The 232,100-nt window shown below is 33.3% G+C and overlaps 4 protein-coding genes across 7 annotated transcripts; all 4 read right to left on the bottom strand.

Moving 5' to 3' along the window:
- Positions 1 to 8,796: 8,796 nt before the first annotated feature.
- Positions 8,797 to 10,045, bottom strand: LOC126892734 (zinc finger protein 234-like). The gene has a single exon (XM_050662390.1). The coding sequence runs from the start codon at positions 10,043 to 10,045 to the stop codon at positions 8,798 to 8,800; it is 1,248 nt and encodes a 415-aa protein (XP_050518347.1). The 3' UTR covers position 8,797.
- Positions 10,046 to 10,382: 337 nt separating this feature from the next.
- Positions 10,383 to 39,914, bottom strand: LOC114335360 (zinc finger protein 271-like). 2 transcript variants are annotated; one of them, XM_050662319.1, is made up of 3 exons: positions 39,305 to 39,914; positions 11,429 to 12,593; positions 10,383 to 11,344 (listed from the first exon to the last, which is right to left on the bottom strand). In XM_050662319.1, the coding sequence occupies exons 1-3, from the start codon at positions 39,756 to 39,758 to the stop codon at positions 10,384 to 10,386; spliced, it is 2,580 nt and encodes an 859-aa protein (XP_050518276.1). In that variant the 5' UTR covers positions 39,759 to 39,914; the 3' UTR covers position 10,383. The 2 variants fall into 2 exon arrangements, with proteins under 2 accessions (XP_050518276.1, XP_050518230.1); XM_050662273.1 differs by having other exon boundaries at positions 10,383 to 12,593.
- Positions 39,915 to 59,043: 19,129 nt separating this feature from the next.
- Positions 59,044 to 84,595, bottom strand: LOC114335364 (peroxisomal membrane protein 2). Of its 2 annotated transcripts, XM_028285592.2 has the most exons (5): positions 84,237 to 84,595; positions 84,060 to 84,155; positions 75,098 to 75,380; positions 66,307 to 66,411; positions 59,044 to 59,320 (listed from the first exon to the last, which is right to left on the bottom strand). In XM_028285592.2, the coding sequence occupies exons 1-4, from the start codon at positions 84,323 to 84,325 to the stop codon at positions 66,313 to 66,315; spliced, it is 567 nt and encodes a 188-aa protein (XP_028141393.1). In that variant the 5' UTR covers positions 84,326 to 84,595; the 3' UTR covers positions 59,044 to 59,320; positions 66,307 to 66,312. The 2 variants fall into 2 exon arrangements, with proteins under 2 accessions (XP_028141393.1, XP_028141392.1); XM_028285591.2 differs by lacking the exon at positions 66,307 to 66,411 and having other exon boundaries at positions 84,237 to 84,589.
- A 12,233-nt stretch (positions 84,596 to 96,828) lies between these two features.
- LOC114335365 (esterase E4) lies at positions 96,829 to 207,715 on the bottom strand. Of its 2 annotated transcripts, none has more exons than XM_028285594.2 (11): positions 207,511 to 207,715; positions 205,841 to 205,972; positions 198,866 to 199,030; positions 196,043 to 196,196; positions 167,986 to 168,171; positions 165,030 to 165,226; positions 151,106 to 151,283; positions 142,632 to 142,801; positions 134,503 to 134,653; positions 115,962 to 116,067; positions 96,829 to 97,085 (listed from the first exon to the last, which is right to left on the bottom strand). In XM_028285594.2, exons 1-11 carry the CDS (start codon positions 207,577 to 207,579, stop codon positions 96,905 to 96,907), a joined length of 1,689 nt encoding a protein of 562 aa, XP_028141395.2. In that variant the 5' UTR covers positions 207,580 to 207,715; the 3' UTR covers positions 96,829 to 96,904. The 2 variants fall into 2 exon arrangements, with proteins under 2 accessions (XP_028141395.2, XP_028141394.2); XM_028285593.2 differs by having other exon boundaries at positions 115,926 to 116,067; positions 207,511 to 207,714.
- Positions 207,716 to 232,100: the final 24,385 nt, after the last annotated feature.

Raw genomic sequence — 232,100 nt, 5'->3', positions numbered from 1 at the left:
CAATAATTTGATCAAACAGTTTGAGCAAACTCCGGAAGTACGTCAAAGTGACGTCACAATTGCAGTTTTTTTGAAATTCTAAAAATCTGTTCTCTCTAAAGGTCACTGCCCGCCTGTATACATCAACAACCACCAACTAAAACAGCAGGCAACAGTCAAATACCTTGGAATGCACCAAGACCAAAAATAAAACTGGTGAACACGCACCTTTTTACGAAGCGCAAACAAAGTGGTCTCAAATTACACAACCTATACCTACTGGCTGATTGGTCACAAATCATCACTTTCAATGACAAATAAAGTACTTCTCTACAAAGCCATTTTGAAGCCAATATGGAGTTACGGGATCCAACTTTGGGGTACTGCATCAAACTGCAATATCGAAATCTTGGAGAGGTTTCAGCCGAAGGTTCTTCGAATAATCACAAATGCCCCATGGGTGCCCATGGTATGTTGCAAATAATATTATTAGAAACGACCTACAAATTCCAACAGTAAACGAAGAAATTACTAACTTCGCACAGAAATACGAAGACAGACTGACCAGGGACCCGGACCGTACCGCCACAGCATAGAAAACGCAACAGCAGTGACACACTAGTAGGCGGGAAAAGTTCGCGCACTATTACGGCGCAGATAGTCGGCCATTTTGTGCGTAGTACCAGACAATGTAGAAAATCGACAGTGTTGCCGATTTGTACTAATTATCAGATTTACTTAACTTTTATGACATTCTGATAATATTAAATATTTTTTAACATAATTTTATACGTATGCCTGTAAGAATTATGTCAATAATTGGGACATAACACAAAATATTGACGATGAATGGCGATTGTATTGTTAATCTTTTGCATAAATTCCAGAAATTATTCAAAAAGAATCTCTCACGAGTAATAAAGTTGGTGACATCGGCAACACTGATAAACTAACACATCACATACCACTGAGATGTACTACGCGAAAAACGGCGACCCTGTACTTTTCAACTTCAAAGGCGGCATCAGGGAGTGTCCTTGCTGGTTTCGTTTATTATGCTGTGGAACCGAAACCGATATTTTTTAGTGGACCAGAACCAGGCGCGGATCTAGAAATTAATAATAGGGGGCAGACTTACCTAAAATAAATATTATATTTTCCAGATTTAGCCATACGACTCACACTTATTCTAACTCTACAGTGAATCGAAGAAATCGGCAGCACTGGGATTTTGTCTTCTTAAAATCCATTGTCTATAGTCCAACGACGCTTATCTTCTTCTCATAATAGGTTTGTTCTAGCATCAGTTTCAAACGGTTTGAAACCATCAGCGAATAGTGGACCAGCGCGAGTAGAGGGGATAGCACTGGCGACTGTATTATGTTCCCTCACTGACCAACTGTTTGCTGACTAGTTAATATATCCGTCAATTCCTGTATAATCAGTGGTTATAAGCTGTTCGATATATTTTTAATAGCTTACTAGTTAGCTTTACGATCCATAAGTACACTACTCTTTGTTTTTGTGAATCGAAACTGAACTGACTCGCCTCCAAATTCAAAAATTGCCAAATACGTATAACCATCTCTCGCCCTCACTTACTAGTCTCGGCCTAGTAACAGTTTGCTGTCTCGCCACTGTACTCGTTACGTGTAATCAAGCCATTAAAGGCCGCGTCCCACCATCAAATAATTTGATCAAACTTGACAGTTAGTGACACAAAGTGACAGTTAGTGACGTCACATCCTGAGTGTTCATTGTGGATAATAATGAAAATTTTTAATTTTAAATAAAGTACAAACAAGTTAGACAACTCAATACAAAAAATTTGATCAAACTAGACTGATAGTGAGAGCACAGATTTTTAGAATTTCAAAAAAACTGCAATTGTGACGTCACTTTGACGTACTTCCGGAGTTTGCTCAAACTGTTTGATCAAATTATTTGATGGTGAGACGCGGCCTTAAGGCTTTTCACCAGTGTCAGCCACCTTTACTTTACAAGCCATGAAGTGAAAAAGGCAACGTTGCAATTAATGACGTCGGTAGTCTGACTCTCGGACTACAGCTTTCGAAACCACAATTTTAAGGTACAAATTCTGGTAAAATTTATAGTATTTTTTGGGACGAACAGGAAAATATATTAATTAGAAGTTTGTACAAAATAAAGTTAAAAGTAATCCCTTGTAAGTATGTAACGTTTATTATACAAAAAAAAAAACTAATGACAACAATACATGTAAAATACTTTATTTTAAATAAATAATTATTTTAAATTATATACAAAAATATCGCTAGAAATAACTATAAAAACAATTGCTCGCAATGTTTGATGTGCATTCATTATTTTTCTTTTTATACTTTTTTGAAGATTCATTACCTACTTTAATAGCTGCTATTTTTGTTTTTTGTATAATTATTTAAAACAATATTACACATAATTTTTATAACAGCAGAATAAACTTTGAAGGCATTTTCCCCACATTCACACTCAAATTCAAAATTTAAGTAAAATCCTTCATGTTGTAAACTTTTCATTGCCTACCAAAGATAATAATAACTTCAGGTGATAATTATTGTGTTGCAAAAATAATTTTTCAAGATTGGGATTATTAATAATAAATTCAAATGATGAACAAAGATGATAATAAATCAATTTACTGAATCCGTTGCTAAGCACAAACCATCCCTTTGCAAATAATCATAGTAATCTGTTCCAGTTGTCTCTCCTTTACTGTAAAAAAAAACAAGCTGTTTGAAATGTTCACAATAGCTTTTATTTTTATGTATTTGATGAGCCGCATATCCTCATATCCACAAATATATAACTGGGTTGGTTCATTCAGTTTATACACTTCTAAATATTTAGATTTAAAAACTTGATGAAAATCACCAAGAATTTCTTCAATCCACACCAATAAATATATTATATTGAACTAGAATAATCTTAATAACATACCTTTTAATGTTCTCTATAATTTGTAGCACGAAACATTGTAAAATGTTTCAGTTTCTCTGTGAATATGGTTTACCAACAAATGAGGACTGACAGACTTAACCGGTCTGCATATTTACAAATGCTCCTATACTACGGCACCAGAGTGCCGAAATCGGTTAGCCTTTGAAATACACTATTACGCTACAAACCCTCATTGATTTAGGCACCTATTAAATTATAAGACATCTATTAAATTATGGTGCCTAAGTTTTTATTGCAATTAATATTATTGTGAGTATTGTGTATTTCAATTTATTGTATTCAAATAGAAATTTCGAAATTGCAATAAGCATACTTAAGAATGTTTTTTGACCCTAAGCCGAGAAACGGATAAAACAAAAATTAAAAAAAAAGCAAATGAATAAAAAACAAATAAATATTTTTTATTTTTATTTATTTATAAGTACAGATATAATTACCCTTATACAGTGCGTCCATAAAGTAACGCATAAATTAATTATTAACTAAATAAACAACATTATTAGAAATTAACAAAACAGGTCGATTTTTGATTTTAATTTATGATTTTTTGGCATATATATCATACTAGTGACGTCATTCGTCTGGAAGTGATGACGTAATCGATGATTTTTTCAATAAGAATAGGGATCGTGTGATAGCTCATTTGAAAGGCAATTCAACTCTCTATTCAGTAATATAAACATTAATATAATTATTTATACTATACAGGGTATTCAAAAACAATTTTTTAATTAAATTTATTGACACAAAAAGAAGACTGCGTAGTTTATTTAATTTAAACTACATTTTACTGCTGTCCGAAATCAGCAATAAAATGTTTACTTAAAATACAACATTACTTTTTGCTTAATTTTAATGTTTAAGCTGACACCCACCTGCCTCTTGACATTTTGAACATTTAATTTAAGCGAAAGACAATGTTTATTTGCCAAATAAAAAAAAATATTTGTTTTATGACAGCAGTAAAATGTATTTTTAATTAAATAAATTACGCACATTCGTCTTTTTGTGTAAATTAATTTAATAAAAAAAATAGAACACCCTGTATAAAAAATTATGTTAGTGTTTATATTATTGAATAGAGAATTGAATTGCCTTTCAAATTAGCTAGCACACGACCCCTATTCTCCTTTAAAAAATCATCGATTACGCCAGCACGTCCAGACGGATGACGTCACTAGTATAATATATATGCCAAATATCATAATTACATTAAAAAATCGACCTGTTTCGGTAATTTCTAATAATGCTGTTTATTTAGTTAATAATGAATTTATGCGATACTTTATGGACGCACTAAATACGAGTAATTACACTTGCGATCATAAAAAGCGGGTCACTTGATGAGTTATTCAAGTTAGGTGTCTCGAATTTTCTAAACCTGTTGTCCGATTTGGGTGATTTTTTAGTATGTTATAGCCTTATTCTTTAGCAATATCGTTATAATAATATTGTTGCTAGACCTGTAAATTGTCATTGTATACCGGGTGTAACAATCATAATGTGTTTATTCCTAAAAGTTCGGAACACCCTGTGGAATGTTTTAGCATAGATAAAATATTGAAATTAAAACTCAATTGTAGCCTTAGGCTCTCTTAACATTTTCTTTTTTGATTTATTTGTTTATATTGGATAATAAAAAAGTTAAGCATGTTAATAACTAGCCATGTTCTTCATCAATACAGGGTGTTTCTATAAGTGCGACAAACTTTAAGGGGTAATTCTGTATGAAAAAATAATGACACTTTGCTTTATAAACATATGTCCGCAAATGCTTCGTTTCCGAGATACGGGATGTTGAAATTTTTCTTACAAACTGACGATTTATTTATTGCTCTAATACCAATAGAGATATGCAAATGAAAATTGGTAGGTTTTAAGAGGCAGTTATTGTGGATTTGTTGACATACAATTAATAATTCTATATTCACCATTGGCGTGCATACGGGTACAAACATTTTAGATACATCCCGTATGCACGCCAATGGTGAATATAAAATTCTTAATTGTATGTCAAAAAATGCACCCGAACTACCTCTTAACACCTACCAAATTTCATTTGCATATCTTAACCGGTTTTAGAGCAATAAATAAATCGTCAGTTTGTAAGAAAAAATTTAACATCCCGTATCTCGAAAGCCAAGAATTTGCGTTCATACGTTTATAAAGCAAGCGGTCATTATTTTTTTCATGCAGAATTGCCCCTTAAAGTTTGTCGCACTTATTTAGAAACACCCTGTATTGATTAAGAACATGGTTAGTTATTAAGGTGCCTAACTTTTTTATGATTCAACCTAAACAAATTAATCAAAAAAGAAAATGTTAAGAAACCCTAAGGCTAAAATCAAGTTTTAATTTCAATATTTTATCTATGCTAAAACATTCCATGGGGTATTTCGAACTTTGAGTAATAAACACAGTATGATTTTTACACCCGGTATACAATGACAATTTATCTGTCTAGCAACAATATTATTATGACGATATTGTTAAAGAATAATGCTATAACATACTAAAAAAATCACTTAAATCGGACAACAGGTTTAGATAATTCGAGACATCTTACTTGAATAACTCATCGAGTGACCCGCTTTTTATGATCGCAAGTGTATATCTGTACCTATAAATAAATAAAAATAAAAAATATTTATTTCTTTTTTATTCAATGGTTTTTTTTTATAATTCTTGTTTTATTTGTTTCTCGGGTTAGGGTCAAAAAAACACATTCTTAAATTAATACGCTAGGTTTATTGCAGTTTAGACATTTCCATTAAAAAAATAAAACTAAAGCAACAAAATGTACCTATGTATCTATAAAAATAATATTGTAGTAGTTGTTAATAATTATGAAATAAGAAATTTATGACCATGAATCTGCAATCAATCACAAACAATTCTGGCTAATTGGCTCTGCCTAAGACATTTTTCAGAAAAGAAAAGACACTTCTATTCCTATTTTTCAAGCAGTAAATTGAAATATAAATATACAATACTTACAATAATATTAATTGCAATAAAAACTTAGACACCAAAATTTAATAGAAGTATTATAATTAGTGTCGAAATCAATGAGGGGTTGTAGCGTAATAGTGTATTTCAAAGGCTAACCAATTTCGGCACTCTGGTGCCGTAGTATAGGAGCATTTGTAAATATGCAACCGGTCTACCACTAGATGTTGCCAAGTTTCAACTTCATGGCTTGTTAAGTAAAGGTGACTGTGCCAGTGTGTATCCTTAAATGCTTTTTCAAATAGGCACCTTGACTAAATTGCTTAGAACAAACTTCACACTCGTAAGGCTTTTCTTCAGTGTGTATCGTGAATGGCTTTTTAAATGTCCATCTTGACTAAATTGCTTGGAACAAATTTTGCACTTATAAGGCTTTTCTCCAGTGTGCGTCCTTAAATGAATTTTCAAATTTCCCTCTAGACTAAATTGCTTAGAACATATTTTACACTCATAAGGCTTTTCTCCAGTGTGTACAATTAAATGCGTTTTTAAATTTCTAACGTGTTTAAATTGCTTAGAACAAATTTCACACTCGTAAGGCTTTTCTTCATTGTGTATCCTTAAATGCTTTTTCAAATAGTCATCTTGACTAAATTGCTTGGAACAAATTTCACACTTATAAGGCTTTTCTTCAGTGTGTATCCTTAAATGGCTTTTTAAATGTCCATCTTGACTAAATTGCTTGGAACAAATTTGGCACTCATAAGGCTTTTCTCCAGTGTCCGTCCTTAAATGAATTTTCAAATTTCCCTCTAGACTAAATTGCTTAGAACATATTTTACACTTATAAGGCTTTTCTACAGTGTGTAGCATTAAATGCGTTTTTAAACTTCTAACGTGTTTAAATAGCTTAGAACAAATTTCACATTTATAAGGCCTTTCTCCAGTGTGTAGCCTTAAATGCGTTTTTAAATTTCCGTGTTTAAATTGCTTGAAACAAATTTCACACTGGTAAGGCTTTTCTTCAGTGTGCGTCCTTAAATGACTTTTCAAATGTCCCTGTAGACTAAATTGCATAGAACAAATTTCACACTTATAAGGCTTTTCTCCAGTGTGTAGCCTTAAATGCGTTTTTAAAATTCCAACGTGTTTAAAATGTTTAGAACAAATTTCACACTCGTAAGGCTTTTCTTCAGTGTGCGTCCTTAAATGAATTTTCAAATTCCCCTGTTGACTAAATTGCTTAAAACAAATTTCACACTTATAAGGTTTTTCTCCAGTGTGTATACCTCAACGCATTTTCAAAGTTGTATTATGATTGAATTGTTCAGAACAAATTTTGGACGTGTAAGGCTTTTCTCTCGTGTGTAGCCTTAAATGGCTTTTCAAATTCACCTCTTGACTAAATTGCTTAAAAAAAATGACACACTTATAAGGCTTTTCTTCAGTCTGTATATTTAAATGCGTTTTCAAATTTCCATTTTGACTAAATTGTTTAGAACAACTTTAGCATTTGTAAGGCTTTTTTCCATCGTGTATCCTTAAATGCGTTTTTAAATGTGAAGTTTGACTAAATTGTTTAGAACAAATTTGGCACTTATAAGGTTTTTCTCTAATGTGTATTCTCAAATGACTTTTTAAACTACCTGCTTCACTAAATTGCTTAGAGCAAATTTCGCATAAGGCTTTTTACTAGTGTGTATCCTTAAATGCCTTTTCAAATGGCCATTTTCACTAAATTGCTTAGAACAAATTTCGCATCTGTAAGGCTTTTCACCAGTGTGTATCCTTAATTGCGTTTTTAAATGTCCATCTTGACTAAATTGCTTGGAGCAAATTTCGCACTTATAAGGCTTTTCTCCAGTGTGCGTCCTTAAATGAATTTTTAAATTTCCCTCTAGACTAAATTGCTTAGAACATATTTTAAACTTATAAGGCTTTTCTCCAGTGTGTAGCATTAAATGGGTTTTTAAATTTTTAAGGTGTTTAAATTACTTAGAACAAATTTCACACTCGTAAGGCTTTTCTTCAGTGTGTATCCTTAAATGCTTTTTCAAATAGTCATCTTGACTAAATTGCTTAAAACAAATTTCACACTTATAAGGCTTTTCTTCAGTGTATATCCTTAAATGGCTTTTTAAATGGCCATCTTGACTAAATTGCTTGGAACAAATTTCGCACTTATAAGGCTTTTCTCCAGTGTGCGTCCTTAAATGAATTTTCAAATTTCCCTCTAGACTAAATTGCTTAGAACATATTTTACACTTATAAGGCTTTTCTCCAGTGTGTAGCATTAAATGAGTTTTTAAACTTCTAACGTGTTTAAACTGCTTAGAACAAATTTCACACTGGTAAGGCTTTTCTTCAGTGTGCGTCCTTAAATGGTTTTTCAAATTCCCCTCTTGGCTAAATTGCTTGAAGCAAATTTCACACTTATAAAGCTTTTCTCCAGTGGGTAGCCTTAAATGCGTTTTTAAATTTAAGTGTTTAAATTGCTTGAAACAAATTTCACACTGGTAAGGCTTTTCTCCAGTGTGTATCCTTAAATGCATTTTCAAAGTTGTATTATGATTGAATTGTTCAGTACAAATTTTGCACGTGTAAGGCTTTTCTCTCGTGTGTAGCCTTAAATGGCTTTTCAAATTCACCTCTTGACTAAATTGCTTAAAACAAATTTCACACTTATAAGACTTTTCTTCAGTGTGTATATTTAAATGCGTTTTCAAATTTCCATTTTGACTAAATTGTTTAGAACAAATTTAGCATTTGTAAGGCTTTTTTCCATCGTGTATCCTTAAATGCGTTTTTAAATGTGAAGTTTGACTAAATTGTTTAGAACAAATTTGGCACTTATAAGGTTTTTCTCCAATGTGTATTCGCAAATGACTTTTTAAACTTCCTGCTTCACTAAATTGCTTAGGACAAATTTCGGATAAGGCTTTTCACTAGTGTGTATCCTTAAATGCCTTTTCAAATGGCCATTTTCACTAAATTGCTTAGAACAAATTTCGCATCTGTAAGGCTTTTCACCAGTGTGTATCCTTAAATGCGTTTTTAAATGTCCATCTTGACTAAATTGCTTGGAGCAAATTTCGCACTTATAAGGCTTTTCTCCAGTGTGCGTCCTTAAATGAATTTTCAAATTTCCCTCTATGCTAAATTGCTTAGAACATATTTTACACTTATAAGGCTTTTCTCCAGTGTGTATCATTAAATGGGTTTTTAAATTTCTAAGGTGTTTAAATTGCTTAGAACAAATTTCACACTCGTAAGGCTTTTCTTCAGTGTGTATCCTTAAATGCTTTTTCAAATAGTCATCCTGACTAAATTGCTTAGAACAAATTTCACACTTATAAGGCTTTTCTTCAGTGTGTATCCTTAAATGGCTTTTTAAATGGCCATCTTGACTAAATTGCTTGAAACAAATTTCGCACTTATAAGGCTTTTCTCCAGTGTGCGTCCTTAAATGAATTTTCAAATTTCCCTCTAGACTAAATTGCTTAGAACATATTTTACACTTATAAGGCTTTTCTCCAGTGTGTAGCATTAAATGAGTTTTTATACTTCTAACGTTTTTAAATTGCTTAGAACAAATTTCACACTGGTAAGGCTTTTCTTCAGTGTGCGTCCTTAAATGGGTTTTCAAATTCCCCTCTTGCCTAAATTGCTTGAAGCAAATTTCACACTTATAAGGCTTTTCTCCAGTGTGTAGTCTTAAATGCGTTTTTAAATTTAAGTGTTTAAATTGCTTGAAACAAATTTCACACTGGTAAGGCTTTTCTTCAGTGTGCGTCCTTAAATGACTTTTAAAATGTCCCTGTAGACTAAATTGCTTAGAACAAATTTCACACCTATAAGGCTTTTCTCCAGTGTGTAGCCTTAAATGCGTTTTTAAAATTCCAACGTTTTTAAAATGCTTAGAACAAATTCCACAGTCGTAAGGCTTTTCTTCAGTGTGCGTCCTTAAATGAATTTTCAAACTCCCCTGTTGACTAAATTGCTTGAAACAAATTTCACACTTATAAGGCTTTTCTCCAGTGGGTAGCCTTAAATGCGTTTTTAAATTTAAGTGTTTAAATTGCTTGAAACAAATTTCACACTGGTAAGGCTTTTCTCCAGTGTGTATCCTTAAATGCATTTTCAAAGTTGTATTATGATTGAATTGTTCAGTACAAATTTTGCACGTGTAAGGCTTTTCTCTCGTGTGTAGCCTTAAATGGCTTTTCAAATTCACCTCTTGACTAAATTGCTTAAAACAAATTTCACACTTATAAGGCTTTTCTTCAGTGTGTATATTTAAATGCGTTTTCAAATTTCCATTTTGACTAAATTGTTTAGAACAAATTTAGCATTTGTAAGGCTTTTTTCCATCGTGTATCCTTAAATGCGTTTTTAAATGTGAAGTTTGACTAAATTGTTTAGAACAAATTTGGCACTTATAAGGTTTTTCTCCAATGTGTATTCGCAAATGACTTTTTAAACTTCCTGCTTCACTAAATTGCTTAGGACAAATTTCGGATAAGGCTTTTCACTAGTGTGTATCCTTAAATGCCTTTTCAAATGGCCATTTTCACTAAATTGCTTAGAACAAATTTCGCATCTGTAAGGCTTTTCACCAGTGTGTATCCTTAAATGCGTTTTTAAATGTCCATCTTGACTAAATTGCTTGGAGCAAATTTCGCACTTATAAGGCTTTTCTCCAGTGTGCGTCCTTAAATGAATTTTCAAATTTCCCTCTATGCTAAATTGCTTAGAACATATTTTACACTTATAAGGCTTTTCTCCAGTGTGTATCATTAAATGGGTTTTTAAATTTCTAAGGTGTTTAAATTGCTTAGAACAAATTTCACACTCGTAAGGCTTTTCTTCAGTGTGTATCCTTAAATGCTTTTTCAAATAGTCATCCTGACTAAATTGCTTAGAACAAATTTCACACTTATAAGGCTTTTCTTCAGTGTGTATCCTTAAATGGCTTTTTAAATGGCCATCTTGACTAAATTGCTTGAAACAAATTTCGCACTTATAAGGCTTTTCTCCAGTGTGCGTCCTTAAATGAATTTTCAAATTTCCCTCTAGACTAAATTGCTTAGAACATATTTTACACTTATAAGGCTTTTCTCCAGTGTGTAGCATTAAATGAGTTTTTATACTTCTAACGTTTTTAAATTGCTTAGAACAAATTTCACACTGGTAAGGCTTTTCTTCAGTGTGCGTCCTTAAATGGGTTTTCAAATTCCCCTCTTGCCTAAATTGCTTGAAGCAAATTTCACACTTATAAGGCTTTTCTCCAGTGTGTAGTCTTAAATGCGTTTTTAAATTTAAGTGTTTAAATTGCTTGAAACAAATTTCACACTGGTAAGGCTTTTCTTCAGTGTGCGTCCTTAAATGACTTTTCAAATGTCCCTGTAGACTAAATTGCTTAGAACAAATTTCACACCTATAAGGCTTTTCTCCAGTGTGTAGCCTTAAATGCGTTTTTAAAATTCCAACGTGTTTAAAATGCTTAGAACAAATTCCACACTCGTAAGGCTTTTCTTCAGTGTGCGTCCTTAAATGAATTTTCAAACTCCCCTGTTGACTAAATTGCTTGAAACAAATTTCACACTTATAAGGCTTTTCTCCAGTGTGTATCCTTAAATGCATTTTCAAACTTGTATCATGACTGAATTGTTCAGAACAAATTTTGCACGTGTAAGGCTTTTCTCTCGTGTGTACCCTTAAATGGATTTTCAAATTCCCCTGTTGACTAAATTGCTTGAAACAAATTTCACACTTATAAGGCTTTTCTCCAGTGTGTATCCTTAAATGCATTTTCAAACTTGTATCATGACTGAATTGTTGAGAACAAATTTGGCATTTGTAAGGCTTTTTTCCATCGTGTATTCTTAAATGCCTTTTTAAATGTGAAGTTTGACTAAATCGTTTAGAACAAATTTGGCACTTATAAGGTTTTTCTCCAATGTGTATTCTCAAATGACTTTTTAAACTTCCTGCTTCACTAAATTGCTTAGAACAAATGTCGCATCTGTAAGGCTTTTCACCAGTGTGTATCCTTAAATGCTTTTTCAAATGCTCATCTCGACTAAATTGCTTAGAACAAATTTCGCATTTGTAAGGCTTTTCACCAGTGTGTATCCTTAAATGCTTTTTCAAACTGCCATTTTCACTAAATTTCTTAAAACAAATTTCACACTTATAAGGCTTTTCACCAGTGTGCAATTTTAAATGATCATTTAAATAATATTTCTGAGAAAACTGCTTGCAACAGATTTCGCATTTGTAAGGCTTTGCACCAGTGTGTATACTCAAATGCTTTTTCAAATTTCCCGCTTGACTAAATTGCTTAGAACAAATTTCACACTCGTAAGGCTTTTCTTCAGTGTGCGTCCTTAAATGAATTTTCAAATGTCCCTTTTGACTAAATTGCTTAAAACAAATTTCGCACTTATAAGGCTTTTCTCCAGTATGTACCCTTAAATGGATTTTCAAATCCCTCTCTTGACTAAATTGCTTATAACAAATTTCACACTTGTAAAGGTTCTCTCCCGTGTGAACCCTTAAATGCATTTTCAAATTCCTCTCTTGACTAAATTGCTTAAAACAGGTTTTACACTTATAAGGCTTTTTTTCAGTGTGTGTTGCCAATGATCCTTCGTATCTTGTTTTAATCTCGTTCTGACGTAAACCTAAAATAAAAATGAAACTATAAAGCTTTGCATGCTGAAACGGCAGATCATAACAAAATGTAGCATAAAAAACAATGTTAAACCTTTTCTTGCATACCGGTTATACACACATCAAAATAATCTAGGTGACACCTATATTAACAGGTGTAAATCAATGTTACCTGCTAATACAAAAATAAATTTATGATTTTTATATTTATTGTTGTTTTTTTCGATTATGGTAATGCTGAAGAAGAACTTGGACGGTAATGTTGAGAAGAATGGATGTAAAAAATAAAACAAAACTTCAATATGCATTTTTGTCGATAAGATAAGAATATTTCTTTATTGGTACTTGATTTTCAATGTCTATGTGGATTTTTATTTAGTTTTGCAATTGTCAATAATAAAGAGACGCCATTTCTTTATTGGTACTGGATTTTCAATGTCTATGTGGATTTTTATTTAGTTTTGCAATTGTCAATAATAAAGAGACGCCATTTAAATTGCGAAATACAGTGGCGTGCTATCGGGATGCTTCGACCTGGCAGAAGTCAAAGAAACGTTGCTGAAGTCTTCCACGCGACCAGTAATGTCATTAATTGTTTGTGGTGAAGGTTTCATGAAACTGGTGACGTTGCTGAACGTCATACAGGCCGTACAAGTATAACCAACCAGATTGAAGACCGTTTTCTTAGTTTGCAGGCTTTGCGAGATCTCACTACAAAAGCATCACAATTATAAATGAGGCTGCAAAAGACCCATCAGGTGTTTGTAAGTTGCCAAACTATTAGAAATAAACTGCATGAAGTAGCTTTAGATACTCGTAGACTTGTGAGAGTGCCTGTGTTATCCAGTGGAAATCGCGTTCGTCAACTTCAGTGGGCACAAGAAAACGCAAATTGGGTTAGATGTTAGTGGGCCTCTACTTTGTTCACAGATTAGTCTCGATTTGGATTTGCACCAGATACGAGACAGACAAGAATTTGGAGACGATCTGGCAATGCTGAACAATTGGTCGCCGCGCAGGAAGTTCATAGTCAGCAAGCCGGCAGTATAATCGTATGAGGTGTCATCACTCTTGGTGTAATAACCAATCTCGTTTGTCTGGAATGGTTTATAAATGCAACAGACTACCGCGATATTATTCTCAAACCTATTGCTGTACCCTTTGCATAACAAGCTGGTTCCCAATTTTAATTAGTGCACGACAATGCGCGTCCACATAATGCCAGGGTCTTGCAATCACTCCTCGAAGATAATGAAATTTAGGTTTTATCATGGCCTGCACATCGCCAGATTTAAACCCAATTGAGCATGCATGGGACATACTTCGGTCAATACAAGACAGCAACTGTTTTGATGGCCTTTTAATGGAGTGGAACAGAATACCGCAGAAAGACACTGACCATCTAATCAAAAGTTAGACTAACAGATGTAGGGCACTAATCAACCACTGTGGAGGTCATACACTATACTAACGTAACCTAAAGACTACTTTGTTGGGAGTTGAGGGACAATAAATTAGTTTTTTATTTTTTTATGTTAGCACTTTTTGATTTATGGAGTTCTCTCTTAATTTTTCTAACAGCTATTGCGATCATTCTAAGAAAAAATGTTTATTTTATATTCGGGACACTTGCTTATAACTCCTTTTTTAAATATTTGAAATAAATTATTTGAAATCCGTCTGTAATCTCGCATTTTGTTTTTGTCCCCTAGATTATTTTGAGGTGTGTATAATTGAATCGGTCGTTTGAGAAACCCGAGATGTCCAAAAACGATTTTAGTTTTGTTTGCATTTTTACTAAGGCTGTGGTCTCCAATAAATGCCGCAGGTTGCGTACAGAGTAGAGATTTAACATATCGGAAAAAAACGGGAAAAATTGGGAACGTTTTTTTCCAGACCATTGGAAAAAATGGGAAAATTTGAATATTTTTTAAAGGAGATTTGAAACGTGAAAAAATACAAATTTTAAAGTTTTTTAAATATATTTTGTAAAAATAAATGGAGGAATATCTTTAAAATATTTATTAATATCTCTAACATATAAGTACATATTATATATGTATACCTATAGGGTCAAAAATTATAATTTTTATCTAATAATGGAAAGTATAAAAACCGAAACTACAAAGGTTAACTACATTATTTAATCAAAGCGCTCAGTCGTATATTATCATCTTAGTCGGAATCTGAATCATCAGACCAAGCATCTGATTCAGACTCGATCTTCGCTTCATCATCCTGGACGGAAAAAACAACAAGATTGTTTCTGCAAGATTTTGGAAATATAATCTATACCAAAAAAGAGCTTTTACATCACGAAGCTATTTAATGATTGATAAATAATTACTAATTTAAAATTTTAGTTGAAAATTACAGTTTTTGTTGGAAAAACCCGCATTTTCCGAGGAAAATTTTCGTCGAAGTAAATCAGGCAAAACATTTCTCTATGCAGAATTTAATTACGGTGAATTTTTATTTGAGTGTTTTTGGTGGAAAGTTAAAATCTTTGGAGTTATAGAGCAAAAATTGAAAAAAAAACACGATTTTCGGGCGTCATTTTGTTTATAAAACACTATCTGCGGACTTTGCTTATTATTAATATATAGAATCATAAGATTCGATTCCCGCAATAAAATTGCTGGTAAATAACTTTTCCCAAAAATGGCCTGTTCTCCGATAATCTGCCCATACTATTGTAATTGAATGAGTATACAATATATTATACAGAATGAGTATACAGTACGTTATACAGATAATTTAAATCAAAATTAGTAATAGTAATAAAAATATGCATGGAAACTGAAATCACACCTTCAAAACACTAAAATCTATTCCAAATTTATAAAATATTTACTTACCAGAAACCAGAACAAACACTTCGATCAAAAACTAACAATTTTCAAAACAAAGACACTCAATTATTTTACAGCAAAGTTTCACTTTGTTCACGCATTGACTGCCGATAAGGCTAAACTACTAAAATGCGTGCTTTATAATAATTTTAACAAAACGTGTCAATAAAATTTAAGGGCCTCATTCATGATCTGATTTGTAGTATTACTAGTGGTACGACAAGAGAGAGAAAGTGATATGTTGGATCTAAAATCAGACCGTGAATGGGTTGTAGTACTACTAGTAATACCACTAGTGGTACGACTAGCGGTATTACAAAGAAAGTTGGAGCGTGAATGCCGATGTTGGATGTTGGATTAAAAATTTCCACTACAGTGAGAGTCATAAGTTAAGGATATAGAAAGTGTATGCTCATTTTTATAGTTTATTTTTTCGTGAACAGATTAACGGATTTCGCTAATTTTTGTTTTTGTTATCATAGATATTTCTTTAGTATTTACACAGTTGTGCAAAAATTTAATTAAACTTCTTTTTTGTACTTACACCGGGTGGAAGAAAAGTAATGTTTTTCTTATGTTAAGTTTGAAACACCCGGTAGAGAGAACGAGGTACAAATCTGTGTATAGATCGGAATCGTATTGTAGTCTTATAGTCGTATGTTTTGTGAACATTTTGTTTTTTGAATCTCCCTGATATCTTTAGCTTTCTAAAGATAAAGAAAATAACAAAGAAAATAGGTGGTTTTACTCCTTACCATGTATTTTTACTGAAACAAAACTAAATTAACACTAACAAATAACAGTTAACAAAACTTTAAAAACAGAAAGGCACATAACGTAAACGATTGTCGATCAGGTAAGTGGTATGCACAGCACAACTTAAGAGAGACGAGATTGTTTAATAGAGGCTCTATGATGTTTTGGGGTGGAATTTCCCTGAAAGTAATACGGATTCGGTGTCTACCTGGAGGCTCTTTAAATATCGAGAGTTACATTACACATATTCTTTTTCTTTGAACACTCTTTTTCTTTCGCACTATATATATAGAAAATAATGTCGTCTTAGTGGTATGATAAGACGTGACCTCCTCACGTATCGCAGTCGTCAGTTAAAACACATATTAAATAGTAAAACGGTCTAATTTCTTTGTTATTAAAGATATCAGAAAAATTTAAAAAATAAATGATTCACAAAAGATGAGACTACAACATAGTATCGATGCATAACCACCATTTTACCTCTTCCTCCCTAAAGGGTGTCTCAAACTTTAGTTTCGGTTAAAACACAAGTTAAAATACAAAACCGTCTATTTTCTTTGTTTCTAAAGATATCAGGCACATTCAAAAAAAAATGTCACCAAACATAAGACTATAATACGATTCCGATGCATTATTGTACCTCGTCCTCTCTACAGGGTGTTTCAAACTTAACATAAGAAAAACATTTCTTTTCCTCCACCCAGTATAAGTACAAAAAAGAAGTTTGAGTAAATCTTTGCACAACTCTGATAATATTGTTCGTCCGCTATAACTTTTCCCATGCGTCACGATTCTTTTTCAAACAAATTAAGTCAAAACATAACGTCGATGTGTATATACATTTTGTATACTGTATACTATGTATATTATACTACACACATCGGCGTACGTTTCACTTTATGTTTTGACTTCATTTGTTTTAAAATGAATCGTGACGCATGGGAAAAGTTATAGCGAAACAATACTAAAGAAATATCTAAAATAGTAAAAAAAATTAGCGGGATCCGTTAATCCGTTCACGAAAAAATCAACTATGAAAATGAGCATAAATTTTCTATATCCCTAACTTATGCCTCGCAGTATACTACGTATGGGATGTCTACAAGTTTCTTTACGCAAACATTCCTATTTTGCAAATATTTAATAGAAAATAAACTGTCACAAAAATCACCCTTATTAAAATACACGATTATTTATTATCTACTTCTTGTTGGGACCAATAATTTTCCTTTCTGTAAATAAAGACCAGTTTCTTATTAATCTAAAACTATTTTCTTTTGGCATCTTATGCAAATTTACTATTCATTTTTAAATGCAAATCCCAGCTCCAGTTTAGTTTACTAAAATAGAATATAACTACCCTACGTCTTAAAAAGTCGTAAAAATTACAAGAGTCGTAAAAATTAATTAGTTCATATCAGCCCTAGACAAATGATAGAGAAATGAAACTTATGGCATGCTTAATAATTATGAAACCTCAACTTATGTACCCAAATCCTTCGAATTATATTTTGCATAGACTTTACTGCATACATTTTTTAGTGTACACCACCCTGAAAACAGATGGCTGAAAGGTAAGACCTTTTTTGGCGCCTAGAAAGATAAAATGTTGGGTGGTGAATGGTGTTGTTGTACGACTAGAGGGACCACAAAGTAATCTCTCTCTCTCTCTTGTCGTACCACTAGTGGTACTACAAATCAGAGCGTGAATGCCCCGTATAAACAAAACGTGCCATTCTTGAAGAATCTCAGAAATTAACCATAGTTTTCACAGAATCACCGAAAATCGAGGGGTATTTTATTTACCGAGAACTAATCCTACAGAGCCGTACCTTGCAAGTACTTCTGTTTGATTCATATTAATGATAAATTCAGTAAATAAAACACTGTTATCGTGTATATAACAAATTTCAATTTTTCCGAATTTTTCCATTTTTTCCTGTTTTTTTCCGAAAAAAAACAGATTTTTTTCCGGCAGCCAATTTTTCCGGAAATTTTAAATCTCTAGTACAGAGTCACGCCGTAGGTCGCATCTGTATTAATACAATAAATATCAGTTGCGGTCTGTTATACTCCGAACACACGATATAGAGACACTGAAGATAAGATATTGCGCATAGTGGGCGGAGTTAGGGCGGAGTCATGACGCCAGCAACAGAGTTATCTCGAATTCTTGATGTAACTTAAGTATCGCATTCTTTCGTGTCTTCAACGTCTACGGTGGTTTTCTTAAAATATTTTTAATTTATTCTGTATAACGTTGTGATATTTATTTGTAACATTGTGAATATTTTCATTAAACATGCGTTGTGCAGTTTTTGGATGTGGATCTGACAACCAATCTAAGAAAAATCCTTGCCCAGAAGTGAAATTCTTCACTTTTCCCAAGAACAGTGAATTGTGTAAGAAGTGGATCCATTTAACGGGTAGGAAAGACAAATTTATAGTGAAAAATTCAGTTTTGTGTTCTAAACATTTCGTGGAGAGTGACTGTTAATTTACAGCATAAACTATTAAATTATACGCCAAAGCGTTATCGTGGATTAAAAGATGATGCTATTCCAAGTCAACATTTACCGCATTCACAAAAAGAAAAAGCTTCTATAGATCGAAGTGAAAGAATCACCAAGAAAATTCACAAAGCATTGGTTAGCGAGTTATTACAAAGGTAAGTAATCAAAAACAAAGTTATTTATTGGAATGTATGGTTTAAAATTATTTAGGGAAACTGGTGCAAGTAGCAGTAGTGCTTTAGATGCTGGTGATAGGTTGTTGGCCGAAGAACTTGGTGCTGTAAATACAAGCTTGTCTAATGTGTTTGTTGATCAACCAGGTTTTGGTGTGCATGAAATTAATAAGAGGTCAGTAAACATACATAAAATTCTTGTTTAGTACATAAAAGGTTAACTGTTTTAGTGTACAAACGGATTTAAGCGGTATGAATATTGATGATCTTCAAAACAAACTGGATAACCAAACTAGAGAAATGAAAATGACTTTATCTGCAATCGAAAAATTATACACAAAAAATCAGATTGCTAAGTTAAAAAGCCAAAAACGAATACGCTGGACTGTCTCAGATGTATCTAACGCTATTGTCCTGTATGCCGCAGGTCCTCGAGCATATAGACTTTTGTTAAAAAAAGGACACCCTTATCCGGCCGTCTCTACCTTAAGATGTTGGTTAAAAAAAATCCGTATTCAACCAGGCATTTTGCGAAATATTTTTAAATTAGTAGAATCTTCCGACTTTAATAAGAAGGACCGAGTGTGCACATTATTATTTGACGAGATGAAAGTAAAAAAGGAATTTATCTACGACCGTGTGGAAGATGAAATTTTAAAACCATATTCATATGCACAAGTCGTAATGATAACTGGATTATTTAAATCATGGAAACAGCCAATATTCTATGATTACGACAAAAAAATGTCAGCTGACACTCTGTTCGAGATAATAAAGTTTGTAGAAAGTGCAGGTAAATAATATAATACATTTACAAATAATAACAGTAGCTTTGTTAATAATAATAAATGTATCTAACGATACAAATATATTTTCTAGGATTTCAAGTTGTTGCTATGACTAGTGATCTGGGTGGTGGAAATAGAGGTCTACATAATGAACTTGGGGTTAACTATACAACACCATTTTTTAACAATCCTGAAAATGGTGAAAAAGTTTATGTGTTTGCTGATGTTCCTCATCTGATAAAACTGATTCGGAACAATTTTGTTGATCAAGGTTTCATTATCAACGGCAAGGAAATAAATAAAGAAATAGTAGAGCAAGTGTTGGATGCTACAGCCACTTCGGACTTGAAAATAACTCACAAAATGACAAAAGACCGCCTTAATGTTACTGGAGCACAAAGACAGAGAGTAAAATTTGCTACCAAACTATTCTCACATACCATGTCTAAAGCGATTAGTAGATGTGGAATTCTAGGTCATCTTCCCAATGATGTTAATTGGTCAGATTGTTCTGAATTTTTTAAACTTGTAAGTTACGAAAAAATAAATACAATAATTACTTTCCGAATTTCTATATATGTGTAATTATATTACAGGTCAATGATTGGTTTGATATTTTAAATGTTAGCGTTCCTGTTCAGGATTCAAGGATACGCAATAGAGGTTATGGTTTGAACATTTTAGAACAAAATAAAATTATAAATACAATGTCCGAAACAATATTAAATCTCAGGGTAAAAGGCAGGAATCATCTACTTCCGTTTCAAAAAGGTAAAAATAGAGATTGTTACGTAATAAATTTTATTCCAGAATAATTTTAGGTATTTTAATGGCAAATAATGCCCTGAAACTTTTGTTACCTGATCTACAAAGAAGATTTGGTGCACAATTCATCTTAACCAGACGGCTGAACCAAGACGTTTTAGAAAATTTCTTTGGTGTTATAAGAGCCAAAGGTGGTTTGCATGATCATCCCAATTCATTGGAATTTAAGTATCGCCTACGTTCCTACATCATGGGGAAAAATGAAGGTGCATATTCCGAATTTTCGAACGTGGAAATAGACAACACCCCAGATTTACCAATTTCTGGACAATTGATCCAAAGGCTGGATTCTAAGAACGAAACAGTTGTGGATGTGCAAATTTTTAATGAGAGTCAGAATGAACAAAACATTAGTGACCTCGAGTATGATGGTTTGGAGAATTTGGCTGGTTATATCTGCCATAAATTGAAGGACTCCAGTATTCAATCCGAAGATTTTTCAACATACACATGGGTTGATCATTTAAGTGAGGGTGGTTTATGTAAACCTTCAGACACTTTCTTGTCACATATTGAGCAACTGGAGACAATTTTTCGTTCCATAAATGGTGATTCCATTTTGGTAACTAAAAATTATTTAGAAAACCTTATGTCCAAAAGTGTTACTGTAGACTGTGCTAATAAAGCGAAGAAGCTATTTTTTAGGTCTCGTATGTACTTCCGTATTAAAGAATTAAACAAGTCTCTAAACAACCTGACATTACGTAAAAGGAAAATGATAAAAATTGCTACATGAAATATTTCGGGTATTTAAAATTATTTTGTTGGAAATTACTGTTGAAAAATATGCATGCGACATTGTCCATAGAGAGTTTAGACTGGGTTTCTCCGTACTACAGGTTTATATGGCCTAGGCCTGTGGAAGCCTCTTTTCCCTTAAAAAGTAGCGCCCCTTGAGAAGATGGTGAGGTTGACGTTTCTTCAAGGGCTTATCACTAACATACCATCGGCCACTGAAATAGTAAATTTTATTTACAAAACACAATCCTGCTAAAGAAAATTTCTTTCATCAGTAATAATATAAATTGCCCAAAAAATATAAAAGTTTCGAAAACATCCATTTTTCACCCTCCGTAACATTTTATAACAATTAAGTGTAGTACCTTTTTTGTTTTAAATTTTATGTAGAACATTTCTGTATAGAACAGAGGTTCACAACGTGTGCCGTGGCACACTGGGGTGCCCGAAGTCGCTGTAGGTGTGCCGCGATATTTGATTATACTCACTATCATTATAGAGATTATTTACCCAAGTGTGCCTTGGCTGAATCAGTTTTTAATGTAGAACATTTTTGTATAGAAGGTTTTTCATGCTACCCCGCATAGTTTTAGAAATATTGACGAAAAACTTAGAAAACTACGAATCCGCCAATTTATTCCCCCCCACCTCCACCCCCTCCCCCCTCTAACCCTCCCCAATCCTTTCTGGGGTTTCTCTTCCCCTTGGTAAATATTAAATATTTTCTAATGTGCAGGCCAATAATCAATGTTTGCCAATTAACGAAATATAATAATTTTATTAGATATCGATTATATGAATATTTTTATTATGAATATATGAATATTTTTATTTTCCGGATGATAATATAATCAAGAGACTGGAAAATTTACAAATAACTGAAAATCTATTTAAATAAAAGGAAATAATTTAATAATTTTCCTCTAAACTATAAAAATCATTCGCGTTCCTATTACGGACGCATAGACGGGATTATGATTTACTCTGTTGCTTACGTCATCATGCGCCAATCGTACGAGATCCGTAACTAGAATATCAGGGCCTGCTCCGAACAAAACATCAAACTGATGTCCACGGCTTCACAGGCGGTGGTCACCAATAAATGCCGTACGCTGTCTACACTGTCACGCAGTAGGTTGCGTAGGTATATTTTATACAATAAATAATGGATACGGTCTCTATTGAATGTCGAACGAAGTGTCAATCTGCTAAGAGCGACTACAAATATTGGAAGCAGCGTCTCTAGTTAATTTAGAGCATTGCAACGTATGGCTGGGACAGGTTTTAACCTATACTACAATCACAATAAAGATGCACTAGAAATAAACAAACCAAGCCACGTTGAATGTTACGACGGGCATTCCCAAATCATAATTAACAATGTATATACATTTTAAATCCCAAATCATGATTTACAAAGTTTATACAATGTAAATCATGATTCGGAAATGATCCTTATAACATTCAACGTGACTTGGTTTGTTTATTTCTTCTTCTTCTTCTTTTACGACAGTACAGCCCAAATTGATCCTTAGTCTCCTTTATTTTTTGCCTTGCTTGTCTGTGGCTACTCTTCTCCATATACGGACTCCTAAAAGGGCTTATGAGTCGATGTTTACTGTGTCTTCCCAGCGCTTTCTTGGCTTTCCAACCGGTCTCTTTCCCTACATTCTAGCATTCAGTGCTCATTTTGGTGCCAATTGTTAAATCAGGTAATAAACAAGACATAACAAATTATCGAAGCGTTTGTAAACAATCCTCTATACCAAAACTTTTTGATAGACTAATGCATGATCAATTAAAATTTTATTGTAAAGAGCGTCGAATACACAATCAACATGGATTTTCTCAGAATAAATCACTTTGGTCTACTTATACCCAAATTTTGGTGCACTATCTCAATCACGAACGTCGCAAAAAAACCCCTTATATTTTTTATATTCACCCCTACCCCCACCCCTCTGTAGGCCACGCAGCGTTGAGCCCCTAGAGATTTTACTTAGGTACGTCATGACCTACTTATTCCCAAATTTAGGTGCACTATCTCGATCATATGCGTCATAAAAAAATAATAAAATCCGCGACTTTGACTCCTTATAATTACCCTCGGCCCCAACTCTGGTTTCCGGCCGTTGGTGAAAGTCATGTACACAACTAATTCAACATATCCCCGTATAGTTTTTCCATATTACTTATCACGCACAAAAACCGCTCCCAGCTCTTAGACTATAATATTGTTAGATCATCCGCAAAAGCAATACATTGATGTTCGTTTTTAAATATGTTCTCTTCCATTTTTATGCTGCGTTTCCTCATTATTACTTCAAGAACAAGATTGAACAATGTGGTTGACATCGGGTAACCCTGCCTGAGTCCTTGTTTGATTTCGAAGTTATCTGAGATGTCTTTCCACACTACTTCGCTTTTCGTTTCATCGAATTGTATGGTCTCCACAATACCAAGCTCATTCCACTACGTTGGAGAGATTGCAGAATAAATTTTTGAGATATTGTGCATACAAATTAAACATACGCGTTACTAATCATGATTATACCTATATTTTAAAAAACACTCAACATGAATTTATTAAAAACTTGACGAGATAACTCTAATTTGGTATTTGTGTTTAAATTAATAAATGGTTTAATTTGTTGTTCTGAACTTCTCCAATCTATTAATATATATGTTCCCTCCAGAAATCTCAGACATGTTGATTTGTTTTATATACCTTTTCATCGAACAAACTATGGTATGCATTCGCCCATTGAGCGAACACTAAAAATTATAAACGAGAATAACTTGGAAATGTTTGGTGTCTCCTTGGCTGCTTTTAAGAGTCAGATTAAAAGGGCTTGACAGGTACTTTTTTGTTTATTTTAACTGATTTGTGTAATAGATGTAATATGTGTAATGGATAACTATTAATATTTCGTTTTTGTTTAATGTGTAATTAAGATTTATTTTACTCTGGTTTAGTAGATATTACAGAGAATGATTTTATACTGTATGTTTTGTAATGGGGGTAATCCCGTATATAAATAAATATATTTTTTTAAAAGCATTTTCACGGTGTTCAAGATAGTGTAGGAAACAAAGGTTGAACCTTGCAAAATGGACACAAGTCCGGTTTTATTTTTTTTTTCTGGTATATCAAGGGGTAATTATTATAAGACTAACTTTTTCTGAAAAAATTTCGCCCCGGAACCCCCCTTTTCACCCCTTTAAAGGGGGTAATTTGTGGTTTTTGCGGAACGTAGCCCTTCCTGTACCTTTTACAAAAAATTTCTTTTATAGAAATCTGAAGAAGACTATATTTTCTACGATTTATTTCCAACAACATATGTCTATCATCCACCGTTTAGCAAGGGTGACGCCCCAAAGTTGACAAGTTTTAAAAAAAGATGTTTTAAAAAAATATATATTTTTCCCTAACTGTAACGGAAATTAAGAAGAAATCCTACCGCAATTATTCACAAATAATTGATTGATTTTTTGGTATAGGTTTCACTTAAGGGTAATTGCTGATTTTTTAATTACAGGGTGTTACATTTTAAAAAAACCCCTCTTTATACCATCTGAGCCGTTTATGCTAGAGTAAAAAGATTTTCAGCGATTACCCATGTACTGGTGCTATTTACAAATTTGTATAATGCACCCCCATTTTTCCCCGGAACCAAACAAAAAAAAAATTAATAAATAAAGTGATTTTCTCGGAATCCCTCACACACGATGCCCTTTATTAATATGCTTCATACATCATTTTGTGCTTGTTATTATTACCCATATATGGACATCAAAAGCGATTTCCTAGTGTAACCTCTGTAGCCAAAAAAAAATAAATAAAGTGGGGGGTTTAAATTTTTTTTTTGTTTTTTGCCTTTTGATCCGTATGGGCATATGCTTCATCAATAGTGCTTTTCAAAAATATATATGGTTATTGCAACCTCCCTGCGGAAACCACCCCTAACCTTGAAAATATACTGCAGAAACTACCCCTATCCCTTGGCGAGCATGTTTTTACGATTTTCTCATTACCTATGCATTATTTTTAAACATAACTTATACAATGTTAAAGAACACTATTTACTCTAAAAATTAGGTCCTATTCATTTTTTTCGTATAAGCAACCGTTACGGCACAGTGGCGCCGTAAACCTCATATATGCTTTGGCGGGCTCCAGTTTTTGTTGTTTTTTTTTCGTCATCTGTTCGTTTTATTGATAAAGTACTTATGTAAAATAAAATAAAATAAAACAACACAGTGTAACCTACAAATTATGACCTATCCACATTTTACAATCTTTGCGCCCCAAAGCCACAGTGGTGGCCCAAAATCAATTTCAAAGCATATTAATAAAGGGCATTGTGTGCGAAGGATTCCAAGAAAATCACTTTATTTATTATTTCTTTTTTTTTTTGGGTGGTTCCGGGGAAAAATGGGGGTGCATTATACAAATTTGTAAATAGCACCATGGGTAATCGTTGAAAGTCTTTAAACTCTAGCATAAACGGTTCAGATGGTATAAAAAGGGGTTTTTTAAAATGTAACACCCTGTAATTAAAAAAAGGGCAATTGCCCTTAAGTGAAACCTATACCAAAACATCAATCAATTATTTGCGAATAATTGAGGTTAGATTTCTTCTTAATCTCCGTTACAGTTAGGGAAAAATATATTTTTTTTAAAACATCTTTTTTAAAAACTTGTCAAATTTGGGGCGCTACCCCCGCTAAACGGTGGATGATAGACATATGCTGTTAAAAACAAATCGTAGAAAATATAGTCCTCTTTATATTTCTATAAAAGAAATTTTTTGTAAAAGGTACAGGAAGGGCTACGTTCCGCAAAAACCACAAATTACCCCCTTTAAAGGGGTGAAAAGGGGGATTCCGGGGCGAAATTTTTTCAGAAAAAGTTAGTTCTATAATAAGCACCCCTTAATACACCGAAAAAAAAATTAAACCGGACTTGTGTCCATTTTGCAAGGTTCAACCTCTGTTTCCTACACTAAGAGAAAATCTAAATAAAAGTTGATCGAACCCCCTATTTTTTTGCTGTTATGCTAGCAGTATCCCTTGTAGATCAAAAATACGTCAAAATTAAAATCGGCTACGGGGCACTTTTTGCGCATGCGTAAAAGAAAATTTTTCTGTTTTTTTTATTTTTCTTTATCTGTATAATCAGATTTTCATATATTTTAATGTGTGATTATATATATGATATGTATACACACTCACACATATACAAACAGACATACACATACACACACAAATATACGGGGTGTTGAATAGTCAAACGGGCCATAGGAAACAATGGGGAATTCTTAACTGTTGAATTCCTGCTTCCCTAATTATTTTAAATCAAAAGTCATGAGAAACTATTTGTAGAGAGGACTGAAATCTGTATTAAAAACAAATGTTAAAATTGTTCTACGAATTAAACGCATTCCAAAATTTTGCAAAAATGTAAAATAATTGTCAGAGTATTATTAGTCCAATCGACCTCTAAAAGTCAGATTTGACCTATAAAAACCATACGAACTAGCTGAATTTTGCTAAGGATATGAATTTTGGGACCCCAAAAAAGCTGCAAAAAAGATTGCCACTCCTACCCCCGGGCTTCCCCCTAAAACTACCCGTCGTAGAGGGGGAAATCGAAAACTTCATATTACCAAGAACATGTTTACGCCGTATAAAAAAATTATAAACAAAGTATAGCTGAGATTTTGAACAAAAATGTTTGTTAGCATTTTTTGTGCAGAATGAACCGTTCTTTCAGAAACAACGCTTGAAGCGACCGGCGATTTTAAATGTCAGTTACGCCCGCGAACTCAATTTTTTAAATAGAATTTGTATCAACTCTACGGTCAAAATTGGATATCTTTTGATCAGAGCGTCCTTTTGACAAAAATCGAAATGCGTTTTAAAGATAAAATATGTTCAGCTTTGGTGTCTAATTTTTGCATTTTGTAGCAAATGAAGTCAGTTTCTGTATAGAGGTTAAAGAAATAAACATTACTTTTTTTGCCACATTTTTTATGATTCTCATGAGATCAATATAATTTATTATTTCCATTGGCTGGTCGCTTTGGAGTTTTCATTAATAGAGCATAATCTTCAAATCTTTAAAAATTTGATTTTGAGTTTTGGCAACAAATATGAGGCATTTGAAATATGACTAAAACACGCTGAATTTAAACTTTTACGTTACAAACGATCTAAAACGTTAAAAACTGCTTCTGTTCGATGACTCAAGTAAGTTTCTAGAAATTAAACAACTTAAGATACAAATTCCACTCACGTCTTTCTTCGTGAATGCATTTTCCCTGACGTGAGATCATTTGTAATGTGATAATTTAAGTTTAGCGTGTTTTAGGCATATTTCAAATGCCTCATAGTGGTTGCCAAAACTCAAAATCGACATATCATGTTACAAATTTTGAAGACTGTGCTCTACTCTAATAATGGAAACTCCATAGCGACCAGTGAATGAAAATAATAAATTATATGGATCTCATGAGAATCTTAAAAAATGGCAAAAACCGCATAACATTTATTTATTTAACATTTATATAGAAACTGACTTCATTTTCTCAAAATGCAACAATTGGATATCAAAGCTGCAAATTTTTTATATTTAAAACGTATTTTTATTTTTGGTAATAGGACACTCTGATCAAAAGATATCGAATTTTTACCGTAGATTTGATACAAATTATATTTAAAAAATTGAGTTCGCACGCCTAACTGACATTCAAAATCGACGGTCGCTTCAAGCGTTGTTTCCAAAAGAATGGTTAATTCTGCACAAAAAATGCTAACAAACATTTTTGTACAAAATCTGAGCTACATTTGTTGTTTGAAACATTTCTTTTATACGACATAAACATATTTTTGGTAATATGAAGTTTTCGGTTTCCCCCTCTACGAGGGGTGGTTTTAGGAGGAAGCCCGGAGGTAGGAGTGGCAAACAGGTTTGCATCTTTTTGGGGTCCTAAAATTGATATTCTTAGCAAAAAACAGCTTGTTCATAAGATTTTTAGAGATCAAATCTGACTTTTAGAGGTCGATTGGACTAATAATACTCTGACAATTGTTTTATATTTTTTCAAAATTTTGGAATGTATTTAATTCGTAGAACAATTTTAACATTTGTTTTTAATACACATTTCAGTCCTCTACAATTAGTTTCTCACGACTTTTGATTTAAAATAATTAGGGAAGCAGGAATTCAACAGTTTAGAATTCCCCATTGTTTCTTATGACCCGTTTGACTATTCAACACCCGGTATATTTGTGTGTGTATGTGTATGTCTGTTTGTATATGTGTGAGTGTGTATAATATATATAATCACACATATTCAAATATATGAAAATCTGATTTTACAGATTAAGACAAATAAAAAAACGGAAAAATAAATAGAAAAAATCTTCTTTTACGCATGCGCAAAAAAGTGCCCCGTAGCGGATTTTAATTTTGACGTATTTTTGGTCTACAAGGGATACTGCTAGCATAACAGCAAAGAAAATAGGGGGTTCGATCAACTTTTATTTAGATTTTCTCTTGAACACCGTGTTTTTGAATTAACAAGTTAAGTTGAATAAAATAACTTTTTTCTTAATGTCCTTTTATTACCCTTAGAAAACAAGATCAAAAATTTTAAATTATGTTATTAAATTTCAAACAATATTGTTTTTTAACATTATAGCAGTAATAATATTATTGCTAGATAGGTAAATTGTCATTGTATACGGGTATACCAACCAAACTGTGTTTTTTCTCAAAGTTAACAACACTCCATGGAATATTCTAGGATTTATAAAATACTGAAATTAAAACCCAACTATAGCCTCAGGTTTAACATTCTGTTTTGTGATTCATTCGCTTATATTGGATAATAAAAAGTTAGGTAATTTAACAACTATCCATGGTTTTCATCAATACAGGGTGTTGTTAACTCACTTTGTTTAATTATATTTGCTCAATTATGTTAAAAGTTTATGCAAATAAAAATAAGTATGACAAACTTCAAGGGCTAATTCTGAATGAAAAAATATTAACAGTTTGCTATAAACTTATTTCCGCAAATGCTTCATTCTGAGATACAGGGTGTTGAAATTTTTCTTACAAACTTATATTCTTATATTCTTACAAACTTATATAACTTACAGATTTATTTATCGATATAAAACCGGTTCAGATATGCAAATGAAATTTGGTGGGTTTTAAGAGGTAGTCATTGCGCATATTTTGACACACAATTAAGAATTTTATATTCACCATTGGTACTCACACAGGTAGTGGCCTGAATTTTTTTGAAGAAAAAAATAATAAGTAACTTAAGACATTTTATAACAAAAAATCTTTTTCCTTTTTTCATACGATCCTCCGTTTTCTTGCAGAAAAATAAATAATGTCAACACAAACTATTCGAAATAAGTTTTTATTCTTCAACACCTCGTATCTCAGAAATGAAGCATTGGCAGACTGCAGAAAGAAAACTGTCATTATTTTTTCATGAGAAATTACCCCTTAAAGTTTATCATACTTATTTTAAAATATTCTGCATTGATGAACAAAATGGCTAGTTGTTAAAGTACCAGCTTGTAAACCTTTTTATTACCCAACATATCATCATCATCCAGCTTCTTCCCTTGTCCATTGCAGGACATAACCCTCCTTAGCACGTCTCCAGGAAGTTCGATCTTGTGCTAATTGCATCCATCTACCATCTATTATTTTTATGTCGTCTGTCCAACATGTTGGAGATTTACCTCTGCTTCTTTTGTCATGTGAGGTCTCCATTCTAAACAGTCTTATTGTCCACCTGTCATCCTGCAGTTTCACTATATGTCCGGCAAAACTCCATTTTAATCTGGTAATTCTTTCTATGATATCTTGCACACTCGTTCTTTGCATTATTTCTAAACTCACTCAACCCGCAAGTTTCCTAGAATGGATCTTCTATCTTCCGCTGTGCCATTCTAAGCGTTATACAACATAAGCGAATGAGTAAAAAACATAACGTTAAGAAAACCTGAGGCTATAGTTAGGTTTTAATTTCAGTATTTTATAAATTGCTGAAAAAAAGTCTTAAAGTCTAAAAGGTCTTTTATTTTTATAAAAAATAAAAGACCAAATTGCTGAAAAGAGAAGACTACGCAAGAAATGGCAGCAAACAAGGACAGCAGCAAATAAGAAAAACCTCAATAAAGCAAGTAAGGACCTAAAAAAACTTCTGTTAACGATGAAAACTTACTCGGTTTAGGCATACCTCGAAAACCTAACGCCTACGGAAGCAACAGACTACTCACTCTGGAGAGCAACAAGAAAATTGAACAGGCCACAACAACATATTCCCCCTATAAAAGATCAACAGGGGAAATGGGCCAGAAACGACAAGGAAAAGGCCAATGCATTTGCACTTCGCCTATCAAATGTGTTTAAACCAAATGAAGTAGAGAGTACAAAGAAGACATGGACAACATACAAAACTACCTGGAGTCACCTCTCCAAATGGAACAGCCCATAAGCAACTTTAAATACAAGGAAATAAGAGATGTAATTGTACACCAAATTAAACCAAAAAAAGCAGCGGGCTATGACCTAATAACCGGCATTATAGTGCAAAAACTCACTAACAAAGGAATAACAGCATTACTACAAATTTTTAACGCAATGCTAAGGCTGAGCTACTTTCCAAATCAGTGGAAAGTAGCAGAAATAATAATGCTTCCCAAACCGGGTAAAAACCCTAATAAAATATGCTCGTACAGACCCATCAGTCTCTTGCCAATCTTATCAAAAATATTTGAGAAACTTCTACTCAAACGAATGCAGCCAATATTAACAGAAAAAAAGCTCATACCAGATCATCAGTTTGGCTTTAGAGCAAAACATGGCACAATAGAACAAGTCCACAGAGTCGTTAAACAAATTAGCAATGACTTAGAAAAGAAAAGTTATTGTTCAGCCGCATTCATAGATATTAGCCAAGCTTTTGATAAGGTGTGGCATCCTGGACTATTGTATACAATAAAAAAAGGTTTACCTCACAACTTCTATCCATTATTAAAATCATACATAACTAACAGATTTTTCTTAGTAAAACAGCAGTCTGAATATACTAACATCTACCACAAGAATCTGGAGTACCACAGGGTAGTACCTTGGGCCCAATATTATATTTATTGTACACGGCAGACATTCCCACTACAGAACAAACAACAGTATCAACATTTGCTGATGATACAGCAATACTAGCCTCCCATCACAATACTGCAGGAGCTACAAGAAACCTACAAACAAACTTGAACAAAATAGGAGTATGGTTAAAAAAGTGGAAAATAAAAGCTAATGAATCCAAATCAATACACGTTACTTTCACAATGAAAAGAGATCAGTGTCCACCAGTGAAACTAAATACAGTGGAACCTCGATTATCCGTCTCTCTATTAACCGTCACCTCTGTTAACTGTCAGGGTCCATACCTACATAAGTTATATTGACTACATAAGTAAAAATTTAGTCATCAATTCATTTTGTTTGAGCATTGCGATAAGATAAACGAAATTCGTTGAAATGTACACGTGCAGTTATGCCACCACCGCATTTTTTTATGTAAATAATTTTTGTTCTTATTCAGGGCTCTGGATTAAATTTTAATTTAAATAAGTGATAAATGATACCCTGCTTTTAGAGTTCTATTTTTAGAATCGCAAGCCGAAAATAAAAATACACAGTACAATAATTATTACAGTCAATATCTGTGTGTCACCATAATTAAATTTGATTCAAATTCGAACACTGATTGTGTCACTTAGTCGTTTGATCAATTAAGTTTTGTTAATGTTCTGTTAACCGTCTTTTCGATTATCCGTCACACCCTTGGTCCGGTGCCCTGACGGATAATCAAGGTTCCACTGTAACAGCCAATTAGCACAAGCTGATAGTGTGAAATACTTGGGCATGCACCTAGACAAACGCCTCACATGGAGGACACATATATTCAACAAGCGAAAACAACTAGGACTTAGACTGCAGCAACTATACTGGATTATCGGCAGGAAATCTAAACTGACTATTCAAAACAAAATACTGGTATATACATCAATTCTAAAACCAATCTGGACATATGGAATCCAGCTATGGGGCACAGCGTCACATTCAAACTTAGAAATACTTCAAAGATTTCAAAATAAGGTTTTAAGAATAATAGTCAATGCCCCCTGGTACGTGCCAAATACAGCAATAGAAAGAGACTTAGAAATCCCCACCATCAAAAGTGAAATAAAACGACATAGTGAAAAATACCGGGATAGAGTGAATACACATGTGAACCCCCTCGCGAGTGATCTATTTAACACAGTAGGTGAGGTGCGCCGCTTAAAAAAATTTAAACCAACGGACCTGATAAGCAGGTTTAACTAAGTGTACTCAGAATAACAAACAAATAACAGTTTTAAATAAATAGGTTAATTATGTAAAGGAAATAATTCACTGGAAATATTTCCTACATGTCCAATGTAAATATCGGATCATTTACTTATTGTCCTTTAATATTACATATTATGTGACAGATTGTAAATATACTGGGAGTTAATAAAAAAAATTAATGCTAGAATATTCCACAGGGTGTTGCGAACTCTGAGAAAAAAACACAGTTTGATTGGTACAAACGGTCTGCCGTCCTCAAATAAAACGGGGTATGTGATGTGCAGCCAACTTAAAACCGAGAAATCGGCTTTCAAAGTTTTTTCTCAGGACTTTATATGCAAATACGGCATATTCCAATTTGTTTATTTTGGTAGTAAATAAAATGATATGGCTTTCAGACATTGCAGAAGCATAAATAAGGTCACAAGGAAACCACATGTAGCAAAAACTCTATTTTAAATTTTTTTGCAGATACCGCGTTTTAATTGAAGATGGCAGCGGTATACAATGCCATTTACCTGGCTAGCAACATATTATTACAGGGATATTGTTAAAGAATAAGGCTATAACATATTAAAATAATCACTTAAATCGGACAACAGGTTTAAGAAATTAAAGATATCAAAAATGAGCCATTTTTAAGTTGGTGGGTTAATTTCTTGGAGAAGTGTACATTTTAGATTCATTCATTAACCGCTTAACGCACACATTTATTTGCAAAAATACGTCAAAAAATTACCTATTTATTTTATTACAGTAAAATAAACTACGAACAAGACTATTCGCGGTGTGCAAGTACTTGGAAGGGAAACGAGAAACGACCGTGCGCGAGTCGCGGAGAAATATTGCAACTATCTTAAATAATTCATATTGTCAAATTGACGTATATTTCATACCTTCTGTCATGGAAGCAGAAAAATTATATATTGCTCCACAATATTGATATGATATGCAATTATTATATAAAGGTAAATTTAATTAATTGTATTTTGCTTGCAGTACTGCATTTTAATAACTAATTTTATTTACTATTCTTGTTCTCATGATCATTTTTCAGTGCGTCACAGTTTTTCGATTTCTCTCTAATGCATTAAGTTTGATGAGACGGAAAAAGCGGTAGCTCCGTGATTAAACACAAAAATAATGTAGCATTACAATGGTTATATACATAAGATGTCTATTCCTAACCTACGTTTGATTCGTTGATATTTAGAATGTGCGTTATTTCTAGCCAATCAAATACACGTATTACGAACATTTGACGAAAACTTCGTCCATTTTGGCCATTTTTTAGAAGTGTCAAAGAGTCAGTGACGGTTATTATTCAGGTCAGTATTTTGTGTACCTGTCATTTTGAAATTTCGAATTCGACTTCCCTTGTGTTTCACAACGTTTTTGTGCATTATTTTGTGTTTTGCTTTAGAATTCAGTTCGTTAAAAGTTAGTTTTGTATTTTGGTTTAGAATTTAATTCGTTAGAAGTTAGTTTATACTCCAGGTCATTATGCAAGAAAAATATTCATAGTAAGGAGACGTAACTCATGGCTGAAGAACCTTAGGAACTTGTTTGGATGTAATAACAATGAATTATTTAGAGCCGCGGTTTCAGAAATAAAAATCGCTCTGATGATTACCAACTTTTGAAGCGGATACAGCACCTAGAGAAGAAGATAAAAACACAATTTATGGATAGTTTTGTGTCATTTTTTAATGTTTCCATATTTATAAATTTAATTAACAATATTGTTTACTTTTTAATTTCATTCCCCTTTTTAAAAAATACCTACATGCTAACATATTGTGTAAAAATCAAATCTACTAAATTACTAATTAGTTTAATTCCACAAGCTTTTCACCTATGGCTAAGTACGATTCGGGCATCTGTCAGATTCGTCAATAATTACATGAAATAAGTCTCGACACACCCAATACAGTATATGACGTCATAATTAATGACGCACTGAAAAATGATCATGAGAACAAGAATACATACAATTGTTTACGTTTGCATAACATAACCTGCATCTTATTTTTTCTTTTTATTATTTTTTTGGACTATGGCCTTGACAAATATCCAGCAACCAGGACTAATATAATTGGCCAATATAATTAAAAGTGCGAATAAAAGTACAGAGCGTAGAAATAGAGGTCGCTTTGCCGAACTTGCACGGTCCCAATTGTCACTAGATATAATCTAAAGTAAAAAAACGCATATTTTTTTAGAAAAATATAAAATATCAAATACCCTCATGCGCTCACCCGAGTTAAATCGGTCGTAACTTTTTACATACAAAATACTACAAGCAAGAGAAGAAAATCGCAATTATTCAAGTATAACAATGTTAAATATTGCTAACAGTGTGATACACTCTAAAACAAGGGATTACACACAGAGGTACGTCACAGTCAGGGCAGAACGTGACATCAGCAAAATAGAATTCTACTCATCGTGATCCCACCCCAGTCGGCAGTCGATCGTAGAAAGTTTATTTATTTTATTTATTAATATTACGGGAAAACCCCATTAACAGTTACAATTAACAAATAGTAAAATGTAAGGTGTATGTAATAGATTGAGAAAAAAATTAATCAAAAAACAACAAAAATAATTCAACCTGCAACAATGTTCAAACAACCAACAATTAACATTACAACCCTAAATTTATAATTAAAGTTTTACACTAAACTAAAGTATTAATTATTCTATGAAATTGATTCTATTAAATTGAGCCCTGAACCCACTCTCAGACATATCAAATATTTCCAAATGAAGTTGGTTAACATATCTCGAGTATCTTTCTATAGGCAAATTCATACCATAATTTGTTCGATGATAGGGTATATGAAAAGAAGAGTAGTTATGTCTCCTATTTCGTGTGACAATCTCAATGTTAACCGACTCCAACAATTCAGCACTATCAATTTTCCCTGTAACAATTTTATGCAAAAAATTTAATCCAGCACAGATTCTCCTTTCTGAAAGTGTTTTCAAATTCAGTTGTTTTTCCAGAATTGAATAATTATGATCAGAGATCCCAATATATAATTTGAATCCACAAAATCGTAGAAACTTATGCTGAACCTTTTCTACAGTATATTTATGGACAGCTTGGTAAGGAGACCACACCACTGATCCATACTCAAGTTTAGATCTGACTAATGAAGAGTAAAGGCGTCTGACAGTGTCAACAGAAAAATGTCTACAATTTCTCATGATGAAACCCAACATTTTGGATGACTGTATTGTGACAGAGTTAATATGATCGACAAATGTTAAATTTTTGTCGAAAATTACTCCCAAGTCTTTTATTTTTGATACAGTTTTTAATGATTGCCCACACAGTACGTAAGAAGTGTCATATTTTCTGGAACCCTTAAAAAAACTAATTAGACAACATTTTGATATATTTAGGTTTAATTTATTAATGTGACACCACTGCGTTAATCTGTCAAGATCGTCCTGCAGCAGTTGTTGATCAGTTTGGCAATTAATTATTCTGTAGGCTTTGAAATCATCAGCAAAAGCGAGACCTTCACTGTTTTCAAAACAATCAAAAATTGAGTCCACAAACAGATTGAAAAACATTGGGGAACAGTGCCCCCCTTGGGGAACACTAGAAGTTACACATATTGCATCCGATTTAAAAGCACCTATTTTGACCGTCTGTCTACGCTCTGACAATAAACTTTTGATCCAACCTACAGCCGAAACATCAAACCCTATATCAAATAATCTCCTGAGAAAAATATTATGGTCTACTTGATCGAAAGCCTTTGAAAAATCTGTGTAAACTGCATCAACTTGCTTGAATTCTTCCAAAGCTTTAATTATTTTTGATTGATATGGTAACAGATTAGTTAGAGTTGAACGATCTGAACAGAAGCCATGCTGATTCTTATTTATTAGCCCACGACACATCCAGTTTAATTGGTCGCTGATAATACTGTCAAGCAATTTTGGAAGTGATGATTGAATGCATACACTCCTGTAGTTCGTAACATCGTTTTTGTTCCCACTTTTAAAGATGGGCGTGATAAAACTATCCTTCAATTTTTCAGGAAAAATTGAGGATCTTAAAGACTTATTAAATAATAAACTTAGTGGAACCACAAGGGTACATACACAATATTTTAACAGGCTACTTGGAACACCGTCGGGACCAAGGGTATTTTTACTAGGTAAAAGAGATATTTTTTCGTATATTTCTTTTGTAGAAATATCCGAAAACTTATAGTTTTGGTAAATATTTGTGGGTGTACCAAGGTCTAGTTTGTTCTCTGGGTTACTTGGGGTGTACACTGTTTGGAAGTACTTTTTGAACAAATCAACAATCTCTTGCCCATCATTTGCTTTATCCTCGCCGTATATTATTGTTTGGGGAAGAGAATGGTTGATTTTTAAGTCCTTTATGTACCTCCAAAAGTATCTAGGATTTGATTTGAATTCTATATCCATCAATGAGATATACTGAGACCAACAAACCTCCCGAACTTTTTTGCATTCTGAACGCAGTCTAGTAAAAATATTGAGGTCAGCCTGAGATCTGGACTGAGTATAGGTGTAGTGTGCTCTCCTTTTTTGAGAAATAAGCTGTCTTAGTTCCCTTGAAAACCACCTAGGATAAGTGCTGGTTTGGTATTTTTTCACAGGTACAAATGAAGTAATACCAACAGCTAAAATTTCATAGAAGTAATCAACAGCTAAATCTAAATCAAGACGAGACAAACACTGCTCCCAGTTAATTCCAGCTAAAAAATTATTTAAACCCACATAATTGGTGTTATTGAAATCATAGTACAGATCCTGGCAGAAGAGGCTGTCGTCTACCTGTTTTTTGTGAATATTTCTTAAACTACACTCATAACTAGCATGATGTAAACTGCTGTTTAGAATAGAGTCATTTCCTAACAGTACCTCAACACTTTTATCGTTTGTGAACATAAGATCCAAGAAAATATTTCTACTGTTAGGAATATTTATCCTTTGAAATAACTGAAGAAAACCAAAAGTTTGGGCAATATGGATAGCTGAAGAAGTTCCAGGACACACAACCTGCAAACCATATTCATCGTTTGACCACATAGCTTCGGGAAGATTATAATCTCCAAAAATATAAAAATATTGTGCTGGAAATCTTTGTAGAACATCCTCTACTGTTTCACAATGAGAGGTGTATACTAATCCAGGCATGTTTGGTGGAATATAAACTCCTGAAATGATAAATTTTGATGCATTGTACTCACATGAAATAAACAATTGTTCCACGTTCTGATGTGATATGTTTATCATTTGGGACCGAATAGATCTTCTGACGTAGATCAGTACACCACCACCACTCAATTTTTGGCTTGTTAAGATTGACCTATCACTACGATATAAGTTAAAATCTACACATTCTAGTTCACTGTCCAAAAAAATCACTATTTAGGTTACTTTCAACTAAAATTATAATATCATACAAGCAACTACTCACAGCCAGTTTAAGATGGTCTATTTTGGTTCACAGACCGCTGACATTTTGGTAATATATTGTTAATGGGGTGGTTAAAAGTTTTCCTGGGTAATCTGCCTTTTGGGTATTAAGGAAGGGACGCCTTTAATATATTTTATGGTCAAATCCTCACCTTCATTATTTCTCTGTGTTAGTTCCTCTTTAACCGCTTTGTATGCATCCTGTTGCATTTTTGTGTAATCATACGCTATTTTGTAGGAACTTTATGTATAACTTCAGAGTTGTTGCAAATAATCTTAAGTGGTCTTTTCTTCCCATCATTCTTTTTTCCTACACTGACAACTTTGACTATTGCACTCTTGTCATTCTCACATCCCAACTTCTTAAAGATATCTATTGCTATATTGGTATCATATGCTATTTTATCTTCTAGCTTTGTATCTATAGACTCTTGAACATTATACACCATAAGGTTTTTAGAGCGTACAAATCGTTCATGGGCCTCGTAAAGTACTTCCTCTGTATTTAGCATTGGGGAAGATTTTAACTGCTTGATCTCTTTTTTAAGGCCAGCCACCTCTTGCTGGAGTTCCTGGACTTTTCTGACCACCATGGGCGCTGACTTAAAAGCAGTATGACATTCCACACAAAGATATATAAGGTTCCTTTTTTGTAACACCACAGCCCTCACTTCTGAGCTGGAAAGGCCAGAACATCCTTCTGACAAGTGGAACACAACCCGGCAGCAATCGCAGTATAAAGGTTTCTCCTCACCATCAATGGAGTGATTGCATATTGCACACAAATCTAAAGGCATGGTTAACCTCACTTTATGAGTTTAAGTTTAAAAGTTTAAAATTAGAAACAAAAAAACAAGTGGGCCAGACGTGAAGATGTTGCAGATTACATTTCATATACTTTGGATAACCATATATAGTTTAGAGCACCCGAAAAGCTAGGGGGGGGCACGGCCCCCCCTTCCCATAGGTGTGGCCGCCCATGCAAGTGGGGATAACGTTATTTATCGCTAGAGGACTTAAAACACGGAGGCGCCTTATATATCGTACAAATATTTTAAACACGAGTTAACTCGGTTAAGCAGAAACCGAAACGTAGTTTAAAACCGAGTTAACTCTGGTAAGCACGTTAAGCGGTTAACTCTATAATAATATATAGATTAAAACTTACTTTGTTTACCAATGTTTGACAGTAATTTTGATGTTTTCACACTTCTAGAATGTTTTTCATGATCTGTCTCAGTTGAAGCTTCTATCTGTAATTTTACATCTTTGTCTAAGTCTAATTCTTTAGTATCCCTACTTTTATATTGAGTTTCACACCCATGACTTACTCCTAAATTATGTTCATCCAGTTCTTTTTTGATTTCTGTCTTAACTTCTGGCTCCATAATGAGGGGGAATGGGCTACTTATTTCACATTGTAACTTATGTTCCTCTATTTTAATATCGTCCGAACAATACGAGTCTGAAGAATGGTCAGTATAATCCCTTTCAAACGTGCATTCTTCCAGTTCTGATTTAATTTGTAAATTAATAACATGTTGCTGTTCTAGAGAATCTCCATGTTTGTTACATATTAAAACATTTTGTTCGCTTTTTATAGAATCTTCGCTCGACTCCATTTCGAATTTAAACTAAATTACTGTTTCCAATATGTAATAATGTACTATTAAATACAATCATTTAATTAACAACGTTAATTATAAACCATTCCATAATTAATAAACCAAAGAATACCATGACACGACAACCACAACGGTCATAGATAAATAATATAGTATTACCTTACCAGATAGATAGGCAACTCACTGTAAAAATTTGGTTCCTTACGCCATTTGCGAGCGATGTGTTAACTAATCACCATTTGGCGGGAAATTCAAATGGACAAGCATTAATTTTATCCGTTTAGCGCCTCTTGCGGGCAATTTCGTTACTAATTAAAATATCTTTATATTTTACAAGAAATAATCTCACCTATATTATTAAAATAAAATACCAAAACTTACTAAGCTTGTTAAAGTATTTTATTTAAATAATATCTAAGTAATACTCATAAATTATTCGGAATTCTCAAGTTGCAAAATATGTTATTTTTGCTGTCAAATTTAGTAAGGAAAAGGGATATAAAAAAGTTAGACAATTTTTTTCTAAATATATGTACGTGTATTTATTCGTTGTTTCAGATAAAACAGTTATAAACTAATTACTATTTACCATTTACCTATGCATTTTCTAACTTTTTTATGATTTGTACACAACAATAATAAATCATGTTTATTTTTTTTATTAACACAACACCAAAGTTCTTTCGCAACTAAAACAAAACTACACACTACACTTTATAAACGAAGGATAAGGAACCAACTGAAATTGAAATTACTAAGAATAAATCGTTACAGATAATACAATAAAAACTGTAAACTAATAGAAAATTATTTGTACTTGCACTAACTCTAGCTGTCATTACTTTTGAAGAATTGACAATCGAGTTAAGCCTCGTTTGATTATTTTATTTGTGACATTCAGGTATGGTGTTTTAACATAAATGATTGGTTAAAGTCTTCGTGAGCGAGAAAGGCTGTCGTTTCTCTTTATTTAGCTGAGCGGTGTGGAAGTGGTGGGGGAAATTCCCCAATTTTTCCATATGAGATTCCGGGGCATGCACAACGGTCACAACGGTCAACGACAATCCTCCGGTAAATCTATGACAAATCCTTGACCCACTCTTCTATGAATCCTTGTCTAAGCGACAAAACAAACAAATGGAAATGACATTAATAAATAACAATAACAAATGACTTATGACTTTGACTTATTTGACATTGGCAGTTGACAGTACACGTACTATCGTACGTACCTCGTACGTCCCCGTATACTTAAATAAATTAGGGAGTTTTTGTGCACACAAATACGTAAACGTAAGGCGAGGCGCCCACTGAGGTGGAATGGCCGTGGCCCGTGGCGTGGTATTAAGTAGAGGTGGCCGACTCGCTATTTTGATGCAGCAGCTGCTTTTTCTGCATTATTCAACGTATTCATGTTGATATAAGAAAAGCAAAATAATATTTGTTTGTTTTGTTTCAAAAAGCAGTTTTGTTGGCATTTAATGAGAACATATAAATAATATAAATAATTATAATTATTGTTAAAATAATACATCTAAGTACGGATATTTTTTGAACTGACAAAAACAAGATAACAAAGTACATGGTGGTTGTAACATTTATATGGTCGTACTGTTTATTTAAATTTACTTTTGTTTTCATCCAATTTTGAAAAAAATGTGAAAACTTTGAATTACCCACGTCCGTCTGTCTGTCTGTCCGTCTGTAATCACAACTACTCCGTCAATATACCAGCTAGAATGACAAATGAGGTGTCAAATGAAAGATTATAATCCAAGGATGGTACTAAAGGTGTGATATTTGACGTATCCTGTCTGTCCGTCGGTCCGTCCGACCGCGAATATAACTCCTCCGTCATTATACCAGGGAGAATTACAAATGAGGTGTCAAATGAAAGCTTATAATCCAAGGATGTTACTAAAGGTGAGTATTTGACGTAGGCTGTCTGTCCGTCGGTCCGTCCGACCTCGAATATAACTCCTTTGTCATTATACCAGGTAGAATTACAAATGAGGTCTCAAATGAAAGCTTATAATCCAAGGATGGTACTAAAGGTGAGATATTTGACGTATCATGTCTGTCCGTCGGTCCGTCCTACCGCGAATATAACTCCTCCGTCATTATACCAGGTAGAATTACAAATGAGGTGTCAAATGAAAGCTTATAATCCAAGGATGGTACTAAAGGTGAGTATTTGACGTAGGCTGTCTGTCCGTCGGTCCGTCCGACCGCAAATATAACTCCTCCGCCATTATACCAGGTAGAATGACAAATGAGATGTCAAATGAAAGTTTATAATACAAGGATGGTACTAAAGGTGAGATATTTGACCTAGGCTATCTGTCCGTCGGTCCGCCGGACCGCGAATATAACTTCTCCGTCATTATACCAGGTAAAATGACAAACCAGGTGTCAAATGGAAGCTTATAATCCAAGGATGGTACTAAACGTGATAAATTTGACCTAGTCTGTCTGTCTGTCCGTCCGGTTTCGACGTGGAGGGGGTTGTGTGATCAACAGCATATTTGTTTTCCTTACTTCTCTGAACTAAATAGACATCAAGTAAATAGTACTGAAATAGACGTGAGTAGTGTTAGGTATCCCGCGTATGAAAAAAAAGTTGATTAATAGCAAGTTGAAAATTTGTTAATAGCTTAAGAGTGTCTGGTCGGACAAACTTTGATATATGGGAACACTGGAACAGGGGAAGTTTTAATTGTGGAACAGGTTAAAAATTTGGAACGGTCAGACCACGAAAACGGCACATGTATTTTGTCCGGCAGAACAGGTTTAAACTCTTCGAACAGAGATTAAACTCTCATGCAAAAATCAGACTGCTATTTATTACCAAATGGGCGTTTTAATGAGTGGAACATGTAGAATATGTCAAATGACAGGAATTATGACAGATGATAAATAGCAGTCTGATTTTGCATGAGAGTTTAATCTCTGTGCGGAGAGTTTAAGTCTGTTCAGTCGGACAAAATAAATGTGCCGTTTTCGTGGTGTGACCGTTCCAAATTTTTAACCTGTTCCACAATTAAAACTGCTCCTGTTCCAGCGTTCCCATATATCAAAGTTTATCCCACTAGACACCCTTAAGCTATTAACAAATTTTCAGCTTGCTTTTAATAAACTTTTTTTTCATACGCGGGATCCAGACCTATGTAGGACATACAGTTTTTGAAAGTTTTCAGTTTAAAAATTTTATAAACGTTCAATTGGCTCGCACCCTGGTGTGAGGCCTAGAAATAGTCAACAGGTGGTGGGGCAATTGGGTGGCGGCAAAGTGGTAGAGAAAAAAAACATCTGGTGTTATCAGTAGTGAAAATGTCATCCTCAGAAGATGAAGACTACCTTTCATTTCTTCAAATTGCCAACCTCAATGCAAAAAATACGAAAAAAAGAGAACGTCGTTATTGGGTGCATCCTCTCTGGCAGAAAAATATGAAATATGAAATTTTTAATATTTACAAAAACGACTTGAACTTGGATGACCAAAAATTTAAAGTTTTTTACCGGATGAAGAAAGTCACATTTTGCAATTTATTGAGTAAACTGCGACCCAGCCTTCAAAAAAAGGATACAAATTTGAGGAAATGTGTTTCTCCCGAAGAAAGACTTTTAATAACATTGCGGTAAGTCTATAATAAGAAATAAGCTAGTTATTATATTTATTAATAAAAGAGGTAGATACATTTTATTTTTTAAAAATTATATGGATAAGTATCCTGCATATTCTTTATTACGGTTTCTTTTTCTACTGGTGCTGAATGTGGTGTGGCAATCGAAACGTCTGGATAGTTTGGTCATAAACAGTGGCGGCTCGTCAGAGGAGGCAAGGGAGGCTCAGCCTCCCCATAAATTTTTTACACACTCTATACTGTTTTGTTTATCATGAATCGCGAAAACAACAATTACTCTCACTATAATACAACGTGTAAATTCCATATTATCACTAATTATCCATACGTACGGAGCATTAGCATTAGAACGCATGATCGCGTCTCAGTTTTATTACATATTATTGTAGGCAGGACCCTGGGTTATCCCGAGATGCACGAACGGAGCCGAGAAGCCCAGCTTTCTCCGTTGCTAGTGCTCCGTGCAGCGCAGCAGGCGTTTAAGGAGACCCGGTCTCCTAACAGTGGCATCTACGGCGCCATCACACGCTGCGCGGAGATATACCAAGGGAGGCAGTGTAGCTTCTCAGCTCCGTTGGGTGGTTGGGTGCGTCTCGGGACAACGAATTTTAGGGTCCTGACTAAAAATAATGAAAAATCTAAAAGTGCGAATTTTGTTATGAAATTTGGTATGTGGGGTTATAATAATATTTGGAACAACTTGCTCAAATAACTTTTTCCGATATCTCTAACTCAAAGCAAAATATCGGTAATTTATCGTGTTTTTGAATTCGCAGTAGGCCGCGTTTAGAATTAAAAAAATTAAGTTGAGTATCTTAAAAAATTTGAAGCTTCATTATGTATGGACTGCAAAACTTCAAATCTGTATTTATTTTGATATGCATAGGTATCTATTTACAAATAGATGGAATTGTTAACAAATAAACGACACAAACTTTGGTATTAAACTTTTACTATTAGACTAACTATTTTTAAAATGATGATATCATGAAATTATGAATTAGGATGATATTATGAAATGTAAATAAAAAATGGTCAAAAGATGGTCAAAAACAATAAACTCAGTAAATTTAATAAATTATTTAAAGACAAGAACATTGTCTCTCTTTTCAGGTATTTTGCAACCGGAAGCAATCTAAAAGCTCTAGCATGTTACTTTTTGAGAGGTCATACTACAATAAGGAAAATAATTGATGCAACTTCAAAAGTAATATGGAAAGTTCTACAACCAGAGTACCTCCCTACCCCTACTAAAGAAACATGGTTAGAATCGGCAAGAAGATGCTGGGAACTTTGGAATCTACCCAATTGTGTGGGAAGTATAGACGGCAAACATATCAGGATCAGACGTCCGTCAAAATCAGGTTCTGAATTCATAAACTACAAAGGGTATTTTTCCATTGTTTTGATGGCTGTGTCAGATGCAGATGGATGCTTCATGGCCATTGATGTAGGTGAGTACGGGCGAAATAGTGACGGGAGGGCGTTAAAAGAAAGTAATTTTGGAAAAAATTTACTTAATAACACTCTAGACTTACCAGACCCATCTCCACTACCTGGACAAGACACAGCTTTTCCATTTTATTTTACCGCAGACGATGCTTTTCCATTGACGTGTAATATCATGAAGCCCTACCCTAAAAGGGGATTAACAAATAGGAAGAGAGTATTCAATGGCAGGTTGTCAAGAGGTCGCAAATCAGTAGAATGCTCGTTTGGAATGATGTCATCCAAGTTTAGAATTCTTCACACAACCATTGCTCTTAATGCAAATACGGTGGGCAATATTGTTCAAGCCGTATGCGTATTGCATAATTTCATTAAAAAATCTGAAGGTTTGTTTTCGCTTCCGCGAGGAAAAAAAGGAGACGATTGTGACATCGATATAGAAAATGAAGAACACCCGGCATTCACAAATCAAAGCAGAGCTACCAACCCTGCAATTGCTATACGAGAAAAACTCTGTGATTTTTTCTTTACCGCAGATGGTTCGCTTAAAAATCAGAAAAGATTTTGTGTATGAAGACAAATGTATAAACGTTTTAGCTATAAATGTGTATAATATGTAAATATATATAGTTAATTTTCTTTACGTTATCGACCGTGTATTAAATAAACTAGTAAGTGAAACATTTGGTTTTTCCTTAAAAACTTTCCTAAACCTTTCCTAATCGTTGTCCGATTTAAGTGATTTTTTAAATATATTATAGCCTTATTCTTTAGCAATATCGCTGTAATAGTATTGTTGCTAGACAGTTAAATTTTCATTGTATACCGGGTGTATAAATCAAACTGGATTTTTTTCTTAAAGTTCGCATCACCCTGTAGAATATTCTAGCATTTATAGAATACTGAAATTAAAATCCAACTATAGCCTCATGTTTTCTCAACATTTTGTTTTTTGATTTATTCGCTTATGTTGGATAACAAAAAAGTTAGGTACTTTAACAACTAGCCATGTTTTTCATCAATACAGCTTGTTTTTAAATAATAATTGGCAAACTTTAAGGGGTAATTCTGCATGAAAAAATAGTGACAGTTTGCTTTATAAACGGTAAGTCCGCAAATGCTTCGTTTCCGAGATAGGGGGTGTTGAAAGTTTTTTTACAAACTGACGATTTATTTATTGCTTTAAAACCGGTTGAGGTATGCAAATGAAATTTGGTGGGTTTTAAGACGTAGTAATTGCACATTTTTTGACATACAATTAAGAATTTAATATTCACCATTGGCGCGCATACGGGTAATATGAGGGCTTATATTACCAGTATGCGCGCCAATGGTGAATATTAAATTCCTACTTGTATGTCAAAAAAGTACAATAACTACCCACTTAAAACCCACCAAATTTTATTTGCATATCTCAACTGGTTTTTAAGCAATAAATAAATCGTCAGTTTGTAAGACAAATTTCAACACCCTCTATCTCAGACACGAAGCATTTGCGGACATAGGTTTATAAAGCAAACTGTCATTATTATTTCATGTAGAATTACCACTTGAAGTTTTCCATGCTTATTTAAAACACCCTGTATTGATGAAAAACATGGCTAATTGTTAAAGTACGTAACTTTTTTATGGTCTAACTTAAGCGAATGAATAAAAAAAAGGGAATGTTGAGAAAACATAAAACTATAGTTGGGTTTTAATTTGAGTATTTTATAAATGCTAGAATATTCCACAGGGTGATGCGAAGTTTAAGAAAAAAACACAGTTTCATTGGTACACCCGGTATGCAATGAAAATTTACCTGTTTAGCCACAATATTATGACAGCGATATTGGCTATAACCTACTAAAAAAATAACTTAAATCGGACAGCAGGTTTAGGAAATTTATTTTTAGCACATAAGCAAAACGCTTGGATAGATCGATTTTTAAAATAATCATAATATGGTGTATTCCACGATTTATCCACTCTTTTGGATTATCGCGACAACGAATATTTTAGTGTGCAATATAAGAAGAACGAAAGTATTATAGAATTAACGAAAGAAGAATTATAGAAAGGCGAAGACCAATTTTTAGTTACAAGGGTAGGTAGGGGGTTGTTTTCACTGTTTTTTTCGTAGAGAAAAATAGGTACCGACTTTTTTTTTATCATAAGTTGCTCAATTTTTATGCTAGAAACTTTTTATCATTTTTTTTTTATAGATCTTATTGTATGCTTGAAAAAACATCATGTAAGTTTTCCTGGAAAAATGCAAAGTTTTCCCGTTATTTGGCTTTGATTATTTCAAATTATGCATTTGACGAAAAAAGCTAACCTTTAACATGCCGTATCTCGGTTTATATTGGTCGCAAAAATATTATAGAAAAACAGTTTCGTTTGTGTTACTAAAAGATACAATTTTGATATCTACAGTTTTTTTCATTAAATGCATATTTTTCGAGTTATTCTCAAAAAACCCTCTAGAAAAGTCTATTTTTCCGTCGAAAAACTGTTACTTTCAATCACGAATAACTCGAAAAATGTAAAAAACATTTTTTTCTTAAAATTACTTTTTACATCGATTTACATGGTTCAACTGTCAAATTACATACCAGTAATCGCATAAAAATAGAACGGGGGGTTAGACAAGGAGACCCAATGTCACCTAAACTTTTTAATACGGTCTTAGAACATGCTTTCAAGAGTTTGGATTGGATGACAAAGGGAATAAAAATAGATGGAGAATACCTAAACAACTTACGTTTCGCCGATGATATAGTCATAGTAGCTGAGGATCTAGGTATGGCAAGAGAGATGGTACAAGAACTCGTTGTAGCTACAGAAAATGTTGGTTTAAATATAAACATCTCAAAAACAAAAATAATGACAAATTTGGTACCCAACCAGAACATCAGTATTGGTCATAGGCGTAACCAGGGGGGGTTTTGGGGGTTATAACCCCCCCCCCATTGGGATGTACTTTGAGCTCTATAAGCTTAACACCATAGCCCTCAGAGACCTTCCAGTAGTTGTAACCCCCCCCCTTTCAGGTAGTTGTAACCCCCCCTTAGGATCATCCTGGTTACGCCTATGGTATTGGTGGGAAGGAAATAGAACTCGTAGATAGATATAAATACCTGGGACATGAAATTACGATTGGCAGGGATAACCAGACTCATGAGCTGAAGAGAAGAATCGGTCTTGGGTGGGCAGCATTTGGAAAACTGAGAGAAACTTTTAAAAGTGAGTTACCCATATGTCTAAAGAGAAAGGTATTCGATCAGTGCGTCCTCCCAGTCTTGACGTACGGATCAGAAACACTTACCTTAACTAAAGCCTCGGCTACCAAACTAAGAGTCACGCAGAGAAGAATGGATCGGTCAATGTTAGGAATAACTCTGCGAGACAAAATCAGAAACGAAGAAATCAGGAGAAGAACAAAGGTGACTGACGTCATCGAGAGGATAGCCAGGTTGAAGTGGAGATGGGCAGGACACGTAGACAGAATGACAGATGGGCGATGGACGAAGAGGTTATTGGAATGGAGGCCAAGAGAAGACAAGAGAAGCGTCGGTCGACCGCCTACAAGATGGACTGACGACTTAAGAAAGGTAAATAAAAACTGGATGAGGGCGGCGCAGGATAGATGGGGTTGGAAACGAGGGGAGGAGGCCTATGTTCAGCAGTGGACTTTTGAGGCTGGATGATGACATGGTTAAAATGTAATAAAAAATTCCCACCCCTGAGATGGGGTGGCAACTACCCCCAAGGTTTTAGCGTACAGCAGCATGATATAGAAAATGATCCTTGGACTATTCCCTACCTTCTGTGAAAATTTCAAGTAAATCCATGCTGGACGAAAAAATTGCGAGCCAAAATGCTTCATTTCCTCGACTATAAAGGAACAATATTATAAAAGAGGCACCATCGAGTAATAATAGTACATTGTTTACCGGGTAGGAAAAGCTTAACATTCCTGGACGACTGTGAAGATTGCTAAGTCGAGGCGCAAGCCGAGACTTAGCAACACAGAGTCCAGGAATGTGGCTTTTCCTACGAGGTAAACATACTATTTTTCCGCAAATCGTTTAAAATTCGACAGATATTGATTGATTTAAAAAAAAAACGCGATAATTTTATTCCCAAATAAATGGTGCTTTGAAATTCCTAATAAAATTACTTGGGTTACTATGGAAACGTATTGAGGTTGAATTGTCAAACTTGACGCTTATAAATTTAATTGCTGGTGTTCTCGAAAGTAAAATGATAAGTGATGATGAAATTTCCATTCCTGGGACTCCTCCAGAGCTGGTTGAGGCAGTGAATACTGCTTCATTAGAATTATTGCCAAAGAAATCAAGAGAAAAGTACGAAAATGCATACAGACGTTTTATGGATTATCGCATGAGTAAAAATATGTATTATCATTTATGTAGAACACTAACAACTGTACGGAAATATCATTTCCTTACAGTAAGGAAATGACATTTCCTTACAGTAAGGAAGTCCTGACTTTTTCTTCAAGAAATTTTGACAGGAATGTCAAAATTTCCTGGCGATTTGCGGAAAAAAATATTTTTTAAACCATGGAGTAATAAAAAAGACTTTTTTATTACTCAATGAGAGCAATTTAACAAGCACTTATTTAAATTCTCGGAAAGTACCCTATTGTCGTATCATACTCCCAAATGTTCAGAATTTGAAAAAATCGCATATAGCCCACGTAGATAAAAATAAAAGTCCGAAAGCCGCTAGCCACTTTGAATTACTTTATGACTACAGCTGCAAGGGCAGATCGTATGGCAGTAAAATATTTTCTGGTATTTTTGTTTAGATCGTATTCAATTTTTTGAATTTATTTTCGTTATAAAAAAAGTATTATGATTAGTGGTCTGCTTTCGGCCGCTCCTATCATCGGCCGCCCGTGTGCGATGCACACTTTGCACACATGGTAGCGGCGGCCTTGTTACAACCGGTAAATTTGTCGGCGAGTTTGTACTTACTCGTAACAGAAGTAATAAAGTATTTATTACCTGATAAACAGCTATACAGGCCTGACAAAGCATAATACCCCATATAATTTAAGTTTTTAGGATATTGTAGGTCAAAATTTATTCGTTGACTTGAAAAGAAAAGTATTAGGTCTGGATCCCGCGTATGAAAAAAAAGTTGATTAATAGCAAGCTGAAAATTTGTTAATAGCTTCAGGGTGTCTAGTCGGATAAACTTTGATTTATGGGAACACTGGAACAGGGGAAGTTTTAATTGTGGAACAGGTTAAAAATTTGGAACGGTCAGACCACGAAAACGGCACATGTATTTTGTCCGTCAGAACAGACTTAAACTCTCCGAACAGAGATTAAACTCTCATGCAAAAATCAGACTGCTATTTATCACCAAATGGGCGTTTTAATGAGTGGAACATGTAGAATATGTCAAATGACAGGAATTATGACAGGTGATAAATAGCATTCTGATTTTTGCATGAGAGTTTAATCTCTGTTCGGAGAGTATAAGTCTGTTCTGTCGGACAAAATAAATGTGCCGTTTTCGTGTTCTTACCGTTCCAAATTTTTAACCTGTTCCACAATTAAAACTGCCCCTGTTACAGTGTTCCCATATATCAAAGTTTGTCCGACTAGACACCCTTAAGCTATTAACAAATTTTCAACTTGCTATTAATCAACTTTTTTTTCATACGCGGGATCCAGACCTATTATAGTATGAGAATAGACAAATATTATAAATATCAACAGTTATAACTTTAATAAACGCATATTTTAAATTTACTGTATTTTCTACTTATCTCCTTCTCCAATGTCCTTAGCAATTTTGGCCCAGGCTCGCTCTTGCAAATGGCTCATATGATATTCTTCCCGAGTACTGTCATAAAGACAAGGATGAGCCTCTACAAGGCCTACAAATTTTATATTAAATTGTTGATCGTCTTGCATGATTTTTAAATACGTCTTCGTATACTCAACACAAACACAACGTGGGCACCAGTCGAATACCACTCGAAAATTAAACATGCTGTCGATTAGTGGCAAGGGGACTGGCGTACGGCATTTCCAAAATACCTCCCCTTCAAGTTCAAATCCTTTGTATAAACGTTAAAAATTGCAAATTTCTTATTTTTTGCCAGATAGGGTGCACCCAATAATGATGTTTTCTCTTCTTTGGGTTTTTAGCATTGAGGTTTAAAACTAAAGAAATAAAAGATAATCGGTGCTACTGTAGTATCTAGTCTACCGTCGTGTTTTTACTATAGCTTGCGGTCTACTGAGGGATGCGGTGTATAAGCTGTATTATATTACAATGCCGACAAAAAAATCTTTACAAAGTGAATAAAACGCATAAATCATGAGAATTATTATTTTAATTTTACAAATTATGTATTAATTAATTACAAGTAATTGAACTTCGTAAATCCTAGGTTCTCACCCAAAGGGGCCGAAAGCAGAACCGGAAGAAACGATTTCACTAATTTTGAGTCATTTTTACTAAACTTTTTCCGGAACTAAAGAATTTCAAAACCGGAACTAAAGATTCAAACTCGACTTTTCAATACATTTCAATTAATATGTCACATGTATCATTTCTGCGACTCTGATATGGTACTTCCGGTTAGAACTTTTTAACCGGAAATGATATAAAAACCAAAAGTATCCGGTTCTTCTTCTTGAAGTACCGTCTTCAAGAGGTTGGTTACCATTGAGGTTGGCTACCATCACAGCAATCTTAACTTTGTTAACTGCACCTCTGAACAATTGTATATTTTTGTATATGCGACTATAATATATGGCACTTCTGGTTAGAACTTTTTAACCGGAAATTATATAAAAACCAAAAGTAGACATTTGTTCTCATCCTGCTAAGGCACGTCGAATAATATATCGCTTATACTACTCCAGCGACTTTAAAACAGTACATCCGGTTTCATATTCGAAAACCGGAAGTCTCAGGTGAAATTTCTCACCGTTAGTACTTATAGTAACCATATAAATATTACATATAAATATTACAACCACATATTTGTTCTCATCTTACTAAGGCACGTCGAATAATAATATATCATATACTATTTCGGTGACTTTCCAACTGTACTTAGAACTGTTGCAACTCTAACTCTAAAAGTTAGAACTTTTTAACCGGAAATTATATAAAAACTAAAAGTATACATTTGTTCTCATCTTGTTAAGGCACGTCGAATAATATGTATATTGCTTATACTATTCCGTCGACTTTACAACAGTACTCCGGTTGCAATTCTAAAAGCGGAAGTCCTATGTCAAATTTCTCACCTTTAGTACCATCCTTGGATTATAAGCATTCATTCGACTCTTCATTTGTCATTATACCTGGTATAGTGACGGAGGAGTTATATTTGCGGATGGACGGACAGACAGACAGTCATGAAACAGGAAGTATAATATATATTGGTTCTCGTCTTACGAAAGCGCGTCCAATAATGTATAACTTGTACTATCCCTGTGACTTTAAAACAGTGCTTCCGGTTGCATTTCTAAAACCGAAAGTCCTAGGTGAAATTTCTCACCTTTATTTAGTACCATCGTTGGATTATAAGCTTTCATTCGACACCTCCTTTGTCATTCTACCTGGTATAATGACGGAGGAGTTGAGCTTACGGATGGACGGACGGACAGACGGACGAGTATAATTCAAGGTTTTCACATTGTTTCAAAATTGGGTGAAAACAAAACTTTCGAAAACTGTATGTCCTACACTATTCACGTACTTTTCAGTACTATTTTACTTGTTGTCTATTAGAAAAGTCTAGGGCATTACTATATATTTCATTTAGAACGATTTACGAAGTGTAAGTTTAATTTCACCTCCAAATTCCAATCATTTCCAATTCAATTTCTAACTAATATTGTAGCTTTTTCCCAGTTAAAACAGTAAATTTAAATAAATACTACGACCATATAAATATTGCAACCACCATGTATTTTGTTATACTTTTTTTTGTCATTTTAAAAAATGTCCGTACTTACATATATTATTTTAGCAACAATTATTATTGATATGTTCACATTAAATACCTACCAACAAACAAATATGATTTTGCTTTTCTAATTCAATTTAAAACATTGAATAATGAAAAATAAAAAAGCAACTGCTATATCAAAATAGCAGGCCGAACCATCTCTAATAGCCAATACCACGCCACGGGCCACGGTCATTCCACCTCAATGGGCGCCTCGCCTAACGCATCTTTTGACATATACGCTTGCGCATTAATGGTTGAACTCCCGTATCGCGATACGTATTACAAAGGTTACGGGCTGTACCGGGACTCTGTAACTTTTATAGCGAAAGCGTAAGCGTGATTTCCGAACGCTTTCATCAAGTTATACTCTGAAAACTGCTGTCGGAGTCGGATGACGCCGGCAACACCGAATGGAGTTCGGAAGTAAAGCGAAACGTGATTATTTGTGGTTTCGTTTCACCACGTTTAGCGCTTAGAGTGACGTATTAAAAGAAGAAATTGACAATTTTACTTGGTTTTGAGGTTGTTTTTTACCACGTTTCGTTTTTTTGGCCGTTGTTGTTTACAAATACATAGTGTACTTGAGTTTTCAGTTTTCACAAATACATTTTTTTAACATAGAAATATATAATGTTATCCATCAACGGTTGCAATTCATTAAAAAGGTAATGGAATAAATCTTTATTTAATCTAAACAACTCTATGAATCGTAAATCCGGCAAACCAAAATAATCACTTCTATCCCTTAAAAATCTACCTTCTTCACGAAGCAGCCGTAACTGATCCCTACGTTCTTGTTCGTCGAAAATTATTAAATTTATAGGCAACATTTTATTTAATTTCAACAATAAACACTTGTTTTTGTTTACCTTATGCTTTTTTGGAATTATAGGTTAGTTAAATCTGTCAAATATGTAGAATCACATCACATTTCCACAGGACGGAGTTTATCTATGGCATAGAACAAGACAATTATTACAGAACTCTAAAATCTTGAGACGACGTGCTGTGTTGCCGTTAATTTTTACCCAATCGTTCGTTTCAATTCGGTCCAGTTCGTAGAGTATTGCGATAGTATAGCGAAGCGAAGCCACACAATACAGAGTACGATTCGAACTGAACGATCCCTACGTTCTTGTTCGTCGAAAATTATTAAATTTATAGGCAACATTTTATTTAATTTCAACAATAAACACTTGTTTTTGTTTACCTTATGCTTTTTTGGAATTATAGGTTAGTTAAATCTGTCAAATATGTAGAATCACATCACATTTCCACAGGACGGAGTTTATCTATGGCATAGAACAAGACAATTATTACAGAACTCTAAAATCTTGAGACGACGTGCTGTGTTGCCGTTAATTTTTACCCAATCGTTCGTTTCAATTCGGTCCAGTTCGTAGAGTATTGCGATAGTATAGCGAAGCGAAGCCACACAATACAGAGTACGATTCGAACTGAACCGTTGCTTTTTGCTTTGCTACGCTTCGCTACGACTTGCTTATGCTTTCGCTATTGGCTCCGTGCGTCTCCCCTCTACGTACAGTCACGTGATACGCTGTCAGATTTTGTAAGGACGTTTTAACATTGAGTCTTATGGGATTATTTTGTTAAACTTGAATATTTTATTTTGTAGTGATAATAACCGAATACAACTGTTAGAATTCATTAGTTATTAATTTATACTGTAATTTATAGTGCAACAAAATATTTTCTTTTTCGTTAATAAATATTTATTGACATAAACTGCGATAGTGAGGTTATGCATACAAAATCAAACTGATAATCAATATTGGAAAGTGAAGAATTTATAGTGCGTTTTTATTTTCTGTTTATATTAATACATAATATCACTAGCGTGACACGGCATTTTTTAAATGTCTCATTTAAACATACACAAAGCGTCCTTATAAAATTTCAAAAAACCGCCACCATGAGCAGGTCGGTCGATTTTGCTTTGACACTTTGTTAACGCTCGGAGCGATTAGAGTCCCACTGCTGGTACGTTAGATTCATACGCATCCCTATCGAGCCGAAAGTCACCGAATGCACACGAGGATCTTGCCCGATTACCTACCAAATGAACATTTCATCAGCGTACTACCCGTTTATAAACATTTTAAAGTTATATTGGTTATTGGTTAAAGGTGGATTTTCACAGATCCGATGTCCGACGGTACGATGATACGATAGAAATTTCAGAGAATTTCATTGGCTGAAAAGTGACAGTTGGGTTTTCGTACGAAATTAAAAAGTCATCGGAAGAAGTTAAAATTATTTTAACTTTTGCACGAAAATCGGATGAATTTTGACATGACATTCTATCTTGAACGTCTTGATAACCTTACTTTTGTGAAGTGTTTATGTTTTTGATATATTGAAATGGAACAACAAAATCGTAATTATAAATGGATGTTGTTCTGAAACTATTTTCTTGTGGCATTTTTGTAATTAACTATTCTTAATGAGAAATAAGCCACAATTTTAATAAAAAAAATGATTTCATTTTTTAGTAAAATTGTATTTCCCATTAAAAACAGTTAATTATAAATGGATGTGATGGTACTTCTAACAATAACTCACATTTTTATCCTCTTCAAACAGATAATTTGACGAATCCATGATGATCCAAACAATAATAAGAATAAAATCGAAATAAAACTATCTATATGTTCCTGTTCAATATCCAACAGCAAACATTTGTATCAAATATCAATCCATGGAATAATCTGACATATTACACAAATGTCAAAAAATTTCGGATACGACAAATCAAATATAATCGTACGAAAAAATTTCGTATTTCGTGTCTTCGGATATCGGATCTGTGAAAATTAGCCTTTAGTCTTTGAGTTTGAGTACAATTATTAGGGAATCCATGGACCTGTCAAAGTTAAATCACGTGATCTTTGGTTGGCACTATGGAGACCTGTAAGAAGGAGTGGAAACGCAATGCATCGTTTGTGGGCTAACTTTTCAACCTCTAATTCAACTTTCAGCAATCGCCGCTAGAGGCGCAAGTGTTCGAATAGGTGCTACAAATACATTAGCTCTTATGGACTTATTTATTATTTAACTCATTTTATTATTGTTTTTATCGTAATTAGACATTAATTTATTGGTGGATTGTAGCTGAATGTGTTTTATGCCAAAAATAAATTATTTTAACCTTATAACATATCGACGTGTGGTAAAAAGTGTATTCTTTTTATACCATTGTAGATGGAGATGTGACATCAAATTTAAATTTGTCATTACTTTAATATGAGGACAGCTTATTTTGAAGCGGAAATATTTTGTCACATTATCTAACTGCCACATTTATATACCAATGGTATTTCAACTGCAAATTAATTTGTTAATATCTTTGTAACTGATATCAAAAAGTTTGTTAGTTGAAAAAATTGAACTTAACTGTACGTAATTGTTTTTAAAAAGTTATTTAAATAATTTGAAGTTTATTGATCAATTTTTTTTAAATTATTCTTTTTATCAAAATTTAAAATGCTTTTTCTTTTGAACACTTGATTTATCTATATTCTGAAAGCTTACCTATCAGATGTTTAAATTTAGTTAATAAAGTATATGTAAATTAACTACAGACGACAGTCTGACTTTTATAAAATTAATGTTAATTTTTGTGAAATATTTTGTCTCAAAAAATGCATTGTTTCGACAGAAAAACTTTCAAGATCCTCGTATTATTATCACTATAATTTTCAGGTTAAAATAAAAACCAATAATAGGTAATACACAAATTTTATTTACACCGAAGGAAATAACATACAAACGAATAGGTATAATCCATGAACGTTATAAATAACATAAAGACAAATATTTATAAAAAGTCTTTATTAACTTCGTTAAGTTCCCTTTTGAATTTTTTATCGGAACGATAACTCGATATAAATCCTGGTACGAAGCAATTTCTTTTAGTGTAAGCTTTCTTGGCACTCATATTTAAATAATATTAACCATCAAAACCAGTAATCTTATATTAACTACGAATAATTAATTATTTTCGAAATTTTCACATTCACTCCAATGCAAAACTAGCATCTATCTCTACGCCACCGCCGCCCTAGCGAGAAACCAAGCAAACAGGCAAAATCGTGTACAAAAATTTCAAGGTCGTCCTATCTCGATTCCTCTCCTCTGTGTAGGTCTCCATAGTTGGCACACAAAACTGTTCTTAACCTAAACTCAATGTAATTATTGATTTTTCTTATTTGTTTTTGTCGTGATTTTGAGGTAGTATAGTATTTAAAGACATTCATTAGATTAATTATTTTATAAACTTTACGTTTTTGGTGATTTTGAGTGCTGACAACATGCCTGTGAACTGTGGAAGTCCAACTGATCGGGATAATGTTAATTTTAATTTGTTTTTTGTCCTGATTTTGAGCTAATATAGTATTTAAAGACATTCATTAGATAAATATTTTATAAACTTTATGTTCTTGGTGATTTTGAGTGCTGACAACATGCCTGTCACTTGTATAATAGTGAACTGTGCAAGTCCAACTGATCAGAATAATGTTAATTTTAATTTGTTTTTTGTCGTGATTTTGAGCTTAATATAGTATTTAAAGACATTCATTAGATTAATTATTTTATAAACTTTACGTTTTTGGTGATTTTGAGTGCTGACAACATGCCTGTGACTTGTATAGTAGTGAACTGTGGAAGTCCAACTGATCAGAATAATGTTAATTTTAATTTGTTTTTTGTCGTGATTTTTAAAGACATTCATAAGATTGATTATTTTATAAACTTTTCGTTTGTGGTGATTTTAAGTGCTGAAAACATGCCTGTAATCTGTATAGTAGTGAACTGTGGAAGTCGAGCTGATCGGATAATGTTAATTTTTTTCGTGTTCCCTCTATAGGGCTTTTCATTCACAGTCATTTGTTTTGAGCTTCTGTCATATGTCGTATAATCCGTGTATAGTAATATTATACACGGATTAAACAACATCTGACAGAAGCTCGAAACAAATGACAATCGATGAAAAGCCGTATTAGAAACTCATTTATGTTTCCTCACCTAACTAAATTGTCAAATAACAGGACGCACTCATGCTAGGAATTATGGTTTTTATTAATATTATTACAATTATTTATATGTGACACTAACGTAACTAGTGACATTCATTTTTAGGCCAATGTGACAAACTTTATTAATACTAAATTTTAACATTTATCCCCTATTTTGTTAAAACAATATTATTTTGTTTTTCATTCTATTCAAAATAAATGCAGTTTTGACAGGGAATTTGTTTTGTTATTTATTTATTCCATATAGACCTGGATCCCGCGTACCAAAAAAAAGTTGATTAATAGTTGATGATAGGTCACTATAGTCACTAGAAATAGCGGCAATAGAGTGCCTCACGCATTGATCGGGGTAGGATTTAGTGTGTGACTCCTTGTACCCAGGACGTCTCACATAAGCACTTTGCTGATAGAGAGCCCCTACTGGCGGTGTGCAAGTACTTGGAAGGGGAAACGAGAAACGACCCTGTGCGAGTTGCGGAGAAATATTGCAACTATCTTAAATAATTCATATTGTCAATTGAAATTGTCAAATTGACGTATATTTCATACCTTCTGTCAATGAAGCAGAAAAATTATATATTGCTCCACAATACTGATATGATATGCAATTATTAAATAAAGGTAAATTTAATTAATTTTATTTTGCTTGCAGTACTGCATTTTAATAACTAATTTTATTTACTACATACAATTGTTGACGTTTTCATAACATAACCTGAATCTTATTTTTTCTTCTTATTATTTTTTTGGACTATGGCCTTGACAATTATCCAGTAACCAGGACTAATATAATTGGCCAATATAATTAAAAATGCGAATTTTAGAGAGCGTAGAAATAGGGGTCGCTATGCCGAACTTGCACGGTCCCAATAGCGCATCAGAGTGTTATCAGGTGGGAAGTGGCTCGACCCTCGACCCTTAAGAAAATATTTTTATATCCTTATTGAATCGCTTCCCCTTTAGAAAAAGTCACCGCACGCCACTGTCACCTACCAGATGGACGGAACACATTAAAAGAATAGCGACAAACTGGATTGCAGCTGTGCAGGACAGAGAACGGTGGAGACATCTTGAGGAGGCCCATGTCCGACAGTGGACATTGGCTATGTGATGATGATGTTGATAAAAACTAAAAGTAAGTTTATACAAATATATTTGTAAGAATTACTTATATATTATAATTGGACAATTACAGTAACCGCATAATACAAAAATAACTGATATAAACAATTAAATTAGTTATTATAATACCAACACAACCCTAAAAAATCCCAGAACAAGTATCATCACTAGATTATGTATCAATTAATAAGTTTACTTGGATCTCTTGCTTTTTGCTTGTTGTTGTCTTCTCTTATTTGCTAGATAGATGGTCCAGAAGAAGCCCATTAGGTTAGTGACGAGTACTCGGAGCTGAAAAGGCATTAAAAAGATAAGTTCAAATCAAACGGGTAGCATATTTACAAATGCTTCTATACTATGGCACCAGAGTGCCGAAATTGGTTAGCCTTTGAAATACACTATTACGCTACAAACCCTCATTGTTTTAGGCACCTATTAAGTTATAAGACATCTATTAAATTATGGTGACCAAGTTTTTATTGCAATTAATATTATTGTAATTATTGTGTATTTCAATTTATTGTATTCAAATAGAAATGTCGAAATTGTAATAAACCTAGCATACTTAAGAATGTGTTCTTTGACCGTAACCCGAGAAACAAATACAACAAAAATAAAAAAAAACGCCAATGAATAAAAAACAAATAAATATTTTTTATTTTTATTTATTTATAAGTACAGATATAATTACTCGTATACAGTGCGTCCAGTAATGTAACGCATAAATTCATTATTAACTAAATAAACAACATTATTAGAAATTACCAAAACAGGTCGATTCTTGATTTTAATTTATGATTCTTTGGCATATATATCATACTAGTGACGTCATCCGTCTGAAAGTGATGACGTAATCGATGATTTTTTCAATAAGAATAGGGATCGTGTGATAGCTCATTTGAAAGGCAATTCAATTCTCTATTCAGTAATATAAACAATAACATCATTATTTATACAGGGTATTCAAAAACAATTTTTTAATTAAATTGATTGACACAAAAAGAAGACTTTGCGTAGTTTATTTAATTCAAAATACATTTTACCACTGTCAGAAAACAGAAAATAAAAATGTTTATTTCAAATATAAACATTACTTTTTGATTAATTTCAATGTTTAAGCTCCACCCACCTGTCTCTTGACAATTTGAACATTTAATTTAAGCGAAATTTATTTCTGTTTTATGACAGGTGGAAAATGTATTTTTAATTAAATAAATTACGCACATTCGTCTTTTTGTGTCAATTAATTTAATATAAAAAATAGAACACCCTGTATAAAAAATTATGTTAATATTTATAATATTGAGTAGAGAATTGAATTGCCTTTCAAATGAGCTAGCTCACGACCCCTATTCTCCTTTAAAAAATCATCGATTACGTCATCACGTCCAGACGGATGACGTCACTAGTATGATATACATGCCAAATATCATAAATTAAAATCAAAAGTCGACCTGATTCGGTAATTTCTAATAATGTTGTTTATTTAGTTAATAATGAATTTATGCGATACTTTATGGACGCACTGTATACCAGTAATTATGTATGTACTGTGGAATCCCAATAAGTCGGCCCCGATAACCCGGAAGTCCGGCTAACCCGGACCAATTTTCATCAGACAAACATTTCAACAATAAAAATGTACTATCCGTTGAAAGACAATTCGGATGGAATTCCCCAGATTATTTTGTGCTTGATATCGGCCCAGTCTCTTAATCTGGGGAATTCCATCCGAATTATCTTGCAAGGGATAGTATGTAATATAATATTTGAGAGATAATGTGTATTTGTGTAATTTGAACTATGTATACGATAGTAAAAATGACTCATGGCACACGGCGGCGGTAGCAGAGCGCAAGTCATTGTCTCGTATTTATCAGGAACAACAGGCACCTGTTATTCCTTTATTTATTCCAAACTGTCTTAGCATTGTTTAAAAAAGACTAAAAGACGATTTAAAAAATTCTCTTTTAAACCATGGTCTTAGTTTTCACTGTTCATAACATCGTTCCGATTGTGACTGTATTGTGTGTAGTACAGTCTTGTATTGTTTGCTTCCGTTTGCTTAGGTTTGTGTTTGCGAGTTTTTAATAATTTAGATGTGTAGGTACTGTGCATATTTTATATATTTCATGTTATTTCAATTATAACGGGAGTTTATCTGTAAGTATACCGTATTTTATTAATTTTTACCATATTCTCCGGCTAACCCGGATTTTCGATAACCGGGATCGGCCGCGGTCCCGATTAATCCGAGTTATCGAGGTTCCACTGTACCTATAAATAAATAAAAATAAAAAATATTTATTTCTTTTTTATTCAATGGCTCTTTTTATAATTTTTGTTTTATTTGTTTCTAGGGTTAGGGTCAAAAAATATTCTTAAATATGCTAGGTTTATTGCAGTTTAGACATTTCTATAAAAAAAAAAATAAAAGTTAAGCAACAAAATGTACCTAGGTATCTATAAAAATAATATTGTAGTAGAGTTATTAATCAATGGTAGTAGTTATGTTATGAAATACGAAATTTATGACTATGAATCTGCAATCAATCACAAACAAGTCTGGCTAATTGGCTCTGCCAAAGACATTTTTCAGAAAAGAAAATACATTTCTATTCCTATTTTCAAGCAATAAATTGAAATATAAATATACAATGCTTACAATAATATTAATTGCAATAAAAACTTAGACACCAAAATTTAATAGAAGTATTTTAATTTAATTAGTGCCGAAATCAATGAGGGTTTGTAGCGTAATAGTGTATTTCAAAGGCTAACCGATTTCGGCACTCTGGTGCCGTAGTATAGGAGCATTTGTAAATATGCAAACGGGTATACATCTACTTATTTCTTCATATTTTAATAATCTAAGCGATTTTTGTTAGTATGGCTAAAAACATTATCACATAAAGCCAAACAAATATTTGCAAATTGGACAATTCGATGTAATTAAGATACAAACATAAAAAAACCGCTAAACGCCGTAAAAATTAGTGGCGCATACAATAGTCCAGCTGCAAAAGATCTGATATGAATATTACGTGGCGCGAAAATGTATTTTCATTTTGATGCAAAACAAAATTCTAGTTTTATTTTATTTAAAAGATTTTTCCATAATATTTCCAAAATTTGAAGTAAACGCGCCACAAAAGAGTAACTTTGATACAGTTTGAAATTTGAAACTCTTTTGTGGCGCGTTTACTTCAAATTTAGCAAATATTGTGGAAAAATATTTTAAAATAAAACTAGAATTTCGTTTTGCATCAAAATGAAAATACATTTTCGCGCCACGTAATATTCATATCAGATCTTTTGTAGTTGGAATATTGTATGCGCCACTCATTTTTACGGCGTTTAGCGGTTTTTTATTCTTGTGTCAGGAGTTTTTCAAAGTTATTTATAAATTAAATGTATGAAGTTGAATGCAACGTTCCTCTCTTACACGTTAAGCTTTATAAATGGTCACCTTTGTTGCATTACCTCCCAAATGATCTAGTGTTCATCGAATGTACACTAGATTTTTTTCTATTCAAAATAGATTGAAAAAAATATTGAGATGGCCGGTAAATGAAGTCGGATTGCCCGTTGCCAGATCCAATTTAGCGTCGTTAACTACTACAACTACATAAACCATTTCGGGAATAATCGTTAATTGGATTATACTTTTGTAGCTTAATAACTTCTAAACGGCTTAACCGATTTTGATCAGTAAACATGAGTTTGAAACGTATTAACCAGTAGTATCTGATGGATCTAAGGTCAAGTATGATAACTGAAGCTATTACAGGAATTATTGAGCTTGAGAAACCGTTTTTCCCATAGGAAATAGATTTAATCATACTTATGAAGCCTATAACTTAAAAATTCGAATTTTCCCGGATATGAGGTATACAGTAAAACCTCCGTTATCCGAAATAATTGGGGGAAAGGGCGCTTCGGATAACAAGAATTTCCAAAAATGGACCGAAACTGTAGAAAGTCTTAATTTTCAAACATCAAGCAGGCAAGCATGGACACTATTAAGAAAATTAGGAAGCGGAACTCCTATAACAAGGAAAAAAAGAACAATTAACCCAAACACTATTGCCTCACATCTGGTATCAACATCTAGAACACCGAAAGACAAGTCACATACAACCAAGGTAAAACGAGAGCTCAAAACTTTAAAATTCCAATCTACAGACACCGAATACTCCCGCCCTTTCACTTCCGAAGAAGTCACTATTGCTCTCAAGGATGTAAAGCCAGGTAAAGCCCTAGGTTTTGACAATATTCATCCCGAATTCTTAATTAACTGCGGCAAATATGCGAGAGAATGGATAGCCCACTTTTTCATGGACATTATGAAGACCGGTATCATACCACAGGAACTCAAACGCTCGAAGGTCATTGCCATATTAAAACCAGGGAAACCAAATGATAATAACCCTAAGAATTACAGACCAATAGCCCTACTATCGGTTACGTTTAAGCTTCTAGAGCGCCTTATCTACAATAGAATTAGCACAAAGCTGCTTGAAACAATACCGGTTGATCAGGCAGGTTTCCGACCCAAAAGAAGCTGCGCAGATCAGGTTCTTTCACTTACCACATTTATTGAGGCAGGGTTCCAGCGAAAACTTAAAACTGCAGCCGCATTCATAGACCTAACAGCGGCCTACGATACAGTCTGGAGAGAAGGCATGATATACAAGCTCCTCCGTACAATCCCCTGTAAATCCACCGCTCGAATAATCAACAGCATGCTAGCCGACCGAACGATTCAAGTGGTCATGGGATCTGACATCAGCACCCCAAGGAAACTGAAGAATGGACTGCCTCAGGGATCTGTCCTGGCTCCTCTTCTCTTTAGCCTATACATCTCTGATATACCAGAAACCAGATCAAGAAAGTTTGGTTACGCCGATGACTGGGTCCTTGCAAGAAGGTGTAAGTCATTTGAAGAAACAGAAGAAATCCTCACGGCGGACTTACACATAGTGGGAAAATATTTCCGTAAATGGAGGCTCCAACCAAACGCTACGAAAACAGAGGTTTCCAGTTTCCACCTAAATAACAAGCTTGCAGGAAGAATACTCAATATTCAGTTCGAAAACACCACACTCGCCTACAATAAAACACCAAAGTACCTTGGGGTGACTCTTGACAGAACCCTATCATTCAAGGAACATCTGACAAAAACAGCGGAAAACTTAAATCCAGAAACAACATCATCCAGAAGCGGTGCGGCACAACATGGGGAGCATCGGCTTCCACCTTGCGATCATCTGCCTTGGGCCTAGTCTTTTCAACTGCGGAATACTGCTCTTCAGCATGGCTTAACAGCCCACATATACACAAAGTAGATTCCCAATTGAATAATACAATGAGAATGATTGCTGGAGTTATCAAATCCACCCCTACGCAATGGCTCCCAGTACTGAGCCACATTCCACCACCCAAACTACGACGCATACACGCACTCACTAGTGAGTACAGAAAGATAGTAGATAACGAGAACCTGCCAATCCATCAAGATATAGATGCCGCCAACGGTAACCGTCTACGCTCCAGACGACCACCAATAAAAACAGCGAAGGTTGCTGTGGAGGGTGAGTTCAATTTAACGACAACATGGACTCGAGAATGGATGGAACAACAAAATAGCAACTTACCCTGCATCACACAAAAACCACCAGGCTTTGACTTACCACGCAACACATGGTCTATGCTGAACCGAATCAGAACCCAGCACGGCAGATGTGGTTACATGATGCACAAATGGGGTAAACGACCATCCCCACTCTGTGACTGTGGACAACCACAAACCATCTACCACATCACAGAACAGTGTCCCACAAGATTATATCATGGAAGGTCAGAGGATTTCCTGATGGCGACTCCAGAGTCGATAGACTATGTAAATAAGTTAGATGTACGTTTGTGAACCTATGTATTGTCTTATACAAAATAAATGTAAATGTGTCAGGTGCCATACGCTAAATAAATAAAATAAAATGCGCATGAATCATCAAAAACCAACGTCCGACCACGTTAAAACTCGTTAAATTAATTTTTGTCGGTGGGTATTAAAGGAGAAGAGTCACTGTACACAGCATTCAAACGCTCTTTGATTTCACTGCCCGATTTCCCTTAAAAAACAAGAATCGAATCAACGATATATGTTCTTGTTTCATTTTTCTAAAATCCCAGACACGCCCGCTTCCAGGCGCGGTCAAATCAAAACTGCAAGTCCGATTTGACTGAGATTTTGACGTAGGTCATCTACAAGAATGTATTATACGATAATATATTTCCCTTGCGATAGTGACGTCATAGAGCGCAGCGGCTAAGTACTTATCGGACCACCCGTACCATGCTACATGATTGCTACAATCCCCATTTTTACTATAATTAACATACCAATGAGAAATGCAAAACAGTTATTTACACAAATAATACAGGATCCTTTGTAAAAGGTATATTTAAAAGACCCCAATAAGGGTTACATCACAAAACAAAATGTTTTCGGATTAACCAGTAATCCATTATCAGTGTTAAGCCAATAGCATGCATGCGTGAGCCACCAAAAAGTTATGGGTAAAAACCCTTTAAAAGTTATAAGATCTTATATGATACTATATATTATTATGTTTAAAATAGTTGGATGTTGCAAATATTCCTGGATATTACCCAGGGCAACCCAATTGAGTGTCAACTCAACTTGAGTTGACACTCAATTTTCAATATGTGAGGTTCAATCCTCTCATACCACATCCACGTGGGTTAGAGTCCGGTGTTGCCCTGGGTAATATTCAGGAATATTTGCAACATCTAACTACTTTAAACAAAATATATAGTATCATAAGATCTTATAACTTTTAAAGGGTTTTTACCCATAACTTTTTGGTGGCTCACGCATGCATGCTATTGGCTTAACACTGATGATGGATTACTTGTTAATCCGAAAAAGTTTTGTTTTGTGTTGTGATCCTTATTGGGGTCTTTTAATTATACTTTTTACAAAGAATCCTGTATTTTTTGTGATTTATGGTATACAGCCAGCTACAGGAATTTTATTTTCCTCGTGGATTTTTATTTACACAAATGTTTGGTGTAACTACATTTGTAATTCAAAAATTTGTCGTTATTCTTGTTTCACTTACATCATCCAATATTCCTGGCCTCTGTATTTGTATCTACCCTTAACGTTGATGATATAAGCAATGAAACCGCCAATCAACATACAATTTTCAGACATTACCTTTTAACATACCCAAAAAGAAAGTACTAACCTATCATCACATAGGAGTCATATCAAATTTACTGAAAGAAATTGATTTGGAACCAGACGGTACAAATCTCAAAATTGTACGGTGCATTTCAATGAAAGTATACGGCTAGAAAATATATATTTTATCTAATATGTACTTAAATGAAAAAGCTTCTCGCAAAACATTATATTAGAATTGTTGAATAATTACATGGCAAAAAACAGATATTAGTATAGTATAGTTGATCCAAAAGATGGCATAACCCAGACATCCAAAGTGAAAGTTATCCTTCAACACCAAATTGTTCTATATGGTCCACACAATGTCCAGAAAAAAGTCACACCATTTTGAGCGTCGGGTTTGGGGGGGGGGGGGGGAGGGGGAAGAAATCGGTAAATTCGTAGTTTTTTAAGTTTTTCGCCAATATTTCTAAAACTATGCGGTTTAGCATGAACAACCCTGTGTACAAAATTGTTCTACATTAAATTTGAAATAAAAAAGGCCCTATGCATAATCTTTCTAAAATGAATTGTTCCAAAATTACGGAGGTAGTATAGTATAACTGGTTCAAAAAAAGGCCTAGCCCAAACATCCAAAGTAAAAGTTTTCCTCCAACACCAAAATGTTCTATAGGGTCCACATATTGTTCAGTAAAAAGTTACACCATTTTGAACGTCCGGTTTGGGAGGGAGATGGGAGAGAACCCGGTAAATTAGTAGTTTTTTAGGTTTTTCGTCAATATTTCTAAAAATATGCTTTAGCGTAAACAATCCTATATACAAAAACAAAAAATGTTCTATACATAAATGTTATAAAATCAACGGTTCCAGAGTTACGGAGGGTGAAAAGTCGAGGTTTTCGATACTTTTTATATTTTTTGGGCAATATTTATGATATAGCTATACCAAAAACCCAGACATCCAAAGTGAAAGTTATCCTCCAACACGAAATTGTTCTATATGGTCCACATAATGTTCAGAAAAAAGTCACACCATTTTGAGCGTCGGGTTTGGGGGGGAGAGGGGGAGAAATCGGTGAATATAAAAAGTATCGAAAACCTCCATATTTCACCCTCCGTAACTCTGGAACCGTTGATTTTTTAACAATTATGTATAGAACCATTTTGGTTTTAAATTTTATGTAGAACATTTTTCTATAGAACATTCCTTACGATAAAGCATAGTTTTAGAAATATTGACGAAAACCCTAAAAAAAACTACTAATTTCCCGACTTCTCCCCCATCTCCTCCCCAAACCGGACGCTCAAAATGGTGTAACTTTTTACTGAACAATATGTGGAGCATATAGAACAATTTGGTGTTGAAGGAAAACTTTTACTTTAGATGACTGGGTTAGGCCTTTTTTTGGACCAATTATACTATACTACCTCCGTAACTTTTGAACCGTTCATTTTAGAGGGGTTATGCATGGGCCTTTTTTATTTCCAATTTAATGTAGAACAATTTTGTGTAGAAGGTTGTTCATGCTAAACCGCTTAGTTTTAGAAATATTGACGAGAAACGTAAAAAACTACGAATTTGCAGATTTTTCCCCCCTCTCCCCCCCAAACCCGACGCTCAAAATGGTGTGACTTTTTTCTGAACATCATGTGGACCATATAGAACAATTTGGTGTTGGAGGATAACTTTCACTTTGGATGTCTGAGTGTGGGTCTAACTATACCATACTATATGGTGTGGCAAAATTCATTGGCGTTTCTTTTAACAAAAAATAAATAAATAATAATATCAAGTTGCCTTTGCTTTCGTGAAAACCACTCGACAACACACAAAATTCATAGGATAGTTAATGAAATTGCAATGAACCGCGAAGAAAAGAAATATTGCAATACCGTATTTCTCGACATCTCCCAGGCTTTCGATAGAGTATGACATCCTGGACTGCTTCTTAAATTAAAAATACTCTATCGAGTAACTACTACCTCATACTCCGTTAGACATGGTAGCGCTGAATCCACCATTTGTACCATGGAATCGGGGGTCCCACAAGGCAGCATTTTGGGTCAACTACTTTTCCTTATCATCACATCGGATTTAACAGAAACACACAATAATACAATTATTGCATCCTTTGCAGATAAAGTAGCTGAATTATCAATTAATGAGAATCCAGTAGATGCCTCTTCTTATCTCCAAACCCACCTAAATCTACTCGCAGAGTGGTACAAACAATATAACGGTACCAAAGTTATTTGAAATTCCGACCCAGTTTACATTTGTAACACTTTTGTTACACCCTGTATATCATGATCGTTGGGACCGCGTTATTGCGTGGAATTGGATTTGTGAGTTGTTGTCGTTCTCACAATATTAGATTGATTTTATGTTCTCAGGAATTCGGCGTAGATATATGCCTTGAGTTGTTTACAATACTGAGAAAAACGGTTCTGTCTTTATGCAGAATATGACGTGTAGCTCGCCGACAAAGAGCTAATTGTTTTCGGAGATCATAAATTCTCTTATAATGTATTTTTGGCGGCTATTGGACTATGGCATGTTGATATTAAGGCCTCTGAATGTTTATGTAGGATAAGTAGATCAGCGATAGGGTCTTACAAGTGTCCTATTTGCTGACTTGTCAATACCTTGAGTTTGTCGTGAGAACGGGCATGGGAACCTAGAGAAAACTGCTTACAGGGAATCTGATTTCTTATTGGTGGAGAAATATGCATGGCGTCAAATTAGAGGTTTGACGGAAAGTGATTTTGGTTTTCTTATTGGTGAAGATTTGATTAATTGAGAATTAAAGTCTGCAATTGGGTCGAGAACTGATTGTGGGAAGGTAAACTTCTGATTTTGAGAGGGCGTTGATTTTTGGAAGGTTGGTGTTTGAGGAGATCGAGAAGGAGTTACGTTTGAGCGGTAGAGAGTTCAAGTTGAGTTAGCCTCGGAGGGTCCGTTGCTTGCAGCTGTACCTGAACGGTTGAGTTACCAGTTAAGTTTGTGTAAGGTGAAGTTATTGTGCAATTTTATTCCAGAAGTCTTTGTGTTGGAGTTCCAGTACGGTCTAAGCAAGCCGCAGGCCATACCGCGTTTCGCTGTTTTGGGTGAACGCGACTATGCTATACCAATGCCGGTATAATAATCTTTTCATATGCAGGCAGCAACAGTTAGAATTTTTTTTGTGTTAGCAGTTTCTAACAATGCAGTTAAAGCATGGAGTTGCTTTTATTTTATATTTTTTTTTATCCAGTTTAACTTACTGAAGAAATAGTAAAGTTTTCTTTAATATTTGGTTTGTGAGCAGTACCAATTTGTTAAAGAGATAAATGCTGAATTTTTCCATAAAACTTTTTTTTTGATGAACTATGGAGTTTTTTTTTTAATGAACTATGGATAACCTGATGTACTTTTGTTGTATCAATTTTGTGACTTTAGTGCAGTGAAATCGCGCCTTGGACTAACAACAACCACAGGAAGATTCAAGGACTGATAAACAAGGTATATTTTGTAAACTTTCTATTTTATTTTTTTGTAATCACGATCTCTTTTTGTAAAACCGTAAGAGATCACAAATTCATTTTTTTTTGCTTTTTAATAAATAATGTTTAATTTGTTGACTACAAATTTATTATTTCTTTTCCTTTTCTCTTGAATCGTACGAACAATAAAGAAACTGGCTGAGTATAGAAAATAGTATAGAGTCGTTAAGGTAAGTTACGTTATAATATTTTGTATATTATGTATATTTTCTGTGTGACTATATTTTTGTTTTATTTTGATGTAGCGATCTATTTTTCTTTTAATATTTCCATTTTGTGAAATTTTGGTTTCCTTTAGGTAACCAGTGGCGCCCAATATTATATTTTATTTTAATTTAACATCCTTATTTTGGTATTTTCTATTTATTTTATTTCTAAGCTAATAAGAGTATACTATAACATCCCTTAAGAATCCACACCCCATTAGATCTGAGACTAAGCGACCGTGGCTATAAATTTCGTTGTGTAACAGCCCCTTATAATATGACATATCAACATCTTGTCCAATTTCTATCCCCTTGTTACGTTATACAAATAACACCCTCTTTTGGGGCACGTTACAACAATGGAAAATTAAAATCAATGAAAGTCCGCACAAGTAACATTTAATATCCGTTGGGAAACCTGTCCTCTATTTACACTTAACAATACACACATCCCTGCCAGCACAGAAGTGAAATACCTTGGATTGCATATCGACCAAAGACTAACATGGAATAAACAAATCCAAATGAAACGCAGGCAGTTGGATCTCAAGTTTAGACAAATGTACTGGCTCCTTGGTAGGATATCCACATTGTCATTAAATATCAAATTATTCCTGTACAAAACCATATTGAAACCAATTTGGATGTACGGTATCCATCTCTGGGGATGCGATAAATTAACGCACATCACAACCATACAGCGATTACAATCGAAAGTCCTTAGATCAATTACTGGCGCCCCCTGGTATGTCAGTAATCACACGATTCACAATGATCTGAATATTCCCTTTGTAAGAAATGAAATACAGCAGGCAGCGACCAACCATGAAAGTCGAACAAAAAACCACGACAACGATCTGATTGAACATCTCTACAAGAAAGGACCAACAATCAGAAGACTCCAGCGAACGTGGCCACAAGATTTATTTACAGCAATGAAATAAACATATAAGTCGAAGCATCATTGGATGCTCCTCCTTCCTTGTTAACAAGGAATACTGGACCTAAATGGAATACTGGAGAAGATCTGACCAGAAGAGACAGAATACCAAATTGACAGATAAGGAGAAGAATGCAAGTGGAAAAAGATGCCCTGCAATATATAGACTAAAGTGGTACGGCAAAGTACGCATAGCAGAAGACACATGGATACACAAGTTTGCAGAATGGAGCCCAAGAGGAACAACAAGGAGAGGACGACTGAGAAGATCTTGGAAAAATAAAGTCAACGAAGCCAAATCAAAGAAAGGAGTGGAAAACGAAGTTCGAAAAAAAAAGAAGCCTGTTTGTGACACTGACCCAGCAGGCAAACATCCCAAATTGACAGGATCACTTTTTTCTTTCAACATTTATGAACATATGCATGTTTTCCAACTATGAAACAATAATTTTCCTTCAAGTAATGGTTAAAATTGTTTATAAGCAAAAAATCGTCATGTTTGTGCAAAATGATTTTGCAATATTTAAATTGTTTTTTTTCAATTTTATTAAATAATATTGATAGAATAAACCTTTCTCTTTCAAAAGCTACCCGTAGAATTACTGTAACTTTATTATTTTCTGACTTATATTCTTATAAAAAAGTTTAATTTGGGGTAAACAAATAAAATAACTTTTAAACTATTTGATCGATTGCTTTAAAAATTTGAGCATATTTTAAGCTCCACAATACCCAACATTTCATGTAATATAAAGGTTCTAAGTTTGTCTTTAAAAAAGTTATTTTATAATAAAGCGTTTCTAACTTATTTTGCCATTTTTTAGCAACAAATAAGGATAGAAACATTTAAAAAGCGCCATTTTTTATATTACTCATTAGTTTCTTACCCTCAAATTTGCTTCAAATGAGAAAAGAAGAAAGGTCCCAGATACAAAATTCATTATTAAAATAAAATTAAAATTGAAATAATAAATAATGATTTAAATCTGAAACCTTTCTTGAAACCACTTTCTGGTCGTTTAATCTCAAATATTCATAATTCCGAGAATTAAACAATATATTAAACGCCCTGTATAGGGAACTAACGAAATCATGTTGTCGCAGGCTGGCGTGTATAGCTTAATTTTAGTTAAATTGTTATTGTTATCGCCGATCAAACTATAACAAATCCTTTGTTCTTTTATAGTTTGTAATAACATATTTGTAATAAAGCGTGTGGGCCAGACCAAAAAACATATTGCCATTAGAAATAACATTCATTAAAGCATTGACTCAAATCACTTCATAGAGACAAGGGAAGATGTAGTCTCATTAGATTATTAGCTTCATACTTTGTAACTGTTAACATCTATTGGGTGTCTCCCAGGTTTAGTTTGGTGTTAAATAATGCACCAGCTCCCAGCTCCTGCACCGATTCAAGGCTCAGCTAGAAGTTTCCCTTTGCTGATCTTTTTCACTAGTAACATCCTTTATCTCCGACTTTTACAATTTACCAATTTACTTTTTACCAAGAAAGGTTTCAGGTTTAAATCATTATTTATTTTTAACTTTATTTTAATAATGAATTTTGTATCTAGGACCTCTCTTCTTTTCTCAAAGAAAGGAAACATAAACTGTCGTTCACTTTTATCTTTTGCTTCGAATGCTTCACTTTTTGCCGATAGACGAAAAAGGCAAAAATTGACCATATTTTGACATTAATTTGTTAATAACTAATTAAGTCCAAAGCATCAACTTCATGAAACATATAGGGTCTTGTTATACAGATCCATACTACTCAAAACAAAGGAGGCAAAAACAGTTTTGCCAACAGAAAAAATTATGGCAATTGTGTACCTATCAAGTAGTAAAGAAGAAAGTGTTTTTTGGAAAAAAAGGCTCAGCAGTAACTAATTCTTTCGAGAACTTTGATATTTCTTCGAGATTGGAAAAGTCGTGTTCGCCAATTTAATTGAAAACTTCTATGAAGTAATGTAAATACTTCAGTCATATTATTAAAACTAATTTGTTAATATTTGATTTATGAATTAAAGTCCAATTTTTTTGTAGGCCGTGTAGTTATCAAACAATTCTCGTATATAATGAAGAAGAAAATATGAATCAAAAACTTTTCCAGTTTGGTGGTACCTCAATAAACTGGTTCTGTTTCATCTGCTTAAAGTGTTTTTATATAGCAAGTAAAATTAGTCCAGGTACCGAAGCTTTTCACATCGCAATTTTTACAGAATGAATTGATTTGCTTGAAAATTTGAGAATAAGTAGTGGATAGTCCAAGGATCAAAATCTATATGATGCCGAAAGGCGCTTTTACCATGGGGGTGGTTGCCGCCCCATCTCGGGGGTGGAAATTTTTTATTATATTTTGACCGCAAAAGTTGATAAAAACATTCATTTTAAGCAAAAAATGTTCTATACATTTTTTTGATGAAATTAATAGTTTTCCATTTATTCGCTATCGAACGTGTTAGTTTTATATCGAAAAAACAATGTTTTTCGATATATACTCATTTACTACTAACTAAATTTTTGCCATAGATACAATTTTTTCATACCAAGCTCTTGGGAATTAAATATCCCACAATTTCATATTTAAACATTTTCTCGTATATCTGATGCTAATCTTTCTATTCTGAAAAAAAAGGAAATTTTTACCAAACTACAAGAATTCGTTATTCGTTTTTATCTCCAGTTTTTTAAAAACTAATCATCCTGAGCCAGTCAAACTTTTATAGAACCTATTACATATTAATACCGTGATAAATACATAAATAAAGAACAAAGAATAAGGCCAATGACTGAAAACCCCGTAACATTATATTAATATTATTGATTTTTTAACCGTAACTTTTTTATTTTTTATCTTAGAAAGTTTGTTAAAAAATAATTTTGTAGGTTTGTACAAGATCTATAAAGCTATTAATATTAAATCCTTTTAACATCCACAGTCGCAAAAAGTGGTGACTTTGAAAGGGTTGGTAAAGGTGGTTTTTGCATGTTATTAGAAGTTTTAATTGTCAATACCTCACTCAATTTTTACCGTAGAAAAAATTTTTGCAAACCAAGTTCTTGTGAATGAAATATGCTATAATTTCATATTTAAAAATTTTTTCGTATCTCTAATACTAATCTTTCTATTCTGAAGAAAAGAGCATTTTTTACCAAACTCCAAAAATTCTTCATTCGCTTTTAATTCAATTTTTTTAAAAACTAATAATTCTCAGCCGGTCAAACTTCTAGAACCTATTAACAATACATAAATAAAGAACACCAAATAAAACCAATGACCAATTTTAATTAGGATGGTGATTAGGGGGTGACTTCCGATCACTTTTTCGCTGAAAAAAAGGGACTGGCATTCTTTTCATCATAAGTCACTTAATTTTTGAACTAGACTTTTTTTTATTTCTGGAAATAGATATTTTGAAATACTTTAAATTAGTTTGAACAAGTTATTCTCGAAAAATGCATAGTTTTCCCGTCTTTTGACTTTGAAACTACAATATTTAGCATTTCACGAAGAAAAGCTAACATATAATAAAATAAAGCTCAATTACTATTGGCCTTAAAGAAAATTTAAAGAAACGATTTTGTTTATTTTTTCAAAAGGTACATTTTTGTTAAGCAAAGTTGTTCTGATAAAACCAAAGCTTTTTGAGTTATTAGCAGAAAACTGATTAAAATCATTGATTTTTTCGATATAAAACTAACACTTTCGATAGCGAATAAATCGAAAACTATTAATTTTATCAAAAAAATGTATAAAACGTTTTTGCTTAGAATGAATGTTTTTACCAACTTTTGCGGTCAAAATATAATAAAAAATTTCCACCCCCCGAGATGGGGTAGCAACCACCCCCATGGTAAATTTTGATCCTTGGACTATCAACTACTTATTCCCAAATTTTCAAGCAAATCGCCATTCTGTAAAAATTGCGAGGATTTGTCCTATTTTAAGCTTCATTACATGGACTAAATCGGTCTGTTAGAAACTTTTAGATAAAAGTTTGGCCCACCAGAGACCAGAGTGTCATTTGAGTAATACCTATTCATCTCTTAAACAGTCAGAAATCATTTGGTTTTGAACAATGTGCCAAACCCATAGTTTGTAACTGTTAGTAGAGTCACAATGAATGAAACATTGACGTAATATATTAACATTCTTACCACTGGAGGAACAACACTAAGATTGAGCAAGTGAATGACAGTCAAATATTTCCAACTACTGCTGAGGAGCACCCAATACAAATCTTGCAATTGTTTCATAGCAGCATTGTGACTTTTTCCTTCCATTCTAGCTAATACGTATAATGTGAAGGCTTGGTAGAGCGGTAAATAGATCAGTCTTTCAAGTAGCAGTTTCCTGACAACAGCAAATGAGGCATCTTCGGATATTGCTCCTTCCAGGAAGCTGTAGAAGTAATGGGGGATGGTTCCGCCAAAAATTAATCTGAAATTGAAATATGTGATTTTATTTTTTAATAATAAGAACAAATTAAAAGATTATGAGGACGAAAAAAATGTGCAAATGTTGAGCCATTGGAAATACAGGCCTTGGATAAGCATTTTTTCCTTCTGAATAAATGTACACTCACCGGCACAAAATGTTTTTTAAGAAAAAAAAAGAATCAACTGTATTTTAATCGTAACTTGCTTACTTTTGATGCTAGAAAACTTATAAAAAACAAAAATAAAACTTTTCTAAACTTTAAACATTAAAATAGTTAGGATGAGTTTTCTCCTACAAGTTACGCTCAAAATAAAGTTGGCCCTTTCTTATTAATAAAAAAAAAACGTGAAAATCACCCCTTAATTATCATCCCAAATGTCACTATTAACTGATTAATCGTCACCACTTCACAAGTTGATTTACTCGTGTTTGTAATGTTTATAATATAGATCATATTATGATCTGTAAGTTTCAATGGTTTCTGTCCTTGTGGGATCGGTACTCACCGGAGGGACCGCAGACGTTCGGATACAATTAGCGTCTCTTTGCAAAGACAATGACGTCGACTTTGCAAAGTAACAAGACACTTACTCAACGCACACACACTACACATTACACCTGAGTTAGTGATAAGATATACAATTACGTGGCTAAAGGTTCTAGTTCTAAACCAAGGCCAAAATAAAAAAAAAGTTTCAATGGCTCAACGTGCTTATTTTTTAAAGGGCTATAGTAGAAGTGGCTTGAACGAGTCACTATTCATGAGTGTATACAAATTTTGAACAGCCATATCTTAACCAATTTTTATCTTACAGAAAATAAAAAAATCTAAATTATTCATAAAAACAAAACCTACTCTTTGAGATTTTTTTACTCTTTGAGATTTTTGGTACCTATCAGTAATAATTTTTAAGTTACCTATTTAATTAGAATAAATTAAAAAAGTTTATTTTAAAACCAAAATTTTTCAAAAATAAACACTTTGAACACATGAAACTTACAAATCATATAAATAAAACTTGAGTAAAGCCGCTTGTGAAACGGTAACGATTACTTTTCTTTGAGGTGCTAATTAGGGGTGATTTTCCCGATATTTTTTAAGAAAAAAAAAGGAATCTTGTACTTTGAGCGTAACTTGCTTACTTTTGATGATAGAAAACTTATAAAAAACAAAAATAAAACTTTTCTAAACTTTAAACACTAAAAAAGTTAGGATGAGTTTTGTTCAACAAGTGCTTTATCTTTTTGTTACTTCACGTTGAAATATTCGATTTGGAATTTTATGAATATGAACTTTTTCATTATACAGTGATGAGCGCGCTAATAACCGGCAAAATAACGAAAAATATGGAAAACATAATACATTGCGAAACAAAAAGATATTAAACTAGTAGAAGTAGAAATTATCGTTATAAACGTATAAATTAACACTACATTACATAGTTTCCCATCTTTAGGGGTCTGTGACAGGAGTATTTTATAAAATTCTACTGTCACAGTGACAGTTGTCATACTCCTCTGATACGTCTAAAGGTGGGAAACTATGTAATGTAATGTTAATTTATACGTTTATAACGATAATTTCTACCACCACTAGTTTCATCTCTTTTTGTTTGGCAATGTATTATGTTTTCTATCTTTTCCGTTATTTTGCCGGTTATTAGCTCGCTCATCACTGTATACAACTCTGTTTCTACTGGGTCTGGAGACCTCATATAGGCACTGTTTTTTTTTTTGATAAAATACTTATTTTTTGAGTAAGTAATTTGCGAAAAACCGTCTAAAAATGTGTTTTTGTTTTGTTGAAAAATGAACATATAATCACTCGCAAATAAATCGAAAATTATTGACTTAGTGAAAAAAACTCTTTACAACAAAACTTGCTAAGAATTAGTCAGTTTATCAATTTTCGGACTTGGGTACTTTGAACGCAGTTTTTTTCACCCCCCGAGAAGGGGTGAGACTCACCTTCAGGGCAAAAGCACACATCCGCACAATATAACTTTTTTTCTTTGGCGTGCCAAATTTCATATCAATCTAAGCGGTTCTTTAAAATTTGGAGCAAAAATCGTGAGTAAAGGGACTATAATGTGTATAGTTAATTTAATTAGTATATTATGTACTGGTGAAAATAAAAAACTTCGTTGCCGATATTAATCAATAACAAAATTTGTTTTCTGGTGTTAATATTTAGGACACCAGAAAATAACATTTTTTTTTCACCATTTGTATTTACATAACCATCATTATTTATAGATTATTTTATGTCATTTCTCCAGTAGGTTTTTTAATCAATTTGTGCTGTGAATGACTCATAGATAAGTAATATTTTGTAAGTAATTATGATAATAATTATTATTATGAGTGATACTACATATATAAAAAAACTATAGTATTGTGCAGTCAAGGACAATGAACAACAACTTGTTTTTGGATGATATATAAGTGCTATAAAAAGTCATTAGTCTATAAAACTCAAATAACTTCATTAGAATATTATTTTAAGCGGAAGCAATGTAATTAATGACTCAATAAACATAAAACTAGTTAATAGACTATTATACAATTTTAGCTAGTCCATCTTGTATGAAAATATTTCTTTGCGGATTTCTGTTCCATTTAAAAAAACGTTCCCTTTAAACAAATCAGAAGAGGGCCCGGTGAAATTTTTGGGCAGAAATTTACACATTTTTTAAATTAGGTAATTTTAGGTACCTTTTTTGCACCGGAATATATTTTTTTAGTTTTTTTGGGTCATTTTAAACAAAGAACGTCTGTTGTCATTTTTCTCAAAAGTTAATAGTTTTCGAGTTATAAGCGAGTTAAAATGGAAAAATGAGAAAATTCGCATTTTCGAGGCTTGAAAAGTGCCCAAATTGAAGTTTAAACATTCAATTTCAAGACTCTAAATGATAGTCCTGTCGCCAGGGGGGGTACAACGGCCTCTTTAATTCAGATGGACTTACCCAAGTTTTGTTTATATATTTTGACCCGTAGAATACGAATTTTTTGGGTAACAGTTGATCCGGATGTCGACAAGATTGTTATAGACAAAGAACTTGAGGAATTACATAACAGCGATTTCTCGCAAAACAAAACATCTTTTTGTATTTTTTGGGTCATTTTAAGCAAAAAATATTCCTACAAGTTTTTTCGTAGAATGCATAGTTTTCGAGATAACCGCGGTTGAACTTTAAAAAAATCGAAAAATTGCAATTTTTGAACCCGAATAACTTTTGATTAAAAAATAAAATAGCAATTCTGCTTACCGCATTTGAAAGTTTAAGTCAAATTATATCGGTTTTGATTATTTGAATTGCTAAAAATTAATTTTTTTATTGTTAAACAAATCTATAAATACATAGTGTTTCCCGTACCTAATACATGCGTTTTAACGCATGCTACGTAGAAATTGCCTCGCTTGCACTTATAGCTACTCTACCTACTCGTTCGATTTTAAATGAGAAATCATTGAAAACATCACTCACATACTAGGTGTTTATAACTTTGTTTAACAATAAAATAATAAAGTTGTAGCAATGCAAATAATCAAAACCGATATAATTTGACTTAAACTTTCAAATGCGGTAAGCAGAACTGCTACTTTATTTTTTAATCAAAAGTTATTCGGGTTCAAAAATTACAATTTTTCGATTTTTTGAAAGTTCAACCGCGGTTATCTCGAAAACTATGCATTCTACGAAAAAACTTGTAGGAATATTTTTTGCTTAAAATGACCCAAAAAATACAAAAAAAAATTTCGTTTTGCGAGAAATCGCTGTTATGTAATTCCTCAAGTTCTTTGTCTATAACAATCTTATCGAAATCCGGATCAACTGTTAACCAAAAAATTCGTATTCTGCGGGTCAAAATATATAAAAAAAACTTGGGTAAGTCCATCTGAATTAAGGAGGCCGTTGTACCCCCCCTGGCGACAGGACTATGAGTAATTGGGGCTTATTTGAAAATAAGCCATTGTTGTTTAATGCTGTTCAAAAAGTACTTCATTTTTTGGATATTTCACATTGAAATAAATTCGATTTGGAATTTGACGATTATGAACCTAGTTTTCATTAGCTACACTGCTTCTATTGGGTCTAGAGACCTCATACATACACCACGTTTTCATAAGCTATATTTTTGCTAAAAGTGTTTTTTTTTTGATAAAATACTTCCTTTTTGAGTTACTGAGAAAACCATCTAAAAACGTGTTTGTTTTTTGTTAAAAAATGAACATTTTCACTCGCAAATAACTCGGAAAAGTGTTAATGAAAAAAAAAAAACTTAGTGAACAAACTCTACAGAACAAAAGCTGTTTAGAATTAGTCAGTTTATCCATTTCCGGACTTATTTTGAACGTATATTTTTTCACTCTTGAGAAGGGGTGAAACTCACCCCCAAAGTACACATCGGTACAATATCACTTTTTTTCTTTGACATGTTACCTATGTGTATGCCAAATTTCATGTCAATCTAAGTGGTTTTTTAAAATCTGGAGGGTTTGCAATATTTTACAGTCAGTGAATGGACTACTATTTCATTGATTGCATTTGAAAACTGGGTATACATTTTATGAATGTGACTGTCCAATTTTTGGAAACCTATTTATGTTGTCCAACAACATCTACAGTAAATACATATATATTTAAACTGTAGTAATCAGAAATTAAAGTGTTTTTATTGAAGATAAGCAAATATTACTCCATTGATGTGGTTTTAGCCATATTTAAATAACTAAATGACAATCTACAGATTAAAAAATATACTATTCCTTATTAGCTAATAAATAGATTCTTCCCTAATAAATCGAATATGAAGGTAACAGTTAGTCGTTATAACAACTGTTTGTTAAAGAATATATTACTCTTAAAGAATATTACTGTTAAAGAATATATTACTCTTTAAATAATACAATTTTTGGGAAAACAGAAATAGACAATAAAACTAAACTCAGAGTATATAACAGCATGGAAAACCTGATAATGACATATGGAGAAACATGGATTGTGCAAAAGAAACATGAATCAATGATAAACGTGAGCGAGATGAAATATATGAGAAGGATAGCTGGAGTTAAGAAATTTGAAAGATTCAGAAATGAAGATATAAGGAGAAACTGGGGCAAGAATCGATAATGAGTAAGATCGAAAACAAAAAATTGAACATGTTTGTGCACATAGAATGAATGGAGCAAAAGAGACTAACAAAGAATGTACATGAAGCCAAAATGGGAAACAAAAGAAAAAGGCAAATCCGAGGGCCGAGGAAGACATGGATGGACCAGATCCATGATACAGGTAAAAGGAGAGATATGAATATAAGAGACATGAAGGACCTGGTCACCAATAGAAATACATGGAAGAAATGTATAAGAGGCAGACCCTACATCCGACGTCCTGAAGGGCTCTAAGGATTATGAGAATAAAAGAAGAAGAAGAAGTGTAAAAAATGATTTAATAACTTATAAATACGAAAATAATTTAAACTTATACTTGAATTTGTTTTGACCTTGTCAAAACAAAATTTACAATTGTCAATTCTCAGTAAATAAGATAAATCAATCGGCAACCATCATTCTATGGCTGTCTCTGTTTAATGCATGGTGATATGTATGGACAGGCGGCTTAAGATAATGGTTTTAGTTTCTGTGAGTAGGAAAGAGACGTACGTAATATAAAAAATAATTTGTAAATAATGTCATACCTACTTGTGCAAAGATCCAGAGGATCAACTCTATAGGGCTTTTCATCGATTGTCATTTGTTTCGAGCTTCTGTCATGTGTCACATAATATTAATATATCTACGACATACGTCTTTGGTTTGTATCATTGGCATATACCAATAACGTACGATGTAGATATATTAATATTATGTGACACATGACAGAAGCTCGAAATAAATGACTGTGAATGAAAAGCCCTATTAATATATCTATGTCATACGTCTTTGGTTTGTATCGTGGTATTGTCCTTTTCATGATCATTTTTCAGTGTGTAACAAATGATAGGAAAAAGGGTAAGTCCGTGATAATACACATTTATGACATTTATTCTAACATGACATTTTAGTTAAATCTGACAGATTTTATTTTCAATTTGGAATAAAAACAAATCAAATGTGTTTCTTGCATTTATAAAATGGTATTTTCTTTGATTTGTATAGTCTTATAAATTATACAGATTATATTTGTAATATTATTATCTAATTAAAAAAAAATATTTTTTTTATTATGGCGCCATCTATCGACAACTAGAATAACTAGAATAAATGTTATAAAAATGTCACCGACAATGATCATGAGAAAAAGAATATATATACCAATAATGTATGACAAAGATATATTAATATTATGTGACACATGACTGAAGCTCGAAACAAATGACTGTGAATGAAAAGCCCTATTGGTTTGCTATAAATAATCACAGACACAAAATACAATTTTTGGCCTTTATCTAGTATTGGAAACTAATGGGGCATTAAAAGAAAGCTCTGAGAAGAACATTACAATCCCTACACAATGATAAAGCCAATATGGTTTAACTATTTGTTTCTGCTCATTAATAAAACAATAGGTACCTTAAATAGAAAGATGTCAGATGTACTGAATTAACTTGAAAATTATCAGGACATACCCTGAAGATTTTTTTTTTGGGTTGTGACACAGAAATCTGCCAATGCATTAGACATGTTTGAAAGAAAAATATTACGTGAATATTAATAAGTGAAAATAACAACTGGAGAATTAGGTATAATAAAGAAATATACGAAAAATATAGCGAACCAACTCTAGCACAATACACTAAACTGTAGAGATTACAGTGGGCAGGGCACGTGACTCGCATGCATAAGAACAAGAACAGAATCTCCAGAAAATTGCTAAATACAAGAATTCAAGAAAAAAGACCTGTTGGAAGACCAAAAAAGAGATGCGAAGACGAATTAGATTAAGATGCCAAAAACCTCCTAAAAACATGTTCATGGTAAAGAACAGCAATCGAAATGATTGGAGAAGCTTGCTGAAGAAGGCCAAGGCATGTTTTGGGCTGTAGTGCTATTGGATGGATGGATCCTGAAGATTTTAATACTTTTCACTTACCAAGGAAACCTTCTATAGCAGCGGTTCTCAAACTTTTTGAGTCATGTACCACCTACAGTTTTTTTTTATTATTTTTGGTACCACATATACAGGGTGTAACAAAAATACAGGTCATAAATTAAATCACATATTCTGGAACCAAAAAAAGTTCGATTGAACCTAACTTACCCTAGTACAAATATGCACACAAAAAAAGTTACAGCCCTCTTAAGTTACAAAATGAAAATCGATTTTTTCCGATATATCGAAAACTATTGAAGATTTTTTAATGAAAATGAATATGTGGCATTACTATGGCAGGAAATTATAGTGAAATTTGTGCACCCATAAAAATTTTTGTGGGGGTTTTGTTCCTTTAAACCCCCCCCCCCCCCCAAACTTTTATGTACGTTCCAATTCAATTATTATTGTAGTACCGTTAGTTAAACACAATGTTTTTGAAACTTTTTTGCCTCTTAGTATTTTTTCGATAAACCAGTTTTAATCAAGATGCGACTTCTTTTTTAATATGTTTACAAAACAATTTTATGGAGGTTTTGTGCCTTTAAACCCCCAAATGTTTGTGTACGTTCCAATTAAACTATTATTGCGGTACCATTAGTTGAACACCGTGTTTTTAAAAATTTTTTGCCTCTTAGTATTTTTCCGATAAGGCACCTTTTATCGAGATGTGGCTTCTTTTTTAACATGGTTAAAAATATACCTCAATCTCTAATTTACAAATAAATTTTCATATTATTATCGGCTCTCTATATAATAATCATACTTAACAGTATACAAATAATAATATGTGGTGGATTTGACAAATATTCAAAATATCTCGATAAAAACTAGCTTTTCGAAAAATTACTAAGAGACAAAAAAGTTTTAAAAATATTGTGTTTAACTAATGGTGCCACAATGATACGTTAATTGGAACATACACAAAAGTTTGGGGGGGGGGGGGGGGGGGCTTTAAAGGAACAAAACCCCCATAAAATTTCACTATATATTTTTTTAAGATTTTCATATGTCTGTTTTCAATAAGAAAACTCAAATAGTTTTCGATATATTGGAAAAAATCGATTTTTATTTTGTAACTTCAAAGGGCTGTAACTTTTCTTTGTGCCCATTTGTACTAAGGTAAGTTAGGTTTAATCGAACTATTTTTGGTCCCAGAATGTGATTTAATTTATGACCTGTATTTTTGTTACACCCTGTATTTTTATAATGTATTATGAAGACTTACTAAGTACTACTATTTTAATTTTTTTTGTGTGTTTTGTGTACCACCGCAAGTAATGAAATGTACCACCAGTGGTACATGTACCACAGATTGAGAATCGCTGTTCTATAGGACTATTATATATTTAACATATTTATAAATAACACTTTCTATGTTTAACACCTTGGCTGCATTTAGAGAAAATAAACTTATGCTGAGTGCATTAGGAGGCATACAATATGTCCTGTAGTCACTGTAGGGAACCTTTGCCACAGTGCATTACGCCAAAGTCGATGCACCCAACTGTTAGTGTAATACGAGGTATATTTGTCTCGTAACGCAGTCCAGGTGTTAAAATGGTTTAGATTAAGAACATACCCATATAATCCATAGGCAAGCAGACTGTGATGATTAATTACTTTCTCTCCTGATAACTTTTGAGATGTGTAATTACCAGCGGTAGCGATAATTGAACTAAAAGAAATAATACAATTTACAGTTCCAGTTGTTTAATGTAAAGCCGCATTCTAATAAGAGTGTTACTTTTGTACTTACCATGTTATAGCTTTTGTTCTCAGGGGATGTTCGAACAGTTGGCCAAAATAGAAACTTAAAAAATTTACAAGAGGCTTTGATAAAACCATTGTTCTACAAATAACTGAACAATATAGTTAACTGATACAGTTACAGTACAGAACTCGATTCTTCTATAGATGTACTGATCTGGGGCCAAAGGTTAACAACTTCACAATATTATGTGTTACATACACTGATTTTACTATATTTAAATATTATAAGATGATTAGATTGTAATAAAGATAATGTATTTACTTCATTGCATTATTATCATTTGTACTAGAACAAAATAAAACATTACAATAAAAATTTTAATTCTTCATGTCTTATGTCTTTGGTACTGGTAGTGCCATCTACATGGTGGTGTCTTTTTCATTTGCCATGAAATCTGCACAACTAGTTATTAGATATTACAAAACACATGAACAGGTGTCGCTTAGAGTATTGTTAGATAAAAACACCAAACATTTTTAATTTTTAAAGTCGTTGGGCCCACCATTAAAAAAAAAAATGATTACCTTCCTCATGAGACCTATTTTATTCAATACTTCATGTCGAGTCGAACATCTTTTCTTTTTTTCTGCGTCCTTTATTTCTAGATTACATTCTCTGGCCTGACCCTTTTTAAAAGGTCTAATAGCTTCGCGACTGAACCTTCCATGTAGCTATTTGGAGGTGGATTTTCTTCTCCTAATGCAAAGAACCGCAAATTTGCCAGACTGACACACTGACATAGAATGTGCTCTGCTGTTTCTTCTTTCAGGTGACAGAATCTACACAGGTCATCATCTGACAATCCCATCAGCTTCACGTGCCTATTCAGCATACAGTGCCCTGTTAGTAGACCTACTATGGCTTTGACTGTTTTCCTGTCTTTGCTTAATGATTCGCCGTAATTCTGACAAATGATCTGTAATGAACTGTTTCGCCTGTCTTTGTCCTGGTTAATTCATCCACCATTCCAAAGATTTGTGAGCTACCCACCTTCTTGTAGCCGTTTTTGTTACTGCTTTTGCAATGGCGCAGAAGGGTTCCGGTCCAACGAATGGCATTGATGAGCCTTATTTGGCCATTTCATCTGCTTTTTCATTGCCCTTTTATGACTCTCGTGCCCCGATTCCCAGGCTACCGTAACCTTGCTACGGTCTCCTAGTTTATTTAGGGCACACACACAATTCCATACTAGGTACGGTATGTGGTAAAATAAACAGTAGGTACTATGAAATAAATATTGAAATGTTTATATAAATAATCTTGGCCTTGCAAACATTATTCATGACGACTCATGTTACCGATAAAAGAAATGTTAAAGATGTCCTCTTGCTAGTGGCGGATCTACGGAAGGGAAATGAGGAAATTTACCCCCCTAACAAGGTCCAAAATTAAAGAAAAAAATTGTTCAAACATAAAAATATATTAGCTGACATGAAACCGAAACCACAGAAAGACAAATTCAACCCAATAAAAACGCTAGTTAGGAAAATTAAGTGAAATTAGTGCCTATAAGTTATTATGTCTTTTATGTAATCTGATTTTATCTTTTTCATAACTTTTGGTGGGATTCTCATTGGAAGTTCCCCCATAAGGTAAATTTCCTTTCCCAAGGCAAATTTACAGATGCGCCACTGCCTCTGGCACGAAAAAATCTTTAATTTTAGTCCTGAATTCCGAAATCGCTGACGGTGGATCTGTCTGACTCCTTCAGCATTCTTCATATCTACGCATCTGGTGTCGTTAGTTCTGGTGAGTCGCAACTCCCAAAATGATCTCGCAGTATTCGAAGAGACTCCCTGGCAGTGTGGTAGGTTGTCACGTCCTGCTGAAACCATTGTTAATTTTAAGCTTGGACCGTTTTCGTGATCTTTTCCGTATGACCGAAAATAGTACTCCACTATAAAAATTTTTTCTTGCAAAACTGACAACCATTCTGAAGCACCTAACATTTTCACTACATTCACATACGTTATAACGACGTTCGGAAACCATTAAGGTACGTTTCGGCGCCTGACACATACCTACTTTGAGGCATACGAACTTCAGTGTTTATTTTACCGCATACCGTAGCTTATAATTAACCTCTATAGAATTGAGTGACTTAAGCGCTGCCTGACTATTCGCGAAAATGGCAACTGAACGGAACGTTCTTTCCTACCTTTCTATTTCTTCAACGCAGTGATGGCTGGCCGTAATTTTCGCCTGGAAAACTTACATCCTTAGATAGACTTACCGGGAAATGTATCCTTTGCTTTGTCCCTACTATGCCGGTTACCACTCCTTCCGATGTTTTTGAGCCATCAGTGTACCAGGTAGTAGCAGCTTTTATAGGTACACCTTTCTTCTAGTCTTCCTTGAGTGGTATATTAATTGTGAACTTATTGTCAAAGCTACATATATCTCCTAGCTGTTGCATCGATAGCCTGCTCTATCACAATATCGGCATTTAGCTTCTCAATTAGCTTTCTGTTGACAGCACCGTGCACCTGACTTATTATGTCGCTGACTATGCATTAATCTGTACATCACTGATCTGGCTTCCCCCTATATGAAGATAGGAAGTGGTGGTAGATTCAGCAGGAATTCCAACGCTGCCGTAAGAGTTGTTTTGTGGTTCCCGTAATACGCAGGCATGCTAGCCTTTGTGTATTACCTAGCAGTCATCGATCCATAGGTTATCATTGGTCTAATAACTCTTGTGTATAACCATAGTCATTTTGGGGTTAATCCCCCAATTCTTACCCGCACATTCTTCTACATCTGCCCAAGGACATAGTAGCTTTCTGTGTGCTTTTCAGGATGTGAGTATTCCATGTAAGCCTATGATCAAAATAAATCCCAAGGTATTTTGTTTCTTTAGCAAATGAAATCTTTGTTCCTCTCAGCGCCGGTGGTTTTAGGCCTTGTAGTGTGTTGTCTTTTTGGTGAAGTTGACCATTTGTGTTTTCTGAGCATTGACTATCAGTCTCTCTTGTTTACACTAGTCGTCATCTATATTTAGGGCTGCTTGTATTCTCCCAAACTTGTTTACCACCTGGGTAAAGCTGCCCCTGACAGCGATTGCTATATCGTCAGCGTATCCTAGACAGTAAAAATTTTCTGTGGACAGATTTTTGAGGAGATCGTCTTTCAAGGTTGCCCAAAGTAGAGATGACAGAACTCCTCCTTGTGGACAGCCTCCACCTACTTTTGCTTGGATGGTTGCTTTACCCAGAGTGAATATTACTATTCTATTCTCCAGAGATGCCCTTGTCTATCTGCATATTACCGCAGGTGCGTCTCGTCTACTCATTAACCCCTGGTATCTGGTATCATCAAAGAGCTGGTAGTATTATTAAATGCCCCTTAAATATCTAAAAAAGTGGTCATTGTTATCTCTTTGTCCTACATTAACTTGGTTACTTTTGGCTTTGTTCAATAGGCTTTGTTAAATACGCAGACGACACGGTGGTATTCGCTGACAGTTCTGAAGCCCTCCAGGAGTTAATGAACAGAATCGCAAAAGTCAGTCAGAGATATTAATAAATACTAAGAAAACAAAATGTATGATGATCTCTAAGAATGAACAGTAATTTGGACGAATCAGTGTGAATGGTCAACAAATAGAAAGAGTAAAAATATACACCTACCTTGGTACGAACGTCGAACGTCAATGAAAATTGGGACCATTCCACAGAAATCAAATGTAGGATAAAGAAAGCAAGATCTGCATTTCAAAAAATGGCAAAGTTATTCAAATTTAATGATTTGTCGATACCCATAAAAGTCAGGTTACTGCGATGTTATATCTTTTCTATACTGTTGTACGCAGTTAAGTCGTGGACTCTCACAGACGCCACCTGCAAGAGAATTGGAATTGAGGCTTTTGAAATATGACTTTATCGTCGAATCCTGAAGATATCTTATACCGACCACATTACTAATCAGGGTGTTTTGCTGAGAATGCAAAAAGAAACAAAAATGTTAATCAAAATAAAAACAGCCAAAATCGAATACCTCGGTCACATTATGAGGAACAGTAAAAGATATGGACTGCTGCAACCAATTTGCAGGGAAAAGTAGAAGGAAAGAGAGGACCAGGAAGGCGAAGGATTTCCTGGCTGAAAAATCTACGTACGTGGTTCAACACAATAACTACACATATTTTTAGAGCAGTAGTGTGCAAAGTACAGATTGCCATGATGGTCGCCAACAGCCGAAACGGATAGGCACTACAAGAAGGAGAAATAGGCTTCAGACTTCCGACCTCATCCGGTTCAAGCCGTTGTTACACCAGATTGTATTACTTCCCGTATTTATCCTTGTTTTCTCTGGACAGTTTTCCTGGTAAGCCGCCATATATAGCTTCGTTTACCATTTTTGCCACCAAATTTATACCCTCTGCGCCTTTCTATCGATCTACCTATCTATCTATCTATAGTAAGCGGCAACATTTTATTTTTCTTTATGAAAGATATACCTACCTTTTACCTTCGACCTTGAGGACCCAATTTCTAACATCTAGTAGAGCCAAAGTTTTCCAAGATTCCAAAGTTTTCCAAGTGGTGAAACCACCATTGTGGTTCTTAACAACTTAGCCGGCAACTTATGTAGAAGCACTTCTACATAAGGGTTTCGTGGTTTTCGAAGACACCTCTTCCATTGAAGATATTTCAGGGAATAGGGCTTTTCAACGCTTCTCATTTGTTTCGGGAACTTGTCATATCGTATGATATTCATATATTTACGTCATACATCTTTGGTATGTATAATTGTTATATACCAATAACGTATGACGTAGATATTAATTTTATATGACATATGACAACCCTAATAACACCAAACATTCCATGTATGTTCCTAGAATGTACACACAGGATATTGAAAACATTCCTGGAATGTCCTCAAAAGCACAAGAATGTCCCCTAAATGTCCCAGGAAAGTCCTCTGTCAGCATTTTAAACATTCCTTGAATGTCTTGTTGGAACATTCCATGAATGTCTACAAATGTTCTTTGGACATTCACAGTATATTTTTTATACATTCCCTGGATATAGTCGCTGATGTGACATAATACCTCCGATTTGTTTTTTCATGAGATGTAAGAGAGACTAAAAACTTTTTTACAGTCACCTCCTATTTTCATATGATATTTTTTGACATGTTTTGTAGTAAATTCAACTATCTATTTACTACAAAACATGTCAAAATTTACATGTGAAAACAGGAGATACCCTAAAAATGGTTTTTCGTCTCCTACAAAATTCATGAAAAAGCAGATAGGAGGTATTGTCACATCACCGACGATATACCAGAAGTATATGTGGCCATACCAAATAATACATCCTTGATAAATATAAACATTTTTATTGCACACAATCTTGTCATATATTTTTTTCCATATTCATCACTACAATGATGATTCATTGTATTGAATTGTAGAATAAATTACAATTAAAATCTGGTCATAACTGACCAATGAGCAATTTTAATTTAACCTCAATTACTACTGTTCCTTAAAATGAAGAGTTTACCCCATAGCGTCTCTTATCTAATCTAACAAGATCGTGCACTATTCTAATATACTAGGTCTGGATCCCGCGTATGAAAAAAAAGTTGATTAATAGCAAGCTGAAAATTTGTTAATAGCTTAAGGGTGTCTAGTCGGATAAACTTTGATATATGGGAACACTGGAACAGGGGCAGTTTTAATTGTGGAACAGGTTAAAAATTTGGAACGGTCACACCACGAAAACGGCACATTTATTTTGTCCGACAGAACAGACTTAAACTCTCCGAACAGAGATTAAACTCTCATGCAAAAATCAGCTGCTATTTATCACCTGTCATAATTCCTGTCACTTGACATATTCCACATGTTCCACTCATTAAAACGCCCGTTTGGTGATAAATAGCAGTCTGCCCACATAACAATGATGTTCGCATCATGTTCTAAGCATATCCTACCAACATTCGTCGAAGTATATCCTTTTTAGTATATGCGTAGTACAAGCATAGCATGTACCATAAAAAACATTCTAAATTTCATGTTCTTTGCATGTGCTTCGAAGAATATTCTTGTACCGAATATACTGAGCACATTCGTGTACGTAGTATCTCGGAATATTCGTAAAAGTTTATTCTTAGAATATACCTTAATCGAATATTCTTAGTATATGCGTAAGTATATGCAAAAGTATATGCTTAACACATACTTGTATATACTTTTAAAATATCTTAAAAAGAATATACTGTATGTACCTATAGGAAGAAGAATAATGTTAGCCTATAGATTATCAACTTCGCGTTAAGAATAATTAATAAAATTTAGGTATTTTGGTAGGTACTACTGAACTATATAATTCATCATTTTTTTAAACCGTTTTAATTGAATGGTAAAAAAGTTTAAAACTTAATTCTATTGAAGAAAAATGAGAAATTCTCGTTTCGTTTTCAATTGAAATGAATACACCATTTTGATTTGAGTTTATACCATAAAAATATTTTTACCTATAATTTTCTGGAATCCGGAAACGGCCATTCATTGTCATTCTGACCCTTGCATTGCATATTTTATACCTGCACAAGGGAAGGGGATAGGTAACAAAAAAGCAAAATATGAAAATAGTTTCCAGTACAGTTAAGGCATTTATGTCTACGCTGTGAGGACGAAGCGACTGTATTTCTAGCTACAAGGACTAAAACATTTTAAGAACATAAAAGCAGCTTGAAAATAATAAATTCATATTGGTACTTCAATATTTCCTAAATACCTAGTAAGTAAAAGTATGTATAATGTATATAGATACCTATAAATTTTAGTAATTTACATACATATTATATTATATATTTGGCTATTATATAATTATATAAGCAGCATTTTTATTTTGATGTGCACATAATAACTAAATATATTACTTATATTTTATATATAGGCTACTTACCCATATAATATTTATTATACATAGGTACCTATATAACTAACTAAAGTTTATATATTTTATACTTACTTTTTACGTAATATTGTAGAATGTAATAATACATTCTCATATGCAATTAGAATATGTAAATATAATATATTAGTAGAACCTAGGATCAGATTGGGTGATGTTGAAAACATACTTCTGAGAAATATAGCACATCCTTGGAATATTCTTCCCATATACTAAAAATATGTGCGATAGTACATTCTAAGTATATACATAGAAGGTATATAGCACTTCCTTGGAATATTCTTCCCATATACTAAAAATATGTGCCCTAGTACATTCTAAGTATGTAACTAGAAGGTATATAGCATTTCCTTGGAATATTCTTCCCATATACTAAAAATATGTGCGATAGCACATTCTAAGTATATAAATAGAAGGTTTATAGCACCTCCTTAGAATCTTCTAAAAAGTATGTTTTTGGTATATACTGAAAAGAAGTGCGGTAGTACATTCTAAGTATATACATAGAACGTTTAAGTACTGTAATGTAGTATATACTCAGTATATGCTCTGCACATTCGCAATGGTAATTACGTATATTCTACGTACCCTAATAACACAAAACATTCCATGAATGTTCCTAGAATGTACTCACAGGACATTCCAAACATTCCTGGAATGTCCCCAAATGCACACGAATGTCCCTGGAAAGTCCCTGGAATGTGCTGTGTCAGCATTTTAAATATTCTTACAATGTTCTGTTGGAACATTCCATGAATGTCTACGAATGTTCTTTGGACATTCACAGTATATGTTTTAGACTGAATGTCTTGTTGGAACATTCCATGAATGTTCTTTGGACATTCACAGTATATTTTTTAGACTGAATGTCTTGTTGGGACATTCCATGAATGTTGGAACATTCCATGAATGTTCTTTGGACATTCACAGTATATTTTTTAGACTAAATGTCTTGTTGGAACATTCCATGAATGTCTACGAACGTTCTTTGAACATTCACAGTATATTTTTTAGACATTCTCTGAAATATATCGTCAGTGCTGTGACAATACCTCCTATATCTTTTTTCATGAGGTTTGCAGGAGACGAAAAACATTTTTTAAGGTCACCTCCTGTTTGCATACGTAAGTTCTGGCTTGTTTTGTAGTAAATAGATAGTTAAATTTACTGCAAAACAAGTCAAAAAATATATGAAAACAGGAGGTGGCCCAAACAAGTTTTTAGTCTATCTTACAAATCTCATGAAAAAACAGATAGGAGGTATTGTCACATCACTGACGATATGTGGCCATACCAAATAATGCATGCTTGATAAATATAAACATTTTTATTGCAAAAAATCTTTTCATACATTTTTTTAATGTAATTTACTGATATTCCTATAAAAAAATGTGTCACATTTGCTTTGTAAACCTTTCTTTTGCCTTTCATAGCCACATATTCCATTTCCTTCCTGGTTTTTTGTAGACCACTTCTCTCAGCTGATTCTAAAAGAAAATAAAATAAATGGTAATTTTTCTATCCTTTACAATTAACAATCAGAAGAAATATTTACAGGTAATAATATGCATATAATAATAATAATAATAAAATAAATAATAAATTAAATAATATTTAAATAAATAATAAATAATATTTAATAAAGAAAATAATAAAACATTTTGTATTTTGACAACGACGTCCGATGTGGAAGTAGAAACCATAATAAAGTTATTTTTTCAAGTAAATTCTGGCTTATTTCCAAATTAAAATAGTTACAATAATTACAAAAATGCCACAAAGAAATAGCTTTTTCACAAACTAATAAGTATTTTGTTTTATTATATTTATTGTTTTTATTATTTACTTTAACTTAAGATTATAACTTAATTCTTGTTTTCTATTTCTGATGTTTTTATTTATTTGCATTCAATATTAATCTGTTTTCTTGTATAATCTACTTCGCAATAATAATTATGTGATATATTGGACTTAAAATGAATTCAAAAATTTTTTGTAATTGGGCAACAATGTCAACTTAGATCTCTGATGTAGATAATGAAGAACAACGGTATCTACAGTTGGAAAAATGAAAGAATAGGGCTTTTCATCAATTGTCATTTGTTTCGAGCTTCTGTCATGTGTCACATAATATTAATATATCTATGTCATATGTCTTTGGTTTGTATCTATTATTGTATATACCAATAACGTATGTAGTAGATATATTAATATTATGTGACACATGACAAAAGCTCGAAACAAATGACTGTGAATGAAAAGCCCTATACCCATGAACGATCACATCAATCACTTATTTTGTATTTGCTATCTTTTTCTATTTTAGAACAAATAGAAAATGATATAAAAACATTAAAAATAAAAAACTGGAGAAAAAAAGCATGAAACAGATCAGAGTGGAGAAGAATCCTGGAACAGGCCAAGACCCAGAAAGGGCTGTCGAGCCAATGATGATGATGATCTTTTTCTATAGGTAACAAACGTTTGTGATTTATAGAAAAAGACAGCAAATAGGGCTTTTCATCAACTGTCATTTGTTTCGAGCTTCTGTCATGTGTCACATAATATTAATATATCTACGTCATACGTCTTTGGTTTGTATCATTGGTATATGCCAATAACTTATGACGTAGATATAGTAATATTGTGTGACACATGACAGAAGCTCGAAACAAATGACTGTGAATGAAAAGCCCTATACAAAATAAGTGATTGATGTGATCGTTCATGGTTATAGGGTTTTTCATTCAGTCATTTGTTTCGAGCTTCTGTCATGTGTCACATAATATTAATATATCTACGTCATACGTTATTGATATAATCAATGATACAAACCAAAGATGTATGACGTAGATATATTAATATATATGACACATGACAGAAGCTCGAAACAAATGACAATGAACAAAGCCCTATATTGCTTTTCATCGATTGTCATTTGTTTCGAGCTTCTGTCATATGTTATATAATCTGTGTATAATATTAATACAACACGGATTATACGACATATGACAGTAGCTCGAAACAAATGACTGTAAATGAAAAGCCCTATTCTTTAATTTTTCCAACTGTATATTGTAATTGTATTATTAATTGGGTTAAGCATATTACCTGTGTGATATAAGCTATTGGAAGAGCACAGTCTCTCAAACGGTTGAAAGTGAAGTTCTGTCAATATCTTTTTCTAAAAAATGTTTTGAACATACTGCTCTATTACCAAATCTGATCAATACTTCATGCCTTCTTCGCAGGATCTTCTGGAAAGCTAAAAATACAAAATATATGCATTACTGAGCATTATTAACAAATTTTAGTTTTAAATAAAAAATATGATTAATGAACTCACAAAATATTATAAAAAGCAGCTTAGAAATTGTTTATTAGTATAGTCGTTTCCCTAGCCACAACTGGCTAGTGATTTTAATAGGTAATTTTTTTGTTTTTGGCCATTTTTGCCAAAATTACTAACTATTTAGTTATTTTTTTGCCAATTTTACCAAATTGTCAAAATTATTTACTAAAATCACTAGCCAGTTGTGTCTGAGACTAAGTTTAGCGAACCGACTGTACTATTCATACTGTGTATTCATTAGTTGGTACTATTATAGTGTGTGGTCTACCATCCTGTTTATAAACGCATACATTAGCAAAAACGCAAAAAAAAATTTAATTTTACAAATAATCCGTTTGTTATTATCTCTATTTACTATTTTAATTAGGAATAAGCAAGTTTGTGGCTTATTCGCAATTATTAAAATAATAAATGGATATTTTCTGAAATAGGGGCATGCCTTTGTTTACATATTTGCATATACTAACCTTTGAAACATTATTCCTGCAGATTTTTTATCTACATTGCTTCTGCTACTCCAACTGATTTTATGCACTATATTAATAATACTATTAAAGTTATTATAAAAGTATCCGAATTAAAAAATATTCTTAAAAAGCACAAATAAAAACAAACAACGATCACGCACGGCAAGGTGGCCAAGGCCAAGATGCATGTCAAGATGGCCGAACCGAAGTCTGAAGTGAGGTCATTGGTCGTTTTTAGTCACGTGATGCCCTCTCTAAGCACCATGCACAAATACATGCGCCGTGAATTTGAAAATGAACAGGAACATTGGTAGTATGTTCACAGAATGTCTTATGGTAACATTCCACGAATAATTTAATCAGATGTTCACCGAATGTTCCCTAAATGTCCAGGACATTCAAATATTGATAGAACTTTGGTAGTACATTCCTGGAATGTTGTGTGTTGTTAGGGTATATACTTTTTCTGAAAAGTATGTTCTATGAATCTACTAAGAACATGAAATTGTTATGTGGGTGATTTTTGCATGAGAGTTTAATCTCTGTTCGAAGAGTTTAAGTCTGTTCTGTCGGACAAAACACATGTGCCGTTTTCGTGGTCTGACCGTTCCAAATTTTTAACCTGTTCCACAATTAAAACTTCCCCTGTTCCAGTGTTCCCATATATCAAAGTTTGTCCGACTAGACACCCTTAAGCTATTAACAAATTTTCAGCTTGCTATTAATCAACTTTTTTTCATACGCGGGACCCAGACCTATACAGGCACATACAAGCACTATGCTCTGTTTTTCACTATCACCTATCACTCAAACTAGTTCAAAAGGCTTTGTCCTCTTCAATCTTCTAGTTTGCCCAGTAGTCTCGAGGAGCTGGATTTCCTCAATATTCTTGTAGGTACTTATGAAGTTGTTGCTCGTGACTTCCAACTTTAAAAACAAATCCAGCTCTAAAATATTTATGTGCCTGAAAGCTTTTGTATACTTTCATCTGCTGCTTAGAGTAGTAACTGTGAAACTCCACCAGATATGTATAAATATCTATAATAGTAATTTGGTGGAATGCACTTTACTGTAAAATCCAATTCTGACGGAATTGTATATGGATTTAAATCCCCAATTATTTTCAGCTTCAATAAATATCTAAAACAATAAAAAAAATAATGTTATTGCTTTCGAAATTCATCAATATTGATAAATATCAGGGAAAAATGAACAGTAAATAAAAATTGTTTCCCTTACCTTTCTCCAACATCTGGAGCTTCCAATAATAATTTCCTTAAATAATCACTTTGCATTGTGGTAAAGTTTATAAAGTTCACAAAATACAGCAAACGAAATCCAAATGAATCAAAAATAGACAAAATACGACGATAAAAAAAATGAAAAATAGACATTACAAACATAACCTCTACCCCTGTAACTTTTTGTATGCCTCCTCTTATATTTCATTGTGTATGCCAAATCCAAACCGAACCAGAAGTCACGTGGTTTGTATTGCCTAATACTGTTGCTAATACTTAGATACACGCGCGGCAAATTTGAAAATGAACGCAAATTGAATAGTAAATAGCCTCTCTTAAAATATAGGACATTGGTAGTATGTTCACAGAATGTCTTGTGGTAACATTCCACCAATAATTTAATCAGATGTTCACCGAATGTTCCTTGAATGTCCAGGACATTCAAACATTAATAGAACTTTGATAGTACATTCCTGGAATGTTTTGTGTTGTTAGGGAAGTGCCCGAAACAAATGAGAAAAGTTGAAAAGCTCTATTGACTCACTTTGAGTCACTCTAAACTGACGAAATTAACAAAATCATGAGTTTGTTTAAGTCAAACGACACATTTATTTTATTTATTTATGACTAAATCATATACCTACATAATATACATAATATGTTAATACCATCGTCTAGGGTTTTCGAAATATTTATCAACCTTTTCTAACCATTCATTAAAATAGGTCATATTTTTCTTTAGATCCACTTTAGCGTCAATATTAAAATAATTATTAGCAGTAGGTGTCATCTTTTGCCAAGTAATGTTTAGAAGTAGAGGATCTTCCTCGGGTGTTGGATTCCTAAAATGAAAATAAAAATCGGAAATCGTTTCCAAAATAAAACTGTTTAATTTGTATTTTGACAACGATCTCCGAAGTGGAAATCTACATGTCAAAAGAAACTGAAATTTTCAAATTAATTTTCAATTAAAATGGGGAATAATAATTATTGCTATTAAGCATAGTAAATAATATACAATTAATGATAATGTTATTACCTTAAGGTTATAATAATTATTATCTTAAGAATAAAAGCCATGGAGGTCTGGAATCAAGTCAAAATTGCATAATACTAGATATCAAAATAAAACTATTTATCCTCAAAATGCTCTGTTAATGTTTGCAATACAACAGATAAAATTATTTCAATTGTTTTTCAATGAGAGCACTGCCAGATAGAAACATATACATAATAATGATAGACAAGGCATACTAAGTAAAATAGCGTACTGCGCAAGCAATCGATCGGTGGTCTTTACTAAGTGATCCCGCTCATACGACAGACAAAGATCACTAGACCACTCAAAGTGAATATTGACCAATGACGTCTTTGATATTGGTACACCTCGATGCACAGAGCAGCCCATACCTTACATTATCTATCCCTTATTATATCTATGGATAGAAATCGATTTCATGTATAGAACTATCGAGAGAACATTGAAACATAAGGACACCTATTTACCCAATGATTATAAACGTATTTGTCATGAAATACATTACAAAAATACTTATTTTGTAAGAAACTTTAAATCTGATGAGTTCAGGAGTTTTCTAGAGTTCATTATGATTCCAGTAATAGAGGCGACTATAAAGACTGGTGATCAAAAAGTCGTCAAGATTCATACCCTGATGTACCGGCCATAAATTTAAAATAAACTATGCTAACGAATGATAACATAATTCAACAAGATAACATCATTCTAAAAAAGAATTACGAAGAGGAAAAAATACCTTGATGAATGCATCCATCAATTGTTTAAACTCCAGCACAGAACTCTTTTTAAGATCCATAAATGATTTGGGACTACAAATCTCCGCTGAAAAATCCAAAGTCATAATCTTCACCAGGCATAATGTGAAACCAATGCAGAAAATCAAAATAAATAAAATAGAATTTCCAGTGGATACAATGCAACTACTTAGGAGTTATATTAGACAGAAAACTGACCTGGAAACCACATATTGAACAAATAGAGATAAAATGTAACGAAGGACTAAACTTCTTAAAATCCATCATGCGAACTTGGTGGGGAGCAGAACCTCAAACAGCACTAATTTTCTATAGAGCTTACATAAGATCAATAATTGATTATGGTTGTACACTTTATGGAACGGCAAATAAAACCAATCTACGTAATCTGAACATTATACAAAACAAAGCACTTAGAATATGTCTGGGAGCAATGAAATCTACACCAGTTGAACCGTTAAGAGCTGAACCAATCGAACCTCCATTAGAACTGAGAAGATCATTTTTAGCTGAAAAAATTATTATTAAATCACTAAAGAAAAATGGTCACTTGTGGTTGCGTAACTTGAGGGAATGGTACGGATGCACATCAACCGAACTATTCAGAGCAGCAGCATCTAAGATCAGAATAGCCATGATGATTGCCAACCTCCGTCGCGGATATGGCACGTGAAGAAGAAGAAAGAAAAATTCACCATTCATTAGTAGTATATACAAGTTAAACGAATACGACTTCACTAAGCCTTTTTGGATACATAAGAACTCTCCTCCTATTTGTGAAGCATTAAGAAACGTGACCCTACAACCACAAACAAAAGTAGAGATCGATTACTTTGTTCACTTTGTTGTAGGTATGTGATGTGAATATACCCCATTACTCGGAATTAGCATCATCTAATAACATAGTTATTAATCAAATTTTGGACCAACATCCAAGCTGTGTCATGTCACAATATACACTGATGGATCAAAAAACACTGACGGCACCGGTTGTGCATTCGTAATACCTAGACGTATACAAAAAACTATAAGCTACATAAAAACACATCTATCTTCACAGCTGAGGCAATAGCAATTCTAAAAGCACTACAATATGTACAACAGGAATAGGAACAGAATGCAATTATCTTCTCCGATTCACTTTCAGTTCTTAAAATTTTAAAATAAAACTCAAACACAACAAAAATGATATTATCTTTAACATCCAAACAATTATTAAAAAATTACAAGATCAAAATCATTATATATAATAAAACTAAGTTGATAAAATGTGTGTGCCGATAAAACTTAAAAAGGATTCCCGATACGATAAAGGGACTTATATAGTGCAATAGCCCTTTATCCCCCCTCGAACAAGTAAGTTCCCGTTTTAACTTAAAGGGCGTATTTTTAAAGATATAAGGGCTTTTCCTAGCAAGCTTGGCTAGCCTAGACCTGGCTCCTCCACCAAATTTTTAAATATTCCCAATTTCGCCCCTTCGCCAAACTTTTAAATATTCCGGTATTAACATCATTATCATCATTATATATAATAAAACTAAGTTGATAAAATGTGTGTGCCGATAAAACTTAAAAAGGATTCCCTATACGATAAAGGGACTTTATCGTAGCCCTTTATCCCCCCCTCGAACAAGTAAGTTCCCGTTTTAACTTAAAGGGCGTATTTTTAAAGATATAAGGGCTTTTCCAATTCCTCAACTTGAAAATTAAGTGAAGTAGTGGCGCCATCTATTGTCGAGTAGTTAAACTCCATTCAGAACAACGATTATTTGAGTTGCGTTTCGAATGGCGCTGCGGGCAATTACAGCATGTGTAGCAATGACGCGAAATTTGAAATTCCAATTTCAACAAAGTCTTAAATTACATTTGTTTCTATAATAAAGTTATTAAATTTTGTGTATTTATACAGCATTAAGTAGCTTTTATTTTGGAGTTGAAGCGAGATAAGTTTAGTTATTCAAATTATTAATTATTAATTCTGAAAATATTTAAAAATTTAAGTTTTCAAATTTCGCGCCTTTACTACATTTCCAATTAAATTAGCTTTTAGTTTTACAATTAACAAAGCGCAAGGACAAACTTTAAAATATTGTGGCATTAACCTCAAAGAACCCTGCTTCTCTCACGGTCAGCTATATGTAGCTTGCTCAAGGGTAGGAAATCCGAAAAATCTATATATATACTCCAGACAATAAAATGAAAAACGTTGTTTATAAGCAAATAGTGTAAAAAATGAGCGAATGTTTTCAATAAATTTTTTTACTATTACGTCATAGTTTATTTTTTTATTGCAACTACCGCGTAATCTCATATCAACTCCCGGGCGAAGCCGGGTATTATAGCTAGTAAATTTATAAAATTCTTCTGGGTTAAAGCACACGTAGGAATAACAAACAATGAAATTGCAGATAAAATTGCCAAAGAAAGCATAGAAATGGGGGAACAGATAAATTGCGAATTAACTACAGATGAACAAATAAACATATCAAAACATAAAATGATGAGAAAATGGTCCTACATGGGGCAAGAATACACCTTTACAAATGCAACACGTTACACCAGACTAGAAACCAAATTGAGGAAAAACCTTGGTACAATAAGTACGATTAAAATCGCAAAAGCATAACCACCATTAGTAGAATGAAGTTTGGTCACGCATGTTATCCAGCACACTTACATAAAATCAAAATAGTTGAGAGTGATATTTGTGAAGTTTGTAATAAAATCGGTGACCTGGACCACATCTTTTTTGATTGCCTAAAATATAGGGCTCAATCCAATGAACTGTTAAGAAAACTTTTACAATTGAACATTGAAAGCCATTATAACATAATATATCTTCTTGCTTTAAACAGAAAAGAAATTTACGATTGTTTGTTATATTTCGTCAGAACAACAAAAATACAAATTTAACTATACCTTTTGCTGCTACCTTATGTCTTTCCTTAATGTATATGTTATATACCTTATCTATCCGACCGAGGCCTACCTTTGATCGTTTATAAAATGCCCTGATTGGCCCCTGGGCGAGAAGAGTGTTATCCTTGTGTTAAATCCTTGTACTCTCTTTTACAAAGTTTGTATCTGGCTGTGTGGGTCTTACCTTAAGACCAAAAAAAGAGGAAAAGCAAAAGCTAAGAAATTTAAACGACCAAAAAGTGTTTGTAAATGCAGAAATAAGTATAGCGGATAGGAAATTGCAGAAAAAAGCATTAGAAGGAGGGAATATGAAGAAAGAGAAAAAGAAAAAATAATAAAAGTAGGCTTTGCTAAACTAAGGATTGATGGGGAAGAATGAAAATGGGACAAAGAAGTTGGAAAATTAGAAATATCAAAAAACTGATTCGAATTAAAGGCAAGGGCGTGAAAGAAACTTACCAGGCAAATCAAATGGACAGGAATGTGACAAACAAAGAAACTAAAGAGTGATAAAAACTGGATGGAAATAATTCAGAGTTGACAGAAAAAAGAAAATATAAAACGATGAATCGCAATAAGAAAAACAAAGACAAATTAAACATTGGAAATTCTAATATAAAAACTATGTCAGCAGTAACGAAAATACTAGAAATAGCTCAGCAAATGGGAAAATACGACGACATACACACTTCAGGATATAAAGTGGGAAAAAAAGGGAAACATAGAAAACAAGAACTTTACTTTACAAACAGAACAGCTTTTGTAATAAGCAGAAAATAGAGACAGAAAAATATAGAGTTTAGAGTAATTAGTGGGAGCATTTCCTATATTAAGGAGATCGGTACAAAGTTTAGGCTGCAATGCTATTTAAATGGAATTAATTTTTTTCGAATCCTGAGAAAACTAATAAGTATTTTTGACAAATTTGAACGCAGAATGAAAGACTACGTTCTTACCGAGGCGAGGACCGAAAGTCCCTGAAAACTTCTATAATGTTTATTTTAATAAAATACAAGGGTGAAAAACTAAGAGAAAATGTAGTGTGATTTTTAATTTCAAATATCTCATTCAAAAAAACTTTTTATTTATTCTAAGAGACTTCCGGCCCTCGATAATAATTTAGTCTTTCATTCTGCGTTTAAATTTTTTAATAGTTATTTATGATATAAGTGTCAAAAGTACACGTTTAAGGCACGCATGTGAAAGTTTGCAAAATGAGCGAAGCGAGTTCTGAAATTCACATGAGTGCATTAAAAATGTACTTTTTAACACCCATATCATACAATATTTTTTCTACAAACGTAATTACAGGACAATATCTACAAAAACTTTTACTTGAACTTGAGTGACATTCCATTTTTATATTTTTTTAACATTACATCAAAATTGCCTATTAGGGGAGTGCATATAGATTTTCACTTCGGAAAAAATCAAATGAACTTTTTGTAATTTCATTAAGAAATGTTTAATAAACAACATATCAAAAAGTTCTACTCGAGAAGTGGGTGCTTAATTTTTTATTCAACAAATGAACTACGAAATTAGATGTTTTTTTAAATAACTCCGAAAATATAAACTTTAGATAAAAAATGACTTGACCATTGAAAAATTCAGAAAATTTTACAAAAAAACCTTATATAAAGAATTTTCTAAAATTAAATCTGTATCTTCTATAATTTTTTATTTATAACGCTAAAGTCACCCTTCTCACAAACATTGGCGCACTGTAAACTAGCGTACGGCGAAGTGCACGGTTGTGTTATTTTAATGTAATTCTTTAACTAATGGATAAAATGAAATTTTACAAATTGAGTATGAAAGAAGAATAATTAAGCTATCTTATGGTTATAATAAAAATAAATAAAATGTATGGGCATAAGTACGGTGTGGGCGGAAAATGAGCCCTACATGAATTTTGTTAAAAAATTATTTAAACATGTGTAACTAATACAATTTTCCTTATAAATGTCTCAATTTTGCACAACTTACCTTTCAAGCATCTTGCTAAATGATGTTTTATTAAAAAAAATCTCAAAAATTTAATTCAAATGATAGGAGGACGTCTCAAAAAATGTAATTTTTGAAATCTTCGTAGTTTTATAGAATTACCACCATTTTACGACGGTATTACTCAAGTTTGAACAGATATATTACAGTTTTATAAGTGCTTTTTTAAAGATTAGTATCTAATCATTAAAATGCACTAAATTATTTTACTTTAGAAATGAAATAGACTATTTCTTTTTGAGAAAATTAAGAAGGATAACAAAAATGTAATACAAAAACCGAAAATTACCAGCTAAAAAAATGTTTATAAAGTGATCAACACTTTTTTCTGTAAAACTTACCTAAAATACATTTAATAATAAGCTTCAACAATAATAAATGTTCAGCAAAAAAAATTTTTTTAGCTCTTATACAGTATGTCTGCGTAACTTGGAACCTATTGATAACTTTTTTATTATCAGTTTTACGAAAAAAAGTTATTCTTTATAAAATACTCTGCATCGTATATAATCTAAGATGCAATCATCAAATATTAAATTTAATTAATTTTATACGAGGTTTATAAAAAAATATGAATTTCACTCAAGAGTAAAGTACCTTTACATTTCACAATATCGAAAATTGTTATTAAGAAAAGTTGTTTGAAATAAAAAAATTGCTTTAGTGTTCAATTAAATCCTTCTAATTAAAATATTGTGAAAAATAAAGGCACTTAACTCTTAAGAAAAATTCATATTTTTTACATACCTCGTATAAAATTAAAAAAGTTTGATATCTGATGCTTGTACCTTAGATTTTAGACCAGGAAGAGCATTTTATGAAGAATAACTTATTTTCCTAAAAGTGATAATAAAATAGTTATCATAATTGTAATAAAATGATAAGTATCCGTAATTTGAGAAAAAATTGAAAATTTTTTTTTCGATTAGAATGATGTAATTGTATATTTAAACATAGTTTTTAATTTCAAACAACTTTTCATAATATCAATTTTTGATATTCTGGAATATAAAGGTACTTTACTCTTTAAAGAAATTCATATTTTTGACATAACTAGTATAAAATTGATAAAATTTGATATCTGGTGGTTGAGTTTTAGATTCTTGACTGTCCAGATTATTTTATGAAGAATTTTTTCGTAAAATTGATAACAAAAAAGTTTTCCATGTGGTTCCTAGCCACGTAGACATACTGTATGAGAGCTCATGTATAAGAATTTTCAAATTATAATGCCATATTCGGATTCAGCATAACCAAAAACAAAATAGAAACATATTTGATCAAAGTAAAATGATGAATTCAACGATATTTTTAAAATTATTTATACAAAACAATTTTTATTGTTTAAACAATTAATAAACAATTAGCGGCCAAATCTGCGAGTAGAACTTTTTACTTTTTACATATTATACATATAAACTAACAAAAAAAGTTTTAGAAAAATATAAGCTTGTTTGAATTTTTCCGAAACAATGCATGTTTTCGTTCTAATTGCATTCCCCTATAGGTTGATTTAGCTCTCCTCGTGGTTACTATTAGTTGATGCTCTGAAATTCAGGGCTTTCTAGCATTGTTGCCGCAAATTGGTTGCGTTGCTTCCTGTTGTGTTTCTTTTTTTGATTATTTTCCAAGTTTATTTTACTTTTTCTAAGTTGGCTGCGCCGTAATGATCAAGACCAATAGTCAGAAATACGCATCTACAGCTGCCTTTTCATTCTTATTTACATTGACCTTATTGCGATCTATGCCGATATCATTAAACACCTATGCTGTGGGATGTATGAAGCCTTAGACGAAGAAAAAGAAATCAAAGCCTTCTTCTTCTTAAAGTTCCATCTCCTGTCGGAGGTTGGATATCATAATGGCTATGGTCACTTTGTTGGCTGCTGGTCTGAACAGTTGTAATGAACTACAGTTAAACCATTCTCTAAGGTTCTTCAGCCAGGAGATGCGTCTTCGTCCTATGCTTCTTTTTCCTTGTACCCTTCCTTGTATAATAATTCTCAGCAACTCATATTTTTCTCCTCTGTCTACTATCTACTTTTCTATCTACTTTTAAACGTCGTAGCACTTCAACATTGGCAATTCTTTGAACACACTGAATTTTCAATATTGTTCTGTAACCACATATCGAACGCTTCTATTTTTCTTATGTGTAACGCTCTTTAATGTCCAAGCTTCCATTCCGTATATAGAAAATATGTAGCATCTTAGAGCCGTCAATCTGAGAGGCAACTGAAGGTCTTTGTTTCTAAGCAGTGTCTTTATTTTTATAAGTGCTTGCTTTGCAGTTTCAATTCTGACTTTAATTTCTTTGCTTTGGTCATTTTTGTCATCAACCTAGGTTCCCAGATATTTGTATGTCTTTACTTTTTCTATTTGGGTTTGCTCTAGCATTAACCTTTCATTTCCTTGTTGTGTTTTTGAGAGAATCATAAATTTAGTTCTTTTCTTGTTTATTTTTAGTCCATTTTGAATGCAATAATGGTTAATTCTATTTATCAATTCTTGTAGCGATTCCAAGGTGTCTGCCATTATAACGATGTCATCAGCGAATCTTATGTTATTTACTATTCTTCCGTTTATAGAGATTCCATCACTTAGTTCCTCTATCGCTTCCTGAAATATGGCTTCAGTGTACACGTTAAACAGTAACGGCGACAGAACACGACCCTGTCTTACTCCTCTCTTTATATCAATATTCTCGGACTCTTGTTCTTCTATCTTTATATTGGCCTTTTGATTCCAATACAGATTGATGATAATTCGTAAATCTTGTCTGTCTATATCTCTGTTTTTCAATAATTCTATTAGTTTTTCATGTTCCTGTCGAACGATTTTTCGAAGTCGATGAAACAGGAATAAATATCCAATATCTAAGCATCTTTAAGAGACGACATTAAACGCAAACAATGCCTCTCTTGTTCCAAGTCCTTTGCGGAACCCGAATTGGGTATCATCCATATCATCTTTTAGCTTTCTGTATAATCTTCCATGAATCACATTTAGAAATATTTTGTGGGTATGGCTTATTAGTGATATTGCCCTATAGTCCAAACAATCTTTGGCATATATTGTTTTTGGTATTGTTACAAAGGTGGACACCAGCCATTCCTGAGGGATTTTTCCGGTTTTATATACTTCATTAAACAGATCCAATAGTAAAGGTAGAGTTTCATCGTCTAGCTAGACATTTCAGTAATTCCTCAGGAATTTCGTCTGGACCTACAGTTTTTCCATTTTTTGCGTTTCGTATTGCTTGTTCGATTTCCTCCATTATGATCTCTGGTCCCGTTTCGCTGTCGATTTCTTCCGGTTCTTGTCTATTATCCTCAAACAGGTCTGGTATGTATGTCTTCCACTTTTTTAATTTGTCTTTGACTTCTATAATAATTTTTCCATTTATGTCTTTAAGAAAGCCATCTTTCTATTTTCGCTGTGTATTTGTGATATGCTTTATTTTCTTATGCATGTTAAAGCTATCACGCTTTTTAGAATATTCTTCTATTTCACTGCATTGATTTGCCAGCCAGGTGGATTTGGCCTCTTTTATTTTCTTTCCTATTAATCTCTGTATTTCCTTATGTTTTGCCTTACTCCTGCCTTTATGTTTTCTTCTTTCCTCCATTAGCTCTAGGATTTCTGAAGTCATCCATCTCTGTTTTTTTCTTATTTTTGTCTATATTATCTTGTTTTCTGCCTCTACAAACGTTTCTTGTATCGTGTTCTATTTGTTATTAACATCTGTTGTTTGTATCACGTCTTGTTTCATTTTCTTTAAGTTGTTATTTATTTCTTGTTTTAAACTTTGACGTATAGGTTCTTCTTTTATCTTTGGGACATCAAATCGTGGTATATTTATTTGTTTTTGGATCTTCTTCAATTTTATCTTCATTACGTCTACTAATTGATTATGATCTGAATTTATGTCAGCTCCAGGGTATGTTCTCACAGACTTCTGGATTTGATTAAAATGTTTTCTATCTGGTTTCTTACAATGTGATCTTCCGAAGCCGCCGGTGATTTCCAGGTATAAAGTTTTCTTTTAGGACATTTTAGGTAATTTAAATAATGTATTTATTAAAACCTTCTTAAGGTATGGTGAAATGTTATATAGTGTCTTACTTATATGGTAGAGTAGCTTGGATATTAGCAATCAGGTCGTTACAATATTTAGATAGAGTGAAGATGTGGGTACTTCACCACCATCTCAAAACCACCCTTGAACCAACCATATTACGTCCAAAAAGAACAAGTTCACAAGTTTACTTAAGTTTATTTAAGTTTATTTAAGTTTATTTAAGTTTATTTAAGTTTATTTAAGTTTATTTAAGTTTATTTAAGTTTATTTAAGTTTATTTAAGTTTATTTAAGTTTATTTAAGTTTATTTAAGTTTATTTAAGTTTATTTAAGTTTATTTAAGTTATTTAAGTTTATTTAAGTTTTTTTAAAAGTAGCATTAAATGACAAGTGAAATCCAGGTAAAGAAATAAAAACAAAAATTGAGTAGACTGGGATTAGAAACCAGTATACTAAACCGAAGCAAATTATGCGCAGCCGGACACTTAGTGCCGGCGCAAATTGAACCTAAGCGAGCACAACCTGGCACCGGCGGGACGGGTGACCTGTGTAGTTATTTTTCTAGCGCACCGCATATTGTTCACAACAAAACCCAACCGTTGGCTGTCTCTGCAACGAATAGAGGGACGGGCAAAATCAGTGCGGACGTGTAACGGTTACTTTTGATACCGGGTCTCAGTGGTAGATACTGAGTACAAAATACTGATTACAAAATACTGATGTACCTGTATCTGATGTGTTTCATAGATTATAACAAGGCCTTTGATAAAGTGCGGCATGATCATCTAATCAGACTCCTGGTAGAAAAGAATTTAGATAAACGAGATATCCGACTAATAGCAAATATGTACTATAATCAGAAAGCAGTAGTGAGAGTAGAGAATAATACCACTGAAGAAATTGAAATAAAGCGAGGTGTGAGACAAGGGTGTATACTGTCACCAACCCTGTTTAATCTCTATTTCGAAGACGTAATGAATAGAACACTCTCTGAGCAATCCATAGGTATTAAAATAAATGGTGTTAAATTAAACAATCTGAGATTTGCCGACGACACCGTTCTGATAGAAACACTTGAAGAGCTACAGACATTGGTGAATAAGATAGCAGCGACTGCAGCGAAGAATATGGACTATCTTTGAACATAAAAAAACTAAATTTATGGTAATATCGAAATCAACACGAAATGTCCAAAATTTATATTTACACAATGAAATTATCGATCGAGTTAGCAAATACAAATATTTAGGCACTTTTATAAATGAAGACAACGATAGCTCAGCAGAAATCAAAATAAGAATAGAAAAGGCAAGATCCATATTCACTAAAATGAAGAGAGTGTTCTGTGGAAGATTTGAGCCTTGAAATGAAACTTCGCCTGATGAGATGTTACGTACTTTCTGTGCTGTTCTACGGAATGGAGTCAAGGACGCTGAAAAAGATTGATACCTAAAAATTAGAGGCATTTGAACTGTGGATGTATCGCAGAATCTTGAGAATATCATGGACGGAGAGAGTCACAAACGTCGAGGTCTTGAGAAGAATGAATAAAGAAAAGAAAACTTTGAGGAGATGTTTAAGAAAAATTCTAATCGTAAAATCCTAATAACTAGGACTGTGGACAATAGATTTCTACTTCCTCTTGTAATTTGCATCTCATTTGTACCTTTTAAAACTTTAAATGCCTACGTTTTCTCAACAATTAACAAATTTGCTTTTATGTACGTCAGTGTCCCGAAAGGTGCGAACTTTGCTAAAAACTAATTATTTTATCAGCCGATGCCGATACTATTATTATAAACAACACTGATTGTGATTTGATTTTCGTTGCAAAAACTGCTTACCTATTACATATATTTATATCTCGTCTACATATTTTGTTTTTAAGCATGAACAAGCCCGGTATGATGACACATTTTATTTGAGGATATGCTTTTTTTTTTTTTTTTTATTTTTTATTAGAAAAAGAAGTCGCATCCACCAAAAGGTTATTAGCGACGGAACAAAATATAAATAACAAAAGTAAACAACTACAGGTTGTACAGAATGTTTATGGATTTTAGATAATTAACTATATTGTCGCAGGAATAGTTTTGACCTAGAGCCTGTGGTAGAGCGTTTGGGATCTTGTAGCGCTGCCTTTCTTGGTCATATTTACTACAAACTATTAAAAAGTGTTCGACTGTTAATCGGACATTACACTGATCGCATATAGGTGGATTACTCTTTGTGAAAAGGTAAGAGTGCGTTAACCTGGTATGTCCTAGACGTAAACGCGCAACCGCAATTTGTTCTCGTCTATTGCGCGACGATGGAAACCACTGAGACACATTATTTTTTATTTTATTTAACTTAGAATTAGATTGAGACCACTCATTTCGCCACAAACACAATACTTTATTTTTAAAATAAGCTTTTAAGTCACTGGAAACACACTTGTCTATCGGCTCCGAAAAATCACTTAAAATTGCCTCTCGTGCAGTCCTGTCAGCTTCTTCATTTCCTGTTATTCCGACGTGTGAGGGAACCCATACAAATTGAACGCTTCTTCCATGTTCATGAGCTTGGGAAAGCTGGTATTTTAGCAACTTTTCAAAAGGATGTTTCGGAAAAATGTGTTTTAATGAGTTTAGAGAGCTAAGGGAATCTGTTATGATCAGGGCTTTGGTGAGTGTAAGCTCGTTAAGAAGTTTCACAGCACGGTATATGGCGTAGAGTTCAGCTGAAAATGTGCTACATGCTGGGGGTAAACGAAAAAGAAGATTGTTTTCTGAAGAAACGATTGATGCCCCCACACCGTCTTCGAACTTAGACGCATCTGTGTAGATTTTATGGTAGTCGGGGTACTTATTTATGAGGTCCTCGAACTTGGAACGAATCAGAGAATGGTGTGTATTAGATTTATCGAAATACTCCAGAGATGCATCACAGGTTGGTAAATCGATCAGCCAAGGCTCGGGGTATTTAATATCCGAGGAGAAAACCTCCGGAAAATTAATGTTTAGGTTTTGAAGTATGGATTTAATTCTTTCGTAATATGGTTTTTTAGTATAGCGAATATCTTGGAATATGTTTACATATTTGTTTGTAAAAGTGTTTTGATATATTGGCTTTGAAATATTGCAAGCAACTGAGGCTGCATGTGATAGAGCGAGGTACATGCGGCGGTGATGTAGCGATGGTTCTCCTAAAAGAGCATAAATGCTGGATACAGGCGTAGTTGGGAAAGCCCCTAGGATTAATCTAAGACTTTTATTATGAATAATATCTAATGATTTCAGTAGAGATTGATTAGCAGTGGAATAGGCAATTGCTCCATAATCTAGCTTAGAACGTATTAAAGATTTATACAGGAGGAGTAGAGTGGATTGGTCTGAGCCCCAGTTTTTATTACAGAGAGATCTTAATACATTTAATCTTTTATTACAGGAAAGGATGAGTTGTGAGATGTGATTTTTCCATGTTAACTTTGAATCGAAGATTAAACCCAAGAATTTGTGGTGATCTCTAAACTCCAGCTGTTTCTCATACATTCTTAGGTTAGGAGGTTGTGGCAAGGGGCTTGAAGAGAATACAACTCCTATTGATTTTTCTATTGAAAATTGAAAACCTGTAAAGTTGGACCAATTTTCGAGAGTATCTAAAAAGTTTTGAAGAATTGACGACATTGAGGAAATATTTTTACCTTTAATAGATACCACTAGGTCATCAGCGTATAAACGAGCCTGTAAGGGTGCTTGAATGTTTTTGATGATGTCATTTATTGCTACCAGAAATAGTGTTGGACTGAGTATGGATCCTTGGGGTGTACCATTTTCCAAACTATAAATATTTGAAAAGATATTATTTATTTTTACTTGAAAAGATCTGTTATTTAAAAAGTTTTGGATGAAAGCAAGGCAGTGACCTTGAATATTCCATTTATGAAGTTGTCTCAAAATGTTGTACTTCCAAGCTTTATTAAATGCACGTTCTAAATCAAAAAATATAGCAACACATTTTTGGTTTGTAGCAAGAGCTTCATGTATTTCACTTTCCAAGTCTAAAATGTTGTCTGTGGTTGACCGATCTTTTCTAAAGCCATTTTGCTCGGAGATTAAGAAATTAGAATTTTCTAAAACCCATGAGAGCCTGGAGTTAACAATATTTTCTAGTAATTTGCAGATTGTTGATGTCAGAGATATGGGTCGATATGATTCTGGGTCATATTTAGGTTTATTAGTTTTTAGGAGAGGAATGACTATTGCATTTGACCAAATAGCTGGCCATTGGTGGTGAAGCCAAATTCTGTTGAATATGTTTAAGAGATACGTTATGGCTGAAGCAGGGAGATGTTTCAGAAATGCTGAAGGAATATCATCAGGCCCAGGACTAGAGTCCTTCAAGTTAAGAATAGATGAGTTTATCTCTTGAAGAGAGATGGGATGGTTTAATGAATTATTTTGTGCTTCAAACGGATAAATGGGATTTTGTTCGGCGAATTCTTTGGCTTTGAGAAAATTGGCGGTATACTGTTGATTCGATGAGTGGCCTTGATAGATTCTTCCAAAAATGTTTGCAATATCGCTGCTCGATGTTATGAAATTATTATTTTCTTTTAGCCCCGTGAAGTTATATGAAGTGTGTAAACCAGATATTTTCCTAACTTTGTTCCAGACATCAGAGAGGGGGGTATTGCTATTAATTTCCGATGTGTATTTGTTCCATGAAGATCGTTTAGCAGTTTTGACAGTTAGCTGTGCCCTTACTTTTAGCATTTTGAATTTTAATTTATTTTCGGGTGTTTTATGTTTTTTGTATCGGTTTAGGGCTGATTTACTTTCACGGATTGCTGTAGCACAACTGTCATTCCACCATGGTACAGGACATCGGCCTTTAACAGATTTAGATTTACCAATAAATTTGTGGGCGGCGCTTAAGATAAGTTGATTAAACTGCTCTACATTCGAGTTCACATCGTCTGTTATATCCAAACTGGAAATATTATTATCGATATATTCGGAGAATTTTTGCCAATTTGCATTTTTTATTCTCCACTTAGATATGAATATGGGACCTGATGAGGGATAATTATGGTTTCTAATTAGGATTGGAAAGTGGTCACTACCATATGTATAGGTTTGAGCATCCCAACTGAAACAATGAGCTAAATTTGGGTCGCAAAGAGTTAAATCGATGCATGAGGAATACCCTGTTGAAATATTGAACCTTGTAGGGCTACCATCATTAAGAAAATTTATATTAAGTTGATCTAAGATATCGGCAATACTTGAACCTCTGGCAGATGTGTGATCTGAACCCCAAATTATGTTGTGAGCATTAAAGTCGCCTAGAATTATACGAGGACGTGGCAGTTGCTCTAATAACCTGCAAAGGCTATCAGAACTTACTTGTATGTCGCAAGAAAGGTAAACATTGCAAATAGATACTAAACTGGTAGATGTGATTCTGATAGCAACGGCCTCCAAATCACTGACTATTGGAATTTGTACCGCCTCGATGGATTTGTTTACTAGTATCGCTACACCACCGCTTGCACGACTTGCATCTGTACGGTCTTTGCGGAAACAAGTGAAATGTTTTGAATTGTACAACTGATTGGCCTTTAAGTTTGTCTCCTGTAGACAAATAATATCTGGAGAATATTCAGATAAAAGAAGCTGTAGCATAGGGAGACGATGGAAAAATCCATCAATGTTCCATTGAAGTATCGAGTTGAATGTTGTTAACAGATTCGGAGTTAGATGATACTGAGCAATTATCTACAGAAGAGTCACTGTCTAAGTCAGAAATCTCTTTCCCTAAATGTTTATTAAGTTTCTTTTGAAGTTTTGTAAACTTAGTTTTTGTAGATCTATCATTTGCATATTGATAGCTGCTTTGTAAAAGATAGAGTAAACCAGGCATATCAGTTGTAAATTCTTTAACGACGCTAATAGTGTCGGGGGAGCCTTGGACATTATCAATCAGTAAGGACAATTGGTGGTAATTTAAAACGAATGGTGGGGTACGATTATCAATAAAATGTTCAAGAGTTTCCCGTGTAGATGGGACTTTAGATGAGCGCGGTTTTTTTGGTTTAGAAGATTTGGGTTTTGCAAACAGATTTTGTGATGAAATTGCTGAGTCTGAAGGAGGAGTATCGATCTCACCAATACTGCGTTTTATGGAAGAACTTGCATTTTCGCAAGTGCTATTAGAGTTTTCACTTGGATGTTGTGGCTTTATTACCTTTGGAAGTACTGGAGCAGACTCATTGGTAATGACAGAAGTCGAGCTTGAAGTTTTGATTGTAAGATTGTTTGAAATGGTTGTTTCGGAAAATTGTGGTGATGTATCAGTTTTATTGGAGTTTTCTGCAGTTGTATCTAATGGAAGAGGTGCTGATAGATTGGAGGATATTGCTTTAGGAGTTTGTGAAAACGGTATTGCCGCTGAATGTGGATGACTGAAAGTGTTGCTATGAGTAGGAGTGTTAGTAATTTCTTGGTCATGGAGATTTGTAGGTGTAGGTGATATGCTCGGATTTGATAATGCATAACTTGATGACTGCTGAGTGTTTGGTAACTTGTGTAATATACTTGTTGGGTCTGTTTGATTTGGTACTTCATTGTTTGAATCAATATGAGTTGATTCCGTTACTGAACTGTTATTGCATTGGGATGATATGTGTCCTGTATTTTTGCAAATAAAGCAGGTGAGTGTACCTTGTGACAAAAATATGCGGTAAGGTGTTTGGTCGAAATTTATTAGAATAGAATCTGGAATTGGTGATGTTATAGGGCTTACATAAACTTGCCTCCGAAAGCTCAATATGTGACTATATTCGGGAAGAGTTGAGCTGATTTTCAGAAATGTTATTGGGGAAATAAGCTTTAAACCGATATTCTGTAATTCTTCAACTAATACTTGATGAGGAATTGACGGGCAGACACCAGACAAGACTAGTCTTTCTGCTGGAGAGACAAGTCTCCGTGCTGTTACAATTTCGCCGAGTACTTCTATAGAGCCATGTTGTTGCATGAAATTATCTACTACGGTTTTGTTTGCCAAATACATGCAGATTCTATTATGAGATAATCTAGATGAAAAAATAATATTTTTTGGGTTGATTATTGTGCCCAACGGAATTAAATAATCCTGCAGTTTAGCATTATCGATACAACTAAATACAATTGCTTGGGTCTTACTCGGAAAAGAGTTTGAAGCGGCTGATGCATAACTGTTTGTGATATTCGAACGTTGATTTACTGGACTGGTTAGATCGGAAGGTGTGTTTACATTGTGTGAAGTCATTTTAGCTGCGGTGGCGAAAGCTTCAGTCCGGCTCTGGTAAGTGACAAACCAACCGCATGCTAGCTAACCTCACAAAATGATTGAACGTTGGTGTATATTTATTATTTGACGTTTTCTTTTCACAATAATAAAGTAATAATTACGTATAGATAACTTACGTAGTAGTATCTAGTAGATAAACACTTTAATTTTAAAAAACTATTTAATAATACCACTTGTTTTTAGTAAAAACTAGGAGTACAATATCAGTACAACTTCACCATACCTTGCCAGGGCCGGTCCTTTGAGGATATGCGATATTCACAGATGTGCTTAACTGTTTTTAGTAATGAATCATTTTTAATGATAATGTATAGATTTAAGAAATGAATGATATTTACAAAATTTTTATACCTACAGAAAAGGGATTACGCCATCATTTGTGACATTGTATTTCTAGGCCTGGATCCCGCGTACCAACAAAAAGTTGATTAATAGCAAGCTGAAAATTTGTTAATAGCTTAACGGTGTCTCGACAGACAAACTTTGATGTACGGGAACACTGAAACAGGGGAAGTTTTAATTGTGGAACAGGTTAAAAATTTGGAACGTCATACTACGAAAACGTCCCATGTATTTTGTCGGACAGAACTTCCAATTGATTTGTTACCCTTTCATTAAACTCTCATGCAAAAATCAGACTGGTAATTCCGAACGAGTTCTATTAGCTTCTCTACGTCCATCTCGAAACCAAAACCACATCTGAGAATTGAGTCACGCGTCCCACGACACCAGAAAACTGTGTTTCGATGACAAACGTTCGCATGTGTAGACCTGGCACTGTATTCACTGATGTAGGATGCGCAGAACTCTCTACGCACCCCGCCGGTGCCGGGTTGTGTTCGCTTAGGATCAATTTGCGCCGGCACTATAGTCTTATGCCTCCGAGTTATGTCTTAAATGCCATAGTTATTAAATACCATGTTTGGTCTGTTTTTCCGTATGGAGGTACGGCGCGGACATTGAAATTATTGACAATCTAGTATATATTAGGTTACAATCTTTTATAGAATGCTCAGAATACCATGAACACAACATATGATTAATCAAACATAACTAACAACATAAACAGAGAGTTAGAATTAATAATAACGATTAAAAAAAGAAAGATCTCGTACCTATACCACATAATGATGAATGGCAAATAATATAACTTCCTAAGACGAATAATCGAAGAAAGGACAAAAGCTGGCATGGAGGTAGGCAGAAGAGTAATGCCATGACAGAGTAATTACATAAACAAATATGAATATTGAACAAATGGAGGCGCAGTATGGGTAAGTTTTGATGCAGAGATCGCAGGTCTCTAGTCCAGTAATGGAGTGCACCAGAAGAAGAATAAGAATGCTTTTACTTATCATCCGTACATGATTTTCTAGTTTTAACTCACCTGTACTGTTTTTGAAAGAATAGTTTGCAGAATACCAAGGAGAGCCAATTTTTATAGGCTGTAGTTCTTACCCAATATGAAATTTAGATTACAAATTTTCAATAACTTTAATTTTTGCAACTAACTTATTGATTGTAATTTTTCTTAGATTCTTACCCGTATTTAATAAAATTGACCCATAACTTTACCAACCGTTTTCTTACTAATATGTCCAAACTGTTGGGAGGTTCGACTGGTCTAATTGAATTAAAATCATACAGCAAGGGTAGTTCGTCACCGTGAGCGCAATTTCCAAGTCCTTGAAATACAAAAAAAAATAAAAAACATAATATAAACAAAGCATATTTATTTTTAAAAGAAATTTATTGAAAATCCTTTATAAGAGTTATATATTTACTAAAATCTTTTAAAGGGCTACATTAAAATCACAGAACGTTTTCGATCTAAAAGATCATCACCAGTACTGATACAGGTTAATCACATGCTGAGCCACCAAAAATACGTGGGCAAAAACCCTATAAATGTTTTAAAAGTATAATATAAAATAAAAATGTATAACATTTTCAACGAAAACATTTCGTTTATAAATTCGCAAAAGTGTGTGTGTTATTGCGTTGCCGCTCCTGCAATACTCAGATCAGATTTATCGATGGATTCTTATGTATTTTTTTCTTCTGAATCCAAATCTGAAAACGGCATTTCGATATTTCTAACCGTCTTCGAGATAATCGACCATAAAGTCTAAAACGTGACGTCACAATCGTTTTATTTCCTGCCGACACACTACACGTCCAGCTGAAATCGTTGGTATTAAGTAGGCTAGTTTTTTTAATCTCGGTTTGACACTTCGTGAATGTCAAACTAAATTTTAAATTAACTATTAATAAAACATCAATGACATTTGATAGTGAATTTAATTATTATATAAAATAAATAAGATGTTCAAAAATACAATTTGAGTGTATTTTAAAAGCAATAATTTATTAACAGCTTTAAAAAGGTTTATATCAGTATACGGCCTCCCCTTTATAATAAATGGACTGTTCCATTTGCTATGAAATTAAAATATAGTCAGTTCGCTAAACTCGACACAACTGGCTAGTGATTTTAGTAGGTAATTTTTTTGTTTTTTGAGAATTTTGCCAAAATTGGCAAAATTACTAATTATTTAGTAATTATTAACTAATCAGTAATCATTTTTTTTTGCCAAATTGGCAAAATTATTGACTAAAATCACTAGCCAGTTGTGTCTGAGTTTAGCGAACCGACAGTATATGAAATGATATTGTTTGGCATAAAAAATTATGTATGGTCTTATATGTGCAATTACATCCTTCTAATGGAAAAAAATATTTGAAGATTTTTCTCAAATTATGGATACCAACAACATTTTCATTTATAACTCTTTTATTTTTAATTTGACGAAGAAAAGTTGTTCTTCATAAAAAGCTCTTCATGTTCTAAGATTTATGATGCAACCATCATATATAAAATTTTATTAATTTTATACGAGGTATATAAAAAATATGAAGATCAAGAGTAAACTACCTTTATAGTTCATAACATTTAAATTAGAATGATATATTGTTCTGAAGCTATTTCCTTGTGGCATTTTTATGATTAATTATTTATATGGGAAATAAGCCACAATTAAAATGAAAAAAATAATTTTATTAACGTTTCGACGCCCAAATCGGGTGCCGTTGTCAAAATACAAAATATTACTAAAATAAACAAAAGAGTTGTTGCTAAACAAAAAAATTCTTCTAATAATTTATTTAATCTCACTCATTTATATTGGCAATTCAGACATATATTATACATTTTAAAGTAGAAGACTTTAAAATGATATTGCCAATATTTATGAGTTGCGTTCCTGGGACGACTTACTGAAAGATAGTTCATTCGATTACATGAAATCAACCCCAACTCAAGAATATCCGTCATAAAAAATTATAGCATGTGATCTGTCTTTAAAAAGACAACCAAATGCAACGACAGTAAAATTCTCGCGTTAGAGACTTCATAGTAAATCACAAGGGAAAACCAGGAAAAACCTGTGATACTATCCCGACATCGTAAGTATTTAGTTTTACATTAATTTACTCTCAAAAAATAATACCAAATTCTGACTTGTAACATGTTTAAATTATAAATAATATTAATAATACTAGATATATAAGTAATACTAAAATATAAAATATGTACTAGCTCGATATTATTGACTTACTAATCTTGGTATTTTCTTTCTATTGACTTCCTCTTTCAGTATGGGTATAATTGCACACTAAAACATAATTATTAATTCTAAACTACTTTTCACAATAGCAGTTTTCCATATTATGAATTAAAATACGTAAATATACAAAATTTTCGTTATGATAATGCTCGCGTTTCCAGCTTGTTTTTTATTCAGTTGCAATGCGAAGGCAAAACAATCTTATTTTTCACTTAGAATAGGGAGCGCAGTCCAGCACTCTGAATCGACGATTTTCGACTCTTATTGGATTCATTATCGGAGAGGCCTAGGCCTGCTTCTCTCTACTAGATATGTACCTTACCCTTACCTTTTAAAAGTATTCTTAAGTTACCTTATTATTTATAATAGGGAACATTTTGGCATAAAATTGTTAATTTATGTTTAAAAATGTTATATTTAAAATATTACGTCTTAACAATGAATAGTGTACGTACAACAACTGATAAATAGTTCCGCGCCTAAAATTTCCGTTTCAAACAACTTCAAACAAAAACGCGAGCTGGGGTCTGACGTCATCAACCAGTGTGTTCTCGTTCGCCCGTTCGGTGAGCTATTGCATTGAATGCATTTTGCCATTGTTAGTTGTGCCTGTCGAACAACTGTCTTGTTTCCTCGGTGTTTAGATTATTGTATTTAGTGCATTTAGTGTATAATACGCTTTATCAAAGTGAAAAAAAAAGTCTGCGCAATACAAGTACTATATAGTGCCGGAATGGCAAAGCACAACTGTCAGAACATCCAACAAATATTTTTTTACTCTACCAGTGGAACCAAAACGTCGATTGAAATGGCTAAAGGCATACAGACGAGATAAAAAGGATATTTCACAAAGTAACAAAGGTCTTTATGTCTGTGAGAATCATTTCGATGTGAGTATTTATCTAATTAGGTACCTAATAAATAAGACATTTTCTATTTCAAGAAAAAATATTAGGTAGTTGTCGTTTCATGAAATGTGCCTACTTAAACTTGTTTATTTGTTGCAGTTGGAACAAGACATGATAACCATATAAATTCAAGGTTATGGGTGGTCCCAAAATTATTAAGTCAGGTGTTGTCCTATACATATGTGATTGTTAACTAGACAGAAAACGAACTTTTTCTCAGCCCATGAGGGAAGCAGCCCTTAAAAGGGTTAAACGACAGCTTCTTGAAGATGCCGCTTCTACAACTAAGTCTGCTATAGAGGACTATAATGATAAGAGACAGTGTGATCCTCGTTTCACAAACTGAATTCAACCAGGACCTGAATTAAACCAACCAGCTTTACCTCAAAAACTGAATCATCATCAACACAGACTGGCATTAAAATCAGAAGTAAAAGTATTCAGTGTAAATTTCAAAGCAGTGTTACAGTCGGATAATGAGGACGCAGGAACTTCACCTATAAAATACTTGCAAACATTATTTGAAGATACAAAAAGTGAATCAGGATGTTCTATATTTGAATATAATAGTGAATATAGTGGTAGCGATGACTATTGGTACAATGAAAGTGATTCTTTATCTTCTGATGAAGATGCGAAAGAAGAGGAAGTAAAACAATTTAAAATGTTTTCTTTGAAGTGTACGTGTACAGTGATGAAGTTACAATACAGATCTAGATTGTATACGTTTTAATGGAAAAATATTGTAAAACACAACCAATGCATCTATTTTTAACTCTAAAAAAGAACAGGAGACACATTTATGTCTCTTGGAGATGATATCGGTACAAGCGAAAGCAATGCTTCGAGAATATTTGCAAAATATGTTCCATTAATTAGTAAATATTTAAGATCTTGTATTTTTAATCCCCAAGTTGGTCCATTTAAATCAAACTTACCCTTATCATTTCAATTATAGACGATTAAAATGTACTATACAATCCTAAGAATAGCCTAATCACTTTCTCTTGAAAACCCTCTTGAGTAAAAGCATTGTTTAACTACACATTGTCTAGTTATACAATGATAGTATCTACTTATGCGTTTTAAGCACTTAGGCCGATGCCACATTATGCGTTTTAACCGGATGCGGTGAAAACGCATCCGTTGCCAACGCAACCGGACCGACCTGTCACACTATGCGTTTAGTCTGGTGCAGTTTGTAAGCGCGTACCGATGACTCAAAACGCATCCGTTTCCAACGCAACCGGACCGATCTGTCACACTATGCGTTTTCACCGGATGCGGCGCGGCGGAAACGCATCCGGTCAAAACGCATATCTGACATCGGCCTTTTTTTTAAAAGAAGCAATTTCTAAAGATTTATAAATTTCACTTTGAAACTAAATCAAATAATCAATATCTGGTAGTTTCCAATTAAATACGATTAAAATGTTATACAGGGTGAGTCATGAGGAACTGTACATACTCCTACCTCGTATAGAGGCTCCTATGGGGATTAACAAATGACCATTAAAAAGTGTCTGCTCCCATTGTTTAATAATATACAGGGCGAGTTTCGCATTTTGACAGAAATTTGTATTCGTCATAATTTTTGAACGGTCAGATCGATGTGTCTCTTATTTTGGCCAATCGTTACACTATTACCACCTAATTAACTAATGCCCGGTTGCACCAACAGATCTTAAACTTAAGTCGAGAATATCATAAGAATTAATATAATATAATTATAATATATTACAATAATAATACCATAATATAATAATAGATATAATTGATAATAAGATAAGAATCTAAAATTATGGTGCAACGTAAGTGATACTCAAGGAGGCCCTATCTATAAGTAGAGCTTAGCTAAACTGGAGCTTAAGATCTGTTGGTGCAACCAGGCATAATTTATTCAAACTAGAAAAAAATCAGGTCCGGCTTTAAAAAAGTTAGTTCGTTTGTGTCTTAGAAAAAATTTCACCCTGTATACGCTTTTTGAAAACTCTAATATGAATTTTACAAATTAGACAAATAGGCAATTAAAATGGCATATTTTTTTTTCCGCACACGATTACTTAATTTTTTATAAAAAAATCAAATTTCACTATGAATTAAAAGTTTGGTAGATTTAAGTAGATTAAGGGCCGGTTGTTCGAACGCTAATCAACAATGATCACTATCAAATATTTAATTACTGTCACCAACTGTCAATGTCAACTTTTATTGGGTTGCTGAAAACATAATTGATTATAATTATGAGATTAGTTAATCAATTAACATAACAATTATTAACATAATTGATTAAGTAATTTCATAATTGTAATCAATAATTATGATTTCAGCAACCCAAGCAAAATTGAGATTGACAGTTGGTGACAGTAATTAAATATTTGATAATGATCATTGTTGATTAGCGTTCGAACAACCGGCCCTTAGATAAGTAGATAACTAGAAAAAAATCAGGTCCGGATTTAAAAAAATTAGTTCGTTTTGATCTTAGAAAAAATTTCACCCTGTATACGCTTTTTGAAAACTCTAATATGAATTTTACAAATAAGACAAATAGGCAATTAAAATGGCATATTTATTTTTTCCCCGCACGATTACTTAATTTTTTATTAACAAATCAAATTTGTCAAGATCGGAATTTTAACCTAAAAATGAAAAAAAAAAAAAATGAACTCACGGTTTAACTCGCTACAACTCTGTTCCATTTTAATATTTTTTTCTGAAATTTTTACAGCACATGCCTCTTACCATGGTGAAGACTATGAAAATTGTTGTAGACTTTCAGTCTTCTTCTTTTAAAAGTTGCAAACTTGTAAATCGCAAAAATTAGGTGGAAAAATTTAAAATTTATCAATTTGATCACGTCTATGTTAAACTACAGAGTCCAAAAGAAGTGTTATGGGAAGTTTTAGATCTAGACGTGTTATATAAAAAAAAAATGGTAAAACTTTTAATTTTAAGAAAAACTTTGTTTTTGTAAATTAATTTTTGTAAAAAAAGTTAATTTTTTTAAATCTATGCAAAAACTTTGCCAAACTTTTTATGCATAGTCAAATTTGATTTTTTAATAAAAAAATAAGTAATCGTGTGCGGAAAAAATAAATAAGCCATTTTAATTGCCTATTTGTTTTATTTGTAAAATTCATATTAGAGTTTTCAAAAAACGTATACAAGGTGAAATTTTTTCTAAGACCCAAACAAACCAATTTTTTAAATCCGGGCCTGATTTTTTTCTAGTTTGAATAAAAAGTTTTAGATCTAGACGAGTTATAAAAAAAAATGGTAAAACTTTTAATTTTAAGAAAAACTTTGTTTTTGTAAATTAATTTTTGTAAAAAAAGTTAATTTTTTTAAATCTATGCAAAAACTTTGCCAAACTTTTTATGCATAGTCAAATTTGATTTTTTAATAAAAAAATAAGTAATCGTGTGCGGAAAAAATAAATAAGCCATTTTAATTGCCTATTTGTCTTATTTGTAAAATTCATATTAGAGTTTTCAAAAAACGTATACAAGGTGAAATTTTTTCTAAGACCCAAACAAACTAATTTTTTAAATCCGGGCCTGATTTTTTTCTAGTTTGAATAAATCAGTTGATTGGGTAATAACATAAATTAAATATTTGTTAAAAAAAATTCATTTTTGTAATAAAAGTTATTTTTTTTTAAATCTATGGTTAACTTTACCAAACTTTTAATTATTCATAGTCAAATTTGATTTTTTTTATAAAAAATTAAGTAATCGTGTGGGGAAAAAAATAAATATGCCATTTTAATTGCCTATTTGTCTAATTTGTAAAAATCATACTAGAGTTTTCAAAAAGTGTATACAGGGTGAAATTTTTTCTAAGACCAAAACGAACTTATTTTTTAAATCCGGGCCTGATTTTTTCTTGTTTGAATAAATCAGTTGATTAGGTGGTAATAGTGTAACAATTGACCAAAATAAGAGACACATCGATCTGACCGTTCAAAAATTATGACGAATACAAATTTCAGTCAAAATGCGAAACTCGCCCTGTATATTATTAAACAATGGGAGCAGACACTTTTTAATGGTCATTTGTTATTCCCCATAGGAGCCTCTATACGAGGTAGGAGTATGTACAGTTCCTCATGACTCACCCTGTATACAATTCCCGTAATACTCTAATCGCGTTTTTAACTCGACTCGTAGCCCGGTTGTGGTCCGTGACGTTAGACCAATAGAAAGACGTTCAAGCGCCTCCTAAAAAATTTCAATTTTATAGCATTTTCAAAACAAATTAATAAGCGATGGATAAAATAATAATTGTTATCGATATGGCCTTAAGCATCGCATGGCTCCCTATACAATACGTGGGTTGCTTGTCTGACAAATATGTTCTAATATTACGAACGATGACGGTTACATTTCTTGTTGGATGGTTGTAGGACATATTCTTCAGACAAGCAACACACTTGTCGTCTGGGTAGTCATGTGATGTCTAATCCCATATCTATAACAATTTTATCCATTGCTTGGAATTATAAATAATAATGTAACTTTTCGTACTTCCGGGCCTAAAGTGACAACTTCACTCCCTTGTGACAGGTACTAAAGTGTCACATTTAATCCCTCCGGGATTAAATATTGACGAAACTCCCGGAACGATTAAATCACAAACAAACGAATTTAAGGGATATTTTATTGAAAAATATAATTAATTAGAATGGTAATTAACGTTAATATTCAAATTAATATTGTGACAGTTCGTCATATTGACCAGTCTTTCCTGGGTTAATGCAGCAGGTAACTGACGAGTAACAGATAGGTCCTTTTCATATTGAACTGGTGTTTGTTTCGAAGATCCTGCGGAAACAGGAAGCGAGAATGAGGACTGTGGCATAACTATAGTGGACGAATCGGCGACTTGACCAAATATTTTATCTGAAATTTTTTGTTTATTTTTAATAGACGATTCAATATATCCCTCGGCCACGTTGGAGGATTTCCATCCTCCATGTCTCTTCAGCACGTCTATTGTTGCTCCCGAATCAGCTAACAAAGACGCAGATGTGCGTCTAAAACAATGTCCCGTATAAGACGTCGCATTTTCTAATTTCAAGAAAGCTGCTATTTGCCGTGGAATTGTACCAAACATGTTTTTTCCTACTACTCGCGTAGTACATTCTTTGTTGATGTATTGAACAAAAAATTTTGAATGAGTTGTCCCTGTCTTTCGCAATGCCACATATTTCCGAAATATCGCCACAAAACTGATGGCACTGTTTTCTGAATTTTTGATCACAAAATTTCGGTCAATTTTATTTTTGGTGTTTCTAATCGCAATTAGGAAGGAATCGCCCAAATCTCTCACATCGTCGATTTCTAAATCAACCAACTCTTTTCCACGACAAGCTCCCGCAACGCCCAAAATAAGTGCAACCTACAAAAAAATTGATTTCTTAAAATTTCTGAATATAAACAAATTTCCAAATTTACCTTAAGCATTAAATGTTTATCATCCGGAGCCTCCCGTAAGAACTGATCTACCTGCTCAGACGTGAGAATTCTTGACTTCTTTGGCTTAAATCCCTCATTTCTTCTCTTCAAAAAAGCTAATAATTTTGGAAATTTACTTATATCAATATCTTCTCTAATGTCAATAACCGATTTCAGCATTGAGTAATGTGCCCAGAGAGTTGAGGCACAAACCGCTTTTGATTTATCATCGAAGTAGACTAACAGCGCATTTTCAGTAGGTTGTCTCACATTTTTTAAGCGGCACCACTTTTTAAAAGCATCGTACTGCTGCTCGTATAGTTTTCTAGATTTCGGTGGTAACAATTCTTCACCTACTTCGGCTGCTCTTTTATCAATATCAGATACACCTTCTTCACTCATGATACCAATAATTATCAATAACAATGTTTCTTTACAATGACACTAGTAATGACAATGTTTCTAAATTATAACTGTCACAACGCAATGTTACTATGGTAACTTATTTTAAAGACAGTTTATTAAATGAGTTGAAGAGAGAAAAAACTGATTGAAATTATTGAAATAATTAATAAAATCATACCGGAAGTACGAAAAGTATCGTATATACCTTGCGACTGAAGTACATTTAATCCTTCAGGTAAATTATGGCCCTCCCTGCGGTCGGGCCATAAACTTTATCTTCAGGATTAAATGTACTACTTCAGTCCCGCGGTATATAATGTACTATTAACATAATTTTAAAACATTTAAAGGATTTTTATCCATGTATTTTTGATTTTTCTCAGCATGTAATTAACCTGTATCAGCACTGATGATGACCATTTTAGATCGAAAACGTTCTGTGATTTTAATAAATATACACCTTTTATATAGGATTTTCAATAAATTTTTTGATTATTGGTATACAGCTATATAGTCTATTTTTAAACCAAGAGGTGTAATTCAAATTTCCCGCCCCGTAAAGCTTGTTTGTAATTGGTCCAACCTCAGGCAAGTTTCTTCTTCTTCATGTACCATCTCCTCTAAGAAGGTTGGCAACCATCACGGCAATTCGCACTTTCGATACCGCTGATCTAAAGAGATCAGGCAAGTTTACTCCACTGTTATTAAATTTTGGCACTAATGACATTTATAAAATTTTGACACTATTGGCATTTCATAGGTTAATTAAGTTATATCAACGATTTTTTGGGATTTTCTGCGTCATTCCTTTAATTTATAGATTTTTAGTCTGCTTTTATATAAAAAACAGTTGTTTTTATAGTAGGGGAGCTCAAGCTCAAGCTGAGGATGGTTTTAGAAGGATGGGCCGGTGGAGTAATAGTAGCTGGTAGAAAAATCTCCAATTTAAGATTTGCTGATGACACTACACTTATAGCAGCAATGAGCAAGAAATGGTTGATCTTCTGCGAAGAGTTGAGTACGAAAGCAATAAAGTTGGTCTGAAAATCAATAAAGCTAAGACAAAAATAGTGGTGGGCGACTGATTCGACACTATTCAACTGACTAACATGTAACAGGAATGCCAGATAGTGAACACCTTTGTCTATCTCGGGTGTAGTATAACTAACGATCAAGGGCGGATCCAGGGAGGGGGCCATGAGGGCCATGGCCCCCTCCGAGAATTTAGAATAATATAAATTTAAATATTTGCAGTTCAAATGTTTTTAATTTCAAACACATATATACAGTGCGTCCATAAAGTAACGCATAAATTCGTTATTTCGTAAACCGGCTTCTTTAAGGAAAAATCCCGAAACAGGTCGATGCTTGTTTTTAAATTACGATTTTTTGGCATATATATTATACTAGTGACGTCATCCATCTGGGCGTGATGACGTAATCGATGATTTTTTTAAATCAGAATAGGGGTCATGTGATAGCTCATTTGAAAGGGTATTCAATTCTCTATCCAATAATATAAACATTAACATAATTATTTATACAGGGCGTTCATTTTTTAATTAAAATTAGTGAGACAAAAAGAAGAATATATGTAATTTATTTAATTCAAAATATATTTTACTACTGTCAGAAAACAGAAAAAAAATTACTTGACAAATAAACATTGATTTTCGCTTAAACGAAATGTTCAAACTGCCAAGAGACAGGTGGGTGGCAGCCTTAACATTGAATTTAAGCGAAAAACAATATTTATTTTTGTCAAATAAACATTTTATTCCTGTTTTCTGACAACCGTAAAACGTATTTTGAATTAAGTAAATTACATACATTCTTCTTTTTGTCTCAATTATTTTAATTAAAAAAATGATTTTTTGAACACCTCGTATAAATAATTATGTTAATGTTTATATTAGTGAATACAGAATTGAATACCCTTTCAAATGAGCTATCACATGACCCCTATTTTCATTTAAAAAAATCATCGATTACGTCATCACGCCCAGATGGATTGCGTCACTGGTATAATATATATGCCAAAAAATCGGAATTTAAAAATAAAAATCGACCTGTTTCGTGATTTTTCCTTAATGTCGCCAGTTTATGAAATAATGAATTTATGCGTTACTTTATGGACGCACTGTATGTACCGGGTGTCCCAATAAGAATGGCTCTCGGCCATATCTCAGGAACCGTTTATAGTAGAGCTTTGAAATAAAAAAATTTATAACAAAAGTTGCCTCAGGAAAAGCCTGGAAATTATTTTCATAATTGTGGGTCCACCGCTAGAGAGCGGAATTGAATATCAAAAATAAAAAAATCTAAATTTTACAAAATTTTCCTAATGACGGGGCACTAGAAATCCGATTATTGTATTCTTCATCAAATTCTGCGCATATTTGATTTAACAAGTTTAACTCTACCTTTGCAAATAAGAGGTGGGGGTGAGTGGGAACCTTGTTATGAAAAAATGGCTGTAACTCCGGTTCTGCTAAATCAAATTTTGAAAACTGGGTCTTGTTGAAGACAGATCTTTTTCTTCAATATAAGCGTGATAATTTTGAACCATCCTAATGAGTAATAAGCCAGCTGGGAGGCGTTATTTAATTTTTTTCAGAAATCTAGTTTTCTTTGGAAAATATTAAATACAAGTATGCATTTTTAATCATACTTTATAAAATTAGATAAAATTAGCAATAGAATAGCGAAAACCGCATGTCGATACCTTTTTTCCATCTCAAGATATCTCGAGAAACGTGTAAATTTTATACATAACTGTTACTATCACCAATAAACTAAGTTAATGAAAAGTAGTGAGCTGTGGAAAAAAAAAACAAAATAACATTTTCCAGATGTCAACGTATAAAAATATAATTAATTAAAACAACAATATAAAGAGAAACAATACTATTAAAATTAAATATAACACAGAACAAAAAGAACTACTTAGTGACGACCTAAATATTCAAATTGTTGCCCTTCATACACTACTCTAGAATACATTATCCAGAGAATACTAAACGCCATTCAAAGCATATCGAGAGCAGAAATTGAGACTGCTGTTCAATCTACTCTTGAAAGAGTAAATGTTTGCAACGAAAATGATGGGCAAAAATTTGAACGTTTATGTCATCACTAAATAGTTGTTTTTATTTCTTTGTAATAGGGCTTTTCAACGCTTCTCATTTGTTTCGAGCCTCTGTCATATGCCGTATAATCCGTGTATAATATTAATATACGAAATATGAACGAGGCTCGAAACAAATGAGAAGCGTTGAAAAGACCTAATATACGTTGACAGCTGGAAAATGTTTCTTTGTTGTTTCCATAGCACACTACTTTTAATGAATTATTTCGTTTACCGGTGACAGTAACAGTTACGTTTTTAAATTTACACGTTTTGTAAGATTATAATAGTCCAGGATTACTAGGGCTATCTTCTCCCGGTAAGGGTGGTTAACCCTTATCCGAGGGGTGGAATGATTAATAGTCGTTTCACTGTTGAAGTTGTTTTATTATACTCGCATGAGTACAAGCTGGTAGCAACCTACGTAACGTCGTCTCGCGGAGTGTAGATGACACTATCTTTTAATGTGAATAATCTTACATCTAATAAAATAGAATGACGAATGTGGAATGTGTAATGAGGATTCCCTTATTATGTTTTGGTTGTATAAATATATTTAAAAGTGCAAAGTCAGCGTCGACCCTGAAAAGTGTTTATAGTGGCTGTATGTATAATTACACCTCACGATCTAGGTCAACAATGTTTATGTAACGAAAGAAGGTTGGAATTGTTTATGATGACATTTAAATAACCGAAAGAAATTAGCGTAGATAATTAAAGGGTGTTTTTAAAAGATATCTAATGAGTACAGATGAATTCTTGTACACCTTTCCCTCCTAAGAATTTTCTGACTACGGGCAGAAAATTTTGCAAGTAGTGCTACCAACCCATACTGTGTTGTAATCAATACAAAAAATTTATTTTATATACAAACTTCCTAAAACTACGTAAATACATAAATAAAAATAAAAATGTTCGTTTAACAACAGTGTTTCATCACACTTGTCCCTCACTGTGTTTTCGGATTGTAAGCATATAATCTATTCTTATGTATTTCCTTGATTTTATTGTTTTCTATTCTGATTTTACAATTAACGTTATTTACTTCTGTTATTGTGAAAGGACCTACATAAAGACTATCAAACTTATCATTCTCTTCCCTTTTTACCAGGACTAGGTCTCCTATTTTAAAGTTTTGAGGTGTTGCTTTGAGCTTATTCTTTTCTTGCCGCTCTTTTTTGTGTTTTAATAAGAAGGTTCTGGCTCTCTCGTGTGCGCTTTGTAGTTTGTATCGTAACTCATTGTAGTAGGCATCTATATTGTAACATGGTTGAATCTCCTGTGTAAGGTCTTCCGGTAGGTTAACCTTCCTGCCATATAGCAGTTTGAACGGTGTGTATCCATGATACGCGTTAGGGGTTGTATTGTAGCAGTATGTGAACATTCTGCAACACACATCCCAAATTTCTCTGTCTTCGTCTATGAATGCTCTTACGTACTCGTTCAACGTTCTGTGTAGTTTTTCGCAACTTCCAATGGACTGTGGGTGGTATGCCGTTGAAAAGTTGTGCTCTATTTTTAATAGCTTTGTTAATTCCTGCATTACTTCGTTCTTATACTCTGTGCCTTGGTCTGTTCTTATTTGCTTCATGAGTCCGTATGTTGGTATGAAATGATCAAAGATTCCTCTTGCTATTGTCTCTGCTTCTTTATTGCACACTGGTATGCTGACCGCGTATTTTGTCAGTTCACACAACATTGTGATACAGTATATATTACCTTCATTACTTCTAGTGAATGGACCTATTGTATCTATGTATACTATGTCCCATGGTTTGGAAGATGTGTCCGATATCACGAACTCTTCGACATGTGTTCTTTTCGGTTTGTTAATTTGACATTTGTGGCATTGTTTAACGCATTTTCTTACGTCTTTTTCCAAATTTTTCCATCGGAATCTTGCCTTTAGCTTCTTTATTAGTCTATTATTCCCTACGTGTCCTCCGAACATCGGGTGATTATGGTATTCTTCTATTAATCTGTGTTTTTCTTTGTCATCTTTTATTGTTTCTGGTACTTCACATATGTATATTTCTATATTCTTCAATTTTTTATTTCCTTCTTTAATAAATTCATCAATTGTGCACAATTTAAAAATAATATCATTTACGTATATCTTTACTTTACGTACTGCATCCTGTAATCTCGAGATAGAAAAAAGGTATTAACATGCGGTTTTCGCTATTCTGTTGCTAATTTTGTCTAATTTTGTAATATAGTATTAAAAATGCATGTTTGTATTTAATATTTTCCAAAGAACACTAGATTTCTGAAAAAAATTAAATAACGCCTTCTAGCTGGCATATTACTCAGTAAGTTGGTTTGAAATCATAACTTTTACATTAACGAAAAAGATCTGTCTTCAACAAGACCAAGTTTGCAAAATTTGATTAAGCAGAACCGGACTCACAGCCAGTTTTTCATAACAAGGTTCCCACTCACCCCCACCTCTTATTTCCAAAGGTAGACCTAAACTTGTCAAATCAAATATGCGTAGATTTTTATGAAGAATACGACGATCGGATTTCCAGTGCCCCTTCATTAGGAAAATTTTGTAAAATTTAGATTTTTTTATTTTTGATATTCAATTACGCCCTCTAACGGTGGTCCCACAATTATGAAAATAATTTCCAGGCTTTTCCTGAGGCAACTTTTGTTATAAAATTTTTTATTTGAAAGCTCTACTATAAACGGTTCCTGAGATATGGCCGAGAACCATTCTTATTGGGACACCCAGTACAAAACAGGGGATAAATACGTTTTCTGGACTAGAATTGAAAAAAACAAGTAACGGAGAAGCTTCAAGAATGACTTTTGGGTTTTTTTATAAATCAAAATGTTGATAATTTTACAGAGTGCCAATTGTTAGAACGATCTTGACAGCCATCAAAATCGTATAAATTTCCATATTCTATACACACAAAGAATAAAAAAGAAGTGAAGCGTTACTTGGGTCACTAGCACTTAGAACAAAGGAGTTGGTTGGTATTTTCGCACAGTCAAAAGGAATTGTTTTACAAATATTGCATTTCATTTTTCTAATGAAAAATATAGTCACAATAACGGGATGACAGCCCAAAGCCTTGTCACGAAACCTTTAACATCTTTCGCCAAACTCATGAGCAAAGACGGAGTCATATAAACCCATGAAAAAACATCATACCACAAGAAGTGCGTTCAGGTTGAGCTGGATTTTCTAAAAAGTTATCGCAACCCTCAAAAGTCAGTTATTAACCAGATATACTCTCAGAGGTCTAAACATAAACAAAAAATAAAGAAAGACTACGACCAATAGTAGGGTTCATAATGTTCTTAGGTCGACAATATATTCCTTTAAGAGACCATCGTGATGATGGCCTTATGCTTCTGGACGAAGATGCTGGACCTAGGAATGAGGGAAATTGCTGTGGTACTAAGGCAAAACCCGATATGTCAAAAATTATCGATTTTTCGTTTTTAATGCCAATATGTAGATTGAGCGATGAAGAATGTGATGACAAAACCCTACATGGCTAAACGCATCCATGTAACCAGTAGATAATAAAATTGTTTCTGATATGTCCACTATTACAACACCGCGAACTTTTAAACTCATCTGCTACAAAATCACGTTTTTTGACATATCGGGTTTTGCCTTAGCACCACAGTGTTAAAGTTTAAAATCGTATCATGAGATAAGACTCTTAAATAAAACCTATCCACAGTATCTTCCTGAGCAACATGCATTAGTAGCAGCAGTCAAAATCAATTAATAACATGTTCTGGTGAAGAAATAATTGAACAAATAATATTTGACGAAACGACTGACTTATTACACGTGGAACAGCTTTCTCTAAATTTGGGATACATACACAATAACAACATTCGTGAAGACTTTGTCAAATTTATTGACGCTTATAAGAACCTAAAAATAATTAGTGAAAATCAAGAAAGAAGGAAAGAACAAGGCCTGGCAGGAGAAGCATTGGAAAAAATAGTATTAAACTAGTTGAAAGAACTGCACTTGGATCCGAAGAAATGTGTAGGAATCGGTACTATGGAAGGAATGGTGAGTTTTAAGGCACTTCTCAAAGTGTGTGAAAAGTGACTTAAAACTCACCATTGTAACCCTAATTTTTAAAAATTACCCCCGTACTTCTGGTACTCCTCCCAAAAAAAGTTTATGGGCCCTCCCGAAAATCGGTCCTGGATCCGCCCTTGCTAACGATGGTAACTGTGAAGCAGAAGTTCGGAGACGTATTGGTATGGCAAAAAATGCGATGAGTCGCCTAACTAAAGTTTGGAAAGACAGATCTATCTCTCAAAACATCAAGATGAGACTGGTGAATGCCCTTGTATTCTCAATATTTTTATACGGAGCAGAGACTTGGACTCTTCGCGCATGTGAGCGCCCAGTTTAGAGGGATTAATTGTTTCTGGAAACGTTCTGGGGAGAAGATCAAGAGGACGATCACCAACTAGTTTGTCTGACCAAATAAAGCATTCAGCTGGAAACTCATTCTGCGAAGCTCTTAGAGCAGCTGAAGATAGAGACCAATGTAGAAACATTGTTAGGAATATTGGAAGAAATCAAGATCCTCAGGAGAGAGATAGAGATAGAGATAGAGAGAGAGAGAGAGGGAGAGAGAGAGAGAGAGATATATATATATATATATATATATATATATATATAGAGAGAGAGAGAGAGAGAGAGAGAGAGAGCTGGGATTATTGCAGTTACCCGAGCGCGTCAGATTATCATATGGGGAGAAACCTGGTACCCTGCAGATGTACCTCTACCATATATTGATATTGGCTCTTAACACAGGAAAGTTCGTTAAGGGGGGCCAAAAATAAAATCTATCCTTAAAAATACTCGAAATTATCAGATTAAGATAAGGTAGGTTAAGTAGGTACATACAAAAGAGTGTACATTTCAAAAATCTGACGATTTGAGCGGGGAGTGAGGAAATGGGTGCGTTACAAAGTTTCATAAGAAAAATGCGAATATTTCGCGAAATGAACGTCAGATCGAAATGCCAAAAAATAAATCTTCAATATTTTTCAAAAATCTATCGAATACTTTGCTCCCCTACCATTAGAACTCTTTTGCGACGTATTAGTATAATATAATATTTATGGATTACCGTCGAAGGTCGACATGATCAACCAAAAAAGAAGATGTATTTGGTGATATTTCTGGTGACTTTCTTGGGCGTAAATCTGTCTTTTTAGTTTACTCCTCTTGATTTGAAAATAAAGCTTAGTACAGGAAAATTTTCCCTTTTGGATTTTATATAGGGTGTCCCAAAAGTAGTGGAACGGTCGAATATTTCGCGAACTAAACATCGGATCGAAAAACTGGAAAATACTTGTTCAACCATTTTCAAAAATCTATCCAATGACACCAAACACCAATCCCCACTACACCCCATGGAGGTGGGGTGGGGGGTAACTTTAAAATCTCAAATGGAAACCCCTAGTTTTTCTTGCAAATTTGGATTCGTTACGTAAAAGTAGGTAACTTTTGTTCAAGACGTTTTTTCGAACTGTGGATAGATGGCGCTATAATTGGGAAAAACGATTTATCCTGATACCATAGGTAAATTATAGAAACGGTCTTATATTTCACGAAATACACTTCCAAATGAGAAACCAAAAAACAGATTTTTAATCTTTTTCGAAAACCTATCGAATAACACCAAACATGACCCTCCAACCCACCCCCTGGAGGTGGGGTGGGGATAACTTTAAAATCTTAAATAGCAACCCCCACTTTTTATTGCAGATTCCGATTCGTCATAAAAAATTAAGCAACATTTATTCGAAACATTTTTTTAAATTTTTGATAGATGGCGCTAATAAATCGTATTTTTCCAATTAAAGCGCCATCTATTAACAATTCTAAAAAATGTTTTGAATAAATGTTGCTTAATTTTTCATAACGGATCCGAATCTGTAATAAAAAGTGGAGGTTGCTATTTAAGATTTTAAAGTTACCCCCCACCCCACCTCCAGGGAGTAGGTTGGAGGGTCACTTTTGGTGTTATTCGAAAGGTTTTCGAAAAAGATTAAAAATCTGTTTTTTAGTTTTTCATTTGGAAGTGTATTTCGTGAGATACTAGACCGTTTCTATAATTTACCTACGGTATCAGGATAAATCGTTTTTTCCAATTATAGCGCCATCTATCCACAGTTCGAAAAAATGTCTTGAATAAAAGTTGCTTACTTTTACGTAACGAATTAAAATCTGCAAGAAAAACTGGGGGTTTCCATTTAAGATTTTAAAGTTACCCCCTACCCCACCCCCAAGGGATGTAGTGGGGGTTGGTGTTTGATGTCATTGGATATATTTTTGAAAATTATTGAAGACGTATTTTTCAGTTTTTCGATCCAATGTTTATTTCGCGAAATATTCGACCGTTCCACTACTTTTTGGACACCTTGTATATATTTTTATTAGCAAATTTTCTGGTAGTACATATCTATGCTTTACTTATGTCGAATTATAATGTGTACCATGTATTTGTGCCATATCAGAGATTGTTTCATGAGACCACGACTATATTCATTCGATTCGCACTAGTTATAATTTTAAAATATTGTAAATTCATACCTTTAAGTCCATATGTACTAAATTGTTTCCAAAAATTTATCCCATTTATGGGACCCAAATAACCAAATTGGTAGAAATATACATCTGTGTATTTAGACATAAGCTTGGCATTTGTCATTATTGGAATTCCGTACAATATATCAGATAGAATCTAAAATATTACCAAAAACAAAATTAAAAATAAATAATATATTTATTCACTTATGATAATTATTGAAAATAGGTACCTAAAGTGGGCATCTAGTTGGGCATCTATCATATTATCTTCTGTGAGTTTGTACCGCCTGCCTTATTCCTGGCTACTTTTAAACTTTTTAGTACGGGATCTGAATCTGGGTCGAGCTTCACCCATTTGTTTACCGGATGAAACATGTTTTTTATTAAATTTTATACATAAACAAATACGACTTGCGTGGTTTGCCTATCAAAATCTTGCCACATTCTTAAGGTGGGGCGTAGGGTTTGAAATCAATATTTCAAGCACATTTTTGTAAAGTATTTTTGAAAGTGTGTTAGAATTATTTTATTTTTAAATTAAATAAGAATATTAATTACAATTCATAACACGTTAAAAAAAATTGAAAAGGAAAATATTGAAAAATAAGCCAACGGTGGCAAATTTTTAAAGACACCTCAAAAAACAATTAATTTTGCGATGGACATCCGAACTCATCATTGGATCATGTGAAACAAACAATTCAAAAAATTTTAATAGCTTATGAGTTTCTGAAGGTAACGCTGCGCGCTGTCGAGTTTTTTTTTTAGTTTTAGGATTTTTGACTTTTTGTATCACTCAGAATTCAAAACAACGAATTTTTTTTGAAAAAAAAAGGGTGAAAATCAACATATTTATTATTGTATAAACACAAAAAATAAGCATAAAACAAAAAATATATTGACACTGTTACCTTACGAAATACCTGAAGAATATAAAATTACAAAATTTTAGGTGATCGGTCAAGTAGTTTTTGAGTTACAATGTCTACCGCCTTTAGTCCAGTCGGGTTAGACGAATAACAAGCCTAACCTTGCATTAGGAGCTGCCCCACATTTTATTTTTCTAATCTTTAGGGAGGGTCAATATTAGTATAGGAAAACTGGATAATGTTGAACAAGAAATGAATAGACTAAACATCGATGTTTTAGGAATCAGCGATACACAATGGCCAGGATCCGGGAAATGTTCAACACGAAATGATGGCGTATTTTATTACTCCGGAATCGACAACAACACCCATCGGTACGGAGTTGGAATCATCATTTCAAAGAAATGGAAAAATTCTCTGATTACCTGTACTCCTTACTCAGAACGCTTAATATTAATACAAATTAAAGAAAAACATAACTTAATAAATCTTATTCAAGCCTATGCACCAACAGCAGATAAAGATGACGATGAAATAGAACAATTCTACAACGACTTAGAAGAAATGCTGAAAGCAATAAAAAAGCAACACATTAACATAATAATGGGCGATCTTAATGCCAAGGTCGGTCAAGGTAAGGTAGGAGAACATGTAGGAAACTATGGACTTGGAAACAGAAACGACAGAGGAGATCGATTGATTCAATTTTGCCAGAGCGAAGACTTTGTAATAACAAACACCCTTTTTAAATTACCTCCTCGGCGATTATATACATGGACATCTCCACAACATACCAAAGAAAAAATAGTGAGAAATCAAATAGACTACATTCTGATAGCAAGGAGGTATCGTAATGCTGTTAAATGTACTAAGACGTACCCAGGAGCTGATATAGGCTCAGATCATAATCCGGTAGTTACTGTGATAGAGGCGAGACAAAAAAAGATAAGGAGACCACAAAGAAAGACACTAGATTTAGTTAAACTTAGAAACAAAAATATACAACAAGAAACAGGAGAAGAAATAAATGAAAACCTCAGTTCAGTGCAACAACAAATTAACGATACAGATAACGTTAACCAAAAATTAAAGTACATAAATACAGCTATACAAACAGCAGGAAAGAAACATCTGACAAAAACGACAACAAAGAACAAGGGGTGGATGACACAGGACATACTAGACTTGATGGAACAAAGAAGAAATATGAAGAATTACCTAGACAAATACAAAGAAATAAACAAACACATAAAAAAGAGAATAAAAGAAGCCAAAGAGGCGTGGATTAAAGAACAGTGTGAAGAAATGGAAACCTATGAGAAAAAGTACGATGCGTTCAATATGCACAAAAAAGTAAAAGAGATAACAGGAAGCATAAAGAAATGCCAAATAGGTAAACTTAAAGACAAAGATGGAAACCTTATTATAGATCTAGAGAATAAAATAAAAAGATGGACAGAATACCTGAATGAATTATTTGAAGACGATAGAAACAACTTAACTCAGATAATCAATGCAACTGGGCCAGACATATTGAAAGAAGAAGTAGAATACGCAATAAGAAACGCTAAAAATGGAAAAGCAAACGGACCTGATGAAATCCCTACAGAACTGCTGAAGCTTTTGAATGTTCAATCCGTAACCATAATATTGCATATATTCAATACAATATACAGTACTGGTATAATACCACAAGAATGGTTGCTGTCTCCGTTTGTCACCATACCGAAGAAAACTAAGGCAGTGCGATGTTCAGATCATCGAACAATCTCCTTGATGAGTCACCTGCTTAAGATATTTCTTAGAGTCATCCACAACCGAATATATCAAAAACTAGACATCGATATTAACGATACACAGATGGGATTCAGAAAAGGATTAGGTACAAGGGATGCTCTCTTTGCCCTGAACGTTCTAACACAGAGATGCCTATATGTTAACCAAGAGGTACACGCCTGCTTTATAGACTTTGAAAAGGCCTTTGACAAAGTACGCCACAGTAAACTCAAAGAAATCCTGGAGAGTAAGAACATTGACACCAGAGACATACAAATAATATTAAATCTGTACTGGAATCAGCGAGCTAATATAAAAATAGAAGACCAAACATCGGACGAAATAGAAATACGTAGAGGGGTACGACAGGGTTGTATATTGTCACTGCTCTTGTTTAATATCTACAGCGAACAAATATGCCAAGAAGCTCTCTCATATGCAAACGAAGGGATAATAGTCAATGGAGAAGTTATCAATAACATTCGATATGCTGACGATACTGTGATAATGGTAAGAACAGCGGAAGATCTACAACATCTAGTTGAAAGTATGAATGAGATATGTAATAACTACGGCATAAGGATGAACGTCAAAAAAACCAAATATATGACCTTCAGTAAGAATCCAATAGTACCTGGTTGCACCAACAGATCTTAAGCTCCAGCTTAGCTAAGCTCTACTTAGAGATAGGGCCTTCTTGAGTATCACTTACGTTGCACCATAATTTTAGATTCTTACCTTATTATCAATTATATCTATTATTATATTATGGTATTCTTATTGTAATATATTATAATTGTATTATATTAATTCTTATGATATTCTCGACTTAAGCTTAAGATCTGTTGGTGCAACCGGGCATAAATGACACTAGTATCACAATAAACGGTACCCAACTTGAAAAAGTAAACGGATACAAATACTTGGGAATCCTTATCAATGAAACAGGTGACCAAAATCACGAGATAAAAGTCGTATTGAAATTGCCAGGTCTACTTTTATAAAAATGAAAAAATTATTTTGTAATCGTGATATTAGTATTCATCTACGAACTAGGATGTTAAAATGCTATGTATTCAGTACTTTGCTCTATGGTGTTGAGTCATGGACTCTTAAACAGAGGAATATTAAAAATCTTGAAAGCTTTGAGATGTGGTGCTACCGCCGTATACTAAGAATAAGTTGGGTGGATAAAATTACAAATGAAGAAGTAATACGCAGAATAAATAACAAGCCAGAAGTTCTACTGAATATAAAAAAGAGAAAACTTGAATACTTAGGCCACCTGATGAGGGGACAAAAGTACACATTCCTACAAAACATAATGCAAGGAAAAATCCAAGGACGAAGAAATCCAGGCCGTAGAAGAATGTCCTGGATAAGAAATTTGAGAGAGTGGTTTGGCTGTACCACTAACGAATTGTTCAAAACAGCAGTAAATAAAATTAGAATCGCCCTAATGATATCCAATCTCCGATAGGAGAGGCACTCAAAGAAGAAGAAGAAGAATATTAGTATAAATTTAAAATCTCGACTGAATTCCACCGTTGCGTTAGCCGCCATCTTGATTTTAAACCAAAACCGTTTTTGCTCAATATCTCCGCCATTTTCAATTTTTTGATAAAAAGTGTAGAAACTGAAATTGTGGAAAATACGATTTTCTATAATTTCATTTATTATAATTTTTTCGTGCGGTCGATATTTTCCGAGTTATGAGGGGAAAATAGTGACAGTTGGAGCATAATTATTGAATTATTAAATTATCTCGTTTATTATTAGTTTTACAACAAATATGTACCTGTACAAAAATGAAGAGAATTAAATTCTACACAATTTTGGTCTCTCTCATTTTTTTTCTAAAATTAATATTTAAGGTCGTACGTATGCGGTAATGGCGCGAGCGTAAGACCGGATTGATTTTTTAGCAATTGTTTTTGTTGAATATCTACGCCATTTTCAACTAAAATTGTTCAAAATATAATTTCCTACAATTTCTTTTTAACAATTTTTTTCATGCGGTTGATATTTTCCGAGTACCATGGGAAAATAGTAAAAAGTGGTGGGGGGAGCATAATTATTGAATTGAATTTTGTATCCGAGCTGCCCCAAATTTTATAATTATATCCTTTAGGAGAGATCAATAGTAGTGTAAATTTAAAATCTCGACTGAATTCCGCGGTTGCATTAGCCGCCATATTGATTTTAAATGAGAACTGTTGTTGCTTAATATCTCCGCCATTTTCAACTTTTCGACATAAATGGTGGGAAAGAAAATTGTTGGAAATGCAATTTCCTATAATTTCTTTGGCACAATTTTTTTATACGATCAATATTCTCCGAGTTAAGGGGGAAAATAATGGAAGCGGAGGGGAAGCATAATTATTGAATTGTCTCATTTATTATTAACTTTACGACATAATTGTACATAAACAGAAATAAAGAGAATTATATTTTATACAATTTTTGAAACTTCCAATGAAACATCAACCAAACTAAGTATATAAAAGACATAAAAAGACATTATATACATTAAGTTCACTTAATTTTATTAACTAGCGGGTTTTATTGGTTGAATTTGTCTGTCGATATTTTAAGTTTGATGTCAGCTAATATATCGTGATGTTCCAACAATTTTTTTTAAGTTTTGGACCCTGTTGGGGGGAATTTTCCCATTGCCCCCCTTGAAGACCCGCCACTGGTTCTCTCGAAAAATTGTAGTAAATCGTAATTTTGCAACAATTACAGTTCTTACAGTTTTTGTCGAAAAGTTGAAAATGGCGGAGATATTGAACAAAAACAATCGCTACAAAATCAATCAGGTCTTACGCTCGCACCTTTACCACATACGTACTACCTTAAATATTGATTTCATCAAAAAAATGAACGGCATCAAAATTGTACAAAATTTAATTCTCTTCATTTTTGTGTAGGTAAATATTTGTTGTAAAACTAATAATAAACAAGATAATTCAATAATTCAATAATTATGCTACAACTGTCACTATTTTCCCCTCATAACTCGGAAAATATCGACCGCACGAAAAAAATTATAATAAATGAAATTATAGAAAATCGTATTTTCAACAATTTCAGTTTGTATATTTTTTGTCAAAAAGTTGAAAATGGCGGAGATATTGAGCAAAAACGGTTCTGGTTTAAAATCAAGATGGCGGCTAACGCAACGGTGGAATTTAGTCGAGATTTTAAATTTGTACTAATATTGACCATCCCTAAAGATTAGAAAAATTAAATTTGGGGCAGCTCCTAATGCAAGGTCAAATGCTATCCCGACTGGGCTACTTTGAAAAAAGCAGTTTTGAGAAAAACGCCAGATAAAAGTTTTGTCAACTTTTATTTTCAATTTATTTTTGTCTGTAAAATCGTACAGTGATGCACTGCGGAATATGTTTTTGAATCACAAAGTAATTTACGAACGAGAATGGGAACATCTGTTGAACGTCTCTCACTACGCTCAAGCGCGCTGGCGCGAACCTGCCGCATAGCGAAACGATGGTAGGGATATTCAACACCATTTAATCGCGTTTGTTATTAAAACTTAATTATCTAATATTATTTAAGATTCTGTTTTATATAATATATTATATTTTGATTGGTAAACAGATCGGTGCAGTGACCTATATTTGCTTACCTGTTTACACCACTTGCTCGGTAGCCACGAACGTTGATACGTAGGCAATACCTCATAGCCCTATTTTGTGTTTTAAACTTTTAGTTTCAATAACATTTGATTGGTAAACAAATGGGTGAAACTTGCTAAGTAAAGTTTTTGAAAGAAATGACTTCAAGAATACTCTCTGAAGGGTTCAAATTGATTGGAGCAAAATTACCGGAAATACAACATGCTGAATATCACTACCTTCATCTCGCTTTGCAGCAGCTGGCTTGAGCGTAGTGAGAAACGTTTAACAGCTGTACGTTCAACAACTGTTCTCTATCTCTTTTGTAAATTATTCCGCGATTCAAAAACATATTCCGGAGTGCATTACTTTACGATTTGACAGACAAAAAATAAAGTGCAGTCACTGAAGTGCAGTCACTGAAGATAGTGCTAAAGATAGTGCAGTCACTGAAGGTGGATATGAGCTATTACCTCCGATTTCGTTGAACCTCCATCGACTTGCATGCAAATTGCTGAGTGGTTAGATGATATCTCAAGGAATGAAGGTGATATGGTGCCAACTTGCGCTTTTACCCTGGGGGTGGATACCACCCTTTCTCGGGGGTGAAAATGGTTTTATTAAAAATAACCCCATAATTCGATAGAAGATCAAATTTTAAGCAAAATTTGTCATATAAAGTTATTAAAATAAAGCAAAACTTTTTGGGATATTAAAGATCAAAAATTTTAATTTTTCGTGAGAAAAATGCATGTTTTGCGTAAAAAACTGACTTGACCATTGAAAAATTCAGGAAATTTAACAAGAAAAACTTTATATAAAGATTTTTCTAAAATTAAATCTATAGCTTCTATAATTTTTTATTTATAACGCTTAAGTCAGGCTTTTTACAAACATTGGCGCACCGTAAACTAGCGTTCGACTTTGCAATTAAGGAATCTGCACCTTTTACTTTAAAAAATTCATAACTTTTATTGTAATAAGACTAAAAGCTTAAAACAGGTACATTGTCTTTTGAAAGGTGAGCAGAATATACTCTACAATGTTTAGAAAAAAATATTACAATGGAACAGTTTTAGCCAGCTAAACTCAAAAAACGTGATTTCATTAATTTTTATTTTTAGGGTATAATTACGATTTTGACAATATTGCCGAACCTAAAATTTAAAATAAATTTCATTTTCGTTTTCAACACCGTCAAAAACATATGTAAGACCAAAATTAGCCATTCACCACCCATGTTCAGTAAATCTCGAAAAATAAGCGTTATTTTGGGGATTTCTAATGTCGATATTAAAAGTTGCACTATTTTTTTTATAAAACATTTTGATTTAAGACTTTCCAGAAAAATTCTTTGTACGCTATATTTTAACATAAACGTGATTAAAAAGCTAAACTTTAAATTTCGTCACTCAACTTTTGCGATTAAACTTTGCAATTAAGTTATTCGTTACCTTCGGAAATGTTATTACTATATAAAAATTTCAGTAATAAATATTAAATAAATGGAACACAGTTGAAGCGAGGTAAACATAAAAAAACATGATTTCATTTTTTTTATTTTTAGGGTAAAATTGCGATTTTGACAATGTTCCCCCACAAAAAATTCAAAATAAACCTCATTTTCGTTTTCAGCACCATAAAAAACGTACAGTATGACTAAAATTGGCCATTCACCTCTCCGTGGTCAGTACCTGGTCATTTTGGGGTGCCTGCCGCTCGCCTACGAACTAGTCAACGAATTGGCGTTATCTGTCACAGCAGTGGAAAGTAATGGTTTAAGTAATTTTTTTACGTAAATGGAGACATAAGATTTATTATGTATTTTATTTATATAATGTATACTCACCTTGGCCATACCTGTTGCGTTTTGTGCAAATCTATTAGTATTGCAATATATATTTTTTATTTCATTAACCATAGGTAAAATATTTTCTTTTTTTAAAGGAACAACAGGATCAATTAATAAAGAATAATTACTATCCACTAACAGGCCAGCTCGAGTCAAGTTTCCATAGTCTAAAAATATCATCCTTTGAATATATTTCCACACTCATTTTGGGTAATTACGGACATATTTAAGCGAATATTTAATACTGTGACCTACATATTATATAGTCCAGGGTAATAAGGTTTTTTCCATGACACTCGAGCAGCCAGGGTACTGAAGCGTTTTTCGACAGGTAATACCTATAAGAGCAAAATGTAACTATTTCCTGCGTAGGTTCTGGCGGCCATTTTTGTTTATAAACAATTAAGTGTCAAAAAATGGCATTTTTCCCTTTTTTTCAAATCAATGGAAAACAGTGAAACTTATGGTTTTTTAGTACAAATATCTTTGAGACTATGAAAAACGCTTTAAAATGACGTATTACAAAGTTTGATATACTCATTTATTGTTAATATAATTGCGAAAAAAGGTAGGAATTGCAAAAAAAATTAATTTCCCAATATCTATTGTAAAAATTAGTGTACAGCTTTGAAATTTTTGTCATATAAGGGTTCTGTGGTGCTTAATATGTGATAAAAATTTCAAAGCGATTCATTCAGTTGTTTAAATTTTATTCAAATTGTTTATCCCAGAGAGCATTTTTTTGCAATAACATTAGTCAGAAAAAAATGCCGTTAGAACCATTCCACAGGTGTCAAATGAAAGAGCATGAGTTATATTTTCAACTTGGTTTAAAAAAGTGAATAAAACATGCATTTGTTAGTAATAAATAATTATGCACAAGTATCGTAAATATTCCCTTATAAACTTTTTATTTTGATATATAAGAAATTATATATATTTATTCCAATTTTTTATCAATTATGATATTAATTACATTAGTTGGTAGTTGTGCACTTAAAACAGGGTAAAAAAGTTAATTTTTTTGGAAAAAGTTATTCAAAAAGTTTATAAGGAAAGATTTACGATACTTTTGCATAATTATTTATTACTAATAAATGCATTTTTTATTCGCTTTTTTTTAAACCAAGTTGAAAATATAGCTCATGCTCTTCCATTTGACACCGGTGGAATGGTTTTAACGCCATTTTTTTTCTGACTTTTGTTATTGCAAAAAAATACTCTCTGAGATAAACATTTCGAATAAAATTTAAACAATTGAATGAATCGCTTTGAAATTTTTATCACATATTAAGAACTTAAAAACCCTCATTTGAAAAAAATTTCAAGCCTGTACACTAATTTTTACAACAGCTATTGCGAAAATATTTTTTTTTGCAATTTCGACCTTTTTTCGCAATTATATTAACAATAAATGAGCATATCAAACTTTGTAGTAGGTATGTCATTTTAAAGCTTTTTCCATAATTTCAAAGATCATCTAAAAAAATCATATGTTTCACTGATTTCCATTGCTTTGGAAGAAAAAGGGAAAAATGCCATTTTTTGACAGTTAATTGTTTATAAATAAAAATGGCCGCCAGATCCTACTAGTCCAGAAAGCCACTGCGCATCCGCTAGGAAAAATATTCTAATTCGGATTTTTTGCACAATCTTACTCAAAAAGGACTCCTTTTAACAAATTTCCATGTTGCCAGGACCAAAAGGTGGTCAAAAATTTTTTAAACGTTTTTTTTTTGTTTTTTTCCTAAAATTATTTTTATTGCATGGAAAAAAGTTTTTTTAGGTTTTTTGGATCATTACAAACAGAAAAGGTCTTTAGTGACTTTTTTCTAAAAATGATAGTTTTTGACATATAAGCGATTAAAAATTGAAAAATTGCGAAATCGGCCATTTTTAACCCTCAAAGACTATGTGAAAAACTGAAAATTTGAATGTTGCCAAGGTAGGTATATTCTTTAAACATCGATTGATGAAATTCCGAAGATTTTTTTGCAATACAATATTCAAAACTCCTTTGTTTTTTAATTGCGAATCAAGCGTGCGCGACACTCTTTTCCACCGACAGTATGGTGCAAATGAAAGGAATAAATTCGTTCTTTCGAAAATCGGCGACTTTAAGGAAAAATCCCGAAACAGGTCGATTTTTATTTTTAAGTTATGATATTGTGGCATACATGTTATACTAGTGACGTCATCCGTCTGGGCGTGATGACGTAATCGATGATTTTTTTAAATGAGAATAGAGGTCGTGTGGTAGCTGGTTTGAAAGGTTCTTCAATTCTCTATCAAGTAATATAAACATTTACATAATTTTCTATACAGGGTGCCCTTTTACTTCTTTTTTTGTCAAATAATTTAATTTAATAAAAATTTTTTGGACACCCTGTATAAATAATTATGTAAATGACTAAGTTTTCACTCTAATGGCATATAACATATCCCACCAGAATGAAAACAATGGGAACCTTCTCTGGTTACACCTCCGAGACTTCTACAATTTGCAAGCCATACGGATGCTGAGACTAAGGAAGATGAGGGAATTCTACAATTTACAATTCACGTCACATCTGCTCAGCGCGGTAAAGTTCCAACGAGACTGGTTCCCTTCATACTCCACACAGAGTAAATGTAAATCAAAAATGAATAACCATTTTCAATTTCGTTGCAAAACGAAAATACAGCCGAACCATATTCCAGTCCAATCAGAGAGTGCTGCAAGCACCTCTACCGGTTTCGAAACTTATTAGTCTCTCATCAGGAGGCACACATGCTGCTCTCCCTGATCCAACCAAAACAAACCCCAGCGTGCAGTCCCGAATTGCAACGAACGAAATGGCATAGATGCCGTAGCGGCAACTGCTAGCAAAAGACTAAGTTTTCACTCTAATGGCATATAACATATCCCACCAGAATGAAAACAATGGGAACCTTCTCTGGTTACACCTCCGAGGCTTCTACAATTTGCAAGCCATACGGATGCTGAGACTAAGGAAGATGAGGGAATTCTACAATTTACAATTCACGTCACATCTGCTCAGCGCGGTAAAGTTCCAACGAGACTGGTTCCCTTCATACTCCACACAGAGTAAATGTAAATCAAAAATGAATAACCATTTTCAATTTCGTTGCAAAACGAAAATACAGCCGAACCATATTCCAGTCCAATCAGAGTGTGCTGCAAGCACCTCTACCGGTTTCGAAACTTATTAGTCTCTCATCAGGAGGCACATAATATGCTACTCTCCCTGATCCAACCAAAACAAACCCCAGCGTGCAGTCCCGAATTGCAACGAACGAAATGGCATAGATGCCGTAGCGGCAACTGCTAGCAAAAGACTAAGTTTTCACTCTAATGGCATATAACATATCCCACCAGAATGAAAACAATGGGAACCTTCTCTGGTTACACCTCCGAGGCTTCTACAATTTGCAAGCCATACGGATGCTGAGACTAAGGAAGATGAGGGAATTCTACAATTTACAATTCACGTCACATCTGCTCAGCGCGGTAAAGTTCCAACGAGACTGGTTCCCTTCATACTCCACACAGAGTAAATGTAAATCAAAAATGAATAACCATTTTCAATTTCGTTGCAAAACAAAAATACAGCCGAACCATATTCCAGTCCAATCAGAGAGTGCTGCAAGCACCTCTACCGGTTTCGAAACTTATTAGTCTCTCATCAGGAGGCACATATGCTGCTCTCCCTGATCCAACCAAAACAAACCCCAGCGTGCAGTCCCGAATTGCAACGAACGAAATGGCATAGATTTTCATAGATTAGAGTGAAAACTTAGTCTTTTGCTAGCAGTTGCCGCTACGGCATCTATGCCATTTCGTTCGTTGCAATTCGGGACTGCACGCTGGGGTTTGTTTTGGTTGGATCAGGGAGAGCAGCATATGTGCCTCCTGATGAGAGACTAATAAGTTTCGAAACCGGTAGAGGTGCTTGCAGCACTCTCTGATTGGACTGGAATATGGTTCGGCTGTATTTTCGTTTTGCAACGAAATTGAAAATGGTTATTCATTTTTGATTTACATTTACTCTGTGTGGAGTATGAAGGGAACCAGTCTCGCTGGAACTTTACCGCGCTGAGCAGATGTGACGTGAATTGTAAATTGGAGAATTCCCTCATCTTCCTTAGTCTCAGCATCCGTATGGCTTGCAAATTGTAGAAGCCTCGGAGGTGTAACCAGAGAAGGTTCCCATTGTTTTCATTCTGGTGGGATATGTTATATGCCATTAGAGTGAAAACTTAGTCTTTTGCTAGCAGTTGCCGCTACGGCATCTATGCCATTTCGTTCGTTGCAATTCGGGACTGCACGCTGGGGTTTGTTTTGGTTGGATCAGGGAGAGCAGCATATGTGCCTCCTGATGAGAGACTAATAAGTTTCGAAACCGGTAGAGGTGCTTGCAGCACTCTCTGATTGGACTGGAATATGGTTCGGCTGTATTTTCGTTTTGCAACGAAATTGAAAATGGTTATTCATTTTTGATTTACATTTACTTTGTGTGGAGTATGAAGGGAACCAGTCTCGTTGGAACTTTACCGCGCTGAGCAGATGTGACGTGAATTGTAAATTGTAGAATTCCCTCATCTTCCTTAGTCTCAGCATCCGTATGGCTTGCAAATTGTAGAAGCCTCGGAGGTGTAACCAGAGAAGGTTCCCATTGTTTTCATTCTGGTGGGATATGTTATATGCCATTAGAGTGAAAACTTAGTCTTTTGCTAGCAGTTGCCGCTACGGCATCTATGCCATTTCGTTCGTTGCAATTCGGGACTGCACGCTGGGGTTTGTTTTGGTTGGATCAGGGAGAGCAGCATATGTGCCTCCTGATGAGAGACTAATAAGTTTCGAAACCGGTAGAGGTGCTTGCAGCACTCTGGGATTGGACTGGAATATGGTTCGGCTGTATTTTCGTTTTGCAACGAAATTGAAAATGGTTATTCATTTTTGATTTACATTTACTCTGTGTGGAGTATGAAGGGAACCAGTCTCGTTGGAACTTTACCGCGCTGAGCAGATGTGACGTGAATTGTAAATTGTAGAATTCCCTCATCTTCCTTAGTCTCAGCATCCGTATGGCTTGCAAATTGTAGAAGCCTCGGAGGTGTAACCAGAGAAGGTTCCCATTGTTTTCATTCTGGTGGGATATGTTATATGCCATTAGAGTGAAAACTTAGTCTTTTGCTAGCAGTTGCCGCTACGGCATCTATGCCATTTCGTTCGTTGCAATTCGGGACTGCACGCTGGGGTTTGTTTTGGTTGGATCAGGGAGAGCAGCATATGTGCCTCCTGATGAGAGACTAATAAGTTTCGAAACCGGTAGAGGTGCTTGCAGCACTCTCTGATTGGACTGGAATATGGTTCGGCTGTATTTTCGTTTTGCAACGAAATTGAAAATGGTTATTCATTTTTAATTATGTAAATGTTTATATTACTGAATAGAGAATTGAAGAAACTTTCAAATGAGCTAGCACACGACCCCTATTCTCATTTAAAAAAATCATCGATTACGTCATCACGTCCAGATGGATGACGTCACTAGTATACCATGTATGCCACAATATCATAACTTAAAAATAAAAATCGACCTGTTTCGGGATTTTTCCTTAAAGTCGCCGGTTTACGAAATAACGAATTTATTCCTTTCATTTGCACCATCCTGTCGGTGGAAAATAGTGTCGTGCACGCCTGATTAGCAATTAAAAACAAAGGAGTTTTAAATATTGTATGGCAAATAACTCTTCGGAATTTCATCAATCGATGTTTAAAGAATATCTACCTACCTTGGCAACATTCAAATTTTCAGCTTTTCACATAGTTTTTGAGGGATAAAAATGGCCGATTTCGCAATTTTTCAATTTTTAATCGCTTTTATGTCAAAAACTATCATTTTTAGAGAAAAGTCACTAAAGACCTTTTCTCTTTGGAATGATCCAAAAAACCTAAAAAAACTTTTTTCCGTGCAAAAAAAAATAATTTTAGGAAAAAAACAAAAAAAACGTTTAAAAAATTTTTGACCACCTTTTGGTCCTGGCAACATGCAAATTTGTTAAAAGGAGTCCTTTTTGAGTAAGATTGTGCAAAGAATCCAAATTAGAATATTTTTCCTAGCGGATGCGCAGTGGCTTTCTGGACTATACGCAGGAAATAGTTAAAATTTGTTCCTATAGGTACTACCTGTCGAAAAAACGCTTCAGTACCCTGGCTGCTGAAGTGTCACGAACAGGGTATATTTTTGTCTTATTACCCTGGCCTAATACTAAAGGACGTAGTATGCAAGACAGTACCAGTTACCAGAAACATATTCTGATAGTCTGTATAACCTAAAGTCAATATAACTATTAATAGAAAAAGACATAAATGATTTGGAATAAACGATAAGAACGAATATAATCACTGCGATCAAAAAACCCATACGATGCCGAAACCGAAAAATTATAAATTAAATACAGAAACACAACAGATGATTAGGAACAGAAGCTGCATGTATCGAAATTCACTAGAATATAAGGAACTTAATAAGGCAATAAGAACAAGAATAAGACAATACATCAGGGACAACAATACCGAAAAGATTGAAAATATTATAGAGAAAAACAAGAGTGTGAAAGTGTTAAAAAGAACAAAAGCTGCTTGGATAGAAATTCACTACAATACGAAAAACTTAATAAAGCAATAAGAACAAGAATAAAACAAGACATCAGGGACAACAATATCGAAAAAATTGAAAATGTTATAGAGAAAAACAAACCAGATAATAAGCATCGCTGAAGATTACTATATAGAATTATACTCGTCCAGTATAGCAAAACCAGAAACCCATGACATGGAACGAAGAAAACTAAATGTAGGATCTGAAACCATACCATAAATTACTAACGAGGAAGTTATAACTGCTTTAAAACAAATGAAAAATGGAAAAACTCCTGGAGACGACGGAATAACAAAAGAGATGATTACAGCAGGAGGTCAAACTATTTTGGAGGCAGTTAAAATCTTAATGAGCAAATGTCTCTTTGGGGGTACTATTCCAACCTCTTGGCAAAATGCGTAGGTACTTTTACTACACAAGAAAGAAGACAAACACAAACTCGAAAATTACAGACCAGTAAGCCTGTTACCACATCCGTACAAACTGCTTACCAAAATAATTACCGACAGACTTCCAAATAAATTAATAAATTCCATAATTTCCAGCCTGTTTAACAAGCGGGAGTCCACAAAGGTTATAGTACCATAGAACAGATAATAAGGACCCTTATATCGGAAAGTGTAACGAATACAATGAACCTTCATTGCATGAAATTAATGATTCATTTGGCATTTGTGGATTACAATAAGTCATTTGATTCCATGGAACTCTGGGCCATGTTAGAAGGAATGAATAACGCAAGGGTTGATTCCAGATATAGAATACTCCTAAAATACATATATAACAATGCAACTATTCAAATAAATGTAGCAATAGGTCTAACAACAAGCAAAATAAGGACGGAGAGAGGAGTTAGACAGAAAGACACTATCTCTCCAAAGTTATTTACTCTTGCGGAATAATGCGGAATAATTCCTATATTGGGAGTAATGCGGAAACAAAATTGATGGCAGATTTTTAAGTCATCTAAGATTTGCCGATGACATAAGTAGTAGGTACTCATAAGCAACAATGCACAGGAACTAATCTACACGGTAAAGGAGGTCAAACAAGAATTTGAGAAAGTTGGTTTAAAAATGAATTTAAATAAAATAAAAGTGACGACAAATCAAAATATCACAATCGACTTAGATGGAAGTGAGATCGAACGTGTCGAAGGGTATATATACCTAGGTTACACGATACATGATCAAAGTAGCCAAACATAATAAAACGGCAGAGATAACTAGAAGAATCCGAATGACTTGGGCAGCAGTAGAAAGAATCAGTGATGTATTGAAAAACAAAAAGATACCAATAAATCTCAAGAAAAGTGTATTCAACAGTTGTATTCTACCAGTTATGACCTATGGCATGGATATCGTAACAATTACAGAGTTATCACTCAATAGATTAAGAAAGACACAGAGGCCCATTGAACGAGCTATGTTAGGAGTATTTCTGAGAGAACATAATATACTTAATGAGGACGTGCGAATCCGGATGAAGGTGGAAAATGTAATTGGAAGAATTGTGCAAATGAAATGGAACTGGGTAGGACATGTGGCTCGACAAAGCAACGAAAGGTGGACGAGAAGCATTGTACATTGGAGACCACGAGAGCACAATAGTAGTAAAGAAAGACCACATAAACGATGGCTAGATCACATCAAAGCAAAACTGGGGAGAAGCTGGCACCAAATAGCACAATACAGAAGAGTGGAGATCTTATGAGGAGGCCTTTTCCTCCAGGAGTGGATTGCAAACAGGCTCAAGAAGAAGAAGAAGAAGAAGTAGAGAAGATTTTATACTGTGATTTATACTTACCTTTGAACTCTTCATCTGTAATTCCAATCATAACTGGAACTTGATTGAAATGTCCCTTCTTAAAATTTTCGTGCATTGTGTCATCTGTTAAAAATGCATGCTCATAGTTTGGATCTTCTTTAGTAGGAGCCCAAGTTGATCTGAATTCAACTAACTTGTAGTCGAAACCTTCTATATTCTAGAAAATACATTTAAAATAAGAACGATGATTCCAGTCTTTTTTGATGATATCAATGATTTTCATTTTGTCGCCAACATTGTTCAATGTTTACTAGGACCAGTTATTTAAAAAGGCACTTGAGAGAGAGCCATATGGAATAAAAATCAATGGAGAACTACGTAATAATACGTGGACGATACAGTAATTCTAATAATAGATACGCGGAGGATACAGTAATTCTGTCAGCTAATATTGAAAGTCTCCAAATTCTGCTTGATCGTATTCACGAGATAGGAGAGGAAATGGGCATTAAAATAAATTCAAACAAACCCAAATTTTTAGTTTTTAGTCGTGACCCTCACCCAGATGCAGAGCTTCAATTAAATGGAGTCCCAGTTGAAAAAGTTCACAAAATGGCATATTTGGGAACTGTACCAACTATATCCAGCCATAGAAATAAAACGTGGAATAGCAATGACTAAAACTAATTTTATGAAAATGAAGTAATTTCTTTGCAATAATCATGACAGTTTAGAACTACGACAAAGAATGGTTAAGGGCTATGCTTGGTCAGTACTTTTGTATGGTGCAGAAGTGTGGACGCTAAAAGTATCGATCATGAACAGAATTAAAGCATTGGAAATGTGAATTCATAGACGGATGCTGAATATACCTTGGACAGTAAGAAAAACTAATAAGGAAGTACTAGGGAGGGTGAACAAAGATAGAGAACTGCTAAAGACCTTAAACACCGGAAAATGATGTCTTATTTGGGACATATAGTGAGGGAATTCGATATAAAATATCATAACAACTGATCCTTAAAGAGAAAATAAGGGGCCCTACAAGTGTAGGAAGAACAAAAGTTTCTTGGTTAAAAAACCATTCGTGAATGGGCTCAGGTATTAAATGCATGACAATTATTCCATATTGCAGAAGATCGAAAAGCCTTCGCAATGGTGATCTCCAAAGTCGGAAAATTCTGATATGGCACGTGAAGAAAGAGAGATTTCAGTGTAATGCTGTTTAATAAAAAGACGCAGGAGATATTTATCAACGATATGAAGTCGCAGTTTAGTAGCTAGAAGAGGCATAGTTTTTAGATGATCATATACATTCAGGGCAATCTATCATATATATTATATTTTGGAGATTTGTCAAGTCACTTTAAGTTAATATAGATCGGTATGCAATAGAATAAAGTGACATCAGTCAATGGATTTAGTAGAAAAAACGGACAAAATTTATTTATATTTTCTCACTTATAGAATTGTACTATCAAAATCGTCTCAAAAGATCTAAAAGTGTTGCAAAAGAAACTTGGTCCATAATAAACGATCTTCGAAATAAAACTCACACAGCTCAAACATTTTCCCAGACCCAGACTACCAAAGGTGTCCGCGTATCAGCCAAAAATATGCGTTCACTACTGTACATCAAGAAATTTACTTCCAACGTCTCTGTTACTGAATATATCACCAAGTACAGGGCAATCTATTTGAAACTTATAAAATCAGCTAAAAATTGTACTATCAAAATCGTCTGAGAAGCTCTAAAAGTGTTGCAAAAGAAACTTGGTCCATAATAAACGATCTTCGTAATAAAACTCACACAGCTCAAACATTTTCCCTTCCAGACCCAGAAAATCTAAATGAATACTTTGTTAATGTGAGTAAAAATATAACATTAACTATTGTGTCACAACAAAATCCCATTTCCTATCTCCCTAATTCAGGAAAGGTCTCGAATTCATTCTTTATAAAACCGGTTGATAAATATGAACTGATCCAAACAATCAATAGTATCAAAAGCAAATCTTTCTCTAGTACCGATGGACTATCCATAAAAATTTTCTCAAATCTCCCAGACAATGTGTTGGGAGTCCTGATCTCTCTAATTAATGATTCTTGTGAGAAAGGTAAATTTCCAGAGCGCCTAAAGGCGGCCATCATTATTCCTCTTCATAAGGGTGGTGAAAATCTATTGCCTGCAATTATAGACCTATTGCATTACTACCGGTACTCTCCAAAATTATTGAGAGACTCATAAAAGCCCGACTTATGTCCTTTCTCGTTGATAACAACATTTTATCACAAAATCAGTTCGGCTTTTTAACTCATAAATATACCACCGGTGCCATGTTTTCTGTAGTACATGAGGTTAATCAAGCATTAAACAATAATCTGCACACTGCCACTGATTTTTGGTATTATGCCAAAGCTTTTGATTATGTAAATCACGACATTTTGATAAAAAAACTAGATTTCTATGGAATTCGAGGTATTTTTTGAACTGGTTTCAATCTTACTTGGATAATCGGAAACAACTGGTTAGAGCAAATGATACACACTCTAGTCTCAAAAATGTTGTATGTGGGGTACCCCAAAGTACCACAAGGGTACCATCATTGATTCTGTAAAGTTTCTTGGTATTTTATTAGATAGCAACCTCAAATGGTCCCTTCATATCGATGTGTTAAGCAAGAAACTATCCTCAGCTTGATTTGCAATAAGATCTGTTTCGAAGGAAATAAATTTAGACTCTTCCAACATAACATATTTTTCTTTGTTCGAGTCCCATCTTCGATATGGTATTCCTTTTTGGGGTTCTGGTACAGCTCCCCAATTTGATGTTATTTTTAAATTGCAATAAAGAGCAATAAGATATCTGTTTGGCCTCAAAAGAACAACACATTGCAGAAGATACTTCAAATATCACAGGATTCTAACACTACCTTCTTTATATATTTTAGAAACTGTTTGCTAAATTCGTAAACATCTACACGTCTTTCCAGGAAGACCTAGACATGACTATTCCACCAGAAATTCTACCTTTGACATCTATTTACCTATCCCGTCCAGTGAGTTAGTAAAGAAATCTATATTATATTCTGCAAAAAAACTATACAGCCATCTCCCTCTACAACTTAAATCTGCAACATCTTTCCCCAAGTTCCCTAAAATGTCAAAAGCCTATTTATCTGAAAGACCATATTATTCAATACCTGTTTCTTAACCAATAACTAAGAATTATAGTATTCTTATAGTAGAATCTTAATCTATATTTGAGTGTCATATGCAGCAGCTTAACTTATTAAATTTCCTAAGGTAGATTACGCAATTTGCATTCTTTTTTTAATTTTGCAATAGATTATTACTGTTTTTTTTTGTTTCACTTTATTATATTTTATTTATATTGACGATTTATATAATTTTAGTAAATTATATTCGTTATTGTTTTTATTTATGATTCTTGTAAGCTTTGTCTATAAAATTGTTAAATTTTTCATGACAATAAAGCATATTTCTATTCTATTCTATTCTATTCTATTCTATTCTATTCTATTCTATTCTATTCTATTCTATTCTATTATATTCTATTCTATTCTATTCTATTCTATTCTATTCTATTCTATTCTATTCTATTCTATTCTATTCTATTCTATTCTATTCTATTCTATTCTATTCTATTCTATTCTATTCTATTCTATTCTATTCTATTCTATTCTATTCTATTCTATTCTGTTCTATTCTATTCTATTCTATTCTATTCTATTCTATTCTATTCTATTCTATTCTATTCTATTCTATTCTATTCTATTCTATTCTATTCTATTCTATTCTAGTCTATGCTATTCTATTATATTTTATTCTATTCTATTCTATTCTATTCTATTCTATTCTATTCTATTCTATTCTATTCTATTCTATTCTATTCTATTCTATTCTATTCTATTCTATTCTATTCTATTCTATTCTATTCTATTCTATTCTATTCTATTCTATTCTATTCTATTCTATTCTATTCTATTCTATTCTATTCTATTCTATTCTATTTTATTCTATTCTATTCTATTCTATTCTATTCTATTCTATTCTATTCTATTCTATTCTATTCTATTCTATTCTATTCTATTCTATTCTATTCTATTATATTCTATTCTATTCTATTCTATTCTATTCTATTCTATTCTATTCTATTCTATTCTATTCTATTCTATTCTATTCTATTCTATTCTATTCTATTCTATTCTATTCTATTCTATTCTATTCTATTCTATTCTATTCTATTCTATTCTATTCTATTCTATAATTATGCGAGTAAAGGAGTAGGATGCAAAAACATGGAGTTGATTCCAGTTTACTCCGCTTAGACTCCTCTACTCAAATCCGACTCTTATCCTCACTCTGGCGCCCCCTGTTAAACCGAGTAACCCAACTGTCCCGAGATAAATGATCCCTCGATAGAGTCTGGCGTTTGGCAGGTGTTTGGCGTTGGACTAACTATCCAATCATATAAAAATTCTCTTGATATGAAAGCTACAAATAAAGAAGCTGGGCAGTTTAGCCTACAACAAACGCATAAACGAAATAGGACAATGATTTGAAAATTTGCACTTGAAATGTAAGAAGCCTTTATCATCCTGGTGCTAGAGCTCAGAGCTCTGCTGATATAAGAAATGCTTAAAGTCAAAGCAAACATCATTGCTTTACAGGAGATGAAGTGGACTCGCTCAGGAATATTGGAAGACAAGATCTACCATACTAACTACAGCGCACACCGTACCCGTCACGAATTTGGTACCTTTATTGTGAGCAGCAGGATTAAACACAGCGTAATTGACCTTAAGGCTATTAATCACAAAATATGCCGAGTAAGACTTAAAGGAAAGTTTGCTAATGTTAGCATTAGACGATGAACAATAGGTTCTATGGGGCACTTGACCTGGAATACGATAAGTGCCAAGAAATGTTAAAATAATAGCAGGAGAATTGAATGCCAAAGTCGGAAGAGAGAAGATTTTTTCTCTTACCATCGATAAAGAGAACCTACACTTAGACCCAAATAACCACGGACTGAGATTCATAAACTTTGCTATGATTAAGAGTATGGCAATAGGTGCAACAGTATTCCCGCACAAAGGGAACTTCGAAATCTCCTGAACATCACAAGAGTAATAAAATCAGACTTGAAAACATATAGAGGTTATTAAAAAAGAGATGCAGACAGAACTTTCAATATTACAAACGAGAAATACTTACAAGATCTAAGATCCTACAATAAAATACCAAAAAAAAAAAAATAGAAAACAAACAAATTAAAATTAAAAAGAAAAACGAGAATATGCAAAGAAAGATAAGTAAGTGTGAAAAGCATACTGGAAATTGTGAATATATACATATTATAAAAAAAAATAATATAGTTATCCAAGAACTGCTCCAGAAAGATTTGGGAGTGTAAGTGGAAGCCAAAAAGGCAATTAAAATTGGAATAAGCACATGCCTGATTGAATTAAAAAATAATAATGACAAAAAACTGGTTGATGACCAAACAAGAACAAGAAATAAAATAAACTTACGAAAAATTAAAAATGGGAAGAAATAAAAAAGGAAAGAGGTCAAAGTATGCTAGAGTCAGGGGTCACCAATTAGGTTCATTGAGGGTCCGTTTCGAAAACCTATGACACTTCCGGGGTCCGGATTTATGCTGCCTGTGTCTGACTGTTCTGATTCGGTTTCTTTGTGGATTCTTGTTAAAAAATATCCCCTATAAACAAATCAGAACGGTGCCAGGCGAAATTTTTGGGCAGAAATTGTTAAATATATTTTTTAACAAATTCAAAACATCACCTTTTTGCCCGCGAAAATATGTTTTTAGCATTTTTGGGTCAGCTTAAATAAAAAAGATCTGTCATTTTATTAAAACTTAAGAGTTTTCAAGCATCGCAAATGCATATTTTCGCATTTTTGAGATTTTAAATCGCTTATAACTCGAAAACTATCCACTTTTCAGAAATATGACAAGAGACCTTTATTGTTTGTAATTACCCAAGAAACCTAAAAATACATTTTTCGAGGCAAAAAAGTAATTTTTAATTTGCTTAAAAAATTGTTTCACCCGGCACCCTTCTGATTTGTTTAAAGGGGACATTTTTGAACAGGAATCCGCAAATAAATCGAGTCAGAAACATTTTTCATACGAAAGTGGCCTCACAACGTGGTCTAATATGGAAAGAAAAACTAATAATATCTGATTGTTTTTTGGTTACTGTATACTTTTCTGTAAGTTTTCCTGGTACAATAAATAAAATATAAATTCATTGTATATTGTTTTGATGTAATTATCAGTAAATATTTTGAAAACAGCAGTATTGTAAATTGTTACTGAGAAAATTTTTAAAATTAGGAATTTATATTTTGAATGCTAATGAAGTTTTTAGACATCTTCAATTTTGTAGAAAGAAAACTGAGGAATTTAAAATAAATAATCATAGTACAAAATGCTAATTAACATGTTATGTAAAATGCTGTGTAAAAGTACTCCACTTAACATATTATAGTATAGAGAAAATGAATATAAAAAAATGCACATGACAATTTTATATTACAGCTTAATTTCAAAATTAATAGCCAGGGAGGTAGTATCAAATTTAACAGGAGCACTTTAGCATGGCTGTTTTCTTTTTATTTAGTTAGGTGTTCCAAAGCTTATTAACAAATGATGTGTCAGCTGGCCCAAAACCGGGGATTTTAGCCAAGAAAAGGTAAAATGTGAAACTTGATGGAAAAATGCTACAACTTATATGTCAAATATTTATCTCCGTGACTTACGTGTATAATAGCCAAGAATACCTAGCTACTGGATTTCACCCAGACGACTCGGGTTCAAATCCTGGCCCTGAAAATCTTTTTTGTTTTTAAAATTGAAATTTTGATTTGAAAAATAATTATTTTTTGTTAATACCACGTTTTTATTATTTATACGACACAATATAAAAAAGTCTGTATGTCTTTTATAGAATCGTAAACTTTGCATTTGATCATTAAGTATATATTCAGCTGACGCTTTTTTCTTACAATCATACAATCATTCATAAATAATTAATGATTTACCTATACTTTTTAATCTTCGGCGAAGAATATTTTTTTATTATTAACTAGCTGACCCGACAAACTTCGTATCGCCTTAGAACTAAAAAATAATGTTTAAAAGTTGTGACTTTTTTATATTGTGTCGTATAAATAATAAAAACGTGGTATTATAAAAAAATAATTATTTTTCAAATCAAAATGTCAATTTAAAAACAAAAAAGACTTTCAGGGCCAGGATTTGAACCCGAGTCATCTGCGTGAAGCCAGTAGCTAGGTAGTCTTGGCTATTAAGTATATAATATATGTATATAGCTATACACGTAAGTCACGAAGATAAATATTTGACATATAAGTTGTAGCGTTTTTCCATCAAGTTTCATATTTTACCTTTTCTTGCCTAAAATCCCCGGTTTTGGGCCAGCTGACACATCATTTGTTAATAAGCTTTGGAACACCTAACTAAATAAAAAGAAAACAGCCATGCTAAAATGCTCCGGTTAAATTTGACACTACCTCCCTGGCTATAATGATTAGTATTAATAAGTATAACAATAAGGGGAAAAACTCTTTACAAAATTAAATTATCAGAGAGAAAAATGACATTTTTTTATGTACAACCTGTCTGAAGTTTGGAGTAAGTTTAGTGCAATTGAGTCTCATTAGGGAGTTGAGATATTCATCTGTTAAGTGAGATCTCTACCGATTTTTAATAAAGTTCATTCTTGATAAAGCGGCTTCGCACACATAAGTTGAGCCAAACATAGTACACATTTTCATGGCCAAACATTTTCAAAATTGCCAAACACTAGGTATATTCTGAATTTATTGACAGTCCGCACAAAACTAGCTCACGGTCCGGATGCGGACCGTGGTCCGCTAATTGGTGACCCCTGTGCTAGAGGAATACGACAGACCGAATAATTTAGAAATGAAACAACAGCAAACAAGAACTAATAAAATATAAAAACCTAAATAAATTAAAATGTAATAAACAGTTTTAATTCAATCGCAGAGAGAATGTGCAGTCTTAAGGTCGCGGCAGATTATCATGCAGGAATCGTTTCCAGCACGTAGCGTTTAGTTTCCGAAAAATATTGATGTTAATGGTTTAAAATATGAACAATTCACACTGTCCGGAACGTATCATATCAGACACCTCTTTGTAAAATCAGGTTTTTCGGAGACTACGCTACGTGCTGGAAACGACTCGAGCATGATAATTTGCCGCGACCTTTAGAATAAAAACTAATAAAAACATTTTATAAAGTATCCTGAATATATATACGCTAAGTGGCGTTTAGACGCCGGGATAAATCGCAGTAATTTATTGTGACGATAAATTGCTGCGATTTATTTATTCTTTTAAAGCTGTTTAGACGCTGCGATAAATTGTTACGATTGATTATAAACAATAAATTGATGCAATCAGATACCAACTCCAATCCAATTCCGATAAATCGCTGCGATGTACCGTTTACACACAACGATAAATTGAAGCAACTCGATTGAAATCGATAAATTGCTGCGATTTATCGCTGTGTCTAAACGCTGCCAAGCGAAGATAAGGAGGACGAAGAAAAAGAGGCTTTTTATGAATACAGAAAATTATTTTAACTCATTATCAAAATGAGATATAAAGATAATAATGAGAGAATTAAATGCAAGAATTGGAAAAGAAGAAATATTTAAGCCAGTAATAGACAGTTTTAACAAAATTACCCACGATAACGGACTATGGCATTATTTTAATTTATTTAATTATATGATTAAATCAATTCAATTTAGTATTACGTGATTAAATCAATTCAATCTTTTTCTGCATGTAGGTAGAAAAGTATAAAAATAAAATATGTAATATTTTGGATATTATGATATACAGCCCTGCGTGCTCATCTGTCTAATGTTTTCCGACGTTTGACATTGAACTGTTAATATAAATACAGGTACAGTGGAACCTCGATAAGTCGGCCCCCGATAACCCGGAAGTCCGGCTAACCCGGACCGATTTTCATCAGACAAACATTTCAACAATAAAAATGTATGTATTATGTTAAAACATTTTATCTGTAGCCTCTTCTGGAATGTCTTAAAAATATCGAGTTTCATTGATAAAACTTCGCTTTGACCATAATAATATAATATTTGAGAGATAATGGGTATTTGTGTAATTTGAACTATACGATAGTAAAAATGACTCATGGCACACGGCGGCGGCAGAGCGACGTTCATTATATCGGGCTATCGCCTATCGCAAACAACAGGCCCTGTTCTTCCTTTATTTATTTCCAACTGTCTTTTAGAAAATTCTTTTTTAAACAATGGTCTTTTAAACAATGAAAGAGCCACTGTTCTTAAATGACATAACATCGTTCCGATGGCAGACGAAATTGACACAACCAAAACTGACTGAGTTTTTTTACCTAGAAATGAACAATACTCTATACTGTCTAAGTGTCTATAGTCTATACCAGGGGTGGGCAAATACTTTTAAGCGCGGGCCAAAATGAAATTTTCAAAATGTTTCCCGGGCCGGAGTACTATACCGCGTACGTACGCTGTGCACATGCGAATGTTTTTGGTAAAGTTTTGCCCTGCCCAAGAAATTTTTTGACAAAATACTTCTTCTTCTTTTTATATAGACATGACTCTGTCTGATTTTTCAATGTTCCTCCAGTAAGTTGTCGTTCCATAGTTTTCGTGGTCTTTGCACTGATCGTTTTTCTATTGGGGAACCGTCTCTCGTCGTCCTTATAGTGCTCTATTTATGGTCATTTGGCTTATGTGACCATTCCATTCTACTCTTCTGTTTCTTACCCGGTTATTCTCCCGGGATCTCCGTCGTATATCTATAATTCTAGCTCCGTCCCATAGTGTCTTGCCATCGACTTTTCGAAGGGCTTTCATCTCCGCTGTTTCGAGCAATCTTTTTGTCCTCTCTGTGTCATGTCCTGTTTTTGCCGCGTATGTCAATATTAGACTGACGACTGTTCTGTAAATTTTGCCTTTCATTTCTTTTGCGATAATTTTATTGGTACATATTGTGTCATTCAGGCAACCTGCGGCTCTGTTTGCTCTATTCACTTGATCTTATACTTCTGTTTCGTGTCTTCCGTTGCTAGATAGTGTGATGCCTAGGTATTTAAACTCCATCACTTGTTCTATTATCTGACCTTCCAGCTCCAATTTACATCTTATTGGATTTGCTGTTTTAACCATGCATTTTGTTTTTTTTTGGGAAAATTACCATGTTAAATTTTCTGGCGGTTATATTAAATTGGTGCAGCATACGCTGTAAATTATCTTCACTCTGAGAGATTAGCATTGCATCCTCTGCATTGCAGATTATTTTAAGTTGTTTTTCTCCCATTTTGTATCCTTTTTTAGTTCTTATTTTCTTATTGTTTTATCTATGATTAGGTTGAACAATAAGGGTACACATAATAATAACTCATAGAATCCCCCTGTCTTATCCCATTTCCAGCTTCAATTGGGTCAGTTAGTTAATCTTCTACTTTTAAAATAATATAATAAATGATGGTTTTGCTTGTTTATTTTTCAGATTCCCTTTAAAATGATGGTGGAGCTATTTTTCGATTCAGAGGTGTGCACGCTAACAAAAGCTACTGAAGACGCCCGAAATGGTAGAAACAGCCTGTCTAGCTGGTGTGCAACCCTCTGAATCGAAAACAAGCAAAACCATCATTTATTATTTTATTTCCTTTACTCGGTTTGAGTACTGAAAGTTCCTCTGCTGTCCTTTTCCTAGACGAAGAAGGCGGAATGTGATCGATTCCCTTTCGTTTTCTATATTCGTCGTCTGCTGTCTTATTAATTGAAAAAGTCGCAGATTAAGGATGTACACTTCGCGTCAAAAAAAACTGGTACACTTTTTTTCCCAATGTAAACCTGTGTTCAGACTGGACACAATGGCTCGTGAATCACGGCGTTGTTGCCAGCACAGATAATGGAATTGCACTAAATCTAAATACAAAAAATAACGTTCAAAAATCATGGTGGTGAATCGTAAAACGTGCCATAGGTAACTCAATGTAAAATTCTAAACTGTTAAATTCCTGCTTCACTAATCATTTTACAACAAAAATCATGAGAAGCTATTTGTATGGGATTAAAATCGGTATTAAAAACATAAGCTAAAATTGTTCTAGGATTTAAACACATTCCAACATTTTGAAAAATACCTACATTTGCCACAGTAGGCATGTGTGTAAAAGTTAGGCCTGGCCTACGTTATTATTTACCTTATTGTTCGCACACTATTGACTGAATAAAACATCTTTATTATTATTACTTTCTCCTCAACTGAGGCTATCTTATCAATTTTATTATTTTTTTAAACAAGAAATGATAAAATAAAAATTTTGACAGTTCAAATTGTCAATATTTATAATAACTTCACTGTGACGGAACGCAACCGATACACATTATGGTAATGTGTGTGGCCTAACTTTGGCGTATTTCTGTGAAAAATTCTTATTATATTTCTCATGATTCGAAAAAAAATGAATACATTTAATAAAACACATTGAACATTTTGACAGGCAACATTTTCCACCTATGTGCTTAATATTTCAGCAGTTTCGAATTTTATTGTAATACATAATATAAGTTTCACAATTGTTCACCGTAAAAGTTATTCATTTTGTATTAATTTCAAATTTTAATTTTTCCAGTGTGTTTTATTTATTAGTATCCCACAACTTTACGAGAAACCCTTCACATTTCTCGATTTTAAATTAAACATAATAATTTAATGTCATGTCTAGAGTTATTATCTGTCATTCATATCATATCTGTCATAAATTATAATAGAACACGAATTAATTTATGGGTACTTAATTGAGATGATGGAACATTACAAAATTAATAAGAGAATTTTTTAGGATGCATGTTTAAATAAATGTGACTGACTAATCGAGAATGCTCGATGTTGTTTTAATTTTTAGTAAACCTACTAAAAACTTGCTGTCTGCCGCACAGCCCTGCTTTTACCTGGTTTGATATAATATTTTAGTTGAACTGGCAACGTTGCCTAGAAATAAGAATGACATATGTGACAAGACCAATTTACACAACTAGAAAAAGACGATTTTCGGTTATAAGACTTGTACCAGTTTTTTTTGACGCGAAGTGTACCAGTAAGAACTTTCAACGCGAAAAGTCTCAGGTTTAAATTACTATTTACCATTTTAATTTTTATTAAATTGGTGGATTCTGCATCTCAGACTCTTCAATTTGTTCTTCTACTTTTACTTTTATTGTGGTAGATGTTTTAGATCGTTGACAAAAATATGTTAAAGCATTTGGACAAAGAAATTTTACTGTTTATAATAGATAATATTAACAATAAATTATCTTACTGGGGTGTGCATGCAAACAATTTGTGCCCAGTAAAATTTGTCACGTAATGTTTAAAGAAATATGGTCCATTGTATCATTCATAACAAGGATCCAGATAAAAAATGAAGATATTGAACAAGTGAATAAAAGGATTCTGCATTACAGAAGATCTAAATCCGAAATCTGAAATTCGATCAAGAATAGGGCAATCAAAAGCAGCCTTTTTGAATACGAGGAAATTTCTGAGTAGCCAAAGACTCAATCTGCAAATCCAATATCGGATGGTAAAATGTTATATCCACTCTATTCTTCTTTATGGTGCCGAATCTTGGATTGTTAATGTTGACTTAATGAGAAAGCTGAAGCTTTTGAGATGTGGCTTTTTAAGAGAATTTGAGAAAGAAATGGTGCTGCACAGAATGGGAAGGGACAGAGAACTTTTGACTTATCATTAAAAGAAGAAAGATATCATATTGGGGCACAGAAATGATAAGTATGAGTTGTTACAGCTGATTATAAAGGGTAAACCCAAAGGAAAAAGGGTTCCTGGTAGACGACAAATATGCTGGCTAAAACCAAAACAAACATCACTGTCTCGATGAGCGAGAGAAGTGATCGTTCAATTCTATGTAGTAAAGTAGGAATATACATAGTTACAACTGTTCGAAATTATAATACTCTCTATTATTTACATATTTCATTATTTATATGAACATTACTCACAATAATACTGTTAATTTCAACAAAATCGCATAAAAGAGATTAAAAAAATGCTTCTGGGATTTTTCAACGGGCCGGATAAAATAAGCGAAAGGGCCGGATGCGGCCCGCGGGCCGGCTTTTGCACACCCCTGGTCTATACTATACTCTATACAACTATATAGGTAAGTTAGATGTGTACTGTGCATATATATTTCATGTTATTTTAATTTATCTATAAGTATGTATACCATATTTTATTAATTTTTACCATGCTCTTCGGCTAACCCGGATTTTCGATAACCCAGATCGGCCGCGGTCCCGATTAATCCGAGTTATCGAGGTTCCACTGTACTTACACAAGAAGGAATCGAATCTAAGTAATGTTATTATCCGAAGTTTGTACATAATGTTAATGAAGATTTTTGCCTAAAATTAGTATTTTTAGTATTTATTTCTACGTGAAGGGCTAATTCATGTCTTCTCCATAATATAACAGTGAAATATGTATAGTGATTGAATAAACTAGTAAGTCAGATTAATTTGTTATTCATGCGGACCTCCTGAAGTGAATACAATCCGGCTATGGGACATCAATAGAATAATTTAACCTCAGACTTAAAGCCCTTAAAGATATTCATTAAAAGACAAAGACTAGTAAATTTAACAACAATAGAAAGACTATTTATTATAATACAAAGTTGGTAGTTACTTAAAGATATCCATATGGATTACTACCTAGCGCCAAATCGTAAATATAGCGCCAAATCAAATCGACCATGTGCTTATTCAAAATGAACATGAAAAAATGCTAACAGATAGATACAAATCTTACCCCTAAATTAACTTGGGCTACCTCCTTCCCTGGGAGACTTCGTAACAATTTCAGCAGATCCTGTGACGTATTCATGGAAGAATGAAAGTCTCGACTTAATTTTTCTCCTAACATAAATGCAAATTTTCTCGGATTGGCAATGTAACCAAAACTCATCAGCGGTGTACCGCTTTGAACTATGGCTGATCTGAAAAGTCCTAAAAAATATGTAAATGTATATTAAAAAAAGAGCAATGTAGGCAAGAATCATCAGCGGCGTACAGTTTTGGACTATACCTGATCCATAAAGACCTAAAAAATATTTATTAAACAACATAAGTTTTTTATTTGTTGACTTTCGGCTTATGTGCTCGTTCCATTCTAGTCATCTGTTTCTTACCCAGTTCTTAATGTAATGCTACCTTGCATCTTCGTCGTATCTTCTAGTTCTCTCCCATAGTGTATTACCATCAATTTTTTGAAGGTTTTTCATCTCTGCTGTTTTTTTAGCATTCTGTTTGTTTTCTCTCTGTCAGATTGTGTTTCTGCCGCGTATGTCATTATTGGCCTGATGACTGTTTTGTAAATTCTGCTTTTTATTTCTTCTCCGATATTTTCATTTTTCATACTGTTTCATTCTGGTAACCTGCGGCTCTGTTCCACTTGATCTTCCACTTCTGTTTCGAGCTTTATTTAAATTCCATCACTTGATCTATTATCAGACCCTCCTGCTCTAATAGATTTGCTGGTATAACCATGCATTTTGTCTTTTTTGGAGAAATGCACATGTTAAATTTTCTGGCGGTTATAATAAATTGGTGCAGCATACGTAGTAAATCATCTTCACTTTGAGATATTAGTATTGCATCGTCTGTATAGCTGATGATTTCAAATTGTTTTTCTCCCATTTGACATTCTATTTTAGTTATTATTTTTTTATTATTTTATCCGTAATCAGGTCGAATAATAGAAGACTCCTGGAATCATCCAGTCTTATCCCATTGCCAGCTGCAATTGTGTCAGTTAAGTTTTCTTCTAGCTTTACTTTTATTATGTTGCTCTGGTAGATATTTGTAATAATTTTAATTATTCCTAGAGGTATCTTTATTGCGTACAATAAATGGATAACGTCCTTTGATTTGACCCTGTCAAATGCCTCCTTAAGGGCTACGAAAAACTTTCAATATGTCAGTTTGTTGTATTATACTGATTTCACTTGAATCTACCTCATTACATTATAAATATAGCGTCGGTACATGATCTTCCAGACCTAAAACCTTGTTGTTTTTCTGCTAATGATATAATTTTAGTCAGTTTGTTTGTCATCACTTTGGTTGTTAATTTTAATGTTGTGTTTAATAAATTAATTCCTCTGTACCTAATTCTCTGGGTCCGATCTATCTCCCATTTTGAAGAGATGTATTAGGATGCTTGATATCCATTCTTCTGATATTCTGTTTTGTTCTATTATTTTTTAGATTAGAAACAAAATGTACACAGAAGGTAGACATCTTGTTAATATTTTAATATACGCTAGAAGGTTCATATAAAACTAATTCATAACCTAGAGATCTACCTGAACCTGAAATATTTTTACATACGCATACGAGCAACTAGGGCACTATAAAATGATAATAAAAGAAGCTGAATAGAAAGTGGTAAGATGTCACCTCAAATTTTAAAGAAAATTGAAGCTGCCCTTACTCACTAAAACTTATAAAAATCGAGCAAAAAAATTCTGAGATAGGTAATTGAAGCCTTGCATACTTAAAACTCACTCTGTATATTATATACAGTATGTCCCTGTAAGTTGTATCCATATGCAAAACTTTTTTATTATTAATTTCACGAAAAAAAGTTATTCTTTATAAAAAGCTCTGCATGGTCCAAAACCTAATATAAGATTTAACCATCAAATATCAAATTTGTTGAATATTATACGAGGTATGTCAAAAAGTTTGAATTTCACTCAAGAGTAAAGTAGCTTTATTTTTCGTAATATTGGAAATTGCTATTATGAAAAGTTGTTTGGAATTAAAAACTATATTCTAATATGCAATTACACCCTTCTAATTGAAAAAACATTTTTTTTGAGAAATCATGGATAACTATTATTATTTTTCAGTTATTTCAATTCTGATAAATCTTTTATTATTAATTTTACAAAAAAAGTGATTCTTAATAAAAAGTTCTGGATGGTCTAAAACTTAAAATACAACCATCTTATATCAAATTTTATGAATTTTATACGAGGTATGTCAAAAAAGATAAATTTAGATCAAAAGTAAAGTACCTTTATAGTTCAGAATATTTCAATTAGAAGGATGTAATTACATACTGAAACATAATTTTTAATTTTAAATAACTTTTCATAATAACAATTTTCGATATTGTGAAAAATAAACGTATTTTACTCTTGAGCGAAATTCATATTTTTTGACATACCTCGTATAAAATTGATAAAATTTGACAAAAGATGGTTGTATTTTAGATTTTAGACCATGGAGAACTTTTTATTAAGAATCACGTTTTTTCGTAAAATTAATAATAAAAGAGATCTGAATTAAAATAACTGACAATAATGTTAGTTATCCATAATTTTTCAAAAAAAAAAAAATTCAATTAGAAGGATGTAATTGCATACTAGAATACAGTTTCTAATTCCAAACAACTTTTCATAATAGCAATTTTCAATATTGTGAAAAATAAAGCTACTATTTATTCTTGAGTTAAATTCAAACTTTTTGACATACCTCGTATAATATTCAAAAAATTTGATATCTGATGGTTAACTCTTAGGTTTTGGACCATGCAGAGCTTTTTAAAAAGAATAACTTTTTTTCGTAAAATTAAAAATAAAAAAGTTTTCCATATGGATACAACTTACAGGGACATACTGTATAATCTATCTTAATCATAGGACAGATTATTTTTAAAATAATCTATTTTGTAATTCACACTTTGAAGGTTACTTTACCTTTTGATTTTTTACTAAGTAGGTGATATCCAGTAAGTATTGCTCCTGCACTGTGACCTCCCAAAGTTACTTTTGTAGGATCTCCACCAAACAGTTCAATATTTTTATTTACCCATTTAAGAACCATTAACTGATCTTTAAGGCCCAAGTTTGCAGGGAAAACATTATCTTCCGTTGATAAAAATCCTATAATAAAGACAAAATACAAAAGTAACTAAATTTCCTTCTGTGCCTAATTATAAGGTCTGTATAAGATATAAGACAAATACGTGGTTTAAATTACATCCTCGCAGATTATACACTTGGACTTCACCACAACACAATGAAAACAGAATAATCCGTAACCAACTAGATTACATATTGGTCAACAATAGTGATGAGCGAGACTGGTCTTGGTCTTGCGGTCTTGGTCTTAGTCTTGGTCTTGCAGCAAGACCAAGACCGCCTTTTGGTTTGCAAGACCAAGACCAAGACCAAGACCAAGACCAGGTATTCAAGACCAAGACCAAGACCGAACCTTGCAAGACTACGCAAGACCAAGACCAACCTGCAAGACTCTTGCACTTTTTTGCGAAATTGGTTTTTATTATCTAACTTTATTTTTTTAGTTCAATAATATATACTGTCTCTCTCTCCTGTCGTTTCCCCATTACTGAGGATCGTGATTTCTTCCAATATTCCTAACAATGTTTCTCCATTGGTCTCTATCTTCAGCTGCTCTAAGAGCTGCGCAGAATGAGTTTCCAGCTGAATGCTTTATTTGGTCAGACCATCTAGTTGGTGATCGTCCTCTTGATCTTCTCCCCGGAACGTTTCCAGAAACAATTAATCTCTCCAAACTGTCGTCACCTCTGCGAACTACGTGACCAAAGAATTGCAGAATTCGTTGCAGACATATTGTGGACAGCCTTTTTTTAATATTGAGTTGGTTTAGAATGGAAACGTTTGTCCTATGAGCTGTCCAAGGTATGCGCAGCATTCTTCTCCAGCACCACATCTCAAAGGCATCAATTTTTTGGCGCTCGCATGCGCGAATAGTCCAAGTCTCTGCTCCGTATAGAAATATTGAGAATACAAGGGCATTCACCAGTCTCATCTTGATATTTTGAGAGATAGATCTGTCTTTCCAAACTTTAGTTAGGCGACTCATCGCATTTTTTGCCATACCAATACGTCTCCGAACTTCTGCTTCACAGTTACCATCGTTAGTTATACTAGACCCGAGATAGACAAAGGTGTTTACTATCTGGTATTCCTGTAATATGTTAGTCAGTTGAATAGTGTCAAATCTGTCGACCACCATTATTTTTGTCTTAGCTTTATTGATTTTCAGACCAACTCTATTGCTTTCGTACTCAACTCTTCGCAGAAGATCAAACATTTCTTGCTCATTTGCTGCTATAAGTGTAGAGTCATCAGCAAATCTTAAATTGGAGATTTTCTTACCAGCTACTGTTACTCCACCGGCCCATCCTTCTAAAACCATCATCATGACATGTTCACCATAAATGTTAAATAAGTCAGGTGACAACACGCATCCTTGTCTAACACCTCTCTCGGTCTTGAATTGGTTTGAGAACTTCTGATCTAGTCGTACTGTCGCTATATTAGACTGGTATAGATTTTTAATAAGTGTCACCAGGTGCATTGGTGCGCCCATTTCTATTAAAATTGACCACAGATTTATCCAGCTTACACAATCAAATGCCTTTTGGTAGTCAACGAAGCATATAATCATAGGTACTTGAAATTCTCTAGACTTTTCAATGAGTTGTCTCAGGTTCAGGATTTGTTCCCTTGTACCTTTACCCTTTACAAACCCCGCTTGTTCCTGAGGTATTTGGTAATGTAGATAGGTTTTTAATCTGTTTTTGATGATATGCAACAAGATTTTACTAGCATGTGTTATTAGTGACAGTGTGCGGTAGTTTTCACATCTGGTAGTAGTTCCTTTTTTGTGTAGTGGGATATAAATTGAGGTACACCAATCAGATGGCCATTTTCCTGAATTCCAAACAGCGACACAGATAGAATGGATGATATGTAATCCTTTGTCACCTAGTAACTGTAGTATTTCACATGGTATTGAATCAATGCCTGGGGATTTATTTCCCTTTAGTGATTTAATTGCATCTTTGACTTCAGCGAGTAAGACAGTAGGTTCTCTAGGGTAGTCAGAAGGCCACTGATTTTCTGCTGATACCTCGTTATTTTTATATAGCTCGCCACAGTAGTTTCGCCATGTTTCCAATATTTCATCAGTATCGGTCTTTAAATTACCTTCCTTATCTATTACAGACCACGTTTGAGGTTTAAACTCTCTGGTAAGGAGTTTGATCTTCTGGAATAAGTCACTCGGTTCATTTCGACAGCCATGTTCCTCTATCTCTCTGCATATTTGAGAGATGTAATCAGCTTTATCTTTGCGGCACTGTTTTCTGATTTCTCTCGATAACGCTCTGTATTCATCGTTTGTTCCGTATCTAGTTTTATGTGCTTTTCTGCGTTGAATCACAGTCCACGTATTATCGGATATCCATGGCTTACGGCCAGTGGAAACCGCTGCCTCACAGTCTTTTGCAGCCTCGATTACCTTATCTTTGAGATAGATCCAAGTGTTCTCAGGGTCATTATCTACTTGGTCTAAAGAAAGAGCATCTTCTAGGTTTTGTCGGAAGTCATTGATTTTTGATGGACTTAGAAACATGACTTTTCTCTGGGGTCTTCTTTTGGGGACTTTAAAACGAAGTCGAACGTTCAATACCAAGAGTTGATGATCGCTTCCACAGTCTGCGCCAGGATATGTTTTACAGTTGATGGACGACGATTTCCATCTTGATCTTATTAGGATGTAGTCTATTTGATTCCTTGTTCGTCCATCTGGGCTGCGCCATGTGTATAATCTCCGTGGATGATATTGATATAATGTGTTTGTAATTGTAAGATGTTGTTCTACACAGAACTCCACTAGACGGTCACCATTCTCATTTCTCTGTCCTAGTCCATTTTTGCCCAGCACTCCTTCAATATTTTCATTAGATGACCCCACTTTGGCGTTAAAATCTCCTAAAATTATGACGAGTTCACGATTCGGAATAGCGCGAACAGTTTCTTCTAAACAACCATAGAACCTGTTGATGTCTTCTTCTTGTGCAGCTGTTGTAGGAGCGTATACCTGGACAAGGTGTAGGGTATTGGTGGATATTCTCATTTTAAGGGATATTATCCTGTCATCAATAGTATTATATCCAATTACGCAGTTGTTAAGTTTAGAGGGTACAATTATTGCGACTCCATTTGTACTTTTGTTATCTGGGCCTGAAAAATAGACGACGTTGCCAGCAGTTGTTTTAAAATGCCCTTTTCTTCTCCAGTGAGCTTCTGAGAGTCCCAGTACCGAAAGATTGTGGTCTGCCATTTCTTTTTCAATTATGTGTAACTTTCCAGGATTTTGGATCAGTCCCTGGACGTTCCATGTACCAATTCGCTGACATTTTCATATATACTGACATTGTAATAAATCTTAAACAATATCGAATTTTTAAAATACATAATATTTTAAGCTAAAAATCAACAATTTTGATTATATACTTTGATCGGTAGTAAAACAGATTAAGGGGAATTGGTTTTAACATTCCTCTTCTAACTTTTATAGCGTTATCTTATAATTTTACAACAGTAATTACAGGGTATTTAACGTAAGCAGGCCACTCAAATAACAAAAAAAGCAATCTAACGTCAAAAAAAGGGGAGCACAATCGAATTTAAAAAAAAATGCTTCATATTAGACTGTCATATAAAAACACATTTTATGAAAAGAATACTGATGACGTTGTTTCTGTAGTATCCAAAAATGACATTTAAAAAACCGTATATGTAGAAACAGAAATAAAATTATTTCTATGGCAATTCAACAGTTTCCAGTATAATAGATTTTTCGCCATATTTGTTTCTAATTGCAACTTAAAAGCTAAAAATAATGAAATTTTTTTGAGCGATACTGGGTTCTTCGGAAAATTATGTTCTTTAATTTTTCTATTTTTAGTTATTCTCTATTATGAACAGTTTCCGATATCGAGCTTTTTGTCACACTATTCAGCCACCCTGTATATGTAGAATGTTTACTAAGTATGTATACAAACTTTATAGGTTAAACGTTCATATGAACTGAAAATAATTTTTTTTTAATGAGAAATCAGTGTTCACCTTCGATGCATCATTTCAATAGGAATTTTACATCTGGTTCAAATTGAAGGTTTTTTTAATTTGTTCTCCACATAAAAAACACAGTTTTGCTTTTGCCTTGTATATAAGTATGTATAATTAAATAAAGCGCGTATTTGCTCTAAATAAAATAAAATGTAACCAATCTAATAACTTTTTCTTTTTTCTTCTTTTTTTCACTTTTTTTTTCTTTTATATCATATGCTATTTAATGTATCATCATCAATGTCTATTAAGCTAGAAAGACCATTTCATAAGGGAGCCATGAGACACACCCCATATTTTTTTGCTATTTTATTGCTAATTTATTACGCAAATTAAAAATTTATTGCTTCATCCCCTTCAGAGAAACAGGTGGCCATTCCAGCTTAATATTAAGCTAGAAAGGCCAACATTCATATATCCGGAACGAAAGTAGATAGAGAGTTGCTTCCGGTGGCTTATTTTATTGCTAATTAATTGCTAATTTACTACGCAAAACAAAAATTTATTGCTTCATCCCCTTCAGAGAAACAGGTGGCCATTCCAGCTTAATATTAAGCTAGAAAGGCCAACATTCATATATCCGGAACGAAAGTAGATAGAGAGTTGCTTCCAGTGGCCTATTTTATTGCTAATTAATTGCTGAAAGATTGAGTTTACAAGAATTTACAAACTCACCCCCTTCAACCCCTACCGATATCATCATTCCCCGGAATCCACAAAAAGTGAAAATAACCAGTTTAAAGAGCTAAAACCAAGTACGTATTTTTTGCTTATTCATTGCTACAGGTCTAAGCCAAAAATGAATTTTTTGCTTCCTCCCCTAACGAGCCACAATGGCTACTGCGGTTTAATACTTAAGGCTACAATACTCAACATTCCTATTTCAGGAAAGAAAGCAGATAGAGGGTCGATTCTGGCGGCATATTTAATTTTTAATTAATTGCTGAAAGATGGGGTATACCAGAATTTACAAACTCACCCCCTCCAACCCCTACCGTTATCATCGTTCCACGGATTTCACAAAGAGTGAAAATAATCAGTTTAAAAATTTAAAACCAAGTGGGTATTTTTTTCTAATTAACAGCTGCAGGTCTACGTCAAAAACCAATTTTTTTCTTCATCCCCTAACGAGAAACAATGGCTACTGCGGTTTAATCATTATGCTACAATACCCAACACTCCTATTTCAGGAACGAAAACAGATAGAGGGTCGTTTCCAGCGGCATATTTTATTGCTAATTAATTTCTGAAAGATATGGTATACAACAATTTGCAAACACACCCCCTCCAACCCCCACCGTTGTTCTCATTCCCCGGATTTCACAGAAAGTCAAAATTACTAGTTTAAAAACCTATGACCAAGTGGGTATTTTTTTCCTAAGCAACTGCTGCAGGTCTATACACCAAAAACGATTTTATTGCTTCATCCCCTAACGAGCAACAATGGCTACTGCGGTTGAACACTTAAACTACAACATCCAATTATCCTGTTTCAGTAACGAAAACAGATAGAGCGTCGCTTCCGGCGGCCTATTTTATTACTAATTAATTGCTTATTTATTACGCAAATTACAAATTTATAGCTTCAACCCCTTCAGAGAAACAGGTGGCTATTCTAGCTTAATATTAAGCTAGAAGAGCCAACATTCATATTTCTGGAAAGAAAGTAGATAGAAAGTAGCTTTCGGCGGTATATTTTATTGCTAATTAATTGCTGAAAGATTGGGTATACCAGAATTTACAAACTCATCCCCTCCAACCCCTACCATTATTATCGCTCAACGGATTTCACAGAAAGTGACAATTATCAGTTTAAAAATCTAAGACCAAGGGGGTATTTTTTTCCTAAGCAACTGCTGCAGGTCTACGCCAAATTCGATTTTATCGCTTCATCCCCTAACCAGTAAAAACGGCTACTGCGGTTGAATACTTAAGCTGCAACACTCAATTCTCCTATTTCAGTAACGAAAGTAGATAGAGGGTCGCTTCCAGCGGCATATTTTATTGCTAATTAATTTCTGAAAGATATGGTATACAACAATTTAAAAACTCACCCCCTCCAACCCCCACCGTTATCATCATTCCCCGGATTTCACAGAAAGTCAAAATTACTAGTTTAAAAACCTATGACCAAGTGGGTATTTTTTTCCTAAGCAACTGCTGCAGGTCTACGCCAAAAACGATTGTATTGCTTCATCCCCTAACGAGGAACAATGGCTACTGCGGTTGAATACTTAAACTACAACACTCAATTCTCCTGTTTCTGCTTCAATTTCCAGTTATTGCTAATTAATTGCTTGTTTATTACGCAAATTACAAATTTATAGCTTCAACCCCTTCGGAGAAACAGGTGGCTATTCTAGCTTAATATTAAGCTGGAATAGCCACCTGTTTCTCTGAAGGGGTTGAAGCTATAAATTTGTAATTTGCGTAATAAATAAGCAATTAGTTAGCAATAAAATAGGCCGCCGGAAGCGACGCTCTATCTGCTTTCGTTACTGAAACAGGAGAATTGAGTGTTGTAGTTTAAGTATTTAACCGCAGTATCCATTGTTGCTCGATAAGGGATGAAGCAATACAATCGTTTTTGGCGTAGACCTGCAGCAGTTGCTTAGGAAAAAAATACCCACTTGGTCATAGGTTTTTAAACTAGTAATTTTGACTTTCTGTGAAATCTGGGGAATGATGACAACGGTGGGGGTTGGAGGGGGTGAGTTTGCAAATTGTTGTATACCATATCTTTCAGAAATTAATTAGCAATAAAATATGCCGCTGGAAACGACCCTCTATCTGCTTTCGTTCTTGAAATAGGAGTGTTGGGTATTGTAGCTTAAGAATTAAACCGCAGTAGCCATTGTTTCTCGTTAGGGGATGAAGCAAAAAATTGGTTTTTGGCGTAGACCTGCAGCCGTTAATTAGAAAAAAATACCCACTTGGTTTTAAGTTTTTAAACTGATTATTTTCACGCTTTGTGAAATCCGTGAAACGATGATAACGGTAGGGGTTGGAGGGGGTGAGTTTGTATATACTGGTATAACCCATCTTTCAGCAATTAATTAAAAATTAAATATGCCGCCAGAAGCGACCCTCTATCTACTTTCTTTCCTGAAATAGGAGTGTTGAGTATTGCAGCCTTAAGTATTAAACCGCTGCAGCCATTGTGGCTCGTTAGGGGAGGAAGCAAAACATTCATTTTTGGCTTAGACATGTAGTAATTAATGAGCAAAAAATACGTACTTGGTTTTAGCTCTTTAAACTGGTTATTTTCACTTTTTGTGGATTCCGGGGAATGATGATAACGGTAGGGGTTGAAGGGGGTGAGTTTGTAAATTCTTGTAAACTCAATCTTTCAGCAATTAATTAGCAATAAAATATGCCGCCGGAAGCTACCCTATATCTACTTTCGTTCCGGAAATATGAATGTTGGCTATTCTAACTTAATATTAAGCTGAAATGGCCACCTGTTTCTCTGAAGGGGTTGAAGCAATAAATTTTTGTTTTGCGTAATAAATTAGCAATTAATTAGTAATAAAATAGGCCACTGGAAGAAACTCTCTATCTACTTTCGTTCCGGATATATGAATGTTGGCCTTTCTAGCTTAATATTAAGCTGGAATGGCCGCCTGTTTTTCTGAAGGGGATGAAGCAATAAATTTTTGTTTTACGTAATAAATTAGCAATTAATTAGCAATAAAATAGGCCACCGGAAGCAACTCTCTATCTACTTTCGTTCCGGATATATGAATGTTGGATTCCATGGCTTAATATTAAGCTGGAATGGCCACCTGTTTCTCTGAAGGGAATGAAGCAATAAATTTTTGTTTTGCGTAATAAATTAGCAATTAATTAGCAATAAAATAGGCCGCCGGAAGCAACTCTCTATCTACTTTCGTTCCGGATATATGAATGTTGGCCTTTCTAACTTAATATTAAGCTGGAATGGCCACCAGTTTCTCTGAAGGGGATGAAGCAATAAATTTTTGTTTTGCGTAATAAATTAGCAATTAATTAGCAATAAAATAGGCCGCCGGAAGCAACTCTCTATCTACTTTCGTTCCGGATATATGAATGTTGGCCTTTCTAGCTTAATATTAAGCTGGAATGGCCACCTGTTTCTCTGAAGGGGATGAAGCAATAAATTTTTAATTTGCGTAATAAATTAGCAATAAAATAGCAAAAAAATATGGGGTGTGTCTCATGGCTCCCGTATGAAATGGTCTTTCTAGCTTAATAGACATTAAAAAGCAGGTTGTGTCTCAATTCAACTTAAAATTGAAATTTGAAAATAAACCTTTATATTTGAAACATACTTTTTAAAGAAATAATTAGGTGAATGTATAATGTTAAAATTGGTATCCGTTTGAAACTACATTCTACATTATTTTAAAATTTTAAAGCATATAGTTCATTCTTCACATCTTTATTTGTTTCAATGTACATTTTATTCGAAATTGTTTGGTTCAAATTATTACTACCAAAAAAGCAAGACCAGCAAGACTCTTGCAGCAAGACCAAGACCAAGAACAAGACCGGCTAGTGCAAGACCAAGACCAAGACCAAGACTGCCTTTTAGCTGCAAGACCAAGACCAAGACCAAGCTTGCAAGAACAAGACCAAGACCAAGACTAGCCTGGTCTTGGTCTTGTTTTTGATTTGCTCATCACTAGTCAACAAAAGATATCACAACGCTATCATCAGTGCAAAAACATATCCTGGAGCTGACATCAATTCCGATCATAAGGATCATAATCCTGTTGTTGTAAAAGTGCGCGCAAGATGGAAACTAATAAAGAAACAAAAACTTCAACACAAACTAGACATCCGATTATAGAAAAACGACACCATCCAATACACAGTAAATCAAGAATTAAATAAAAATTTAGGAAATATTGACCACCACAGAATTATCGAGTCCGATGACATAAACGTTCTTCGGAAAACTATTAAAGAACAAATGAACAATGCAATAGAAAAACATCTAAAATTATCACCCAGAAATAACAAACAGGAATGGATGACAGATGAGATTTTACAATTAATGGACAAACGAAGAGAATCTAAAGGAAAATATGACCAGGATGGAGAATATAAAAGACTAAATAGAATAATTCGAAAAAAAAAATAACGGCAGCAAAAAAGAAGTGGCTGAAAACAAAATGCGCCGAAATAGAAGAACTGCAACAAAGGCACGATTTTTTTAATTTACATAAAAAGGTAAAAGAGTTTACATCAACCACCAAGCGAACAACTGTTCACACCATGCTGAACACGGATGGCAAACTGCTAGAATCAACGGAAGATAAACTGAAAGAATGAGAAAACTATATTAAAATTCTTTTTCATGACATAAGAGAAGAACCAAAATTGGAAAATTACAACGAAGGACCAGCAATTCTGAAATCCGAAATTCTAAATGCAATTAATCAACTCAAAACAAATAAAAGCCCAGGTCCAGATGGAATTTACCCAGAAACGTTGAAACTAATCAGCGAAGAAAATATCGAAATATTTGTCCTTTTATTCAATCGCATTTATAATACAGGTAAAATACCCCAATAATCAGCTAAGTACTTTCAACACATAACGTGCCATCATCAGAGCCTCGTCTATTATAAATCCTTCATTGAAGAGCAATTGTTAAAAATCAGATGAAAAATCATGGATACTGGGCAAAAGCAACAGATATCGGGCATAAAACCCTTAAAATTAACAGTTTTTCACATCTAAATTCTCTTTTAGTTTTAAAATTACAACATGGCTGCGTCAAACCATTGTGAGTTCAATTTCTTTGAGAACATACACCTGTTTGCCGGTTTGACCTATTTAGAAGTGAGTACAAGTCATACAGTCAGTTTTAATTTAAAATACCCCCAGACTGGCTAGAGTCAATATTCATTCCACTACAGAAAAAGCCAAACCCACAACACTGCAATAAGATCCGTTTGATAAGCCTTATGAGTCATGCAGTAAAAGTCCTATTAAAAGTCGTACATAATCGTATCTATAAAAAGTGCGAAAGAATCATCGGAGACGATCAGTTTGGATTCAGAGGCCGGCATGGGAACGAGAGAAGCCCTCTTCAATTTACTAGTTCTCGCGCAAAAATGTCTCATGAGTCGCTTCTGGCGAGTCATGAGGGCCTTCACATTTTACTCTCTTTCAACTTGTCTTGAGTAAAATTTCTTTAATCTTTCCTATCGGCCTCACTTGGCCAATTCTTACTTTTTCCGACCCCGAATGGCTATTAGGTTTCCGAGGGCAGACGGGTCACTATTTTTTACTTCTATCACTCTATCAATACTTCTCACCGAATGATTGCCGGTATAAGCAATCCCCCACTTACTGACCAACGGCTTCGGGCGGATGAGTTGGTGAGTGGTAGGGCACTCTGTTGTCCTGAGACCGAGAAATCGGTCTCAAAGGCGGAGGAACCAGGAAATGGTCAACGGCATCAGGATGTAGAAGGCCAGGAGAAACCACTACATTAAAGATCCTTGTGGATATCTCTAGTACAGCTTCCCATGACAGATAAGGAAACTATACATACATTTAATGATCATGGACTTCGGAATCCAAGATCCGGCAGGGGAGGAAGATCACAACGAGACCACGGGCCTCTCAGGTCGTCAACACACGAAAACCCCGTGTCGTGGAAATCCACAAGATAGCTACGTGGAACGTAACAACTATGTTTGAAGGTGCAAAATTACAAAATATTCAGCTAGAAATGGCCAGACTAGACATTCCTGTCCTAGGTATATGCGAGACGAAATGGCTAGGGTCAAACATATTTGAGAGTAATGGATACATTGTATACCACTCGGGAAAGGCAGAAGGACCCAGACGTAACGGAGTCGCAATCATTTTCAAAGAAGAAATTCGTAACTGTATCCGAAATTTCGTCCCCTTCAATGATCGTATCATGATGATTCAGCTGCAAAATAAACTGCTGAATATTAATATAATACAAGTCTATGCACCAACAGCTGACAAACCAGATGAAGAAATTGAGCAATTCTACAGCGAAATTAAACAAATTCTCCGAAGCACAAAAAAACATGAAGCTACAATTATTATGGGAGACTTCAACTCAAAAGTTGGTGCCGAAATCACACAAGATATAACCGGAAAGTATGGACTTGGAGAAAGGAACGAAAGAGTGCAAAGACTAATACAGTTCTGCCAAGAAGAGAAATGCATTATAGCAAATACTTTGTTTCAGCAACCTAAAAGACGACTATATACCTGGAAATCTCCAGCTGATCAAGAGGGAAAGATAGTCAGAAATCAAATTGACTACATTATCATTAATAGAAGGTTTAGAAACAGTATTACATCTGCAAAGACATACCCAAGTGCAGACGCAGCAACTAACCATAATCTGCTCTGTGCTGGATTCAAACTAAAACTAAAAAGAATAAAAGCCCCCACAACGCAGAAGAAAACTAATACTCGACTCCTAAGAAATGCCGTAATAGCAGATGAGTTCGGAAATAAGATAAATCGTGAGATTAAAAAACAGTTAAAAAGATCTGAACAAGAAAATATCGGTCAAAATCTAGATATCATGAATTCCGCCATGGTCACCATAGCAAACGAAGTTTTGAAACCAGAAAAAGACCCAATAAAGATAAAGGATTGGATGACCGATAAAATACTAGACCTTATTCAACAAAGAAGAAATTGGAAAAACAAAGACGAGATTCGGTATAGAAAGATATATCGACAAATAAGATAAGAGGTTAAGCGAGCAAAAGAGGACTGGATGGAACAAAGATGTCGTGAAATGGAAGAACTACAAATAAAACATGACGAGTTTAATATACATAAAAAGCTTAAAGAAATTACCTACACTCAGAGAAAAAGAACTCCTCACTTTATGAGAAACTCCAAAGGTAACATAATTCTCGACTTGGATGAAAAAAAGGAAGAATGGACTAACTATATAAAAGAGCTCTTCCTAGATACGAGGCCACCACTTAACACCACAAAGTATACGAATACTGGTCCTAGTATTTTAAAAGCGGAAGTAGAGAAAGCCATCAAACAGAGCAAAAATGGGAAATCTCCAGGCCCTGATCAAATACCATCAGACTGGCTCAATCTTCTGGATGACGATAATGTCTCACAATTAACAAACATTTATAACCATATATACGAGACTGGAATGATACCACAGATATGGTTGGAGTCTACATTTATTCCACTCCCAAAAAAACCTCATACATCATCATGTAAAGACTTTAGACTAATTAGTCTCACGAGCCACTCTCTCAAGCTACTTCTTAAGATAATTCTTAATAGAATCAAGCAGAGATGTGAAGAGACAATGGGAAACAAACAATTCGGTTTCAGAGAAGGATTGGGAATAAGGGAAGCTTTGTTCTCAATGTTAACATTACTTCAACGATCATGGGAAGTACAGAAACCAATTTACGTCTGCTTTATAGATTTTGAGAAGGCGTTTGATAGAGTTCAACATGATAGGTTGTTTGAATATCTAGAAATGATTGGAATAGATGATAAAGATCTGAGACTTTTACAACATCTATATTGGAATCAAGAAGCTTCTATTCTGGTAGACGGCAAAGAAACAGACAAAATTTGCATTCAAAGAGGTGTCAGACAGGGTTGTGTGTTATCCCCAACTTTGTTTAACGTATACTCAGAAATAATTTTTAATGAAGCCTTGGAAGGACAATGTGGAGTTCGAATCGGGGGAGAAACTATTAACAACATCAGATATGCAGACGACACTGCGATCATGGCTGAAAATATCGAAGATCTTCAATTCCTTACTGATCGAGTCACTAGAGAATGCTCCAATAACGGACTTAACATAAATGCAACAAAGACAAAGTTACTTGTGGTTAGTAAACAAGACGTCGGCCCTATGTAACTAATTGTCAGTGATGAATCAATAACAAAAGTTAACCATTTTAAATACCTAGGATGTTGGATAAACGAGACACTAAATCCGGATGAAGAAATTAAAACTCGTATAGATATTGCAAGAGGAGCATTTATGAAACTTAGATCTATTCTGAGCAACTCTCAGCTGAATTTACAACTAGGAATCAAGTTCCTAAAATGTTATGTGTATCCTGTATTACTATATGGATGTGAAACCTGGATCATGAAGGTTAACATGATGAACAAATTAGAAGCCTTTGAGATGTGGTCGTATCGTAGAATGCTCAGAATATCTTGGGTTCAACGCATTTCAAACAGAGAAGTCTTAAACAGAGTAGGTCAAGGCGAAAGTGACTTAATGAAGATGATAAAAAAGAGAAAACTTGAATATCTGGGGCATATAATGAGAGGTAGCAGATACAGGATGCTGCAGTTAATACTCAATGGAAAGATCGACGGAAAAAGAGGAATTGGTCGAAAGAAATATTCATGGCTCCGAAACCTTCGTCAATGGACTGGCTTATCAGCAGATCAATTGTTACATGCCGCACAAGATCGAGAACGATATCGGCAAATTGTTATGGAAGCTACCCACGCCTAAAAATTTGGGCACGGTACTTAAAGAAGAAGAAGCGCAAAAATGCTACGATCAACAGAAAGATAGATATATTTATATGCTTTATAGACTTCGAAAAAGCATTTGATAGAGTGAGACACGACCTAATATTAGAACGTTTGCAAAAAGTCGGTTTAAATGGAAAAGACATTAATTTACTAAAGAACTTGTACTGCAACCAAAACGCCAGAGTTCGGATTGAAGGTTCCACATCCGCAGAAGTAGAAATTGGGAGGGGAGTTAGACAAGGATGTGTACTGTCGCCTCTGCTGTTTAATCTTTACTCCGAGTTTCTATTTAAAGAGGCACTGGAGGACTCCAAGGATGGAGTCAAGGTGAATGGCGTAAATATCAACAGCATCAGATACGCTGATGATACGGTGTTGATTGCGGATTCCGACTTGGGATACAACGACCCATCGACAAGACCAACTCGACCTGTGAGCAATTTGGTATGAAAATAAACATTAAAAAAACCAAAGTGATGTCAATCCGATAAAACCAAAACGTACCTCAACCTTGCACAATAAATGGGCACATTTTAGAACAAGTCAATAGATTTAAGTACTTGGGATGTTGGATCGATAGCAGCCTAAGCGGAGAACACATCTAAGCGACCACGATCGCGATGGCGATCTCGGTTTCTGTAGACAGCGAACACATCGGCGCGATAGCGACCTGCGATTTCATTAGTATAAAATTATTCAATAATACAGTTGGAAATATATTATAGTACATACAATGTGCGATTTACAAGAAGAAGAAGCATTGCTTGTTGCAGTATTGTTGGATGGAGAAAGGCAATTCAATCAAATTCGAAGGTATGTAACATAATCAATTCCGAAAAAGAAAGAAATTTAATTAAAGGTATAGGGCTTTTCAACGATTCTCATTTGTTTCGAGCTTCTATCATATGTCGTATATTAATATTATACACGGATTATACGTCATATGACAGAAGCTAGAAACAAATGAGAATCGTTGAAAAGTCCTATCCGAGGGCGTTCTATTTTTTCCCTTTAAATATGCAGTTATTTAGGTAGATTATTTTGCAGAAAAAGAAGAGATGTTTGGGTATATGATATTAACCTGAAGCGGAAGCAACAAGGAGAATTTCATAAATTGTACCTGGAACTTCGCAGAGATGAGAACCGTTTCTATACATATTACAAAATTAATTTTTAAAGTTTTAATGAAATTTTAGATCTGATAAAAAATGACATCACCAAACAACAAACAAATTTTAGGGAACCAGTTGATGCCACAGAACGACTAGCTGTTACTTTAAGGAACTACAAAATTCTGCATGCTTTTTCGTTGCAAATCAATGTTATAGAGAGTATCAATGATTAATAATATATAGATAGTAAGCGTATTTTTTATTTATTCATACAAAATACGTTAAACAAATTATTCGAAAATATCAAATCTAGAAGGAGAGAAAATAATTTTTACAAGAAAACTTATATAAAAATAAAGATATTTATATTTTTGTAATTCTGCGGGCAAAATTCTCATACCATTGTGCAGAAGAATGGCTGTTACTAGAATCATCTTGTCTTTCATTGTAAACATGTTGTTCATCGTTTGGTGAATGAAGAGGTAAATTGGAGGATACAGGAGATGAGCTGAAGGAATTACTTGTTCCTGGTCGCATTTCTGCTTGCTGAGATAACTCCTCTTCCATTATTAATTTAGCTATCTGATATTTGATGTGCGTCTGACGTTGTGGTGATAGTTTTTTAACGCTCGCTGCGTAACCCCGAAATACTAGATCTATTTCGTCAGCACTTTCCTCACAATTACTGTGCCGTTTATTTAAAAAAGATATAACTTTATCAACTGAAGAGTATTGAATGTCTTGCGAAAGTTTTATTTTGGTACGTAACTTTTATATTTGTTTGTCTTGCTCATGGATCTTCTCAATCGATAAGTTTTCTTCCGTTAGAGAAGCCTCGTTCTGCGTAGTGACTTCTTCATTAAGTAGTTCCAGTGATTCTGAAAGCCCAGGATCTGAGTCTTCGCCTGCTGTCCAGTTCTAGTCTTTTCAGAACGGAGATATTTTGCATAGCAGTCTCTCAAATTCTTCTAGGGTTTCTTCAGATCTTCACCTGTAAAAAACTAAAATAGGTGATTAAATTAAAAATATCATTCGGTAGTAAATTTGAAAAAATTTTGATAAAAAAACGTGATAAAACTAAAAAAAATTTGTTTTAGATTTTTAGCTACCGGTGATTCATACAAAACGATTGGGCACAGCTTTCGGTTAGGATTTTCAACCGTTGCAAATATTGTGGATGAAACATCTGAAGCTATATGGGACCGGTTACAACCGATTTATATGCCAGAGCCAACAGAAGAAATATGGGAAAAATCAATCCTAGGCTTCAAAAATGTATGGCAGTTCCCCAATTGTTTAGGAAGCATAGATGGCAAACACCTGACCATCAGATGTCCCCAGAAGAGTGGACCAAATTACTTTTCCTATTTAAAAAATTTTTAGATAGTTCTTATGGCAATTGTTGACCCAGAATATAAATTTATTTGTATAGATGTAGGTGGTTATGGTAAAAATAGTGACTGTGGTATTTTTGAGACATCGGCTATGGACAGAAAATTTGCAAATGAAACCATGAATATACCAACCAACAGACCATTAGCTGATGAGAATGAAGAGATTCCATGTGTATTAATTGGCGATGAAGCTTTTACACTAAGCCCTTACTTAACGAGGCCATTTTCTTAGAGACAGGCATGAAATGACAACAGCAAAGAGAGATTTAATTATCATCTATGCAGAGCCCGACGCGTAGTGGAAAATGAATTTTTAATATTGCCACATAAATGGCGTCTATTTTTTAGACCTCTAGAATTTAAAGTTCAAACAGCTACAAAACTTGTGAAGGCAGCATGCTTATTGCACAATTTGCTGCGCACAAGAAACACTGACGAGCAATTTTTGCATTTACAAGAAAACTCTAATATTCCTTTACCAGCAGTTGATAATCTGGCGGTTGACGGAAGAAGAACAGTAAACGAAACTTTTGAAATACGTGAAAAATTCGTTACTTATTTTAGTATTGTATGATTCCAAACAAATAAAAAACAGTACTTACCTTTTATATTTAATTCATTTCCAATCTGATCCCAAATTTTATTTTTAATACGCACGTTCTTATAATCTGGGTGGGACATGTCGAACAATATATCATGTTTTTTACAATTTCAATAAGTTTTTCGATATCCATTTTATTTGAAACGTTGCACCACTGCTGAGTTCTGAACGCTAACTAATTATATCGTCGCGATCGCCGTCAGAACGCTGCACAAATTCCTTTGATCGCCAACAGGTCGCGACAAGTATGTGCGGATCCACTCGATTGTTTGAGACGAGTCGTATCGCGATCGCGATCGTGAACGCCATCGCGTCGAGATCGCGTTGGTATGTTTACCGCTTCTGATCTAGAAATAAGATCGAGAATAAAACAGGCCAGAAAATCCTTCGAAAAAATCAAAAAACTGCTTTGTGATTCTCGAATATTCTCGAAATTCGACTACGTTTATTAAAAAGCTACGTCTGGTCGACTCTTCTCGATGCAGTTGAGACATGGACCCTTAAAACATCAACCGTAAGTAAGTTGGAGGCCTTTGAAATGTGAACCTACCGGAAAATTCTCAAAATTTCGTGGACATCGCATACCTCAAACGAAGAAGTGCTGCATAGAATAGGCAAGGCAAGAGAACTTTTCAACACAGTGAAAGTTAGAAAAACATCATACCTAGGCCACATACTGAGAAATAATAAGTACCAATATGCTCAACTTATAGTAAAAGGAAAAATCGAGGGAAGGAGAGGACTAGCAAGAAAAAGACTATCGTGGCTCAGAAACATCCGACAATGGACAGGGCTAAATTTTGAACAGCTAATAAGAACAGCTGAAGACAGAGAAGAGTTTGAAATTGTAGTAGCCAACCTGCATTGAGGAGACGGCACTTTAAGAAGAAGAATAAGATATAAATAATTTTAATATTTACCTAACCATTGAACTTAATATTGTTCTAAATCTGATTCTTTGTGGCATATTATATAATTAACTATTTTATTGGGAAATAAGCCAAAATTTAATTTAAAAATAAAATTTATAGACGTTTCGACTTCCACTTCGGAGGTCGTTATGGAAATATAAAATATTAATAAATTAAACGAATTTTGTTGATTAGTAAAAAAATTCTTCCAATAATTTAGTTTAATCTGACTCATAGAAGACTTTAAAATGATATTGGCAATATTTATGAGTTGCGTTCCTGGGACGACTTTATTGAGAGATAGTTCATTCGATTACATGGATTCAACTTTAACTTAAGAATATCAGTCACAAAATTCATAACACGTGATTTGTCTTTTAAAAGACAACCACGTGCAATGGTGACAGTAAAATTCTCGCGTTAGTGATTCCATAGTAAATCACGAGGAAAAACCAGTTGGGATATTATCATGAGGTTGTTGGAGAATACCTACATAATAATATTTAAATTAATTTAATTTTGTTAAAATTGTCATAAAAGAGTAAAATTTGAAAATAATACCTTTATCATTCACCTTGTCTACGGTTATTATACTGTCCGCAATATCATACTCGACAGTCAATCAAAATAGCAGTTCGCAGAGCTTGAAATAATCGAAATCACCGAAACGCACCCAACTTCAAAATCACCCTCGGTTCCTGTCAAAGCCGAATCGACTGATTAGTCCAGAGAAATAAGGTTTTTGTCGGGACACGTGAGCAGCCAGGTTGCAAATTGGTTTTTTGGGTGTGACTGTGTGAAAAAAAAACTATACTACTTGGGTATCATACTATATAATACCTAATACATTATAAATACAAAAATGCCTGTCACAGTTCCGACAAGAATTTTAGTTATTAACAAATAAGCGTCAAAAATGGCAGTTTTTTCGTTTAAATCGCTACAGGTAAAAATAGGGAAATTAAATCTCTTATTTAGAGTGTTCACCTTTTAGTAGATGAGCAAAGGTTCAAAATGGCAGTTTTTGAATTTTGGTCCGATCATTTGTTGCTTCGCTAATTGCAAAATAAGAATAAAATTTCGAAAATAAAAAAGGCTATAGCGGGATAAAATGGTTAAAAACGCCCCCGCACCGATCAGCCCCGATACTTATGTTTTCGATAAAGGATATAAAATTATGCCCTCATGCAAATTTTTAGCTTCCCAGAGGTCCTAAAACTTTTTAAATCGAGAAAAGAAAAATTTTTAAGTTTTATTTTTTTGTGAGTTTTATTTTAAATCTGAAAAAATTCAAGAGGTTGTATCTTTTGAATACAAAACAACCTGATTTTTTTCACATTTTTGTAATAAAAAATGAGCACAGGAAAATTTTTTGAAATTTTCAAAAAAATTTTAGGTTATAATAATATGATTTGGCCAACTTTCCAATAGTATTTCTTTGTGTACTTTTTGCCGTTCTTTTGAATGGCTGAGGCAGAATTTTTAATATCTGAGCTGAAAGAACGATAAAATCGAAAAAACCGTTTTTGGCTGTCACGAGATGCATCTCGGGACAGCCAATTTTAGGATTTAGGATCCTTACTACAACAACTGAAAAAATACTAAAAGTGTGAATTTTGTCATAAAATTTGGTATGTGGGGTTATAATATATACAGCGTGTCTACTTAAGTTGGAAACATATGTGAAACTTTTTTGTTATTCATTTTACGAAAAAAAGTTATTCTTTATAAAAAGTTCTGCATGCTCTAAAACCTAAGATTCAATCATCAGATATCAAATTTTGTCAATATTATACGAGGTATGTCAAAAAATATGAACTTCGTTCAAGAGTAAAGTACCGTTATTTCTCTCAATATCGAAAATTCTTATAATGAAAAGTTGTTTGGAAATAAAAACTAAGATCAAATATGCAATTACATGCTTCTAATTGGAAAAAAACATTTTCCAAATTTTTCTCAAATTTATTGATACTAACTTCGTTTTTATTTATTACACATACGATAACTCTTTTATTATTACTTTTACGAAAAAAAGGTATTCTTTATAAAAAGCTCTGTATATCCTAAGACCGAAGATGCAACCATCAGATATCACATTTTAATAATTTTATACGAGGTATGTCAAAAAATTTGAATTTCACTCAAGAGTAAAGTACCTTTATTTTTCACAATATTGAAAACGGTTATTAAAAAAGTTGTTTAGGATTAAAAACTATGTTTCAATATGCAATTACATCCTTCTAATTGAAATATTGTGAAATATAAAGATACTAAAATCTTGAGCGAATTTCATATTTTTTGACACACCTCGTATAAAATTAATAAAAGCTGATATATCATGGTTTTGTTTTAGATTTTAGACCATGCAAAGCTTTTTATGAAGAATAACTTTTTTTCGTAAAATGAATAATAAACGAGTTATCATATTTGTAATAATTAAAAACGATGTGTATCCATAAATTTGAGAATTTTTTTTTTTTAATTAGAAGCATGTAATTGCATATTTGATCTTAGTTTTTAATTCCAAACAACTTTTTATTATAAGAATTTTCGATATTACGAGAGAAATAAAGGTACTTTACCCTTGACCGAAATTCATATTTTTTGACATACCTCGTATAATATTGAGAAAATTTGATATCTGATGATTGAATCTTAGGTTTTGGGGCATGTAGAACTTTTTATAAAGAATAACTTTTTTCGTAAAATTAATAATAAAAAAGTTTTCCATATGGTTCCAACTTAAGTAGGCACGCTGTACAATAACAACTTTTCCAAATAACTTTTTTCGATATCTCATATCTCGAATCGCATATCGAAAATTCACCCTGTTTGTGGATTCGCGCAGTAGACCGCTTTTAAAAATTTTAAGTTCAGTTGACTATTTTAAAAATTGTGAACCATCAACCTCTATGACTGCAAAATTTCAAATCTGTATATATTTTGATAGCCGAAACATAGGGGTGTCTTCATCTTAAATAGGACTCACTGTATCTTATCCATTAGATAATTTATTGCAAATAATATAGTCGTAATTTTGACAGATTCAAAATATACAATGAGAATACTGACTAATTCACTAATTTTATCATAAAAAGTTCAACTTGATTGCATTGAAATGTTGAACCAATTAATGCGTATTAATATAATAATATTATATGTATAGTCCATTCTTTCACGGTTTTTGCTCTAAATTTTAAAGAACCGCTTGGATTTACATGAAATTTGGCATACGCATAGCTTGCATGTCAAAGAAAAAAAGTGATATTGTGCCGATGTGTGCTTTTGCCCTGGGGGTGACTTTCACTCCCTCTTGGGGGTGAAAAAATATAAATCTAAAATAAGCCCGGAAATGGATAAAATAACTAATTTTAAGTAACTTTTGTTCTATAGAGCTTTTTCGCCAAGTCAACACTTCTCGAGTTATTTGCGAGTGAAGATGTTCATTTTTCAACAAAATAATTACATTTTTAGACGGTTTTTCGCAAATAACTCAAAAAGTAAGTATTTTGTCAAAAAAACGTTCTCAGCAAAAATATAGCCTGTAAGAAAGTAAAACAAATGGTGTACGCGTTAGGTCTCTGAACCTTGTAAAACCAGAGTTATAGCCAATGAAAAATAGATTCATATTCATCAAATTTCAAATAGAATATTTCGAAGTGAAATATCCAAAAAATTAAGCACTTTTTGGGGAAAACGACCATTATAACTTTTTTAAAGTGTTTAAAAAAGCTTTATTTCTGTTTTTATAAAAAGTTTCTAGCATTAAATTTAAGCAAGTTACGCTCAAAATAAAGTTGGTCGCTTTTGTTGTGGCAAAAGAAATCGGGAAGACCACCCCCTAATTAGCAACTTAAATGAAATTAATCGTTACCGCCCCACAAATTATTTTACTTATGTTGTGTTTATATGATCTGTAAGTTTCTTCGATTCAAAATGCTTATTTTGGAAAAAATTTGGTTTTAAAATAAAATTTTTAAAAATGTTAATTTTGAAAAATATGCTTTTTTTCAAAATAACTTAAAAATTGTTAGAGATACCAAAAATCTCGAAAAACAAAAAAAGTCAGCATTGCCTTTCTGAATATCATGTATTTTTTTGTTTTTCTGTTAGACAAAAATTGGTTGAGAATTGGTGTTACTAAATTTGCATACATTCGTGATCAGTGACTCGTTCAACCCCTTTTAACTACATCCCTTTCAAAAATAAGGACTTTGAACCGATGAAACTTAAAGAATATATAAACAATACATACACGAGTCAAGAAACTTGTAAAGTCGTAACGATTAAGTTCATTTGAGATACTAATTAGGGGGTGATTTTCCCGATTTTTTTACCAAAAAAAGGGCCTAACTTTATTTTGAGCGTAACTTGTTTTATTTTGATGCTAGAAATTTTTTTATAAAACAGAAATGAAGTTTTTTTAAACACTTTAAATAAGTTGTAATGAGTTTTCCCCGAAATGTGCTTCATTTTTGGTTATTTCAAGTTAAATTATTCCATTTGGAATTTGACGAATATGAACCTATTTTTAATTAGCTATAACTCTGCTTCTTCTAGGTGTAGAAACGTGATATATACACCATTTTTTAAAATTTTTTACAGGCTATATTTTTGCTATACATGTTTTTTCGACAAAATACGTACTACTTGAGTTATTTGTAAAAGACCGTCTAAAAGTGTGGTTATTTTGTTGAAAAAATGAACATATTCACTGGCAAATAACTCGAAAAGTATTGACTTAGTGAAAAAAACTCTATAGAATAAAAGTTACTTAAAATTAGTCAGTTTATCAATTTCTGGACTTACTTTGGACGAATACTTTTTCACCCCCAAGAGGGGTGAAAAGCACCCCCGGGGCAAAAACACATATCGGCACTTTAAAATTTAGAGCTTTTGCAATATTTTACCGTTAAAGAACGTACTAATAATTACTATAATATAATAGAGTGAGTTTTATGTATAGAAACACTGAAGTATTTTGGAAACGACTTGCACGTTTTTCATAGGTTTTGGTGGGTAGGGGTATTCTAATGCAGCTGATATTACAGTGACAATTACATTGTTTTCAGATTTTCCGTTTTTCTGGAAATCTAATGAACTTTCTTATTTCAAATGGAACACCCTGTACTTTTTTTGCGTTTCGAAGTCCTTAAGATATACTGATTATTTTTTATGTTATATTCCCTATACCTAAATGCCATAGTTTGGGAGCCATTGCTACATTGATTAAAAAAAAAGTTAAAGAAATTATAAAAATCAATTTTTTAGACCCGTGTAGGCATTATTTTACGTTCATTTCTGTACTTCGCAGTTTCAAAAATAATATTTTTGATTTGTGTTTTTTAACCTTAAAAATCGTCATTATTCGATTTCTTTTCAGTTTTAAATTATTTATAACTCGAACACGATTAACTTTAGAGAAAAATTACAAAAGAACTTTTTTGTTCCCAATGGTCCGAAGAACCTAAAATAATGTCTAGGCAGGCCGAAAAAATTGATTTTTATAAATTGTTTAAAAAGTTTTTTTAAATAAATGTAGCAATAACTCCGAAATTATGGCCTTTAGGTATAGGGAATATAACATGGAAAATAATCAGTATTTCTTAAGGACTTCAAAATGCAAAAAATATACATAGTGTTCCATTTGAAATAAGAAAGTTAATTAGATATTCAGAAAAACGGAAGATCTGACAACAATATAAGTATTACTATAATATCGGCCACATTAGAAAACCCCTACCCACCACAATCTATAAAAATTGTGCAATCCATTTCCGAGATAATTGAGGGTTTCCATACATAAAACTCACTCTGTATATTATATTATATTACTACACATTAATTGGTTCAATACTTCAATGCAATCAATTTGAACTTTTTATGATAAAATTAGTGAATTAGTCAGTATTTTGATTTTATATTTTTAATCCATAAAAAATACGACTATATTAGTTGCAATAAATTTTCAAATTGATAAGACACAGTTTGTCGCATTTAAGATGAAGACACCCCTATGTTTCGGCTATCAAAATATATACAGATTTGAAATTTTGCACAGTCATACGGGGTGATGGTTCACAATTTTTAAAATAGTCAACTAAACTTTAAGTTTTAAACGCGGCCTATTACAAACAGGGTGAATTTTCGATATGCTAGTCGATTTGCTTCGCGTTAGAGATATCGAAAAAAGTTATTTGGAAAAGTTGTTACAAATAATATTAAAACCCCACATACCAAATTTTATGACAAAATTCACACTTTTAGTAGTTTTTCAGTTGTTGTAGTCAGGATCCTAAATCCTAAAATTGGCTCTCCCGAGATGCATCTCGTGACAGCCAAAAACGGTTTTTTCGATTTTATCGTTCTTTCAGCTCAGATATTAAAAATTCTGCCTCAGCCATTCAAAAGAACGGCAAAAAGTACACAAAAAAATACTATTTAAAAGTTGGCCAAATCATATTATCATAACCTAAATTTTTTTTAAAAATTTCAAAAATTTTTCTTGGGCTTATTTTTTATTACAAAAATCTGAAAAAAAATCAGGTTGTTTTGTATTTAAAAGATACAACCTCTTGATATTTTTTAGATTTTTTAAAGTAAAACTGCGCTCACAAAAAAATAAAACCTAACAATTTTTCTCTTCTTGATTTAAAAAGTTTTAGGACCTCTGGGAAGCTAAAAATTTGCATAAGGGCATAATTTTATATCCTATATAAGTAGCGGGGGTGATCGGTGCGGGGGCATTTTTGACCATCTTATCCCGCTATAGCCTTTGCTTTAACTTTTGGCGAAAATTAACTTAAGACTTTGATATTGCATGAAACCTTAAAACAACCAGTACATATCATGCAAAAAAAATTTCAAGACGATTCGTTAATTAGTTTAAATTTTATTCAATTTGTTTATCTAAAAGAGCATTTTTTTGCAATGTTATTGTTCAGAAAATAATAATGATACAGTCATTCTGTGGAAAGCACATGAAAGAAGAAGACGTATATTTTCAAAACATTTAAAAAAATCTATAAAAAGGCATTTTTATCATTCCGAAAACATTTTACGAAAATAGAGTCATTTTTGGCTTAAAAGCAATTTGAAAAGCTTTGTTAATATTGACTGTAGAGTAAATCTACTTTGGGATTTCAAAAGCTGGTATTTTTACACGAATTTAGAAGAAAAAACTTTTTGCCTAGGTGAATTGCGGTCAAAGTTAGCCACTTTTATTATTTAATTTATATTTATATAAAATTCTCCTGTAACAGTGTTAGTTACCATACTCCTCCGAAACAACTTCACCGATTTTTATGAAATTTTACACGTATATCCTCTAGGACTGAGAATAGGTTCTAATCTATTTTTCATGCCCATAAATTGTAAGGGGGGTTGCCCCCTTGAGTTTTTTTTTGTTTTTTTTTGGACAAAATTGTCTACCTTAATTTTGTATGGTGTAGAATTAAAAAATACATACAACTCTTAATTTTCACTCTTCTATCACCAACCCCTATTTTTTAATAATTTATGAAATTATATATGTATATTCGGTAGGTCTTAGAATCGGTCGTAATCTATTTTTAATATCCTTGAGTGAGAAGGAGGGTTCCCCCTAACATTTTGTAATGTTAGGTGGGGATATGTGTACATAACGTACTCTACAAGACTACGAGTACATACAAATTAAAAAAATTATGATCAAAATCCATCAAGAAGCTCCGGAGATATTAATTGCAGCATATGTTTGAAGAATCAATTCATTTTTTCAGTGCACGGATTGTAATAATTATTCCCCTCCACCGACCACGAATCGATTTCGTTAGGATGTAATTTTTAAAGCTTTATTAACCACTTCATTGAAGTTCAAAGTTGAGTCAAACTTTGCGCATAAACTATATACCTTGAACTTCAAAATAGCGCTAATTAGGTTGCTTAATTGTTATAAACAAAGTAGTTGTGAATTAAATAAAAAAAAGTGGTTAACTTTGACCGTAATTAACCTAGACGAAATTTGTTTTGAAAATTCGTGTAAAAATACCAGATTTTCAAATTCAAAAGTTAGCGAAATTATTCCGATTCGATTTTTTTGCATAAACTTACTCAAAAAGAGGTCCTTATAACATATCCACAGGGTGCCGGGCGGTGCCGTGGTCTAAAAATTGTTTAAACAATTTTTTTTAAACAAATTCACAAAAATAATTTTTTCATTTCAAACAAAATTTTTTAGATAAATTGGCTTATTCTGAGCAAAAAAGGTCTCCTGTCATTTTTTTCTAAAATTGATTGTTGTCGAGTTATATGCGATTAAAAATTTGAAAAATGCGAAAATGGCCATTTTCAAGGCTTAATAACTCGATTAAACATTATTATTACGGAATTCAAAAAATCACAAAATCAAGTTTCAAATCCCTTCTTCAAGGTTCTGAAGAGATTTTTGTCATTATTTTATTAGAAAGCTGTTATTTTTAATTATTAACAATTAGCGCTATAGTCCAGGATGCATCGTCGCCCCCGTTAGTGAAATTATTCCGATTCCATTTTTTTGCAGAAACTTACTCAAAACGAGGTCCTTATAACATATCCACAGGGCGCCAGGCGGTGCTGTGGTCGAAAAATTGTTTAAACAATTTTTTTTAAACAAATTCACAAAAATATTTTTTTTATTACGAACGATTTTTTTTAGATAATTTGGGTTATTCTGAGCAAAAAAGGTCTCTTGTGATTTTTCTCCAAAAATTGATTGTTGTCGAGTTATATAGCCATTTTCGCATTTTTCAAATTATAAATCGCGTATAATTCGACAACAATCAATTTTAGAAAAAAATCAAAAGAGACATTTTTTGCTGAGAATGTCCCAAGTTATCTAAAAAAAATTTGTTCGAGGTAAAAAATTATTTTTGTGAATTATAAAAATATATGTTATAAGGACCACGTTTTGAGTAAGTTTCTGCAAAAAAATGGAATCAGAATAATTTCACTAACGGGGGCGACGATAAATCCTGGACTATAGCGCTAACTGTTTATGTTTAAAAATAACAGCTTTCTAATAATATAATGACAAAAATCTCTTCAGGACCTTGAAGAAGGGACTTGAAACTTGATTTGGTGACTTTTTGAATGTCATAATAATAATGTTTAATCGAGTTATTAAGCCTTGAAAATGGCCATTTTCGCATTTTTCAAATTTTTAATCGCATATAACTCGACAACAATCAATTTTAGAAAAAAATGACAGGAGACCTTTTTTGCTAAGAATAAGCCAGTTTATTTAAAAAAATTTTATTCGAAATGAAAAAATTATTTTTGTGAATTTATTTAAAAAAAATTGTTTAAACAATTTTTCGACCACGGCACCGCTCGGCACCCTGTGGATATATATTATAAGGACCTCTTTTTGAGTAAGTTTGTGGAAAAAAATCGAATCGGAATAATTTCGCTAGCGGGGGCGACGATACTGCCCGGTCTAAGTAGTTTTAGTCTAGAGTCAATATTAACAAAGTTATTCAAATTGTTTATAAGCCAAAAATGACCCTACTTTAGAAAAATATTTTCGGAATGATAAAAATGAATTTAATGATTTTTTTTAAATGCGTTGAAATTGTAACTATTCTTCTTTCACGTGGTTTTCACAGAATTGCTCTATCATTATTATTTTCTGAACAATAACATTGCAAAAAAGCTCTTTGGGATAAACAAATTGAATAATATTTAAACTAATTGACGAATCGGCTTTAAATTTTTTGTAGATTATATGGACTGTTTGACTCAACTTTTCATGCAATATGAAAGTCTTAAGGTAATTTTCGCAAAATTTATAGCAATTTTTTTCGTTTCGAAATTTTAATTTTATTTTGAAATTTCCGAAGCAACAAAGGATCGGACTAAAATTGAAAAACTGCCATTTTAAACCTTTGCTCATCTACTAAAAGAAGGATACTGTAAATAAGATATTTAATTACTCTATTTTCACCTGTAGCGATTTAAACGAAAAAACTGCCATTTTTAACGCTTATTTGTTAATAACTAAAATTCTCGTCCGAACTGTGACGGGAATTTTTGTATTTATAATGTATTAGGTATATAATACCCAAAAAACCCATTTGAAATCTGGCTGCTCAAGTGTCCCGAACATGGTATATTTTTGCCTTATTTCCCTGGCGTACATACAAAAATAGCAGCTACTTTAGAAGCCGGTAGCAGCAGCAGTTACTAAGAACCAGATAGCAGTTAAAAAAGCAGTCTACTACTTAGCACCCCATCTCAACCATAAATAACCTATCCACAAAATAAAGTGTTTCTTACCCAAACTATTCATTCTGTAGTTAAAGGAAACAACCACAACACCTTCATCTACGAGATACTGAAAATCATATCCTGTAGGATTTCCATAGATAAAAAATCCACCGTATATGTATACATACACGGGAAAACCAGTTATATTCTCTTTGTATGGTAGCTAAAATATAATCAAAAATATTTAGATTTTCCCATTTTCTTTCTATTTTATTGAAAAGCAAAAACTAAATAAGCAGGTAATTAAATAAAAAAAGAAATTTTTAATCCAAAGCATTCTCTAGCTACTATATTTTTTAGGTGACTACTACTAATACAATGAAAATTATTTCATTAACTATTTATAGTCCGTTCTTTAACGGTAAAATATTGCAAAACCTCTAAATTTTAAAGAACCGCTTGGATTGACATGAAATTTGGCATACACATAGCTAACAAGTCAAAGAAAAAAAGTGATATTGTGCCGATATGTGCTTTTGCCCTGGGGGTGGTTTTCACCCCTTCTTGGGGGTGAAAAAATATTCGTCCAAAGAAAGTCAGGAAATGGATAAACTGGCTAATTTTAAGTGACTTTTGTTCTGTAGAGTTTTTTCACTAAGTCAATACTTTTCGAGTTATTTGGCAGTGAATATGTTCATTTTTTCAACAAAATAACCACGATTTTAGACGGTTTTTCGCAAATAACTCAAATACTAAGTATTTTGTCGAAAAAACATTCTCAGCAAAAATATATCCTGTAAAAAATTTAAAAAAATGGTGTATATATCACGTCTCTACACCTAGTAGAAGCAGAGTTATAGCTAATGAAAAATAGGTTCATATTCGTCAAATTCCAAATGGAACACTTTAACGTGAAATAACCAAAAATGAAGCACATTTCGGGGAAAACTCATTACAACTTATTTAAAGTGTTCAAAAAAAGCTTCATTTTTGTTTTATAAAAAAAATTCTAGCATCAAAATTAAACAAGTTACGCTCAAAATAAAGTTAGTCCCTTTTGGTTTTGGTAAAAAAATCGAGAAAATCACCCCCTAATTAGTATCTTAAATTAACTTAATCGTTACGACTCACAAGTTTCTTGACTCGTGTATACATTGTTTATATGATCTGTAAGTTTCATCGGTTCAAAGTCCTTATTATTGAAAGGGCTGTAGTTAAAAGGGGTTGAACTGATCACGATCAGTCACTGATCACGAATGTATGCAAATTTAGAAACCCCAAATCTCAATCAATTTTTGTCTAACAGAAAAACAAAAAAATACATGATATTCAGAAAAGCAAATCTGACTTTTTTTGTTTTTCGAGATTTTTGGTATCTCTAACAATTTTTAAGATATTTTGAAAAAAAGCACATTTTTCAAAATTTAAATTTTTCAAAATTTTACTTTGAAACCAAATTTTTATCAAAAATAAGTACTTTAAATCGATGAAACTTACAGATCATATAAACACAACATAAGTAAAATAATTTGTGGAGCGGTAACGATTAATTTCATTTAAGTTGCTATTTAGGGGGTGGTTTTCCCGATTTTTTTTTGCAAAAACAAAAGGGACCAACTTTGTTTTGAGCGTAACTTGCTTAAATTTAAAGCTAGAAACTTTTTGTAAAAACAGAAATAAAGCTTTTTTTAAATACTTTAAAAAAGTTAAAATGGGTTTTTCCCAAAAAAAGCTTAATTTTTTGGATATTTCACGTCGAAATATTCTATTTGAAATTTGGTGAATATGAATATATTTTTCATTGACTATAACTCTGGTTCTACGAGATCCAGAGACCTAACGTGTACACCATTTTTTTTACTTTTTTATAGGCTATATATTTGCTAAGAACGTTTTTTTCGACAAAATACTTACTTTTTGAGTTGTTTGCGAAAAACCGTCTAAAAATGTGGTTATTTTGTTGAAAAATGAACATATTCACTCGCAAATAACTCGAAAAGTGTTGACTTGGCGAAAAAGCTCTATAGAACAAAAGTTACTTAAAATTAGTCAGTTTACCCATTTCCGGACTTATTTTGGACATATATTTTTTCACCCCCAAAAGGGGGTGAAAGTCACCCCCAGGGCAAAAGCACACATCGGCACAATATCACTTTTTCTCTTTGACATGTAAGCTATACGTATGCCAAATTTCATGTCAATCCAAGCGGTTCTTTAAAATTTAGAGCAAAAACCGTGAAAGAATGGACTATTAATTTAACGTTTTATTTCGTTTATCCAGATATTTTCAAATATGTAGGTAAATGGTATAAACATCATGAGTCTTAAGGAAAACGTAAGTGGCATTAAGAGAGGGTTATGATAAGCAGGCAGTATTATAAGTTTATAAAAATCTTAAAAAGTTCTGTACAGTCACTGGACTCTGATCGCGTTTTGATTTAACACATGTGCCGGTTTCACTCACGGATGAAATAGTTCGTAGTTTTAAACGTTTTTAATGGATCCGCGATTATTTTATGTCGAATTACTGTCTTAGCGTTTGTTCAATGGTAATTGTACCCAAGATAAAGGTCCAACTGATATAGATGTATTGTACACGGTGGCTAACACAAGAGTGATCTTTTGGCTTGAGCTGTTAGTACCAGAGATACCGAACATATTTTCTTTGTTCACAAAATGTCCAGCAAAATTGTTTGTATGGGTAGGGGTGAAATTAATTAGGGATGTCTAGGTACTATTAGTCAGTAGTAGGATATTAATAAGGGCTGGCTTAAGGGGTAGTTTGAAATTGATCATGAAAATGATTGAAATCATACAGCGAAAAATATGTGATTATTTTGAACAACTTTAAAATTAATAAAATAAAACTACTGCTCAAACTAAATTACTTACTTGGGGTGTAAACACATTCAAATACAAACAGTCTTCATTTTCTCTTTTGTCATCTGTGTAATATTGAAGTTCGTAAGGAATTAGTGGTGGTAATTGGGTTAAACATATTTTCGTAATATTTACAGTTTCTTTGACGCCTTTCCATTTTTTGGGAGAAATAGGTTCCTAGAAAAAATATACATACAACATGAATTAGATATATTCAATGGTAAAAAAGAAATTAGGAGTAAGACAAATTACCTGTTTTATTAAATTACTTAAATTACTAACTATCTGTTACTTTAATTTAGTTTTTTACATGGAGATTTAGATATGCAGATTTGGGTTAAAGAGAAACAGGCTTAAAAATTAAAATTATCAACAAAAGACTTAAAGATAAATATTGTGTATTACCTAATTTTAAGAATACGAAATGAAACAAAGCAGTTGGTAAGAAGAACAAAAAATGAACACTGGGAACGGTTTACAAAAAGAATGGAAAGCGACTTCTACGGTACACAAATGGAGATTCATAAGAAACCAACGGAAAGAAATGGCAGAATTGAAGGAATACAATAATATACCAGCAAACGAATGGGAAAGATACTTGACGAAACAGTTTAAGGGAAAGAAAAATAATAATCAACACAATAACGTACCTGAATTAAGACACGAAATAGAAATCAGTTTTCAAGAAGTAGAGATAGCCATAAATTCACTCAAAAATAGAAAGTCACCAGGACCAGACGGAATAACCAAGGAGCTTCTAAAATACGGAGGAGAAAGTATAACCCTAGAGATCACAAAGCTTATACAAAAATTAATATTGCACTGCAAGATACCAGACGCATGGAAAAACAGCATAATGATACTAATGTTCAAGAAAGGAGACAAAGAAAACCCCAACAATTATAGAGGTATAAATCTACTGAACACCGCACTTAAGCTAACCACAAAAGTCCTAATCAACAAAATCAATAAACTAACAACTTTATCAGATGAACAACAAGGATTCAGATCCGGAAGATCCTGCGTAGACGCCGTATTTGTACTGAGACAAATCACAGAAAAAGCCATCGAGTACAATAAACTACCATATCTATGTTTTATGGACCTGACAAAGGCTTTCGATCGCATCCAATTCGGAGACGTGTTACACTTACTGCATAGAAGAAACATGCCAATCAATATTATACAAACCATCGAAAACATCTATTTTCATAATCGAATACAGACAAAGATAAATGGAAAACTAACACGCGGAGTCAGACAAGGTGACTCGTTAAGCCCACTGCTCTTCAATATAATAATGGACTAAATAATAGAAGCAGTACGTAAAGGTCATGGTTACAGAATGGGGAACAAAGAAATCCAAATATTATGTTATGCAGAAGACGCCGCGTTAATCGCCGAGAGAGAAGACGATCTCCAAAGATTAACACGCATCTTCAATAGGGCTTTTCATCGATTGTCATTTGTTTTGAGTTTCTGCGTCATGTGTCACATAATACTAATATATCTACGCCATACGTCTTTGGTTTTTATCATTGTTATATACCAATAACGTATGGCGTAGATATATTAATATTATGTGACATATGACAGAAGCTCGAAACAAATGACTGTGAATGAAAAGCCCTATACAACAGCCAAGAAATACAATATGATAATATCAGCAGAAAAAACCAAATGTAGGACAACATCTAAATACCCACTATGATGTAAAATCGAAATTGATGGGAAAATAATAAAGCAGGAAGCAAGGTTTAGATATCTGGGAATATATATAACAAGTTACGGAGATGTTGAAGAGGAAGTACGACAACAATGCTTAAAAGCAAGTAAAGAGGCGGGATCTCTTAATGACACAATTTGGAAGAACAAACACCTAAGACAAGACACAAAAGCAAGAATCTATAAAGCAGCAATTAGACCTATATTGACATAAACGGCGGAGACAAGTCCTGACACATCTAAAACGAGACGACTACTAGAAACAACAGAGATAAAAATACTTCGACGAATATCAGGGAAAAGTCTGTTAGAAGACATTAATAGATGGGTAACAAAACCGAAACAGGAGTGGAACGGACACATTAGTAGAATGGCAGAAAACAGGATAGTATGAATAGCACGAGATAAGTCACCAAATGGACGGAGAAGTATCGGCAGACCAAGAAAAAGATGGTGGGATAACTTAAACAATTTAGGAGGCTAATATTGAAGAAGAAACAGGCTTTAAAACCTACATACAAGAAGGAAGAAGAAGAAGAAGAATCTAATTTTATAAAAGCCTAGGACGACACGTCAAGCGGAAACGCTGTATGTCCTGGACCATAACTCCTGGTTAATTGTATGATTTATTTATTATTTATACAGGGTGAGTTTTTAGTGTGGGATCGGTCGATAATTCCATTATGTTATAGAATATCGAAAAAAGTTATTTAGAAAAAATGTAGGCAATGATATTCTCCACGCTTGGAAAATATGTCCATTTCTACAGGGTGATCAATAACAGCGTGGCATATCAAACATATAATTTTTTAAATGGGACACCCTATATATTTTTTCATATTTATATTCCCCTTATAATTCTTGTTCATATAATATAGGGTTCTGCATTACTATACGGAGTATTTAACAAGTTATGACCATTTTTATTTCGAAATCCCTATGAGATTAACACCCTGTATATAAAGAACTAATTCATAGACCATAATTTGTTTTATGTAGTAAGATAAACAATATACTGTAGTTTTTAAATTAAGTCCAATTGAAATCATTGACGAATGTTTGTATACAGGGTGAACTACAAAACCCAATTACGATTTTCTCTATTTTTTTAAATGGATCACCCTATATTTTATTTTTCAAAAATATCGTATTTATTATACTCTTTCATTTTTATATAGCGTTCCCTATACCTAAACTTATTACTTTCGGAGATATTTTTAGTTTTCTTCAACTTTCGGGAATACATTCAATTTTTTTAGTAGAAATAAGTTGGTTTTGAATGATAATTAAACAAAATTATTTTTATTCAATAAATAACTAACACAAAATATAAACCACAGCAATATGCAATGAATGTATCAATAAATGTGATATTAAGGAATTATCATATTTTCTATATACAAGAATCATACAATTCCTACAAAAAAATATAGGTATCTTGTGTATAATAAAATTACAAGATTATTTTTATTTAATAAACAACTCACACAAAACATAAATCAAAACAATGTACAACTAATTTAATAGTTTTTAGATTATTATATCAACAGCATCCTAAGCCAAGAAGTTTTTAGTAACACATTCCTAATTGCAGATTGTGACCCGCAGTTATTAATAATATAATTTTCATATTAAATTTCATTAATATGCATAAAGAAATCCCTACTTTGATAACACTCAAACTAGATGATCTATAAATGTTTAAGGTGATATAGTTAGAGATTATGAGATTGGTCCACATTTTTAACGGTTGAGGTACTTTTACGGCGGTGCTCCAGTTCTTCCAAAATTGATTTTCTTCAAGTGGGGCTATATAAAAAAACCTTGTATACCAGAAGCATCCAACAACGCTTGATGATATGAAAAATAGAATAAAAGAAGCTTTTAATAATATTGACTTACAAAGAAATGTGGCTCGGTCATTTGAATATCGGTTATGTACAAAATTGCATAGACGTCGAAAGTGGTCATTTTCAACATTTACTTTAGACTTATATCCTTAACATCACATTAATTGATACATTCATTAAATTTTGTTATGGTTTATTTTTTTGTTAGTTATTTATTGAATGAAAATATTTGTTATATTATTACATAATACTTATTTGTTAAGTTATTTATATTTATAAGAATTGAATGTATTCCCGGCAAATGAAGAAAACTAAAAATATCTCAGAAACTAATAAGTTTAGGTATAGGAGATGCTATATAAAAATGAAAGAGTATCATAAATACAATATTTAAAAAAAAATAAAATATAGGGTGATCCATTAAAAAAAAATTGAGAAAATCGTAATTTTGTTTTGTAGTTTAAAACTGCTTATAAAAATGAATGTTCTACTAAAAAATTCTTGGCTTAGAATGCTGTTGATATACCAATCTAAAAACTGTTACATCAGTTGTATATTGCTTTGATTTATGTTTGATGTAAGTTATTTATTGAAAAAAATTATCTTGTTATATTATTATATACAACAAAAAGTTTTTTTAGGAATTTTACGATTCTTGTATATTAGGGAAATATGATAATTTCTTAATATCACATTTATTGGTATATTTACTGCATATTGCTATGGTTTATATTTTGTGTTAGTTATTTATCTAATAAAAATAATTTTGTTTAATTATCACTCAATACTAACTTATTTCTACTAGAAAAATTGAATGTATTCCCGAAATTTGAGGAAAACTAAAAATATCTCGGAAAGTAATCAGTTTAGATATAGGAAATGCTATATAAAAATGAAAGAGTATATTAAATACAATAATGTTGAAAAAGAAAATATAGGGTGATCCATTTAAAAAAATACAGAAAATCGTAATTTGGTTTTGTAGTTCACCCTGTATACAAATATTCGTCAATGATGTGAATTGGACTTAATTTAAAAACTACAGTATATTGTTTATCTTATTACATAAAAGAAATTATTGTCTACGAATTACTTCTTTCTATACAGGGTGTTAATCTCATGGTGATTTCGAAATAAAAATGGTCATAACTTGTTAAATACTCTGTATAGTAATGCAAAACCCTATATTATATGAACAAGAATTATGAGGGGAATATAAATATGAAAAAATATATAGGGTGTCCCATTTAAAAAATTATATGTCTGATATACCACGCAGTTACTGATCACCCTGTAGAAATGGACATATTTTCCAAGCATGGAAAATATCATTGTCTACATTTTTTTTAAATAACTTTTCTCGATATTTTATACCATAATGGAGTTATCGACCGATCCCGCACTAAAAACTCACCCTGTATTTTAAACAAATGATATAGGTACGTTCTATTAAAATATTTTTAAATATAATTAATTATATTATTTATTTATTTCTTAGATTTTAAACAATAGTTATTTATGATATAAGTGTTAAAAGTACACGTTTAAGGCACGCATGTGAAAGTTCGCAGAATGAGTGAAGCGAGTTCTGCAACTTACATGAGTGCCTTAAAAATGTACTTTTTAACACGCATATCATACAATATTTTTTCTACAAACGTAATTACAGGACAATATCTACAAAAACTTTTACTTGAACTTTCCATACTTGAACTGACATTCCTATTGCCTATTCGCGGTGTGCAAGTACTTGGAAGGGAAACGAGAAACGACCGTGCGCGAGTCGCGGAGAAATATTGCAACTATCTTAAATAATTCATATTGTCAATTGAAATTGTCAAATTGACGTATATTTCATACCTTCTGTCATTGAAGCAGAAAAATTATATATTGCTCCACAATATTGATATGATATGGCAATTATTATATAAAGGTAAATTTAATTAATTGTATTTTGCTTGCAGTACTGCATTTTAATAACTAATTTTATTTACTACATACAATTGTTTACGTTTGCATAACATAACCTGCATCTTATTTTTTCTTCTTATTATTTTTTTGGACTATGGCCTTGACAATTATCCAGCAACCAGGACTAATATAATTGGCCAATATAATTAAAAATGCGAATAAAAGTACAGAGCGTAGAAATAGAGGTCGCTTTGCCGAACTTGCACGGTCCCAATACGGTCAATCCGAACTGCAGTGCCATAAAAATTTTAAAGCACTAGTGCCTTAAAGTAGCATTTTTAACGCTCGTATGGAGTGCTAAAAATTGTATTTTTAACACGGTTGTAGAAAAATTATGTTATGGTTCTTTTCATGAGCATTTTTCAGTGCGTCATAAATGATAGAAAAAGAGGTTAGTCCGTGATATATACACATTTATGACATTTATTCTAACATGACATTTTAGATAAATCTGACAGTTGTCACATTTTATTTGCAATTTGGCATAAAAACAAATCAATTGTGTTTATTGCATTTATAAAATGATATTTTCTTTGATTTGTTTAGTCATATAAATTGTACAGATTAAATTTTTTTTGTATATAGAATAATATAATATTATTTAATAGCGCCATCTATTAACAACTAGATTAAATGTTATAAATGTCACCGACGAAATGTAATCAGAGACGTGCGTTTTTTCTGTCACATACAATTTAATGCGTTAGAGAGAAATCGAAAAACTGTGACGCACTGAAAAATGCTCATGAAAAGAACCATATATTAAAATAATGCAATTAATTATTATGTTTGCGCCTAACGGTACCTGCTAACGTATCAACAAAGCATACGTTGTTTACTTTTGACAGAACCGTCAAAGTCAAACTAAATATTAAATCATTAATAAAATATAAATATCATTTGACACTAAATTTAATTATTATATAAAATAAATAAGATGTTCAAAAATAAAATTTGAGTATATTTTGAAAGGCATATATTAACAACTAACGTTAAAAAGGTTAGTAGAAATATATTGCTTTTATTATTATTACAAATTAAATGTTTACATTTTTATAACCGACTCCCCTTTAACGGAAGAAGATGGACTCTTCCATCAATTTTATGTGTCGTTTTACGTTTAGAATATACTACTAGAAATATTTACTACTTCATCAGTAGGTACTTTATTTTTATGAAAATAAATCAATAAAACAATAGATACTTTTTTATAAAAAATAATTTAAAGCTTTATGCTACTTTATATTATTTACTTGGTTTACATGTAAGACGTTTATTATCTTAAAAATTTAATTTTTAATAATTCTTTTGAATGCTTGTTAATCCTAAAATTAAAAAAAATTGAATGGAGTGACTGTAGACGGCAGTTAATTGGATCCCCGTCGCATGGTGATGTGCAAAATCACTAATTTTATTATAAAAAGTATTGATAAATCCTTACCGAAAATCTCAATTCTCCGATTGGTGGTTCAGCATAAGGAATTTCTCTAAAGGCGTAGTATGGTTTTCCACTATTAGAAGTTTCTCGAATGCCCTGTATACTTCCATCTGAAAGTTTAATTATGGGCTTTTCCTAAAAAAGTACGCATTATGATCGTAGCTAAAAGTTATTGTATAATCAAAATTAATTAATTTGACCTATTTTGTGTAAATAGAAAATAAAAAGTTTTTTTCTGGTGATTATTTTCTGTTGCAGTTTTCAATATTGGTTTTGAACGTCAATAAATTCGATAAATTACTTATTATACGCATTTTCTTTAATCTATATATTATTATATTGATACGTAAACACTAATTACGCAGTAAGTGTCTGTACATACAGTGAGCATGTAAAGGTTTGCATAAATTCAATATTTCTGTACCTAAAAATATGTTGACAAAATCCTCGGACAGGTCGATTTATATTTTAAAATTATGATTTTTTGGCATGTACATTATTCTAGTGACGTTATCCATTTGGGCGTGATGACGTAATCGATGACTTTTTAAATGAGTATAGGGGTTGTGTGCTAGCTCATCTGAAACGTTATTCAATTCTCTATTCAATAATATAAACATTAACATATTTACTTATAGGTACAGTGTGTCCAAATATTTTTTATTACTTACATAAATTGCCACAAAAAGAAGAATCTATGGAATTTATTTAATTTAAAATACATTTTACTGCTGTCAGAAAACAGAAAAAATGTTTATTTCACAAATAAACATCTCTTTTCTATTAAATTCAATGTTCAAGCTGCCACCCACCTGCCTCTTGGCAGTTTGAACATTTAATTTAAGCAAAAAGCAATGTTTATTTGTCAAATAAACATTTTTTCTCTTTTCTGATAGTAGTAAAATTGATTTTGAATTAATTAAATTAAATACATTCTTCTTTTTGTGTCAACTAATTTAATTTAAAAAATATTTTGGACACCCTGTATAAATAATTATGTTAATGTTGATACTACTGAATGAATCGCTTATTTCAGAAACAACCTAAGTCACATTTTAGCGATTTTGAGTTTATTACACTAACACGTTTTTGTGTGGGACTAAGGTGGTTTCAGAAATATAATGCATATTTTAAATCGTTAAAACATCAACTATGCTTATGGGACTTAGGTGTATTCTGCATTATATTGTGTGTAACCAACAGAAATATAATGTTGAAAGTGAACAAAGTGAAAGAAACAAAATATGACTTAGGTTGTGTCTGGAATAAGCGATTCAAATAGAGAATTGAATAACCTTTCAAATGAGCAAGCACACGACCTCTATTCTCATTTAAAAAAATCATCGATTAAGTCATAACGCCCAGATGAATAACGTCACCAGTATGATATACATGCCAAAAAATCATAATTTAAAATATATCGACCCGTCCGAGAATTTTGTCAAAATATTTTTAGTTACAAAAATATTAAATTTATACAAACCTTTACCTCCTCACTATTTATATCCTTCCAATTTTCATCTCTTATAAAAGCTGGACCCGTATTTAAAATTTTTATTTCATCCTTCTTCTTTTACTTTCTTCAAGAAATTTAAACAAAACTTAGATGCGATAGGAAAATAATTTCAGAAAGTTAATTACACAAAAGTCTTTTGAAAAAATGTAATACTTACTTTACATGAATCCGAACCCCCAATAAATATAATTGGAAAAATTATAAAACATAAGACAAATCTTTCCATTGTCCAGTCTCCTACAGGTTATATTAGTAAGAATTGGTCAATATAATATGTTGAAATTCGCCGAATGATATTTTTAAATTTATATCAATGTAGATGAATTATTACCCAAATAATAAGATAGTGGCCCAAATTATACTAATCGTAATAATTATTACATATTTATATCTTTGGTGTGTTATTTTATATACATAATAATGTATTTGTTAGTTTGGTATAGTGTCAAGGTTAATAATTTCTATTAAGATATTATTTTATGTATATTATTTATCGTTATTCGTCTAAAAGCAAAACTATACTAAATTTACGTTCAAGATGCACTAGAAATAAACAAACCAAGACACGTTAAATGTTACTAGGAGCAATCCCGAATCATAATTTACAATGTTTAAACTTTGGAAATCATGATTTGGGATTTACAATGTATATACATTGTAAATTATTATTCGGTGTGATCCTAGTAGCATTTAACGTGTCTTGGTTTGTTTATTTCTACTGCATCTTGATTGTGAATTTAGTGTAGGTACTAATTTTTTTTATTGTTAACATGATCATCACGTTCACCACTCTCACTATAATCATTTTTTTATTCAAATTAAATTCAATGTGCATGCATTTTATTGTCCTAACAAATGTTATATTTATGTCATCTCGATTTTTGATATTTTTCAAACGTAAAAGTTTACTCAAAATTACTCGAATTCATCAACATGTATTATTTTACAATAGAAAAAGAGCATATACGTGTATGATTGAAAACGTTGCAAAACTACATATGATTTGCGAAACTAGTCAAAGAACCAGGATAAAAATAAGTAGTGTGATGAATGACTTGACATTTAGTCTTTTATCAAGATAAAAATATACCCAAGAGCCAGCAAAACAATTCCAGTAGTCGATGCAAAACAATTTTTATTCAACAATTCTACTGGGTTAAGTAAAACTATATCGTACATTCCCCATAAAGACATATTTGATTTTTTTTAAATAATTGAATGGATAATGATGGATAACTCCAAAAGACTTTCCGTTTAAAATCAAAATCTCTTCAGTTCGAAAGGATTTTTCTGAATTGAATTTGGACACTTTGTGCGCATTAAATGCACCATAAACATTTTTTTTTATAAATTTTGTGGAACCTGTGTTAGACATCACCAGTTTACTTTATAAAAGAGTTCTGGTCTTTCAGCCACGAGTTCTGCTTTTTATTGCGCCGTCTGCTTTCAAAAGTTGGCGATCCAAATGGCAACTGTAGATTTGAAAACTGCTGCATGAAAAATTTGTTGAGCGGTCAAACCATCTTCTTAGATCCTTCAGCCACGAGTTCTGGCGTCTTCCTACAGATCTTTTGCCCTGTACTTTACCTTCCAACGATATGATGCCATGGCAAGCGATCAGCTGATCTACCAGAGACGACAGGAGGAGTGTCCGTGTTGACGCATTCCTTCTTCATAGCACCGCTGGGGGAAACCGAAAGAGAGAGCATCAAGAGCATATTTAAGACGAGCCAGGAGAATGAGAAAATCAGTCGTTGCTAGCGTGTTGAACTAGCAATGGCTCGATTGGCGCTATTGGCAGAGATGCACCGTATCTTGAGGTGGAACTGTGCCTAGGCGGATGCCATTGTGATAAGTGGCGTCCATCATAGTAGCGAGGAACGAGTGACTGCGTGTCGCTGTTGTGTGAAATGCGGTGTCTTCGTATATGGCTATGTTAATTTAACCTAGCGAGATTGTTATTGTATATATTGTGCTGTTTCTCGTATCATTTGAATGTTGCTATTATGATCGGTCATGTTTTACATGACCGAGTAAAACATGACCGACTCATGGAAATTCTAAAAACTAAAAACCTAGATGAAAGAGATTTAAGACTAATAACACATCTCTATTACAATCAGCGAGCAATAGTAAGAATAGAAAAAGAAACATCTGAAGAAATGGAAATAAAGAGAGGAGTCAGGCAAGGCTGCATACTATCACCTCTATTATTTAACGCCTATTCTGAAGAGGTAATGCGAGAAACTCTGGAAAATGAAACAGTCGGCATAAGAGTACATGGAGTCTTAGTTAATAACATCAGATATGCAGATGATACAGTAATAATAGCCGATAGTTTACAAGACCTGCAAATACTCATGCGTAAAATAGTAAGGCGTAATAGGGAGTACGGACTCTCTCTCAATATCAATAAGACGAAGTTTATGAAAATTAGTAAAAACAACCATAATACTAACGAAATCTTGATAGTAGAGGGCCAGCAGATCGAAAGAGTAAAAAAGTACACTTACCTAGGAACACTTATAACCGAAAATAATGACTACTCTGCAGAAATCAAAGTCAGAATCGAGAAAGCACGTTCTAATTTTATGAAAATGAAAAATGTCCTATGTAGCAAAGATTTAACATTAGCTCTTAAAGTACGCCTAACAAAATGTTACGTATATAGTCTACTATACTATGGACTGGAATCATGGACGTTAAATGTAGAGACAATGAGACGACTTAACGCCTTTGAAATGTGGACCTATAGAAGAATTATGAGGGTTTCCTGGGTAGATAGAGTTACGAACAATGAAGTACTGAGAAGAATAGGTAAAGAGAAGGAAGTTGAACTTACAATTAAAGAAAGAAAACTACAGTATCTCGGACATGTGATGCGGGGCGAGAAGTATGGCATCCTGCGACTCATAATGCAGGGAAAAATAGATGGCAGAAGAAGCATCGGCAGAAGACGAATTTCATGGCTGAAGAACCTCAGAGAATGGTTTGGATGCAGCTCAAAACAACTATTTAGAGCTACTGCCTCAAAAATTAAAATAGCTATGATGATTGCCAACCTCCGTAGCGGAGATGGCACCTGAAGAAGAAGAAGATTATGATCGGATAACTGTAATAAAGTTTAATATGATTTTTCGTTTGCAGAAGATGGCATTATATTTTATTTTATATGTTTTAAACTGTATATAATTATCAGTAGTAATTGCACAAGAGCTCTAAAATTATCGAATTTTTCCCGAGTGACGGGAAAATTATATCAAAGTGTCACGGGGGCAACAATTCGATAATAATTTTAGAGATCGAGTGCAATTTGCTGCGATTATTTGATGAATAAAACTGTTTAAAACCAAAATTGTAATTTATTTATGTAAGTACAAATTAGTACAATTAAACACACAGTTGTTTTGACGGTTGAAAGTCATCATTTTTATGGCTTTAAAAACATTAATTGTCATTAATGTCACTGAATGTATTTTTTCGTAGCAACGAAGGGCATCTGACGTAATATACTTGACGACGGGATATTATCAAAAATTATCACTTTTATTTTTATTTCTGTAGCTTTCTATTGGTCAGAGTCTCCTATGAATGAAATAATCTTAAATATATTTACTTTATTTTTAACCTGTTTTTTACTGAGTCTGTTGTCCTGACCTACCCGTTACACAATATGATTTGAGTTAAAGTGAGTTTATTGAATTGAATATTGAATAGGATTGAAGTGAGGTAATTGAATATATATTTTTTTCGGCGAGTACCACGGGCGCCCATATAAAAATTTTTAGGGGGGCAGACGTGAAGATGATGCACAATATATTTTGTATATTTTGGATAACCAGCGGGGGGCGTGTATGTGTGCATGGTATATGGGGCATGTGTGCATGTGCATGGTATATGGGGCATGTGTATGGGTGCTCATGGCGAGTACCTACTCAAGTTGATAAATCTAAGTATTCAAGCTTAAATCACGGGAAAAGATGCATTTTATAACATAAAGTTACTGAACCCTTAACAAAATACTCAGGAATAGGTATATCTAAATTAGTTCCAGAAGAAGTTGATAGCATCAAAATTAACCTGTGCTAGACATCACCAATTTACTTTATAAAAGAGCGGCAACTTAACCCTAAAATGATCTGCTTGTGACCACGGAATTTTACTGTATTAATTAGTGCAGTCACTGAAGGTCTTTACCTCCGATTTCGTCGAACCTGCATCGATTTTCATAAAAAATGGTGAGTGGTTAGAAGATACCTCATGCAACAAAAGTGTGAGATAGTGCCATCTTGCGGTTTTGGGGTTGATACCACCCCTTCTCCGGGCTGAAATTTATTTTATTAAGAAAACCCTATGAATCAATAGAAGGAGAAAGTGTAAGCAACATTTGTTACATTAAGTTATTAAAATAAATCAAATTTTTGAGTTAGATCAAAAAATTTAATTTTTCGTGAAAAAAATTCATCTTTTAAAGCGGTTTTTTATAAATCATTTAACACTATAAGTTTTTACAAAAAAGTTAATAGGTATAGTCGAACCCGCTTATTGGAATAGCCTTCGTGCCAGGCAAAATTATTCTTATAACCGGGATATTCTAATAACCGATCATTGGTGGCTAGCCGAAATAAGTGTACCGAATATACGTATAATAATAGTATTTATATACTATGCCAATATGTATAATGTATATGGTTTTACGTTTTTTTTATGTCAATAATACAGTAGTGTCACTAGTTCTTATCTATGTATTAAATAACAAATTACATTATGTGTATGTGAAAGAATACAGTAATTTATATGAAATGTATGCAATATATAGATATGTAAATATTTTCTTATTAAAATGCATATACATATAACAAAATTACTTATTTTTTCTTGGAAATCATCGGTAATTATATCTTTTTTTATGTTAATCCTTGTGGTCATCCTTTATCCATTGGTTGAATCGAAGTTGTATTGGCGGCAAGACATAGATTATTACATTATTGAACCTCACGTCTGGTTAAAGATCTTTTCTTTACAAATTTAACAAAGCCATGATTCACTTCTTGCAAACAAGTAGGTACTCTCTGGATAAATTCTAAATATGTAAACTGCTTCTAAAAATTTTATAACAGGCAACTAAGTGGGTGGAAATATGTATAGAACTTTGAAGACATATAAAAATTACTTAATGACACATGCATTTGTCGACTAAAGATCGAATTGGTACTCGTAAAAAAGTAATAAATATTTAAAATCAATGGGAAAAACCCAATAGTTGGCTGTATACTATAGTTTAAAAAACTCATACAGAAGTAAAAACTTCAACTTGTATTCTGGTATAAAATCGTTTATTAAAAAACTATCTAAAAAGTTATCCAAATGGATTGCAAAAGGTTTTCGTTCTGATTCAGCACATCTTCAGTGCCTAGAATGAAAAATTTTTAAGTTAGATTAAAGCAAAAGGGTTAAAATTGTGACTGTTAGAAAGAAAAAACATGTGGGAATACTTACATTCTGCTGAGTAGTTTGAAACTAGCACACTATTTAAAGTGGTAACCCCATATTATTATCGTTTTACTGTATCAAATTCATACCAATTAGTTGATAAACTTCAACTCATTATTCTCAATCCTGACATAATTATGCTTTCTTTTGACGTCAGTAACTTATTTACTTCAGAGCCCAAAATTGAAACTTTAAGTCTGGTAAAATCAATCTTAGTCAGCAAGTCTTTTCAGCCCAATGTCATTTCACCGATACTAGATATCCTTGAATTATGTCTATTTCAAGCTTTCTTTCAATTTAATAACAAATTCTATAAGCAAACCGATGGATTAGCAATGGGAAGTTGCTTGTCCCCATTCCTAGCTGATGTCTTTATGGATCATTTAGAGTCCAACCACATCATGAAAAATCCAGAAATTTTACATTGGTTCCGTTACGTAGATGACTGTTTGGTCTTCATTACTGAACATCATGACTCAGCTCAACAACTACTTCTTAAAATTAACCAAATCCACCCAAATATCAAATTTACCATGGAACTAGAATCTTCTCAGGCCATTAATTTTCTTGATTTATATATTGCAAGACTTAACGACCAATTCAACTTTGGTATCTTTCGTAAACCCACCCAAACCGACCTCTGACTCTAGTCATCCTCTTTCACTGGCAGCTTTCAGAAGTTTTATACAAATACTTTTCTCTATACATATGTCAACAGACTCATTCAATAAAGAACTTATTATCATAAAAAAATTGAAGAAAGACTTCTGTGTAAAAGCTATATTTATTAAAACCCCAATAAAGGGCTACATTAAAAGACAGAACGTTTTCGCTCTAAAGAGAGCATCATCAGTGTTCTAAGCCTAAAATAAGTACAACCATAATTAGTGAAGACAAGAGTAAAAAAATTTAAAGGTTGACCAAGATAAAAAATTAGGTTATTGGGACCGTGCAAGTTCGGCAAAGCGACCTCTATTTCTACGCTCTGTACTTTTATTCGCACTTTTAATTATATTGGCCAATTATATTAGTCCTGGTTGCTGGATAATTGTCAAGACCATAGTCCAAAAAAATAATAAGAAGAAAAAATAAGATGCAGGTTATGTTTAGCAAACGTAAACAATTGTATGTAGTAAATAAAATCAGTTATTAAAATGCACTACTGCAAGCAAAATACAATTAATTAAATTTACCTTTATATAATAATTGCATATCATATCAATATTGTGGAGCAATATATAATTTTTCTGCGTCAATGACAGAAGGTATGAAATATACGTCAATTTGACAATTTCAATTGACAATATGAATTATTTAAGATAGTTGCAATATTTCTCCGCGACTCGCGCACGGTCGTTTCTCGTTTCCCTTTCCAAGTACTTGCACACCGCGAATACTTACAAGCTCTACATGCTAAGCCACCAAAAATACATAGGTTAAAACCCTTAAAGTCAAGCGTCCACAGACCCGCATCGTACGCATCGTACGCAACGGATTTTAGTTTGACAATCGATAATGCGATCCGTACGATGCGGATCAGTGGACGCGGTTACATAAGTTTCTGTACAAGGCAAACTAAAATCCGTTGCGTACGATGCGTCCGATGCGTACGATGCGGGTCTGTGGACGCTTGCCTTAAAACGCCGACCAAAAGTCTTACATTGGCGTGTATTATGTTAAACCCTGGCGATGGGTGAAAATGAAAAAGATATACCTCACAGCATATAGGGGGGACCCCTTCGAAATTCCCTGCATTAAGAGCCAATATATGGTAGAGGTACATTTTCAGGGTACAAGGTTTCTGCCCATGTAATAATCTGACGCGCTCGAGTAACTGCAAAAATCCCCGCTTGGGCTCGCCTACCATAATTTTTTCCCAGGGTATGCGAAATCCTTCAGTGGATGTCTCGAGGTATTTTAGTTTTGAGTATTTCTTAAGTTATTTCTGAGTTATTTCTTTTGAGTTTTCTTAAAACCTATATTTTTTAACCTATTTCGTGATGTTTTGATTGTTATAACAGAAATGTCAGAATATTGTTTTATTTGTGCTAAAATGTTAACTAAAGGTGAAATTGTTAGATACTGTTGAAATTGTTGATACATCTGCATTTTTCAGGAGGGGTAGAACAATTATTTTTAAAATGTTTGAAAAAAAAGATTTACTTCAATATACTGAAGTTTTTCAAAAAATTAATTCAACTGCACAAAAAGCTATTAACAACGGAATTAGCTTTTTTCTCTCCATGTATGGAGCGTCTAAAAAAATTAAGTGCTTAGATAAGTTTCGATATGCATGTTTCATTAAAAATACTCAAAATAAAAAACAAGTGCAGTTATCTTGTCTTCCTCCAACCTCAACAGCGGGTCATCAGCATCTTTTTCGAGTATATTACCAAGTTTAAAGGTGGCTTTGTTATCAGCTAGACCCAAAAGACTGGGGTTGGAAGTTAGTCGACAATTCATTAGAACTTGGAAAAAGTTCAAATTTTAATTCCACCTGCACCGGAAAAACTTCTAAACACGAATTTTTGCAACTGCAAAAAGGGATGTAGCACTAAATGTGGTTGCAAAAAAGTTGGACTATTTTGTTCGGAAACATGTACTAATTTTCAACACCGGTAGTGCTCCAATATTAAATCACCAACCATTGAGGATTCTTTTGATTCTAACGAGGATGCAATGTGTCATTATTGGGGCAATTTACTTGTACCCAGGAGAAGAAGAAGAAGAATCAGAAGAAGAGAAACAAGGAGGAGAAGAAGAAGAATAAGGAGAAGATGAAGCAGAAGTATTATTAACCAATTGGATAAATTTCCCTTTTTTTAATTTATACCGCTTTTTACCACTTTTATCATTTTCAACCCTTGCCAGTATCAATAATTCAATAGCTTTAAATTAAACAGAATCGTAACGGATCCGTAGTATAGGCCTACAGGTGGGAGACTACGTTAAAAACGCGCTAGGTACACTACCTCAAAGGTGGAACCAGGGCCCGGGCCCCGTAGGTTCCCGCTTTAATGCGCTTTTTGCTTCCTTTGTTTCTAATTTGATTGGGACATTTTAAACTACACAAGTACACACATACGAAATGTAACTGCTTAATAGATTTTAATTTTTGTGTAGATACTAGATACTTATACATAAAAACGAAGAATATCTATTCCTCAAAAAACTTGAAAACAAAATTTATTGAAATACAGCGAACCCTGTTGTAAGGTTCCTTACACTTTTTACCTGCTTTCCAAAGCCCATGTTTCAACATTGTAAAGACTAACCGACAGGGCCTGCCTACACGTGGTAACTCAAACACTTGTATATTAGCAAGATTCATGAATAAGATGTAGGTAAACTACAAAGTTGTAAATGTGCACTGCAAGTTTTATACGGCCATAAAAATTATCCCAATACAATAGGCTCGACACTCGTGTTTATTGAACCGTCGACCGTCATCATTCAGTCTGTACTTTTATAGAGGTAGGTAATTCTTAAAAATTGAAATTAAATTATAAATATAGACAATAGTGGTAAGGATAACAAGACATTATAGTGCGATGCCACATTATGCGTTTTGACCTGATGCGTTTCCACCGCATCCAGTCAAAACGCATAGTGTGACAGGTCGGTCCGGTTGCGTTGGAAACGGATCCGTTTTGAGACATCGTTACTCGCTTAGGCCGATGTCAGATTATGCGTTTTGACCGGATGCGGTGGATACGCATCCGTTTCCAACGCAACCGGACCGACCTGTCACACTATGGGTTTAGCCTGGGCCTGGTGCAGTTAGTAAGCGCGTAACGATGTCTCAAAACGCATCCTTTTAACACTATGCGTTTTGACCGGATGCGGCGGAAACGCATCCGGTCAAAACGCATAATCTGACATCGGCCTTACAAACTGCACCAGACTAAACGCATAGTGTGACAGGTCGGTCCGATTGAGTTGGAAACGGACGCGTTATTACACTATGTGCGATGTCTTTTGACCGGATGTGGTGGAAACGCGTCCGTTTCCAACGCAACCGGACCGACCTGTCACACTATGCGTTTTGACTGGATGCGGTGGAAACGCGTCCGTTTCCAACGCAACCGTACCGACCTGTCACACTATGCGTTTAGTCTGGTGCAGTTTGTAAGCGAGTAACGATGTCTCAAAACGCATCCGTTTCCAACGCAACCGGACCGACCTGTCACACTATGCGTTTTGACTGGATGCGGTGGAAACGCATCCGGTCAAAACGCATAATGTGGCATCGCACATATATAGACACTAATTTCTTTTTAAGAAAATCTCCTCGTTTGATAAAAGATATCAACCCCACCGTTATCCAGGGGTTTTTTTGATATATTTTTTAAGCGTTTTATCTCCCTAGCCGTAGAGGTTTGTATGTAATTATTTAACTTATTTATAAATGTTTATGTTATTATTCAATTTCAGAATTTATTTTGTTGGTATAAATTTTATTCCAATGTTCATTTTTTAAAAGTTGTGTTAGTTTTCCGATAATAATGAGGTTTTTAATCATACGGTTTTTAATTATGACTGGAATTTTCGGATGTAGAAAATTTTTGAATTTCATTATTTATAAAAACGGCTGGCGTTAAATGATCAACCATGTGAGTATGAAAAACGATAGGATAAATATTAATTTACTGTTGTAATAGTCTATTGTTTTTTTAAAAAATTTTTTTTTGTTCTGATTCTGGCCTTGGTTTATAACCTTTAGCCACGTTATTAAATATAAAATTATTATTCATTTATATGTACCAGTATACACTTAAAAATAAAGAAATAAAGAATAATCAAAAATAAAGCTTACAAATAACAATGTCTGCTTATTATGTTAATAAATACAACAACTTTGCTAATTTTTTTTTCACTACGGTAGGAACTAAATCCGATTCATCCTCGCGGAGATTTAAAAAAAAAAGTTTGTAACATCAAAAGTAAGTAAATTTCGATCAAAATAATGTTGGTATCTGTTTTTTTGGTTGGTTAAAAGTCGTGAAAATCACTTTCTAATTAGCATCCGAAATGATATAGGTCTGGATCTCGCGTATGAAAAAAAAGTTGATTACTAGCAAGCTGGAAATTTGTTAAGAGGTTAAGGGTGTCTAGTAGGACAAACTTTGATATATGGGAACACTGGAACAGGGGAAGTTTTAATTGTGGAAAAGGGTAAAAATTTGGAACGGTCAGACCACGAAAATGGCACATGTATTTTGTCCGACAGAACAGACTTAAACTCTCCGAACAGAGATTAAACTCTCATGCAAAAATCAGACTGCTATTTATCACCAAATGGGCGTTTTAATGAGTGGAACATGTAGAATATGTCAAATGACAGGAATTATGACAGGTGATAAATAGCAGTCTGATTTTTGCATGAGAGTTTAATCTCTGTTCGGAGAGTTTAAGTCTGTTCTGTCGGACAAAATAAATGTGCCGTTTTCGTGGTCTGACCGTTCCAAATTTTTAACCTGTTCCACAAATAAAACTGCCCCTGTTCCAGTGTTCACATATATCAAAGTGTATCCGACTAGACACCCTTAAGCTATTAACAAATTTTCAGCTTGCTATTAATCAACTTTTTTTTCCTACGCGGGATCCAGACCTAATATTACCGCTTCACAAATTACTTTACTTATTGTTTATAAGATATGTAAGATTCGTTGGTTCAAAGTGCCTATTTTTGAAAAGGCTGTAGTCAAATGGGCTTAAACGAGTCACTAATCACAAAATTATGAGTGTATGCAAACTTTAAACAGACATAATATCTTAAACCCATTTTTGTCTTCAGAAAAACAAAAAGTAGAAAATATTCACAATAGCAAAACCTATATTTTTTTATACCAGTTAAAATTTTTGGTATCACCGATAATTAATAAAGTTATTTTGAAAAAACAAATTTTTTTCACAATAATTATAAATTTTTTTTAATTTAAAACCAAATTGTTTTCAAAAATGAGCACTTTGAAGCGGTAAAACTTACAGATCATATCAGCCATACATAACTCAAGTAAGTTGTGAAGCAATAACGATTAGTTATTTGGGATCCTAATTAAAGGGTGATTTTTACGACTTGTTTACCAAAAAAAGTGTCCAACTTTATTTTGAGAGTTACATAGTTAATATTGATGCTAGAAACTAAAAAATGACAAAATATAATGTTTGCTCCAACACAACGAGAAACCGTCCATGTAACGATCACCGTCCTGCGCAGTACCATGGAACGCATTATTTCGTTCCCATGGAACCCATGGAACGTTAAACATCTAGTAACGTAATCGTTACATGACGGTTCTTCGTCGTGTTGGAACAAACCTTAATTTAAAAACCTTTATTCAAAAAGTTGTGATGACTTTTTATAGAAAATTGATTCATGTTTAGTTATTTCACGTTGAAATATTCGATTTGGAATTTGACGAATAAGAACCTACATTTCATGACCTACTGGGTTTAAAGACTTCGTATATACACCATATTTTTCACTTTTTTATAAGCTATATTTTTACTAAGAATATTTTTTTCGATAACATACACATTTACTTTTTGAGGGTATTTGCGAAAAACCGTCCCAAAATGTGTTTTTTTTTAAATGAACATATTTACTCACAAATAATTCGAAAAGTATTGCCTTAGTGAAAAAACTCTATAGAACTTAAAGGTTGCTTAGAATTAGTCAGTTTATCCAATTCCGGACTTATCTTGAACGTATGCTTTCACCCGGGAAGGGGTAAAACATCTAGGGCAGAAGCGTACATCGGCACAATAGGTATCACTTTTTTTTGTTTGACATGTTAGCTATATGTATGCCAAATTTCATCTCAATCCGAGCAGTTCTTTAAAATGTACAGCAAAAACCGTGAGTAAATGGACTATAAATTAGCTTGAGTTTTTATGATATAATATAATGATTTATATTTAATGTTTTGGGCGGGGGTCCGCATCCCAAGTGGAACCAGAGCCCGCTAATTCAGTCCCGGATTAAGAATCTTGAGGCCCCTAGGCAACCCAAGCTAGGAGGCCCTTAACAAACTTTTTCTTTTCCATCCAAAACCTCGGATAACCCCTCCATCTCCGAGAAGTATTCCTGTGTTAAGTCTATTTTGTGCCACTGTCAAACGGTTACAGTTTTTAATAATTTTCATTTTTTAAAATGAACGTTCGCCTGTTGCATTTTTGTAATCATTAGCGTAAGATAAATCTTACAAGCTACTGACAAATTTCGAAACGTTGATTTGAACCCAAAAGGGCTATGAAGCATGAACAAATTGTTTTCGCTACCAGTCCTGAAGATGGACTATAAAATATTTGAACTGCAATAGTTCATCATAAATTTCAGGTTCAATATAATCAGCAGAGCCGGATTTAAGGTAGTGGGGGCCCCTGGGCAGAATTGGTGTGGGGGCCCTACCTCCTACCATTAAAAAAATATTGATCTACTTTTATAAATATAATTTTAAATAATAAAAAGTACAAGAGCTGTTACTTGTTACAGTAAAATATTAGACATAATAGTAAGATGTATGATTAAAGTCCGGGAACTTTTCGAGATACTTAAATTGAAAATTTCTTGATTTTGTGGGACATACCTAGTTGCATTAAGACATCGTGGCCAATGCTCATTGTAGAGAGATAATTCAAACACTCCTGGCCCATCATAAACCGAAGTCGATTTTTAATTAACTTAAATTTTGAGAATGATCTCTAACCACTGCAGTTAGTTAGCATCAGCACTAAATAAACAAAGTGTCACCTCAACATTTGGAAAAGCATCATTCATATTATTTTCTTTTAGCAGTTGGTACATTTGAAGTTCTTTGCTTATATTTGATGAGCTGATTTCCTCTTTAAATGAATTGAAGAATCTTACAAACTGTAGCAGATGGACATATAAGTTTTCATCTAAACCATTGCTATAAATGTTGGTAAGCTTTAGTGAGTGAGCTCCAACTTCATTAAGAGTTAAATTTTCCAATTTTCCAAAATGATGTAAAAATACAAAATTGGAATGAATGGATTCATATGCAGAAAGTCTCTTACTTAAAGAGGTATTGAAGTGATCTATAATTGTGATAAAATTTTGAGTTCTAAACTTCTCTGATGTTCTCATATCTTTCGAAATTGTCACGTCTTGACTGTATAATTTATTTAAGTGATCTAAGTGCTGCCACTCCTGAATTAGGGTCAATATTGGGATCTTGAAGGATACGACTTGTTCTGTTTGTCCTCCCTAATAACCTCTTTGTTTCCAGTAAACACATTCGATTATAGGTACAAACCATTTGCAATGCTACGAGTTTTAAATTGTTGCTCATAGTCTTTCGAAATGTTGGATAATGCTCCTTTACTCTGATTATAACCTTTAACTAGTTCTTTTGCGGCATTACCTCCATGACCATCTAGTAGTATTTGCTCTTTTAGAAACAATAATATTTTTGCCGCGGTCTGCGTTCCTGTCGCTTGAAGACGCAGCTTTTAAACATTCTGTTAATGTTAAGTTGTATCTATATGTACATAGAGGAAGTGAAAAATACATATGTCTAGTTCTTATAAGAAATTAAAGAATGCTGTGTTATGCTAACGCAAGATAACACTCAGTTGCAGCTTTTGAAACTAAATTTAGCGAGTAGGCGAGACAAGGAATTCACAACTCCAAGATATTAAGGTACGTATCCATACGTGGGTGCTCTGTGCTCGGTGTAGCAGCTCCACATAGTGGATACGTTGGTGCTCGCAACACGGCGTTCACCCTCTTTGATTCAGCGGTTTGCGGTTTATATGTAGGGGAGCGCATGCCGTATCCATTTGAGCAGCTATAACGAGCACGGAGCACCTACCTTTTTGTTCTATAATTTCAGCCTGTACACTATTGCATTTTCCACTGATAACTGACGCATTAACGTAGAACGGTCTCCTGCAGTTTTTCAAATCGATATCATGTTCTTGCAAAAATGTCATTAGAGAATTAAATAGATATATCTTCTGCTTTATGACTGAAATTTTACAAAAATATGGTAAACCTTTCAACAGAAGTGAAACATTCTATGTAACGAAATATCACAGTTAATTGATTGGTATGAACTGAATAATATTTTGACTTTTTAATCCTTGAAACTATTTCATTTAATACGTTTTGACCCATCGCATGTACAATTTCCTCACATACGATTGCCTGGGGGTTGTGAGCGCGAAGACTGAGTGGATTGAGTAGCCCAGAAGTCACGTTCACACTCACAGCCGGTCCCAAGCCCGGAAAAAAAGAGGAGGGTTGATGGGCCAGGTTAGCATCCTACCCATTATAAAAGAAAACAAGGCTCAAAGAACCGATATAAAGCCTCGGAACCCGACGGAACCTAAGATGACGAACCACGCAAAGAAAAGGAAAACGAGAAGGAAAAAGAAGCCAACAATCAGATTAGCAACATGGAACATAACTTCGTTCAACAACAAAGACCAAGAGATAATCGAAGAACTGATAAACAAAAACATAGACATTTGTGCAATCCAAGAAACCAAGAAGAAAGGTAAAGGTCAAAGAGACTATAACCAATATATTTTAGCATATAGTGGAGTGAAGAAAGAAGAACGAGCATGAGCAGGTGTAGGTATACTTGTCCATAAAAAATTTAAAGACAACATAAGTAACTGCCGTTACATCTCCGAAAGAATAATACATATGAACATCACAATGGACTACCAAAAATTAAATGTTATATCTATCTATAGCCCCGAGGACTGCAAACCTAAGAAGGAACGAGAGGCATTCTACGAACAGTTGCAAACCATCCTGGACGACATACCTCATGAAGAACACTTAATTCTTATGGGGGATTTTAATGCACGAATCGGAAATGAAATAGTTCCAGGAGTAAAACAAAGATTCAATGAAAACCATGTCAACTCAAATGGAGAACTCATGGCTAATCTCTGTGCTTTTAACGAACTGCGAATCAATAATACATTTTTCGACCATAAGCTTCAGTATAAATATACGTTTGAAAACTCCGGGGGCACAAATCTATGATTGACTTTATAGTCACTAATAGAAAAATCCACCCAGAGCAGATTCTAGATATTCGAACTTTAAACTCAGCAGACGCAGGGAGTGAACACAAATTAGTCCTAGGAAAAATAAGAATGAAACTAACACCAAAACATTTTCCACAGGAAATCACTGAGGAAAAATTCAATGTAGAATCACTGTGGAACGATTCTACCAAAGAAATGTACCAAAGGAGGCTAACACAGAAGATACAGCTGAAGCAGATAGACGACATCGAAGATATAAACGCGAGCTGGGAGAAAATTAAAAACAATATTGAAGAGGCAGCAACAGAAGCTCTAGGAAAACGCAAAGTCATACTGAACAAAAGAAACAACAACAATACACCATGGTTCAGAAAAGAAATAAAAGACAAATGTAAAGAGAAGAGAGACGCCTACATGAAGTATAAAACATCAAACACTCCAGAATCCAGAGACACCTATAGAAGAATACGAAATAAAACAAAGCAATTGGTAAGAAGAACAAAAAATGAACACTGGGAACAGTTTACAAAAAGGATGGAAAGTGACTTCTACGGAACACAAAAACAAATATGGAGATTCATAAGAAACCAACGGAAAGAAATGGCAGAATTGAAGGAATACTATAACATACCAGCAAACGAATGGGAAAGATACTTGACGGAACTGTTTAAAGGAAAGGAAAATCATAATCAAAATAATAACCTACCTGAATTAAGACACGAAATTGAAATCAGTTTTCAGGAAGTAGGGGTAGCCATAAATTCACTCAAAAATAGGAAGTCACCAGGACCAGACGGAATAACCAACGAGCTTCTAAAATACGGAGGAGAAAGTATAACCCTAGAGATGACAAAACTTATACAAAAACTAATATTGCACTGCAAGATACCAGACGCATGGAGAAACAGCATAATGATACCAATGTTCAAAAAAGGAGACAAAGAAGACCCCAACAACGCTAACCACAAAAGTCCTAACCAACAAAATCAATAAACTAACAACTTTATCAGATGAACAACAAGGATTCAGATCCGGAAGATCCTGCGTAGACGCCGTATTTGTACTGAGAAAAATCACAGAAAAAGCCATTGAGTACAATAAACCAGCATATCTATGTTTTATAGACCTGACAAAGGCTTTCGATCGCATCCAAGTCGAAGACGTCTTACATTTACTGTATGGAAGAAACATACCAATCAATATTATACAAACCATCGAAAACATCTACTTTCATAATCGAATACAGGCAAAGATAAATGGAAAACTAACGCAGTTTATACCAGTACAAAGTGGAGTCAGACAAGGTGACTCATTAAGCCCACTGCTCTTTAATATAATAATGGACGAAATAATAGAAGCAGTACGTAAAGGTCGTGGTTACAGAATGGGGAATAAAGAAATCAAAGTATTGTGTTATGCAGACGACGCCGCATTAATCGCCGAGACAGAAGACGATCTCCAAAGATTAACACACATCTTTAATACAACAGCCAAGAAATACAATATGATAATATCAGCAGAAAAAACCAAATGTATGACAACATCTAAATACCCACTACGATGTAAAATCGAAATTGATGGGAAAATAATAAAGCAGGAAGCAAGGTTTAGATATCTGGGAATTGATATAACCAGTTACGGAGATGTTGAAGAGGAAGTACGACAACAAAGCTTAAAAGCAAGTAAAGCGGCGGGATATCTTAATAACACAATCTGGAAGAACAAACACTTAAGACAAGACACAAAAGCAAGAATCTATAAAGCAGCAATTAGACCTATATTAACATACACGGCGGAGACAAGGCCTGACACATCTAAAACGAGACGACTACTAGAAACAACAGAGATGAAAATACTCCGACGAATATCAGGGAAAAGTCTGTTGGATAGGGAGAGGAGCGAAAACATAAGAAGATCATGCAATATAGAAGACATAAATGGATGGGTGACAAAACGGAAACAGGAGTGGAACGAACACATTAGTAGAATGGCAGAGGATAGGATAGTACGAATAGCACGAGATAAGTCAAATGGACGAAGAAGTATTGGCAGACCAAGAAAAAGGTGGTGCGATAACCTAAACAATTTAGGAGGATAATATTGAAGAAGAAACAGGCTTTAAAGCCTACATACAAGAAGGAAGAAGAAGAAGAAGACGATTGAAGAAACATAGTTGACATGTCCGCTTCCAGGATTTGAATATTTATTAAAATATGGTGCTGCAAAAATTGATCATATTCAGCTAATAAATGGAATATTCCATTGTGATGAACTCGATAACTCATTTTCGCTGTGAAATGCTAAATCTCGTTCACAAATAAACTTTATAACACTAAAATTAGTCTTTGAGTTACCATTTTCTGTTTTGCTATTTCAGTATCAATACGCCCAATTCTTTCGTGTTCTTTAGACATTTCGTGAACCATAAGCCAACGATCTGCATGTGTCCAATCACAAAATCCTCTGTGGCTAAAATGTGTACGAACACTAGATAAGAATTTACAAACGAAGCAATACACTCACCGGGTGGAAGGTGAAAAACATAACCATGAACAATGTATTATATTATCACTCCTACGCTCCTTCATTTTATACTTGTCATACATTGTCAAGTTCCTGTATCTCCTGCCAATATCTGTTTAAATGAACCTCTTATGTTTGGGGCTTTGTGGGGGCCCCCGAAATGTGGGGGCCCCGGGCAGCTGCCCAGCCTGCCCCTCCTTAAATCCGGCCCTGATAATCAGTATAGTTTTCATGTAGTTTTGAACCACATTCCTTTATTTGAGTATCACTCAGATTTGGAAAAACACACAAAACACCATATACTGAGTTATAGGGCAGTCATTGATGGTATTTGGCTCCGAATTCCATCCTACTATATCGATTTACTTTCTATTTTCACAGTAAGTAGGTAATAGCTCAAGAAACAAAGTCTACCCTATGCGGATGTGCGCTTTTATCTTGAAGGTCGTTCCCACCCCTTCTCGGGGGTGTAAAATTTTTTGGTTAAAATAGCCACGAAAGTGGCTAGAGAACCTAATTCTAAGCAAAAACTGTTCTATAATTTTTCCTTGAGAACTCAATACTTTTTGAGTTATTCGTGGTTGAAAATTGACCATTTTCATTGAAACATAACACCTTTTCGAACGGTTTTTTGCGAATACCTTAAAAACTATGCATCTAACTAAAACCTAGTTTTATAAGTTCACCATCACTTTTATGATATTGGGCAATATTTTTGGGAATTAAATAATATTGGCAATAAATTGGGAATTTTTCAACATAATATAATTTATAATTTTTTTAATTCTAATTATTATTTTTTCGTTTTTGGCCTGCGTGGGCACCTTTGGGGCCGAGGCCCCTAGACAACTGCCTACTTAGCCTATTGGTTAATCCGACACTGCGCTGATCTATCAGTACTCTACTGGGCGTTGACACGTGTGCATATTATGACGTTTACAACTCTTTCAACTCTTTGAACCATTATATCTCAAAAACGGTGGCTCTTAGAAAAAAAGCATTTAAACATTTTTTATAGATTATTATCTAATCTACAATTTTTGTCTAGGATAATTTTATGATAAAACTTACCGTTTCGCTGAAAATTGTGAAAACCCCGTTTTTGTGACCTTTGACTCCGAGTAATTTTTTCCTCGGTCGGATCGATTAGGACTTTTTAGATTTTATTTATGACGGTATTTTGAACAATCCTGCCAATTTTAAGCTAGCTGCTAATTTTTGTAACCTCGGATGTGTAAGTTGACCGGAGTAACTTTCCAATCAAAAAATTTTACTTAGAAAAATCTGCAGATTTTCATTAGGTACAAACATTTTGTTACCAAATTTGTCAAAGAAGTATGGGTTTATCAAAAAATAAAGCACTTTTTTGGCACTCGCAGCTCTCCTAGAAGAAAACGAGATTCATATGCCTGGTCCGCTTGACTATCTGTTCGATCTTAGGAGAAAAACCCAGCTAGATATAATATGGAAAATTTCTTTATTTACATTTATTTTTAAGAAAAATAACTATATAATTTATACATTTGAAACATTCTTAGTGCTATTGTTTGAACATTCCCCCTGAACCTTGAACTGTATCATAATAATCAGATACGATGTAATACCAGTTACCAAACTAGGAACTAATGATCTGGTTAATGTAAAGTATCCAGAAATAGAAAATGTTAACGGCAAAGTTTCTATTAATTGTGCTAGTTCAGTAATTTTATTTTTGTTAACTGGGTCTTCTTCCTTAGCTTGCAGCACCTTGCATAGTGATCCTAACTTCTTACCAGCATTTTCAACATTAGCACAAGATATTATACAGCGAACCACAAATCCCTAAAAATAAAATATTCAATACTTCATTAATTCAAAAAACAGGAATAACCATGAATAATGCAAACAAGAATATAAAACCGCCAAACACGGCAAAAATGAGTGGCTCACACAATATTCCAACTACAAAAGAGCTAATATGAATATTACGTGGCGCAAAAATGTACTTTCGTTTTGATGCAAAATAAAATCAAGTTATTTTTTGATAGATTTTTCCATAGTATGTATTTGCTAAATTTGAAGTAAAACGTGGCACAAAAAAACCCTAAGCTAGAGTTGCACAAGTTTGACTTGTTTGTTTGACTTGAATGTTTGAACTTGACTTGAGTTTGACTTAATTTCAAGTCAAACTCAGTCAATCCTTCTGACAAATAGTTCAAGTCAAGTCAAACTGGTCAATCGTACAGATTTGAAAATTCAAACTTTTGTCAAACTAGTTTGAAAGAGTTTGAAAAATAATTTATTTATTAGATACGCTTTTTTGTCGAGATAGACATGTCATAGTTGCCAATGAAGATAAGAAAATTAATAATACAATGAGTGCCATATAAAAGTAACTTGATATTTGATACAGAAAGCGTTTAGAAAATATGGTCGTAAATCTGTTGAACATGATTCCTGTATGCTTAGAATTGCTTGTTGGCAAGTTTAGTTTTATCCATACCACTTATTTATATTTTTATTTGAGTGTTACTATGTGTAATACCTTTTTTTGAACACGGCCGGTTTGCGCTCGACCGTTTTGCCCTAGACCTGAAATCGACCGGTTTGCGCTTTGCAATTTTCATAATAGAAATATCTAACTACTATAGTTTCCTTAATCGGCCGATTTGCGCTCTCTTGCAATATAATTTTAATTTCATTCTACAATAATAGTCTGGTGAACCTACCTGACTCAAAATAAGTCCCCTTCCTTGCCGATACAGTAAAGCCACAACGCTTTTTCATCTGTTTTTGTTTGACGACCATTTTGCCACACCTAAATTTTCCTTCTGTACTCACTTTTAATTCGCTGCCGCAACCACCACATTTCCTAGTATTTTTAATACCCCGTGTGAATATAAAAAGGCGAGAATTTTCTCCCTATCTGCTACCATAACAATACCATCCAAGAACGTTATATTTCACACGCGGTACACGACGCCATTTTCTTGACTTCACTTGAAATCTTTAAGACACACGACTGAGACAACTGCACCCCGTGAAAGTTGAGTCAGAAAGAACTTAGAAAGCCCTTCCAAGAAGGTAAGGAGGAAGACCCAACCCTTCGGTCCTAACTTAACTTTCGGTTATTTCCGGCTTTTTTTTTGTGTTCCCACCTTCCAATTGCTGTGCACATCATCTAGACTATATCCATTTTTTTATAGTTTTATGATTTTTTAAAACTAATTTTACTAGCCTAACCGTTACCTGATCGTTATGGTAGAATAAAATTAAACGTCGATTACAAGAGAGCGCAAAACGGTCGATATAAGAAAATAATTAGCTATACATCTCCATTAAGAAAGTGTTAGAGCACAAACCGGCCGATTTCAGGTAAGGGCGCAAAACGGTGGAGCGCATACCGGCCGACACCCCTTTTTTTATTTGAGTGTATACTTCAGTAAATAATTTATCTTCAATAAATAATTATCTAATAAAAGTAATTTATTTATTAAATTGTACTTTAACTTTTTTTATGATCATTAATCATACTATGATTAAGAAAATAGATTAAAAAAATATTTTTTCAAGAATTATTTAAACGAATTAGACTGTTTACTAATTAATAAAGGCTATAGCGGGATAAGATGGTCAAAAATGCCCCCGCACCGATCAGCGCCGCTACTTATGTTTTCGATAAAGGATATAAAATTATACCCTCATGCAAATTTTTATCTTTCCAGAGATCCCAAAACCTCTTAAATCGAGAAAAGAAGAATTTTTAGGTTTTATTTTTTTGTAAGCGCAATTTTAATTTAAAAAATCTGAAAAAATCCAGAAGGATGTATATTTTGAATACAAAATAGCCTGATTTTTTTCAGATTTTTGTAATAAAAAATGAGCCCAGGAAAAATTTTTGAAATTTTAAAAAAATTTTTAGGTTATGTAAATATGATTTGGCCAACTTGTAAATAGTATTTTTTTGTGTATTTTTTATCGTTGTTTTGAATGGCAGAGGCAAAATTTTTAATAACTGAGCGGAAAGAACGAAAAAATTGAAAAAACCGTTTTTGGCTGTCTCGGGATGCATCTCGGGACAGCCAATTTTAGGATTTAGGATCCTGACTACAACAACAGGAAAAACGCTAAAAGTGTGAATTTTGTCATAAAATTTGGTATGTGGGCTTATAATAATATTTGGAACAGCTCTTCCAAATAACTTTTTTCGATATCTCTAACGCGAAGCAAATCGAAACGCATATCGAAAATTCACCCTGTTTGTGGATTTAATATTATCAATTTGATAATTTATTGCAACTAATATATGGTTTATACCTTGATTCAAAATATACATTTAAAATACTGACTAATTCACTAATTTTATCATAAAAAGTTCAAATTGATTGCATTGAAGTATTGAACCAATTAATGTGTAATAATAATTTTTATACAGAGTGAGGTTTATGTACGGAAACCCTCAATTATCTCGAAAACGGTTTGCACGATGTTTATAAATTTTGGTGGGTAGGGGTTTTCTAATGCGGCCGATATAATAGTGATAATTACATTGTTGTCATATCTTCCGTTTTTCTAAAAATCTAATAAACATTTTTACTTCAATTGGAATACCTTCTATATTTTTTACGATTTGAAGTCCTTAAAAAATACTAATTCCCTACATTGCTACATTTATTTAAAAAAGATTTAAACAAATTATAAAAATCAATTTTTTCGGCCCGGGTAGACATTATTTTACGTTCTTTGGACCATTGGGAACAAAAAAGTTCTTTTGTAATTTTTCCCCTTAAGTTAATCGTTTTCGAGTTATAACCAATTTAAAACTGAAAAAAAAAAATCGAATAATGACGATTTTCAAGGTTCAAAAATTCAAATCAAAAATATTATTTTTGTTACTACCCAGTATACAAATTCAAGTTCAAGCCTTATTTTATCGGTTACCAATAAGTAATTTAAGCTTGTTTCATTCTAAAATATTGTTTTTTAGTTGTTAATTCTGCCCGATCGTCCGTCCTCTCATACGCGCTTCACTAAGAATTATTAAAAAGCAATGTTTTAGAATAAAACGGACCAAAAAAGTTTATATCGAGCGCCTACAAGAAGGGCTTAGCTTGAATTTGAGTACTCAGCAGTTTCAAAAATAATATTTTTTATTTTTCGATTTTTATAAAATCGTCAGTATTCGATTTTTTTTTCAGTTTTAAATTGTTTAGAGCTCGAAAACCATTAACATTAGAGAAAAATTACAAAAGACCTTTTTTGGGTCTATAATATGAAAATATAACATGAAAAATAATCGGTATTTCTTAAGGACTTCAAAACGCAAAAGACATACAGGGTGTTCCATTTGAAATAAGAAAGTTCATTAGATTTCCAGAAAAAACGGAAGATCTGACAACAATGTAATTATCACTATAATATCGGCTGCATTAGAAAACCCCTACCCATCAAAACCTATAAAAATCGTGCAAGACGTTTCCGAGATAATTGAGGGTTTTAATACATAAAACTCACTCTGTATATTATAATTACATACTATAATAATAAAATATTAATACGCATTAATTGGTTCATTACTTCAATGCAATCAATTTGAACTTTTTATGATAAAATTAGTGAATTAGTCAGTATTTCGAATGTATATTTTGAATCAAGGTATAAAAAATACGACTATATTAGTTGCAATAAATTATCAAATTGATAATATACAGTGTGTCGCATTTAAGATGAAGACACCCCTATAATTCGGCTATCAAAATATATACAGATTTGAAATTTGGCACAGTCATACAGGGGTGCCACTTCGGTATGCGGTCTACCGTCTAATATATGGTCTACGGCAATTTAGCTGATTCGGCATGCGGTCTACGTACAAAAACAAATTAGAGAAACTATTACAAACATTACTATTTTATTATTACTAACAGCTTCACTGCTCAATTGGTAATTATACAAAGAGTCTACATTCTACCACATCCAATACTATTTTAATATTAAATATCATGCAACCGCAGTAAATATCGGTTTTTGCCTAAAAGGAGGAAGACCTAACCCTTCGATCCAAACCCAACTTACGGGTATTAGAGTGAGAGAACCGCAGGGCAGGAGGTATTTGACCGCTGCGCGCAATCACAACCCACCCTTTTTATTATCACTAAACGGTCTTTTCAGCGTTTTAAATTAACACTCAAGGCCCATTTCGTTGATTCAAGTTTATATAGGCAACCCAAATTACACGCCGCTAATCCTCGGTTCGGGATTTAGACAGAATAACACGTGAAGTGTGAAGTAAAGCACAAGTATGACAAGTAAAGTATAAATATAAATAATAAATAAAAAGTTTGTAATAGTTTCTCTAATTTGTTTTTGTACGTAGACCGCATGCCGAATCAGCTAAACTGCCGTAGATCGCATATCAGACGGTAGACCGCATACCAAACTAGAAACTCTGCCGTAGACCGCATACCGAAGTAGCACCCATACAGATTGATGGTTCACAATTTTTAAAATAGTCAACTGAAATTTAAATTTTAAACGCAATCTACTGCGAATCCACAAACTGGGTGAGTTTTCGATATGCGATTCAATTTGCTTCGCGTTAGAGATATCGAAAAAAAAAAGTTGTTCCAAATATTATTATAAGCCCACATACCAAATTTTATGACAAAATTCACACTTTTAGCGTTTTTCCTGTTGTTGTAGTCAGGATCCTAAATTCTA

Source organism: Diabrotica virgifera, chromosome 1 (genome assembly GCF_917563875.1).
Source record: "Diabrotica virgifera virgifera chromosome 1, PGI_DIABVI_V3a".
NCBI lineage: Eukaryota > Metazoa > Arthropoda > Insecta > Coleoptera > Chrysomelidae > Diabrotica > Diabrotica virgifera.
This window is presented reverse-complemented; position numbering and strand designations above follow the sequence as displayed.

What these genes read in the sequence shown, in the direction of transcription:
- LOC114335360 (XM_050662273.1), bottom strand. Translation starts at nt 39,758, where the DNA reads ATGGAGTCGAGCGAAGATTCTATAAAAAGCGAACAAAATGTTTTAATA. An exon ending in GTCAAACATTGGTAAACAAA is followed by an intron (nt 12,594 to 39,304) that starts GTAAGTTTTAAT and finishes TTTTTATTTTAG; the next exon opens with GTTTACGTCAGAACGAGATT.
- LOC114335365 (XM_028285593.2), bottom strand. Translation starts at nt 207,579, where the DNA reads ATGGAAAGATTTGTCTTATGTTTTATAATTTTTCCAATTATATTTATT. An exon ending in GGGGTTCGGATTCATGTAAA is followed by an intron (nt 205,973 to 207,510) that starts GTAAGTATTACA and finishes GTACTTTTTTAG; the next exon opens with GAAAAGCCCATAATTAAACT. An exon ending in TACAGATGAAGAGTTCAAAG is followed by an intron (nt 142,802 to 151,105) that starts GTAAGTATAAAT and finishes TGATATTTTTAG; the next exon opens with ACTATGGAAACTTGACTCGA.
- LOC114335364 (XM_028285592.2), bottom strand. Translation starts at nt 84,325, where the DNA reads ATGGTTTTATCAAAGCCTCTTGTAAATTTTTTAAGTTTCTATTTTGGC. An exon ending in AGAACAAAAGCTATAACATG is followed by an intron (nt 84,156 to 84,236) that starts GTAAGTACAAAA and finishes TATTTCTTTTAG; the next exon opens with TTCAATTATCGCTACCGCTG. An exon ending in TTAGTGTTGTTCCTCCAGTG is followed by an intron (nt 66,412 to 75,097) that starts GTAAGAATGTTA and finishes TATATTTTCTAG; the next exon opens with CCGTATACTTTCATTGAAAT.
- LOC126892734 (XM_050662390.1), bottom strand. Translation starts at nt 10,045, where the DNA reads ATGCATTTAAGGATACACACTGGAGAAAAGCCTTACCAGTGTGAAATT.